Source organism: Bolinopsis microptera, chromosome 5 (genome assembly GCF_026151205.1).
Source record: "Bolinopsis microptera isolate Bmic1 chromosome 5, MBARI_Bmic_1.0, whole genome shotgun sequence".
NCBI lineage: Eukaryota > Metazoa > Ctenophora > Tentaculata > Lobata > Bolinopsidae > Bolinopsis > Bolinopsis microptera.
In genome coordinates, this window is record NC_087076.1 from 13,659,915 (window position 1) to 13,948,272 (window position 288,358).

Consider the following 288,358-nt stretch of genomic DNA (forward strand, 5'->3'; position numbering starts at 1 on the left):
TCGAATGCGTTCGTAAATAATGATAATGATAATTCAACAAATAGTGCAATAGCTCGCTACGTTTCTTATGTGTATTTTAATAAGCTGGCCTTACTGAGATTCTGAAACTGTTACTATTTTATTATTATTACATTCGTTTCACAGCCTGAAGGCAAAATCATAGTCTCAATTGGACAAACTCGCACAGTTAAAGGTACTGAGTGCTACTCGCAGGGAAACAGTACTGTGCAGTGTGCACTTTACTCCGATGTGTCTCATACACCCACCATTCAGTTCAATGCATGCAGTTACTCCTTCCCCTTGTGTGTATGTTGTTTGTAAGTTTGTGTGTAATGTGCATGTGTTTGTATGTGTACAACGTAGTACATGTACGCATGTATACATACATACACACGTGTTGTATGTGCTGAATGATGTGTGTGCAATGTGTTGTATGTATAAGGTACAGGTAATGTGAGGTGGATGTATAATGTATATATACAACACCAAATGAGCTCCACGCTAATGGCTGGAGCTCTTAGCTCTCCTTCCCTGAGGTTACAAAACACACACCTCCCTCCTACTTATTGCTACCGTGATGGTGTGATCTCTGTTACGGTTTAATACTATAGAAGCTGTTTTGAATCTCATAACCATAGTTCCTACCCCCTCCCCAGGTATCCTGTCATGATCTTACTCCTATAGAACTCTTTCTTTAACTCTCTGTCCCCAGTCCCCTCATAATAGCTTAATTCTAGTGTTCGGCTATACCCCTAATTTACAATGTCATTCGTACCTTTCTCCGCTTGTTTTGTAATCTATTTGATAACTCATACCGGCGAGAGTTCTGGAGAGACGTATGTAATTTAACAGGTGTAGGGCGGATTGTTTTTGCTGTTGTAGCTCGTCCACTCGATTATGCGATATTGTGTAGTGACCCTAAATAGTACTCTCTCTTTGTAGCTTGATACTGTGAGTGGAAATTAAACCCCACAACTCCCCTTTATACTACAGGTTTAGATATGACGACGGTACGACCATGGGTACTGTCCTTGTGTTATATCCTACTACAGATAACTTCCTCCTCAGCTAGAATAGAACAAGTCGAAGCCCAGAAAGATGGTCAGTGAATAGCACTTTTGTAAGCACAATCGTAATTGAACCATGCAAAGTGGTCATGTCAATCTGCAACATGCAAGCAGGGTCACTAATTAGAGTGCGTACTGCGTGTGAACCAGAAAATTACAAAAATTGTTTTAAGGATTTTATATTATGGAAATTATCACCTACATCATTACAGGTGTCAATCGAATTGACAAACATCATAAGAATCCTTACGGGACATGGGAGAACAGGAGGCTTCACACTCTCGATATCTGGCTTGACAATGGGATCTTTAGCCCAGAACTTAAAGAAACAGATGAATTCGGCCCAAATGTATGTAGACGACTTAATCTTTAATCTAAGGAAGATGTTATTCTTATAGTATTGGGAAATCATCACGATTCGCCATCTGTGATCTATCTGAAATTTGTGTCATTGTTCCTATAAGAAAAAAAATGAGTAGCATAAATGTAAACGATTTTTCTTTCAGAAATGGTACAGCATACAATTCTTCATGACCCTCGAGGACGCAATGAGCAACGATCCCGACAGAAATTCCGTGGTATTCAGCTTTAATTTGCACAGTACTGTTCGATCAACCTTTACATATCTAAACTTTAAGAACGAGCCACTGGGACCAGAGACCGTTCGCTACGAGATTACCACCTCAATGTTTGACATCAGCAACGCTACCACACCAGTGTAAGTTCTTAACTTTGTTAAGTACAGTAAAACACCGATTTACCGCAAACCCCAATTTACCGCGGCCATTTCCTTCCCCAAATAGGGCTTAACATGCATAATGTAAACAAACAAAACCCCGATTTACCGCAAACCCCGATATACCGCGGATGTTTCCTTTCCCCAAACTCCGCGATAAATTGGGGTTTTACTGTAGTAATGAAGTTGGTCGTTTCATCGAATGTGATCCATTTGTTATGGGATACAATTGTTAACACTCAGCTTAACATTTACCTTGAAGTCAAAACATATCCAAAGCACCCTAGTCAAGCTGAAAACAGATAAGCTGGTGACATATTTGTCGAATGTAATCCTCTTCGGAGAAAGCAAGGCCTAGCTCATTCCAAAACTACTAATAAAAACACATTTATTGAGGAGGATACAGATGGAATATGTTCAATATGAAGTTTCAGAAGTCCTTTAATCCTCCTCCAAAGTTCAATTACGCTAATATTGTTCAATATCGTTCAATTAATAGTTTAATATTTAACCCACATTTTTGTGCTATGTTTTTAAATTAGTACTTCCACAGCAACACAAGCGTGGACTACACAAAGACTATCTTCAAGTTTAACGCCACCCATATCATGATGTGGACTAATGACATCCTCACTGTCAAAGTATTCCTGAGAGACATTCCTCTGGATCTCGGAGACACAAAATTCTTTAAATTCCTCAACTTTGACGAAGGCCACCAGGATCTCTACAAAATCTACTATTGGGGTTGGTTTAAATTTACGTTGTTCTTTTGCTTTGTTCTTTGCTGGAAATCAGTGATTGGAACAGTAAAAAAACATCTCCCGGTACATGTAGTCTGCACAATGGTACATGTCTAGATCGAAGTAAACTTATGATCCCACACTCTAAGAAATCTATGAAATTAATCAATTAATTACATAATTAACTAATAATTGTCCCCAGACCCGACAGTGTTCTGTTGGACCGATTGTTACGATGACGATCTCCCGGACAGGTTTCACTTTGATAGAGAAGCAGTAGCCCAGTACAGCGAAAAAGATTTAGGAGAAACTTGCAAGATTGTTAACTGCACATATGTATATAGACTCTCTTTTTGATTGCGTCAATATTCAATACTGAGACTTTAGCTTCTAATGATAGCTAATGTCAGTTCAATAGTTTTAGGCAGTTTCGCGCACAATATCTATGTGTCGAAGCAATGATGATCCAAAAATGGTCAAATTATGAGACCACGTAATATATGAGAGTACTCCCTTTGTGTTCATTAAAATGTTCTTTTCGCTGTAAAAGCTGCACTGTCCGTTCTGAAAGTCCCAAAACCATTATTAGCAAATTTATCAAACTTTTTATCAAATATTTCCAGGATATGGGGGAGAAACTGGTGGGTAGCTCGATGACCCCCTCAGATTTTCCACGCTGTGTAAGACTACATCATACCCCTCAAGGATCGAACAAGCAGAAAACTTTACTCAAGTGCACCAACGAGAACTACACATGTATGTACCACAAAGAGAAGTGGACCTTTACTGATAGTTGAAATTCGACATATGACGTCATCTAGCGTCATCTAGCGTCATCTAGCGTGAAATATCGCCAGATGATGATAGATGACGCTAGATGACGCTAGATGACGCCAATTAGCGACATTGTCGCTAAGTGCACGGCACCTTTCGAATGTCGCTATTTAGCGCTATCTAGCGCTATCTAGCGCTATCTAGCGCTATATGACGCTATATGACGCTATATGACGCTAGATGACGCTAGATGACGCTAGATGACGCTAAGCACGCAGCACTGACGCCAGGCGACAGAGAGCGCTATTTTCATAAAAATTCTAGGGACGACATCTAGCGTCATCTAGCGTCATATGTTGCCGCGACATCTGACGCTATCTGACGCCATCTAGCGATATCTGACGTCATCTGACGACATCTGTCGCGACGACATCTGACGCAGGCGACATCAAGCGCTGGATAGCGGGATAAGTCAGTTTACGACAGTTCACGCTATCTAGCGCTATATAGCGCCAGATAGCGCTATATAGCGTCAGATGTCGTTGCGACATATAGCGCTAGATAGCGTTAGATAGCGCTAAATAGCGTTAGATAGCGCTAAATAGCGAAGAATTTTGGGTCGTGACAGTCCAGGCTATTTAGCGCTAGATGTCGCTATCTAGCGCTATATGTCGCTAGCGTCATCTAGCGTCATCTATCATCATCTGGCGATATTTCACGCTAGATGACGCTAGATGACGCTAGATGACGTCATATGTCGAATTTCAACTATCAGTAAAGGTCCAGAGAAGTGGGGCTGTGATGGAGGAGGGCTGTGATGGGGTGGGGTTGTGATATGAATGAAATCAGAGCGATGTTGTTTGTTTGTTCATTGAAGTTTGAACCCGTCCCCACTCTCGTATCGGAAAATGACTAGACTCAGTTCTAGTTCTACTTCTGAGTGTGAATACGGGTGGTACCTGCAAGTGTGTTCACTAAGCGTTTAGAGTTCTGTAAAACTGCAGTTACAATTGCGCTAGAATATTTTTAGTATATACGATCGATATCAGGTCTATTATATCCCTACATGCTTCCAAAATATTTAATTTCCAACTTTCTGCACAATGTACTGGAATGTTTTGGGAAAAAAGAAAGTGATATATAAATAAAATCAACGATTTAGGAAAGTAAAATTAATTCCCTGGTTTCTCAAGTCAGCTTTAAAGTCGGATATCATAATTACACGTATACACTTTGGACCAGCTCAGTATACATATTAACTGAATGATTGTCATGACAATTATGACTTACAATAACCCGCAGATACGGCATGTGAAGCGTTCCCGGATAAGCCTTGTTGGTACGAAGTTTGTGATAACTACGATCTCTGTAACTCCTCATTTTCTCACCTCCCTTCCCTTCCTCTCCTCCTATTCCTCATTTTCTTCCTCGCCACACAGATCAGCTCTGTACTCCGGTAGGGTCATTTTATTGACGTTCTCAGACCTTCTACAAGGACTGTTCAGATGCGTTCCCGGAAAAAACAACAGATAGTTGGGACGGTTGAAAGTTGAGACTGCAGATTGCCTGGTCCCGGGTCCTTAGTTGCTAAAAAGTGTCCGTTAGTCTTGGCATTGATAATTGAACGTTCGATGATCCCCTAGTAGTAGTAAATTGAAAGAAATGGTGGACTTTAAATGTTAGTACTAATATTGCTATATAAAATAAGAGGCGGCTAGCGGCTACATTAAGGGAGGCGGCTACATTAGGGAGGCGGCTACATTAAGGGAGGCGGCTACATTAAGGGACCCCGGCTACATTAAGCATTAAGCCTAAGGGACCGGGGCGCTGACGGGAGCTAGCTAAATGTTGTTTCCAAGCGTGACACCAATACAGGTTTTTGATTATACTTGCGATCAAAAACTCGTCAATGCTTAACTTCGTGCACTGTACGTATTCATTGTAAACAATGTTCACTGAACATGTAGTCTGAGTTTTTAAGCTTAGAGTGGTCTAGCTCGTAATGAAAATAGCTGTGATGACTTGATTTATTATTTCAGTGTTTTGGTTTGAATTGCTGCGAGCTATCTTTTGAGTTTCTAGAAATTTGAGGATTTCTATTTAATTTTGCATTTTGATTATAATAATACTGATAAGCTTTATTGTATGAATTTAATCTTCGCTATTTCTTTGATAACTGAATGATTTAATGGTTAAACAAGAAGTTTGCTTTTTCCTGCTTTGAAATTAATTTTATTTTGAATTTGATTTCGTGGTTGTGACTATTGCTTTTTGACTTTGTCCAATTTTAGATATTTTATTATTTTATAATATTTATTTTATTCGTTCTTTATAGTCATTCCTCATTGCTAATTTTTCAAACCTCTATTTACAAAAATTTATTTACTTAACTATTTAACCTTGTAGATATTAATTAACAATAGATATTTTATCGATATTTCGACTCTAACAATCAACTAAAATTAGGAATCCAATCTTAGCATTCTAAGATAAGAAAGCATGTTCTAGATCAATGGTAGCATGGAGAAAATCATTTTCTACTTGATCGGGGCATGTCTTCTAGTATGGATGGGTCAAGGTAAGCACTTATGAAGAATGTGTCAGAGAACTGTTTATTCAGAGATTTACTGCACCTCGCAAATGATCATTCATAGATAACTCAAACTTCGACAGTAATTATAATATCAATTCTTCTGAAAATTATCACTGTGACGTGATCCAGAATTCCACTTATTCCACTAATTCCATTTCACACTAGGGGAGTATTTGCCCCTGATGCCAAGTGATCATATATATGAGGTTATGCCTACCCGAAAGATCTACAAGATAAACGTACAGTGGAACTGCGAGGGTTGGGGTTGGAGTAATGCCAGGGAGTGTGAGGAAGGCCCGGTGAGTATATAATGATTAGCAAATAATAAATATATCTGAAATTTTCAGTTGAGACTCTTAGCTGAGAATTTATAATATTGATATTATAATAATACTAGAAAACCCGTGGTCATAGGGAGTAGAGGAACCTAATAGTAAGATATTATGATATTTAGTAATATTAACAATCAACAACGTTTGCTAACTGTGACCAAGATGTAACCAAAATCGGCCAATGTTAACTTCGACAAAAGTTTCAGTTTCTGTATTGTTGACAGTAAGTTAACAGGGTGAGGGTGTCTTTTACTGTCACCAACAAGTAAACCAATTTTGCCCGAAGTCAACATTGGCAAAGTTAGCTACATCTTGTATTGGTTACAGTTAAAACATTTTGTATTACTGTGAAAGTCAGGATGACTATTCCATAATATTCAGAAAGATGTTTGAGAAAGGGAAATTCCAAAATAAGAAAACTTTCTACATAAGTAAAACGTTTTTAAATGATCCTTGCAATTCCAGGGAACGAACCCTAAATTGATACGGTTGTACAGAAAGGACATGAGAGCTACAACAGATAATGATAACCCAGTCCTCCGGGAAACAACTACCATCCAATGGGACGCTAGAAAAGAAAAGCGGAAAATGTGGATCAACTCGACTTTCCGGGATAACAATGACTTTGTCAAGCAATGGATCACTGTACCGCTCGATCTTTGGGATTACACTTATGCAGATTCAAATTCAAAGTAAGTACTCAACTTATGTTCGGGTGCTTATTCAGCTCAGCTTCCTGTTGTTTCACCAATAAATTTCATGTGGTGAAGCTACATTTTGATCAGATCTTTGAATACACTAAAATTGTACAAAATATTGAAATGGCGATTCTCTAACACCTAACTGTTTTAGAAAGACAAACATGTCGATACAGTTCACAGGATCTCATCTGCAACTCTGGTACAATGACTACAAGGTCGTCTATATCTGGCTAAGAGGTTTTTTCTTTTAACTTATTTACTATTTTTTGATTTTATGAGACCCGTGTTTTGTTTTTAATTTTCTGCTCCGATGAGGAGAGAAAGTGTGTTGAGGAGAGCCGCTCAGACATGGGCACCGTATTGTGTAAATTATTTAGTTATATTTTATACAGTATCTTTTCTGCATAGTATAGCGGGGTAGTAAATAAAGTGTTTCGCTTCGTTTCGGTTCGTTTCGTAATTTTGTTCGCCATTGTATTTGTATCATGTTTTTCAAGCTGAACTTAGCCCTTAACTTCCAGATCAGGCGGAGGATATCACCTACACGACTCACGTAAAACTGGAAAAGAACTTCTTCTTTGAACAGCCGGAAAAAGCCGGACAGATTTACTGGTATTACGGAGGTGCGGTTGTATTGAATATTTAATTGGAGTGTTATAAAGTTGTTGTACTCTATAAGTGTATATTCACCTACAAGCATAACTGCTTGGCGTGATGAGGTACATCTTTGATTGGTCGAAGGTCTTTCAACAACACAGCATCATCACTGTCATAGTAGTCCCCGGCTTATGACGGGTTCATAGCGGTATTAAACATGTTTTTCTGGGCCCAAACATTCTACGCTCCTACTATGCTATTACTGGTCTCTTGACTAACTCCCAATCATCTGTCCATATGGTAGTGTTTCTGGACAAATAGATGGTATACGATGCCCTCAGGCTGATCTCAGCGATCTTCATGCAGGCCTTCTTCTTCTCTTTAGTCTTTACGTTCAGGTGGTTCATAAATGTTGGGAGGCTATAGTTGTGAATGCCTCGAGCTCCCACTTCTACTGTCTGGAGCTTGCAAGCCCATCCGTTGGCTTCTATCTCTTCTGTCAGCTGCTGATATCTCTTCATCTTTCGCTTTTCTTGATCAGCAAAGTTCTGCTCATTTCCACAAGTCAGCTCCATTAGATAAACCTTCCTTGCTTTATCTGAATAGATCACTACATCAGGTCTTAGTGGTGTAGCTGCAATGTGCTGCGGGAAGTTCCTCTGTCTCTCATCCTCATCAAATATTATCTTCCAGTCGTTGGCATCTGAAAAGAAATATCTTTGGGTCTTATGATGAGTTGGGTCAGCTAAGGTAACCTTCTCGCGCTTATTGCCTGCCTTGTGAAAGACCGACGGTGCCCTCTTCGATTCCTTGGCGATGTCGGAATTAAACTCATCAATCTGTGATGAAACAGTCTTCATGATTTCACGTAGGACCTGATCATGGCGCCAGTTGAAACGTCCCTGTCTTAGTGCAACCTTGCAGAACGTGAGGATATGATTGAGTGTCCCTTGTTTGCTGCAGAGTTTACAGTTTCCTGAAACAGCTTTATTCCAAAGCTTTAGGTTGCTAGGCGTTGACGCAGTGTCATGGATAGCATTGACATGAAACTTTAACAGTTCCGGACTAAGTTGATAGATCAGGTTATTCCACGTGGTGTCGAATGTCATTGTATTTTCCCATGTGAGAAAGAGGTTTTGCCGCTTTTTGTCAAAAAGTGAACAAATAAGTGTCTCTTCATCAAAGGTCCTCACCATGTTGGTTAGCAGTTTCCTCTCTGACGTGTCCTCATATCTTGTCCCATACCCGAGGCCAGTTGTACCAACTGCAGGTTTTCCAACTAACTCTTGGAAGTAAAGTTGGCGCTGACGGTCTTTCAGCTCTTTGGGATAAGACCACATCTTCTGTGTGTCTGCAATAGCCTCATGGTTAGAGTACACTTTTTTGATGTAGGGGTCACTAGAGTTACAAAGTTGGTGTCCCTTAATAAGTTGGATGACTTTGTACTCAGTGCAGATGTTTTTCAGCTGCAATCCTTTCTGGTCCCTACTCCTGTAGAGGACGGTGGTGGTGCAAGGATGCGCAATCCCTAGCCACTTCTTAAGGTATCTGTTACACAGTGCCTCAAGCTCTCTCACAAATGTGATGGGTAGGTTATAAACAGTAAACCCCCATGACATCTTACTAATGATGAGGTGGTTATACACCCACGCCTTCATTGGACCGGTGATTTCATCATTAGACGTTGTTTCCAAAAGGTCCTCTAACTTCTTCTTAATCATGGACCGAATTTCCTTCACCTCAAGATCTACATACATGTACATTCCTAGGAACTTCATTGGTGCTTGGATAATGGACGGCACCTGTTGTTCGCTTAGTACAAACTCTGCATCATAGGTGTTGTACTTTCCTCCAGTACACTTCATAGACATAGACAGGCACTTCGATGGTTTAGCCTTCATTTTCTTCGACCAGTCCAGGAACTCTTCTACTACCTTCAACATCTTCTTCATCTCCTTCTCGCTCTTCGACAACAGGGTTAGGTCGTCAGCAAATGCTTTCTTTGAGGTCTTGCTATCACTGAAGCTTGGCTCATACCCAACTTGACTGCACAGTACAGCTAGAAGTTCCAGTAGGATGTTGAATACTATAAGGAACAGGATCACGGACAGTGGGTCTCCCTGGAACAGGCCTAGCTCATACCAAAATGTTCTGGATGTCCATTTCCTGCACTTAACTAGGACACTGAGGCTTCCATAATACTCAATTATAAGCTTAATGAAGCTTTCAGGTAGGTGGTACCGGCGTAGGGCATAAATAATAAGGCTGTGCGGGACTCTCCCATACGCATTCATAAGGTCAATCCAGATCACGTGGACTTGTCTTCTGTGGCTTTTAGCATCTTTAATCTCTTCAAGGAGAGCTTGAGTGTGTTCTAGGCACCCAGGGGTTTTCTTCATGAAACCTTTCTGTACTGAGGTGTCAATGAACAGATTTCGTGTCATGTGCTCAAGTACACGGTCTCCCCAGATGGCAAAGAACAGCTTCCCACTACAGTTTTGGAGTGTGATGTTACGGAACTTGCCAGGATCTTTCAGATCATCCGTTTTAGGAATTAATGTACTCACTCCCACCTTCCACTGTGGGGGGACAACTCCTGTTTTCCAAATCCTGCATATCAGATGGTGTAGATGGTGACTGAAAGCTCGACACTTCTTGTAGATCAGGTAGTTGACACCATTTGACCCAGGTGCTGACTTATTTCTCCTTGACTTAAGCTTTAGGTGGAATTCATCCCATGTGGGTGGCGCTGTACTGCAGATCCAATTAGGCTTGTCAAGGTCTTTCAGTCCTGTGGGGTTTACATAGTCACGCTCTCGGTCATCATCTTTGTACTCCTTTTCAAAGAACTTAGATGCTTCTTCACTGTCGAACTCAGGCTCTTTATCTTTAGTCTCTTCCTTCGTGAGCAGTTTCTTACCATACTCATAAGGGTTTCTTCTAAAGAGTTTGGAGCTATTCTCTTTCATCTTTTTCCTTTCTTTCTTCTGGGCGGTCTTTCTTGCTTTGTTATGAAGTCGTACTAGTTTCAGGTAAGAAATCTTCTGTCTTTTAACCTGTTCATCATCATTCGAGTCACATACTCTCTTCCATTCCTTCCTACTCTCTTTCTTCATTTCCCTCAACTGTCTGCACTCGGCATCAAGTCTCGGTTTTTTCTTCGATGGTATAATGTTTGTTGAACCAACTTCGCATATCAACTCGAGGTAATCATAGGTGGTGTTCTCAAGTAACTCCAAACCCTTACTAGGGTCGCTGTGTGTAGTGAACTGGAGACCAATTAGACCGAGGTCTTGATCAATCTTGTCCCACCTAATATCATTGGCCTTAGGTAGTTTTAATCGAGTTTTAATAACTACCGGTTCTGGTGGATCTGCGTGAGATCTAAAGTTTGCAGACGTAGACGTCCTCCATTTTGCACTGTGGTTTGTATCCTGGCTGGGTTCCGTCTCCGTGTTACCTCCTTCCTGACCGATAATGCCTACGGCATCCTCTTCCAGGCTCTTGTCCGGTGTCTGCTTACAAAATCTCGCGTGTTTCTTCACGTGCTTAAACCACCTTTTACACTTATCACACTGTTGGTCGTGTGTAACACTCCGCCCTGTGTTGTTTCCACTATCATCTTGCTGGCTATTAGTTGCTGTGGGTGAAATAGTAGCAGGGGAGCTGGGGTTCACACCCAAGGGACTTCCCGGTCATTTGTTTTCGTGAGGGTGCCCGACGTAGAAACGTCACCCTCAGTTAGAAGTCAGGTAGGCGCAGAGTGAGAGGGGAAGTCGTGTCACTCTACTGGCATAACCATCAAACCATACAACTTCCCTTTGACGAGTAAACGCCATATCTCCAAGGAGATTCCAATCCGTTAATCAATGTGAGGATAACCCTCCTCACTCGGGTCAATTTCCAATCATAAGGAGTGTTATAAAGTTGTTGTACTCTATAAGTGTATATTCACCTACAAGCATAACTGCTTGGCGTGATGAGGTACATCTTTGATTGGTCGAAGGTCTTTCAACAACACAGCATCATCACTGTCATAGTAGTCCCCGGCTTATGACGGGTTCATAGCGGTATTAAACATGTTTTTCTGGGCCCAAACATTCTACGCTCCTACTATGCTATTACTGGTCTCTTGACTAACTCCCAATCATCTGTCCATATGGTAGTGTTTCTGGACAAATAGATGGTATACGATGCCCTCAGGCTGATCTCAGCGATCTTCATGCAGGCCTTCTTCTTCTCTTTAGTCTTTACGTTCAGGTGGTTCATAAATGTTGGGAGGCTATAGTTGTGAATGCCTCGAGCTCCCACTTCTACTGTCTGGAGCTTGCAAGCCCATCCGTTGGCTTCTATCTCTTCTGTATCAACGTATGTCTAATTTGATAAAAATTTGATTTAAACGATTAATTAACATGTTAATTGTTAATTGGAATAAGCAACCTTTTGTTTGATCGTTAGAGGGAGAAAACCCAGTCAAGTTTCAAGTAACTCGACATTTTTACGGTCCTTAATTAAGGCTTTCTCAATGATATCAATCGCAAATATGTAACTGTAAGGACTAAGGCTAGGAAACGCCTGATCCGTCACATCGATTTTCTCATCAATCTCTCCTTTCAGATGAGTCACTGTGGTGCTGGGTGAACTGCACTCAGAAGCACGTGTACAACTTCTCCGGTTACTACGACGAGGTCCTCTCTCCCAGGACGGACAGTTACCAGATCTACCTAAACAGAAAGGATAACCCTATCACTAAACCCGCTTTTTGTACCTACCATAATTGCACCCGGGTAGGTACCAGCTTAAAGCTTTTAGTAGGGTTCAGAATAATCAGATTATATACGTTTTTATTTTCGATAATCGTTATTATTGGATAATCACTGTTTGTCATAGAAAGCAATTCATCTCCTCACCAATATCCAAGTTTGTATGGTGTGTCAGCCCGTTAGATTTGTACATCACATTTCAATACAAGTTACACCGCTTAGCTTCAAATTTCTAATTAAGTCCGGATTTCATCCATTAAATTTGTTCCGTCCGGAAGACTCTGACAAAAATATAAATTCATAAATCTGTTCCTAAAACTTTTTCGAATCCTCAGGACTACGAGAACTATCCGAGATGTCTGATGGTGAACTATACAGCATACAACGGAACTTCCGACCAAGACGAAGAACTACTAGATCTTAGATGTGTCAACGACACTTACGATCGTGAGTTAACTTCATTTGGTAGGGTCAATTATCAATATAATTCGGTAGATGTGTTTAAGAAGAAGCCAGGGAGTTTCGCGATGCTTTAATACCTGGTGTCCATCACACGAATTTCATATTGGTTGTGCAAGTTTGATTAATTTACAATAACGTGGAAAATGTATGCATTGTTCACTTTATAGGCTGATGACTCAAAAATGTCAAACATAATAAGCTAATTCTCGTTTCAGTGAGTAAAGAAATAGAAGCAGCAAAAATATACTGGGAAACACAAAACATCACGAACTTGCGGAGGAACCGTTGGAACCAGTCGGTCCCAGACGATCCCACAGGAGTGGGTATAGTCAACGGACTCTACAAGTGTTTGCAACGAGACTACTGTCATGACTTCCGACCCTTCCAACTGTTCAACTTCGAAGGATCAGCTCACATATTGGCGAGTAACGTGTTTTTGGTTGCTGGAGGACTGATACTGGGGCTACTAATTAATTTAGAAGTGTAGCCCCGTTCTCTCACCGTGCAGACTCCTCATTCTCATCCTGGGGTGAGTTGATGTAGCCCCTGTTATCTAATGTAGTAGCGCTCACACAGCTCATTAATCACTGTCAAGTGATTATGCTCACTAATCTTTATCATGGTACCAGATTTATCACAGATCTCAGACTTTTATCTCGAGTGCGACCTAATAAAACTGCGTACTCTAGCACTCAAGTCTCTTACTATTCTAGATAAAGATATAATCCTTGTTTGTGGATTTTAAAGTATTACGGATCTATCGTGGCCTCAGATGTGTCGTGCAATTCTACTACGTCATTATGCATATAGATTTGATACATATCAGCTGAGGAGTATTTTAAGGTAGTTGTAATGATGTTTATTATTTGTTAACGTTTACAGAGTGCTGCTAAAATCATTAGATTTAGCTTTATTTACCGTGGTTTCAGCTATTTTTAGACTTTGCTTTTTGGTTTTTATTTTGTTTTTCTTCTACTAACGGTAGAAAGTTGCCGAAAAAATAACGGAGCTGTAGTGTTAAGTTCTTTAAATGTTTGTGGAGTTCTAGTTTTGGTTTTAATTTTACTGTAAATTCAATTTCTCAATTTCGTGAATCAGATTTATCATTGTGGTAATGTTATTCTAAGTTCCATTGATTTTTATACATCAAAACTAAAATGTTTTAATTCTTCTTATCTTTAACATGTTATCCTCTTAAGTTAATGGTCTGCCATTAAATTGAACGTTATACAGAAAATTATAGTCCCCAAACATTTTGATATTTTGATAATGAAGCCGGATTAATATGTAAAATATTTATTTAATGATAAATTACCTTAAGATGAGTAAGTGGGGCGTTGTTTAAGATTACCTTAAATTCAAGAGATTTATCCAGGGCGAAATAACACATGACTTTCAGTAATATGGTGTCCTAAATTTTCTATAATCTTATCGATGGCAAAAAATGATCTCGCTCCACAGAAACTCCAAACCTTAAACCGCTATAAAATCTCTCCGTTGGTTTTGGTAGCAGATAAAAGAACTTTTATGGGAACTTTAAGGGATATTATCTTACAATTTGTATCGTATCGGAGAAATGAAAAGTCATAATTGGAAGCAATCGCAATTCCACGATTCAAACAAGGCAGCAAATTATTTCAAAATTCAAATTACCATATTATCACCCTGTCAAAGAAATAAATGACAATCATGCACTATCTTACAATTAAAGAATTTACAAATTTCTTCAAAAATGTTGCTGATAAATCTTTAAGTGGTAAGAGTCTCGATTTACTTATGGTAAAAAACCAACTATTCGATCATAAAATAACAAAACAGCCAGCGGAATCTGATTGGACATATCTTAATTGTTAATTATTCGCCATATCTAATAAATATAGAATTATGTTACCAGCACATTATTCACCCAAGCATAAGAGGAATTAAGTTGAGTCGAACTTAAATGTGCACAAACTTGTGTATTTTAATGGATGGTAACTAACTAATCAACTTAGAGTTATTTTAGAACCTTAAAAATGTACCTTCAAAAATACAGTGTTTATAGAAAGATGATATAATCGAACAATACTAATTACTAGGACAAAATAATCATTATTGAATCACGATAACATCCTTTATCCTTAGCTAAACAACATATTAAATCAAATAAATCGCTGATGAAGTATTCAGTCACTGAAAAACCGTAATATCCTCGCTCTCGGCAACACTTCCGCCATCAACCAAAATCATACTCAGTTGGGGACTGCACCCCAGTATTCTGAAACAAAAATCAGAGTACGTGTCCACAAACTGCTAAACGTTTGAACCTAAATCTCTCCATCATGTAACGCGACTAAAAAGTCCACAGATCCACGTGCATCATCTCCCCACAAACCATCACGTCAAAATATCAGTCTAATGCCAACTTTAACTGCTGGCGCCGCCCAACTTAGTCAGTTGCTCCAGAAAGTTGCTGCTGTCCATCATCTCCGAGCTGCCGTACACGATACGTTTGTCGGGATGTTGTTCTGCGTACGTCATGAGGTTTTGGTATTCAACGTAACTACCACCGCCCACCACGAATACGTAAACCTGAAATATTAGGGTAGTTTAACTGTGTTTACGTGGAAACTGGTCTTCCGTCTTACCCGAGTCGGTTTAAACTAAAAGGAAAGGATTTGGAAAAGAGTTTAGGCAACCATGTTTGGGTTGAAACAAGGTATGGGGAGCAATGCTGTTTCACAGGGAATCAGAAGAGTCTAGTCCAGTAGTAGTACAGTACACGTGTATTATGCGCGCAATAGTTGAATAATCAGCGCGAAAATACATTTGCTCGCAACATTGAATTGCTATTCGGAGATGGCGCTCAATGATTCCCGAATCACCCTTTGCCAATTTCAAAACTTTGCGGAGCATAAGATGCCCATTCTATTCTTGGCATGATCAACTTCAACGACAGCAGTCAATCCTGGATATAAGCATTCAAAAATAAAATGGAACAAACAGTTTGGTGTTTTAATACGTTTACACATGAATCTGAAGACGTAATTTAACAGAACAATAAACGCCCAATTTCAGTCGGACACAGCTGTGGTAACGTTGGAGTCTAGTGTTGTGTGACCCAATGACGTAACTTTGCCTGTTGGAGCCCCCCCCCCTGCTGAAAAAGCGCCAACTGACCCCTGTTGGCGCCCCTCCCCTTTTGGTGCCCCTCCCCAAAATTGGACAAATTAGATGATTTTAGAGGATACGCCTGTAAAATCTCTAAAAAAGTGTGTTTCTAGAGCAAAACGCGCAGTTTTGCTAGTACCGTAGTTAAGTTTTTCAAAATTGTCCCACATTCAAATTAAGATGGCATCCCCATACAGCGGGGTCGGCGGGGCCCTTTGTTACGCCACTGGTGTCACCGACAAATATTCAATTCTGGGCAACCTGGTTCAATAATTAAAATATAAGTTTAAGAGTAATGGTACAGCAAATAAGAACGTAACGCATTATAACGTTATCATAATATGTTTTAATAATGCATAATATGTTTTAATGTATATTAAAACGCATGCTTGTGTCGAATCATCTTTAACCATACGAATACCAAAAGACTGCCACATCCTTCAAATAACTTAGATAAAACAAATCAATTACACTGTAGTTTCTTCAAAATGCTTGTTCACCTTATAAAAGAAGGCTTATATGAATACTTTTCATTTAACCTTTCTTTATTTTTTACTGTAAAACTTAACGTCCCAACATCTCCAGCTATCTCTTCAGCTACTTTATTATAATATTCATATTTACCATTAATGTAATGAAATATAAAAATACTATCAGTAAAACCAAAACGGGAAAACAGTATAATGCAAATAGCGTGCGATCAATTCTATTCATACAATTCCAATTTAAAGGAGTTTGCATGAGTCTCCCATACTTTACTTGGAAACAATTTTCTGATATATAACCCGTAACATTATGATATATTACACCAAAAGCTCTTGTTATAACTATACATGAAAACAATACCTTAAGAAAAGTAAAAACTACAAAACTTACAATTAGCTTATTTCCTATTTTTACTTCTTTATCTTCTACTTTAAAAATATTCCTTTTACTGAAAATAAATTTTAAAACCAAAGGAGCACTGATCTTTAAAGTGCTACCTTTACTCTCCTTAACCATCTTGTAATCACTATTGTAAGAAAACAACGCTTTAAGTCCGGATATACCATGTATCAACACTGACAAAACAATTTTTGAAAGAATGGTGTAGCTGATACCATCACCAAAAGAATAGATATCGACAAAGAAATATTCCATAAATAATTCACCGAAATCTTCTGATATTATCTTTATTCCTGAGACTAACGGTTTCAGTAGTTTGCTTGCAGCTTTATCCTTGTTACGGTAACCCAAGATCATGTTTGTCCCGAAAGCAAAAAATGGAAACTTAATTGCACCAAAACATCCAAAAACTAAAATCTTATCGTTCGCCATACTGTTTCTCGTTACATTTCTACTAACGAAAGATCCGTTATCAAGTAACATAGCGTAGCTTAGATCTAGATCTAGTACAACATCATGCATATCTACAGCTATCTTCAGAATTGAAAAATCGCAACATACGAAGATTGAACATAACATAGCAATAACACATCTTAACACTATATTTTCGTATCTAAAACTGCACGGTAGAAGATACAAATATTTCCACTTTCTGATCAGGTCTTTAGCTGATATCTCAACACCGTTAACAAGGGGAAATGGTGAATAGCTACCCCCTTGGAAATCTCCAACCTTAATGCCTCTCTTTTGTCCGTGTTGTATCACGGTCCTCTGTCCAATGTTTTTGAGCTCTTGAAACTCTGATTCTTCAACAAGAACATACACCCCTTCAGGGTACTCTGTTCCCCACTTCTTGTTATAACGCTTGTTTACAGGCACGATATGATAAACGTGATCTTTGGGTTTATCGAACAGACTCCCTGGATCAGCCGGATTCTTTATCATGTTACAGACGTTATTTCCGAAACTCAGATTTGGGAAAAGTTTAGCGAACCCAACTTCTAGCACTTCCATCATGAACAGAAAACCAGATGTAATACCCAAGAAAGCAAGTAGAAGTATTATGCCAATAATAAGCAAAGTTGCATTATATCTGCTATCACTGGCGGTCCAAGTGTCCGTCACACCGTGAAACGCATGACCAGCTACTTCTACACAATCGGTTCTTGATATGTTACACTTAGAGTCACCGCAGTGTAACACGAAAATCATAAGCAAAGTTGTGTGGGCTTTTATCATCCTGATAGTGAACGAAACTTAGATCGAAATATTGGTTAGAATAATGTCGTTTTGTGATGGGGAGGTATGCTTTTACGTAAAATTCGATTGAAAAACATTTAAAGAAAAAATCTTCAAAAATCCTGAGAAACATGTTATTTTACCAGTTATTTAAAAAAATATAAAATTGAACATTCAACTTGCAAACTCACAAAACAACGGCCGATCGAAATATATGAAATATACTGAGTCTGATGAGCCTTATTTATATATATGTAATTTATACGTTATTTACCTACTTAATACAAACTACCACAAAATACCCCTTGGCTTCCCCCCTACACTAGCAGCTTTTCCAAGCCCTCTAGACTAGTTTATGGAACATGTGAACGATAACTAACAACATTAAGTTGGAACTTCAACATCGTCTCTAAAGTGAATTAACGACTGATTTGAACAATTTATTATTAACAGAACGATTTGAGAAGCAACTAGTCAAAGGAATCATGTGTCTAGCGTAAAACAATTGAGAACACAAGGAAATAAAGAAGAGAAACTACAAACAAGTAAGTCATGATATAAGAGATTGATAAGGGAAATGACCTCATATAATGCGCGGGTAGTAATACGATATTCAGTGAGGATTAAGCCACGATAACCGTCCTGGGAACCATATATTCAAAAGTTTTATCTAGCATATTATTTAAATCGGTCATCTGAGTGGCATGGCTGGAGCTCCCATATTTAAAGGACAAGTGTAATTTAAAAGGCCAAACGTTATGCACTTTTCTCAGCTGCAGCGATGATGGCAAGTTACATAACAAGAAATGCGGCCGCTTTTCTTTTGTGGATGGCCGCTCAATTTCCCGATCCGTGATGGCGTATTTATCATATTCCATACAACCTGGGGACGGCCCAGTCTTTACTGTTTATATAAACATGCACAAATATGGCGAAGTGACATGCCGACTGCCGAGCGCCGCCCAGTTAATATAATTCTACATTGAATTTGAAAATCGTGTATATTTTTATGTAACCATATGTTTATTGTTTATGCAACCTGACACGGATCTGTGCCCAGAAACCTGGGCGGGCACGCACGCTCGCTCGCAAGCTACCATATACAACAAAAAACCTCGTTCGCTAAAAAACACGAAATTACTCACATCGTTAAAAGTGTTCTTGAGGGCCGGCAGAAGGTTCTCACTCTTCCTATATATCTTAGGATCCAGCGCCAGGAAACTATCAGTCTCCGGAGTCTGCTTCAGCTCGGAGAGACAGTCCACAGTCCGGGTTACGGGCAGTTTCCTGTGTCCCACCACCAGACTCTTTACTCCTTCCATCATGAACTTGGAGGAATTCTTGACGTACTTGAACATGTTGGACATGCTGCTGTAACCTCCAGCTGGAAAATAAAGTCGTGTGACGTCATCTTGATACGTGGTAAACATGAGGTTGGAAACGTGATTTATATTTGATTGGTTAAATTGTTGTAGTTGAGCAGAATTTCATTTTATTATATTATCTTACTGGTGTAACCCGTGCCAACGGCCGGGACTTCACTATCGCAGTTGAAATGCAAAAGTATAAACCCGCCTATTACATTCGAAAACATGCATTATATTTTCGTAGTTAAACCGGTGCGAAAGTATGAACTATGAAGTTACTCATTCCAAACAGACTGCAATTTAATTCTGAGTGCTCCTCACGTATTTAATACATAGTAATAATTGATAGGGAATCTTGAGGTCTACTGCCAAATTATCTAATTACATAGCAAATCTTTTATGGGGGAGAGAGAGAGCGAGAGTGAGAAAGAGGGAGAGTACTTGAGACACTTGAGTAATGAGTATCACATTTGGGTCACAAAATGATCAATTAAACCATTTACCACCGGCCGCAGCCGATTTAAAAAACCTTAATAATTTGGCTTGGTCAGATTTTGTCGGCCTATACCGAAAAAACCAGACCGTTTTCTAACCATTTACTTGATTAAGCCGCTCGGAAATTACACGCGAACGAACGAACGAACACACAAACACACATCTTGAGATTATTAGTATTAACATTTAAGAAATTTGTCGTAAAAACTATGAAGATAGTAGTAATAACCTTTACTAGCAATGGCAGTCAAAATCTTATTAAGCCATAGCCCATATACCAAAAAATCCATATTTTGAACGCAAACACTAAATATGTCGACAGTTGATTTCATTCACGTGAGGAATTCCTGTTAAATTGATCCTGTTGTCTAATCATGCATGTTTACTCTTTTGTTGCTTTAAAGTTGTTTTAAAATGAATATGATCGCACAATCTAGCATTCTTATATTCATGATTTTAATCATCATTGGATTAGGTAGGTTATACTTTAACAGTTTAATAAGGAAACATTAGGTGGGTAGATGTTATACTTTAACAGTTTAATAAGGAAACATTAGGTGGGTAGAGGTTATACTTTAACAGTTAATAAGGAAACATTAGGTGGGTAGAGGTTATACTTTAACAGTTAATAAGGAAACATTAGGTGGGTAGAGGTTATACTTTAACAGTTTAATAAGGAAACATTAGGTGGGTAGAGGTTATACTTTAACAGTTTAATAAGGAAACATTAGGTGGGTAGAGGTTATACTTTAACAGTTAATAAGGAAACATTAGGTGGGTAGAGGTTATACTTTAACAGTTAATAAGGAAACATTAGGTGGGTAGAGGTTATACTTTAACAGTCACTAAGGAAACATCTTAAGAGTTTAATTTAATGATTTGGTTAGAGCTGGAATTATTTGGGTTTCTTATAATTGTATTGTTCTTAAATGATCAACTAAAACCTTTTCCATGCTTCAGGTGCGATAAGCCAAGTACCCTCAGAAAGGAGTGGCTTAATTGGTGAAATGATGCCGTTGAATAAGTTTATAACCTGAAATGTAGCAGTCCTACCGAGTGTACTTACGATACTTCTTCTAGCTGTCGTACTCGTATCTATTACAATCACCGAGACTACTACACGAAGATCTCCTGTACCGGCTGTAAAGCTAACACCTACATCTCTGATAGGAAGTGTCTCCCCTGTCCAGCAGGCGCCGCCTCCCCTCCAGACTCAACACAGTGCAACTGTGCTGCTAACTGGTACATAACATCAAACTACCAGCACTGTTTCAAGTGTCCTACAAACAGCACTTCACCTGTAGGTTCTACTCACTGTAACTGTCCAGCAGGTTACTATTTCCTATCGCTGACAACACTGGAAGCGCGCTGTAGTATCTGTCCGCCTAACTCCTACAGCACAGAGGGAGCGCTAAAATGTGCAACCTGTGCGCCAGGATCCAGTTCTACAGCTGGATCAGAACAGTGTGAGTGCGATGGTGGACTTTACTGGGAGGATGGAGTCTGCAAGGGCTGCAGTGCTGGGTTTTACAGCTACTCTGGTGCTACAGAGTGCTTCAAATGTCCAGGAAATCTCACATCTAACGAGATTCAATCGTTCTGTACCTGTCTGCCTGGTTCCTACTGGAGAGTGGAGGAGAGGAACTGTGTCCAGTGTTCAGAGGACCATTACTCAGACAGTGGTAACAACACACAGTGCACACCATGTCCTCAACATTCCACATCAACCCCGGGATCTACCACATGTAGTTGTAAAGCAGGCTACATACTGGTTAACAATACCAGATGTGAGCCGTGTTCTGAGAACTTTTACTCTACTGCTGGGTCTCTGAATTGTACAAGATGTCCTCACTTTACTGCTGCAAAACCAGCTTCAGGCAACTGTTACAGGTAATTCAATAATTGCAAGTTGTAAATCTAGGAGAAGTATTAGATCTATTCCCAAGAGTTTGAGATACCTAGTTAAAAAACAAGGCTATAATCGTTATTAGAGTGAGTGCAATAAGTTGTAACCCAATTCTTATTCTCCAGGTGCACTCTGGGAGAGTACTGGGAGAATCACACATGTTACAAGTGTCCAGAAGATCTATACGGAGATGGGGTCCAATGTCACAAGTGTCCACCAGGGTTTAAAGTTGACAAAGGATTCTGTCACAAAGATCTAACACAGAAAATAGTGGTCGCTGCGTTCATAGCACTGCTGACACTGGCTTGTATTTTGGTTGCAGTGGCGATCTTTTACCGTTACAGGGTAAGACGATTTGATAATGAAAGAATCTCCTCTTATCATATTAGAATGAGCGAACTTTACATGAATCATGTGTAAAATATGCAAGTACAACAATTGCTATTGAATTTGAATCCTGAAGTAACAGAATCTCGAGCTACTGATCAAGCCAGATCAAGGTTCCATTGGTATACATAAACTTGGTGACGGGTGTACTTAAGTGGAGTAGCGGGGGGGGGGGGGGGGGGGGGGGAGTGTCTCTCTCAATTATAACCAACCAAGTTACATTGGGCACCATTAGAGTATTATAACTATTAAGTATTATATTATATGTATTAAGTTTTGTTTTAAATCCTTATTAGTTTTCTAACGAAATCTTTGTAAAATATAACACAATTGAATTGTTCATAAACTTTTAAACAATTAGCTGATTATTCTCTTAGTTTGCGTTAAGTTTGAGCAAAAATTGTACGTAATGTTTTCTTTGGTCTAACCTAATTGAATCCTACCATAATAATGTTATCAAATATCCAAGTTTTTAAAAAAGGTCCTACCCTGCAGTTCCACGGCTCAGTTTTGCAACCAGATTTGCTCACATTTTTTCTCCCATTTTGCGACCGGAAATGAAATTCAAAAATATTTCTCCGCACGGAGAAATATTTTTGATATGACCCAAAACTCCGCGAAAGCAGTTTTAACCTGGGCGCTTGCGTGGGACATTTCATTATAATGCGCCCACGTGCGCGCGCAAATCTGCGTGCAAATACCAACCGTGAAAACGTACATTGTAAACAAAACTGCTTTTGCGGAGTTTTGATTTTCAAAACTCATTGCGCGGAGTTTTGTGTCAAATCTGGTCGCAAAACTGAGCCGTGGAACTGGGCTGTAATTTCCACAAGAAAGAGCAGAAAACTTCCTTATCAAATACGATTTATATAAATCTGCATCTGCAAATTTACTGTCGACTAACATAAAGAATGACTTACTTGATGACGTTAGTTTTGGCTGAGGAGGGGCACTTAGCGAGGATACACTCTTCAGCTTGGCCAGGTACTCGATACACGACGTGTCACACCCTGCTTCCTGTAACGTTGGTGGCATGTTACTTGGCATGTTACTTGGCATGTTACTTGGCATGTTACTTGGCATGTTACTTGGTATGTTACTTGGCATGTTACTTGGCATGTTACTTGGCATGTTACTTGGCATGTTACTTGGCATGTTACTTGGCATGTTACTTGGCATGTTACTTGGCATGTTACTTGGTATGTTACTTGGCATGTTCAGCTTTAGAATTGAGAAAGTATGACTAGTATAGTAATGCCGTCATTATGTGCAGTTATTTTATCTTATTTTATCAGTTGTAATATTATATGGACAACAATACTTTCTGATAAGAATAGCGGATATAAATAATATTTTTAAACGTTTTGGAGCCCATCCAGTTCAGACAACTGTTCATAACACGACTAGTAAAGATAAAAGAATTTAAAACATTTTGACTCTTTTTATATATTTATTCGATTTGCTGTATATTAATTATATTATATATACAGTACTATTTTGTAAAAGTTTCATATCAATCAAATCAAAGAACAAATACTACAGTCACGGTCAAGACTCCCAACCCAGGTCCCACGATCTATACCGAGTCACACAATTAAACAAACAAAACAAACAAATCTAAAGATACCTGAAGAGGTACCTGAAATCTAAAGGTACCTGAAAAGGTACCTGAAATCTAAAGGTACCTGAAGAGGTACCTGAAATCTAAAGGTACCTGAAGAGGTACCTGAAATCTAAAGGTACCTGAAGAGGTACCTGAAATTTAAAGGTACCTGAAGAGGTACCTGAAATCTAAAGGTACCTGAAGAGGTACCTGAAATCTAAAGGTACCTGAAGAGGTACCTGAAATTTAAAGGTACCTGAAGAGTATCGATATACTGCTGTAACTCGTTGTCAGGAAGATCAGAGGTACTTAGGTAGTAAATTACAAATAGTCTCAGTTTGTCCTCTGCTGTTCCTACGTTTGGGTTCTTCAGCGTCTGAAATTGTATTTAATAAATTAATAAAGCGTACTCCCTATTAACCTTATACTGCTGCATAAGGTAAATTATGGGGATATTAATAATGTGTCATGCTGAATTATTTCTTTACGGTACCGGACCGGACTAACTAAACTTTGGACAAAATGGAGATACAATTTTCGCTTTTACCAAATGTTTTGAAGCACACAAATAACATGGACTCACATCAAGGACACTTTCCTCGAGAGTTGTTTTTGTCATGATCTTCTCCTCTACTTCAAAGAACTTGTCGAGGTTCCTGGATCGTATACAGTCCGACAGAGCGGTTGCTATGTTGATGTGCATATCTACTCTTTTCTTCCGCTCCATCAACTCTGGGAATGAGAAAATAATATATCTAAATACAGTAGCATTCAAACCTGATATGATAAAGCCTGATAGAGTACCGACACAGCACAACAATCATACGATAAATTGAGCTAAATTTTTGAATTATTTCGTTGGCAGTGAAGATTTGACAGTGAATTTGACAATTAAAGCTGTGCAAAACAATAAAGAAGAAACATTTTTCTCTCCTCTTCAGTGCAGTGCATCTAAAATTAAATTGATTCTGACCTAGTTAATAGTTTACATTGGAGATATGGTTTTTAAAAGCCGATCCTACCTGGCAAAGAAGACACAGTGTTAGCTATCTGATCGTTAGCATTCTCATCACCGCCTCCCATAACATCTTTCAGCCTCTTAATCTCCTGCTCTGCAGCTCTGCAAGCTTCTAGCTCCACATGCACTGCATCAGCTACTTCCGGAAACGGCTTCCCTAGATTAGGAGAAAGGAGGATTCAAAAAGTGAATATTTTATGAATATTTCACATATTTACGTCTTCAGTTTACAAATCAGTGAAACACAAACATACTATGCGGGGGACTACAGACCCCCTCAAAGTCCTTTTCAACGTTACTACCAGGTTACATAGCACTCAATAAATGTATTTAATTGTAGTTGTGAAAATAGTCTAATATAATAATATTCTAATAAATCTTCTATACAAAGTTGTCTTTAAAAACGTTATAGTTGTTTAATGTTTACTCAGTTTTTTGCAAACCTTTATTTTTCGCCCAGAACGAGTCATCTGGTCCCAGATCATAGTTTTTAACTTTCTCCTCCACCTCAACCTTACAACGGTTCAAGTACAAATTAAACAAGTCATGTATCAGGGCTTGGTATGTCCATGTGTGATGTAAGGTAGAACAGATGTCCATGTTTCGATCTAAGAGTATCAGCAAGGGCCGCTGGAAACTTGTTATTGCTTGGTCTTTAAACAGTTCTGAAATATTATTAGATTAAAAGATTAAAGTTTTGATGCAGGGTGTTATCAACTAAACATTTTGGATAGACTAGAAGCTAATGCATGTAATGTGGTAAGAAGTTTCAGAATAATAACTTGACAATGATGAAGACTAGATTTGAATAATGATTAATATTTAGATGAGAGCTTTCACCTGATTTAGGATCTCTTCTAGCATCCCTCATTTTCTTCTCTAACCGTTCAGCAACTATTTCTGCTGCATTACCCTTAGGACACCTTATCACAGGCAGCTCTCGAAGAGTGACAAACAGTGAAAAAACTGAATCAGTAATTGCATTGATACAATTTTCTATATCTGAATCTTTAGCATCAGGTCTGTTCAAAGCATAATAGCTGCAAGCTTCTGCATCGTAGGCTGAAACAGTAAACAAATTCTGCTCCAGCATACAAAAACTAAGATATTGATCAAAAATCTTCTCAACTCTTGCCACTGTGTCACTCTCAATAGTGGCCTGAGCTAAGTCCTCCAACAACTGCCGAGAAACAGCTGTGATGAAATTGATGTAAAATTTCTCATACATCTGATTTTTGCAGTCCTGACTGATCAGATCAATGTTCTGTTTTGTGGGCATCACAAAGTACACAACTGGGACATCGGGGATTGGGTCTCGTTTGTCTGCTACAAGCAGGTTTAGAGTAACCCCACATTCCCTTAGCTCCTTTACTGTTAGAAGCGGGGCAATTATATCTCGACCATACTCATCAAACACAAGGATTTTCCATGTGCTGTTTGATTTGGGAGAGTTCAGGTTGAGCATGTGTTTCACTGCATCAATCTGTCTTGCACGGACATCAGCGGCCATTTTTCCTGAAATTGTTCAGTTTTTTAAGGAGTTCTGTTTAATTGAGAATCTGAGTGAGTTTTTTATCCAAAAACGTCGTAATATTATCACTAAATTCATTTGTGTGTTCAGAGGATCAGAGGATAACATTTTTCCACCCTGTGTATGGTGAAATTGAGCTTAATTATGTTTCACTTTTCTATCTTGCAATTGGTCAGAGCTTCTCGTGAACCTATGGCAAACATATTAGAAGTTTACAATTGTTTTAGGTAGCTTAAGGGCTTTGTTGGTGCAGTGGTTGCTTAAAGGGACTCTTAATTGGTAGGTTGTAACTGGTCCAAGACCAGTTTATGTCATCATTCCCAGAGGATGCGGTAAGGACTTGTATGCAAACTTCTCAAATCTAATCAGCTGAATGATCAGGAAATCTGTGATTGATGGTTACATGGGAGGGGTCCTGTCAAAAGATTTTGTTTTACTGTAAATATGAAATACTTATTCAATGAATATTCTTCAGTATGACTTCTGCACTGTCTATTATATAAGTGATAATATGATATATATTTTTATGGCCCAAATGGCTCATATAATGTTTGGAGGACTTTGCCGCTTTGACGTGCCGAGCGAACAATCATTCTTGCTTCGCATTGAAGACAAGATCATTGCTCTGCGACATCGTCAATCAAATATAATGTATAAGACGCTTGACATGTTACTTGGAAGGCTGCAGATAGTGAGGATTGGGATAAAGTGAACCTCTCTATTATATATACCGTTTCATGTAGTATAATAGATAGTAGTCGGCCGGGTGGTGTAGTGGTAACACGATCGCCTCCCAACTCCCAAGCAGAAGACCCGAGTTCAAATCCGGTCGGATGCAAGTCGGCCAGTTACCAAGCTGTGATTTGGTACAGCTTCGGCTGGTGATACACACTCTCTGTCTCATAGGACTAACCCCCCTACAGCTAGTATAGTGCCTAGGCATAGAGTGGCTTAGGGTTACTGAAAAGGAGATAAGCACCTCAGGCCATCCCAACGTTCGGGAGAGACCTGCCCTTGTATCTTGTTTGTTGTATTCAAACAATATATAGATAATATCACAATTACCCTATTTAAAAGTAACAAGAATTGCGCCCGTTGTTTCGTTTTGGCGGACGCTAGATTTCCATTCACTATAACTATAAAAATAGGCTCTAATCAGCTCACTTCACAGTAATAATATTGATACACATCATATCAGTACACTATTATCTTATTATACTACGCATGCCACGTACAAATTGGGCTTATTAAGTTATTACCTAATAAGTATACATTAAAATACACTCGCGCCGCGCATTCATTAGCTATGTATACATTACATCTCCGCAAGCAATACTTGCGCGCTGCACTGAGCGCTAGTTGACATGGTAACTAACGGAAGGAAGGAAGGAAGGACTGACGACATATTTAAACCCACCTACCTCGTTCTCCAAAATCCACGTTTTTCTGCAAAAACGTCCATTCGTAACCTTTCACTATTACCTTTTTACAAAAGGGTGAACGGAAAAAATCTGAGTAACTGAGGAACATTTTAAATAAACCTTTACAGTAAAAGTAGCCAAATGACAATCAATGCACTGGCTCTAAATTTATATCTAAAACTGCTATTTTGACTGCACTGCCACTTTTCTTCCCTCTTTCTCCTCTAAGGGCAATAATTTTTGTTCTCAATAAGTCAAATCTTATTCTTTTGTAGTATAATAGTGCCTTGTCACAGAGTCGCTCAATGTTGCAGAAAAGGAAGTAAGCACCTCAGACCGTTTCAAACTTTAGGAGTGACCTGCCTTTGTATTTAAATAATTTGCACACTTTTCGTTTCCCCAAGTGGCTCCGTATATGAAGTTTTATTGTAGGCGCAGGTTATATCTCTACCGAAAGCACATCCAATTTGATACCTACAAATTACGATTTAATATAATAATAATATGTTTATAACTTGCTTCATTCTGCACTAAGTTGGCGTTCTACGACCAACATTGAACAGGGAATCGTTTAAGATCATTTTCGAGGCACCTCATCAAAAGCTACTCACAGGGGTGCTGAAACCAGGTCTTCGATCAAACGCTGCCATTTGTAGCCATTTGTCGCCAAAAGCAAATAACCTCATGACACAGTTGCTCTTGTCCAATGAAATTGCTGCATTATATAAGCCAAGCTCCGGATACGAACATGGGTAATTTAATTATGCATAATGACTTGCAAAATGCAGCAAAGGTTTCAGCAAAGGTTTAATTCGTTTGTATTCCTAAAACTTGTTCAAATATCGAAAGAATTATTCAAACAATATACACATAATATAACAATTACCCTATATAATGGACACGTTCATTTGAGTTTGAGGATATTGGTAAACAAAAATAATAGCGTTTTTGACGATAGTGGCTTAATTTTGACATCTATTAAGGACACGTTTTTTTTAAGTGTGGTGAGTTGCTGATTTCACCTTTTTCAAAGTAGAGTGCACAAAATGAGGAAAAAGTCGCAATGCTTTTTAAAGTGCAACCATACATTTGTACATAGGATGAAGTGAAAATATTCAGCAGTTGTGATTTGAAAAAACGAAGTGCCAGGCTCAAGCAGAATATGACTTATGAGCAATTAAACTGAGTGCCAAAAATCAGCAAACCATTTTAACCTCCAATTACCTAATTCCATTGATTTCGCCATATTTTGTTCAAATATTGTTCACATAACACTAGTAGATTGGAGCGAGTAACTGTTTTCAGCATTTTAGTCATTATTAGCAATTCCAGTAAGTGACAGAATCCAGCAAAAAGTCATTTTTATATCTGAATACGACTGCTCTATTGATGGTTCTTGTCAAAATATTAAAAAGATCAAGGCGTGACTGTGCTATTTTCTGGATAAGATAATGTTTGGTTGTGTCTTTAAACTTATTCTTACATGTCTATGTGCGAGCCATCAGCAAAAAGTCACACATGTATCAGCTTGAAATTTATCTTTTTTTAATTGATGAAATAAGTATCGAAATTTCAGTTCTCTTTTTCAGTCACCTTATTGACTTTTAGATTGAAGGTGCCATTAATCAGTTAAAAGACGGCTTGAACTCTGTACTGCTTACACTCAATTATGTCCCGAGTGCCCAAATTCAGCATATCAGTCATATAGATAAATGATGTAAAAAGACAAAAGTTGTCTATTTCTTGATCCATGGGTGTACAAGTGTTAGTTTAAGCATCTATTTCGAAAAGTAATGTGTTCATAAAGGGGTCAAAAACAGATAATAATATTAGAGTGCCACTAATCAGCTGTAGTGACTGCTGCAGCCAGCGTGGGAATTACCAACTATTGTAAGTCAATATCAGCATTATTAATCATCTCAAACCACCAAATTGTTTATGTTGCAGATACGAATCTTAGTTTAGGTATATCCTGAAAATTTAGACAACAAATGTGTCCTGAAAATCAGTAAAAAGTGACTTATTTGACAGAAATAGTCATTCTTACTGCTAAATGGCACTCCTTTTAGTTCAGAATATTGTTTGAGGGAGCGGTGTGCCTTTTTTGTTTAATGTGGCACAATTTTGTTGCACTGTGTGCCATTATTCAGCTTAAAATGACTTCTTTTTCTAGGCATATACCAATGGTAAATCACATAAAATTTGTGCTTTGTAAGCAGTGTTGTGATAACCTGCTATAACTAACTTAAAACTGGCACAATGAACTTCAAACATCAATAGTATGTCCCAAATTTCCATGATGAACATGATATTGTTGTCAGAAATCTACTTTATCGTGCCAATAATCAGCAAAAAGTCATTTCTATGAAGATTTTAAGCTAAAAATATTATTTATAAAATGAGTTTTTGCTGAATTAGAACACACAATATCGTTAGATTTTGTAAAGAATCATCTTGATGAACCTGCTTATGCTGTCAGACATCAATTGTATAGTGCCAATATTCAGCAAAGAGTCATTTCTTTCGAATTTTTAATCGTGATGAATTTGACCTAAAGATGACTTTTTACTGAAAACTGACACACTCTTAAGTTGATTTTCGAACAGAATGCTGTTGAGCAGAGTTAATCTCGACAGTATGATTGAAAAACGTTCTAATTTGTTGCTGTCTAGCTACTGCAATGTAAAAAAACTCAATTACTCTAGTAGCAGGGAATAGTTGAGTGTGCACTTCGATGTGTACTATTTCTGACAACACAGGGTTGTTTGTTAGGTCATTCTTAACCAAAATCGTGTGGGTGCACAATTTCTTTCGCTAGAGACAACCCTACAGGGCAAATTTTCTAAATTACCCTCAGTCGCGTATACGAGATTTTCGTATTTCGGCTCCTGAAGGTCATAGAGACTTCAATTTTAGCTTAAAATTACCGCAATAGCCATATTTATATACAACTTATAAAGCAACATAAGGTCTCCAGTGCTTTGTTTTATAGATATTGACAAAAAACTGTTTTTTGGTTCAGCGAACCAAAAATGGGACTGAATTTTGGTAACTTGAACTAGGAAGATCGTAGAGACTTGAATTTTAGCTTAAAATGAGCGCAAACATCACATTTATATACAACTTATAGAGCAATATAAGCCCTTTAATGCTTATTTGTTAAGATATTGACAAAAATCGGTCATTTTGACTACACGCGTGAGGAAAAATACCAAATTGGGCAACAACTTTGGTCTTTTTTTGACCAGTTTTGTGCTCAAGTTATTAAAATGTGCTTTGATGTTGTAGATCGGGTGTTTTCTTCCAATATGGGTTTCGGTATAAATCCGGAAGCACCCGGTTCATGGGTGATAGGGGTTAAAAACCCTAAAATGTCAGGCGATGGGCGAGACAATTGTCTGAATTTGGTTATAAAAAAACTTGCACTCTTTGCTAGGGTTTGCTTTTTTCTGCTACATCGATCCGATTTCTAACTACTAATCATCCCCCTCTACATCATTCTCTTTTAGATACATGATTGCTATAAGTTCTTGAAGGTACATCCGGCATGATGTAAAGTCTATATCAAAGCATTTTAATGTGGTCTTAACAAGTTGCAAGATATTCAAGTTCACTAATAAAACAGAGATTGTAGGATATTTTTCTTTTACATATTGATTATTGAGTAATTTTGGTTACACATGTGAGGAAAGATACCAAATTGGTTTACCAAACGAAGATTGTAGGTTATCTATTATTCTTTACATGATTATTGACGCAACTTTATAGTCAAACCTGTATTATTTTAAATATTTAATATTTATCCACACACTCCATAAGAATATTATTGGGAGTCATTTTGTGGTTAAAATTCGATTAAATCAGTATTTCCAAGCAAAAAACTGCCCCAAATTTCTCCTCCGAATATGGTCCGCTAGTTCGAAATTTTAGCACTTATAAACGTTATTGTTAGACATTACATTAGTGTAATACCACTGAGACCAGATGTAGTCTTATCTTATCTTATGAGGATTCGTTGCGACGCAACAAGGCCATCGAATGAGTCGACCACCTTTGTTATTTTACTTCGGCATTACCTGCATTACAATGTAAACCAGCACTTTCAAGGAAGAGCTTTACAAGAAGCCGAAGGATCGTTCCTAAGGCCAGCAACGGTTAAGGCACTATGCCACACTTTCTTCGCCCGAGGCTTCGCTGTGTTGATCAAGCACAGCTCCTCATTTAACCCTCACACCCGATTTCTCGAGCATTCGGCTGAGTGAACCGTGGGGCTACATAGACCACTCGGGATCCTTAGCAGAGCGTCAACGACGCTCACCCCACGACTAGGCAGGCAGTGGGATTCGAACTCGCAATCTTACGATTACAAATCCGATGATCAACCAACTACGCTACCTGGCCGTAGTAATCTATCTTACTATATATAAAGCGAGACGATATATATTATATATATACTAGCAGGAACCCGTCTAACCCTAAAGTGGTGTCAAGACTCGAGAGACTAAAATAATTATTACCTATTTAATTCGCGTTTTTGACACCACTTGGGAGTCCAAATTTTGGGCACTAAAATTATTATTCCTTGGCCAATTTTTTATTTTTTCATGCTGATTTGAAGGCCTTTATTATTATTATTTATTTAAAGCATTTGACCCAGTCAAAAAAGTTTCAGTTGTATATCTTTTACGGTTTTTGCGGAAAGTTGCGTTAAAGTTGATGCCGTGGTGTCAGTAAAATGGCACAGATATATATATATATCGTCTCGCTTTATATATAGTAAGATATATATATTTATCTGTGCCATTTTAGTGACACCACGGCATCAACTTTAACGCGAATTTCTGCTAAAACCGTCAAAGATATACAACTGAAACTTTTTTGACTGGGTCAAATGCTTTAATGGCCTCCAAATCAGCATGAAAAAATAAAAAATTGGCCAAAAAAATTGGAGTTTTAGAGCCCAAAATTTGGTACCCCTAACCCCAAGTGGTGTCAAAAACGCGAATTAAATAGGTAATAAAATAATTGTTTTAGTCTCTTGAGTCTTGACACCATTTTAGGGTTAGACGGGTTCCTGCTAGTTCAGATTTAAAAGCGAAGAAGGTGCATCTGAAATAAAGAGAACTTTGCTGATCAAGAGAAAAGAATATTAAGAGATATCAGCAGCTGACAGAAGAGATTGCAAGCTCCAGACAGTTCGAGTTCGAGTTCGAGTTCGAGGCATTTACACCCAGTGGAATAAATTTTAAATATGACTAGGAATCCAGTTTGGGAAGAAAAAAAGGCTATATATTTTTCGGCCGCTTCGCGGCCGACTTGTCACTGGTCAGCTCTTCTCCCAGGTCAAGATTAGTTTGAAATGCTTAGCGTATCCATTAGAATAATTACCGGATGAATATGCAATTGCAAATTTTGAAATTAAATAAAAAATTTCTGAGAATTCTTTAATTTATTTGAAACGCAAGGAAATATTTTTTAAAAGAACTATACAGCCTAGCCCACAGATGTCCGCACACTATTCATCATACTGACTCGGTAGATCGAGTTCTATGAATTGACTCTCATCAGCATAATGAACGTTTCGTTACTCTGAAAGTGGCTTCGACCTTGTGTCGATATTTGTGGCCTGACTTTGGATCTGAAGCTTGCTTCTGCCAGGTTAGATACAATATTGGACAATAAACAATGATAAACTTCGGACTTAAAGCGGGATAGGGATGTATAATGGAGGGGGTTGTCTGCACTGTACTCTAGATGATCTAGGATGTGAAGCTTGCTTAAGCCTAGAACACACGAGTTCCCCTGATATAGTAGCAATGGCTAGATTCACTTCCTTCCCACTTGCACTGTTGTTGACTTGTAGCTACAATATTAAATTGATTCGTGGAAATCGGTCTCGGATGTGAAGCTTCCTTAAGCGCCAAACCCTGAGAATACTGTATTACTCGAACTTCGAGAATTTTCTAAATGAATCTAGACTAAAGGAGCCAACTTGAATCCATAAAATTTTGAATGCTACATTTTAAAATACCGCTCTATATTTACACCGTTCACCAGTTAATATGGCTGGGAGGATTGGGAGGATTCATATTAGATTGTCGATTTAAGATTTACTTGATATTTTAGCGTATCAGAGCTGAAATTTTGCATGACTATTTCAAATGACTATTTTACATGACTATTTTTTCATATTCCGGGATGTTGAGGAAGGAGGAATGGATAGCGCGCGTTTTCTGCGCGTTTTTTGGTGTCTGAATGCGCAAAAAATAGTCAAGCAATCTTATAGGTAAGAAATAGTCATGGAATCTAGGAATGCGCTCGATTCGAACTTCGAGTCGATAAAATGATGTAACATCATAATGCTAACATGTTGTTAACATAACCAATTTATCAGGCCCAGATGAAGATATATTCGAAGAAGTTATTTATAGTCACGGGTTCACGCCCACAATATCCATTCCCACACACCAAATGCCCCACTGCTCAAAAACGTGCATTGATAACATACACACTAATGACATTCACTCATCAACTATATCTGGAGTAATTCAGGATAGTGCTTCACATCACCAGCCCATTTTCTGCCTTCAAGTAATGAATTCTGATACTAGTTCGGAACAGAATAAATCACCTGAAAAAACAACCATTTATTATAACTATAGTAATGCAAACCTTGATAAGCTCTGTGAAGAAATTGAAAACGACATAGATACATTTTACCACAGATGTGACTCTTTTGAATCCTTCATGGATCTGTTTCAAGAAAAGATAGATATATCTTGCAAATTGGCTTCACCAAAAACCACCAAACGAAATAATATAACAAATCCATGGATCACAAACGGCCTTATCAACTCTGTGGAGAAAAAAGCCAGACTTTATTTTGAATGGAAAAAAACAAAAACATTGTTAATTCCAGATGGGGATCTGGAAAGACATAATGTTTACAAGGACTACTCAAAATATCTTAAAATTGCCATAAAAACTGCCAAAACCAGGTATTATGCTGAAAAGTTTGAGAAAAATAGCCATAACTCCAAAAAAACCTGGCAAATAATTAACGAGCTTCGTGGCAAAAAGAAGAATCAGCTAAAAGATGACTTCATTATAGATGGAACTAGAGTAATTTGTAGGCGGACAATTGCAAACAAATTCAATAGTTACTTTACATCTTTAGCTAGTAATTTAAATGAGAAGGTTTTGTCCGAGAACCAACTGTCTATCCAACCAATGCAATCATTTGTTGAGTTTATGTCGAAATCAGTCAACAGTTCAATACATCTAGAAGAAACTCATCCTGAGGAGATTCTTGAAATAATTCAAGAATTCGTCAACGGAAAAGCCAGTGATATACCAATAGCAGTTATCAAGAAACCGGCTCATCTCTTATCCAACATATTAGCAATTTTGTATAATACATGTATTCAAAAAGGCACGTTCCCATCCATATTCAAAATAGGCAAAGTAACTCCTATCCATAAAAAAGATAATAAAGAAAATATTGAAAATTATAGACCTGTGTCAATATTGCCAATCTTTGGTAAAATATTTGAAAAAATAATATACAAACGGCTTTATACCTTTTTCACTGCTAATGACATTCTCAGTAATGAACAATTTGGTTTTCGAAAAGGCCACTCAACCTCACATGCACTCCACAAATCAGTTCATTCAATCACAACATCAACATCCAGTGGTAATCATGTTCTAGGAATCTTTATTGACCTAAGCAAAGCTTTTGATACTCTTGACCATGGCATTCTCCTGAGGAAACTGGAAAATTATGGGGTTAGAGGTCTAGCTCTAGGACTTCTAAAAAGCTATTTATCCGATAGATCACAGTATGTTTCATTTCTCAACACTACATCAGAGACTATGAATGTAAAATATGGAGTTCCCCAAGGTTCCATACTAGGCCCTCTACTTTTCTTATTATATATGAACGACATAATAAACTGTTACAAAGGCGATGAATGCAAATTTGTGCTCTATGCTGATGACACAAATATATTTATCACTGGACCGTCCAAAGAAGCAACATACTTGAAGGCCAATAAAGTTCTTGATTTCGTATGCAAATTCATGAGAAGTAATCTCTTACATATAAATATGTCTAAATGCTGCTACATACATTTTCTACCTGCATACGAATCTGATGAAACCTGCGCCAGGGTTAGGCCGTATGCCAATGAACATGACAAATCACAAGGAATATTTATAAATGGACACAAAATTGTCAAGGTTAGCAACACCAAATTTCTTGGTGTAGTAATTGATGAAAAACTTAGCTGGGGCCCACATATAGAATATCTAAGAAAAAAAATTAGATCCACTACAGGAGCACTTAACAGGATTAAACATTCAGTTCCAGGGGAACACTACCAAAAAATATACTCTGCATTATTGGAATCACATCTTGCTTACGGAATAAGTGTTTGGGGCTCAGCTCTCAAAGACCAACCAAACGATAAGCTGTTCATAACTCAGAAACGTTGTATAAGAATCCTTTTTGGAGACCTAAATGCATACCTCGACAAACATGCCACTTGTGCACGAGCCAGACCTTATACAAAACAGAGGTTAGGAGCTGCTTTTTTCGAAAAAGAGCACACCAAGCCCATTTTTAATCGACTAAAATTGCTTACTGTTCAAAACTTGTACAAATACCACTGTATATCTGAGATATTTCGAATTATGAAATTTCGCACTCCATACTCGTTGTATTGTACTATAGACTCATCAAAACGTGATACAAGCAATGTCATAATCCTCCCAAGAAAAACCAACACTTTTCTTTATATAGCCTCCAAATTGTGGAATAGCATACATAAACGGATTCTAAATGAGAATGGGGAAATCCTCACTACTTCTGTAGCTTTGGTTAAATTACGCTGTAAAAGTATCATCCTGGGATCTCAATCCATCAACAATAATAACACCTGGACTTACCACAACTTTCACATCGCCCCTCACTCAATCACAGACCAAACCATTTCATCACTCACTCACCAAATTGCCGACCCAATATCTATTGAAGTGGCGAAAATTTTCTAGACAAATGATATTTCGATATTATTGCTGCAGCAGATACAAATACCAACATTATTATATTCCCAAACGTTTGAACCTTTAAATTAACTAGGAAAGTCAATCCTCAACTTGACTTTTACTGTTTTAAACAGATATGATGATATTAACTTAATTTATTATTATTATTATTATTATTTTTTTTACATACTCCTTCTTAGTGTGGTGACTTGGGGTCCATAAATATAACAATACAAGCTGATAAACCAAAAAGAACAACTGGGGTAGGTAGGTAGACGTAGCCCTGGTGGGTGCGTAAACTTTACGGTCTGCTCTCTCCAAGATCAGCCTGCTTCTCCATTTTACCGTGAAGCCTAATTTCTAGTTTTTATAAAATATACAATGCAAGTGCAGGTTTACTAATCTTAATCTACTTAACAACTCGATAGCCCAAGTCACCATACCCGTAGTATATTCCATGGTAATAGAAGAGCTTTAAAGTTTTTCAAATTGTTGCTATAATTGATTTAAATAAAAATTTGTTGTTTTCTTGAAAATTTGTTGTTTTCTTGAACATCGCGTTAGCCCTGAGAGCGACCAATTTTGATTTAATTTTAAATTAATGTGAATATTTTTTCCACAAGAATCTTTTTTTACCGGTTATCAACAAATTTTGACTAGGTGTTAAATTCCTGGACGCCTGACTATTTGCCACTGGGCATTTACAACTGCAGCCTCCAAACCTTTATGAACCACCTGAACGTAAACACTAAAGAGAAAAAGGCCTGCATGAAGATCGCGGAATTTAGCATGAGGGCATCATACACCATCTTTCTGTCCAGAAACACCATTATATGGACAGATGATTGGGAGTTAGTCCAGAGGCTAGTAATTGCATAGTAGGAGCGTATAATGTTTGTAGAATGTAATTATTTTTACAAACTACCGTTCAAAACTTATAGATCAAGTGATAGCCTACCCACAATTATATTACAACGTCGTGGGGTCAGTTGATATTGTTGCTAAAAATCAGGAGCAAGCGTCTTGAGACAGGATACCATGAATCTGTATAAGTTTTAAGTAGTTTCATTCTACGTTTAATATTATTATTGGGTCGTTTACGTTAAAGTTATATTTGGCCATTTTATAGCCTCCCCTCAAAAAGCCCACAATTACTCAATATGTAAAAGACCCAAAAGAAGAATATCCTACAATCTCTGTTTTATTAGTGAACTTGAATATCTTGCAACTTGTTAAGACCACATTAAAATGCTTTGATATAGACTTTACATCATGCCGGATGTACCTTCAAGAACTTATAACAATCATGTATCTAAAAGAGAATGATGTAGAGGGGGATGATTAGTAGTTAGAAATCGGATCGATGTAGCAGAAAAAAGCAAACCCTAGCAAAGAGTGCAAGTTTTTTTATAACCAAATTCAGACAATTGTCTCGCCCATCGCCTGACATTTTAGGGTTTTTAACCCCTATCACCCATGAACCGGGTGCTTCCGGATTTATACCGAAACCCATATTGGAAGAAAACACCCGATCTACAACATCAAAGCACATTTTAATAACTTGAGCACAAAACTGGTCAAAAAAAGACCAAAGTTGTTGCCCAATTTGGTATTTTTCCTCACGCGTGTAGTCAAAATGACCGATTTTTGTCAATATCTTAACAAATAAGCATTAAAGGGCTTATATTGCTCTATAAGTTGTATATAAATGTGATGTTTGCGCTCATTTTAAGCTAAAATTCAAGTCTCTACGATCTTCCTAGTTCAAGTTACCAAAATTCAGTCCCATTTTTGGTTCGCTGAGCCAAAAAACAGTTTTTTGTCAATATCTATAAAACAAAGCACTGGAGACCTTATGTTGCTTCATAAGTTGTATATAAATATGGCTATTGCGGTAATTTTAAGCTAAAATTGAAGTCTCTATGACCTTCAGGAGCCGAAATACGAAAATCTCGTATACGCGACTGAGGGTAATTTAGAAAATTTGCCCTGTAGGGTTGTCTCTAGCGAAAGAAATTGTGCACCCACACGATTTTGGTTAAGAATGACCTAACAAACAACCCTGTGTTGTCAGAAATAGTACACATCGAAGTGCACACTCAACTATTCCCTGCTACTAGAGTAAATTGTAATTTTGTGAGTGAATTTTTACTGAATACAGGCACACAATAGGTTTTTCCTAGGTTACATTTTTTTTTTTTTTTTTTTTTTTTAAAGAGAGGCTGGGCCTGGTTGGCCCACGAGAGGATAGCATATGGATGCTTTGCCTACCTCTGGGGTATGGCAGTCCTGTGGGAGGATGCCAGTGGAATCAAGATGTGTAATCACGGATGATGGTGAGTGTTGTGGGGTGTGTTATAGATAAACGGTTAAGTGGTGGTTGAGTGTGGAAGAGAGGGGCGAAACAAGACGGCGTTAAAGTAGTCGCTATGTTACACCTGTCTGGTCCAACTCCTCCGGCACCACCAAGCGTTTAGTGTGGTTTGTAAAGTTGACAATGGTGGAGATGTGTTGGTTGTCGAATATGTCATTGACAGAGAGGTAGTAGTCCCGGAAATATTGACCTCTTATTTGGGCAATAGCCGGGCACTGTCCGAGAAAGTGTGAGACAGTCTCCTCTCCGTCGCCGCATTTAGGACAAGCACTTGTGTCTGATTTGTGAATGGTGTGTAGGTGTTTGTTGAGGCCACAATGTCCCGTGATGAGGTGCACTGCAGTTCTGTAATTTTGTCTGTTGTTACAGAGAGTAGTGTTGAGATTTTTGATGATGTTGATGTTTTTATGTCCAAGTGTCAGTTTAGTGTGTCTGGGACCATTAGTAATCCATGATTCTTGATTAAGTTTTGTGACTTTGTCGTTGATCAGGCGTTTGATGTAAGATTGTGGAATTGGGCAATTCAAAGTGGATTCACTGGTTGTGCCATTTTTGGCCAGCTCGTCTGCTTTTTCATTACCCCATAGGTTACATTATTACAGACCAACGTTTCTTGAAAGTTGTTACAGTTCATTCACAAGCTGATCGAAAGTATGGGCCTTGTACAACCCCTTCAACCAAACTAGAAATTTTACCAAACAAATGACTTTTTGCTTATTTTGAGCACAGTTCAAGTATTCCTACCCCAATCCAAATATTCTTTGAATAATTCTGAGACATAATCTGAATTTTGAACAGAAAAGTCGCAAAATTCAGTTTTTTACGGGCGTTTTAAACATTATAGTCCAAAATGCTGAAAACTGGCACTACCTTGGTACTATATTGGGGGGGGTGACATGTCTCCAATGTCTCCAATGTCTTTTGTCTTTTTTGAAAAGATAGGGTGCAGAGACATGTCCTGGAGACATTGGAGACATTGGAGACACAGCTTTTGGAGACATTGGAGACATTGGAGACATTGGGGACATTGGAGACATTGGAGACAAAGCTTTTGGAGACATTGGAGACACTGGAGACGTAGATGTATGATTGGAGAAGGAGGAGGATCTAGGAGGAGGATGACCCAGGAGGAGGACTCAGGAGGAGAAGGAGGAGGATGAGGACTCAGGAGGAGGACTCAGGAAGAGGACTGAGGAGGACTGAGAAGGAGGAAAACTGAGGAGTACTGAGGAGGATGGCTGAGGAGGATGACTGAGGAGGATGACTGATAGGGAGGAGGAGGAGAAGAAGGACTGAGGAGAAGGAGAAGGAGGAAGACCTAGGAGGATGAGGGCCCAGGAGGAGGACTCAGGAGGAAGAGGAGGAGGAGGACTCAGGACTGAAAAGGAAGAGGACTGAGGAGAACTGAGGAGGAGGAGGATTGAATAGGAGGAGGAGGAGGGGGACTGGGGGAGGACTGAGGATGAAGAAGACTGACGAGAAGGGTGAGGAGGAGGACTGAGGAGGAGGACTGAGGAGGATGAAGAGGAGGAAGACCTAGGAGGAGGACTCAGGAAGAGGACTGAGAAGGACAGAGAAGGAGGAGGACTGAGGAGTACTGAGGAGGATGGCTGAATAGGATAACTGAGGAGGATGACTGAGAGGGAGGAGGAGGAGAAGAAGGACTGAGGAGAAGGAGAAGGAGGAGGACCTAGGAGGATGAGGACCCAGGAGGAGGACTCAGGAGGAAGAGGAGGAGGAGGACTCAGGAGGACTGAAAAGGAAGAGGACTGAGGAGAACTGAGGAGGAGGAGGACTGAATAGGAGGAGGAGGAGGAGGGGGACTGGGGAGGACTGAGGATGAAGAAGACTGACGAGAAGGATGAGGAGGAGGACTGAGGACTGAAGAGGATGAAGAGGAGGAAGACCCAGGAGGAGGAGGACTGAGGAGGAGGATGAGGACTGAGGAGGACTGAGGAGGATGGCTGAGGAGAATGGCTGAGGAGGATGACTGAGAGGGAGGAGGAGGAGGAAGAGGACTGAGGAGGAGGAGTAGGACTGAGGAGGAGAAGGAGGAGGACCTAGGAGGAGGAGGACCCAGAAGGAGGACTCAGGAGGAGGAGGAGAACTCAGGATCAGGAAGAGGACTCAAGAAGACTGAGAAGGAGGAGGACTGAGGAGTACTGAAGAGGATGACTGAGGAGGAGGAGCAGGATGAGAAGGACTGAGGAGGAGAAGGAGAAGGTGGAGGAACTAGGAGGAGGATGAACCAGGAGGAGGACTCAGGAGGAAGAGGAGGAGGACTCAGGAGGAGGACTTAGGAGGAATGAGAAGGAGGAGGACTGAATAGGAGGAGGAGGAAGACTGAATAGGAGGAGGGGGACTGGGGAGGACTGAGGAGGAGGAGGACTGACGAGAAGGATGAGAAGGAGGACTGAGGACTGAGGAGGAGGAGGAGGATGAAGAGGACCCAGGAGGAGGAGGACTGAAGAGGAGGACTGAGGATGAGGACTGAGGAGGAGGATGAGGACTGAGGAGGACTGAGGAGGGTGGCTGAGGAAGATGACTGACAGGGAGGAGGAGGAGGACTGAGGAGGAGGAGAAGGACTGAGGAGGAGAAGGAGGAGGACCTAGGAGGAGGAGGACCCAGGAGGAGGACTCAGGAGGAGGAGGACTCAGGAGGAGAACTCAGGAAAACTGAGGAGGAGGAGGAGGAGTGAATAGGAGGAGGAGGGGGACTGGGGAGGACTGAGGAGGACTAAGGAGAAGGATGAGGAGGAGGACTGAGGAGGAGGATGAGGACTGAAGAGGAGGACTGAGGAGTACTGAGGATGATGGCTGAGGATGATGGCTGAGGAGGATGGCTGAGGAGGATGGCTGAGGAGGATGGCTGAGGAGGATGGCTGAGGAGGATGACTGAGGAGGATGACTGAGAGGGAGGAGGAGGAGGAGAAGGACTGAGGAGGAGGAGGAGGAGGAGGAGGACCTAGGAGGAGGAGGACTCAGGAAGAGGAGGAGGATTCAGGAGGAGGACTCAGGAAGAGGACTCAAGGAGGAGGACTGAGGAGAACTGAGGAGGAGGAGGAGGAGGACTGAATAGGAGGAGGGGGACTGGGGGAGGACTGAGGAGGAGGGGGACTTGGGGAGGACTGAGGAGGAGGAGGACTGACGAGAAGGATGAGGAGGAGGATTGAGGAGGACTGATGATTGAGGAGGAAGAGGAGGAGTATGAAGAGGAGGAGGAGGACCCAGGAGGAGGAGGACCCAGGAGGTCCGGAGGAGGACCCAGGAGGAGGACCCAGGAGGAGGACCCAGGTCCCAGGAGGAGGACTCAGGAGGAGGAGGATAACGACTGAGGAGGACTGAGGAGGAGGAGGAGGAGGAGGAGGAGGAGGAGGAGGAGGAGGAGTCTCCAAAAGCTGTGTCTCCAATGTCTCCAATGCCCCTAATATCCATTTTATGTCCCTAATGTCCCCAATGTCTCCAATGTCCCCAATGTCTCCAATGTCTCCAAAAGCTGTGTCTCTAATGTCCCTAATGTCCCCAATGTCCCCAATGTCTCAAAAAGCTGTGTCTCCAATGTCTCCAATGTCTCCAATGTCTCCAATGTCTTTGTCTTTTTCGAAAAGATAAGGTGCGGGAGACATTGGAGACATGTCACCCCCCCCCCCCCCCTATATTATGACATATTAACTAACTAATGGATTTTCCTTACAGGGGCAGTTAAGATTGAAGGCATTTCTGTGCAACACTTTCTAGTTACTAGTCATTTTACTTTCATTGTCAAAAGTGTCATGGCACTCAAAGTCATTTTCACCACACTTAAAAAAAAACGTGTCCTTAACCTAGCACGTTCAGAAGTTCTGAACATTAGCCGCGTAACCCATACTCCCATATGCACTGCTCAGAAAGAAAATCTATTGTTGTTAGGCACTATAATGGTTCAAATGTCACATTTTGTGTGACTTATTTAACTGCAGTTGTCTAATTATCATTCCTTGGTCTGAAACATAGTAGATTAGGTCAATCTAACAATTATGATACAACATTGGTTAAAGGGCACGGATCGAACGGTTACAAGGCAATATTTAGGTAACTTTGTCACACTCAGAATACCATACCTCTATTCTACTGTGAGGTGTCCTCAAAACCCTTTTTACTCATTATTTGATGGTTGATCTACCAAGTACGGAGTACCAGTCATAGCCCTATAAAATATGTTGCTTTGAATAGTAAGCTAATACAGGCACAATGAGGTTAATTCTGTCACAATATATGGAATTTAAAATTTTGGGCGAATTATTTATATCTGATTTTGGTTTGAAAGGCGGGAAAACTTTACATGATGACAATGTAGTTGATGCAAGTTAAGATCAGTTGATGTTTACATTGTCACAAAAAATTATACGAAATCGTAACAATGATTATATAATGAAATAGTCTCTTATAATAAGTAATAACTCTTATAATAACTGATGTGACAAAGTAAACATGTCTTGCCCCTATTTTGAAGATCTATATATTCTATAACTCTATTAGAATTTAACATTCTTTCAGAAAAAATTGGTAGAATATTGTCCAGAACATCAGAGCTCAAGTTTAACAATTTTAGGTTAAATTTGTCAAAGTCACTAAAAATGTGACAAAATTAACTTTCCTGCCCCAACAATTTCAAGATAGTGTGTAAAAATTAGCATAGGCTGCCTTATCACCTGCTTATTACCTAAATAAATCAATCCAAACTACAAAAAAATATATGTTAATGTGATGACGATTACCTAACTGTAATAATAACTGATGTGACAAAGTAAACATGTCTTGCCCCTATTTTGAAGATCTATACCTCTATTAGAATACTATGTAATTTTATCATCAAAAAAATGTCGATAAACTAACTAGTTATTTTGCCAGCAAGGAGCTATTTACCCTATTTTTGACCATGTTGTGGTAGTTTAATTGTGACACTGTTAACATATTACCACACGTTAATGATTTATGTGACTGGTGCATGGTACTAGCAGTGTTGTTTGATCCATAGTACGTAATACAGAGGGTTTAAGCTGGTATATCATTATTTGTTCAATTTCACACATGTTCAGATATCATCAAGATTATGTGACAAAGTAAACTTGTCTGTGCCTTCTGTGTTTTAATTCCTTGCGACTATATGATATAATAACAATTCCTAGCACTTCCAGGCCATTAACTAAACCTACACTACTCAGCATTGCTTATCAGGGTTCCCTAAACATTGTTCACATATTTTCTTAAATGTGTGACAGAGTAAACCTGAGTGCACCATCTAACGAAAAAAGTCGTCAAATATGTAGGTAATGGTCATATGTACACATCCAATCAATTGGACACTCAAAATTTTGGTCGAAAACGGCAGCAAGGGGTCCATATTTACTCTGTCACATGTTTATAGTGTGACAATGTAACCATTTCCGTGCCGGCCGTATTTAAGCGATATCTTATCACCTGATTAAGATATCGTTATGTGACAAAGTTAGCCTAGAGGATGAGACGATTATCCTAACCATCAAGGGTTTGTGTAATTTCATAGTGTGACAAAGTCAACTACACTGTGCCTTTTAATAGGGTCACTTATATTTACCGATATCCTCAAACTCAAATGAACGTGTCCATATACAAATTTAATATAAATTCAATAGAAAACTAAATAAAATGTATAAACACCCTTTAACTTGTTAAAATATTATTCAAATTTTTGTGTACTACTAGTAGAGGCTCTTACGGGCAAAAATACGTGTTTTCTGCTAAGATTTTGGAGACCTAACCATTAATTGGACACAATAGTATGATGTGCAAGGATCAAGAATATGTTTAGAAGTACAGTATAAATAGGACCTTATTAGTCACGTGCTATATACCAATGCACGTTTTAAACTTTGACAGTCTATAACTCTTAGGCCAATATAAAAGTATTTATATTCATATTTTGTCAGCAATAAGATCACCGATCACATTGTTTTTTCTATTTGGTGTGAAAATATGAGCTAAAACAAACGTAATCTCGTTAAGCTATGGCTGTTTGAAATTTTTGTTGATTGACGATGTCAACCCATCGAGATCGTTGCTTTACTTTATGGTAAGTATTTAAAGTTAAAGTGCACAAACCTGTACTTTAAATCGTTATAATATCTTCACAATTACTTTAAAACCAAAACTGACTCGAATCCGGCCTAAAGCATTAACAGCTTTAATATCGTTTTACAAGCCTGTCGCGTGCGCGCGTCTGACAGAAATTGTTATTTGCTCATAACTCGTAAAAAATGAGTTTCATGCTAAGTAATAGGATTAATTTTAAAAAAGTGTATTTGGAGTTAATAAACTCCCCCAGCGTATCGAGTAGAAAATTACCGTAAGAGTTTTTTATAATTAGGAAAGAATGGCACGCCTGGAGAGGATTGATTTTTTCATGAAATTAACGTAAAAAAATTGGGCGTGAGGCCAGATTTTGACCGTCGCGTTTTGTGTACATGCGTGCTTATACATTTTTGTTTTATAAATAAGCTATGTGATTGTGAAATTAAACTATATCAATATTTTACGCTGATTTCGAATAAATCTTATTACATAGCATGAAAATGATTTCTTGACGAGTTATGAACAACTAACCATTTTTTAACGCGCGCACGTGACAGGCTTGTAAAACCACCATAGCATCTATCACGATACAAATATTTCATTAACATTTTAATAAATTTAATGATATGTTTAAAATGTTAAAAATTTTGTTCATTTATTGCTGTAGTCTGTTAAGTTTGAATATTATTTAGTAAAAAGTGGGTAAAATTGCTAATTATATATGTTAGGTGTAGAATTTTTGAAATCTTGAGTTCAATTCCATTTACGGAGAATCGAGCGCTATAATTTGACTTACTTTCGTATACAAGTAGAGGATGCATCACGACCAAACAACATCCTAGCAAAATTATGATGACATGATGAAACACTATTGCTCACGAGGTACTGTGATGTAGTAAAACATGTAAGAACAAGGATAAGATTTGCAATGTTGAGAACAACTCTGATTGCTATACGAGGGTACCGAGGAAAGAAGGTGGACACCAAACGTGAGATTCAGCTATCAGAAGTCTCATACAACCCCATCCCTGCCCCTATAATGGAGTAGATCATGTGTTTTGTTAAAATGTTTTTTCAAAAAAAGATTGGTAGCAATGAATTGTGCTCTGCCAATTGCAACACTTAAAATTTGATTGTGCTCTGCCTATTGCATCACTTGATTTACCTGAGTCTATATATATAATATACTGTTTGATACACTTTTCTATTGCTCACGATCCGTCCATATAAGCAAAGCCATGTTAAGCATTTACTAATATAACTGCAGTAAGAGAATCTATGTAATATAATAATGTATAAGACCTTGCAAGGTGTTGAAATAACTTGGTTTATCGTGTTTTTGCAGCTAGGTATATGGTTTGTTGACCCTAATTGATCGACTACCGTCAATTTATTGGTTTGTTTTTGAGCCATTTAAGACTAAATCGATAATTAGGAGATGTAGATCCATAACGAAATTACTTAATGACTTAAAAGCAACATAATGAAAATACTATTTTGAGTTTCATTGTTATCAATTGTGTGCCTAAATATAAGCATCGAATTCCCCACATCGTGTTTTATCACAATCTTATTACTGTTCTGTCAAATTACTATCACCCAATCTACTAGGCTGATCCTGCTTATGGAGACCTTACCCATTATTTTCGCTGCAACTATTATCACGCTGTTGACTGTGTTGTATCTTTGTTTTAAACCTGCTCCCTATGGAAAATTCACACCATCCGGTGGGGTTTTTTCTGCTTTCAAAATCAACAGCAAGCTAGCATGGCTACTTCAAGAGTGCCCTGCATTTTTGATTCCCTTTTACATCATTGCCTTTAAATATTCCACTCTTACACCTATGTCTTTACTGGGACTTGGACTGTTTTCTCTGCATTATTTCAATCGATCTTTCATCTTTCCGATGTTGATAAAAAGCAGTAGAGATACTCCAATTGAAACATGCTTAAGTGCATTTGCCTTCTGCTGTTTCAACGGTTGGCTGCAATCCACAAGCATCATCGAAAGCAACCATCAAACAAGAGATACGTACGCTTCTGGTCTAGGATTTATCCTCTTCTTTATTGGAATGTACATAAACATATCTGCTGATGAACATCTGCGGGAGCTAGCTGCTCAGAGGGTGGGGAACAGGTATCTCACGCCCCTCAAAGGGATGTTTCAATATGTTTCTGCAGCTAACTACTTTGGTGAGATAGTGGAGTGGTTTGGGTTTGCGCTACTGTTACAAACTCCAGGTTCAGCCTGGTTCTCTCTTTTCACTACACTGTTTCTTGGACAACGTGGATACCAGACTCACAAATATTATCTTACTAAAATTGACGATTACCCAAAGAGTCGCAGCTCTGTTTTCCCATTCTCTGGATTTTAGTTGGACTAGCTTGTTTTGTGGTTAATCACTCACAAATTAGAAAAAGTGAAACCTCTTTCAGATACAGAACAGAATTTTTCAAATTCAAATGAATCAAAAGCAAATCTATACATTTTCACCACTGTTATTTGGACTCTTAATATATCTTAAATACATTCAGGGTAATCAAATTCTATGCTTTTCATTGCATGTGGGCTTTTAGGGAAACATATAGGCAATTTAATGCTTAAGGGGATAGTCACTGTACATGCACTTTAAAACATTTTGCCATGGTATAATAGAGTATGCTGTCAGCGAAAACACTGCCATGGATGTTTATTCCACCTTATATTCTTGATTTAATGATGGACTTTAAGTTCCTATGATGAGATATAATACACCTCATATACGTATGATATTACAAAATCTCTTTCTAGTTTCTTGCATCCTGAGTGAATGAAAATTGATATATCTGTTGCAAAATTTCGTTGTTGTGTATGTATTTAAAACTGATTTACTTCTAGTATAAACATGACTGGAGTGGCAGCGGGAATGATAAGGTAACAATTGTCTTGCCCTGTATGTGCTGATTTTCCTTGAGATTCTGACTGCACAACTTTATGTCTTGATGTCTTTTTGTGTAATGTAACAATTGATTACCTGGGATGAAATTAAAATATTTTAAAATTCTCACCAGGACTAGCCAGCTATGCGTACTTTGTATTTTTTCAACTTATTTCATGGTCATTTTTATAGCATCTACTAATTTAAATCTTTAGAAGTGTATAGCATTGTTTCATTTATGTAAGATTTTGCATGCTAATTACGATTAACTTAATATAATAATATAGAGACTAAAAAATACTGATTGGTTTCTAGGTATGTTACTGAGGATGAATTTTTCGCTTGTCTTGACTGGCTAAACTTTTTTCCTCTTCAACTTTGTCCCTGAAAATGGGTGCTTACTGACTGACTGACTGACTGACTGACTGACTGACTGACATAACTTGACATAGCAGAGTACTAACAAACTAAAAGCACTTACAGTGGACTCTTAACTGACTACACAGTCCACACTTTATACATTACAAAGATACTTTAATATTGTGAAAGGGAAGAATCCGAACTTCTTTAGATGGATTGAACTATTTTGAAGTATTCTACTCACAGCTTTATTTACAATGAACACTTCTTCGAAGCATGCTTCTTATGCTAAAGCCTTAAGTTCAGGCTGTAGGACATATTTTCACACATAGAATTTAGAACTTAAAATTCAACCATCACCATTCAACTCACAGATTTCATGACCCAAACGCACTCTCATTTGGTGCTCACATTACCAGAACTCACTTTTTAAAAGCCTGAGAGCAGCACACCGCCATAGAATGTCGCAGTAGCCGACATGGTTAACTTACCGTGTCTTTCCCACTGTAGTGAGGCGGACATGTCAAAGCTCCTCCGGTCCGAGGAGATGACCCTCGTGCAGATATTCTTATCTCAGGAGGCGTCATACAACTGTATCAGAGAACTTGGAGAGTTGGTCAGTTAATTTATTAATAAATTAATTAGGATATGCATGAATTTGTATTTTCGAACTATGATTTTTCTTTCATAGATTAGAAGGGATTAGTTTTAAAACTATTTTATCATTTCAGGGTGCGGTTCAATTTGCTGACGTGAGTTTTTTACATACTTTCAACAATTAGTATCGATAATATAATGCTGCGGAAGCTAAGTATTCGAACAAAACGGATATATCTGTGATTTCAACATTGTTCAACAGTTGATGCTATGATATCACATAATCCTCGTTAACGTCACTGTAATTTCAGCTAAATGAAGGAGTGAACGCTTTCTCTCGTAACTATGTGTCAGAGATCAGACGTTCTGAGGAAATGGAACGACGACTTCGTAAGTAGTGTACTGTAGTGTATATGTAGTACTGAATTGTAACGTAATTTGATAGGAATTTGCGAGTTTTCTCACATTTACCATGTTTAGAAAGAACTTATAATAATTTTACAATAATAAATATCAAGTTAAGTATTAGTAGATGTCTGAGTGACTGAATTCTGTTCAGGATTCTTTGCTGGGGAGATTGAGCGAGAGAAGCTTCCTGTCCCTGCTGACTACAAAGTCCCTCAAGCCCCTAATCCTAAAGACCTGATCGATCTCGAGGTAAAAAAGCAGCAACAATTTACTGTTTTTAAGATAGTCCTGTATTTTTCAAATTTCAAGAGCCTAAAGCCGATAAGAATGAACAAATTGCCACCAAACTTATTACGGCCGACGCGACAGCAGATCTGGCTCACCCTGTAATCTGTATCATGTTTATATATCGAGTGAGTTACTTAAACACATTACAGGCAACACTAGAGCAACTGGAGGGGGAGACTAGACAGATTAATGCCAACCAGGAAGCTCTTTTGAGGAACTTCTATGAGCTAAAAGAGCTGAAACACGTTCTTAACTCAGCTAGTACTTTCTTTCAAGAGGTTTGAAATTCTTCTTACCTGGACCTCACTTCATCTTAATCTACTGAATTGTACAAAAAGATTTGTTTTTGTCCCAGAACTTGGAAAGCCCAATGCAACATATGCAAGGTGTGACTGACATTTTAAAACCAACCTGTTAGGGTGCAGCGATCCAGCAGGAAGGGCTGAAGGAGCGACTTACGCCGAAATACGACGAGGAAGCCGGAGGTAACATCTCCCGGCACCTCAGTTTCTTGTGTGGTGTTATCAACCGGTCTAAAATCCCTGTTTTTGAAAGGGTCCTCTGGAGAGCCAGTAGAGGTCTGTTATTTTAAACTTCTTGTTATTTATTATTCTACTGCTAACTGGTTATTTTATTTGTTATATATTATTATTAAGCAAACGTTTCTATTGTATAAATCCAATTGATTTTCCATCGTTATTCCCCAATTTTTGGTAAAATAGCATTGGCATGGGCTTTGAAAGCTAAAGCTTTAAAAGCTTGAAAATAAACAATCACCATATATATTTTATTTCTCGATTATTCTATTTTGACTTGGGATTTATTTATTAGGATTTGTCGTTTTAACCACTTTCTTAAATCTCTTTGTTTGTCTAGGTAAAGCTCTGTTGAGACACATGGAGATAGAGGAGCCTCTGAAGGATCCAGCCACCGAAGAAGAGATCTCCAAATCTACTTTCATAGTCTACTTCCAGGGAGAGCAGCTCAAGATGCGAGTCAAGAAGATCTGTGAGGGGTAAGTTCTGAGAACGTGACTTTTAGCTCTAACAAATTAATTTTGTAGTTCTTACAGTGTCTCATAAATTGTGATAGCTACCTGGCCATAGTTCCCATGGCCATAGTTAGGTCAGATCTCAAGATGCAATTTGTGGACCAAATGGTCGAGTGAAAATGATGATATTATTATGGTAAGAAGTGTTTTGTCCAAAAATACAATTTAAAACTCTGCTGAGAATATCAAACTAACCTACCGCTCGTTCAGTTTGGGAGCAACTACATACCCTTGCAAAGAAGACTGGGAGGAGAGAAGACAGACAGAAGCTGAAGTTGACAAGAGATTGGAGGAGTTGACCAGTATTCTTAACGAGACCAAGAACCACCGCTTCAGGATGCTGAACACCGTTGTCAGCAGTATCAACTCTTGGATCATCCAGGTAAATTGTCAATACATCCAGGTATTTTGTGTACACAGTACATAATTGTGTACTGTATAGTTGTACGTTGGGCCGGTAAGCGTGCACAGTATACATACGTAAGAACATAGCATACACGCGCTACTATTGGATGTTTTCATTTCCGTAACATGCAGTTACCCCACATGTGATTATCTCATGTTGTGGCTTAATCACTACATACCATACAGTTACTGCGCACATGATGTACACTGTTCATTATGGAATGTATTGATCTAGCTATACATATAAATTATGAAACTTGAGAGAAATACACGGTGAAAAGTACATACTACATAGTAAGTTATGAACTATTATCGTATCATTATAATTAATTCTATCACGTGTTCAGGTTAGAAAAGTGAAGGCTATCTGGTACACGATGAACAAGTTTAAGAAGACAGAAACAGGGCTCCTGCACGCGGAGGGATGGTGTCCTAAACTACAACTCAACGAAGTTGACAGGGCCCTCAAACGTGGAGCGGTATGTTGACACTCGCAATATTTTCATTAATTTGATTTTACAGAGTAAGGTCAGCTACTTTATATGTACTGAACTATTTTATTGACGATAACAGCCAGAAATCATTGATTTTAATAAATAATTAAGTTTACCGAAGCATTGAAACCATTTTGAATCTGTTGTTGACATTAAAAATAAATATCCTAAAATATAGCCCTCCTCAGCAATCAGCGGGTAGCGAAGTAGCGCCTATCCTAAACACGGTAACAACGCGACGTACCCCACCCACCTACCACCGTACTAACAAACTGACTAAGGGTTACCAGGCTATCATTGACGCGTACGGTGTGGCTTCCTATCAGGAGATAAATCCAGGTTTTTAGGGCCTGATATTTATATTGTTTATTTTGTTTTAAAGGTGTGTTTAAACTAGGGGTGTCTGATATTTTAACTGTTCATTTTACTTTTGAGAAGTCTTACTAGGGTATTTGAATTTAGTTTTTTGTTCATGTTTCATGATTATGAGTTACAATCTCGCGCCACAGGGAAATGTCTAATCTAGACCTTTTTAATCTCTAAATAAATTTCATCAACGTGTAAAAACCAAACTACAAAGAGCTCGTATTCTAACAGTGACATATTTTCAGCGATATTTACAATCATAACGTTCCCCTTCCTGTTTGGTATCATGTTCGGAGATATCGGTCACGGGTTCATTATGTTCCTCGCTGGACTGTACCTTGTATTGAAGGAGGGTTACTTCACCAAACGGCTCAAGTCATACGAAGAGGTGAATTTTATCTTTGCGGAGATTTAACCTGATAAGATAAACCATTTTGGAGTGGTTATATTTGGATATAATATTTGGACCGAAAGCTATAAAAACTGCATGTTAAATGATAGGAAATCACTTTTTGAACTGACACGATGGCCCCTTCACAAGATAAACCAACATTGAAAATGACTGATCGTTCTCACAGATATTCCTGATGATGTTCCACGGTCGGTACATTATAATGATGAACGGACTGTTTGCTGTGTACGCAGGATTCCTTTACAACGACATATTCTCACTCTCCATCAATATATTCGGTTCTTCCTGGCAACCTACAAACTACACGCGCTACGAGAAAAACTCATCTCAGTAAGTTAAAGAAATGCACCCTTTTTGTAATGTGAGGAAGGAATGGTATTTTCAAGTCAAGTCCTAATAAATAAGCGTCGATATTCGTTCCAAATACTGCAACATTTTTGATGCCAATATTACTGATTCCTTATATTTTCAGCTACATTAATCCCGATGCTATCTACGGTTTGGATCCAATAGGAGACGAATACAATGGAGATCCCTACTTGTTCGGAATTGACCCCTTCTGGAATCTGGCGGAAAACAAGCTAACTTTTGTTAATTCCTATAAGATGAAGCTCGCTGTTATTCTTGGGCTCACACAGATGACATTTGGATTGATTCTCAGTTTCTTTAACTATAAGTAAGATATAATATTTGTTCGGTCGAAGTTTAATTTGATTGACTTGATCGTGTAAACATTATCTATTTCCGTATTGGGGGCGGTCACACTTTGACGTCCTAGACTGTCTTAGTGCGCGCACGCGAAAATACTTTTCATGTACAAACTAATCCTAAACTTCCGGCAAGTGCGCGCGCGCGAGCACGTACGTTATACGTACGTACACATGTTATATATCCCAATAATACTCTCTGCAATAGTACATACATTGTATATCTTTACTTCGCGAGTAATGAAATATGAATAGACTGGTCTGATGATTGATATGAACAGTTCATTAAAGTTGGCCATCTCATCCTTGGATGGCCGAATCCATCTAATTGTTTCGGTACTTAAAGTGTCAGTAGTTTAACTTCAATCTAACCAATGTTTTTCAGGTTCAAGGGCAAAACTCTAAACATATATTGCACATTCCTCCCACAAATGATTTTCTTGCAATGTCTCATCGGTTACCTGGTCTTCATGATATTTTTCAAGTGGTTCGCATGTGATGCCACCACAGACCAACCATCACTTCTTATCTGTCTCATCAACATGTTCCTGAAGTTTGCGGGAGAAATTGACGAGGGAATGCAGCTTTATCCAATGCAGGTAATTGGTAATTAGTTGTTATCCAGGTAATTACTAATTAGTTATTATTCTTGCTCGTTGTATCGTTTATTAGGAAATATTTTTCACTGTTAACACTCCCAACGGTCATTCCGCGACTCACATTGGCCACACAGAGCTAGAATATTCTGACTCATAATTTTCGTTTTATTGGACTTGTGACCCATGTTCCATTAAGATAAAAAAGAAACCATAATGTAACCTTTTAATTTTACTTCCTCAGCGCTACATACAAGCTGCACTGGTGGTAGTGGCGGTGATATGTGTGCCGTGGATGTTTGTCGCCAAGCCAATCATCGAGCACATGTACCCACGAGTCCGGCAAGCGGTAAGTTATGTACTCCGTGGTGCGTTTCGTAGTTTGACACTTTATACCTCACGAATTCTGAAGGAATAAAAGCATTATTATTGGAAGGTATTCTCTTAAATAAAACAAACCTCTTTGCTGCTAATTCTACATGTGTGTGTGTACGTGTCACGTGTGCGTGCTGTATGTGCCAACCTGTTTATAATATACTTGGCTTTAAAGGGGTTCGAATAATTTCATAGCTAAATTAAGTTTATAAATCGCTTAATCGATTTCACAGTCCGTCTCCAAGTCTAGATTCAATACTATTTAAATGAATCTAATTTCTAATGATTTCAAAAGCACTTTTGATCCGTGTGTTCGAATGATCAAAAAAAAAGGCCGCCGAAATAATCCTCGTTTTGATTCGGTGCATGTATCGCTGACGCATGTTTACAATCCCCATTAGAGCTATGCCCCAATACCACAGAACTATCAACAATTCGATAATGAGGGAGATGATGAGGAAGAAGAGGGGGAGGAAGATCACGGAATGATGGATGTCATGGTGCACCAAGGTATCGAGACTATCGAGTTCACGCTGGGTTGTATCTCCAACACTGCCAGTTACCTCCGACTCTGGGCTCTCTCACTCGCTCACGCAGGTTAACTGTCATTATTAGTGTATCTTCACGTTAGATGAACGGTCCAGTCATTCGTATAGACATAGAATATAGATATATATGTTATTTTGCAGAAATATCTACGAAATTGAACCGGTGAGACTAGTCTCTTTTACCTTTACAAATAAAGAGACAACCAAAAAGACTGGCTGAACTGGCGAAGTTTCATTTCATTAAACTGTGATATTGATAACTTTGAGCAGTAATTCTCGTATTATGCTCAGATTAAACCTGTCCTCATTTCATAGAGTTATCTGAAGTGCTGTGGAGTATGGTTATGCAAGCTGGACTGGGTATGGACATCAACAAATACGTCAACCCCATCCTCATCATTGTGACGTTCTCGTTCTGGGCGGTCCTCACTGTGGCTATCCTCATTGTGATGGAGGGACTGTCTGCCTTCCTTCACGCCCTCCGTCTTCACTGGTTAGTTTTTAGTGTGCACTGTTACGCTTATAGATATATATTATATACATCTAGGTTAAGTTATTTTGTCGTTGGGCCGGGTCGTATCTAGGTTAAATTGTCGCATACTAATGATTATAATGATGACAATCTCTCTCACCAGGGTGGAGTTCCAAAACAAGTTCTACGAGGGAGAAGGTCACCTTTTCGCTCCCTTCTCCTTCGAGCGAATGCTGAATGGGGCTGACGACGAGTAGAGATTATGTCATGATTCCTGCAGCTGTGCTTTTAAACTCTCAAGCCTGATACATCATAAATTACTGTTTATTTTAACTGTTCTTTGTGTGAATTAGGACTTAATGAATGGATTTTTCGGATTTATCGGTTATTGTAGGAGTTTTGTATGTGCCTTTCACTTTCACCGGTGCATCAACTTACTTCATATTCAAGACTTCGATGATTTTTATTTCGGGTTCGGTTCAGCTGGCTGAATCGACACGACAATCAGTATCAAGTACACCATTAAATGTTTTAGTTTTCTTTGAATGTTAGTTTTCTTCAAATGTAAGTGTTATATACGAATGTTATACGACAAGTGTTATATACGATTGTAGATTGTTTGAATGAAATAGTTTATTTCCTGGATTCTTTTTTGTGAACATTTGATCTTGTTCAGTTGTTCAATTCCTTATTTAATTTAGCTGAGTGTCCAAAGGAACGCCAATTCACGAAAAACATATTCAGCATCAAATGAAGGCTCTGTTTAAATCAATATTTTCAATTTTAGCAATTTTTGAGAAAACATCAATGAGAATGTTACTGGGCCGCGCTTTGTAGCGCGATGCACTACTGGGTCGCGCGCGCGCATCCAATAATGCTTCTCGCAACCACAGATCGGCGAGATGCGAAGGATTGACGTCGTGAATCAAGGCCGCGCTCAGCCTGTCATTCCGCCTAATCTAATGTTTAACTTTATGAATATGAGGTCCCAAGGTAATGAGAATTATGCACCCTAGCAATTGGCGCGCGCGGCGGCTTTGATGTTAGGGGCTACAAGTTCAAAGTTAGGCAGCTGACGAAAAAACGCCACACGCGTTCAGCGTACGGCTTTTCGTTTTTGATTTTACAAAGCAACTTTTAATTATTATTAATGAAATTATCGAATATTTATAATTCAATATGTATTGATTCTTCTGTGGAAAATAAAAATTGTATTTTACTAACATTGTATTTTACTAATGCGAACGAAATGAGTTATGGCCAAACGATTCTTCAATTTCAAAATAATAAAGTCAAAGGACTCTGTTTTAAAACACAAGCTCATTCTTATGGAAGTTTAATTCTGTCTATTCTAATTTTTCGTACCTGGACTGTATCTTGAGTAGCTCACTTTTCAGTGTTACTTTAACTAAGTTCGTTGATTTAGTAAAGCTTATCAAATTGTAGCGCGATGCGTTACTGTGCCGCGCCGCGCACTCAATGAGGCTTCTCACAGTGAGATCGGCGAGATGCGCTACTGTGCCGCGCCGAGCTGCGATGAATTGACATCGTCAATTAACTTATCAAACTGCCACATTTTTGTTGATTGATAAATGAAAGAGGAGGATGGGTTCGGGCCGGTGATGAACTCAGAACTGGTATGAACGTCTTTGTGATGGTGATCTGTGGAGTAAAGATAGGAGTGAGATTGGAGATTCTAATCTGACAATTTTGAACAGTTTTAATAAACATGTGTATTTTTACAAGTTGTGGACGGTAAGAAGGCCGCTCTTGTTAAACAACGGCTTTGTAAGCTCTTTTTCAAAGAATTCCCTTCCTAGGATTTGTTCATCTATACAACATGTTCTGGCACATGTTCTAAACTTATCTAGATATGCTTCAAGGTCACCAAATAGTATTCTGATACATTTTTTCTGAGTGATGAAGATAGGTTGAAGCATATTGTTACTTGACCCACCCCATACCGATATTCCAAATCTTAGGTGTGACTCAAATAACGTGTGGTACAATTCTTTATGGTGTTTTTTCGGGATAACGTGTCGTATTCTACTGAGTCTTCCGATCTCACATCTAAGTTTCGAGTTGAGGGCTCTTATTTGAGCATCCCATTTTAGCTTTTCGTCAATAATAACACCTAAAAACCTGGTCCCTTGAACTTGCTTTATTACCGTATTATTCAGAGTTAGTATACATTCTGATTCGTTATCTGCCTTATTATCAGTAGCTGTACGTGACGGCTTGAAGTGAATGTAGCAGCATTTCTTTATATTTATATGTAACAAGATACTCCTCAAGAAGATTCAGGCCTTTGGTATCCGTGGTAAGCTCTAGGACTGTAGGGTGAGAATCCCTGCCACGTTTTTGGTCAGTTTCGCCGGGGCTCATGTCTCTCCTCGAGGGAGCATTAGTTTCTACAGAAGAACGGACAAATCCTAGCGAAGTCCAATCCGAACCACATCTTCCACCAGAGGTGGTGCTGGGTCAGCTGGTTACTGAACGGATTGGCCTGGAGAAAGGCATAGTCCTGTTATTCTCAAGTTAACCATAGAGGGGGTCAGGCGCTGTTCGCTCATGGCTGGTTCTTGGAGCCAACACCCTCAGCCCCACAGAAGTGGGAGCACTGTCGGTGGTGGCACACCCAGATAACGGACAGTGTCTCTCCTTCTTTCTTCTTGGACTTGCATTGTTGCTGGTGAGTCAGCTGGCAACAGTGTACCATACTGACTGGATCAGATCACACCAGTCTCATTTCCAGGCGAACCCACCCCCACTCACTCACTCACTCACACGCCGCCCCCCGGGCCGCTCCAGCTAGTGGATATCTAGCAATTAGTTATTTTCCAGCTAGTGGATATCTAGCACTTACTCCTTTTCCAGCTAGTGGATAATTAGCACCCAGAAAAACTCCGGTAAACGGAAGCAACACAAACACACAAACAAAGAAAAGTCACACGCGGCCCAAAATTTCAAATTAAACAAAAAAGGGTCTTCACAAAACACAAATTTGCTTGGTAGCTTCTTATTGTCAACATTTACCGCGCGCGCGTCGCAAAGACGCGCGCAAATAAAATAAAATAGATCGTAGATTTGGGCAAGAGATACTAGATGCTCAGGTATGCCCTGTAGGTTCCTGTCAGCTCACTAGAAAAGACAGGGGGCAGCCTGTTCTAAAAGAGCGCCCGGGAGATCACCTAGGCATGGGTGGTGCTCTCCCGAGAACGAGCATTATGACAGTTTTCCTTCGGGAAAACGTCGCTCACCAGGCTTTATCCTCCGGAGGGTAAGGAGCACTAGCCCATGCCAAGTGCCCGTACCCTGTGACACCTACAACCGGAGGGACCCCAATAGACGTTAGTCACCAGACGGACGTAGCCTTCCGACAGGAAGGTGAAGTGGGTGCCCCAACCCAAAAAAAAAAAAAAAAAAAAAAAAGCTCTAGGACTGGATAGCCAGCTTTCTTACAGTGGTGTGCCCACCTACGAGTGGTATTGAAACGTCGCGCGCCTGAAACGTCGCGCGCCTGAAACGTCGCGCGCCTGAAAGCATGATAATGTCAGCCGCGCCGTAAGCTTTGATCAGGTTTCAGGTATCGCGTCCGCGGCAAACAGAAGATAAATCGGAAATTGTGGAACCAGATGATACGGTTTTTGAGGCATTTTGATACGGTCATTTTAGTCTGTTAAAGTAGTCTCAGAGTGCTGGAAATGGTTTCACGGTGTAGGGGGATGTGTTTACTAACTATTTTGACGTCAAAATTGTCGCCAGAGGCTCCCTGAGTCATGGAATGAACGGAATGAACAAAAGTGAAATTTTTTCTAAAACTCGTCGGATTGCCCCAAAACAGGTCGGAATCGTTTGGTATTGACCCTTATAGTGTTCCTACAAAGTTTGGTGGCCCTAGCACTCCCAGAACGCCCACTAGAGACTTGATTCCATTTCCGTATCAGAAAGCTGGTTCGTGAGTATCCGATATTGATACGGTCATTTCAGTCTGTTAAAGGGGCTGCAGAGTGCTGGAGATGATTGTACGGTGTAGGGGGATGTGTTTACTAACTATTTTGACGTCAAAATAGTCGCCCAAGACTCCCTGAGTCATGGAATGAACGAAATGAACAAAAATGAACATTTTTCTAAAACTCGTCGGATGGCCCCAAAACAGGTCGGAATCGTTTGGTATTGACCCTAATAGTGTTCCTACGAAGTTTGGTGGCCCTAGCACTCCCAGAACACCCATTATACCCTTGGCTGGATTCAAGAATTTAGAACCAGTTGAGCAGATACAACGGATTTTGAGAAATTTTGTCTGCTTGTGTTGTTGCAGAGAGTTGAATTTGGTTCAACAGTATTCAAACAAGATGTGTTCCAACTTAGTTTTGTAGCCCTACCATTTTCAGCCTTACCATTTTCAGAACGTCCAATAGAATCCGGTTCCATTTTCTTCCAAGAAGCTGTAAACAAGGTTGTTTGAAATTTAAATTTAACCTCTCTGGTAATACAACTTTTTACTTGGATGGATTTCAATAATTAAAGAGAGCAGAGTTTTAAAAATTTGCCAGTATTTGGCACAATTTCTTTAGCTATTTCTTCGGACAGTTTTGATGCATTTACAGTGACTAACCACGCCTTTTGTTATATTTAACGGAACGTAAGATTGTGTATTCGTCTGAACCACCAGATATAATGATAACAAGATAAACAGTGACTGAAATATGGCGAAAACTTGTTTAGCCCGCAGCTATTGAAAATGTCGAGTTTACGAAGCTTGATGTCTAAATGATAACACAATTCTTTTAAGCAGATAAGATATTAAATCGAATACATGAAAACATAGCACGGCATGATAATCAAATGAACATTATGTTAACCATCAGTCTTAGTTTGTTCCTTTGTATGTGATGTACAGCCTGCCAGCATCTTAAGATCATCATAGCAGTTCACGCAACATTGGTCGTCTGAACTGCTTAACACTTGCGGAGGACATTTAAAAGACATCCGTCGTAGATGATATGTAGGGGGCCTGGTAGTGTGAACATAAGTCTTCGAAGGGACCATATGTGTGACAGAATCGCGTTGTGCACAATAGCAGAGGCCGCTTCGTTGGGTTGTTGATATCACGCTCAGCTCTGAAACAAAACACGAGGGTTGTTAGACGTGTAAAAACTGAAACCTTTCAAGTTCTGGGGTTATGTAATAGACAAGAACAATGCATTGAATATAGAATCAGGACCTCTATCAGAAGTCAAATATCAAATATCACACGAATTGGTAAACATTTCGATCATGAAATGAAACGAGATATTGTCACCGATTATAAGAATTAGGAGGTCACAAAAAGCAGCTTACTTGGGAACCATGACTGGAGTACACACAACCTCGACTGATTTCAAGAAACTGAACCCCCCAAAGTTGGGACCTTCACTCAACCACATTTGGGTACAGCCTGCAAAAATGATTATACATTCACCCACCGAGAAAAAAATAAGTTTTAAATTAAAATTTAAAAGGACTGCTGAAAATTTATTTTCCCCTGTAAAGTCTTAAAAAATGGGGGGGGGGGGGGGGGGGGGGGGGGGGGGGGCGGGTGGGTCCCCCCGCCCTAGAAGAGTGGGCTGGCAAACAGAAGGGGGGTCTATTCACCTGGAAATTGGGGGTGGGAAACCCAAAATTTGGGGGGGGTTCTTCCCCGTAAAAAGGTGGATCTGGAAACCCAAAAGGGTTTGGGGGCCCCTCTATTTAGAATAGTGGGCCCCTTCCAAATAGAAGAAGGGGGTTTTTTTGGCCCCAGGAAGGGGGGGGGTCTTTTAAACCCTAAAAAAAAAGGAGTTTGGTCCCCGGGAATTGTGGGTCTGGACCCCCTATCAAGTTTCCAAAAAAAAAATTTGCAAATGGATTGGGATTTTGCCCAAAAAAAGGGGAAATTTTCACGTGTCACGTGCAGTGGCGAAATGTCACTCCCCCCACCCCCCCCCCCCCAGCCTGCAAGATTTCTTGCCCCACAAATTATTTTCTATTTAAAAAGATTTCGCGAGTCCCTTTGTAAGCGAAATTGTACGTATGACGCTTTATGTCGCTCGATGTTTATTTCTCAGAATTGTAAGTATGTCACTGTTATTGGATCTATAAATAACGAACAATTTACGTGCGTATTTTTATGAATTGTATTATGTTACATATTGTTATTTTGGTAAGCCCCTCGTAGCACGATGGTTTAGGGCGCGCTCGTCAAACAGTTGACTCGGGTTCGAGTCTCGTCAGCGGTCATTCTTTTGGCAATTAATAATTATTTTACTAAACTTAACATCAGAGCACCTTTTTAATATACTTTTCTGTAATTAAATGTTTCGATTCATCTAGAGGGGGACTGGATTTAAGGTTTTTTTCCGGGGGGAAGGGCCCTTTCTTTTCACCCTGGCCCCTGTAAAATTTAAATTGAAACGGAGTTATCGGGTTAATGTTTGTTTTGTTTTGGCTAAAATTTTTAGAAGGGAATAAATGTGTGAGGATCCAAAAGAAAATTTTCCCTGCTAGGATTAATGTCAGTTTCCATTTGAAGGCCCTTTAAAAAAATTTTAATGAAGAAAAAATTCACTATCCCAGGGCCCGTACCCAAGTATTTTGGGAAAAAGTGCCGAGTAGCCTGTGGCCAGGTATTTCCGGGAGTTTGGGGCCCTTTTACCGGACCCCCCTTTTGGAAACCATGGAAATATGTAAAAACCATGTAAAATTTTGTTTCTTATAAAAACCCTATTTCCCCTTTTAAGACTTGACTTTACCAGTGAATAAACACCTGAAAAGCGATGAAAAGGGCAAGCGCGCGCCCCGAAAAATGTAGGGCTAAAAGAGGGTGCCGAAATCCCGGGGGGGAATCTCGCAAATATCGTGAGCCTGGGCAATGAGTTTAAACGAAACTCGAAAAAATCTCGGGGCGCGTTCCGTCGAAGTTTTCCCGTTTAAAAAACAAGGGGATAAAATACACTTTAAAGGGAGTAAAAAAATTCCCATTTTTAATTTCCCCTAATTCCCTCAACTTTTAAGTTAAACTTTTTTCTGTTTCCTCATTTATTTAAAAAATTTTTGGCGATGGTCTGGCTCCCCAATCTGCAAAAATCTTGAGCGGGGTCTGGACTCTAAAAAAGTGGGTTTCTGGTAACCCGATTGGGGGGGTTTTTCCCACTCTGAGGGGGGGCGGAAAACCAAAAAATTGTAGCTCTACCCTCTGAAGAGGGGTTTCTGGAAACCCCGGAATTGGGGGGTTTCTAGGATGGAAAAAAGGAAAACCCCGGATCCCAAGGATACAAGGATAAAGGAAAAAGGTAAAAAAGGCCCCCAAGGATACAAGGATAAAAAGGATCCCAAGGTTTTTAAAAGGGTTTTTTAAAAAAAAAAAAAAAAAAAAATTATTTTTTTTTAAAATTCACAATGCCAATGTTTTAATTTTGAAAAAAATTTTAAGGTTACATAATTTTGTTTTTTTCCAAAATGTGGGGGATAAAAAAAAAAATGTTTTTAAAAACCTTTTTTTTAAAAAAATAGATGGATTTGTGTTTCGTTTATTTTGGGGTCCTATGCCCTTATGAAATTGGCCAGTTTTGAGGGGAAAATCGGGTTTATAGTAGGTTGAAAATTTGGGAGTTCCCCGGAGAATTGCGGGATTGCTTTGCTGGGGGCAGTCCCTTTTGTGGGTCTAAATTTTTAAAACGGATAGCCCCCCTGGCTATTTTTCAGTAATTTTTTTGGGGAAAGGAAGTTAAATTTTTCTTAACTGGGAGTAGGGAAAAAGTCAAAAACCCCTTAAAACTTTTAATTTTGGGTTTCCCTGGGGGGGGGTTTCGAAAGGGCCCCCCTCCCCGTAAAGGGATTGGGGCGGGCTATAAAAAACCCCCTAGTTAAGCTTTCCGGGGCCTCGGGATTTCCCCCACCCCCAAAGGATGTTTCGGGTTTCAAAACCCTGTTTTTTTGATTGAAAAATTCAAAAATTAAGGGGAGGTCCCCTTGGCAGTTTCCCCAGGTTCCAAAAACTTCCCCCTCATGTTGGGGGACTGTTTGGGGGGTGAGGTTGGGTTTTTTGAAGAGGAGGGTTTGGGGAAATTTAATTTTGGTGAAAAGATTGGGGAGTTGGTTTTCCCCGGGAAAGGGCCCCCGGGCATAATCGGGTCTTGAAACCCAGCGGAGGAAGTTCTTTTTTCCCAGTGCTTTCCAAGGCGATTCAAAATTTATTGCAAGTTTTCCCGGGCTTCAAAAAGGGGGGGGGGGGCCCCCTTTCCCCCCTTTCCGCCTTTTTTGATGCTTTTAAATTGGACGGGACGGGGACCACTTGTAAATTAAGGGGGAAAAATTTTCATAGTGGTCTTGTGGATGTTTTGAGGTTGTTTGGGGTTGGCTTTGTTTCCCCCGTTTTGGAGGGGGTTATTCATGGTTTTTTTTTGGGGAAATAAGTTTGGCAGCCATAAAACCCGGATCATTTTTATTAGGGGCCCAAATTAAATTTTGGGGCCCCTGTGGGAGGGCATCTTTAACGATATTCCCGGGGGAAAGGCCATTTAAAACCCACGGGGGCCCTTGGCCCCCCGGCTAGTTTTTGTTTGCTGAAAAACCCCCTTTTGGGGAAAATATTATCCCAAGATCCCCGTTTTTTTCCCGTGTGTTGGGGGCCCTGGCCCCCCAAAAATTTGAATGTTTCATGGTTGTTTTTTTGGGAGGGCAGAAATGAGCTTTTGGAAATTTTTAAGTAAACTTAAAGGCCCCATGGGTTTAAACCGGGAGTCAAATGGGTGTTGATTTCCCTTCCCTTTTTGCCTTGGGATTTAAAGGGGCAAGAAAGGCCCGATGTCAGCCCCGAGCAGATGTGATTTGGGGACCAGTTTAAAATTTAGGAAAACTCCCCCCGATTTCGGGAAAGGGGAAGAAAAGTCTTTGATATAGTTTTTAAAAGGGGCCGGTGATAGGGGTCCCCCTGCTCTTTTCCTTTTTCCCAAAAGTCCAATATTCGGGGACAAAAAATTTTGGAAATTTGTTATGAGCTTTTGAGTCTTTTATAAATTTGAAAATAGGGATTAAAAACCCCAAAATTGTGGGTAAACGGGAAATTTTAGAATGTAGGCTGGAACCGGGGAAAGGGGGTCTCCATTTTGGAATAGTGGGTCTGGTTTCCCCAAAGGGGGTCTTCCCCCAGAAGAGGGGTCTGGCCCCCCCCAAATGGTTTGGTCTTCCCCTTTTGGCAGAGGGGTCTGGAAAACCCAAAATGGGGGCTCCCCATCGGAAAATGTGGGTCGGGCCCCCCCAGAAGGTGGGTCTTCGCCCTAGAAGAGTGGGTCGGGCCCAACCGGGAATGGTGGGCCTGCACTCTAGGAGGGGGTTTTGGCCAAACCAAAATGGTGGGTTTTGAAATTTCTCGAAGGTTGGTCTGAAAACCCGGGAAAGGTAGGTCGGGGACTCTGGGAATAGGGGTCTGGCCCCAGTAGTGGGTCTCCACTCGGAAATAGGGGTCGGGGAAAACCCAAAATGGCGTTTCCCCGCCGTGAAGTTGGGTTTCGGGCAACCCGGAAATGGTGGGTCTGCAATCTGGAGGGGGGGCAGGGGGTTTCCGGGGCCTAGAAAAACATTTGTTTGTGGGCCTTTGGGGGGAGAATTTTTCCATAGTTAAAACCCTTGAATGGGAGGAAGGTTTTGGGAAAATCCTTTCCCAAAGGGTTTGAAAAACCCAAAAATTATAAAAAAATTTATTATAAAAATTAATAAATTTAAAAGGAATTAAAAATTTAAATGGCAAACCTCGTTTATTTAAACTTTTAACAGAATTAAAACTTGCCTTTAAATTTTCTTCAGGATTTTCCCCCTTTTTTTTCTGCTCTAAACCATTTTTCCCTTTCCATGATTTTTAAAAAAGAATGTGTTTCTATTAGCCCAGGCTCCTGACCCCAAAAACCTTTTGATTGAGCAAGACAGTTAAATAAAATTTTGGAATCAAAAAATTAAAGTTGCCCCCTTTAAAACCCCCAAAAAACATTAATCAAAAAGTGGGAAATTTGGGGCCCGACCCCAAATGAAACCAATAATAAAAATAAATTGACGCTTAAAAAAACCCCACTTTTTTAATGTAAACGTTATCAGAGTTTTTAAATTCCCAAAAAACCCATCATGATAAATTTGGGAAATGGCCATGGTATCGAAATTTACTTGAAAAATATTATATTAAAAAAGGGCCGGGTGAAGTTTAAAAATTTAAAAAACCTCCCACTAAAAAATTTAAGAACTAACAAAAAAATGTGGGCCCCCCTAAAGCCCAATGATAAATTTTTTCCCAAATTTCCCTGCTGGGGAAAATTTTGAATAGAAATTTTATTTTTTAATGATCCCGTTTTTTTTTTTAAAATTTACCTTGTCGAAAAAAAAAATACTGCCAATCCATTTTTCCCATGTTTTATTTCATCCCCCTTCTAACTTTCTCAGCAACAAACTCCCCCAAAATCTAAACCCAAAATTGTAAAGGAAAAGCTTTTTTGCCCAGAAAGTTGGTTTACCCTCTTTTAAAACTATTTCAAGGTTTTTTTTTTTTCACAATTAAAGGGGTTTTACTTTTTTAAAGGGTTATATTTAAAAAGAAATTTTGAAAAAAAATCTAAGCATGATTTAAGTTACTTGGGGCAGTGGTCAAACGTACACAGGGGAGAATGTCAAGTAGTAGATTTCCGATCTCCACAAAATACGAAATCCTCAATATCATTTTTTTTTGAGTTTTTTTTAAGTTTTGGGAAATTCAGCCCATTCCCTAGAATAAAAAAGGTTTTGATAAAAAAGTTACATTGTTTGATCCCCAATTATTTAAAATAAATTACGATTGCAAACCCATTGGGCATTAAAAAAACTGTCGGTCAATTCAAATTTTTTAAAATCAATTTTAGTAAGAAAGCCCAAAAAGGGTTTCCCCTTTATTTCAAACAGCTTAATGAAATGAAAATCAACCCCTTTCTTGCTCCATGAAGACTGAAAGGGGTTTCCCCCGATCCTAGTCGTTGGGGGGCCCTGCATCACCCACATCGATTGGGGGCCCGAAAACCATATGTCTCCCTGTACTCGGTTGGTAGCCAAGGGTTTTTGTGTTGTTGCCCTTTTTTCCCAAACACCAGAAAACCCTTGGGCCGCATTTTCGAGTCCCGCAGGTTTTTTAAAATTCTTCCGGGGTGGGCCCCCTTTCCCCCTTTTTCCATAATTTTGGCTTCCAAAACAACAGAAACCTCGGTAGCAGAGCCCGGCTCATGGGGGCTGGGTGGCATTTTTGTTGGGGGTCCAAATCGATGGGACTGGGGGGGGGGGGGGATGGGGGGGTGCTTGGGAGCCGGCTAAAGCTGTTCCCCCCAAACAAAACCGAAAAACATTACCCCCCGGGCCTTGTTATATGTTGTGCCCATTTTCCCAGGCGCCACCCAAAAAAACAAAAAATCAAAACCAGGGGAAAAACAGGCCCCCCCGGCCCCGATCCAGCCGCCAGTTAAATAGCGTAAAATAGTTCAAACCTGAAAGGGGGCCCCTTGGACCCTAAAAACGAGGCAAATCATAATAGTTTAAACCTGTCCTAGTGGGAGGGCGCATAAAGGTGTTTTGGGAACTTTTTAAAATTCCCATGTGTAAGTCCCTGGTGGGTTGGATTCCCTCCAACACCAATTTAATTTTGTCATGGGTGCGTTCCATTAAAACGTATGTTTAGTGAAAAAAGGCTTTATTTTCCCGTTTGAAAATTTCCAAACCCCTTTACTAATTCCTTTTCTATTTTAACCCCAAAAGCCCCCCCGTAAAAATTTTTTTGGGCGTCCACGGACGCTGGACGCCCTCAAAAAGCCACCTCTGCGGTGTCTAGAGTCGGGGCATTTCATAATGTCCCCCCCAAAAATTTCCCGGGCAGACTAAAGAAAGGGCACATGAAAAAACCCCCTTAAATTTCCTAAGGATATTTTCCCCCGGGGGGTCTGTTGAAAACTCGAAGCTTTTCCCTTCTGCTTTTTGGGGGTTCCGGGATTTCCCGCTCCATAAAAAAAAGATGGTGAATTTTTTAGGGTAATTGTTATTTATGTGAAATTTTTGTTTAAAATTTTCTTCCTATTTTCCAAAAAAATAAGATGGTGGGGGGGGGGAACCCCCGGGCCCCCCCAATAGATCTGTTTTGGTTGGATCTTTTTGTTCTGCTTTTCCCAAAGTTCCAGGCTGATAAAGGGGGCGCCATGAGCCTTCGGATAGGGGGCCCTCGGGGGTCTCTTTTAAATTGCCCCCATCCCCCTGATAGTTGCCCCAGGTGGACAAAGTTCCCCAAACCCTGCCCCCCGGGGGTTCACCCCCCCCCCGACAGCTCTTAAAAACCCCAGCAAAATTTTTAAAGCGGCTTTGTCAGTGTTATAAAAACCCTTTCCTCTACTGTAAACCAATCTAATCAAATACTAAATGAAATTAAAAATAAATCTCTTTCATGGACCAAATGTGTGTTTTAGTGGAAATTTTAATGTGAATAAAATTATGAAATATCTAAATGCTTGCAAGGAACCCTTTTTCCGGTCCAGTATCCCAAAGGGATTGTAAACGATGCCCTTAAAAATTCGTTTTCATTACGGGCTTTAAAACCCCATGGGGAAAAACGGGCCCAATTTAGGTTTTTAAAAAATTTTACTAGCTCAGCGGGGAGGATTTTTTTAGCAGTAAAGGCCCCCGGGAAAAAAGGGAAATTTCCCTTGGCAAGATTGGGGATACTTACATGAAGTTTTAAACCTTTTGGGGTATTGCTATCAACTTGCAAGCAAAAATAACAAAATAAACATCGCAGGTAGATCAAACAGTTCACAGGAATTTTGCAGTCACCCAACCCCAATTTAAAAATTCCCAAAAATTTTCATTAGCGCCGATTTTTGAATTTATTTGCGATTTTAGGAGCCCCGCATCCAAAAAATTCAACGGGAAAATAAAAACCCTAAATATGAAAAATTTTTTTGTACTTTAAAAATTTTAAAAAGTATTCAAAAATCTTTTTTATCGCAAAAAAACTAAAGAAATTAACAAATTTGTGTGTACTTGAGAAAAGCAACATTGAAAAATATTTTAAACTTTAAAAAATTTTTTTTTTTTGTGCGGGCTTGCTTTACTTTTTGTTGCTCGTTTTATTTTTTTGAGGGGGTAATTTTTCAGTTTAAGGGTAAAAAGCAAAACATTTTTCATTTCAAGAAGGGCAACTAAAATCTTACCCGAGGGCCCCGGCCTTTTTGTTCATTTTTAAAGAGATTAGGCGGAATGCAGTCTTAGCGCGGTCCCGTAACCCCAAAAAAATAAACAACCTTTCGCAAAAAAAAAAAAAATTTTTTGTAAAACCCTGAAATAAGCAGAAAATAAAAAAAATTTGGTTTAAATTTTAATTTAAAATTTAAATTTTCTTCCTTTAAAAGCAGAAAATTTTTTTTTGTTAATTTCGTTACAAATTTTTTTCGTTGGGGAAAAAGATTTGAATGACTTATAAATTTTTCAAGTACCCCAAAAAATTTTATATTTTGGATTTTAAACTTTCCGTTGAAATTTTTTCATGCGCGGCTCCCCAATCCCCAATGAATTTAAAATCAAGCGCTAACGTAATATTGTGAATAAATTTTGTTTGGGCATCTGCAGAATCCGTGAACTTCTTGGGTTACCCGGAGGGTTTTTTTCGTGTTTATTTCTTGCAAATTGAGCAAATCCTAAAAAGGGTTTTAAAAAATTCAGTCTAGTTCGCAATCTTAAAACCCCCAAAAATTACCTTTATCGGGGGGTTTGACTGCTAAACCCCAAAACCCCTCTTGCTGAGCTCAGTACCCTTTTTTTTAAGGGGACTAAAAATTGGGGGGAGTTTCCGGGTTGTTGTAAGCGTAATGGAACCCAAACCCAATTTTTGGAAGAAGGCCCATCGTTTACAAATCCTTGGGCCCTTATTTTTGTGTGGGTTGAAGAGTGTCCCTTGGGGGGTGAAACCCCTTGAGGGGGGTTACAACCCTTTTTCTACCTGTGTTTCAATATTTAGGGGGGATGGGGCCCCTCGACAGAGACCCGGGGTGTCCCCTTTCCCGAAATGCCTAAAGGGGGCCTTTCATCAAACTCGGAAACCAATTTGGAAAAGCAGAAATTAAAGACTCCCAATCAAGTCAGGAATTTTATTGGGGTGCCCCTCCTCACCATTTTTGTTGAATGGGGTGGGAAGGGCTGGAACCCCCACCCCCAAACCCGATGAAACGTTCGGGTTTTCCATTTAGACCCCCTTTTAGAAGTATCCTTGGATTGAATGGTTCCTTTTATTTGCCGCTTTCTCAGTACTGCCAGGCTACGTTGGTTTTGGAATGTAGTTTGAATGCCAGACTCTTTGACTACCCCGGGGAGGTGGCAATTTGGGGGGTCCAGGCGGGCCGTGGACGCCCTAAAATTATTATTGGGGCTTGTGCTTAAAAAAGAATGTTTGTAAAAGTGTTAGGAAAAAACCCCAAAAAGGGAAAAATAAAGCTTTTTATTTTACTATTTATACGTTTAAAGAAGGCACGCATGATCCGTGAAATTTTGTGTTTTTAGGGGGTCCACCCCACCATTGGACTTCTCCGCCACGCAGTTTTAAAACATAGTTAAAATTTTAAAAGGTTTTCCAAAACACTCGTGGGCAAACCCACTAAGGTAAAACTTTTTGATTTTTTTCCTCGATTTGAGGGGCCAGGACCCTTTTCAGTTTGAACTATGGCAGCCCCTTTTATACTGCGCGGCTGAAAAATCGTTCCCCGGGTGGTGTCCTTTCAACCCTTTATGAGTTTTTGTTTTTTTTTTGCTGTCGTTTTAAAGTGTTCCACCTTTCATATAAAAAAGGGCCCTGCGTGGTAATGTTTAAACGGTGTTTTGGGGAAAAGGGAAACAGCTTGAGGGCCCGGGTCCCAACCCCCCCTCCCCCTCCCCCCCCCCCCCAGTCCCTCGATTGGCCCCCCAAAAAAAACTGCCAGCCAGCTCCCCTGGGGGCCGACTCGGGTCCCCAGGGGTTTTTTTTTGAACTGGGAGCCAAATTATGGACCGAGTTTAAGGGGCCCCCCCCGGAAGAAATTTAAAGACCTGCGTACCGAAGAAAGTGCTACGTTTACTGGTGTTGGAAAAAATCGACAACAACACAACAGCGCTTTTTGGGTACCAACCCAGTTTCAGTGGAGAAAATATGGTTTCGCCGGGCCCCCCCCGATGTGTGTGAGCAGGGGCCCCCTCCAAAGACTAGGATCGGAGGGCCCCTTCCCGTCTTCCCCCTTTCATGTCTGTTGAATTTCCAAATTTCATTAAGGGGGTACTGAAATAAAAGGGAACCCTTTTTTTTGGGCTTTCTTAGCTAAACCCGTTTAAATTAAAGTTGAAATTTACTGACTAGGGTTTTTTAAAGCCTAAAGTTGCCAAAGTAATTTATTTTTTTGTAATTGGTCAAACAATGTAACTTTTCAATTTAAAACCTTTTTTAAATTTTAGGGAATGTTTTTGAATTCCCCCGTACTTATTTTCAACCCCCAAAAAATTTTGATAGTTGTGATTTGTTTTTTGTGGAATCGGGGGAATCTATCACTTGACATGTTTTTCTTTTGTACGTAAGAAACCCCCTGCACCAGTAACTAAAAATTTGCTTAGATTTTTTAAACATTACTTTAAATATAACCCCTTTAAATGAACCCCCTTTTAAATTTGTGAAAAAAAAACAACCCTTGGGGCTATGTTGAAAACCCGGGGTAAACCAAATTTCTGGGCCCCAAAAAGGGGCCCTTTTTAATTCCTCATTTCGTTTTGAAATTTGGAAAAGTTTGTATGCTGGAAAAGTTAGAAGGGGATTGAAGAGTTAAAAAAAAGGCCCCCCCAAAATGTATTGGGAAAAAGTTTTATGCTCGGGAAAAAGGGATTTAAAATAACAACTGTATCATTAAATATAAATTTCTTATTCAAATTGTCTCAGCATGAACTTGAAAAACTTTATCATTGACTGATGTTGGCCTACATTTAGTGTTCGTTTCTTTGGTTATTTAGTGTGAGTTCTTCAATTTTAAGCTTCACCCTTTCATTTTAATATTAATAATTTTCAAGTATATATGATACCATGACCAGTCCTAACTTTTATCATGATTGTTTCTGTAGATTAAACACTGCTGAGTATACGGTTATCATTAATAGTGGTGTTCTTAAGCGTCAATTATTATTATTATGTTGCAATGGATTTCGGTCCCATACTTCCTACTTATGATTATGTTTTTGGATGTTTAACTGTGGACATACTTTAATTTTAGATTCCAGAAATTTTTATTTAACTGTCTTGCTCAATCAAATGGTTTTAGGGATCAGGAGCTCTGGAGCTATAATATGAAACACATGCTTTTAAAACTCATGGAGAAGGCAAGAAGTTCCGAGCAGAAAAAAAGGGGAATATCCTGAAGACATAAAGTCAAGCTTCAATTCTGGTTAAAAGATGAAATAAACTGAGGTTTGCCATTCAATTTATATATTCTTAAGTTTATTAATTTCATAAGTAATTATTTGATAATTTGGCTTTGTCTACTTTGCAAAGGATTCTCAAGCACTTCCTCCTCTATTCAATGTTCTAAGCTATGTTACAATATTCTCCTCCCAACGTCGACAATTACACTGTTTCTATCTACCTGAATCTCCTCTGCCCACCTCTTCTAGATTGCAGACCCACCATTCTGATTGCCAGACCCATCTTCTACGGCGGAGACCCGCCATTCTGGTTGCCAGACCCACTATTCCAGAGTGTAGACCCACTATTCTGGTTGCCCAGACCCACTATTCTAGAATCCAGACCCACAATTCTGGTTGTCAGACCCACTCTTCTAGATTGCAGACCCACCCTTCGAAAGCCGACCCTTTCAAATTTGAGTGCAGTCCCACCATTTTGGGTTTCCCGACCCACTCTTTAGGGCGAAGACCCACCATTGGGGTTGCCAGGGCCCCCTATTTCCCGGGGGTGTAGGGCCCCCCATTATGGGGCCGACCCACTCTTCAAAGGTGGGAAGGGGGCCCCCCATTTTGGTTGCCAGACCCCCTTTCTAGGTGAAGACCTACCATTCTGGTTGCCAGAAACCCCTTTTAGGGTGAGGGCCCAAACCCTTGGGTTGCCCGGGTCACTATTTTAGGTCCAGACCCCCCCTTCTGGTTGCCTTCTCCCTTTTTAGTTTATAGACCCCAATTTGGTTGGGCCCGACCCCCCTCTTTTAAAAGGGGAAGGGCCCCCCTTCTGGTAGCCGACCCCCTATTCCCGAGTTTTAGACCCACCATTTGGTTGCCAGACCCACTATTTTAAATTTCCCGTTACCCACAATTTGGGGTTTCCATAAACTCCCCTTTATCTAGTTTATAATAGACTCAATAGCTCATATACAAATTTCCAAATTCTTGTCCCCTAATATTGACATGGAAAAGGAACAGAGCAGGGCCCTTCCTTGGTAACACCAACATCTCCAATCTTATCACCAATATAACTTCCCCACTCATCCTCTTCAAAATCCAAGCTCTCTACCCAAATCAGTCACAACATGAGGGAAGAATTTGTGGATACAGGAAATCTGCCAAGGCATCCTCACCTAAATTAGAATCTTTACAATCAAATTAAACATGATTTTGAACCAGAAACATACTTAGGAGTGGTTAAGATCCCTGATGCTCGGAAAAGCTTAACAAGGTTTTGTATTAGCTGCCACAATCTTTACATTGAGAGGGGCCGTTACGAAACCCCCCCTAGTACCAAATTAATGTTCTAAGTTCTGACTGTTTACTCTACTCCTCAGTTAGAGAAAAATTTAACTTCCATCCCAAAAATATTACTGACCTAGCTAGGTTTGTACTGCCACAGCAAGAGCAATCCATTCAATTCTCTCTGTGAACGAACAATTTACAACCTACTATAAGAGCCCAGATTTCCACTCAAATACTGGCCAATGCATAATGACATAGGACCTCAAAATAAGATCGAAATCTACAAAACTGATCTATTTAAAGAAAATAGTATTATAAAACATTTCTATTTATCTCTACCACATTTGTAAATAACTAGAAATGTGTAACCTTAAATTATTTCAGAATTATAACTATTGTGAATTCAATAAAATAATTATCACTTTTGTATCCTTGAAATCTTTGTATCATTTATCCTATCCTAGACCCCCCATTCTGGTTGCCAGACCCACTCTTCTAGAGTGCAGACCTACCATTTTGGTTGCCCGCCCTTCAAGAATCTAGAGTGAAGACCCCCAATTCTGGTTGCCAGAACCCCTCTTCTAGAGTGAAGACCCCAATTCTGGTTGCCAGCCCCACTATTCTAGAGTGTAGACCAACCAATATGGTTGCCAGACCCGCCTCTTCTAGAGTGACAGCGCCCCCACCATTCTGGTCGCCCAGACCCACTCTTCTAAGTGATGACCCACCACTTTAGGTTACCAGACCCACTCTTCTATAGTGAAGACCCACTATTCTAGACTGCCGCCCCACCAATCTGGTAGCCAGCTCCACTCTTCTACCGGCGACGCCCCCCCAATTCTGGTTGCCAGCCCCACTATTCCCGCGTGTAGACCCCACCATTCTGTTTGCCAGACCCCCTCTTCTAGGCGGAGACCCACCATTCTGGTTTGCCAGACCCCACTATTCCAGAGTGTAGACCCACCATTCTGTTTTGCCAGACCCACTCATCTAGGGCGGAGACCCCCCCCGCCCCCCCCCCCCCCCCCCCCCCCCCCCCCCCCCCCCCCCCCCCCCCCCCCCCCCCCCCCCCCCCCCCCCCCCCCCCCCCCCCCCCCCCCCCCCCCCCCCCCCCCCCCCCATTTAAGACGATCACATGTGATATATTTAGCAGCAGTCCTTTAAGTTTAATTACATCTTATTATATCTCGGTGCTGATATGTATAATCATTTTCGCAGCGCTGTACCTACTGTGGTTGAGTGAAGGTCCCAACTTTGTGTGTACTCAGTCATGGTTCCCAAGTAAGCTGCTTTTTGTGACCTCCTAATTCTTATAATCGGTGACAATATCTTTTTTCATTTCATGATCGAAATGTTTACCAATTCGTGTGATATTTGATATTTGACTTCTGATAGAGGTCCTGATTCTATATTCAATGCATTGTTCTTGTCTATTACATAACCCCAGAACTTGAAAGGTTTCAGTTTTTACACGTCTAACAACCCTCGTGTTTTGTTTCAGAGCTGAGCGTGATATCAACAACCCAACGAAGCGCGAGCGGCCTCTGCTATTGTGCCAACGCGATTCTGTCACACATATGGTCCCTTCGAAGACTTATGTTCACACTACCAGGCCCCCTACATATCATCTACGACGGATGTCTTTTAAATGTCCTCCGCAAGTGACAAGCAGTTCAGACGACCAATGTTGCGTGAACTGCTATGATGATCTTAAGATGCTGGCAGGCTGTACATCACATACAAAGGAACAAACTAAGACTGATGGTTAACATAATGTTCATTTGATTATCACGCCGTGCTATGTTTTCATGTATTCGATTTAATATCTTATCTGCTTAAAAGAATTGTGTTATCATTTAGACATCAAGCTTCGTAAACTCGACATTTTCAATAGCTGCGGGCTAAACAAGTTTTCGCCATATTTCAGTCACTGTTTATCTTGTTATCATTATATCTGGTGGTTCAGACGAATACACAATCTTACGTTCCGTTAAATATAACAAAAGGCGTGGTTAGTCACTGTAAATGCATCAAAACTGTCCGAAGAAATAGCTAAAGAAATTGTGCCAAATACTGGCAAATTTTTAAAACTCTGCTCTCTTTAATTATTGAAATCCATCCAAGTAAAAAGTTGTATTACCAGAGAGGTTAAATTTAAATTTCAAACAACCTTGTTTACAGCTTCTTGGAAGAAAATGGAACCGGATTCTATTGGACGTTCTGAAAATGGTAAGGCTGAAAATGGTAGGGCTACAAAACTAAGTTGGAACACATCTTGTTTGAATACTGTTGAACCAAATTCAACTCTCTGCAACAACACAAGCAGACAAAATTTCTCAAAATCCGTTTTATCTGCTCAACTGGTTCTAAATTCTTGAATCCAGCCAAGGGTATAATGGGTGTTCTGGGAGTGCTAGGGCCACCAAACTTCGTAGGAACACTATTAGGGTCAATACCAAACGATTCCGACCTGTTTTGGGGCCATCCGACGAGTTTTAGAAAAATGTTCATTTTTGTTCATTTCGTTCATTCCATGACTCAGGGAGTCTTGGGCGACTATTTTGACGTCAAAATAGTTAGTAAACACATCCCCCTACACCGTACAATCATCTCCAGCACTCTGCAGCCCCTTTAACAGACTGAAATGACCGTATCAATATCGGATACTCACGAACCAGCTTTCTGATACGGAAATGGAATCAAGTCTCTAGTGGGCGTTCTGGGAGTGCTAGGGCCACCAAACTTTGTAGGAACACTATAAGGGTCAATACCAAACGATTCCGACCTGTTTTGGGGCAATCCGACGAGTTTTAGAAAAAATTTCACTTTTGTTCATTCCGTTCATTCCATGACTCAGGGAGCCTCTGGCGACAATTTTGACGTCAAAATAGTTAGTAAACACATCCCCCTACACCGTGAAACCATTTCCAGCACTCTGAGACTACTTTAACAGACTAAAATGACCGTATCAAAATGCCTCAAAAACCGTATCATCTGGTTCCACAATTTCCGATTAATCTTCTGTTTGCCGCGGACGCGATACCTGAAACCTAATCAAAGCTTACGGCGCGGCTGACATTATCATGCTTTCAGGCGCGCGACGTTTCAGGCGCGCGACGTTTCAGGCGCGCGACGTTTCAATACCACTCGTAGGTGGGCACACCAGTGTGACTGGCAGAAAGCAGCATGTTATCGTGGATGAGGTCATGTCCACGATCATCGACGTCATCAGTGGGGCTCCTCAGGGTACTGTCCTAGGTCCCCTTCTCTTCCTCATCTACATTGACGACATCTTCTCCGTAGTCAAGCACAGCAAGATCAAAGTGTTTGCAGATGACTCGAAGCTCCACAAAGATATATCTTCTCATATCGATCGCATCCTTCTCCAAGAAGATCTTCTCTCGGTTGTGAATTGGGCTGATGCTAACAACATGGAGCTTAACGAGGAAAAGTTCCAGCTTCTACAACACGGCAAACTACCGGACTTGAAGCAGCCCTACATCTTACCATCTGGAGAGACTCTTAAGGGCTCTGACCACGTGAAGGACCTGGGTGTCTATATCGACCCAGACCTCAACTGGCGCACTCACATAGCGATGAAGTCTGCCAAAGCCAGAAACATGGCTAGTTGGGTGCTACGCACCTTCATCTCCAGGGATGTAGCGACCATGATGCTCCTGTACAAGTCCTACGTACGATCTCATCTTGAATACTGCTGTCCTCTGTGGTCTCCTCACATGCAGTGCGAAATTATTAAACACGAAGCAGTTCAACGATCCTTCACTGCTAAAATCCAGGGTCTTGGAAATCTCAACTACTGGGAACGCCTCCGTCGCCTGTCTATGTACTCCCTTCAAAGGCGGCGTGAGAGATACACTATCATCCTAGTTTGGAAGATCTATAACAATCTCGCTCCAAACAGCATGAACATCAACTTCCGCGAGACCTCACGATACGGAACTACGTGTATACGACCACTAGGGTCCTCCAAGTACACAAGTGTCAATAACCTGAGGTTCAACTCCTTTGCCTCTAGAGCCTCTGCACTGTACAATGTGGTCCCTCCCGCCATCAAGTCCCTCCTGACCTTGACCACTTTCAAACCCGCTCTTGATACTTTCCTCAATGAATTCCCTGACACTCCACCAACACCTGGGTACACTGGACAGAACAGGAACTCAATGCTGGAGTGGGCCGGTGGCACGTGTCTCTGACACGCTACTACATGGCGGTGGAGATGCAAGACATTCTTGGCCTGGTAGCACTCTAGCTCGGAACCCAACCCAAGTAACCCAAGTAAGTAATAGGTACATTTCATGTACTGGTGTAACAAACGGAGAATTTCGTTTGCTCTTTCATACAGTTTTTTTCTACATTCATCTACTACGAATATTTTTTTATTTTATTTTTTGGTGCAGCACCTACTGACTTGACTCGAAAGAGCAAGCGACTCAATAATACCAAAGAGTCCTACTGAGGCCCAGATGTTTGCGCCACTATCCCGGTAATGCAGAGATACATCTGGTACCATTGCAAGAGCAATGGCAGTTGAGTGGGGGCGCACAGTGGGCAAATCGCAGGCGCCATTATGACATTAAGCTATTTTGTACTTTTCAATGACTAAAATATGTCTACTAAGGGGTTTTTGGCCCAAAAAATCGATTAAAACACTTTTCAGAGTGATTGGGGGGAAGGGGGATGAGATATTCTCATTTTTTGAATTTTTGAAAATTTTGATTTTTTCATAATTTGATGCGCTCATTCATATAGGAGTTTTGGGGTGGTGTTTTAAAGTTCTGATGTGTTTCTTCATGGTTTTATTACAATGAACAAACTTGTTTCTTACATTGTGCTCGATTATATGGACACGTTCAAAAAAAGGTGGCACTAGAGATTGATTTTTTTAAATGCGTTTTAAAAATAGTCATTGTTCTTTGTTGGTTGATATATCTATCTATACCTTTAGAAATTCGATTAAATTTCATGATCCTGAAATCACGGAGTCTCTAGTGCTTATATTACAGGAGTTATCGTTATTTGTGTGCCAATGATTCAAATATCACACAATTAGAAATGCAAGATGAATCAACACTAGATAATCTGAAAAGTACTATTCACAAAGACGTCAAAATTGATATGGTGATTATAATGCATGTAAGGAATGGAATGTCTTATCTGAAATTGTTATTGGTGCCAAAATGATTCAAAAATCACAACTTAAACGTTGGAAATGAGCCTATTTTGAGCAGTGATTATTGAATCATCTTACGTTTTTATTGGCTTTCTATCATTTTTTAGGGTACAAAATAGTATTAAATAGTATTAAAACCAGTTAATATGATTCAAAAATCACATTTTCGTTAAAGGTGCGCTATTAAGTCACACTATAGTAAGCCTTAAATTAAGTGCACGATATGACAATTTATATCCATTCTATGATTCTTATTATGTGATTTTTGAATCCATGTCTAAGCTTATACCATATTGAAGGCCTTTGAGCGATAATTTTTGATCTCGGTGCTTAAATGATTCAAAAATCACACAAATCTGGCTACCAAATATGTAATTTCCTTTAAAGTGTGATAATTGAATCATACGTAATGTTCAAGTTGTAATGACATTTTGAAAGTAAAGGTAATGAATCGATGGTCACATTTCAAAAATCCGATTAAGTATTATATGTTACTGATATGATTCATTTGTCACATTATGGCGACAAAATTATCATGGCTTGAGCTGTAAAAGTACTTGCCTAGTTTACTCAGTTTAAAATCAATTTTTTGTGATTATTGATTCCACTATTACTCTAATAACGAACTTCTCCATGACCATAAACAAGTGTCACAACAAATTACTGCAGATTCATATGAATACCAACCTGATATAGCGCCAAAAAGTGATACATTCCCCTGATACAGCATAATTTCAATACATGCTCATTTATGTGATTTTTGACTCATTATGGCACTTTTAACCATCTAAATTCTCTAAATATTAGTTAGCATGATATAATTGTGATTGATAGAGTTCATTGTTACAATCGTTCCGTTGATATTCACATCACATTCATCATTCTAAAACACTTAGTCAGAATTAACCCTGTGTGTGATAATTGCATCGTAACTCCACATTTAACCGGTGATACTTTGCACTTTTAACACTCAACTATCTCAAAAAGGTTCAATAATCACATTGAGAAGCAGGACACACTCACAGAATGTAAATTCATCATTAGAGGTGCAAGAAATGAATATTTTGTGATTTCTGGCTCATATCTGCACAATTAACAGATATAAAGAGATGAATGACTTAATTAAGTGATATTTGAATCTTTTTGGACCACATATTAAAATTTGGTTAACTTTCATAGCATACTCATTGAGATACAAGTATTTTAAAATGCTTCACACAATTTTGGCAGTGAAAAATCAATCTCTAGTGCCACCTTTTTATGAACGTGTCCCTATGGGTTCACAACAATTTGGTATGAATATTTTTCAATTCCAAACACAAGAAAATATATTGTTCTATTCCCTATATAAACATGTGAGGTCACATTCAGGCTTATCAAATGTATTAGGGTTGGCCACCTTTAACTCAGCGTGGCCAATCCTTCAGTAGAGCGGTAGATGAGGATATTAATCCAGTGATTCAGTAACCAGCGATCGTTTTCACCGACGGGCTCATTGCAATACTGTAAAATTAAACAATTGATTCATAAAGATATGCCTCATCACATACTGTCGGTAAACTGTTTAATAAGTGCAATGTAAAATAGTGTTCTGATCTGTTTCAAATCTATAGCTATCATACAAAAATATTGTCACAGACATATACAATGATCTTTATGAGTGTACACTATACATCATATAATACACTGCACTGCACTATGATATACATTCACTCACTGATATACTCACCCATAGCATGTCACTCACAATTCGAGAATCATATGACATTCTCTTGAATTCAAGAGAACTCCTAACATGGGCGCCCCTCCGAAGATTGACTACCATAGATCCCGTGTGACTATGAAATGAGACCGATCTCGCCCCATTGACAAGCTCTTTAGTTTATTGCCAAAGGTGGTGCTGGGCAGATCGCTGGTGTGTTGAGGAGGTTCGGAAAAAGTGAAAAAGATGGTGTGAGGTCAAGGAGATTGTGTACTGTTATGATGCCCAGTAAGTTGCTTTGGGGGTCCGGTGACGGAGTACAGAAATGGTCGAGAAAGAGGGCCTGATTGGATCGTGGGAGAGTTGTGTGTGGATGCGTGAGTTGCTTGTCACGTGATCGTGAAAAGGAAAGATAAAGTTTTGCGCGTGCGCGCGTTCCCGGTTTTAGTGAGAAGAGTGAAGCTTTGAATACAAAACTTTCTCGGCGCCCTACGCCGAGTAATGCCTTATCGTGGTCAGGTTGAGATGTCCCATTGGTCTTGTTAAGTCGCAGTCCGGTTGTCCAGTTTAGGGCTATCTATTAAGCCGATTAGCTGGCCTCTATCATAAGATAGGCATATTGGAAGTCGTGAAAAGCCCACGGCGCGGTGGCATGTTGCAGGTATAGGTTCTCTAGAGAAGCTGTCCATATACCGCATAAATAGGATAGAAGTAAGATTCTTTTATTGACACTAATGCTGCCTCGCCACAAAGTGCAATGCGGACAGACATAAGCCCTGGAAGAACCAGCAAAACCTGACAAGGAATACAAGGAATACAAGGAATACAATACAAGGAATACAAATTTAAAATCTTAAGCTACAATAGTAACTGTTAAGATAATAACAATATCATAAGATTTGAATTTATTATATTAATATAACTTAAACTAAAGTGAAACATAAAGATTTTGACAAAAAATATTTTGTTTACAATCGTCTTGGTAATGCTGTAATGCTTGAGCCAGGCCACTTTGCACTCGTTGTTGCGCGAAAAGAAACAAAAGCGCTGGTACAGTGATTTTCAGTGTTCATGTACTGGCCAGAGAGTCGACGAATTTCTTGCGGTTGTTAAAACACATAGTGGCAAATCTAGCAACGACTCTCGTGAGGTGGACTTGACTTTCATTCGTGATTAATTCAATGATTTCACTGTTGTTGCTGATGAATTTGAGCACGTTTGCTCCAGGGATGACAGTGTAAACAGAACAAGATGACGCAGATGGTTTGATTGAATTTGATATGATGATTGGATCTTGTCTAGGACTTTTCACCTCGATGCAGCGTTAAGATCACAATGGTTAAGGAAGTGATCTTCATTCTCAATAATACCAGAACCTAAGACTATATTGCACCAGGAGCATATTCGCTCATCGCGAGGAGTTTGATTATATCGGCCAAGTTCAATTTCGAGTCGATGTGCACTGATCCGCAGTCTTGTGATATTAGCACGTTCTGCATATTTAATGACACTGTCTAGGTAATACTCTTTGTTAAATTTGGATTTTAGGTCACGATAGAATTCTAATTTCCGAGAAATGTTGATACAGGACCCCCAATATTCTCTAAAGCTACTTTTCAAAGTTTTAGTAATGACGTGTGGTGTGAATATTTTACTCCCGATGGGTTGTGTTGATTGCGGAGGAATTCGTTTCTTGAAACCGTTGTGAATAAGAAAGTCCTCTTTTGGTGGTTTTGCGATACTTGGGTTACTTTCGAAAGTTGACTTGGAGTGATTGTTTTTGAGTGTGCGGTAGGCTGTGACATGATCGGTAGAGAAACATGGGTCTAGCGCGAGGACAGGCTCCAAACCTCTGTACCAGTCCAATTTCATGTTCATCTGTTCTTTCAATCAATGAAACAAGAAATTTTTACACCCAGTGACCATTTAAGAAAGTGAAGGTGAACTTTTTCGCTGTTCAGAAGACTAATTTTCTTGAGGATACTAGTTTGAAATTTTGTTTTTGTGTCGGGATCCATATTGAGATCGACTTGTTTTGTTATGTGTTTTATGATAGCCATATTAGGTGTGTAAATAGGCGCTACGTAAAGAACGATAGGTTTAATAAGAGCGTCAAAGAGTGTTGTTAGAGAACAGAATGATAATTTGGATTTGTTTACTGAGCTTTTCATGCCATAAAGTGCACGCATGGCTTTCTTTTTGAGCTCAGTTCGGGCATTTGTGAATGTGCCGGATTTGTGTATTTCGATTCCTAGATAACAGTATGACTCGACTTCTTCTAACAAGTGATTACCTATTTTGAAGGGAACCGGCTGATAATTATCGAAGCGGGAATTAAATTTCATGAGTTTAGTTTTATCTACCGATATTACACTTTTACATTCGTTGCTAAATTGTAGCTCTCTTATCAGCAGTTTTGTGTGCGCGTTGAATTATCTCTCTGGCTTTGTAGATTTGTATACATTGTTTGTACATTTTCTGTACAACGTGTACGATGCCTTTGCCGCTACAGAATGAACACTTGGATATGATAGATGATGCTATGGTTATGAATGGCCAGTTCCTTACGGAGTATGTGAATCAGATACACATGGCAACTAACAGTATTTTTAAGGAGATTAGAAGTAAAATCGGTGCCGAACACAACGATGATGTGCAATTTGACAAACTGAACCAGAGAAGTGTGCCTAGAGAGAAGTTATCAGAATGGCTAGAGACAGTGTGCTGTTTGCTGAACGATTATTGTGGTCCATTGTTACAATCTGCCACAGAAACAGCTGACGACAACAGAGTGTTCAGGAAAGAAAAAATTGAAGATGCGACTAAGATCATAGAACTACAAGAGAAGTTACTCTCGAAGCAAGAAGAAGATATGGCAAAAATCAGTGATCTGCAGGAGAAGTTAGCTTTGAAGAAGGATGACGAGATTGGAACTGTGAAAAGTGCAGCTCAGAAAGAGATTAAGACCTTTTCGTCTCTGTTGAAAAACACGTGCAAAAACGCCTTTGCACCGAAGAAAATCCAAGCTGCAGTGAAAAGGGTTGCCCTAGAAGAAGATCGAAGTAAAAGTCTGATCATCTTTGGGATTCCAGAGACTGAGGAGAACCTGGATGCTAAGGTATCTGGTATTTTGTTGGACCATCTCAACGAAAAACCAAAAATTTTGAGATGTAATAGAGTTGGAAAGGACACAAGTGAACGAGTCAGACCAGTTAAATTCACTTTGTCAAGCTCAGATCAAGCTCGTACCATCTTGAGCAAGACTAAGTTATTAAGACATGTAGAGGGGTTTAGTTCTGTTTACATTACTCCTGATAGATCAGCTGCAGACAGAATAGCCTACAAGAATGTTGTCGTCCAGCTACTCAATAAAAGGACAGCAGAGCCGGACAAAGTTGACGTAATCAGGAACTTTAGAGTCATTAGCTCGGAGAAGGAGCCTTGAGAGTTTTATATTTTCTATAAGTACAATATTATATGTTTTGATTCATTGATTAATTAATTGTTGCTAGGGCCCAATGTTATTGCGGGTGTGGTATTACTGCACACTACCGTGTTTTGGTTACCCCTCTTTCAATACATAATTTGGGTTTCAATATTCTGGGATAGTGAAAATTAGGGCTATATCGGTTTTTTCCTTTTATAACTGGGTTTATTTAGAAGCATTCAATTCTGTATAATTATGTATTGTTTGAAAAGTTTTAGATAAATCTGCATTAATTTCGACGCCCCATTCCAAGCAGAAATTGTTCAAAGCATTGAGTTGCTTTTGGAGGGTTTTGGGGTCCAGTGCCAAGAGTATCAGATCATCTGCCCATAGTAAGTGACTGATAAGTTGGTTCATTAGTTTTGGACAGTTATCAAATTCTAGTCGAGGGGAAAGATCTCTAATGTATATTTTAAAAAGATCAGGGGAAAGTGGATGACCCTGTTCAGTTCCTTTATTGATATCAAATTTTTCGCTGACAAATCCAGATAGCTTTATCTGGCCAGTGGAATTTTTATACATATGTTTAAGAACATTAAATGTTTTGCCAGTGATACCTAGTTTAGCTAACTTTAAGAAAAGAGCTTCACGACAAACAGAGTCGAAAGCTTTCCGGAAGTCCACGAAAACAGCATAGACGGGAACCTTGAGCTTTTTGTATTTAGACGTAATGGTGTTGAGTGTGAGTATGTGGTCATATGTTTGAGCTCCTTTAGCGAAGCCAAGTTGATTTATGGGGTCCGGGTTGTATTCATTTTTGAACTTGATTATCCTGTTTAGCATAATGGTCGAGAATAGTTTCCCGATTGTACTACTCACAGCAATTGCTCTGTAATTGTCGGGATTATCTTTGTCGCCTTTTTTGTGTAGGGGTGTTATAATGCTGTTGTTCCACGGGTAAGTTCCAGTGTCCAAACAGCGGTTAAATACTTTGCAAAGGAGTTGTGTATTTGTTGTGGACAAGGTCTTCAGTATTTCATTGCATATCATATCCTCCGAGGAACTTTTGCCGTTTTTGATTGAAGAGAGCGCAGTAGATATTTCGTCCACAGAGATCTGGCCATTGAGTATTGATTGTGCAGGGGATGGTTGGCAATTATTGTTAATAGCCTCTGCATTTTGAAGCATTTCTTCCTTATTCTCTACAGTTATGGTGCTATGTGCATTGGCATAAAGTTTACCAAAGAATTTTTGAAAGTTGTCCATGTCATGGCAATCAAATTTGTCAACTCTTCCTTTAAATTTTTTCAGTTTTTTGAATTGTTTCCAGTTTAGAATTTTACCAGATTCGATATCTGTATTCAGTTTGTCAAGATATTTATTTTTGGTACGGTCAATTAAACTTTTGTACGTATTTTTTACTTGGTAAAATTTTTTTCGAAGATAATCGCTATTGGGGAAATCAGAAACAATTTGAGCTGCACGAGTACAGAATATTTTAGCAGCTACTCTAGTGGCTTGGTGTACAGAGTTTCCCAACAGTAGCAGTGAGTTCTGCACAGAGGTTAGCATTGCTCTCAGTACTGATGTAGTCGCTTATGTAACCAAGCTTGCAGGACTTCCCTTTGTCAAGAAATATCTCACCGTCATCTCTGATCCACACTGTGCTCCGCCTGTTTGTATCACTCTTTGTCTGTGAACCTGAAAGACTTGACTCAGATCCAGCATCATCACTTGTTTCAGTGTTACCCCAGCTTTTTTTTTTTATTATTTGAAAATTCAATTAATTATTATATATACAAATCAAGCGTTACATTTCAGCCATGCAAAATTACAATGACATATTTTTAAAATTCTAATTGAAAAATGGTGCTGCAATATAAGTTGCTTAATGTTTGGCCGGATGACAACTAACTAAAAGAGAAAAATAAACTTGATTACATAATAATTAATTCAGCTGAACCAACACATAGCAAAAGCCACATTAACGTTGGGGCCGTCTACCAAATTTGAATGACATACAATAACAAGAAATCAAACATATCATAAATAATTATAAATGGATTTTGTTCATTACAATTCCGTCACAACTGATAGAAGAAAAAGAAGGACAAGCAGATAGGAAATTGGACGGACAGAATTGTAACCAACAAAAACACATTTCTGAAACTAGTCTGGCCAGACTGTATCGGCAGCCCAGAGGTACTTGATCAGATTGGCCTTAAAAGTAGAAATCCGCTCTGACTGCCGGATACATACTGGTAGACTATTCCATTTCAGCATAGATCTATAAAAGAAGCTATTTCGGAAGGCATCCGAGCAGGGCACAGTGGTACTCATGTAAGTTGAAGTATCAGACCTATCAATTATTTGAGCATTGTGCCTAGTGTATCGGGTGCCCTCTGGACGGCATAGGACTATATAAGTAGGAAGCGAAACTGGGATTATGCTATTCACTATTTTATAGAAGGTCATATGATCGTTATAAATAAACTTCTGCATGACAGGGAGAATATTTAGCTTCTTTTGCTCTGTAGCAAGTTTATCGTCATTATAACTGGAGTAGGTTTCACCATTGATCCATTTAATAGCCCTCTTTTGGATAGCAACAAACTGTTGAAGATGAGTTGCAGATTGAGGGGACCATATGACAGAACAATGTTCAAATATAGACCTAATTAACGCCAAATAGAACGATCTTTTCTGCCTTTTATCAGTAGTGAAATGACATGTTCTCTTAAGTAGTCCAAGTCTGGAGGTAGCTTTGGAAACAAGCGCTTTACATTGTGCACCCCAATTAAACCTGGAGTTTATTGCGACTCCTAAATCTGACTGAGAGGGCACAAAGTCAATATCACTTCCAGAAAGTTTATAGAAGAAGGTATTGAATGGCAAGTTATCCAGCACGTTTCTTTGCAGGGACACAGAGAGGGCTTTGCACTTTTGTGGGTGGAACTTCATTCGATTTCTCACTGACCAATCATACAATCTATTGATGTCATTTTGGATTATGTGATGGTCAGGGTAACCAAGAATCTCCCTCCAAATTTTAGTGTCATCTGCATAAAGGGCGATATTGGTGCCTTCAGAGACACAGGAGAACATGTCATTTATAAATATTACAAACAATAGAGGACCAAGTATAGAACCTTGAGGGACACCAGACCGAACTGGTAGAGAGGAAGACGTTTGGCCTCCTATCACTACTTGTTGTTGTCGCCCCTCAAGATAGGACTTGATAAATTTAAGCATTAGTCCATCGACATTAAAAATATTCTTTAATTTACTTAAAATGAGGTCATGCGAAACGCTATCAAAAGCTTTCGCAAAATCAAAATATATTATATCAGTCCTGGACCTGTTGTTCAGTGCAAGTGCAAGATTGTCCGTGAAAGGTATCATTTGGGTTGTGCATGAACGTTCATTAACAAAACCGTGTTGTCGGTCATCCAACAGATCAGAACATGCAGCGTATAATGCAGTCTTTATGCACCTTTCAAAGACTTTCATTACAAGAGATGTTAACGAGATAGGCCTGTAGTTCTCAACCGAAGACTTATCGCCCTTTTTGTGCACTGGTACTACAAGTGCCAGCTTCCAATCAGGGGGTATAATAATAATAATAATAATAGGATTATGGCCACATGGCCATCTCGACAAAACTTGAAACCCAACTGCACTCTACGCTATTGCAGTTCGCACAATATTATCAAAAAGAAAAATGTTCCTATCCGGAACATTTAATGATTAATTATTTTTAGGACGTTAACATGTAGTTCTGAATTTAACAATCAAGAAACATTGATTCCTCGGTATTTAGCAATCAATGGGTTATTAGACATGAAATGTGCATATGAATCATGCTCACATGTATTTATTTTTGACATCAAGGTTTCGCTGAGATCCCAGAAGTGACCCTTTGACGATGCTCCACTCGCTATCAGTTCATTTTTATAACATTGAAGTCGAGCTTTGAATGCGTCTACTGAACTGGCTTCTTTAACCGAACTTGGTACTTTGTTCCAGTAATTGGCAACACGGTTACTGAGGACCTGATTTCCTCTTTTATCTTTTAGGATCTTGGTACCGCTACGTGATATCCTGAAAAGATCTTGTCCATAGTCCACTTTACCCGTCGTTATTTTAAAGGTTTCAATAAGATCACCCCTCATACGGCGCTCCAGTAGTGTTGTTAACTGGAGGATTCTCAGTCTCTCATCGTATGGTAGGATACCAATCCCGTCGATTATTCGTGTAAATTCTCTCTGAACGTCTTCTATCTTCTTAATAGTCCTCCAGTTTCCGTGCTCTGCTGGTAGATTCCACACTTGCACAGCGTATTCGATGTGAGGTCGAACTAGAGTTCTGTAGACATTTAGCATAACAAATTTGTTACGGCAGATCAAACTTCGTTTGATCCAGCCTATAACAGACTTTGCTTTTTTCACGGACTTATCTATATGATCACTCCAGTCCAGGTTTCTGGTAGTTAGAACTCCAAGATCCTTTTCTGTCTTCACTTGTGGGAGGCGTTCCCCATTCATGAAGTACTCGTGCATTGGATTGTTACGCCCAATATGTAGTACCTTACACTTGCCATCCTTCACATTGAATCTTAGGAGCCATTCCTTCTCCCACGCATTGAGTTTCAGTATATCATCTTGTGCAACACTGTGCTTAGCTGTGCTCGTTACTAGCTTAAGATCGTCCGCAAAGAGTGATACGAAGCTCTCAATTCCATCAGGGAGATCATTTATGAAGAGCAGGAAGAGCAGGGGGCCCAGCACGGTTCCTTGAGGGACCCCAGATGTTACAGCAAACACTCTAGAAAATGATGATCCAACCCTGACGCGAAATGTTCTTCCTGTTAGAAAGTCTTCCACGACTGCAAGGGTGTTGCCAGATATTCCAAAGGATTGTAATTTTCTCAGCAATCGTTTGTGTGGTACAGAATCGAAAGCCTTCTGAAAATCGAGATACAGTATATCAGCTGACCCGTCCTTCTCTAGTATCTCACTGACAATGTCCATACATTCCAGTAGGTTCGAGACGCAGGATCTTTTTGGTAGGAAACCGTGTTGTTCATTCACAATCATGGGGGATACGTGAGCTAGAATATGGTTCCTTAAAAACCTCTCAAAGATCTTGGAAAGAACGCACGTTAGGCTAATAGGGCGATAATTGCTGGCTTGGGATTTATCCCCCTTTTTATGCAATGCAGTGACATTTGCCTGCTTCCAGATTTCGGGAATCTTTCCCTCGGTATGCATCCGCTTGAGAAAGACAGGTTAAATAAAACACTAAGTGGGTATGCAAGGCTTTGGGCACAGTTTTTGAGGACTTTCCCATGAATCCCATCAGGGCCAGGGGCCTTGTTAGGATTTAACTTTTTAAGAATCAACAGAACATCTTCTTTACTAAACACAAGACTGGAAAAACAATCATCACGAAAATCTATGTCAATGCCATAATCGCTCTCTTGAGAAAACTGCTCATAAAAATATTCGTTAAAAAGGGCAGCTTGATCAGATGGATTGTTTCGAAAGCGATTATGATATTTAACAGTTTCAGGGATCCTGGTTGACTTTGATTTAGATTTAACGTAGGTCCAGAATTTCTTGGAGATAAGAGCATCATCGGAGTCATCCTCAACACTGAGTCTCATTCTTTCGTCCATCATATTTTTAAATTTTGACGTTACTTAGACGTCTGTTGAGCTTCTTGGCGGGAGTTTCCTGGCAAGATGATTGCACATTGTTGGTCGGCTTCAGGAGACCTTCAGTGGCACTTACTTCGGTAATATCAGTGTCGTTATCCTCTGTCTCACTTGATTCTTTAACCTCGTCTGTTTTCCCAGAGCCGTTTGCCATCATCACTGTTGCATTAGTCAGCCAAGGTGGTGGAAACAAACTACCAAGTTTCAAAACAGAAAAATCAAAAATTGAATTGGAAAAACAACCGGGTTGAGAGATCTGTTTACACGAGGTTTTACTAGAACTAAGACATTGGTTTTCTACTTCTTCACTGACGTAAACAGGAACGGTAGGGGCCAGTGGTCTGCTTCTGAGTTCCCTAAGTAAAAGTAGCAAAATAGCGGCTATGAGCGTTGCAACAAGGAAGCAGAGGCTCAAAAGGACAACTACAGCTATCTGAAACCAGTCCCCAACTCGCAGAGACCTGTCACTACCCAATCTGTTACACTGTGCACTGTGAGTGGGATTGTGAGGAGTGTATGTGGGGGAGTTGCTATGCTGAAGGACGAGTACACTCAGTTGAGACGCGGTTCGCGACGCATGCAGAGACAAGGCGCGAGGAGGCGGAGCTCTACTAGTGGGCTCTGGCTGGGAAAGACCAGCGGGCGCGGAACGAAACCTAGAAGAGGCGTGCAGCAGTGACATGGCTGGGCAAGAGGACCGTAACATACTCGTCATAAAACCGTCATTAAGTTCATTCATAACGTTAGAGATATATCTACTGCATATGTTATAAATTAAATTGCTGTTTAAACGCTCGAAACTGTAACTCACATTCCAAAACCACACTATAAATTCATGTCCTTGTCTGCCCCATACCTTAAAGTAATACATGCAAGTTCCTACAATGTTCATCAATGTTTTAACGCAGGACTGCAATAACTCCAGGAATATTAGCTCGAAAAGTCTTGTGCAATGTACAATTACTATTTTAATATGTTCTATTGCGTGTAATGTACTTTTACAAATAGTTCTTCTTATCTCTATGTAGTTGTACGACTGATAGTGGCCATTACAGCAATTATCATTTAAAGTTTCCAAACCATTTCTAGAGTGGTAATTCGGTGTCTGTTCGATGTTTGTTGAGTTTATGTTCTGTTTTGTGTTGCAGTTCCAATCTATTCCTCCATCTGAGATGTTGCTGCCAGGATCGTACGTTAGACTAAGTGCAGGAGCGGTAGCAGTCGGGACTGTGCCAGGACCATAAGTTAGACCATAAGTTAGACCAAGGGGTAGATCAGGAGCAATCGGGACTGTGCCCTGGCTGGCCAGCATGGCCGCCAGGGCGATTGTTGATAATATTGTGGCTGACGTGGCTTTTTCGAATCAACGCGCATTAAAATCAAACCAAATCAACGTGTACAAATGTATATCAAGGATTCTCACCCTGTTACTACGAATATGTTTGTGTCATCTGCAAATAGTATACTCTTGCCCAGATCAGTTGTTATAAATAAGTCGTTAACATATATTATAAATAGCAGGGGTCCGAGACAAGAGCCTTGGATTTAATAATAATAATGCTATTATTCCCGGTCCACCCAGCCGAATGCTCGAGAAATCGTGTGTGAGGGTTAAATGGGGAGCTGTGCAATATAGTACAGCGAAAAAGCAAAAACTCAATGGATGGTTACCGTAATGGGTGCCACATGCCTAGCATGAAATATTTACCTACTTACTTGCACTTGTGTAGGTCTGTAGAAGCATTAGAATCAGGCGTTGCCTGCCACAGGCTATCCCGAATTTAGAAGCTTGCTTTCATCATGCTATTATTTGATTAGTGGTAACATGAAATAGCAGAGCTCATAGCATACCCAAAAGGCCAGGTATCTGCAATAGAAGTTCTAAAACCTGTGGTTATTACTCAGATTTTTGCAATTTTAATTTATTATTATAATTATATTTTTGAGGGTGTCTAACCTTATAGTTAGACAATTGCCATTTCCGAATTTAACTGTGTATATTGTTTAAATGAATTATAAAACCTGTGGCATAAAATTGAATCTTTGACGGCTGAACTCATGAATGAGTAGGACATGCACTGTTAAATACAGTCAAGTATTGCACACTAACTATTGGGCCCATGCCCCATAATTTATAAATTAATATATTCCAAAGAAATGGCTGAATTCAAGAAATCTGGAAAACGTCGGAATGTCAGGAAAAGGGAAAAAACCAGTAGTGACTCTGACGAAAACAATTCAGCCTCTAGCTCTGTTGTGAGAGGAGACAAAAGAGTAACCCCTGCCAATCCTCTGAAATCAGCCACATGCTCAGTTAAAAAGCTGAAAGAGGTAAGCAACTATTAAATTTGAAAAACGATTAAATGATATATTGCTATGGGGTGGCAACTGGCAAGTCCCCATACATCGCAGTCAGGTAGTTTCTGATTTTCCACTCCTTAATTTACCACAAACCCTGATTTGCACAGCCAGTTGCTTCCCTCAATGAGGGCCAGGGCTTAACCATGATATACCGCAAACCCCAATTATCTGCGGCTGTTTCCTTTCACCAAACTCTGTGGTAGATTAGGGTTTTACTGTACCATAATATGAAATTAAATTAGCAGTGCTTTATCTGGACAACTGTCAGTTAATAAATTGGAAACCAAATTGTTCTCTTTTTAGGAAAGAGAAGCTTTCTTGCCTGCTATTCAGTCCACTAAAACTGATGCACCAGAAATTGATGGGGGAGCTACAAGAACATTTGAATTAGACACAGCTAAAGAAGTTGATTCAACTACTATCTACAAACGAAATCTTGAAATGAGCAAGAAGGATGATGTAAATGAGGAGTACAAAGAGGTATGCAGTTTTAGCACTAACAATGTTGTGATCATTTAAATGTTTTTAATTAAAGACTATTATAGAACTTCAAAATAAAATAGCTGATTTTGCATGTAAACCTTAATTTGATATAATGCATACATTTTCAGTGGTGTCTGTTTCTTTCTTGGCATGATATGATGTGTTGTCACATTTTTTTCAGGTATATAAAGGCAGTGGTGCCTATCAAAAGTTCATAGAGGTCAAAGATTCAGTGGTTGCAAATGCTGGAGGAGGTCAATTGAAACAAGGGCCTATCCGACGCCCTGATCACTTGAGAGCCACTGTTAGATGGGACTATGCTCCTGATATTTGTAAGGTAGGTTATCCCTACAACCTTAAACTATTAAATTCATAGTTCATGCAAAGCCAATACTTTGAACTAGCAGTATCACGATAGTAATGTATTATGTAGAAACCTTTGCTTCTATAATCTATTATATGCATCTCAATTATATTTCAGGATTATAAAGAGACTGGTTTTTGTGGTTTCGGTGACAGCTGCAAATTTATGCATGACAGAAGTGATTATAAAAGTGGCTGGCAGCTGGAAAGAGAATGGCAGGCACAGGTGAGGTTATCTAGAGTGTTTAAAGATCAAGCCATGACATATTTACTTGAATTGTGGACTATAAACTATCATTAAGTCTGCAAAGTGTAAAAAACTTTTAACTTATTTCAATAATTTGAAATCAAACTTTGTTGATGATAGCTAATTATACTTGGCATAATTTCAGGAGTACGGTGCACGAGAGAACGATAACTATGAAGTATCAGATTCAGATGATGAAGATCTTCCTTTTGCTTGTTACATTTGCCGGGAAAAGTTCACAACTCCTGTTGTTACAAAATGCAAGCATTACTTTTGCGAGACATGTGCTCTGAAACATTACAAGAAAACCAAACGTTGTTTTGTGTGTGAAGCTAATACTGGGGGAGTTTTCAATCCTGCCAAAGAAATAATAGCCAAAATGAAGGCTGCTGAAGAAGCATAGAGACGATGTTGTATTAATAGTCAAAACAGAAAAGATGAGACACAAAATTTAAGTCTTAAATCAGAGTGCAATCTAAGTTGTGTTAAAGCTGCATTATGGAATTATCATCAGCCTATAGGAAAGGCAAAATAATGTCATTATATGACATAATACTCTTTGATTACCAGAGCTTTTTAATCTTGGTAGGTATCATCTATTTGACATCCTATTTCTAGATGACGCTTCCAATGTACAAAAACAGAACTTTTTGCTTTCTTGAAAAGCAACTCATTAGAGGCACCATTTTGTTGATCTTAATTATTAATTATCCATTCATTATGTACAATTTAATAATTGAATCGAAATTAGAATTAGAATTAGAATTAGAATCAAATTTACACAGCAATACAATAAGAATAAAAAATAATTTAAGAAGCTTCAATCTGCTGTGCAGGACATTCAAGTCAGTCGAAAACTGTTAGCAGAACACCCTTCTAGGGACATAAGGATATAGTTTGTAAAACATAATGAGTAATAAATTAATGAGTGATAAAATAAGATATGAAGAAATTTTATTTACATTATCTTACATAATATTATAGTAAAAAGCTGATTACCATTTCATACTATTTCATTAGATATCTGAAACGCTTACGTGATACTGTTAAAACTATGATTTAGAGCGCATCATCAATCAATGTCCCGACATAGAAGAGAACTACAAAATGTGGCAACACAAGTATCAAGTAGTCTTGTGGCCCGTCAGAGAAATGGTATTTCGGAGGACAGTGCAATGATGAGAAGTGAACTTATTGACTGTACAATACGATGTTGCAGAAATTTTATTCTGCGAAAAAATGGACTAAACGTCAAGCAAAACCAAATTTGTATTACCGATGATCATAGAAAGCGTGTAAAAATGGTTTATTTAAACTACCTTCTATCAATGCTTGACTTTGGCAGAAAGCGATCCATTAATACAAAGTTGACAAACATAAGATTGATGACAGATCCCCCTTCTGCTAAACTGTACTCAGATGTTTATTCTGCAATATCCCTTCAAAGAGGGAAGCCCAAGTTCGAATTGGTAATTGAGGTTATTGAAAGATGTCTTGCATATGTAACAGGCAAGCAAACTGCAAATATGGATAAAGATAGAGATGATATTCACCCTAATAAGATCATCCCTGATCAACCAATTAACGATTTCAAACGACTGTATGTAACAAACAAACAAACTACAGATATGGATAAAGATGATATTCGATCTGATAATATAATGCCTTATCTACTAAAACATTGTCAAAAAAATTATCTGATGGATCTTAGTAACAGTATTTCCCGGGCTTTAATGAAGAAGAGGTCTAAAACAGAAAAGGTGACTCCTTTCTATGGAATTTTATGGAACGATGAAATTTCTTTGTGTTTTCAGCGACTCCTTCAACCTCTCTACTGTGGAATACCTGGTATTTACTCCACCATACACCAATTAAATGTTAGTGATCAATTATTTATCTGACCACTATTTATTCAAAACTTAACTTTGTATATATATATATATATTATATATATATTATAATTTGAGATAGCTATGGGGTGATAAAGTATTGAGATTTGAAATTGATGTCACATTTAGGTCACGTAGGTCACAGGGTACTTATCTCAGAAACTATAAAGGACAGAGCTCACATTTTTCACCTTAAATGGTTTTGTGTGATCTGAACAATAAGCATGTTTTACGATTCTGATAGGAAAATTTCCAACACAGAGCTGTTAATACACCAAAAGCAAGGCCAAATTTCCACGTAGGTCACTCAAGAAATGTACATTACACTTTAACAATCAATACAATAGAAGAGAACAATCTGGAAAATTTTGCTTTGGTGAAAAATGGTGAAATGCTTTGGTGAAAAATGGGGAAATTTTACAATTTGGGAACCCGAATCACCATAAACATCATTCACCATTTTGCACTATTTTAAGATGGATTATGATTTATATTTCTCACAAGGATTGAAGATCTATATATATAATCATGATTTCACGATAGAATAACATCCTGAAAATGCTTAGAAGTTGTTATCTTAGTTGACACTAACCATTTTGAAACTTTTTCATATTCTATTAATTAAATATAGATTTCGATTGAACTACATATTATATATTAAGAGTCTTATTTAGTTCTTCCTCAATAGATGGACCATTTAAAACTGTATCTACGTGAATTGATGTACCTATGTTGAAGATTTGATCCATGAGTATCAAGACGCTTTTAAAAGAAAAGCAGAGATACCAAAGAAGAAAATTAGGCCAAAACGTGACGAATCTAATCAAGTTAAGTGGGGGGGGGGGGGGGATGCAACGACCATTAATGTCAGTAGATCGAATTTTGTCAAAACTGACATTGTCATTAATGGTCATTAATGGTCATTAATGGTCATTAATGGTCATTAATGGTCATTAATGGTCATTAATGGTCATTAATGGTCATTAATGGTCATTAAATAATTGAAATTCTGAACTATCTTGGAAGCAACATGTCCAAGAAATTTACAATTATGATCACTTTGTATCACTTCTATAAAGTTTCTCACAGCCCCCTACATCGATTGCCAGAGTCTCGTTTGAGAAAACGAATTAATATTCGCCTAATAGAGGCTCGGACCTCGGTTTCGGAATGAGTGCCAATCACCATTCTGTTATACGTTGGTAACTTGTCTTGTCTGTTTGCTTGTTTGCATTTGACTTAGTATAAATGCTTGTTTGCAGTTGACTTAGTATACATGCTTGTTTGCAGTTTGCGTGGATTTGAATTGTATTGATTTCCTTTATTTGTGTTGATTGCTTTTGATAATTTGGATTTTCAATACCTCCTCACAGTACCTTCTATGCCATCGTAAGACGATATTTGGAAATAAAAGTCGGAGATCGAAATTTTTTGGTACCGGCTGTTTCGAGGGGTCTGTGCCATACCAACCGGGCTGCAAAAATTCTTCTAAGCCCTGTCAACGTCGAACAATTCGAAAGGGCGACTCATTTAGTGCTACCTTTGTTCCAAAAAATGCTAAACGTCCCCTTCGTTGCCTCGGTACCATCTTATCAATGAGTGTCTCTGCTTCAAAAAAGGGCAACTGCAGATCTAGACGAATTCCTGCCGCATCAATTTGTCCCTATCATGATGACAGTGCTCGATTTTGGGTCAAAACTTTAAACTGCCAAAGGCAGAGTATTGAACTGTAAACGAATTGTTCTATCTAATCCTAGGAAAAGATCAGCTGTTTTGTTGTCCGATTCAGACTGATGACGATGTATTTAATGAAGTGCTAAAGTTGAATAAATTCATCTACTGTGTAATTACTATATAATCGACTAGCATAATGATTTGGCTAAAATATAAATCTTGATATGATATAAGAACGGGAACGAAGTATTTAATTTTAATACCCGTGTTATTATTATTTTATTATTGATTGTTATTTTACTATTGATACGATCTGATACTCCTAAATTTCCCTTTGAATTATTATTATTGATAACTATAAGTCACCAACTGTTATCTGGTTTAAATCCCGTGGCCGCAAAATTTGTTCTTCATTACATTCGAACTTAATAAATGTAATTCCTAACTCACTCTGGAATCCACTCAAGTGATAATATTCTGGAAGGTCTGCCTAACCACGGAAAAATCTATTCTAAGTTTTCTCTTTCGAATCTCTAATTGTAAATGTAAAATAATAACATATACTTGTAGTTAGTTAACTTAAGGTAGGGTCTAAGTGATGCAGGCGTCCGTCCTTTTCGCTCTAAGAAGTGCCGGAAAAAACATGACCATTAATGTCAGTAGATGAAATTTTGACAAAACTGACATTGTCATTAATGGTCATTAATGGTCATTAATGGTCATTAATGGTCGTTGCATACCCCCCGTTAAGTGTGATATGAATGAGTGATGCAGATGAAGTCATAAAAGGAAGAATTACCTCAATCAGCAACTAAGTGTGCACACTGAATTGTGGCCCACCCTGTAGAAATGGCAGTTGAGATCAGTGATAAATAAGGGCCTTACGGTATTTCTACTCGAAACTCTAGGAACTCTGAACATATTTCACTAAATGTATTTCTGACTGTAGAATCGATTAAATGATGTTAATGTGTATTTTGATTGGCTGAACTTACTGAGAATTTCTTAAAAAAACCGTCAATTATAAATCGTTGCACTACATTGGCTACTCTAGAACTCAGGATCAAACTGCACTGCTTTAATTTCGTCATGCTACATAAAATTGAGATATAATGCCTACGGGTAAACCGCCCCTAAAATGTCACCCACCCCTAAAACGCCACTCTTGATTGATTGGATCCCATCTTCTTAGAAAGTATCTTACCTAATCATTTGTAACTCCTAAACATAAAAAAATATCATTCAGACCCTGCCACATCCTGAAATTGAATCTAAATGATGCCATAAGGGCATTTTTTTCACTTTGTACGAATTTTTTACTTTTGAAAAAAAAACGCACAATTTTATAACTCTGGAATTCATTAATATTAACTCGGTTTTGGTCTAGGATAGTGATATTTACATATTTTAGCAACTTTGTACATATGACTGGAGATATGGAAAGTTATACATTACTCAATATTACTACCCTCCCCTAAAATGTCACCTGGCCGCCCCCTAAAATGTCATTTTATCAGATTCTGGCTTTGAGACTACAAGCACCATAAAATGGAGGTACCAGCCTATTAAACATCATATTTAGCATCTAATGGTAATATTGGAAAGCTTTGGCAGCTCAAGGAATTAGTTTTATTTTATTAATTGCATGGATGATGGACCGTATGGGTAACGCCAGCGGCGGAGAGACGACAACATCGCCCTCCGTAATGTTTACCTCAGCTGCAGGACGATCCCTGTTTGCTACACTCCTCATCAGCTTCGCCACCTTTAACATACGTGGCCTCGGTTCTTGTGATGATCCAGACGACATCCACAGCAAACGGGAGCAACTGGGTACCGATTGTCTACGGTACGGCATAGATATCTGCGCTATTCAGGAGACTAAGGTTGTAAAACCGGATTCTTGCAGTCTTAGCAACGGATACAAACTATTATTGTTTGAGCAGAAAAATGGCCGGCACTATGGACTCGGTTTTGTTATCAGTCCCCGATTTATTGACTATGTGGTATGCTGGAACAGTATCAGTGATCGAGTAAGCTTTTTGGACCTAGAACTCCCTACAAAATCTGGAAAATTTATCAAATGTAGGGTGGTCAATGTATATGGGCCACACAAGAAACTTGCAAAAAATGATCAACAACTGTTGATTAATTTTTACGGCCAAGTTAGGGACGCTCTAAACGTCCCTGCTAATGTTGAGATATTTGTTAGACTTGTTATCAGAATTTGACCTCTTTGCCTCCAACACTGGTTTTTATCATCCTGCTCGACATACGACCACCTACACTGGCTGGAGGAAGGACTGGAGTGCCGGGCGAAATAGTAAAAAGACGATCCCGGTCTATTCTCAGATCGATTTCATCCTGTGTCGAAGTAGGTCGAAGCCAATGCTACAAGATTCTAGATCTTATGCAGGCACCTTGACATACTCTGATCACAGATTTGTTGTCACTAGAGTAGACTTTAAGGACATCTGTCTTTGCTATAAACGCCACTCCAAGTCATCCTTAAAGTTCAACACCTCTGAACTCACCTCGAACCCCACCATTCAGGTGAAATATCGTCAATCCTTAGATGATAACTTAAGTAACACTGTTTCTGCTCTGGATCCAAATTCAGACTTGAATGGCTTACTTGAGTCCATAAAGGATGCTGCAAAATCGTCAATTGGTGTCATCAGACCCAGGAAACGTAATCGCAGCGACGATGATGACGTGAAAAACTTATCTAGCCAGCGTTACTTGTTGAGACAGTAGCTTAATGATAACCAGTCTTTAGACAGAACCTCACTTAGATCATCTATTAACTGCCTCACCAATCAGATCAAGCAGAGACTTTCTAACATACGATCAGCTGCTGCTGATGCTATCTGTAATACCATCAGTTCAACAACAGATAGTAAGAAAATGTTTGAAGCTGTTCGAACCCTGAACTTACCTAAAAGTAAAGCCCCTTCTAGTATTGGTGTTCATGATGAGCAAGGGTGCAATATTGCAACAGACACTGGTAAAGCTGCCGTAGTTGCTAAGTACCTTGAGCAACAACTTACTCGTGATGAAGCACCTTTAGAACCTTTTGTAGGACCTCCTCGCCCACTAGTTAAGCCATTCACTAGTGAAGAAATCGGATCAGCTGCTAGAAGTCTCAAAAATGGTCGAGCTAACGGCCCAGATGGGATTCCTAATGAGCTTCTCAAGTATTCTACTGGATCAGTACACAGACGTTTTGCAGACATTATCAATAGAAGCTTCGAGACCAATTCCTACCTTGACCCCATTGGACAGGCAAACATTACCCCCTTACAGAAGCCAAATAAGCCCATTGGTCCAGTGAAGAATCTACGACCCCTCACTCTCTCAAATGCTGTTAGAAAGATTCTTTAAATGGCAACCTTGAAGAGAATTGAGAATAAAGTCAATGCCTTCACTGGTCCATGGCAATGTGCTTACAAGCAGGGTAGATCATGTGCTGACATTGTATGGTGCCAGCGTGTGATGTTATCAGTTGTCCAGAGGAAGAGGTGGGAATACCATCGTATGGGGATCGACATGTCTAGTGCCTTTGACACTATACGACGATCTACCATCCTCGATCTTCTTGTTGAGTGTGGCTGTAATGATGACGAAGTCCGTTTGGTAAGACTTTTGCTTTCCAACACCAAGCTCAAAGTCAACATCAACGGTACACTGTCTGCTGAATTCCAGAGTTTTGTCGGTGCATTCCAAGGTGACTGTCTGTCTGGATGCTTGTTCACACTTGTCTTAGCGGGTGCCTTACGTGACCTCCGTAACAGGCTTGAAACTGCAACGAATAGGCCTAACCCACCTATCACCGATATTGGTCTTCCACTTGACAGTGAGTATGCTGATGATATCGACTTCAATGATGAAGATGAAGACAATTTGAGGGAGCTGTTGCCTATTGCAACAGAAGTCCTTAAAGATTGGAATCTCTTCGTTAACGAAGACAAAACTGATTTCACTCATGTGTACTTAGCTGAAAAGGGAGCTAAAGACGATCAGGGTAAGCCAATTGCAGGGAACGAGCTCTGGAGAAAGAGTATCACGCTTGGCTCCATGCTTTGTAGTAAGGAGGACATCTCTAGAAGGATATGTCTGGGATATGCCGCGTTTAACAAATACAAGAAAGCTTGGAACCATAAGATCCCTCTGAGCAAGAGGCTTCTGTTGTATGAGGCTCTGGTAGTATCCGTTTTAATGTACAATTCATCTTGCTGGGCTGCCCCTAAATCAGTATTGGAAAAACTAGATATTGCTCACAGACGTCATCTGCGATCAATTTTGAATTACAAATACCCTCACATCATCTCCAACAAGAACTTGTATAAACGCTGCAATAGCGAACCATTGTCAGCTAAAGTGGCTCGTAGTCGGTGGAGGATGCTCGGACATGTACTGCGTGGGCCTACAGATGGCCCAGCCTATTCGTCGCTTGTTTTTGCTGTCAACACCTTACAGCTTCAAGGGCGGCGTGGAAGACCGCAGTCAAACCTTTTCTCACTGATTCTACACGACCTTAGTGTCCGAAAGTTATCATTAAATAATTTATGTGATTTGGACTATTTAACGTTAGTTGCTCAGAATAGAGTTAAATGGAGAAGTATGCAAATTGCATGACCTACACTCCGTTCCATCCCCATCTATTATTTATATTATGACAGGAACTAATAATGTGAACACAGTCTATTTTGGCTCAAAGTCACTGAAGGATGCAGCGGGTGACATTAGTAATCTCTTAAATTATCTCAAGTCAGTGTATCCGAATGCAACAATTAATGTTCTCAATATTCTTCCCAGGAGTACAAAAGGCCGCAATGATGTTGTGGCAGAGCTGAATAAGGTTATTAAGGATATGTGTAGCAAAGATTCTTGTTTTAATTACATTAGCACCCATAATTTATTTAACTATAATAGAAGTGGATTCAGGAAAGAATTTTATTTTGCCAGACCATCTGCAAAAATATCTGATAACTGTCACCTCAATACAAGCGGTGTTATTCGACTTGCTAAATTTCTGAAGTATTGGGCCCATAAGCAAGTTTGAATTTTCAGAAAGATTGTTAACATTTATTTCATCTAGATTCTAGATAAGGGATAATTACACATTGTTCCTCATGTTTATTGAAGTTTTAGAAAGTTTTGTTATTATCTCATACAAATTTGCCAGTTCTGCAATTTATCTTATTCTGACAAGTTTATAGCAGCATAAATTGGAAAAATTTTCATGCTCTCACAGCAGTTCTTGCATTAACCCGTGCATTAGTAAAATCACAGTTTCATACCATGCCAAAAAGCTTGCAGTGGGACATTGCAACATGCAGGGAGGACTAACAGGTATGCCAAAATGTCTTGAAATCCAAGATCTAATCTGGAAAGAGAAATTAGATGTTTTATGCCTGAATGAAACAAATCTTAAGTCGGATATTGACTCAGCCAGTCTAAACCTACCCAAGAATTTTACTTTTATCCGCAAAGACCGTCCTAACGACAATGGTCATGGGGGATGTGGCATTCTCATCAGTGAGCACATAAAGTTTAAAATGATTCAACTAAACTTAGTTTTGCAATATGACCAAATCGAGGCTATTTGGATCCATCTTACAGATTGCAATATTTTCATCTGCTGTTTCTACAGATCTGAGTTGTTTAGTCCTCTTGACAAATTTTTAGATTATATGACAGACTGCATGATGAGTATAGGAAGTAAGAATGTTATTTGGCTGGGTGATGTAAATGTAGACCAAAACAACATCAGCAGTATGAACTATAAGAAATTAGACATTACAATGAAAATGTTTGGAATGGTACAGGTAGTTCAGGATATTACCCGCATTGCTAAACTAGGAAACAGAATCACAAAGACCACAATCGATGTTGTCATAACAAACACTTACTCCAAGTTTCTTGACTGCAAAGTCCTTGATGATTGTATAGGAGATCATCAGGTCGTAAAGTTCATTGTCGATTTCAATGTGCATAAGGCCTCAAAATTCAAGAAGTTACTAATAAGAGATCACAGCAAAATGAATGTTACTGCTCTTAAAGAATTTTTGGAAACCTGTGATTATAGACCAATAATAGATTCAACTAGTCTGAATGATGCAGTTGATGGTTTAAACGAACATATTGATCACTACTATGATCACTTCTGTCCAATTAAACAAATTAAGTGCCATAGTGATTACATCCATAAGCCATCTCCAGAATTTTTAGAAAGTAAGAAATTGAAAGGGAAACTTTACCGTAAATTTTTAACACACAACAAGAACAGACGTATACATCCAAATGGTCTTATACACTGTAATAAATGTGACTCATTATGGATGGCATATAAACGGCAGAGAAACTATTCAACCTATTTGTCTAGAATTAATAGGAAGACTAACTTAGCAACAGAACTGAAAGCCAAGTGTGCCATGAATGATCTAAAGGGTGTATGGAAAACGATAAAGACAGCATCAAATCTGCCTGTTAAAGCTAACAATATCAATAACAATCTTGATGCTGAAACCACCAATAAATATTTTGCTGAAATAGGTCCAAAGATCCAAGCAGAAGTGCAGCTGGAAAATGAAAATGAATTTCTATCTTATCTACAAAATGAGCAGATTGACAACGAGACCAGCTTGAATAGCTTTACTGAAATAACTGAGTCCAATATCTTAGACTATGTGGCAAGTATCCCTTGTAGCAAATCCACTAATGATCATATACCATTGAGAGTGTTTAGACAAATTTTACCTGCATTTATTGCTCCATTAACACATCTTGTAAATTTGAGTTTATCCAGTGGCATCATGCCAAACAGCTGCAAGGTTGCAAAAGTCACCCCAATCCATAAGGATGGTGATACTGAGAATCCTAGTAATTATCGACCAATCTCAATTTTACCGATTCTTGGAAAGTGCATCGAATTTTGTGTGAACTCCCAACTGACTCAATATCTTGATGAAAAGGGAATACTTTCAGAGCATCAATATGGTTTCCGTAAAGATCACTCTACAACTTATCTCATGTTAGATCTGTTTGATCGTATATTTACTGCTAAGAACAGTGCCAAGCATCCTGCAATTATCTTCCTGGACATCAGAAAGGCATTTGATACTGTTAACCATGATATTCTCATTCAAAAGCTGAAGCATTATGGAATAAAAGATACTGCATTGAGCTGGTTTAGGAGCTTCCTCACAGATAGATTACAGCAAACTAGAGTTGGGAGTAGGATAAGCAGTTTACATTCATTGAACTCTGGAGTGCCTCAAGGAAGTATATTAGGACCAATTCTATTCAGTATTTTTATCAATGACCTGCCTAATGCATGCCTATTTTCTAAACCTTATCTATTTGCTGATGACGGTGCATTATATTTTGACAATATATCTAGAGGAAACTATGGTAACATCAAACAAGAGTTGAAATTAGTTATCAGATGGCTTCAGGCTAATAAACTATCCCTGAATAATGAAAAAACAAAACTAATGATCCTTGACTCTAAGCCTAACCTTGATGCCATCCTTGTTGAAATTTGTGATGACCTTACTTTGGTAATCTGTGAAACTAAATCCCATAAGTACCTTGGACTTATAGTTGACAGCAGATTGACATTTAATGAACATATTGATAACATTAAGAAAAAGATATCCAAAAGAATTGGTGCTATGTATAGATCAAAAAAACTTCTCCCTCTTAAGTTCAGGAAGATGTTTGCTAATGCACTTATGTTGCCACATTTTGACTACTTAGACACCATCTGGTCAAGAACATATAAAAAACGACTAGGAGAGTTAGATATCATGTACAAAAAGGTTGCTAAAATAGCCCTAGATGTAAACATCAGAGAGAGGTCGGTTAATGTATACAAAAATATGGGATGGCTTCCTCTCCATTTGAGACGACAGGTTCATCTTAGCTCATATATGTACCGTATAATCAATGAAACATGTCCAAAGCATTTTATCGGGAAATTCTCGTATATTTCTGGTGGATCACGTGAGGCAGAAAACTGCAATCTTTATACTCCTAAATCAAGATCTCACAAGGAGTTTAACTATCTAGGAACTAAGGCCTGGAACATATTACCAAAGTCCCTTAGAGAGTGTGACGACGTTAAGAAATTTTCTAAGTTATACAAAGAAACTCTTATGAATATGTTGCTAACTGATGAGAATTACCAAGGGGATAACTCTTACGATAAATTCATGATCCCACCCAACACTAGCCAATGTATCTAGGCAGTTATGTTATTTCGGTTAAGTTATCTCAGTACATAAGTGAATCCAATCTATCCCCTGCAATCAAAGTATTTCCATGCCTATTAAGCTATTACAGGAAATTAGGAACATCAGTGGAAAGGTGCACTGTCAATCATTATTGCTCCATACCTCCAGTCCTCCTGTTATGTGCAATTCTCACTGTATGCTCCTCATTTGTATCAATTATATTGATGCTACATTGTTATTGAATATGAAATAATTTTCAACCGTATTAATTTATTAACTTATTGTAAATAGCAAGTTTGACAAAGGGATTACGTTTATTTTACCCGGAGTTCGTTTAAGTTTAGTATTGTAAATAGTTAATTTGACGAAGGGAATACGTCTATTTTACCCTGAGTTATGTTTTAGTTCAATCTTGACACAATTTTAAAATTATAATTTAATTATTTTATATATATGTATTGTCCATAACTAGGGTGGCCTGCTAACAGAACCATGATCTGCCTTGATTCATCCTTCAGCACAGAGAAAAGCTCCTTTTTTTATACATTATGATTACAGAGGATCTGATATTTAGATATATATTGCTGTGCTGTAAAAATTGACTTTATTTATTTATTTATTTATTTATTTGAGAAAGATTAGGGGACAGAAATGTTTACTTTGTTTACTATCTGTTTCTTAGAGCTTTTGTTTATATATATTAATTGCAATAAACATCCCCTAAAATGTCTAATTATCCCCCCTAAAATGTCATTTTAACCTGATCAAATTACTCAGGCTTTTCCTAAGATGCAATGCATACTCACATTTCGTTAATAGTTGATGTTAATAATTAACAAGTGCCAAAACAAGAGCTATTATTGCACACCATGCGAACAAAATACAAATTTGACATTTTAGGGGAGAAAAAAATGACATTTTAGGGGGCATATCATAGGTTTACCATAAACTAGTAAGTACCAAAAACCGTAGTTTTTGACATTCAATTTTGCTAAAAGCAGTCAAATCTAGTCTATAGAGAAGGTCAGATCGATTACTGGGTTGGCTTAGTTAACTACAGGTCAGGTAAAATTGCCAAAATGCAGGATGATGTTAAAAATCCCAAAAAATGCAATTAAAACATGCAATTTGCACAAGGTTAAAATCACATTGAATCCATTTCTTTTGTGCCAATTGTTAGTTTATTATAACTAGATAATCTAACTACAGGTGTACATTTTGTTGACTGAGTTACTGTTTTGCCGTAAGTTCTGGGTATTCAAAAAAAGTCCCCAAAATGTCGCAAAAAGTAAATTGACTAAATTCCACCATTTTTTTTCAACAATGAAACAAGAAATTTTCAATGAAACAAGAAATTTAATTTTAGCACATTCTACAGAATAAAAAGATGTAAAACAATTCATAAAATATAATGCCCATTTGGTGTATGACTTTTTGTCCTTGACTGCTTGTTTGGTTTTGGAAGGACAGGTAACTAACGGGGCAAGGAATGCGCGTGCCTGGGAGCTTTTGCACACACCAAAACGCTAGTTCAGTTAAGTTTTTAGAGACAAGGCTCACATTAGGACTATACGAAAAATTGTTAGCAGACATTAGGGGTTCTGTTTAAAGTTTTTACTATCTAGGTTGCAGTCTTGTTGTGACAAAAAGTCTACACTAAAACATGCTTGATTTTATATTGTGTAGTTCAAGGATTAAAAATGCACCTTCAAGGTGGATATTGGAGAGCAGGCGAAAGATTATGGCTTAAATTTATCAATGGTTATAATAAGCTATAAATATTTTAAACTATACAATGCTAATTAAAAATTTCTTTATACTTCATTCTCAAATTAAAATTTAAAAATTCAAAAATATACATTCATTTTATTAAAACTTTCTCACACGTACTTTACTCACAGGACAAGACTTAGAAAACAGTAGCCTAGGGTAATTTAATTTAGATGTGTGTGACCAGCCAGTTATAATGTTTGGAAAATAATATTTGTGCAGTCAAAGTCTTTTACGGTCCAATCAAGCAGGGCGTGGTTATGTTGATTAGCTAGTAGCGCACGTTTTAGCTTTCCTCGCAGGCACATTACACTAGTAGTAAAATCAGTCATTCTGAACTTTGGGGTTAAGATGTAAAAAATTTTGGTTGATCTAGTGTTGTGATTGTCAGGTGGGTCTGCCTGACAGATTAGAAGGCAGGGTTTCCTTGATGAACATATTGTGTAACCCTCATGTAAGGATATTGGAGCACGGAATTTCATTATCTTGTAGAGCTCGAGGTAACTGTGGTATGTATATAGATTTTGTATAGCTAGAATATTATTATGCTTGAATATCGGTTTGGTGTGCTCTTTTATGAAGAATTTTTGGTCTAGTTTCTGGTGTCCTATAGGCCTAGTACGTGCACAAGTCTTAAACTTATCAAGGTACGCCAGTCTATCACCAAATAGTACTCTGAGACAGTACTTCTGAGCAGTAAATAATGAGCTTATACGTTGCTTCGCTGCCCCACCCCATACAGATATACAGTAGGAAAGATGTGATTCGAACAGGGTATAATATAATTGTTGGTGTAGAAATTCTGGAAGGGAGCAGCGGAGTCTACATAAAGTGGATGTGGAATGATTTAGAGTTCGCTTAAGAAGTTAAGAGCTTTGATGTGATCTTCCCATGATAGGTTCTCGTCAATTATAACACCCAGAAATTTTGCGGATGAAACCTTTTTGATTGGAAAGTTGTCTATAGTTAGTACAACTTCAGGGTGTGATAAAATCTCTGATTTAGAACCTGCCATGGTGGGTTTGAAGTGTATGTAGCAGCACTTGGACATGTTTATATGTAACTTATTCGCTCTCATATAAGACTGTAATGATGACAGAAGCTCATTTCCTCGTTCATATGCCTCACGTTTTGTTTTGCCGACAACAAATATATTGGTATCATCAGCAAAGGTAACAAATGATCCTAGTTTAGAACTGTTTGTGATGTCATTCATATAAAGAAGAAAAAGGAGAGGTCCAAGAATTAAACCCTGCGGGACACCAAATTGAATAGATAGGGTATCTGATTTTTCTCCTACAACTTCGGTGTATTGTTGCCTGTTTGTCAAGTAGCTTTTTATGAGGTTATTTGCAACTCCTCTCACTCCACATCCCTCTAATTTTATAAGAAGTGTTGAATGATCGATGGTGTCAAAAGCTTTGCTTAGGTCAATGAATATTCCTAAAACATGATTCTTAAGTTTAAGAGATTTCGTAATTAAATCTACAGAGTAATTAACTGCATGAGATGTAGAGTGAGATTTCCTAAATCCAAACTGTGTCTTCGATATAACTCCCTGGGAGCTAACAAATCCGTATATTCTAGAATATATGAGCTTTTCAAAGATCTTACCGAAGACGGACAGTGTGGAGATAGGACGGCCACGGTAGTTCTCGATTTCTTCTGGGTTACCTTTCTTATATACAGGTGTTATTTTACCAGTTTTCAGGACATCAGGAAATATACCTTGGGTCATAAGGATATTGAAGTAATTCGACAATACAGGTGCAATTACATGAGATGACTTTATTACTACACTTATGGGAATGTCACTGGCTTTACCATTTTCGAACTCGCTTATGATTTTCAATATTTCGTTCGAGGAGCAATCTTCTAGCCTAATATTTTTTTCATTTCTTGGGTTCAGGAAGTCATAGAAAGTTTTCATGGGTAATATATGCAGGCCATTAGATAGATTATTCAGTGTCTCATTAAGCTTTGGTGCAATAGAGACAAACCAAGCATTGAATCCATTAGCAATTGCTCTTCTATCAACTATTCTTTGGTTATCAATGATAAATGGGGGCTTGGTTTGCCTCTTCTTTTTGCCCCTGAGTTCGTTAATAATTTGCCAGGTTTTCTTGCTGTTTTCACAGTTGTTTAGAATTTCGTTACAGTAATGCCAACGTTTGGCAGCTTTAATGATAGCTTTGAGCATCCTACGATAATCACTAAATACTTGGTAGAGCAATATATTACCACCAGGGTTCTTATTAGTAACAGTGTCAGACCAATCCTTACGCAGTTCATGCTTCCTTTCTACAGACTGGATGATACTGTCTGTAATCCATGGGTTAAGTTTGGGAGTTCTTTTTGTCACTTTTGGTACCTCCAGTTTGCAGTGTTTGTCAAGTGTCTGGTCAAAACATGCCGTAAACTCATCAAATTCTATTGAAGGAGTGAGCTGGTTTATCTTCACTTCAAGTTCAGTTACAAAGCTTTTTAATTTGGAACTCGAGTAATCATAATAGCGGACATGTTTCTGAGGTTCTGTATTGCGAGGGGTCTCTACTGAAGTGAAGGTAAATATAGGGGCATGCTCACCAAGCCGTTCCTCAATAACACCTGATAAGACTATATTCTCAATTTTATTTGTTAAAATGTTATCGATGCAGGAACTTTTACAGTTTTGACGAAAATGTGTTGCAATGGAGATAGTCGGGTAAAAGCCATTTCTGTAGAATGTATCCTCAAAGAGCTGGGAACTGGTAGAAATATTAAGTATGTTTGAGTTAAAGTCTCCCAACAAATTGACAGTTTTCCCATTTAGCTGCTTTGCAAGTAATTCAAGGGTTTCACAAAAGCTATCAAAGCAGCCATTGGGGGGTCGGTAAATGACTCCATGAACAATTTTGCAGCCTGCACTATCTGTGGTTTCAACAAAGAGGCTCTCAATATTTGTAGTACAGTGTGACACGTTTTCTAAAACCACAGTGTTTAAATGGTCAGATACATAGAGTGCAACGCCTGTGCCTTTTTTCTTACCTGCCAATGTTTCTTGATAGAATCCTGTGTATGCTGGAATTTGGTACAGGCCCTGCTGTGCAGGATCAGTATTGGTTTCAGCAAGACCAATCATATCAAACGAGTGCCCTATACTTTTGAGTTCAATTAGGAAGCTATCAAAGTTAGATGCATTTCCATCTATATTGTAGAATAAAGTTGATAACATAGATTTTTTTGAGGAATTGAGCTGCTTGATTGCATTTAAGAATTCGGATTTAGAGTAGCAACGGCAACGTTCAAGTACAAGGGCATATGATGCAATTAAGGCATCCTCCTGGTTTCTGTTATCATAGAATCTATCAGAATCAATAGATTCCTCATCAGATGGAAATGGACAGTACCGTTCCTCTGCAGAACTGGCACACTCGCAGCACATCCATAGTCCATTTTTGCATGAATATTTAGCTGCTTTGAAACACTTAGTATGGATGGCATTATTACAGTTTTCACACTCTAGTAAGGGTTGTCCGATGTTAATAGATCTACTACATGGCTCACACACATCTTTAATCATTTTCATAATCATTTTTACTAAGTGGGGTTGTTAGACCCCACTGGAGAGAAATTCTGGTCGACACCTCTCAGAAATAGGTTATATTTGTCCCAGAAGTGGTTAAAATTAATAATTGAGCAACATGAGTGCTACACAACCTGTTTTAGCTGACGTTTTGGCAGTATCGAGATAGCCCGACCACTGTCCGCGGACAACTGTCCGCGGACAACTGTCCACGAACACCTGTCTACCAGATCATATTACTGCATAATAACAGTATCCCCTGAATCAAGCAAGGTTCACATCATCGCACGCGAATTTCAATCAGCAGTGGTGTCTTTTCTGCAACAAGAGGCATGCTGGTATATCATGCGCTGCTCATGACCCTGTAGCATCTTCTGATGCCGGAGGTCTTGCTAACTCCTCTGCTCATGCTCCTCGTGTCCGCTCCAAATGTAACAACTGCGTTGTTATGAATGTCCACCGAGAATCTTCAATCCTCGATGGGATCCTACATACTACTACAAAAAAGATAACAAAGCTTTGTCCTGAGCATTAACTCCCGGACTCCATTCCACCAACTCCTCAAGACACGCTAGATAGAGACAACGCTGAACCTAACCCTTCACTAGCCCAACTACAAAGCAAGGATCACAAACATCCTTGCTCCCATCACCTCCAGCCGATGTATTGCAGCCTAGTCCTCCAGTTGGATCACAAACATCCTTGCTCCCATCACCTCCAGCCGATGTATTGCAGCCTAGTCCTCCAGTTGCAGTTGATCACCCTCCTTCTACAGTAATATGATCTGGTAGACAGGTGTCCGCGGACAGTTGTCCGCGGACAGTGGTCGGGCTATCTCGATACTGCCGACGTTTTAGGGGTGGTGCACGTGACATTTTAGGGGGTGATTACGGTTTTGAGGTACTTCCTTTAGTGAGTGAATGTTTTAAAGTAGCTTAATGTTTTAATAAGACAAAACAAATAGTACTAGTGACAAAAGATGAATCAGGCCTCCTGTACATTTTGTAATTATCACACATATAGAGTTGACATTTTAGGGGTGGTGTTTTAAAAGTGGCTCCATTTCAAAGTGACTCCATTTCAACGTCAAAAAAATTGTACCTGATTTTATTTTCAAATTTCCAAATCTTCCTGGCAGGCTAGAAAAAGGTTTAGATATTATTCCTAGACACTTCAGAACCCTGTAAATTTAGCCCTAACTCGGCAATCTGGGCCCAAAAAACAGGTGACGTTTTAGGGGCGGTTTACCCGTAATTAGTATTGCCCGACCTTGATATTGCAAAAACATCGTGAATTTTTTCCATCAATTTGCAACATATCTTGAGTCAAAGGAAAAATTAGGGACATCTCAAAATCGCCCTGCTGAGCTGATTATATATTTGTCTTCTGGGATTACATTTTATATCGCTAGTTAAATCCATCAAGTATTCTAGATGCTATGATCTAGGTTATAATCACACTTTCCTGGTGATAAAAACTTCTCCTTATAGCTTAAATGTCAAAGCAGCCTAAGGAGGGAATGGTTCATGCAGACCAAAAACAAGAACCGATCAACACCCAACGCGAAGGGAAGTGTTTCAATAACGTGGACTCTAGCAAAGAAGCCAGAAAAGTTCCTCCTAAAGATAATAAGGATTATTATTCTTATTTGAATACTTGTCAGATTGATTACCTGGCGCGTCTATCAAAGGCAGTTGGATTTATCATTAGAATGCCTGTTGAAAATGGATATTTGTCTGAGGGAAAAATACAGAATGCCGTGAAGCAAATTTTGCATGCGCTGTCCGTCATTCGGTCCGGCTTGGAAAGGGGCATATCAAGCATTAAAAAGATCGGCAAGGAAGAAATTGAGATTATCAAAGAAGTTATCTTTGACTTGGCTGATGAGTGCTTACTTCTGAAATCATCTGTCATTCATAAAATATCAAGTTAGTGGTAACGTCCCAGTTACCAGATTTAATCTCGCCCAATAACAAATATTCTGGTTTCGACATTGCTCTTAAACTTATGAATGATGTTCTATCAGCCATGCGCACGTTCATTGCTGCTGCATCCAGCACTACTCTTAATTATGACGATGTTGATAGTACACCGTGTTTACCTCCAGAAGATGGCTCACCAGAAGACAGCAAAGCTGCATTTGCAAAATATAAAATTCCATATAGAGGAAACCAGATATCATTATTGGAGGCAGTTGAAAAACTTAGAGCTTCTTTGAAGAACGGAAAGTTATATTGTCCTAAAACATTTGCTATGGACAACGAGGATGTTATCAATGGATTACTTGATGTTGGTTTATTTTCAAGTTCAACCAAATACTCGTTGAACGAAATCTGTTCTTATGTAATCTCGGGCATACCAGACAGTGGTCACAAAAAAAGTGTAACATTCGGCAAATTAAAGAAACTTTTTAGATGTTCTTTTAGAAGGCATCAGATTTTTCCGTGTGACCAACTCTGTTTTAAAGACCTGGCCACTAAAATTTCTAACTCTGCTATTGAGTTAGAGCCGGGTGAAGAAGTGGAACGTCTGTGGAACCAAGAAATTTCCCTGTCGTTCAAGGCACTGGTTACTTCTCAGTTCCAATATATTAGTAAGGCAACTGAAAATGAGGAGTCCCGATTGACATGGCTCAAGGTGAGCATTTAAGCTGTTTAATTAACTTGCAGCATTATGTAAAAACTAGCATGAAGTATCAAATTTTCAGCAATTTTATTGATGACGATGAATGTAAAGTTCAATAAGAACAGTCAGAAAGGTGTCTAAGTTCGGGTTTTTATTGTTTTGACGGTCCCAACGTTTAATGTGGCTCCTGCTATGTGTTAGTTCAGCCGAATTATTGTTAAATAAGTTCATCTTTCTAATTTAATAAGTTGCCAAAGTGCAAAGAAACTGCTGTCTGCTGCTAACTGCTGCTAACTGCTGCAAATAGCGCGTGCGACAGCAGCATTAGCAGCAGTTTTATGCATGTTTTTACTGCGCAGTGCACGCTGCGCGCAACTGCTGAAAAACTGCTGCTAACTGCTGCAAACATAGCATATAATATTATAATATTATAATGTACTTTAAGTTTAAACATATTTCAGAAATTCATCGACTTGTTAATGACTAAGAAACAGTTGTGGCCAGTAGGAACAATGACTGCTGCATTCCTTAAAATTAAAGCTTCTGAGTGGCTAGAAGTCATCAAGTCTAACCCAACGGTTTGTTTGTTTATTAGTTATTCTATTTCAGAATTTGACTTCTCTTGCAGCGTCAGTTTGATTAATTTATCAACAATGCTCTATGTATGGACCTTAACCGATTGTTGAAATTCGATATCTAGCGTCATTTAGCATCATCTAGCGTCATCTAGCGTCATCTAGCGTCATGTAGCGTCATCTAGTGTCATCTATCGTCATCTAGCGTCATCTAGCGTCATCTAGCGTGAAATGACACTAGATTTAATGTTAGATGACGCGACGTTAGATACCGCCAGTTAGCGACAATTAGCGACAATGCCGGCGATTGCGTGGCACCTTTTCAATGTCACAATCTAGCGCTAGATAGCGTTAAAATTGTTGTTTTCTTGAGATGACGCTAGATGACGCTATCTAGCATTATTTAAAGCTAATTAGTAGTTACGTGACACTGTCGCCAGGTGACAGCTAGCGCTATTTGCACAGAATTTCTGGCCTTTTTGTGGGCGACATCTAGCACTGTCTAGATAGATTTAGAGCTAAGTTTTAAAAAAAATTGAAATGACGCTAGATTACGCTAGATTACGCTACATACCGTCAGTTAGCGACATTGCCACCTTTTCAATGTCGCGATCTAGCGCTAGATGTCGCGGCGACATCTAGCCTGAACTATCGCAAACCGACATCCTCCGCCATCTAGCGCTTAATAGAGCTTGATAGCGCTAGATATCGTGGCGACATCTAGCGTGAACTGTCGCAAACCAACATTCTCTGCTATTTAGTTTAGGAGGAGTACCTTTTAAAAGTTCAAGAAACTTCCTAGGATACCCCTCCAGTGCAAACTGTAAACATAGTGCTATTAACTATTAACTATATCTCTATATATTTGTATATTATAATATTTCGTATTTTAATATTACAGCAGTGCTATTTTCAGGCAGCTAATGTTTTACATGATTTTCAAACACCTGAGTTCACAAAGCAAGAGCTCTCACGTGTAAAGTATTACACAGATTTAGACACTCCTCAAAACACTAAGAGTCCAGAAGACGATGTTCGTTTTGACACATTTCCAAAGAAATTGTCCCCTAACATAGCTGTCGGCAGTGATGACACAAATTCTTGCAAGACTACAGTGGACCAACCCAGAACTTCATTTCCACATATACATACCAGTCGTTTGGAATTGCATGGCCCCAGATCCTCGACCACCAGAATATCTCGCCACAGAAGTGACGACAGTGTTGTTGGATCTGAAAGTAAAGATCATGAGTATGAACCACATTGTTCATCTAGTAGAAAAGGATTGTTTCGTCATCGTAGTGAAGAAAGCTATGTGAAAGGCCATGATCATCACAAAAATCAGTATTCTGAGTCACCCAACTCAAGATCAGTCTGTAGCAGGAAAACGTCCTCTCGGCATAGGAGTGACGAGAGTCTTGCTGATCAGAAAAGTGCATCAGTGAAATCTCCCCAACGGAAGAGGTACAGTAATGAGTATCTTTCTGAGCAGCACAGATCAACAAAACGTCCCAAATTGGATGACAGGTTTTTTGTCAAAAAGATGACCGACTACGATCAAAAACTTCAAAGTTTTCAGATATGGGATCCTCTAAGAAATGTAACAGAGGCTAAATTTCAAGATATCTTCAAAACGAAGGAAGAAACTGTCATTAACAATGAGCAAGCATCTGTTGGTACATCTTCGGTTACTCTAGACAGCAATAAGACATTGGATGAATGCGAAGAAAAAGGCTTGATTAATATTGAGGATATTCCGCTTCCAAAGGAGGATGTTTCAACGAGTGGCATTGATCAAAAACCAAAAATCTCAGATAACAATGAACAGCAGTTTAAATGCAAACTCGGCGAAATCGTTAATTTGTGTGGGTTGACCGAGAAGAAAGGAGGGCATCTACGACTACAAGAAAGGTATGGGGAAATGAAAGTTAAAACGGAAGAACTTGGTGCAGAAAGAGTGTCTGTTATTGTAACTATTCAAGGATACACTTTCGAAGGAATTGCTACTTCCCGGGTGAGTAACAACTGTATTTTTTCCTTTTCACCCTTTTAAAAAAGGCAATAGTGAAAGGTTACGAATGGAGGTTTTTGCAGAAAAACGTGGATTTTGGAGAATGAGATAGGTGGGTTTAAATATGTCGTGTGTCCTTCCTTCCGTTCGTTACCATGCAACGAAAAAGTTGGGCGCGCGCAAGGATTGCTTGCGGAGATGTGATGTATAGATAGCCTGTGATCTATGAATGCGCGGCGCGACTGTGTTTTAATGTATATGATGCATGTAATGTATAATATTACTATTAGGTAATACGCCCAATTTCAATTTGTACGTGGCACACGTAGTGTATTGATGTGTACACGAGTATACCTTTGTAGTTTACCTTTGCTGATAATTTCTTGAATTACAGATACAAGTTAAGTTCTACGGCAATTGAACTTAATTTCAAGTGTTTCCCGTATTTGATGCATAATTTATCAATATTATTATCATGAAGATTGAAGTGAGCTGATTGGAGCTTATACTTGAATTTATAGTAAATGTGAAATGGAAATCTAGCGTCCGCCAAAACGAAACAACGGGCGCAATTCTTGTTAACTGCTTCGCATATTATGCAAATGTATTCATTTTATGCAACTAAAGTTCGCATTTTGTATATTAAAATATTAATTATTACCTTTTTATCTAATCATGCATTAATATAGTCCTATAAATCTACAGATAACATACTTTTTTATTTTCAAGGAGAATGCTGTCGAGGAGGCGTCAAATAAAGCTCTCCTCCTTGCCCCGTTCATCCTGCAGCAAACTTCAAATTTGCTATCGGAGGAGACTTAATTCATAGGCCATGAATATGATAGTATTTTGTGTGGTTGCAGAGCTAGCTAAGCTTTGGAGATTTCAGCATCAGCTTTCGAAGTTCGACTTAGTTTCCTTAGAAGTCCAATTTGGTATTTACATGCCAGTATTTGTATGCACATTGGCTGAGTGCACAGATTTGTTTTAGTATGTACTGTGTTGAGGTGTTTAACAATATATAATATATGATACTTAATAAGTAATAATAATGACTTAATTAATAAGTAATGATAATTACGCCATGATTTTTATATTTTATTAATTGTTTAAATAAAACATACCAACGTTTTATGAATATAATTTGCCTGGGCCTTACTCTTTCGGTAAGATTTAAGTTATGATGACCTTTTTAAGTATGTTTAATAATTTGTAAAATATCATGTACTATTGAATTCCTAGCAAAAAAGTAGATTATTATACCTTCTACCAAATCCAATGCATCTTACATTTCTTCAGATAATTAAAGTTTTCATGAATTAAATTAAGCATAATTACAGAAAATTGGCTGACACAACGATTTTGAATAGGCGATATTATTATTGTGACTGCCTATTATAAAGGACACCTTAAATATTCAAAAATCTTGTAAGCAATTAATTTAATTGATCCTAAGTTTCAACTCATCTACTCTAATTACCCATAATTATTCTAATTACCCACAATTTGACACCCGTCTACTTAGCACTTACTGTATAGTAAATGGTTGTGTCACAGCTTGGTCGCCTGACAGAGCTTCAACAAAAGCTGGTTGTGTCCTCTACTAGTCTCTACTTGCAGAACAGAATATGTTACGCAGTGTTCTTATCCGTTATTAAAGGTATTTATCATTATTATAAAGGTATTGATTAAAGGTATTTAAGTTATTTGAAAGGTATTCGATTTTTTAAATGTTTCATTAATCTCTATTATAATTCAAAGAATTATTTCTGATGTAGAATGTCTGTATGTACGACTGCCCACGTGCAAATAAATAAGAAATAGGTAGTTGCATAATAACCATGGTAACGAGGATTGTTACACGCACGTGCACGTGCAATGATTGTTTTAACGTCATTTTAATCGGTTTTGTTGATATTACGCTGTGTTTAGTACGAGCAACATTTTATTTGGCTGTATCTTCGGTGGGGATGAATACTCTGTGACACAATTAAAACTGACTTCCAAAGAATACTATTAGGTTCCCTGGTCCTCCCTGTGACCACGGGTTTTCTAGTCTCTACTATAATTCAGAGAATTATTTTTGTTACATCTGTCTGTATGTACGACCGCCCACGTGCAAATTAGATGAAAAATAAGAAGTTGCAAAGTAACCATAGTGACGAGGGTTGTAACACGCACGTGCACGTGCAAAGATTGTTAAAACGGCATTTTTGTTGATATTACGTTGTGTTTAGTGCGAGCAACATTTTAATTGGCTGTATCTTCGGTTGTGTAGGATATTTTTTGACACGATTTTAACTTACTAACGATTTTGTTATTTTGGAGGAGCATCACGGCTCTGGACAGTCAAAGTACAAATACGAAATGAAACTAGGCAAATGTGATAACAAAAATGGAAAAATAATACGGACATGTGCACTTACTAACAAAAAATACTATTACCTTTCTCCCTGTGACCACGGGTTTTCTAGTTTTACAATAATTTAAACAAACTAAGTCTATTCTGTTCTAGCCCTTCTTAGCCCTTTTCTAAAGTTAGGGCTCACTGTGTATCATGCAATGATAATAACATGGTAACCATGGTAACCAACCTCAGAGGTATCCCTGGAGAGTGGAATGGTGCTGAATGAGGGGGAGTTGACTGCATTCTTTATCAAACACAGTACAAATCCTGATGTGCTGGACAAACACCTCTCCTTATCACTTACTTGCCCTGCTAAGGTGGGTCTGAACTGTAATGTTTGTCTTTAATGTGTGGCATGCTACTGAAGCCGTAGTACATACATATTAAATTACACTGGATCGAGCTTACACAGTGTAATTTCCTCCAGTCTGCGCCGCGCGCCTATATAAACGTACGCTGCGCAGACTGGAGGAAATTACATTGTTTAAGCTATGTATGTACTACGGCTTTATAAAATGATCGATCATTCGTTTACACCGAAGTTCAAATTTATTATCATTGTGAATGCTAGAATAGTTCAACTGTTGATATTTTAGTAAGATTGTTGCGGCTTATTCCTTCAAGTGTTTTAACTGTAACTATTTACTGTAATTTCAGCTGAAAGAGCTGATTTTCAACGAACTATCTAATTTAAAGATAAGCTTACCCCCTCGCGGTTTTTTGCTGGACTCGGAATTCATCGTGGGGGTAGCCAGCAAGGGGAGCCCTTTCATTAAAATGGACGTTACTCTCAGTGACGGAAAAGGAGGGATTGAAAATAAAAACTTCAATATGAGTTTGCACACTTTTAATAGATTAGAACAGTCATCAAATGAAATTAAAAATCTGTGCAGTCACTAAAATCTGGTCGATAATAATCAACGATCATATTATTATGATCGTTGCGTTGTTGATTTTAATTTTGTTAACTCGATTGATTGTTGTTTTAAGAGTATTTTGATTTTAGTGGTTTTATGTCTGATTTTATTTCTGATTTGATAATGTTTCTAAAAGTTAAAATGTTAACACCGTACTTTTTCATATAAAAATTGTACTGTATTACTATGTATAGTGTAGGGTTATGCAAAATGAAATGTATATAATACACATTAACTTTATATTATGCACAATTTATTATTTTATTTGTAGTAAATACGCTGTCAATAATTCACCAGCAACCTCGGCATGGGCCAGTCGTACTAACTAAATTTAAATAGGCAGCTACATACCTCACATACCTGGTTCCTATCTAACAACTCAGAAAGTGCATTATTAGAAGATGATTAAAACTTTACAAATCCTTAAGGCCACTTTAACTGTGCTCAACTATGCTTGTATTATGAGCTTTATTTTGAATAGTTTTTTACAATATTTAGTGTCAAGTGTGAGTTTTGACTTTTGATAGATAATAATAATATCATATATATTTTGAGTCAACATTGGCTTGAACTTCGGGCCAGTCCCATCTATAATTACATACCTGTTATATTACTTAAACGGTTTAGTTTTAAATTATTGTACTATCTGCAGTAACCGACTTAACAATAATTTAACTTTACTCCGTAGTATGGGGGCTGATTACGAATGGCCCTGGCAGTACGAATTTCCGCCATTCTTCACAATCCAGCCTATCCCTAAGACTAAAGAACAGCAGCTAATGTCTTGGAGGAACCTTATCTGTGATTATCATAAGACCAGCAGGTTCGTGTTCTTTGTGAATATTTCAGATTCCTAGAACAAGTTTTGTTAGGATGCGTGCATGTAGTATGTCCACTCCTTGATAAATACAAATCTTCTGATAAATATTCTAAACTTGTGTGGGAATAATCAGTAGTTTTATTATGATGAGTACAAAGATAGTTATTTCACTTCTACGATAAATTCCCACCTACTGAATTATATTTACACTATGATCAAGTGATCCTCGGCCTCGCACGTGCCCCCCACATCACGTGCCCCCCACATCACGTGCCCCACCCACAGGATATGGGAAGTAGACACAACGAGTGCAGTATTTAACAACAAGAAGATCAGCAGGCAGCTCTCACCTGCAGCTATCAGAGTAGTTTTCCAGAATCTATGTGATGAGGTTAGAGGAATTCTGCTCATTTAGAGTAAAACACACTGGATATTACAGATCAATCTCTTCATTTTGTTTTTTAACTTGGACTCTGTAGAAATCTAGAGTAAAATGTTATAACGTACCTCTTACTTCACAATTACTATGAGTCTGATCTCCAGCAAATTAACCATCTCCTCTCAGGGCCAGGGCGTGATGAACGGGGACCGGTGTTTCGTGTTATGGAACTCAGTGTCCCAATGGGCCAGCCTAATTCATAACTGGGCCACCGACAGGGGGCTGACTAACACTGTCCTTACATTGTTTGAAATACATGGAGGAGATGATACAGAAAGCGAACCATTCCATTCTATGGGTAAGATACAGATACTGGGGTAGATTTGAAAACAAGGACCCCGGGACCCGTGATATTTTCCGTTAATTTACAGTCTTCAATAATCTGAGAATTACTGTCAAATACAGCTACAGGGTGTTTAATAAATAGTGTCCTGTTTTTGATTTACTGTTGCATTGCAATCATTTAATTCATTATGTAATTACCCACTCTTTCAGATATTTGGTTGTTGCACCATGTGATAAGCTACTTAGAAAAAGAAGGCAAGGCGGAGGTTATGCTGGGAGACAGTGAAGATTACTCGGACGCGGGGGTTAAATTCTTCTAGGAATGTAAGAAAATATTACATGTCACAAGATATTGTTGTGGTTAAATAATTACTGATACCAACTCCTTGATTAGGTTACATCGAGTTCTGATGATTATTCTAGAGGTGTTTACATTATTATAATATTTCAGTTTACACAATCTTCCGGACATAGTATTATAATGTATGTAATTTGTGATGTCATGTTGGGACGTGATCAATGACTTACTTAGTGATAATGGTTGACAAGATCGTACCCAGAACTGTACTTAAAGATGATCTTGCAATACTACAACACAGAGTGAACCATCATCTATCAAGTTCCTGATTTTATATGTTAGAAGCGTGTTATATCTCCGGAGGTTTTCTTTGATGAGGTTTAATCTGCACGCACAGGTATTAAAGCAATGAAACAAGCGTTATTTAGCGAAAACTGTAAATTTAAGTATATAAATAAATAATTTCATCCAATCTAACATAAAATTAGGGTCATGGTGGTGGAACTAAGATTTCGCGGTTAACTTCTTAACAGGAGACTAAAAGCCCTGTGAAAAAAATCTTGAGGGTCAGTGACGAAGAAGAGAAATTCCAGCTAAAATCACGCACATAATGGCAGAAATTAAAAATGCAGTAAGAACATTTTTGACCTCTTGATTAAAACCTAGTATGTTTGATTTAAGCTTTCCTGCTAACTCTACGCCATCTGTAATCCCCGCATCTGTTCCATCTTCAATATCCTGACCCCTCTCACTTTCACTGTCTATAATATGCAGGTTCTCATCTTCAACATGGTAAGCAGGATTACTGATTGTCGCACCCTCACCTGCTTCTTTTAACGAATCAGTTGCTACTCTGAGTGCCGTCCTCTCTATTTCTTTACTTATGTCGATCTTCGAAATCTTGAATAATGCAGCGGTTATTATGATCAAATCAGAGATCATCCAGCTAGCGATGACTCCTAACACCTTCAAGTCCGTGAAGAATATCAAGAGGATGACGACAGGTAATCCAACCCCATAGCAAGCAATACTCATGGTCCACGCTATGAACTTCTGTTCACCAAATGCAACGAGCACACCTTGATTTAAACCGTTTTGGAAATGGTAGATAACCATGTTGATACACGCCAACCAAAACGTATCCACAAACAACTCGACAACTTCTTCAGCAGGGTTGAATACTTGCACCAAGTAAGTTCTTAGAAAAAAGCTTGTGATAGCTAAAGGAACACATTCAAGCAGTGTGTTCACTACTGTCAACAAAATGAATTGCCTAACATTATGTGCACTTCCGTCCCCCAAAGCGGACCCAATCAATGTAGCCCCAGTCCTGGCAATACCTTCATTTAATGCCCAACAAAAGTTTAGAAGCTGTGTAGTTATGATTACCACTGAAAACGAGGCAGCTCCATCAAACTGGCTGCAAAATGTTGATATCTCATACAGTGTTAGTTCAGCAAAGCAATTCAACGCTCCCGACACACCAAGTTTTAACATCGGTTTCCACCCTAGCAGAGCTTTAAAACCAAATCCAGTCCAAACAAATTCTTTAGTTCGTATCTTAACGATGCAAATGGTTACAGACACTAAAAGGGGAATAATTCGACCAATTATCGCTGCTAATCCTAGTCCGTTCACACCCAGCTCTAGAACTGTAACCAACACATAGTTTGCCAGGAGGTAAGAGCCAATCATGATCACAGAAATCACGTACACAAATCGAGAGTGTCCTTGTATTGCAAAGTATTTTGTAAGCATCATCACAGTGTAATCCAGAAATTCCACCATCAAGATTAGTCTCAAATATTGTACCGCAATGTCTTGGAATCCTTCCGCGTCATTGTCCGTCACAGAATCTGGTAACAAGTCAATGACATAGACGAGGTTCAAGTAAGGTCCGAGAATGACGAGATTAACCAGGGCACCTTGGAGCAAACATTTCAACAGCACCATTCCCAGCTCACTACGCTTGGATGATCCATAAACTTGCGGACCGTAAGTATCGAATACGGAGGAGTAACCTGTAGACATGGAAGTCACCACGACGTTAAACATTGTGGTTGCAAGGCCTACGCCGTCAAGATGAGCTTGGTTAATGCTCCCAGCAAAAATAACAGTCGTAAAAGGCATGAGAATAGAAATCACAGCGATGGAGAGAAACGATGCGGATAGTTTCATGAATTCCCACTGCTTTGATAGGAGTTGAGCAAAGTCTATAAAGTTAAACTGTAGACGAGTCTCCATGGCAAGCAAATAAAAATTAATGCATCACAATTTAACAGTGTTCTCTTAAATAATTAAGTCGCATTCAAATGAAACTAACACCGCTTATCTTAAAACTTGCCAAGTTGCCATGGGCCCCTTAATTTTCGATTATGTCAATATTGAAAAATAAATTACAAAGAAGTACGATAACTGTTGTGCCTCGTGCCATCATAGCTTCTTAACGGAAAGAATTGGTCCAATTTTTATTAAATCAGTCCTGTGATTATCTGAATGAGATAAGAAATGTGCATTATGGTAAAGTTGCGTACAGTAAATTATTTGTCTGAATTTCTGACTTACAAGTCACGTCCGAATCCTGAAAATGAAAATGTTTGGTAGTTACAACCCATTCTCCTCTATGAACCAGTCCGGTAATCAATAAAACTAGCATGTTAGCAAATTATCTATCAGCAATGATAAAATATATATCTATTAAAAAGTTAAAAGGGTCACGCTTAAACTACAAAACAAACATTGCCAAATTATTGGACATTTAATAATCAGAGTACCTTATTTAGCCACGAAGTAATGAAACGCCAGCTAAAGTTACACAAATTACGCCTGACACCAAGAACACGGTAAGTACAGCTTTAACTTCTCGTCTAGCTTCTCCTTTATCAGCTCCTGACATTATATTCTGTCTAAACGAACGTTCCTCATTTAACAGATCCTGGATGTTGTTTGAACCGTTTTCAGTAGGTACTGAACCGGTTCTTGAAGTTCCCTACTCCAACTTCCTCCCCTTCCGCTTTATAAGCTAGGTTTTCGAACCCTGTCCTTGGTAAGTTGATACGTCTTTTTCAGTACTACTATGAGTAGTTTTAGCAACTCTTAAACGAGTCACCTCTATTTCTTTAGCGATTGTCGTCCTTGAAAGCTTGAAGTATTAACCAGTGCAGCTATAAGAATGATTGTATCAGATATTGCCCAACCTAGAAACAGCCCAAGGACACCTAAGTCAGTAAGGAAGATTGTCATTAGAATAAATGGAAGTCCGACTCCATAGCATGCAAGACCAGGCTATGAAAATTTGCTCCCCGAATGCGATCAAAACACCTTGGTTCATACAGGTTTGAAAGTGATTCATCAGCTTCACCACCTTTTCCTAGAGTCGGAGAAAGACCTTCATTGAGCAACATATCAATAACATAGACTAGATTGAGATACGGTCCTAAGATTATCAGATGGACTAGTCCGCCTTGTAATAAACATTTTACCAGCACTGTTCCCAGCTCGTTACTCTCAACTGATCCGTAAACTTGTGGTCCGTACGTGTCAAACACAGAAGAATAGCCGGAGGAAACGGACGAGGCTACAACATTATAGATAGTGTTGGCAAGGCCTACCCCATCTAGGTGGGCCTGGTTAATGTTTCCAGCAAAGAGCATCGTTATGTGATAAACTTGTCACTATATGGTGCTGTCACTATATAGTGCGTTTTGCACACTATATGGTGACAAAGATCAGCTGTCATTATAAAGTGCTTGTCACTTTATTATAGTGTTGTCACTATATTGTGCGATTACCGTGACTACTATTGTAAAAAATGACTCTGAGAGTTTAACAAATTCCCATTCTTTTGAGAGGTATTCCAAGACCTTTGTTGGCAAGCGGTGCTGCATTCTAAGAACGGAAACAGCAAACTGCGATAAAAATGTTGAAAACAACTCTGTGACTCTGTGTAGCCCCTTATCTTTACATTATTTATAGAAGCTGCTTGGTTATATTATCTTCTTCTTACTCGGTCCTCCTCACAACATCACCTATTAACCGTAGTACTGTGATCAATTTTGCAACAGCTTGAACTTATCACCTGTTCCATGATACAAAAAAGTCACATTTTTTGGAATCGAATTACTTGATCAGGTGCAAAAGTCATTATAATGACTTTTGCACCTGATCAAGTAATTCGATTCCAAAAAATAAATACAAACTCTGGTTAAATTTGATAACGGTAACACAGACAGTTAACAGTTATTATCTCGCTTTTCTGCGATACTCACGAAATTACTAGCATCATTTAAAAACAAGGGCCACAATAATACTATTGGTTGATTGGGGACTGGTCCGTAGTACCAGCCAATGTTTACTCAAAAAGTATATATTATACAGCATATAATTGTAATAAGTTAATATTCATCCCCGAAGGGCATGCAAATTATGATTGTGATTTTATCTATTAAAACAATTCAATTCAAATTTTATTGGTCGAACTACAAAAGAATCACTTCTACAAAAGAATCACCTCCAATCAATTTAGAAATTTGCTGATCATATTGCAGTAAGCATCAAATTTTCCCCCGAAGTAGTGAAACACAAGCCAAAGTAACACAAATTACGCCTGACACCAAGAACACGATAAGTACAGCTTTAACTTCTCCTCTATCTTCTCCTTCGTCAGCTGATCTCGCGTCTCCTGACATCTCTTTAAACGAACATTCCTCATCAAACAAATCCTGGTTGTTGTTTAAACCGTTTTCAGTGCTACATGTTGCAGATACGGTCCCTACTCCGACTTCCTCCCCTTCAGCCTTGTAAACTGGGTTGTCAAACCCTCTCCTTGATGCGACATTTTCAGAACTATCGGGAGTCGTTTTGGAAACACGCTGACGAGATTTCTCGATTTCTTCTCCAATATCCGTACTTAAAAACTTAACCAGAGCAGCGATGAGAATGATCGTATCAGCTATTATAAATCCAAGAAATATTCCAGTAACACCTAAATCAGTAAGAAAGATTGTCATTAGAATGAATGGAAGTCCGACTCCATAGCATGCAATACTCATAGACCAGGCTATGAAACTTTGCTCCCCGAATGCGATCAAAACACCTTGGTTCATACAGATTTGAAAGTGATTCACTGTAAGACCAAGACATGCCAACCAAAATGTTGTTGTGAATATGTTTACAACCTCTGGATCGTCCTGAAACATCCTCACCAAGTAACCTCGCAAAAGATAGGACCCCAAGGCTAAGGGCACTGCCTCGAGAAGGGTGTTTATCAGCGATAGCTTCAAGTATTTTTTAACGTCCAAGGAACTTCCTTTTGCAAGTGCTTTTCCTATCAGCGTTGCAGCTGCTCTGGAAATTGAAAAAGCTACTGACCACCAAATTGCCATTATTTGAAAAAGGATAATCACGACAGAGAGGGTTGCCGTTCCAATGAATTGGCTGGTAAACGTTGATATTTCATACATTCCCACCTCAGCAAAGCATAAAAGAGCTCCCGAAAAACCCATTTTAACCATAGGCTTCCAACCCAGCAAAACCTTGATGTTAAATCCATTCCAAGCAAGTACACCCCTCCTGATATATACTATTGTAATGCCCACTGCCAAAGCAGTTAAACGTCCTGTAATCGCAGCCAATCCAAGACCCTCCACCCCAAGTCCCAAAACTGATACCAGTAGATAGTTTGCCAACAGGTGTGTAACTGCCATTACTACTGACACGATGTAAACGAATTTAGTCTGTCCTTGTATAGCAAAGTACTTTGAAATCATCATCACAGAATAATCTAGATACTCTAATAGAACGGTCAGTCTCAAGTACTGCACTGCTATATCACGGAAATCATCAACACCGGTGACACCACCTTTGTCAAATGTCGGATAAAGACCTTCATTGGGCAGAATATCAATGACGTAGACTACATTGAGGTAAGGTCCTAAGAAGATAAGATTCACCAGTCCTCCTTGCAATAAACATTTTACCAGCACTGTTCCCAGCTCGTTACTGTCATCTGATCCGTAAACTTGTGGTCCGTACGTGTCGAATACAGAAGAGTAACCGAAGGAAGCAGACATGACAACAACATTGTAAATAGTGTTGGCAAGACCTACTCCATCTAGGTGGGCCTGGTTGATCTTTCCGGCAAAGAGAATCGTGATGAAGGGCAACATTACGACAGTTACTACTATTGATAGAAATGACGCTGTGAGTTTGACGAATTCCCATTCCTTGGATAGGTACTCCTGGACTATTGTTAAAAAGTGGTTCTGCATCATATGAATGGAAGCGTCAAAAATCGACAAAAAGGTCTGGAACTAAATCTCTTGCCTTGTGTGCCCCCTTATCTGTAGAATATGTAATTTGCAGATAACACTAATTGTGAATTGTTCTGTCACAGTACTGCAACAAAGATACTTTTTTAGGAATCAAATTACCAATCAGTAAGGTCCCAGGGCAATATTATTACATTATATTATTTCGCATATAAATAAATAAATATACGACATATTTCGAGGGAAAACCACGATATTATATTATGGAATATTACCAAATTATTGTTAAATGTTGTTACAAACTAATTCAATTAAAAAAAATAATTGATTACAAAACTCCTTTTAAAAAATTTTTTCGAAAATATTTGTTGAAAAAATTTTGCGCGCAAAATTTTTTCAAGAAATATTTTCGAAAATATTATATATATATTTTGATATTTTCACGATATCCGAAATCATGACATCCGAAATCATGATATCTTGTCATGAGTTACAAATATCTGAGAAAGTTAACGAATATTTTCACCTGCCTTTTCTAGGCAAAACATGACACGAGAAACGTTTCCCCATATTTGATGAGATGAACGAATATCTGACATATCTGAAGGGGGATATCATTATATAAAAATATCCTTGTGTTTGAAGAATTATATCAAAATAGTTAAGAATTTTTCAATAAATTTTCCCAGGACTCGCCTGTAGCGGGCTTTGCCCCCCTGGATCGGGCTCTGCCACTTTGGATCATTGTGGGGCCGAAAAATACCCCATCGGGTGATAAAAACCACGACATTTTTCACCCAGATATAATAATATACGACACATTTTTAATGATATTGACCCGGGAGTAGGGTAGGGTAGATAGAAGAGTTAAGTTTAGACTGACTTATATCGTGAATCGTGATGTAATGTATAGCCCTTTAATCATTCGCACAGCGCACTTTACATGAAACATTCAAGGTATGCTTCAAGGTAGGGTAGATTCAACGCAAATCATGCTAAGTTTCGAGAGTACACACTGCACTTTAGATATACTGTCAAGAGACAACGATAATTATTTAATTTGTCGGGTTCTATTCATCCTTATTGCTAGTGATATTAACGAGTAAGGTATTTAAAAATTAAACCTTTAAACTAGTAACATTTTTGATCAAAGCACCTTTAGCTCTTTAGCTTTAGCTTATCGTCTAGCTTCTTCTTCGTCTACATCCAACAGATCCTGGTTGTTTAAACCGTTTCCAGTACCGGTCGCGGTTCATGGAGATACGGTCCCTACTCCTACTTCCTTCAGAGAGGCCTAGTTGTGTACAGTATTGTTTTGTATACATTTTTGATTTACAAGTCACGTCCGAATCACGAAAATGAAAATATTTGGTCGTTACAACCCATTCTCCTCTATGAACCAGTCCGGTAATCAATAAAACTAGCAAAAAATTATCCATCAGCAATAATAAAATATATCTTAAAAGGGTCACTTAAAACTGCAGAACAAACATTGCCAAATTATTGGACTTTTAATAATATGAACCTAATTTAGCCCCGTAGTAGTGACACACAAGCTAAAATAACACAAATTACGCCTGACACCAAGAACACGATAAGTACAGCTTTAACTTCTCGTCTAGCTTCTCCTTTATCAGATCCTGACATATTCTGTCTAAACGAACGTTCCTCATCCAACAGATCCTGGTTGTTGTTTAAACCGTTTTCAGTGCTAGATATTGCAGATACGGTCCCTACTCCGACTTCCTCCCCTTCAGCCTTGTAAACTGGGTTGTCAAACCCTCTCCTTGATGCGACATTTTCAGTCGTTTTGGAAACACGCTGACGAGATTTCTCGATTTCTCCATCGATGTCCGTCCTGGAAATTTTGACTAGTGCAGGTATGAGAATGATCACATCAGATATTATCCAACCAAGAAATATTCCAGTAACACCTAAATCAGAGAGGAAGATTGTAAATAAATTCCAGATGGAAGCGCTCCCCCGTAGCACGCATCTGTCCACTATGAAGCTTGTCCCAAAAATACCATCGGGATAACCACGTCATTTTTCAAAGTGATACATAAAACACACATTAATGTCAACCCGAAATGGTAGGTGCAAAAATTAAGTTAGACGACATCGGATCGTGATGAATAATAGCCCATTTTCATCGCAAAGCATAGAGAAACTCAAGGAATGCTTCAAGGTAGGGTAGATTAACGAAATATGTAAGTTTTAGTACAAGATTTAGAAACGTCCAAGGAAACGTAATTCAATGTATTTTCTCTATCATCTTGCTAGTTTCTCGGAAGATTAAAATTGCCTTAACTGACACATTTAACAAGACTTTAAACTTATTAACTATACTTACGACAGAGTTTTCCGTTCCAAGAATTGGTTTGGGTTAAACCGTTATATTTCATAATGGCCTATTTCCCAGAAGCCGAAAGTGGACATAATGTTTTTCATACTTTAACCAACAGCCAAAAAAAAAAAATTTGGTGTAAACCATTTCCAAGGAACACACCCCTCTTTAAAACCTAGCAAAAATTTCCACTCCAAAATGATACAAGGATACAAAACCAGAACAAAAGTGATAAATTACTTTAATATATAACAATAAGTTGTAAATCAAGCAAATAATTAACACAATTCCTAAAGATTACGATGTAAGCATAATCTTTAGATTTATTATAATGCTATTTTAAAACAACGTAAACAGATCTTGTATGGTTCAAACTTTTAAGTGCTAATATGCAATATGCACTATCGACTATTTCAGCCTGAAACTGGGCACCTCTTTAGAGCGACATTATTTGTCTTTTCAAACACGACTTGAAGATTGTCTCTGTCGCAGTGATGTGTTCTGATTTGTGTGGTAGAGCAATACACATCAGTATATGTATGGATGAAAGAAATTTCCTCCCTAAATCGAAGGAGAGAGTAAAAGAATCAATGACGGACGTAGTCGCAATGCTCAAGTCAGGCTTAAAGCTTTGCAACAAAGCATAGGGCACAACGTTCTTATCTGTGGTTAAAGTGGTTTCACTGTAAGCCCCTGCCCCGATAAGTTGTGCGCATAATAAATGTACGACTTGATTCGAAAATCCGCCAAGTATTTTGAAAATGGGCCGAGGCAATGCTCCAAAGGTTGAAACAGTTTATTAAGTTATAAATTATAGTTTTAGCGAGGAAAGCCTTGCAGCTTTCCTATCACGATTGCGTTCCCTCTGGTAATTGACAAATGCTTGGGGACACGAGCTTGATAATTTAGAAGAGAGGGGTGAATTGAATTTGGTGAGAACTTTGATGATTTGTACACCATGAAAAGCCGAAAGAGTTGACTCCAGATTTAATGCACCAGAATGATTCTTTTCAGGAATATCACCCCGCCCTTCATAGCAAATCTATGCAACTGTTAAAGCTATTACGCGTCCTGTAATTGCAGCCAATCCAAGACCCTCAACTCCTAGTCCCAAAACTGATACCAGTAGATAGTTTGCCAACAGGTGTGTAACTGCCATTACTACTGACACAATGTAAACGAATTTAGTCTGTCCTTGTATAGCAAAGTACTTTGAAATCATCATCACAGAATAATCTAGATACTCTAATAGAACGGTCAGTCTCAAGTACTGCACTGCTATATCACGGAAATCATCAACGTCGACGTTACCACCTCCACCTAAAGTCGGATAGAGACCTTTATTGGGCAACATATCAATAACATAGACGAGATTGAGATACGGTCCTAAGATTATCAGATGCACTAGTCCGCCTTGCAATAAACATTTTACCAGCACTGTTCCTAGCTCACTACTCTCAACTGATCCATAAACTTGTGGTCCGTACGTGTCAAACACAGAGGAGTAGCCGGAGGAAACGGACAAGACTACAACATTATAGATAGTGTTGGCAAGGCCTACCCCATCTAGGTGGGCCTGGTTGATGTTTCCAGCAAAGATCACAGTGATGAAAGGCATCATAACCGAAGTGACTACAATGGTAAGAAATGACGCTGAGAGTTTGACAAATTCCCATTCTTTGGAGAGATATTCCTGAACCTTTGCTGAAAAACGGTACTGCATTTTAAGAAGAAAAGCAGCAAAATTCGAACGAAAAATGTTTTGAAATCGTTCTCGTGGCTTGAGTAACTCCTTATCTTATTTTGCTGATTAGCGGAAGTGCAGCATCTTATCTTTAATTAAAGAGTTGCTTTGTGGCCTCACTTTATGCAGCTCTTTTTACGACGTCTCTCATAATTCAACTTTGACCTGTTTCGTCACCCAGAACTCAGGTACCACAATACCACATATTTTGGGATCAAATTACATAGCAGGTACAAGATTCAAGTGAGGTCTCGTACAGGTTTAGATTTGATAACAATAAAATTATTAATTTAAAATGGAAACTATCACTGAAAATTATTGTATTGTAATTATTCACTCATCCATCAAGTTTAAACATTTGCATGGAACGATAATTGAAATACACAGTACCGGAATCACTTGAAATTTAGATAAAATGCATAAACTTAGCAGATCATAAAATTGTCTCGTAAAAAATAGATTTTATAATTCATAAAACAATGCATACTATCTTATAAATGACACACTCCCTAAAGTTACACAAACTATCGCTGCTGCAATATACGCGATCATTACATTTCGAGGTTCACGACTGTCCGCAATATCCGTCTCATTCTGTCCAATATCAGTGCTGTCGTCAGCTACAGCATTTCCAACATTGTTCTCTTCCATCCCCATATTTACATGTCCTTGACATGATATGTCGTCAGACTTCCGGGCGCAGATTATCAGATCCTGATCAGAGACGTTGTAACCTGGTGCAGCAATATTCCCTGGTCTATCTCCATCAGTTCTGAAAGGAGAATCTCTTGAAACTCTGAGCTTCGTCTTTTCCATCTCCTTGTCAATGTCGATCCTCCAAATTTTTAAGGCCCCTGCTAGGAGTGTCGTTGTGTCAGATAATATCCATCCCAAGATAACCCCAGTAACTCCAAGATCAGTGAAGAAGATGGTCAGGATAATGAAAGGAAGTCCAATACCATAGCAAGCGATACTCATTGTCCAGGCTATGAACTTTTGCCGACCGAATGCTACGAGTATTCCTTGGTTGAGGCTATTCATAAAGTGATTGATTGGAAGGCCGAGGCACGCCAGCCAAAAAGTCCCATCGTATAAATCCATAATTTGCTCATCGTTGGAAAATATTTGCACCAAGTACCTTCTTAGGAAATAAGAAATAATAGCAAGGGGTACAGATTCTAGAGCAGTGTTAACAAGTGTCAGTTTTATGTAGAGTTTCACATTCTTTACATTCCCGTTCCCCAAAGCAGTGCCGATCAATGTTGCTGCTGTCCTGGCAATCCCGAAGGTAATTGCCCACCAAATTGACAATATTTGTACTAGAATGATTATAACTGACAGGGCGTTGCGACCATCGAACTGACTGCAAAATGTTGAAATTTCATACAGTGCCATCTCAGCAAAACAATTAATCGCTCCTGAAACTCCAAGCTTTACCATTGGTTTCCAGCCAATCAATGTTTTGAAACCAATCCCGCTCCAAACGAATTCTTCTCTTTTGACCTTGACAATAAAGATGAGCAGTGAAACTGCAAGAGGAACAGCTCGACCAATAATCGCTGCAATTCCAAGACCATTGACACCCATATTTAGAACTGAGACAAGACCATAATTAGCTGCCACATGAGTTGCTATCATTGCTCCTGAGACTATGTAGACAAACTTGGTCTGTCCTTGTACAGCAAAGTACTTGGAAATCATCATCACAGCATAATCTAAATACTCTACAAACGCTGTTAGTCTCAAATACTGTACCGCTATATCGCGGAAATCGTCCGCCACAATTGTCTCTTCCCCTGAATGGAGGCCTTCGGTGGGCAGCATATCAATAACATAGACGAGATTGAGATACGGTCCTAAGATTATCAGATGCACTAGTCCGCCTTGCAATAAACATTTTGTCAGCACTGTTCCCAGCTCACTGCTCTTCGCTGATCCGTGAACTTGTGGTCCGTACGTGTCAAACACGGAAGAGTAGCCGGAGGAAACGGCTAACACAAAAACGCCATACAAAGTATTAGCAAGTCCTACCCCGTCAAGATGAGCTTTGTCAATATGTCCAGCAAAGAGTAGTGTAATGAAGGCCATCATCACCCCTGTAACAATGATGGAGAGGAAGGAAATTGATAGCTTGGTAAACTCCCATTCTTTGGCAAGAACCTGTCTCATGCTGCTACTTGAGAAAAATTGGAGCATTGTGAAAGAGCAACAAAACGGTATAATTCGGTATTCAATGTGAATATTGGACGTAATAAAATTGATTTGCTCTTATCTTGATTCTGAAAATTTGTAATAATGAATAAATGATGAACTCTAAATTAGTGGCTGTGTTGAATGACATCATCCGCACGTGCGGAACAGCGTTTACCACTTTTTATGGCACACTTTTATTGGTAGTTTACGTGGCCCGAAATTGTCTGTAATTTGATAAAAATTTAAAGATTGTTGATAAAAATATCTCTGAACACATATTATATATTGCACCTACACTGTATATATGCAGGATTCACCCATTGCTGTCCGTGAACTACCAGGCACCACCGTAATTATATTATTAGATATAACAATGTCACGACCTACCTACCACTACCAGAAGCTATGAACTAGCTTCCAGTCTTGTTTAAACTTATCTTCAAGTCTCAGAATGAATCATGAATGTCTAATTAATGGCAAGGTGTTTTTTATTTTCCTCGAGTCTGTTAAAATTTCATACTGGTCAGACCGCATAATTATAATTGAGAGAATGATGCAATTAGTGAATTAGTACAACACAGCTTATCAATAACTGATGACGAGCAGTGAGCACTATTATTTTGGTGAGTTGTAAGCATTCGAATTTCGGTGCTTTAAATACCAAACTTTACTAATTTAAAATAGACAATGTTGAGGTTACCTTGCATATAATGTTTGTTGCTAATGTATAAATGTGGTTTACTGGCACACGTGACAGTAATTCTGTGGTTTGATTGGTCAATTGCTGTCACGTGTCAAAAAAACATGCCTCACCAGAATCCACATCTATAATATTAAATTAAGAATATCTGAAAATTATCTCAAGCTATAAATATAACAGCAAACAAAGCACTACTAAGCGGGAAATGTCAAAAGAATCTGACACTCAAAGTGGCACCAATATTGTATATTATTTTCGAACGGTTCTCTGATTATACATTTTTCTTCCGATTTAACTGAAATGCCGCGAATTAATTCGCGCGAATTTCATGCACCGGGTTACAGAAAATATGTGGTTTAGAAAATGAAATGGTTTAAAGAAGTTGTGAGGCTGCAACAACTGCGTAATGTGAATATGCTGTGGTGTGTCCATCCTGATGGCATATCGATAGCACTGTTGGTCAAGTGACCATAAAATGTTCTGAGTGAAATGATTTTGTTTAACTATTATCACTCCTTCATCAAAACTAATATCGATGAAATCGACCGAAAATCATTATTTATACTGTGCCCATATCAACCATCCAAAACATCAAAGGCACAGATTGCAAGATGAGTCTTGGTTTAAGTTAAACTGACAGCATCGAAAATTTGAAACTGACAGCATTGCAAATAATCAAACAAAACGACAGAAAATGGTTGACTTTATTGAAATCAAATCTAATTTGAAAACAATCACCTTTCGACTGCAATCAATGACCTGACATTACTTCAATACTTCCTTTGTCTTTATGATAATATGATAATGGACAATAGTGAACCTTTTCAATTAACCACGTGGCTTCTCAGTGACTATCATTTTCACTGTCTCTTTAGACCCACCCATTTCAGTACAAACGTGGCTGGCGGCAAACTCAATTTAGAAACCTGGAGCCTGATTATAATTTCGGGTCCTGTGAGAGACGATTTTTTGTTGCCACTCAAACTCTTTCATGATTTTATGTTCTATCACGTTTTTCTTTTCTTCAGGCCACCAAAGTTACCGCTAACTGATAATCTGGTTAGCGATTTTGTTCAGAATGGTATTCGATAATCATCTAATATTTACGTCTTCAGTTTACAAATCAGTGAAACACAAATTATGAGTGTATAGATGTGGATTCTCGTGCGGAAGTGAGGCACATTTGTTTACTTTTAATATGAAGTACCTGTTCAGCACAAGAAAGAGGTGATACACATTTTGTATTATGGAACGCTTGTAACGCTTGTAACTCCTGCTACCCTGGCCTTCCTGTAACCCCCCTCCCCCCCCCCCCCCCCCCCCCCCCCCTTTGAAGGTCCCGATTTATTTTCTGAACGAAAGCATCAAAATGCTGGCAGTTTATAACATACCTGTAAAGGTCACGACCGTCGGCTATATGTACCAAGGTCTTGAAGGACGATACAATTTAGACAGAATACTTGAGACTTGAGAACTTACCTACATTTTTACTTCAGGTTTAGAGAAAAGTCTGGAGGTGGAGCTCGTTGAGACAGTGCAGTAGAATACAACATTCCAAACATAACAAACTTGTAATGTTATTGTAACGACTAAAGTTGCCGAAGAATCAACATTTAAATCAAAACCCACACACTGAACGTTTATTAATGTTGACTGTTAAGATGTTACTAGTTAATCTACTATCTAGATCTTCTGTTGAGAAACTTCAAACTGCTATGTAAATAAGCTGTTAGTTTCGTTTATTTTCTTTTTGATACGCTGGATACTCTTACCACTTTGAACTTTTAAGGGTCAGGGTTGTTTATTGTAATTCAAAGACGGAGCTCTTGTAAAGTTATAGTAAGGTGGTGATTTTCATTAGATGAAGACTGGCCAGATTTGAACGTCATCCAATTTATTTTTTCAGTATTTTCTGGTTTTAATGAACTTCATTTAGATTATTGATTAAGATTTAAGACATATTGTTGTGTTAAATCTCAATTTCGATTGTATTTTAGCATCTTAAATTAATTTGTTTGGTACATTGCTCTGATTGATCACTGTGTTGAATGTATTTAAATTACATTAATAATGCCATTCAAAGATTATTCTAACTATGGTATGTACAATAACTGCCGTGAAGCATCATACAACTTACTCTATACGCTACAAATCGCTATAAATCCAAGAAAATTGAAAGTAAGCCTACCTTAACTAATATTATATGTAGTAATAATGAAAAACGTCAGTCATTTTATCAAAAATTAACATGTGACAACAACCTGCTATGCTCAGTTTAGCAGGATGTAAAAAAGAAGTACCCTAGACCTGGTCCCTCATGGCAAACCCCCATTATGCCTCCCTGAGTGGCATGCCTCTTCCCCCCACCTCTTCCACTTCCTCTTCTGACAAACTGGAAACTATTTCTAACTACGACACCGAGCCTACTCCCTCCTACTTCGATAAATCGGTTTGTTATTTATTTAGTGATAGTTTTATATTGTTGTTATATTATAGATAGAACTCCAAGCGATAGTAGAAATCGTTTTGATTTGAATTAAAAATGATATTGTTGAATTAAATTATAAAATTATACTTCAATCTAACAGGAACACGCTTCCGAGAAACACATATGATAATACAAGTAATAACTAATAACTAATTACATCTGATAATAATAACTTAATAATAACTTATCACTAGTTACATCTGATACTTATTACAATAATTCCAGTACTCGTACGACAAGTACATGGCGGAGTTCCCACGTGCACCTGGCTCACCCTCCAACTCCTCCCAAGTGGAGCTGCTCAGCCAGTTTGCGGACAGTAACTCCCACCAGAACCTCGAGCAGTTGCAGAGTGCCACAGGGTTTGGTGCTGGGTTGGTGTGTTTGTGCGCGGAGACTCTTGTGGGGTACCCCTTTATTGTGCTGCGTAGACAGTGTCAGGTTAGTCATCTCAACTTTGTTGCTGATTACCAATCAGTGGAGATTGTAGCTATTAAATTGTGGATACCTATTCTTATTAAAAATGTCTCATTGTTGAACAGAATTATATAAAAATAAGTTTAATTGGTTCTTATAAACTCAACAAACGTCACGGAAGTGGCATTTATCGCGCAGTATGATGATTACGTTTTTAAAATTATTATTTACAATTATTCCCAATTATTTGATAAAAGTTATGCACCCAGGTAAACATGTGGTGCAAGGCAGCTGATCTGTCCCCCTACCTCATGCTCAAAGCCATCTACCAAATACAGAAACGACAGGGAGTGCCCGCTCTGTGGAAAGGTTTCATATTATCATGTTACTGAGAAATCACATTTTCTTAATTAAGTCCCGTTATAACTTTGATTCGAGGAAGATGAACGCTTAGTTGGACTGATCTCTATGATCACTCTCATCCTAGTACTAGAATCCTCTGCAGTTCAATGTTGTTATTATTGGTACCATGATAATATTGTTTACATTATCCCTGTTTACATTCAGGGTTCACGTGCCACATGATGATGGAGGGATTACAACTCACTACTGATTCCTGTATATCCCACGTGACTCAGCTTCCTAAAGAGCTCCCTAGTTTCTCTGAAGGTTTGTTCTAGAGTTGGTTTTGTTTATGATTAACTTCATCAGATATCGATAAACAAAGTTGGCCTACAGTTCATATTTTAAAGTATCAATAATTAATGTCGATATAATCGTATTCAGAATATGCTCCCCTCCCGCCCCTCCTCACTCCCCGCCCCTCCTCACTCCCACACCCCTCCTCACTCCCCGCCCCTCTTCACTCCCCGCCCCTCCTCACTCCCCGCCCCTCCTCACTCCCCGCCCCTCCTCACTCCCCGCCCCTCCTCACTCCCCGCCCCTCCTCACTCCCCGCCCCTCCTCACTCCCCGCCCCTCCTCACTCCCCGCCCCTCCTCACTCCCCGCCCCTCCTCACTCCCCGCCCCTCCTCACTCCCTGCCCCTCCTCACTCCCCGCCCCTCCTCACTCCCTGCCCCTCCTCACTCCCCGCCCCTCCTCACTCCCTGCCCCTCCTCACTCCCTGCCCCTCCTCACTCCCTGCCCCTCCTCACTCCCTGCCCCTCCTCACTCCCGCCCCTCCTCACTCCCCGCCCCTCCTCACTCCCCGCCCCTCCTCACTCCCCGCCCCTCCTCACTCCCCGCCCCTCCTCACTCCCCGCCCCTCCTCACTCCCCGCCCCTCCTCACTCCCCGCCCCTCCTCACTCCCCGCCCCTCCTCACTCCCCGCACCTCCTCACTCCCCGCCCCTCCTCACTCCCCGCCCCTCCTCACTCCCCGCCCCTCCTCACTCCCCGCCCCTCCTCACTCCCCGCCCCTCCTCACTCCCCGCACCTCCTCACTCCCCGCCCCTCCTCACTCCCCGCCCCTCCTCACTCCTCGCCCCTCCTCACTCACGCACCTCCTCACTCCCCGCCCCTCCTCACTCCCCGCCCCTCCTCACTCCCTGCCCCTCCTCACTCCCCGCCCCTCCTCACTCCCCGCCCCTCCTCACTCCCCGCCCCTCCTCACTCCCGCCCCTCCTCACTCCCCGCCCCTCCTCACTCCCCGCCCCTCCTCACTCCCCGCCCCTCCTCACTCCCCGCCCCTCCTCACTCCCCGCCCCTCCTCACTCCCCGCCCCTCCTCACTCCCCGCCCCTCCTCACTCCCACAACCCTCCAGGTCTCACTCGGACCATGGGGTACGTGACCCTGAAGACTGTGTCCACCATCGCCACCCTACCCATCCTCTCCGCTGTACTCCTAGACACGGTGCAATCTGAAAGTGCACGTGCAGAGAGCGCGACCCCCATGTCATGTCTCAAGGATGCTATTTATAGATTTACTGGTAGCGGCTCTTCTTATCAGTACCGTCTTCTCCTGCCTGTCCATCAACTAATCATACCTACAGGTTAGGGAATCCTTTAAATATGCTATTGCTATAATATACGTATTATATATTTATACGTAGTATAACTGCTAGTGTACCTATTCGGATAATTCTATTTACGAGATAATCCCTCATTTATCAGTTCATTGTGCATGGTTTCGGAGTATTTCATGTTGAAATACTTTGAAAACAAATAATTGACTATTGAGATGTTACCAGATATACCGTTACAGTTGTTTATACACTAACCTGGGATCTGGTGGGTCACCTAGTCCACTCGTCCGTTTTAAAGCTATGTAAGATGCGACAAAACTCCAAACAGTCTGACAAAGACTCCAGAAGACAGCCCAATAATAATAAGCTGGTTTGTGCCTTGTGCCTTGTGGTTTGTGCCTTGTGGTTTGTGGTGCCTTGTTATTTAAAGTTCTCGCTTTTGTTTTCTTGCTCAATGCAGCAGCTACTCAGTTATGTCTCTTAAGTTTGGTAATTTTAAATTATAAACGTTACAAATCACTTTTGAATTGATCAATTACGCTATCAATTATTAATTATATTGATTGCTAGTAATGTTAGTAACGATTACAATACCATTACAGACGGAGAGTATATGGCCTGAGTTACTAGCCGGAACAGTGCACTGTTTTGTGGCTGACCTCAGTCTTCTTCCCCTGGAACTCATCATGAACCGACTCCATCTACAGGTATCTACACTTAGGTTATCAGCCTCCATCTTCAGGTATCTACACTTAGGTTATCAGCCTCCATCTACAGGTATCTACACTTCCTGAACTTTAAGATATCAGACGAAGATTAGGATAGGCACGTATGTTAAATTCTGTGCTTCTACCACAATTATCTATTGTGGCCAATCACGTTTGCAATTCAAATTTACATAAAATCTGATTACATAGTACCTACATACGATATGCAATTATGTATTTTAAGCTTTCCTGTAATTTACATTGATCTAAATGTAAATAGCCGTAACAAGGAACACTAGATTAGTTATATTATTGGCAAAAATAAAGCTAAGCAACACATATATTGTTTGTTACAACACTATTACCCCACAATTAAAGAAATCTCCCCAGGGAACACGTGCAATAGTAGACAACGTGCTGGACGCCCAAAGTGTGATCCCCTACCAAGCAAGCTACAACAACGTTCAGCAGTGTGTGGAAGCGCTGGTAGACAGCGAGGGTGTGCCCTCATTTTGGAAGGGCTGTTCCGCTCTACTGCTCCAATATTCCACCAGGTTCGCTGTAGTGCACACTGTTAGAATCCTGCTCAAGTACATTAATAATTTTAGTGATAAGCCCAGTTTGGTACCCAATGATTCGGCCACGAGTTTGGAAAAGTGAAGACTGTTTTCATTTTCTTTATTGTATTCTTTTTGTTTGCTTTTTTGTGAACGAAAATAACGAAAGTTTTGCACGATCAAGTTCTGTTGACTTTGAGAGGATTTTACATTCATGAAATTCTTGGTTTGATAAAAAAATGTTTAACGTAATGAACTATATTTATAAATTCTTTTCATCATGCGCTATCATCATGCACTTAAATGGATTATACATAATACGAATCTGTCTTTAGATGTATATTATCATTGTATGTAGATGAAAACTTATATTTTATTTTGATAAATATTAAATTGTCCCTTTCGTTTGTTTCAGAATATTCTGAATCCCATGTGAGATAATGGTAAATACGAAACCGGGATACTGAATACGAAACGCGCGAAGTCAAAATAGTATTAAGAAGATCTTTCAGCGCACGCGCGCGACATGATTGACATATATTATATATAATATATAACTTTCTAAACTAGATATTGATTTTTATATTAAAATATGTAATATATGTATATTTCGACCTATTATGCACTATATAAATCAAGAGGCTTGCATATAATGAACATATTGACACGGGTGCAGAGTTGAGTCTGTACGGAACCTAGTAGTTTCAGATCCTTGTTTAACTTGCCGTACAGCAAGGTCATCCACTACTTTAGCCCGGCGAGGCACATAACTCCCTCTACAACTCCATGACAAATGTTTCATATATACTAGCCGAGTTCACAAGTTATATCCTTGTGTTTGAGAAGAGCTCGTTAGAACTGCTTCCTCTAATATGGCAATTATAAAGCAATTTGACGGATGTTACTCGTCTAATAAATTTCTTCGAAGTAGCGCGCGCCGCTTTCTCGAAATATTAGTAGGGGGTGCACCATAAAAATAAACTTGCTCGGATTTTAAAAATTTTTGTACCATAGTTTTCTAGAGACTGTGAGAATTTTCACAATACCAAATTTGTCATACCTTTTTGGAAAGATCAGCGAGTTTCGCCTAGGTGCCATATTTGATGGTGCGCGGCTTTTGGAGCAAAATTAGCTGTAAAAGTCGCGTAATTTGACCAAATTTGACCAAATTCGTTGATTTTTGTCGTATTATTTGGATATATCTTCAGTTCCTTGAATGAGATCATTCTGAAAATTGGCGACGACCTTCCAATAGGGCTTTCACAACTGTCCGAAAAATTTGGTGGATATCAGAGTTGATATAGTGATCAAAATGGGACGAAATACGCTGCTTTTACATTTTAGCTGTAACATAATGTCTGATGGTTGGATATGCTTTAAACTTTTCGGACACTTTCCTTGTAAGTCTATGAGTAATCTTACCAATTTTTGTTGCAATCAGAGGTCGAGAAGGATACTTAATATCTATTTGTTTGAAGAAAATTGTGCTGGCCGAAATTAGCGCTAAAAAACCATCCTACAGTCGGCACGCGCGGCTCACTGTCGATGGCGCACTACCTAATATTAGCCAGAGGCAACTACATACTGATTCAGATTGCTGATACGAAGTAGCGTGCGATGCGCGGGTTAGGTGACGGCAGACGGGGTGAGTTCATTAACAATTAACAATCAACAATGGACAAATTGAAGTTTACTTAAGAGTTTTCGTTACCTAGCTTGCTAGTCTAATGCTCGCTACTTTCACGTATATGTGATATGCGAGAAGCTCGAAAAGCAAAAAGAACGCAGTTTCGTCGCGTGACAGGTGGTATGGGGACCTCAGGCTATTATGTTCATAATGATAAACATAGAGATTCGGCGGAATGACAGGCTGAGCGCGACCCAGTAAGTGAGAGGTAAGATTTTCGTACATTTTTACTGGGCGGCGCTCAGCCTGTCATTCCGCCGAATCTCTATTCTATGTTAATAAATATTTTCACCATTGCAGAAACCATTCTTGCGAGAGCATAAAAATAGCCATAGGGTTTAACCTAATAATTTAATAACCTGAAGTCTAAAGACTTTAAAACCATGCTCGATGCTACTTAATTTAATAATTTGTACTATTTTAATACCCACGATGAACGCTTATCTCCACAGCTCCACTCAGAAGCTGAGATATCTTGAAATAAGTGCATCAATCGCTACTCGCGAGAGCGTAAAAATGGGATCTGACCTAATAACTCAACAACCTGAAGTCTGAAGACTTTGAAACTATGCTCTACCCCACTCTATATGATGATTCGGACCATTTCAATGCCCAAGATGAGCGTTAAACTCCAATCAGAAGCTGAGATATCTTGAAATAAGTGCATCAATCGCTACTCGCGAGAGCGTAAAAATGGCCGATCTGACCTAATAACTCAATAACCTGAAGTCTCAAGACTTCAAAACCATGCTCTACACTCTACCTCACTCAATGTGATGATTCTGACCATTTCAATGCCCAAGATGAACGCTTAGCTCCAATCAGAAGCTGAGATATCCTGAAATATGTGCATCAATCGCTACTCGCGAGAGCGTAAAAATGGGATCTGACCTAATAACTCAATATTATTGAGTTATTGACAATAACCTAAAGTCTGAAGACTTCAAAACCATGCTCTACCCCACTCAATATGATGATTCTGACCAGTTCAATGCCCAAGATGAATGCTTAGCTCCAATCAGGAGCTAAGATATCTTGAAATAAGTGCATCAATCGCTACTCGCGAGAGCATAAAAATGGGATCTGACCTAATAACTCAACAACCTGAAGTCTGAAAACTTTAAAATCATGCTCTACCCCACTCAATATGATGATTCTGACCATTTTAATGCCCAAGATGAGCGCTTAGCTCCAATCAGAAGCGGAGATATCTTGAAATAAGTGTGATAATTGTTACTCTCGAGACTGCTAGTATAGTAAAATCGGATTTTTGGCGATTTCTCAAAAACTAAGTCTCTTAGGCCTTAAGTATCTTCATAGCATTAATATAAACATGCATCTTAGGCACATTTTGGTTCATGGCTGAGGTCTGTATCTCAATCAGAAGCCGAGATAATTTATAGTGGGGGTCGCGATATGGGTGCGGTCAAAAAGGGCGTGATTCCGAGAAATGCCCCACTGGTGAAAAAGTGTACCCGAGTCAATTGTGTTATTTAGGGTCATATAAGTCGAATTACATCGAGAAACTTAGCGAACGTCCCAATGTGAGCAGGACTTTTGCCTGGTCCAGGATTACCAGGTACGTAGTCGTAAGAACAATGAAACTGACTTTTATGTTATATTCCCTTTTGGCAAAGGGCATTCGATAATTATCTTTAGCCACAAAATGATACATCGATTTTGTTAGTGAGTAAGATATTCATTCAAATCATTACAGAAAATTTATCGAAAACAAAACTCTAGTTATTCAATACCAACAATTCATTGCCAAAACTAGTTGTATTCTTAAAACATCACACAAAGTATTCAAATCGAAATAATATTATATAGGGTAATATAACAACTTCATTGGAGTATGTAAAAGTTCTTAGTAATTTTCTAGTCAGGTGTGGAGAGCCAAAACCTTTCTGAGTAAAATTATATTAATCATACTATAAATAAACACCCGTAAATCCTTCATATCACCCTTGGTTGAAACCGTCTTTAGGTATATGCTACGGATTATTTTGCAGCAAATAAAAACATGGTCACAAGTTCACATATCAAATAGTAAAAAGAAATCAAATTAAAAATTTACGAAGCTCATTAGTAAAAAGTTGCACGACATATAACGTAAAATGAAACGTAATCAAATTGAAATGAAGAATGCATTTCCTCGAAAACGTTCATTTTATTTTCAGATGTCCACTTTTATTGAACATTTTCCCATAGTGAATGGAAATATACAACATAACATCAGCATAAGGCTTATTTAAATATTTACATCTCAAATGCCATTGCCACGACAAAGCACATACATTGGACAAACTTAACTCCGGCTGGCGAGAAAGAAAAAAAGGTGACAACTCAACAACTGCCAAGAGATTCATCAACTTGGTGCTGGTCTCTGACTCTCTTATCTACTTCAAGCTCATTTGAAAATCATTTTCGCGCGCAAAATAACTTCACCCTCGCCACCCCAGTCTCGTCCTTCAAATCTTAACAGAACAAATTCATCGGGTTGTCACACCAGGTTACCGTTTTGTAATTTCTGTTGCACCAACTCTAGGATCTTTTCAGCGCATATTTCAGCACATTTAGCGGCGTGATGCTCAGCGGGAGTGTTGTTCAGGTCCTCGCTTGCTCCTCCTGCTGACGCCTAAACAAATACGTGTGTTTGTTAAAAGACACAGATTAAACAAATAAAAGCGATGAGGTCGGGGTAAAAAATTAACAGGGTGATTGTTTGACATTTGTCCTGCGATTTAATAAAAGTTTTTAGATAACAAATCTTTTACAATTACATATCTAGTTAGCTAATCTCACCATGTTATCAGAGGATTTGAGTCGTCTCTGAAGGTCTGCTAACATATCCTTGTAAACAAGGTTTAACTTAGACAGCTGATCATCTCTACTTGCTGACGGCTTCTCTGCTAAAATCTGAAAAAAATTCGCGTTATATTAAAAATACGCGTTATATTAGGCCTCGACGAGCATTAAAGTCAAGGAAGTTTCAAAAATAATGTACTCGTAGTTGTAGAAACTGACGTTCATAAGTCTTAATGTTACGTATTGTGGGGACTAAAATAAGAAACCTGCCTTTCTGGAAAGAACTGACCTCATCGTATTTCGAGAGCGAATCTTTGAAAGCCGTGTGAAGGGACGTTATCTGATCAGGAGTATCTTTTTTCGGACCTGCTACTTCTTTCTTAGGTGCTGCTGCTTCTTTCTTTGTTTTCTGGGACATCGTATGGTTTTTCTATGGGAAAAAACTTTAGAGTTCAGTCGACAACAAACCAATTCCGAAAACTTTGAACATATTTTGGAAAAAGGTTTTCCCAAATAATTTAGTGGAGAATAAAGGATCTCCACAAGTCCGATAATCGCCGATCTCCAGTCGCCTGAACGTCCACAATTATCTTGGTTCAAGAGAGAAACACGAGAGAACTGTACTGGGAATAACATAGGAAGTAATTGTACAGTTTAACGGAACAACGTGTAAAATAAACACTGTACCACTCAGTTACCAGGGTGTAACCGGAAACAGTGGACCATCAAAAGAAGCTCGAACAACCTAATTATATAATTATCATGCTTGGAGTTCACCAAGTTTTGAGATCACGGACAGTCGTGTAAAGTTTTTTGCAAAAAAACACAGAAATGCATTTTTTGGATTTGGGCAATAATTTCAAGCCCCTCCACAAATCGACAAAAGTGCGTTTTTGGCTTACCCCCTTCCCTCCTAAGTACGAGCATTTCTGTACCCTCTATAGATGCCATGATCCCCTACAGACAACTTTCCTCGTAAAATTGGTATGTTAGTAATTTGATCAACTTAATTTTATTTAACCTTCAGGGCATGGGCATTAAGCTTACCTTCGCAGCAGCTTTCTCAAGTTTCTCCTCCTTTTTTATCTCTTTCTTTTCTTCCTTAGTCTTGCCTCCAAATGCTAACTTTAACTTGTTCTTCCCCTTTACTTTACCAGCGGCTTTCTTATCTGAGGTGATCATTTTATGCAAAATGACGAACTACCGTCGAGATACTTAGTTAGGTGTTAAACGTTAAAAATAAGATCTTGTTGTTGTTCAACTAAAATCGGCAGATGCTTGTGTTTCTGGGTGGTGCACGTTTATTTCTAATCAAGCTCCCTAAAATAACCAACATATTCTCCTGTATGGGATATTCTTTAATCTCATCCGCGTTACACCTGTCTCTAGATTCCAGTCTGCAAGATCTTGTTCATTGAAGTCACTCAATTCAAAATGATCAGACCATATTCGCGTATAGTTGGTCCTCATATCTCGCAGCCAAAGCCTTACGGCGTGCAGGGTGATCTCTTGGCACAAAATAATATTTCAAGAACTTTCTGTCCGACCGACTACCGGACTACTCTCTCTGTCTCCCTGAATCCTGTTAGAGCAATGTACAGGAAGATCCTCCAGATGGTTGGCTGGTCCGTTTCTTCTTCACAGTCGGCACCAGGTTACCATCAAACATGTGAGGTTGAAACAACGAACAGGAAGTGAACTGCAGCATAACCCCCCCAGAAACAAGTAACAATCTCGAGTTGTGAGTACGTTACTCATCACTACACCCGCTTTCTTATATAAACATTAAATATTGTGCTTGTTGCTGCAGAAGTTGGAGTTTTCGAACCTAATTGTGGGCGTGGGCGCCCAGGGAACTCTAATTTGATCAGATTTTCTAGCAAGTAACTAAAAGTAGTGATTTTAGTAACCACGAGGCTAACTTTTGTCTACATAATCTTTTTGGCTGGAGGCTATGGGGTCTTTAATTAATTCTATTTATTTGTGTCGCGTACAGTAAAAACACTCGCGTACAGTAAAAACACTCACCATCTTTCGCAGACTTGCTGAAACTCCTGCAGAAAATCATTTTAATGTAAATTTCTAGAGGGTAAAATCGAGAATTACACTGGATGTAAGGATTAGAAATGGGAATGAATAAAAAAGCAATGGTACACGATGAAAGTAAGATAAATTAAAACAGCAACACAGGTGGACAAAGCTGCCTAGAAAGTTAACTTAGTAAGTTAATATGATCACCTGTCAGATGATGCTCCAGTTGATTCAGAAGCAGTTTTGGCCAGGGCCGCCATGTTCTTACCAGAGGAGATTTCCGTATCCGACTGGGGAGGATTGGGGTAAGATAAATTTAAGTAAACAAATCAAATCAGTATAGTTGATATCATGCGTTGCTGTTGGAAAGCTGTACCTATTGTCCCTGTATCAATTCAGTAGCAGGATTCAGCAGGAGGAGAAAATAATTTTTATAGAAAACAGAAGAATTTAATTTTGAAGGTTTCAGCAGATACTGCAATAAGCATAATATGAGCAATAATAACAAGGAAACATGTAAGATCACTGTGCTTTACACCAAATTTACACCAAATAACTTCCGCCACTCACTTTGAGGTACTCTACCGAACTAGACGAAGTATTGTCGTCAATCTTGGCCAATTCTACCTTCAGAGATTTCACAGACACCGAGGATCTGCGACGAATAACGAAATCATCGTTGTCACATGACCCCGCGGAGGCTGATTTAAAAGCAGCTGAATCGGTGCTGGACAGGGAACCTCTCCGATCAGAGGGGAGTTCCTGGATTGTAACAGGAAGGTGAGGAACTCCCGGCTTTGAGCATGTTGGATCAACTCGGAGTTGGCGCTGAACTTCTCCTTCTTTTTGGCTAGAATCTTGTTCTCGACAGCTTGCTGCACACAAAACATCAGACACACGAATAACAGTGATTTACAGTGAGTGAAAGATCAGTATCAGCGAGCGGTTTTTAACTCTATCACGAAGCCACCTCATATAATTCAGATCGTGATAAAATTATTACAAATTCAGTAAACATATTTTATCTTTTACTGCCCGCTGTTACTGTTGCTTCACAGAATCAAAGGATAAAATCGCAAAAAGAAATAGCATTTAGAACAGAGTGCAGTGAAGCAAGATTAGCAATCACGTGCTTTACAAAAGCTTGCCAAACACAGAGTGCTGCAGAGACAAGAACCACGTGATTCACCACGTGACAAATCAGTTAACACGTGACGTTACAGTGACTTACCCTGACTCGGTCGGGAGATCCTGGGTTACTGAGCGGAGATGAGCCCTGATAAGGAGAGAATTACAGTGGTTACATAAACATATAAACATTTTGATAAAGTGTACTGTTTATATAGTGTTTATAAATTGTTTTACTGGTTACACACAGTTCATTATTGTCAAATTCTAGTGCTTCCCTTTTATCAGTACCCTGGTTTTGTGCAACACACAACAAAGATAAACAGGTGCCTCTACCCTCTAGATGTGTGACCAAGTGTGTCACTAATACAATTGGTGTGTTTAGTTTGCATAATTCAACACTTGTCATGGGGAGATGATAAAGCTATGTTTTACCACGTGACAGAGATAGAGAAGCCACAGAATAGCCACGTCTTTTAACACGCTATAATTAACTTGCATCACCTCCCTGATTGTTAAAAAGAATCATAGAATACAGCTCTTCTTTGTTTTAAGTGAATAGTTAGTAAAACAACCCGAGAACCTTGTTAACTGGAGAGAGGTCTGGAAATAGTTTGGGATAGCAAGCAGCTTTGTAAAAGTTTCTCAGTGATAAAAATAACGAAAACGTGGTGTGTATTAAGCTCCGTTGTGGCAAATTCACAAATATAACCAAAACGAAACCATGACATAGCATAGCTAGAATCTAGATACATATCACTGCTACTTATTAGCTAACAACTTCAGTAAATATTTCAATTTAAATCTGGTATGTAGCAACATCAAACATTACTTCGTCTGCAGAATCCATGGAATCCAGGATACCCTAGGTTTGCCAACTCAAAAGAGCAGAACAGTTGAAAAAATGGTTGGAGCACTGCATGTAATAACAATGGAATGTAATTACAATCTACATGGTATGTAGTATATATACGGTAAGATTACTCCTACCTGGTTGCTTCACAAATGCTAAACAAACTCAAATTGCTTGTGTAATTTGAGGTTGATCACATGTTCTGCATTGTTCTGCGCAACGATTAAAGCATAAAGAGTCAATGAACCCGTCCGCTGAGACGTTGGAATCTGACTTAATTTTGGGCAACAAACCAAAATACGATGAAGAAGAGATGAATAAAGCACGAATGAAAATATTTGAATGATTCATGTAATAAGTTGGATGAATATAATAGAACTTATAAGTTGTTCAAGTGCTTGGCGTTTATAAGGTAAAAGCATAATATTTAGCTTCATGTTAATTGCTACTTTTAAGCTTCACAGCTTTCCATTTTTAGCTTTACTTTTTAAGCATGATTTGTTAGCTTCACATTTGTTAGCTTTACAGTATAGCGTTACAGTTTATAGCTACATTTTATAGCGCTTACCTTTGTTTGTCTTGGGCCCAAGAAAAATCTCAAAATCTGATAATTGACAATTTAAAAACTTGGTAAAAGCAAATGATATGTAGACTTGACTGCGAGCTGGGAGGAAACACAAGTGACAACAACCTCCCAATCAACTTGCAGCATTCGACTAAGCTTATCACTGTCACGTGGAAAACAAACTAAGTTCCAACTCGTAGTCAAGCCTTAAATCAGTTAAATCTTGCTGTAAGCTGTGTTTACTTATTATCTATTTTTTATAAAAGCATACTTTTGAATTTGTTCACTTCTTTTAGTAAACAACTTTAAACTTTAACACCCATCCTGTTATATTTGGAAAAAATTCCTATTTTGAGCGGTACAACTACATGTCGCCTAGCAACCACATATTTAGAATTCTCGTTAGACCTCCCAAAGCGCTGTTAATTACAGACTAGCTGATATAATTCATTTCCGTAATTAACAACTTCAGACAAAGTGGGCTGGAGTTTTGTCTGCAGTTAAGGTTATGAGGTGTCCTCATCAGTTATCACGCTTATAGCTATGGATTTGTTGTGACACGTGACATTGATTCTAGTTTTTTATTGGCCAATTCTGGCAGCTGATTGGTTAATCGTTGTCACGTGTGGGAACCAGTATCCAAGTCTTTAGTTATGCGCTGTTTATTAGATGTCTCCTGGAAAATGCTAACTAGTACTGGGTCTCAGGACGGTTTACTAAAATCAGCGAGATTATTGAAATGTTTGTGAGAAGTCGGTTTCGTCGTGCAGTGAATTGTGTGAATTGAGTGTTTATTCTCACGGCGTATACTAGCCAGCATCTTTACTGACATATTTATATTATGTCCGTATTAAAGCTATTATCAGTATTTCACAGCCAGAAGTTTGGTTTGAGTCGTTCACATATTATTACGTAATTACTTTTTGGTCAATGTTACCCACCCCCCCCCCTCCGTAATCAGTATTACACATAGCTATTGAGTCAAAATAACACTAGCGTAATCATTTGGAAACCCCCCTACCCACTCGGCTGATTACGTAATATGCGAACGACCCCTTTTCAATCTAGTCCGCTGTCGTATTTTAAACTTTTTGCCTAACAGTTTGGTCTCTAATCAGCATCTACTTTGCTTCACAAATCATCCTATAACTCTGAACCCCTGCTCATCCCAACTGACCCCACTCTCCACACAGCACCATGTCCACATTCTCCCTTCTCTTCATGACGTCATCACTCCTCATGACGTCATCAGGAGACACCTGCCAGCACCTCAGAGTGTACCTAGAGAACGCTACTGTGACCACCCGGGAAAGACTTGCACGTGATGCAATCCAGGCCCACAGATCTAACCCCGTCTCTCAGAGAAATTTGGAGTATTGTGAGGCTGCCGGGACTGGCTGCTGTACTAGACTCAGTGAACAGGTAACTACTGTCAGGCTGCCGGTACTGGCTGCTGTACTAGACTCAGTGAACAGGTAACTACTGTCAGGCTGCCGGTACTGGCTGCTGTACTAGACTCAGTGAACAGGTAACTACTGTCAGGCTGCCGGTACTGGCTGCTGTACTAGACTCAGTGAACAGGTAACTACTGTCAGGCTGCTGAGACTGGCTGCTGTACTAGACTCAGTGAACAGGTAACTATTGTCAGGCTGCCGGTACTGGCTGCTGTACTAGACTCAGTGAACAGGTAACTACTGTCAGGCTGCCGGTACTGGCTGCTGTACTAGATTCAGTGAACAGGTAACTAATGTCAGGCTGCCGGTACTGGCTGCTGTACTAGACTCAGTGAACAGGTAACTAATGTCAGGCTGCCGGTACTGGCTGCTGTACTAGACTCAGTGAACAGGTAACTACTGTCAGGCTGCCGGTACTGGCTGCTGTACTAGACTCAGTGAACAGGTAACTACTGTCAGGCTGCCGGTACTGGCTGCTGTACTAGACTCAGTGAACAGGTAACTAATGTCAGGCTGCTGAGACTGGCTGCTGTACTAGACTCAGTGAACAGGTAACTACTGTCAGGCTGCCGGTACTGGCTGCTGTACTAGACTCAGTGAACAGGTAACTACTGTCAGGCTGCCGGTACTGGCTGCTGTACTAGACTCAGTGAACAGGTAACTAATGTCAGGCTGCCGGTACTGGCTGCTGTACTAGACTCAGTGAACAGGTAACTAATGTCAGGCTGCCGGTACTGGCTGCTGTACTAGACTCAGTGAACAGGTAACTAATGTCAGGCTGCCAGTACTGGCTGCTGTACTAGACTCAGTGAACAGGTAACTAATGTCAGGCTGCCGGTACTGGCTGCTGTACTAGACTCAGTGAACAGGTAACTATTGTCAAGCTGCCGGTACTGGCTGCTGTATTAGACTCAGTGAACATGTAACTACTGTCAGGCTGCCGGGACTGGCTGCTGTACTAGACTCAGTGAACAGGTAACTACTGTCAGGCTGCTGAGACTGGCTGCTGTACTAGACTCAGTGAACAGGTAACTACTGTCAGGCTGCCGGGACTGGCTGCTGTACTAGACTCAGTGAACAGGTAACTACTGTCAGGCTGCCGGGACTGGCTGCTGTACTAGACTCAGTGAACAGGTAACTACTGTCAGGCTGCCGGTACTGGCTGCTGTACTAGACTCAGTGAACAGGTAACTATTGTCAAGCTGCCGGGACTGGCTGCTGTATTAGACTCAGTGAACAGGTAACTACTGTCAGGCTGCCGGGACTGGCTGCTGTACTAGACTCGAAGTGAACAGGTTTACGTGATTCCCAATGCCTCATGCACAATAATGGCCGATAAATCTACATTTTAGGACTTTAACTTTAACACCACACAATCCTCAGGTGTTAAGACGCACAGCATCAGACTCCTTCCTAACCATTACCTACTTCATGATACTGGAGAAGACCCAGGAGGCCCTCCTCCGACTCCTTCATCAGATCAAACAGGAAATACCTCAAGTAGTGGCTGTGGCTGATGGGCCGGATACAGCTGACCTCATGAGACGGTATCTGATTGAGGGGGATGTTAGTGTCACTCTGGAACACGTGACCGATGCTAAACTTGTTAACTTTGTCTCCAGGCAAGAAGAAATCAGCACATTTTAATTGATCATCAAACTTTTAATGATAGAAATTGTTTTAGTATTCTGTCTCTTTTTGAGACACTCGTTTTAGATAATAGGACTGGTCAAACCTAGAATACCGAAACAATGAGTCAGCAATTAAATCTTTTTAATTAATTAACGAATTAACTTATTAACAATTGAATCTCCCTTTCCAGGATGTGGAGTCACACCTGGGCGGGTCACTGTTTCAACAGTCTGAACAGAACCAAAACAGAGACAGCCATCAGAGTGTACACCACAATGTCACAGTATAAACACATGATAAGAGGCATTGAGACAGCCGTGGAGTTCATCCCCAAACTGCGAACATATGCGGAGGAGCATTTTAGTGAGCACTGTAAGGACGCGCTGGTAAAGGCAGGGTTATTCGAGGGAGCTGGATGTCAGATGTGCGCTCCCGGGATAGGTTTGTTTTAGTTCCATTGCTTTTCTAGGATAGGTTTGTTTTCAGTTTCCTTCTTTTTTATAATAGGTTTGTTCTTAGTTTCCACTTATTTGTTTAATTTCAGCTGGAGCCCCAGTTTGCTCGGAGTACTGTCTGAACGTAGCTAAAGGTTGCATGAGGCCCATACTCTGTTACGTAACCCAATGGGAAGAGTGGATCAGACACCAGCAGTCAATAACCAGAGAACTCCTCGCCGTCTCAGGGGAACGGAGGAAGTTTCTAGGAACACTGATGACCACCTTTGAGACGGAGATGTTAGAGCACGCTCCACAGTACAGGATATACGGGGAGTGCACCCCACCAGAGACCCCCACTAAGGGGGAACAAGCAGTGAAATACAAAGTTGCCAGTCTGGTCCCTCCCGTCCTCCTCCACTCACGTGACCTCTTCATCAGACGGTTCAGTGATCTCCTCACCTCCCTCCCTCAACAGTTCTGTGAGGAGATGATGGGCAAGCAGCCCGTCACGGAGAACTGTTGGAACGGGCTGGACACTTCCGGGTATCACAAACCTCCCTCCCTCTTCAACATGGAGGATCAGAAGTGTAACCCGGAGGTGCTGCCAGAGCGGTTACCCTGTGATCTGGCTACTGCCGGTAAGAACCTGGAGTGCGACAGAGGGAGTTATCTGATGACTGGGTACGCGGCTACTCCGAGCGTGGAACCACCGGGCAGGGCTGGGAGTGGCAACCTTGTGGGACACCCAACTCAGCTTTATTTTTGTTTGTTTGTGTCAGTTTTTGTGTTGTCGAGGTGAAATGTTGATGACCACGACGGAGGAATTTTCGTGAAATATTGTAATGGTGTACGTGTAGAGGAAATGCTTAATTTCACCCTAAATTTTGTTCCAGTAATTTATACATTATAATTGTTAATTCGATGCGATATTTAAAGATTTAATTGGTTTTCATTTTCGCGAGATTGGATTTCTGTTTTATTCAAATAATTTGCTAAAAGTACAACTTTTCATAAGAATGGAACCTTTACCTTTGATCGAGGAGTCTCAGGATGTCCGTTAATATTAGCTTTTAATTTCTCAGGGGTGCTAGATTTGTAGAACTTCCTAGAAATGCTCTGTCTGTGTCTGGAGTTAGGACTCAAACTGTCGCTTGGCAGGTCCTGTACAGTGGGCACATCTTATTTATATCTCAAGTTGGTAGCCGAATTGATAACTTACCAGCTCCAATCAACCCAGAAAAGAAACATAAAAGTGAATCACGTAATTAAAAAGTAAAATCTTTTTTTTATTAATGTGTAATGGTTTATATCAAGTTTCCTAACTACACTGCTAGATTTAAATGCCAGTTTTTAGCACGTGACATATTAAACGTACCAGGTCGAGGTCGTCAAATTCCTCGTCAATCTCAGAGAACTTGTGTTTGAGGAAAGAGTCAGACTTAATTTCTTCCTCCTCAACATCGTCAAGTTCACCTTGAAACCTGTGACCGTGTCTTAGTTCATTGTTTATTAATAGGTTCAATTGTAATTAGTTAGATGGTTGAGACCTCTCCCAGATCCCTCTAGAAATTATAAGAATGTATCTCACGTGGTATCCTGATCATCCTCGTCCTCATCAGTCAGTTCAGTGTTCTCACTGGTGGTTCTTGCTTTTTGGGGTGTCACGTTCACGTCGAAAATCGCGCTGGGGTAATCAGTTTTTTGGTTAAAAGGAAACATTTAGATTTCCAACTGTAACTAAACGGTAATTGTATGAGCCTGTTCCAAAATGTCAGAAAATCAGTCTAAACAATGCAGACAGAAGTTTAAACACAATAACATACCTTAGCCTCTTCTTAGCGTTGGGAGAGAAGACTTTAGCAGGAGCGTAGATAATGACAGGCTCTGAATCATCCTCAGCACTAGCTTCATCCTCCTCCTCCTCTTCTTCCTCTTCAAACCCTACCTCGCCACCCTGGACCTCCACTGTGACCTCCTCCTCTGTTACAAGTGGTTCCTGTGGTTCTGCTTCTGCTGGGATCTTGGGGCTCTCGAATGACATCTTATAGGAATGAGTTTCACTGTCACAATTCAAGGTTACCAATATTAATGGGGAAAGGCATTTCATTTAATTCATTAGATTCGTATGGAAATAAGTTTGCAACGTGATCGATGGCAACATCATCAATAACATCATCAATAACATCATCGATGTTATGATTTTATAGTGTCACACAACACAAGGAGAAGTGATTAGAGTACAAGGAGAAGTGATTAGAGTACAAGCAGATATTATTAGAGTACAAGCAGATATTATTAGAGTGCAAGGAGATATTATTAAAGTACAAACCAGGTCAGGATGAACGTGTTCACCTCCGTCCGGAGCTGTTCTCTTAGCTGCTGGGTTTGCTGGAGTACTGAAATAGCAATATTTATTACTGGTGATTTGGGCTAACCTTTACCTTTCATTACAGATATACAGAGAGACCAACTGAATAAATTCATCACTTGTAAGCCAATGGCCACTTAACATTGTTGGTTTTTTGCTTGTATCAACTTTGGTAATCAAATTAGTAACCGAGGAGAACCATCAAGTAAGTCACTCTTAAACCAAGCAACTCAGAAAGTGATGGCAGAAACTTTCTCACCAAGGGGTCATAGCCTCATTGGGGGTTATCTCGTCCAGGAAGTTGAGGTTGGAAGGTTTGGCCCACTGCTTCCGCTTCTTTTCCGGGGTAGATTGTTCGGTAGTTGAAGTGTCTGCTAGTTGACTCTCAGACGCTTCAGATCTGGTAACATTATGTGATTATGTGGTGGTTGAGGTGATACGGAAAATGTTTTCATTGAAGGGACAATAGCGATTTTGCATCCACCTTTCGAGATAGCGAATGAGGATTGGGAACAGTGGCGAAACGACCACCCCCACTACTCCGTGGCGGTATTTTTGTTTTCAGTAAGGTCCCATGACTCAACAAAGAATTGAGATGATTTAGACTACTACTTTTAGACTCACGTTTTGGTGTCACTAATAAGGTCCATGATGGGAATAGCATATTCACAGTGAGGGGAGGTAGGGGCCTCTCCTTTTTTATTAGGAATGGGAGTTTCAGCGCTTATCTCCGGTTCGAAGCCCTGACCTCTCATTTTGGTCCTGATGTTCTTTACCACCTCGTTACTGAGTCTCCAAACAAATATACAGCTGAGTGGTGTTACTTTGTTACTTGGGAGTTTGGCGTGAATTTTAGTCAGAAAATTATGTCACCTTAAATATAAGGAAGATGAAAATTAAATCACAAAAACTTACCCATCACCAGAAATTGAGATCAGCCGTTTACAGTCGTTTGTAAACTTTAAACCGGTGATCATCTCTGAAATAAATCTAAGATAACCTTCTGAAATGTCAAAGAAAACCGAATTGTTCAAAATTGAGAATATTCTGTTTTATGCGTACCCCAAACCTTACTAAATGAACTCAGCCCCAAGGTGTTAGATAGGTTATCATAAAAAAGGTCATTTCTCAAATGAACTAACCTGAATGACCGTGCAAGCTAGCCAGCCTATCTCCACTCTGAAGATCATGCACGAATATGCTCTTATCATTCCCCGCTGCAGCTAGGTAAGTACTGGAAGGATCCAGGGCTACGTTAGTTATCATTCCACCGTCTTCAGAACTACCGCTCTTAAAACTGTTCAGTAGCTTGCCAGACGACAAATCGTATGTTCTGAGGATGAAGGTTTTAACATAATGCTGGAGTAGGTTATTTAAGATGCAAGTTGAATTTATAAAAAGTCTGTTGACGCATTAAATCATGTGGTTCAGCGATCAGCGGCTAGATAACCAGCTGAAGTCAGTGCAGTCCAGTCAACACTATAACCGTGGAATCATTTAATAAGTCATCACCATTAGTGATATTTTACAGTTAATCAATAAATGTTCATATCGAATAATAGCGACATTTAAATAAACGAACCTTATTTGTCGATCCTGACAGCCCGTTATGACTCGGTCCCTGAAATTGAAACATATTACAACTTGTGACGGTTTTAAATATCCATCTCGCATACCGTGAAGTCAAATCTGAAACAATTTCAGGAGTCTAGAAGAACAGAGGAAGGTGAGCTTGACGTCACCATCTAATGATCACCTGGCAGCTTGAACGCAAAATTCTGACAATTTCTATTGCGGAATGCGTTCCGTTTATAACTGAACAAGTATTCACTAGGATTGTAATGTAATGTCCTCCAAAAGTTACTGAGAACACAAACAGTGTTCGGTATGGAAATCCTAGTCATTATTATATTTAATTCCCGAATGCATTTGCATAACCGCCAACTTCAAACGCTTTTATTCGTTAAATTCTACAAAGTCAATAACAAGTTCGGTCGTGCGCGCGGTAAACTTATATAGTGATGTCTACGCGCGTGCCTGTCGGTAGAATAAAATGTTTTTTGAAATTTCGACTACGGAAGCCGCACCACTTAAGTGACTTAACAATTCAGAATTTAAAACCTTATGGTCAACATTCAAAACATTCTAACATAAAGGTCGAATGACGGATCATGCAGTTTAAAGAATATCACTCGTCAGTAAAGCAATCTGACGCAAATTGGTCTTAATCCAATCGCAGATTAATTAAAAATATGTTAGCACTTTTAGCGGTGAGAACTAAGAAGACATCATTTAAGTCATCATATAGGGAAAAATTCACAGAAAATTCTCATGGCATGATAATGAAAGAAAATAAACAGTAAATACCTGGATTGTGGGATTTCCATGTCATTAAAGGTAGACTTCTCTTGGACATGCTGGTATGTTTGGAACTGAAGTTGATGACTGCCCTGAATAGAATTCCAATCGTTACATACCAACACGGTGATAAAACTCAGAATGACATCATAGTTTTAGATTTACACTCGAAACCCGAAAGTACGGTGTCGGCTGGGTGATACTCACAGTTTTAAAACCGGTCCGAAACCGGACACTTTTATCCGCTGAGCAGGACAGCAGTGTCAGCTGGGAATCGTTGGGTTTTTCTGAAAAATGTCGAGCTGGGATATTGCATCAGTATTTTAATTGCGTCCTTTAAACATGGAGACATATGTATATATTGCATATTTAGTAGTAACATCATACACATTATCAGGTTCGCAGTTCTATAATTCAGTACACTGTGGACTTCACTTATGGTGGGAAGGTATATTCGCTCTCAGATCTATTATCTTGGAATACAGTTTACGTCATCTCGCCACCAAAAGTAAAGTTTAACGATCTGGAATCCAGATCGTTTGGTTGGCCTCTGACAGCGATCAACCAATCGGCTTCCATCAAAACCCAGGATCACTGTCACGTGTCAAAACCAATAACCTACAAGTATCAATATCTATTATTATCCGTGAAACCATGCTCCTCCACAAACTCACCCACAAACTTAACACTGGTAACAATAGCTGAGTGATCACAGATCGTCTGGACCAACTCATACCCCTTCCTCACATCAAACACGTGTATAAGCCGGTCTCTACTGGCAGACACCAGATAGTGCCAGTAATTGTCAGGTCTCGTAAAGGAGAGAGATAAGATCTCGGCTTCGTGTCCGATTATCATGGCTAGCTCCCTGCAGGACAGGTCTTCTAGGTCGTATACTCTGAGGGAGAGTCAGGGCGTAAGAAAAATATAGGCAGGACGCGAGGAGTGTGACGTTATAAGTTTACTTATGATTCCGTTTTAGATTTATAATCATGTTTAAGATTAAAAGTTACACTCGAATCATTATCCATAATTTTATGTTCTCAAGAACAGAATTGCCGAAGATTAGAATTTGGATTATCTTAGCTTCTCTCTCTTTTTCCCCTCATCTGTTAATAATTAGGAGTATTTCGGATTATTCAACCCTTAAAGGATCTGCTTTAACAATATTCAGGGTTAAATCATCCACTGCATTATGAATTAGTTAAATCTAAACCAACTCAGTTTTTGTAATTTCGCGACCAGGCCCCAACAAAACCCACACCCGATATCAACGTACCAGAATTACTGGTTTACACTCAATTTCTCGTGGCAGCCCGGTCTTAACTCAGCCTAGATCATTGACTGATATCAGTTTTACATTGCTAATTAGTCGATATAATTAGAGTTATCTCACTCTTATTGTGTTATCACTTATCTCTAATAATATATAATATTGTTTCAGTGCTATCAGCACAGATCTTTTTCTTCTTCTTGCATATTTTATTTTAACCACATTCAAACAACCAAACCTTCTATTATTAACTATTATTAACTATTCTCACAAACACACACGCACACATGTTCCCAAGTGACCACAATATAATAAAATTCTTTTATTTTCACCTTAAGGCACTTAGAGGCACTTAGCCAAGATAAAGGTAAAAATATTTTGCGGAATGAAGATTAACAATACTGTTAATCACATTAATTAACAACATTTCGGGATCCTTCAATTAAGTGGTGAGAGTACTGTTACAAAAGTTGAAAGTCTTCAGCACCATCATCGGCTCTATCATAGATCAACTTTGTAACAGATTGTAGAAAACATTATATCATCAGCATGTTACTGTCTAGTTAAAACACGCAACATTTTAATATCATGCACGATCTAAACAAAAAATTAATAATTTCATTATGTAGATAACTTTTTTAATTAGTAAACCGTTAAATTTCCACACATGATCATCAGTAGTGCAAGTGTTGATAATAATGTGTAGACAGACAGACAGACAGGTATACAACTATTGACACTATGTTTACATGTTTTAATTGGCTGAGCGTAAATACGCTAATTAGTAATAAGTTGACTCTGCCAGGATTAGTTTAATTGATCCTGTATTTTACAATGTATCTAGGGATATGTATCATGATGTGAGTTGATTCTGGATATATGCATTATGCACTGAGCTGTATCTAATTGGTGTATACCACGTGACCTGATGGTATGTCAAGGATGATTTGCATCAAGTAACTGATTCAATCAGAATTAATAAAATCACCAGACAGAACACTACAGTAAACCCCGATTAACCGTACTATTTCCCTTCCCCAAACTGTGCGGAAAATTCGGGGTTTAACTGTTCTAAATCTCCAGCGAGATATATTTTTTAAAATTTCTTTAAAACGCCCCCGTAGCTAGCTATATACTCTATATAGCAGAGTAATGCTATACTCTACAGTATAATTTTCATTCTGTCTGCTATGTTAAACCCACTGTTTAATACAGCTATACTTATTATTAACTTATATTAATACTTTAATAGTGATATTTACCCTCCTACTTTCTAAATATAACTAAAAACAGTACCCCTCCAAGTTTAACAGAGCAACAACCCAACAACTACACCCCACTTTCAGCACCCAACAACCCAACAACTACACCCCACTGGCCACTTTCAGCATCACACAACACACCACACCTCTCTGTTCCCAACCTCTCATTTAACGAAACCATAGAAACCACGCCCAGGTGACAGCGTGTCCAAATACAAGGTAATAAGTTTACTAAGATTCTAACATTTGGGGTGCACTTGTCTGTGTGTTACCAGCCGACACACACTCTCTAAAAAGTCAGGTAAATCTAGCTTGTTAGTTGTAACTATCCTAACTTGAAACGCCACTTTATGGTCAACACGGCGCCACTGTTACCAATGTTAGTGCGGTTATATATATATTATATATATCATATTAACTGAACCGTTAGTGCCTGTCCACCAAACTACTGTGTAGTATGTGTAGTATGTACCAAGTACTAACCTTTCAATCTCAGTTAGCTCACTTTACTGATTTACAAGACAAGCTTTGCTTTATACACTACTGGTTTATTATTACATTATAATGTAGCTTGAAAACTGAGTAACAATAACTATTCTGTTATTAATTAACAACCTAGTAACAACCTAATGTTCATTAGGTTTAACAGCTCCTACTCTACACTCCACAAGAGACACTAACGATATAGACACTGTGTTTACACCAAGCAATACCAACAAGACACTCTCTCGGAGAGCTCCAGACACTGTCACGTGACACTTACACTTTACTTTACAATCTAGACCCACTCGACACCTTATACGAGACTGACATTTTAATCTACACTTCAAACTGAAAGGAATGTGTGGTGATGTGGTGATGAGCTGTACCTCTAATTTGCGGGTAATTGAGAGTAACTTTTGTAGCTTTTAGTCGGGAGTAGACCACTAAAATAGTTGGTGCGGTGAAACGCGAAGAGAAATGTACTTATTCTTCAACTGCGGGCTGTGATGTCTTATTTTTTAATATATATTATCTTCCGTTTTTATACGTTAAAATATGAATCCGACAATTTGTTCAGATGTCATTCCGAGAAATAGCGTTTTTATAATAACTTGATTTATTGGCTGTTTCCTGGACCCGACAGCATATTGTGGACATGTCGAGACTCGAGTAGCTAGATTTAAATAATTTACGCTACATTTCAGCGCACTGTGTGATAATTATTTGCGAACAAGAAATTTGGCACTCCTAAATCCAGTGTTTACTAGTGTCTAGTACAGACAATTCCTTATCAATAACACCTGGACACACACACACACACACACACACACACACACACACACACACACACACACACACACACACACACACACACACACACACACACACACACACACACACACACACACATTACTTTACAGCGAGATTAGGTTCAGTACGGCTCTGACGAAGCTTTTTACGTAATCATGGGTCTTACTGTTTGTAATCTGACCCTGCAATTGGAAGGGAATATAATTGGACAATCTAATAGAACACTAAGTACAAGTAGCAGGAGTTGTGAATAAGATGCTTCGCTGCACTTTAAAGCATGAACTCTTAGATTAAATTTACCGCTACTTTATCTTCAACGCACAATAAGAAGTTCAGACATATGGTCATATTATGTTAAAAACATAATACATTTCAGCCGTTTAAATGCAATTAGAATTTAGATGTAGGTTTAATGTTACACACAATTTACTTTCTATGCGTTATACAACACTAAAGATAAAACACACCCCACGGCCCACACCTGTTGCAATAAATAATAAGAGGAGTAGTAACCTACCTATGTGACCTATGTAGAGGACAAAGGTTATAATAAAACGTGCACTATAGCTGCCTGCGTGTACAATGTTCCACATAAATGCGGGTTAAATCATCAGGTGGTGTCCCTGTGTTTCTACGTTGACTGTGAGAGATTGTTGTACGGTAGAACTGTAGAAGGTTTAGGATATAAAATGCTGGATTAATCGCCTGTGTTTTCATAATTTGGTAACAAATTCTTGTCAGAGAATTCCGTTTTATTATTGATTCTAAGAAATTCTACAACTTGTGTGGTTAAAAAGTAAAAGAAATACGTGAGTTTTGTGATGATTTTCACACCTTTCCCAGTCAGGCGCTTTGTTGGTTTGTATAACTATAATACGAGCCGGATACAAACATATTACTTCAATTCATAACTCAAAAATATTATCCCTATCAATAAGTCCAAGTACTGAAACATACTCCTTCAAAATATTGATATCTCTGATTTTATTAAAATTACCTGAGATTACCACTTTTATCCCCACTTACCTGAGATTACCACTTTTATCCCCACTTGCCTGAGATTACCACTTTTATCCCCACTTACCTGAGATTACCACTTTTATCCCCACTTACCTGAGATTACCACTTTTATCCCCACTTACCTGAGATTACCACTTTTATCCCCACTTACCTGAGATTACCACTTTTATCCCCACTTACCTGAGATTACCACTTTTATCCCCACTTACCTGAAATTACCACTTTTATCCCCACTTACCTGATATTACCACTTTTATCCCCACTTGCGACCACGTCTCCACGAGGACTGATCGCGAGCGCCGTGATCCCGCTCGCGTTGTCACTAACAGCGTTCCCTCTCCGCGCTCTCAACCACGAGAAGTCATCAGTTGTGTAGATCTGGGACAACAACTCCTGGAATTTATATAAAGTTTTAACATACCATCTCAACTGTTTTGTGTACCACACAATACCACAAAAGGGGGAAAGTCCTCGTTACCCGCATTGAAGTTTGTAAGATGGACGTGTCAGAAAGATATAATTAATTGATTGGAATTTGGAATGCGACTGTAGTCTTTAAGTTCCTAATGTAATGAGTACGCTAAGCCAACGTTTGTTGAGATGAAATTGGAGCTGTAAGTATTGTTCAGCAGATAAGATCATCATATCTGATCATTCATCAGAACACAATCTACACTCAGGACTCAGGACTCAACACTCACCTTCGAATAGATATTTCTCTTTGTTTTCACTTGCTCCTCAGGATCTGAAAAATAACGTCTTCAGGTATGGGATTACGTACTTATGTACTGTTAACAATCATTTGACGAAAACAATGTGTAGTGTACAGTGAACTATTAAACACTAAACTTTAACTCCGGACCAACTAAAACCGGACTAAGTTCTGGAATTTGCACAAGGCAAATGATAATATCATACATATAGAATTTACTAACGGAACCTATAAAGCTTCGTAATCAGAGCATTTTTGATGTTTACAGTAAATTACAATTAAATTTAAGCTAGGGTTATTACGGTTTCATTTAGTTTACTAATGAAAGAATTTGTATTACGTAAGATAATTTCCACAGTTATCTGTAAAAGTGTTCACGGCGCGGTCTAAATAACTCCGTCTCCAAGAACGCTATACTGATGAGAGAAGTTTGTGTAACTCTCCAACATTCTCCACTGTAAGCAAGTTGGCGAGCTCTATGTAACACAAAACTTGAAAGGTCTCAATTCTTTGGAAAAGCCTAAAAAGTTGCCTAAGAGCCCGGGAGATTCGCAGGTATTTTGTCATGTACTTTAAGCAGCAGTACACATGCTAGGATCTTGTAGAAGTCTGCCTGATCGACGGTATACTAAATATGTACATATTAGTGAGAATCACGAGAATTCGGTCCTTGTGAGATGCCATTAATGTAGGAGTCGGTGAGATGGTAGATAATTTAACCTTAAGTGCATGCCACATATGCCAAATATGCCAGACTGCCCAGAGATATGCCAGATATGTTCAAATATATGCCAGATATCATGTTCATCTTGTGTGGTGGGAGTCAAACTGACGGGACGGTATTACTGGATAACATGTTTACAGCACGTGCATCTGAAGCAGGAGATAATGATAAGTGGGCCGTGTTTCGTTCATCATTACGGTTATTATCCGGACTGATACCGGAACTGTGTGTTTAGTAATTGGTCCGGCCGTTTGAACGCTTCCTCTAATTTCTTAAAAGAATAGATGTGATGCGACTATTTTCTCCGTTTGAGCGATTTAATATCTTTTGAATAAAGAGGAGAGGTGATATTGTCAGATCTAGTTGTCGTTGCTGAGTAAGAATAATCACTGTGGTTAACTGTTAGAATATCTTGGCTCTCTCTTTAAAGTAGCTTATGATGATCATTGATCTGGTACACACTAACAGAAGTAGATCATGATGTAGATTGTAGAGAAGTAGATCATGATGTAGATTGTAGCGCTAAGATACGAAAATAAAACAGGACAGTTTACTGTCATGATCTGTAATCGGAGTTCGAACTGAAGATGTGATCATGTGATCGATTAAATCGAGTCACGTAGGAGAAAGTTGAGCTCTCAGTCTGTCTTTGATGAGGAAGCAGATCATCATCAAGTGTCTCCAGCTGCTATCTTAACACAATTTCAAACATGGCTAATATATGCATTCTTTGGTTAAAAATGGTCAACATTATGGCTATTTTAACCAAAACAAAAACCCAGCATTTGTGGAAGATAAGAGAGTGGATCTATTTGTTAGCTCCATGTTTTAGGTGAAGTCCTGGTGAAGTGTGTGAAACTAACCAAGAGTGTTCAAGTTCCATATCTTTATGGTGTTATCTGAGGAACCCGTTATGAACGTTCCTTTAGGTAGACTCATCGTGGAGTTTTCTGACTCTTGAGGGTAAACCTGAGAAATAGTTGTTAGAATTGTGTTATCTTTGTGGCAATTATTTCACCGTTGTACGTGGGTTTTCACAATACACAGACCGTACGTGTTAACAGTAAATAATTGCTGAAATTTGACGACCTTTTTCCGTTTTATTATCAACGGAAATTAAGTATTGTTTATTAATTAAAATGCGTCATTTCTAAATATGTGTTCTTCATAAAATGTTCCACCAGTGAAATATATGGCCTCTGATTATCTCATTCAAGACAATATGACTATGGTCTCTGATGACATGCGACATTCTAATTTACTGAGGTTTGGCCCAACTGAAAATAATTTCCGGTTTGACTCAGAGGCCATAGTCATATTGTCTTGAATGAGAAAATTTGAAATAAGTTGACTACTACTACTACTACTACTATGTCGGAACTAAGTCCGATCTACGCCAGATAACCCCCTCCATTTATATCCCTGTCCCGCATCAGGGTTCGCAGTTCCTCTTTAGAGTTTGTCCCAACTTCCTTCAGTAACATAGACAGTAACATAGACAAATAAGTTGAGGTCTGTTATTTGTATCGTATATGATGGAATAATCGAACCGTTTGACTATTCTATCATATAAATTACAATACAAATAACAGACCTCAACTTATTTCAGGTTTGACAGGCGCGGCCCAATGGCATTACATCTTATTAGGAATTAGGATTACAGTATAAAAATTATAAATCTTTCAATGAAATTGTAATTTTTGCGTCTGTAACGCGTAAGTAAGACCGCCACTAATCCAAAAGTGGATAAACGGATTAGTCTTCTTTGGCAGAAACATTAACTGGGAAGCAGCCAATTAAAATGACTTGCTGTTAGTTAACAAGATGTACTATTACTGTACTACTATTACTATCACTATAAAATATGTACTATTACTGGCGATATTTGCTCTGACCTGCTGAGCTACTTGACAATGATTGCCGCCCAATTTAACATCGAAAAAAAACCGGGCCAATCGGAAATTTAAGAGACAGGCCCAATTTAAGAGATAAAAGATAAACATTCCATTAAACATGTTTGATAGAAAAACATTCCGTTTTCTAACCTCAATAGCGCAGATACAGGCGCTGTGGAAGAGATATGATCTGTACTTCCCCACCCTGTGTATATTAGCGATATCCCAGATGTACAAGCTCTTATCTCTGTATAACACTATCACCTGAACAATGTGTTTAGCAGAGGCGAAAAATATTTACATTTCTATTTTTAAAATATTTTATTTCCATTTCAGTGTTGAATCATGAATGTTTTATGTTGTTACAGATAACACTGTCAAAATTTGCTTTAAAGTATAAGCCAATATCACAAAATCTAATTGCTTATATTAAAGCACACTGTAGATCTAAATATAGCATCAACTTGCTTTATTTCTCTACATATTTCAAATATTTTACATTTATCTAATCTTCAAATATTTCACAAATCAAAATATTTGATATACGGTACTTCTCTTTACATTTCCTACCTTGGAGGTGAGTGAATCAGCGACCACCCCAATACAGTCAGGGAACTCAGATGAGGGTAACACTGATACCATACAACTGAAATATACACGTGTTGGTGGACCGAACCCCTAACGGACCGAACCCCTACTGCTTCTCCTAACCATAACCGTAACCGTAACCGTAACTCTAAGGCTTAATCAGAACCCTATCTCAGATCACGACAGGCAGTTATAAAGCGTTAGGGATTCGGTCTGCTTACCACAAGCCGCTTCTATCAGTGTAAGCGGCTTATCAGTACCAATATATATCATACGTACACATATCAGTAACTCAGTTATAATCATACAACTGCATCTTATCTGTTACCAGGGTATAATTGGCATGATACACCATGCCATGCATGAGAATCATATCATACATAGTAAGGTTTCATATCATATTTCATAATATTATCATTCGTATAAATATCAGAAAGCTCGTGGACTTTTACTTTTTAGATATACCGTATTTTAGAGTTAATCTGTGATTTTTGTGCGGAATTTTTATTGAGTGACCCAAATGATCAAATTTGTCTTTGATCAAGAACAACGGTAAGGAAACTTCAAAAAAGGTGAAAACAGAATAATTGTTTACCAATTTTGTAAATTGAAAATTGCAATAGTAGAGTAGATTGGCAGAGTGGATTGGAAAATAATATGTTATAAGTATAAAACTCTAAAATAATAAACATAACTTTATAAAATATAATGAATACATAATAATGAATAATATCATTATTTATAAAAATGATTATCCCGATTATGATAATTATATCATAAGAATATATAGAAAGACTGCTGCTAATCGATCGCATTTACTGCTAGCTGCTGTTAATCGATGGTGTTCCTACCAATACAGCAACTATATTGCCAGTTTAAATCCGCACCTCGATTTACTGTTGATCAGCGTATTTTCATTTTCCCAGGATCTTTAAAATAATGACAGTGTGGGAATTACACGTTAAACAAAACCCCGCATTGCGGTCCTTCCCAGTTATAACAGAAAGTCAGAATATATATCATTACTATCCCGGCAATAACAAAAAGTTACGGAATTTTATTTCCCCTACGGTACATGGATAAAAAATGTGACATAGTACATTAGTACATACATAGTAACACAGTAGTTAGTAAATTCCCTAAATTACACACTCTTACCTGGGTGAGGTACAAGAAGCGAGGTCCACGCCGAGAGGGTGAGGTTTAGGGAGGTTAACAATGTGGGTAAGTGAGGCAGGTTCAAATACCCTCACCACGCCGTCACTACACCCACATAGCAGGTGGTCGTTTGTCACGTACAGTGCAAACGCGTCGTTCACCTGGGGCAGCAGTGTAGGGTTATGAGTTGCTCGGATCACGTGATGGTGCCTTTAAATAAGGCTAAAACAGTAAAACTGGGTTGTTTTCAGCTTTTTACAGGGTATGAACTATGATTGTCATGTGATCTGTAAACCTAGTGCCTGTTAACTGAGTGTAACCTATACAGTATACAGTCTGTCAGCTTGTCGGTTTTACAATAAAGTAGAGCTACAGAGCAACATATCTTAGAGCTGCAGAGCAGAGAGCTTATCTTTAAACAACACATCACTAATCATACAGTACCGTAGCTGTTATTTGGTGTTACCACGGTACTTTAATTGAACACCATGGTAACAAGAAGTCAGATTTCATGCGAGAGCATAGAACTGTGAGTTGAGTAGTACTTGTCTTACGAATCAGTATATTACAGATAATTGATTGACGTGATGTAATTTATGTAATTGATCGACTATGTAATGATTACATAATGTAATCATAATTTGATTGACACATAACACCGCTGTATTGATCACTCTAGGATAAAGATAGGGCCGCTGATAAGATATAAGTTTAACTAGCAAGTTTAAAGGATTGTACTATTGTACATTTGAGAGAGTACTCAGGACTGCCAGATTTAACAGCTTATAATTTTAACATCGTATCCAATTTAAGCGTGTGTGTAATCTTAAATGTAAGAGAGGGCTGACTCGACACTGTCGTGCTGCCTACACTAAATGAATTCAAAGAAGTCTGACTAGAAATACTGAGTTAATCATAACCAGGTAAACACCGTTAAATTCCACAATATCTCACCTTCAAGTCCAGCCAACGTTCCACTCGTCTACTCTCTCCAAAACTGTACAAGCTTCCCTCGTTCGACAAACAAAACGTTAGATGAGAGAATTGTCCTGATACAGGAGATTTAATACAGCAACAATAATCTCAGAGTTTAGCTGCTCTCTTCGACCATAAAATGGATGAGCAAATGAGTCAGAGCGAATCGGACGAAAACCAAGTTAGGAAATCTCAGATCCCAACAAAAAAGGAATATACAATTTTATATTTACGTAACCTAAAATAGTTCCGTACCTTTACCACAGATAACAGATTTAAAGGTGGTGTTGCGGTGGTTGTCAAGTATAGCAGCTCTATTCTCACACGGACTCAGCTGATTGAGGGCCTTGTCGTCGTTTGAGTTGAAGTACCAGAACTTAACGAACCGTATCCCCACTGTTACGAAGTAGGTACCCTTCTCGTTAAAGCTCATCCCAAATACTCGACTTGATACTTTGTTTCCTGCCACTTGTTTTCCAGTCTGGGTGTTTTATCAGTTTCACTATTGGGTTAAGGAACAGCGACTTGTTTGAGATCAATAATATGGACTATATTTTTGGGAATCTGGAATTGGTATCCATCGCTTCAATGAAAAAGAAAGGCGAGCAATATTAAAGATATTCGAAATTAGAACCTTCCAATTCCAAACAGAGACATTAGAGTCGTGAGTAAAGCCGACAGATACGACCACTTTTCCGTTAGGAGAGAAGTTAACGGATGATATTCCGAACCGATGACCTCTGAGCTCCTTGATTTGTACTTGTGAGTTTGCGTCCCACACTCTTACACACGGCTGGTGACCACTCTGGAGAGGGAGGGGGTCGGTTATTTGACAATACAATTTATTTGACATTTATTTGTCACTACGTTTAAGAAACTTAAGATCGTTGGAAACATACTTCTTTGATATGCAGACTTAAAGTGAAATTGAAGAATTTGCGACTAAGGAAAGTTTCTGAAATCAGATCACCTCTCCGGTAACAACATAGGCTCCATCTCTAGAGAAAGCTGCACAAGTCAGCGGTTTCTTGGATACGTTCTTTATGTGGGTCTGCTTGCTCTTCTTTATATTGTACAGTACACATACACACCTGTTCAGATTACATATCGTGAGCAAGAAATATTTATCACCATTCTTCTTGGGAAAATACATTTTGAGCTTGCAGTTCAAATTCTTTGCCAATATTGGTAGATCAGCATTGAATTACCAACAAATATTTACAAATCACTGAAGATGTGAAGATGACACTTACCCTGCAGTGTACAAGATATTCTCCGTATTGGGATCATATGACAAGGAGTTATTACTTGTAGCGCTCACACCCAACACCTGTTCTAGCTTTACCTGACGATCACATTGCGTCAGATGTGAAAATAATACATCAAATAACAAATCAGCTGTACTGTATAATATGAGATATTTTTGATAGAAGCATTCAACTTTTTAAATGGACATTGATTGGAAATGGTTTAGAGTTCTCTAAGGAAACTTGGTTTAGATTAGGCAAACCATCCGGCCATGCTGTTTTTATGACAGCAGATAAAAGAGTCTACTCACTAAGTTTGTTAGTAATTAATAAATTGTAGGAAAAATAACATGCACACAGAAATTTCACACTTTTATAAACATCAACGTCTCTATAATATAAGTCCAACTGTGTATCTTTGAACATTTTCATTACAATGTCATATCAAGATCAAATTCTCAAGGCGAATGATTTGATAACAGCCTGATATATGATATCCAAATTGTCTAGCACTTCTTGAAATACAAAACAATTGCAAAGGAACAGAATTAAATGAAATTAACTTAGCAATGTAAAAATGGATATAATAACGGATATAATATACAAGATCAGGCTATAACAATTCAATGCATTTATGGTATAAGGAGCAAAGCTAACCTCAATGAAACTAATCTTTTAAGTTCACTCATGATAATATCTTAAAAGTAATATCATGGTAAACTTTTAAAGAAAGTAAAATTCATGCACAAACAACGTATAGCAGCCAGCATTTTCAACCAAAATACCCTGTCAAGAAAAGCGTACGCATGCCTAGCAAATCTGTCACTTCTTTGGTCTTTCTGTCCCCTTCTTACATAATTATTGGCTCTTTTTCTCAGCACTGACTTTTCTTTTTTCAGCTGTGTTCCATCTTCTTGTTTTCCCTTACTTTGTTGACGTGCTAAAGTTCTCTTTTCATTCAGGTTTGATCCAGCATTGCTGGGTCTCCGTACTGTTTTTACTACTGGCTTGGGTACATTTTCCTTCTCTGCATCCTTTGATAAAGTAGATATGTCTTTAGTGTAAGTGCCTGATCGTTTGACCATATTTCATGCTATGAGGTAATAAGCTATACACTTCGGTTAGAGGGAATATACTGCTTAGAAAGAAAGTTATTGGTTAAATGATTTACCTGTAATAAGAAAACATCATGCACTACAATTCTCAATTGTTGAGGCAATTGAGATTAAAACTCTCTGTTTGGAAGTATCTTAACAGCTAGCGGAAGAAATCTGTGAACAGGGATAAAGCGAAAAAGATTATTTGAAGAGGGCACTTGCTTTATGGGCTTCATGTTCATCATATTTCACATTGAGGGGCTTCACACAGAAATCAACTATGTAAAACACTGCCTTTAAAACATACCTTCGGTTCTTGCGTGCTCCCTGCATTGTTGCCACCTCTCGATTGCCCCTTACTACGGATTACTCTTTTCACATGTCCTGATCCATTTTCTCTGACCATAACTCACATGAGCAAAGTACCAGATAACTCCCTCCAGAAGAAGTCATTCATGAATTACTAAACTTATAATGCTACATGGAAAAGTGTGTTAATGTTGTTTCCACAACAAACAAGACATAATTAGTAAAACAAATTTATTCACGATCAATTTTGATCTATCTGCAATACTTTATTGCTGACTTTAATAGAACTAAAGTATATATTCTTTTAATCCATGCTCCAAGAAAATCATATTACTGGCAGAATAATGATTAAAATATGCCAAATATCATATAATAAGGTATCCTAAAAATTTACGTAGCTAACAACAAGAAAACATATTTTTCAGTTCCTTTAAGAGAATTTCCCATGAATTGATAAAAAATAGACATGAATAGTTCTTCTCTTAAAGCAATTATATCAGACATGCTATTAAACTACTGTCCCTTGATAGTGATACTATTCTTCATAATACCCCTTCATCGTAGTCCGATAGTTTCACTGCTTCTTAATATGATCCAAACCTGACCTGGAACTGGTATTGGCAAACAATTCATTTATAAGGAAATGTATTTATGATGTATCCAGTATCCTACTTGTTATTCTACCTGCCCTTAATAAATGTTTTCATACTTCATCAGTCGCGCGCCGATGCAGCTTGTACTGATTTTTTTAAAGAAGCATCAACTCTGGTGATACAAGTGAAAAAAAATATATTTCAAATTAGATTTTTGAAAAAATGTTCTGTCGTCAATTTTTTATAAAGATCCAACAAATAAATTTAGCACATGATTTTTTAAAAACTCGCCTCCCTTATTTTATATTTATAATAAACAAACAAAACAAAAAGGGGGGGGGGACCCCAAACCCATGTAGCTGAGACACCTCACAGCAATGCAAGTTGACCAAAGTGCCTCTTGCTTGTGAAAATAATAATAATAATAATAATAAAAACTTGTGAAAAGTGCTTCAACTACCCCCCGAAGAGTTGGGTTGTGAGTCCCCCTGGGATCATTTCGTCCCTAAAATTGTACACAAGCTACAATAAATGATCTACAAAATGTACATAACAAATTTAGGACACATCATAGCTCGTTTTCTAAGCACTTAAGGGGGAACTGAAACCAGGTTTTTGATCAGAAAGTAAAAATAAGTTTTACCTTCGATCGTAACAATTCTGAGAAAAAGCGCGGCGGTACAAGTAAAATCCGTTAATGTTTAAGTGTTGCGGTGAACATTTCAACTGATTTGTCTGAGCACAGCGTCGATTATTGATGTACATATTATATTATATATAATACGGCCAGGTAGCGCAGTTGGTTAGAACGCCTGTCTTACAATCGTTAGGTTGCGAGTTCGAAACCCACTGACTGCCTGGTCGTGGGGTGAGCGTCGTCGACGTTCAGCTAAGGATCATGAGTGGTCTATGCAGCCCCCCGGTCTACTCAGCCGAATACTCGAGAAATCGGGTGTGAGGGTTAAATGAGGAGCTGCACATTGCAGCAAAGTCTCGGACGAAGAAAGTATGGTACACACTACCTTAACCGTCACTGGCCAAAAAGATCCTTCGGCTTCCTGTAATTGGCTGGTTGCACTTGTGTAACATTGTGGCTGTTGGAATACACCGAAGTAAAATAAGTGTCTAGATAAAAAATATATATAAAACTAGCACGAACTTTAGACCAAATATCTTACGGGACTTGGAATAGCAAGAAAGTGACTAAAAGGTATAGCAGGACGCAATGAAACTACCAAACCACGATGTATGTTGCCACCCCATGGGAACATTAAAATATATCGACTCTGTAGTCTGTTACATCGTTTTATACATTATTTGTTATATGTAGTGTTGAAAGTATTAAAAATACACCTTTTATAAAAATACGTCGAAAAGAATCCAGGGTGATACAGGATTGGAAAGTGCAGACTGTATAATTTTTTTTCCAGCAGTGAGCAGCAGTCTGCAGTTAGCAGCAGTTTTTTTTGCACTATAGTCCTTCTGTGACCCCTGCCTCCTGAATTTTGTTTTACTTAATCAATATCAATATAAAATTGTTATGTTATGTTTGATCGACGATGTCAATCCATCTAATTTCTAATCGATATCGTTGCTTTGCGATGAACGACGCGAAGCAAGAATGCTAGTTTGCGCGGCGCGTCGAAGCGGCGAAGTCCTCCATATGTTATGTAAATTTAAGTTTATCATAAATCAGTCTGGTGGTGGTCTTTTCATATTTTTGGTTTCATCCTTATGTTATTGACGATGTCAATTCTTCCAAACTCGGCGAGGCCCAGTAGCGCGAAAAGCATCATTGAGTGCGCGGCCCGGCCCAGTAACGCATTGCGCTACAAATCCTTTTGTGGCGAAGAAGCAGTTTACAAATTTTAATTCCAATTAGAAAAGTTTGAATAGCTTTTTAAATTTTTAAATTTTCGAATTCTAAAAATATAATTATGTTTTTTATCATATTTCTTAAAATTGAATATATATAGTAAAACAAATTTTAGTAAAACAAATTTAAATTTTGGTATTTATTAATAACAATCAAAACATATCATATCATAAAAATAAAGCCGCGCGTTGGTTGACTGCCTCAGTATGGTGAATAATTTAAGCTTGAAGGTGCCCTGCGCATTTACAGAACATTATGCGGCGATCACATGATCACGAGGACCTGTGAGCGCCAAATTTAATTTAAACTTTCTAGAAATCGTACATCACTACGAGTTACTCATGCTTTTGAATTATAGGAGTGCGGATTGTCATGTATTTCATTCATTCATACTTAATCGGTTTAAAGCTGTATATTTAGAGCTCACTATTGTTTGAACTATGAAAGCAGAACGTAAATAATGGACAATATACCGACGACAATACCAAGGACCCGAGTGCCGCATTGACTTTTCCGGATCCGTTTTTACCGAAGGCTTATCCACCAGTTACTCATGCTGCATGTATAGTCTGATAATATTTTGTTTTATCTCTAGCAAGCATTCTGTAAGTTGGAGTGTCGTATTTATTATAGAAGAGCCAGCCAACCTCCGCATTACAATCTTTTGTATGCCAGGTTCGTTTATAAAATCTAATCATATAATAAGATTGATCCAATAGTCTAAGATGAACGGTATATCTTAGCTCATCGTTATTAAAATCCTAATGGATGAATTAATCAAGTAATGTTCCCTTCCAACACAACTAAACAACAAACAAATGCTTGCTCACCAGTGGTGACGCAATCGTAGGGGCATGCAGTTGGTTCAGATAACTCTCACCCCGACGACAGCGTCGAGAAATTATCAAATGATGCATTTGCGCCATACTGGACACATTTTATATTTAATATTTTGTGGTTTGTAGAAATTAGTGTCATCTAAAGTATAGCTTAACTGGCGAGCAAGCATCGTCCCACTCGGCGGGGACGAAAATACCGAGTCCAATCACAGAAAGTTAACCAAAAGATAAAAACAAGAGCTCGGATATCAACAAAAATCACACGCTCCAGACGACGGGGGAAGAGAGGATAGGAAGTAAGCTGCTGGGCTCAACAAATTTTGATAATTGTAAACAAATTTGTTCTTGTGCCCTATAATAATTTGGTATTGAGGTATGACCCTGTACTGTGCGTGATAGTGAAAATGAAAGTGAATGTGAATCTGCAATGCGAACGAAATGAGTTATGGCCAGACGATTCTTCAATTTCAAAATAATAAAGTCAAAGGACTCTGTTTTAAAATACAAGCTCATTCTTATCGAAGTTTAATTCTGTCCATTCTAATTCTTCGTACCTGGACTGTATCTTGAGTAGCTCACTTTTCAGTGTTACTTTAACTAAGTTCGTTGACTTAGTAAAGCTTATCATACTGTCAATTTTTCGACAGTCGTTCCACATTTTTGTTGATTGATAAATGAAAGAGGAGGATGGGTTCGGGGTGATGAACTGGTCTGAACGTCTTTGTGATGGTGATCTGTGGAGTAAAGATAGGAGTGAGATTGGAGATTCTAATCTGACAATTTTGAACAGTTCTAATAGACATGTGTATTTGTACAGGTTGTGGACGGTAAGAAGGCCGTTCTTGTTAAACAACGGCTTTGTATGCTCTTTTTCAAAGAATTCTCTTCCTAGGATTTGTTCATCTATACAACGTGTTCTGGCACATGTTCTAAATTTATCTAGATATGCTTCAAGGTCACCAAATAGTATTCTGATACATTTTTTCTGAGTGATGAAGATAGGTTGAAGCATATTATTACTCGACCCACCCCATACCGATATTCCAAATCTTAGGTGTGACTCAAATAACGTGTGGTACAATTCTTTATGGTGTTTTTTCGGGATAACGTGTCGTATTCTACTGAGTCTTCCGATCTCACACCTAAGTTTCGAGTTGAGGGCTCTTATTTGAACATCCCATTTTAGCTTTTCGTCAATAATAACACCTAAAAACTTGGTCTCTTTAACTTGCTTTATTACCGTATTATTTAGAGTTAGTATATATTCTGATTCGTTATCTGCCTCATTACCAGTAGCTGTACGTGACGGATTGAAGTGGATGTAGCAGCATTTCTTTATATTTATATGTAATAGATTGCATTTCATGTACTGGTGTAACAAACGGAGAATTTCGTTTGCTCTTGCATACAGTTTTTTTCTACATCCATCTACTACGAATATGTTTGTGTCATCTGCAAATAGTATGAACTTGCCCAGATCAGTTGTTCTAAATAAGTCGTTAACATATATTATAAATAGCAAGGGTCCGAGACAAGAGCCTTGGGGAACTCCAAAGAGAACAGGCAGCTTGTCAGACTCTTCGCCCAGTACAGAGACATATTGATATCTATTAGAGAGATAACTAGCGATGAGTCTATTGGCGTTTCCACGTATTCCATAGTTGTCTAGTTTATTAAGTAGTTTTTCATGTGAGATCGTGTCAAACGCTTTAGATAGATCAATAAATATTCCTAGTACATGCAGTTTTTTGCTAAGACAGGATTCTATGTAATTCACTGAGGAGTTGAGGGCATGGCTTGTGGAGTGATTTTTTCTAAATCCGTACTGGTTCTCGTAAATCATTTTCTGGGACTGAAAGAAGCTATACAGTCTGTTGTAAATAATTTTTTCAAATATCTTACCAAAAACAGCTAAAGTTGATACTGGCCTATAGTTTTCCAGCAATTCCTCATTATCCTTCTTATAGATCGGACTGATTCTCCCAGTCTTTAAATCATCTGGGAATACTCCATTCCTCATGCATTCACTGTATAATAAAGATAGTATAGGACAGATCACTTTAGACGATTCTTTAACTACATGTATTGGGATGTCGGATGACTTCCCATTCTTCAGTTCAGATATAATCATTCTAACCTCGTCAGCTGTACAGTCATTAATGAAAATACTGGACGTGTTTGCTCTAGGCAGGTAGTCATAAAAACTAGGAAGATTGTTAATAGTTAGTTCTCCAATTTCATTATATGCCCCGTTTAAATTAGACGCTAGAGAAACAAAATACTTATTAAATTCATTGGCTATTACTCTACGATTGGTTATCTTCTCATTGTTTATAGTAAACAGTGGTTTTATTTGCCGTTTCTGTTTGCCCCGTATTTGATTAATCAGTTCCCATGTCTTCTTACTATTACCGTTTGTGTCTGCAAATTTTCCCATGAAATACTTAGTTTGAACATCTTTGCGATCTTTTTTAACCATCCTTCTATAATCCTTATAAGTTTTGTATCTATAACGTTTTTCACAACATTTCAAGCATTGACATGTTCCACCTTTATAATCAGTTTCACCGAGTTTACATTTTTTCTTTCTAACTTTAGCCCAATTGTCATAGAGCTGGTGCTGATGCTTGATTTTGGCTATAAGCCCAGGTGTGATCCATGGGTTATTTTGTGTAGTTCTTTTGGAAGACTTAGGGGTTGCCAACTTACACGTTTTATCGATACTACTTTTGAAAACATCATGAAATACCGTGAAGTTGTCAATTACTTTATTCTCTAATTCATGTTCCAAGTCCTTTACAAAAGAGGTAACATTAGACTTACAGTAGTCGTAATATTGTTTATATTTTAGGTTACTCTTAGTGGATCCCATACTCTTTTCAAATATTTGAAAGACTGGTGAGTGGTGGGATATACGATCAGTAAGTGTGCCTGAGGCTATTATACTCTCTACATCGTTAGTTATAATATTGTCAATACACGATACTTTACAACCTGGCTTCTCATGAGTTGGCAGAGATATTAGGGGAAAAAATCCTCTACTGAACAGGACTTCCTCATAACGTTTTACAATCGCATTATCCTTATTATGTAGATCAATGTTGAAATCACCTGCCAGGTAACTGCATTTCGGCAAATTATCGAGAATTGCTGAGAGTTCTAATAATGCAACATTTACATCACCACTTGGAGGGCGATACACTACACCAACAGTGACCGGAGTATTCTTGCTGCTTATCGTAACAAATAGAGTTTCTAGGTTTTCAGATATATGGGACAAATTGCCATTTACTGTAGCACTGAGGGTATCACATACATAAAGAGCGACTCCAGTGCCTTTTCTTTTATCTTGCAAAGTGTTTTGGTAGAAACTATTGTATCCAGTCAGTTGGTAAAGGTCACTTAATTCGGGGCCTTCATTTGTTTCTGCTAAAGCAATGATCGAAAATTTCATATATCTCTGTAGTTCTATTGCCAGAGTATCAAAGTTAGATTTATTACCATCGATATTTTGAAATAATAATGATGAGTACTCGTTCATTTGGTTGCAAAATGTTTTATTAAATTCTTTAACACTATATGGGTTACAGTTATTGAGTAATCGGTTGATGTTTACAAGTGTTTCATCAATGTCAGTACTATTATTTTCAGAGTCAGTATCTTCATATATAAACGGATTGTAACGAGTACTTGCCAAGTGTACACAGTTAGGGCAGTAAAAATCTTCATATATTTTGTTTGTACTGGATTTAGTATAGCATTTATGGTGCATAGCACAGTCACACCTACAACATTCAGCAATGAATTGGCCAATGGAAATGAATTTTGTACAGACAGGGCATACCTCTTTGGTCAATTTATTCATGGGTACGGTACGTAACCTTCCCCATGTTGAGTCGCAGCAGCAGCAGGAGAGGAACCACCCATCGTCTGGGAGTATAAGCGATTGTCAACTTTATCCGATCTCTTCTTCCTTCTATCAGTCCCTCCATTCATCCTTAAAAGTATTGTATTACGTATAAGAACCCCCAGTTTTGCTGTACCACTCCAATTGAGGTGTAAATAGTCCGGTCTCTGGTTTCGTCCAATGTTCCTAGAGAATTGCTGGCTTAGGAGCCCAGCCTCATCACAGAACATGTCAAAACCAGGTACCAAAGTCACACCAAAGTTGGAATGGAGCAGCTCCTTAAAAATTAATTCATTATAATGTGCAACTTTACGATTTAGCTCAACGAGTTTGGTTGGCAGCAGCGGACACACAAATATATTTGCTTTGGGGTTAAGCGCTTGGATCATTTCTACTTTCTGAACAAATGGTTTAAAAACATTGTTCTTTATATCAGCGGTATTTTTGATCTCAGGTTTCCTGATATCATTTATACCACACATCAAGAGAACATTCCTGTATCCACATGAAACTGTAGGATTTATATCCCCCACTACCGGAGCAAAATACTGTTTTCCGGGGAGCCACTGCCCAAATGATTTTTTGGGGTCCAGCCCGAATTTGAGACCACCAGTATGCGAGTCTCCGATGATACATGTAGAGTTCCTGTTTCTAAAGCTAACTGAACGAAAAGTTAGGCTGTATCTCACCCCACCAGTTATTGCCCCATCCTCGATACAGTGGCTGTAGAACTCTTGGCTGCGTCGAGTCATGCGATACATGGATCTTGGCACACATGTATGGTCATGAGCCATATGATCCGTCTTCTTATCAAAGAATTTGATGTTGCACTGGCCTCCAATAGAAACAGTGAAAATTTCGGATTCAGGGTGGATGGTAGTTTCATCATCCGAGTGTTTCGGTAGGGAGCCATCCTCTTTGAAGCGATTGATCAGCAGGCTATTGATCTTCGGTTTTTCACCACTACAGAATGCACCATTGATTTTGTCCACTAGATTGGAGAAGCTAGTTGAAGCTAGTTGGCCATTGGATGACTTGGAGCCATTATACTTGTATGGTTCTCCCAAAGAATACACAGCACGAGCTCCCTCCACAACAAAATCCTCGTCAAGTGATTGGCAGGCAAGGAGGAGAGTTTCCTGCTCTTCTGTGGTAATAAACTCTTCTATAGCGCCTACAACTGGTTCTTCTTTTGATTGAAGATGCTCATTAGCTATTAGGTCTGGGCCAGGGGCAAGTGAAGAACTGGTAATTTGGACGTTTAAATGGTCAGAAGAAGCCAAGGAATTTCGCTCAAGAGTGTTCAAAGACTGTCTAATGGCTGTTAGCTCCTGATTCGTCTCCAGAGACTGCTTGGAATTTAGCTCCTGGAGATTCTTCTCTATTTTTTCCATGAGATCGTTGGTCTTGGAGGAAGATTGAGCACTTACTTGAGGAGTAGAAAAGTCCTGCAGTTGCTTGTTCAACACTTTAATCTGTTCTGTTAGGCCACTATCAGACTCAGAAACCTTTCCGAGTGAAGAGTCAACTGAAGTTTTCAGCTGCTTTAGATCTCCTTCCATCACTTCAACCCATGCTGGAGCAGTGCCCTTGTCACTTACCAGTAGGTGCTTGATATGGAGGTCAAGGTTCTGGATGGCAGCAATGCTGTCGTTTAGACTGTCAAAGTCAACCTTTGCAAGCTTTTCACCAAAAGCTGTGATGGTATTAAGCTTCTCTGTGGCAATAGCTGTCTCACACTGACTGTTAGATTTTTGAAGTGTCAGAGTGTTCCTACACACATAACACACATCTTCAGCAGTTTCGAATGTGGGGATTGGTGAAACCAAACAAAAAGGGCAGTGCCAATTGGTCATGCTGTTGACATTTTTCTGGTTGAGTCCATTCATAGTTAGACAGTCTATGTGCCAATATTGCTTGCACTTTACACAGTCAATCTTCCATGACGATATTGACTTACTACATGGACATTTCGTCTTGTCCCTGTGTGAACTGTCAAACTTTGGGGGTGTTACATCACTGTCTACAACAATAGTTTCACAAGATACATCCTTTCCCTTCGCCTCTGGTCCTGGAGTGTTGTTCTTGATTCGGGACTTTGCCTTTTTGTCCGCAGGGGAAGGAATCCGAGAGTTATTGGTGATAGATGAGGCTCTCTTGTTACTCTTGTTGTTGTCACCCATACTCAGCAAAAGTTAAAACAAACAGCAAGCAAAAGTCAAAACAATCAGCTGTTAAAGCAACGTGTAAACTTACGACACCCTTTTGAGGGAATTACGACATACTTTCCCTGAACTCAAATTATTTGTTATATAGCAGCGCTGAAAGTATTAAAACATAGTAAAACAAATTTTTTTAGTAAAACAAATTTATTATATTTTTAAATAATATTGCAATGATGCTTTGTAAATATAAAATATTATGTCATCATTGCATTTTTACTTTACTTAACTTCAGAATTGTTAGATTTTGAATATGCAATTTTCTGGCTATTTTATTCATACTTTTAAAACTATGTGCGGTTGTACCAATTACGAGCAGAAAATTGTCAGGTGTAATATATTGTAATATATGGAGAATTATAATATTGGTTGTCCAACTCAAAGCTACGGGTGAAAGTCATGAATGGTGTAATCAAAACAAATATGTTATTCACAAATCTAATTGAACACTTCAAACTCGATGTGTTTTTATATTATCATATAACACCTTTAAATTAATCCTACTTGTAAATAAAATAACTGGAATGGTTTTACTGAGAAAAGAAAATTTTATTATTAATCACCAATTCAATACATAATCAATAAATATATATCCGAATAAATTTGATTTAGAATTAAATGATACAAGTATGCTAGCAGCTATCGCGCTTGTATTTAATAAATATTCACGCTGTTAAAAATAGTTCTTACCACACCGCCACTCACATTAGCACAGTTGGTGAACGGACCCAGGCGCTGTTAAGCTTTTATGAGCCCTGGTTGACTGCTGAGAGTGGCGACGGGTCTGACATTAATTTTATTTTAGTTTTCCCTATATTCCAATAAAATTTTAGTTTTGAGTTAAATGATTTTTACACGATATTTAAGTTACAGCTGCTTGCTTAAAAATTGTTAAATATGCTCGCTATACGCTTAATTTTTAGATACCGTATCATGTATATGTACATATCAGCTCATAATACCAAATAACAATAATAAATAAATTAAAAGCATGAAGAGGTCCGAAACCAATTCAAGCATGACACCAGGTTGAATACATTGTCATCGGAAGCTGCAAGCTTATTAACGTTTGATTCCATGTTGATCCGTTATTATGCAGTCACCTTCAGGCGGTGTCGACGGATCATGCGAAAAGGGTTTTTGACAGGCTGTGCCCTTACCATAATTAGACTGAACCATTGCCTGATCCGATGTAAACATGAGTGGTGGATAAGTGAGCTGCGCAAGCGCTCGCGCATTTGTGTCGCTCTGACAAATAGCGCTTGAATAATTTAGCTACCAAGACGTAAATCGCGCGTTACGTAAAGTATTATTTTTCCCTTTGGATTTAAAGAGAACGGTACACCCGCGTGTAACCTTAGCTTCTTCAATGGTTTGTGAGCGTGTGTGGTGGAGTGAGTGTATAATGTAATGTATACACCATCTCACATGTATTGTATCTTTTACCTTATCATCTGTTATCACTTACATCTTAAATCATCTGTTATCACTGTACATGTCATTCCATCACACGATCACAATCACGTACTTGCTGTTTAGTGGATGTTTTAAGTTTATTGAATAGCAGATCGAGTAGTGTTGTATATATATAGATTTTGATTCTAATTTTAGTCGAGTATTTGAACAATTTGTTGTCGTTTAGCCATTTTTGATTAATAAATTTTATGAGACAGTTTTCTCACATATTTACCAATTTTGTCAGCATGAATAAGAAGTTGTTACTTTGAAACGTCGTTTATCCTAACAGTGCAATATCATTTGTCGCAAATCAGAATAATCAGAAACTATTTGGAAAAACCCAAAACTGTCTATATAATGTAATGATTGAATGAATCTTTTTTTTGTGGTGTATATATGATGTGAGTGACAGGTGTAAAATGTAAAAGATATAAATATAAATGGGGGTCTTTTCATAGGAAAGTGTTCAAGTTTAAGTCCTGCCAGTTAATATTGTCAGGTTGGTGTTGAGCCTTCATGATAGAATGCTTCAATTGGGATTTAATTGAGCCTAGTGAACCTATTTTACCACGTGCATTTGACTGTTCAAGAAACGTATTCCATAGAAAGATTTTTGTTATACTAAAATTGAATTTTGCTTTTTTGTATCCTTGTATCCTTAGTACATCATTGTAAGTTCAAATATATACATGATTATCATTTCAAGCAGATATGGACTGCTTTAAAACTTATATTTTGGAAAAAGTTTGTTTCAGTAACCATTGAGAACCAGTGGCCTTTTGTAACTGCATCTTCAACCTCAGTTTCATTTCGAAACGTCAAGTGACTGGTAAAGTCAAATATTTTGTACTATGAACATTTATTCTAGTATTTTGAAGTGTATTAATTGTTAAGATCTTTAATTTTGTTAGCGGGGTGTAATTTTGTTAGGTAGGTATTAAAAATTATTAGTCTTTTGGAAATTAAAGTTCTTGATCTTTACTATTTATAAATTTTAATAACAATAAATTGTTATTAAAATGCTCATTGTAGCCAGTTATTTTAAGATTTTCATCATCATCATATCATTTCAAATATGCGGTTTTATAAATAATGCTGCTTCGGCAGGCCTCGTGGCTCGGCCCCTCAAAGTTTCAGTCACTGAAACGTTCAGGTTAAGTAGCAGGGTAATGCTTAGTGCTTCTTTGCTTTGAGCCTGCGTTCTTCAGTGGAGTTTCTTTGATTGAATCCCCTATATAATACTAAATATATGAACCAAGATTTTTGGATCTAACCAGCACTAATCTTGTGTACACGGACTATCACTTTCAGTTTAGGTAGATTCCTCCAATAACCATTATACTGGCCTTTCACTGTCTACTGAATATGCTGCGATGGAAATTGTTTGTCAAGGAATCACAGAACTAATGTCAGGAAAGGTTAATTGTAGTCCGCTGCGAATGTTACACCATGTTTTGGAGGGTCATGTCGAACATTGTTGGACCAGTGCAGCATAGTGTTTTCACCATTTTTGCTATATTAATTTGCAACTTGCCAGGGAGATTAATATACCAGAAACTCCTAATTTTGTGCATGATTCAATAAAATTTATTATTTGTAAATGCAAATCCTTTCTTGCTGGAGAAGTCTCCTGAGTTTTCAATCAAATTTAGTTTATTACTTCCTAAAACGGATTTAATGGCTGTGATTGTCATTAGTTTATACTGCACTGATTTCTAATATCGTAGATACTAGCTAATAGGCTGAACAATGTAGAATCAATACATTTATCAATATCATTTACAGATATGCCATGAATAGACCTACAGCCTAGAATCTGTAGTTTTTAAGGAATAAAGATAAAAAACGTTATGACTTGCTTAGTGGGCTATTTTTATGTTTTGCAACAATGCCTTTTAGAGATCTGTGATGCGTCTTCCTAATCGTTATGACAGCATAACCGAAATTATAACTGTACACAATGGGAAAGTTTATAAATATTCAGACCATCGAAGAAAGATATAATGTGACTTAGCCACACTGTGTACGTTTGACACAACACAGCTCACTGCAGCTAAAGACCCATTAGTACGTCATGTTATTTGTCAGCATCTGAAACAACAATTAATCTGTCACAACCCCCATTAATTACAATCATTGACATGACAGTAGCAGGTAGTTTTAATGTTCAGGATTAGATGGTGACATTCAATGTATTAATTATTCCACAATTTTCATGTCAGCTGAGAGGGAACCCAAAATATTAAATTCAGAATGCAGCCAAGTAGTGTCATACAAACTTGCTGGTTAATGTTAGTAATCAAAGAGTTTTAGGAATAAATGGGTAGTGTACTTGTGTACTTGTTTTTTTCCAAACCTTTTTTTGTATTTATATTACTTTGGCACTAAAAGTAAAGTACTGATCATCTGTAACTTTTACTGAACTAATGTTACTTTACGAGTTTTTATTCAATATTATATAAAAACGAATATCAATTTAATATAATTACCCTGTATAAAACATGATTATCTTTATCTATTGATAATTAATTTGTATAACTACCATGATAGAAATGGTGTGAGATGGTTGTATGGAAGTGCCGGCCTCCTTGATGTATGATGAGGTGGAACAGCTGTACAACGACGAAGTTTTGAACACCCGCAGAGAACTCCAGGAAAGCTCAGCAAATCTCGAGCAACTCGCACAGTATTGTGAACAAAGCTTCCTGACATGTCAGGATCAACAGGTATAGTAATACATTGAATTTAGTTTCGTAGTTTAGGTTGAGATTTGGTGATAGAGATCAAAACCTCAGCTACAATTATTTTCATTTATTTTGGACTGTACAACGTGACGTTTCAAAATCCAAATCGAAAACTTTCAACATTTTCCATCAACTTTCTCACACCACATGCATATTCAGTATTCTTTAGTCTGTACAAACGACGTTGTAAATTAGTGCAACTGTTTTCTGACGGATGATTTAACGGCGTTTACCTGTGACAGTATTGTCGTGGCAACGTGTAACAAATTTGCACCACATCCTGATGACACATCACATAATATAACATAGAACAGTAACAAATGTTCTGTGTCTGACCTGATAGCAGGTTGTAACTGTGTTTCATTTCCTCAGAAACAGTACTATCTTATAAGTTTAAATTCAAGTCTCTTAATAGACTTGTAAACCTGGTTGCAACAAACTTCATGCTTATAACTCATGTCATTCACTTTCAATTCAGTTTCATGCGTGGTAAAATCAGTAAATATTTCTACTTGTCTGTGTGAGTTCACCTTGTAGGGTGGAACTCGTTGCTAAAACATTTCAACCACACCCCTTTTCATCATGCTGATGAGGTTTAACTTTTCAGTCTGTTCTATAACTCCTCCCCCTCATCATACTAATATTGCCCATGTTTATCAGACTGTGTTTGATCAAAGTAAGGGGTACGTGGTACACTCCCTTGTCAACGTATCTCACCGACTCACCAAGCTTTCGACCAGCTTATCGCAGCTGCTTAACACTCACAATGGCAGATTGGAGAATATAAATCACCAGCTACACTGTATTCAACAGGTAGGAATAATTATAGCAACCGGAAATTTGGTTATTATTAACGGTCTTATTTCCTTTTATAAACTATCGTTCAAGTTGGGTTGTAATTACTGATGACGGTATTTGTTGTAATATAAACTGTAAGGTTTTGTGGTCTAATTTTAGTTTTGTAGCATTCCGTGATAGATTGCGTATCAACACTTGAGGCAATAACTATTCTCTCAGGATTTTGAAAACATTGAAAGTTATCATTCCAAAGAAAAGGTCAAATCTCTGGGGGTTACTATTGCAATACAACGACAACATAAAGTTGTACAAAATAAGGTATCGAAAGGGAACTGAAATTGTATCCTCTTAATTGTGTTGATTTTAATTTACATTTGCCGTAACAAACCACCTTAACCGTATTGGTGTAGAAATTTCTGCCGCTTTAAAGCCTAAAATTTACAGTTCAATAAATTGCCACAAAGTAACGATTCTTAGCGACACGCCATTTGATATTTAAGCACAGTTTATTTTATCTAAAATGAAGCTCTAATCTCACACATAACCTACCCACACAGTCAATAAACAAAGATGGAATGAAGCATGTACGGAAACCCATAGATCTCTCAGTGCTAGATAACATAGGTCACGGAGTGATAGTGCCAGATGAGCCGCGCCCAGTCCCCCTACACCAGGGTCAGAACATAAACAACATTGTGGGGTCACGTGACAAGCCGACCATGCAGCGGGACAAGTCACGTGATAACTTCAGTAATAGCAGGTCTCATCACAACTCGCTCAAACAGAACGGAGCTGGGCCGCCCAGGGGAGGTGTGTATTATTTTTTGTAATTTTGACGTGATAATATTTGACGTACTACTTATTGCAAAAGAAGTCTCAAGCACTATAATATAACTGCTAACTGGTTCGCCTAACTTTGTGCTTCGAAAATTGTTTTATAATTTATGATTGGAAGTAAAACTAAGCATCAGATCTGCTCACGTGGTTTTTTGAGTGTTACATAATATTATGTACTCACATTATACATAGTACGTGATTTGTCTAACATGAGCACATGAAAGTTTTCCTAACTATTTATAGAACATTGACTCAAATCGAGTGTTCCAAATATAATGATCTGTATAAAAGTTGCAAACTGTTCAATATTTTGAACACAATAACTACACAACTGAACAGCGGACTTGATGGACATAAATGGATTTATATTTCAAGTACTGATGTCATTTTGTGAATACTGAAAATGCAAATTCAAAATATCTCATCAGAATTTAGGCTGAAGAACTTTTCACAATAACCCAGCAATAAAGTATCATATTTTGAACATTCCCCTTAAAATCTGGCACCCTGCCAACAACATCATGCAACAAGGCTCTCTCTACCTCAGTAAGGGAGATCTCTGCTTAAATATTCACTTTACCTACGTCTTAAATAAGTAAATCACACATCAAATTATCTGACATTACAGAGCGAGTGTACGGTATGTGGACGAATAATCCTGTGTGTAAATAACTGCACTGCTTGGCTGCGTATCTTAATTATGGATGGAATTCTTGAACTTCGGTTATCTGAGAAATGTATTGAATATAATACTCTTGTTTTCCAGAGACTTGAGCTTTTTTACACTTGGTTGCTTAGAGAAAGTGTTTGTTTCTGTTGAGGAAGAATAATCCTGCGTGTAATTGTGTAGCTGCAAAATATTTAGCAGTATTTAAAGCTACTTGGCTGCGTATCAGGAGATATTGAGTGTGTAGGAGAGCTGGTAGTGTATGACACGCTAGCATGTGAATAAACGTTAGTGTGACATAGTGTACAACCAGTGTAACATTCTGTGTAATGGTCGTAACACCTAAGTGTGACACAGTGTACACACACAGTGTAACCATTCACAGTGTCAATGTTCCCACTTTCAAGCTCAGACACCCCCAAGTGAGACACACTCGCAGAATGGCTTTACTCCTGCAGCTACTTTATTACCCCCCCCCCCCCCCCTGCAGCTACTTTATTACCCCCACCCCCTGCAGCTACTTTATTACCCCCCCCCCCCCCCTGCAGCTACTTTATTACCCCCCCCCCTGCAGCTACTTTATTACCCCCACCTCCCAAACATGGTGTCATTATACAGTTACAGGATGGGTAGTTGTCAGGTGGTTAAGTGTAACTTGCCAGGTAGTGGTGGAGAAGGGGGTCACTATGTGAACTAGCTGCAGTTAATGTGGGTATGAGGGTTGAGAGCTAGATAGTTGAGTGATTAATTAAATAATGGACTTTGGAGTATGTGGGTCTGCGGACAGCAGAACTGTGTGGCTATTCAGTGTTTTAAGTCTGCTCATTTCAAAGTTTAGTCCTGGTATTTGTATCTTGTAGCGGTGCATACAGGGCCGTTACCAAGTATCAAAGGCTCTAGATATAGGGGTTTTATTCGTGAGTTCAGAATGTAAGTTCTGAAGAGTCTAACAGTGGTCGTCATCAGAATCTTACAATTTTAAAGGAAATCTGCGGAAAAAAGGAACATTTACTGCAGAAGATGTTTTCAGGATCCTGACTTTTGAGGTCTTTCAAATGTGGAACAGGACAGCGTTGTTCAAGCTCGCTAAAAAGATGTTGGTTAGATGTGTTCATCTTTACTTCGTAGTGCTGGGATGATCACACTTTTATTATCTGCGCCATTGGAGATTAACCTGAAGGCCCGGTTTTACGATAACTGTTATATTATTGTGAAGGTAGAGCTGATAACGAAGGTATGTTCTACGGTAGGGTAATTATAAAGGTAAATGTTGGAGAGTATTGGTGCTGCCTGTGTATCGTTAGCGGGACACGTCATTATACCTGAACTGGTAATAACGAGTAAGAAGTGTTTTAGGTGGTGCTAATAGTCCCGGAGTCATTAGTAGAGTACACATTCCACGGACACACAATCCTGTATTATCATACATATTTTACATATTTGATATTTCTAATAGCTACTCATGGTATTATTATACCAATTACAAGGTTAAATAATAGTACACAATATGATGATATCACACAGCACACACTACTATTACATTACACATGTAACAAACACATGTATTATTGTACAACACACCTCACATCACACATTGCCCACGTGCAGTTGTAGAAGCTTTGTGTCGCTGACAGGTGGGGATGGTTATCATTACACCTGAAAAGTTACACATAGTAAACAGCGTGTTGGGGAGCTATCAGTTGCTTAGTACCTGCTGCTTCAAGCATTAGTAGTGACCAGTACAAGCATTAGTAGTGACCAATACAAGCATTTGTGTGCAGCTGTTACCAATACAATTGGGGCTATTTTGTATTATGAAGGAGTCAGCGCTTCAAGTATTTAGCGGTACTGACACTGGCTTGGGTATTTCATGGAATTTGCAAAGAACTCACGAGAAACAGGCCGTATATAACATATCATGATAGGCTATGCACAGCACACATGCCAAGATGTGTGTTGCACTTATTTTTGAATACCTCTTGACTTGTATATAAGTCGAGAAATAAGACCCGCTCATTTATTGAAGATGCAAATTGTGGAGAGTAATAAGTTAACAATGTATATGCTTTATCACAAACCCAAATCACTAGATTGTTTTATTTCGACTTTATAATCATTTCCGGGAATTATATCCCCAAAAAGTCGTGAACACAGATCATAAGTTTCCTCGAGGTTGCGAAAGTATTATCAACACAAACTGCCAGTCGCCTTTATGGGCAGTGTGGGAAGTTAATCATAAAAATATCAGTTGTGCACTATATATTACACACTATATTGTATGAAGCGCACTCATCACATTACACATTCTTTCAACCAGAGACCGGCAAAAATGATAAAGTACAGACGTGATTATCATTTTTCTTCGAAATAGCTTCAATTTTATTCGTATGGAATTATTTGGATCACCGAGTTTGTGTGATATTCACTTTGAGTTTGCATATTGACATATCGTGAACACTATTCAAGGCGTTAGTACACATATAAATTATAATAGTATTTAACTCATATAATAGTATTTAAGGACAGTACTAGCTACAACTGTACATAATATGTAAATTGTAATATCGCTGCGGGTGTACGATACATTAGTACATGACGGATATGAAAGTTGCAATAAAAATAAAGCATCCTGTGTACTGTCATTGTTTACTGTCCACCTCTCTCTCACTCTAACAAGATAGTACATTCCTTTACTAAAACAATCAGACCAATGGTTAGCAGATCTCATCTCCAGCACGATTTAAATTTCTTGGTTAAAATTAAATACCCAACTTTCCCTGTCAAGTGTCAGGGTTAAATTATTGGACCACTGTAATATTAATAACTGTAATAACTGTATCTGAGAAATTTTAGATTTTTGCCTATGTGGAGAAAATATGACATTTTTGATGTTTTTGTTTACGCCTAAATTAGGTCTTGGAGAAACAGTTGATTTAGCATAGGAGGCAAAGTATTTTCATATTGACGTTATATCGGAGGTCATAAAGAGTTTTACAAGTTGGGTAACCTAAAAAGGATTAATGACAAATGATGCGGCTCTGATCTGACAGACCTTGCTCCGTCTGCACACTATAATGTCATATAAACTATATGCTATAAAGTACACTAGGTATTTTAGCGCTATCTATTTCATCGTGTAATTTAGATTATGTAATTCAGAGAATGCAGCCAACTTGCAATTTGTCAAGGTTGTGAGAGTGGGTAGCTAAACCCCTGTGTAAAGTTAAAATCAGCACTTTTATATTTACAAAACCGATTAAGTGAACCCCTTTCTGGCGTGTTCGCTTAATAAACATGTTTAAAATCAATCTCCAGATATGTAACAAATATCCAGAAATTTAATAATCACCTACTGCGCTTATAATCAAAGCTAAAACCGTATCTATCAGAGAGTGCTACCCATTTTTATAGAACCCAACTAAACGCTACCTCAACTGGATCAGCACCTAACTGTAAAGCTAGTTCTACGTCACGAGACTTCTAAATTCTAAAACCTGTCATGATTTGAAGTGTATGCTGAGTTATTATTATACTCGTTACTGGAATTAGCTCAGAGAACTAGAGAGAGAGCGAGAGAGAGAGAGAGATCGAGAGAGAGAAAGGGAGAGGGAGAGAGAGAGAGAGAGAGAGAGAGAGAGAGAGAGAGAGAGAGAGAGAGAGAGCTCTCTGATACCTTGCCAATATATACCAGTAACAGATTCTTGTACCGCTTCATAGCTGTCTAAAGCAGAACACTGATATTTACACGTACGACCCTGCCAGGTTGAGGGTGTGTTGGTGAGACCAGTCACTTTGCAGCTCAGAGACGCTTTTAGGTGTGGTAAGATATCGCACATTATGCGGCTCCACCACATCTAAATGATGCGTCTGAGGCACTGCAACTGACTAGACTTTGACTCATTTTTCATAAAGAACTCAAATTAACCCTGTGTTTGTATTCCAGAGATTAACAGTGTATTTATTTCAGATTACGGGACTATGGGCGGATACGGTACCAATGGTTACCTACCCCAGCAGCATCCTAACCAGATACAGCCTCAACCTATAGCACCTTCACACCGGGAACATCCACTCCAGCCGCATCACATGCAGCCTGGACAGATGCAGCCTGGACATATGCAGCCAGGGCAAATGCAGCCTGGACAGATGCAGCCTGGACAGATGCAGCCAGGGCAAATGCAGTCTGGTCAAATGCAGCCTGGACAGATGCAGCCTGGACAGATGCAGCCTGGACAATTACAGCCTGGACAGATGCAGCCAGGGCAAATGCAGCCTGGACAGATGCAACCTGGTCAAATGCAGCCTGGTCAGTTGCATTCTGGACAGTTGCAGCCTGGTCAAATGCAGCCTGGTCAAATGCAGCCTGGACAATTACAGCCTGGACAATTACAGCCTGGGCAGATGCAAAATCCAATTCAACACCCACAACTCCAGCAGATGCAACAACACAGTATGCCCAACATGATGCCACCGTATAACCCTGCCATGGAAACAAGAACTCTGGACAGGAACGTGGCGTCACTGGAACGTAACTTTGACAGAGCCCTTACTATCGACCGCTCCATCATGTTCGATCCAAGGACGCAGAATATGGTTACAGATAGACATCCCATTATTGGAGGTATGAATAAATTGTATTATCTAGTTAAGAATAAGGTCTTAGAAATAAGACTGCTCAAAATTGTAACTGTACTTAACCTAAAGACAGCCTTAATTATGAATTAATTCTCTTTCAAAGCACTTAACTATACATTATACAAGCTGACCTAGCCCTGAGGGGAACTTCCTTTATATTGGAACCTCCAATTCAGGTTCAGGTCACCTGATCACTTTCTAGCCTAGAATCAGACTTTGTCTAGCAACTTCTTTTGTCTAACACGGGTCCCATAATCATGTGAAGAAGTGTCCGTCTCGTTGTTTCCTGAGTACCAAATATTTTTAGATTTTCAACATCTGTTAAGACAATTCAATTCCCAAGAGGCGAAAATTAACATGATCAGAGGTCAAAAAATGTTATATTCACTCTTAAAAGAACGTCATAGTCTAATATTCCCGTCTAGTTTGTATGTGCAGTATGTGCAATATGTGCAGTATTTGCAGTATGTGCAGTGTGATGAAAGTACAGGGCCTGTGCGACCTGTGTGTACCCAATTAGCACACTATACATCACACCTTGCACTAATCTACCAGGCAGACTGAAGAGTATAATAGAATAATAGTGCAACCAAGCGTCTCCTCTCTAACACTTCTCTAACACTTCTATAACACCTTTATAACACCTCTGACCTCTCGTTACACTTACCTTCTCTAATTGACTCCAGGAAACTGAGTTTTTACACGACTCTCTTTAAAATGTGGTAAAATATTCATTAGCATAACATAATTAGCATAATATGCGTATTATGGAGCGGAGTTATGTTGGTTATGAGTTATGTTGGTTAGGATAATCATTCTGCGCGGTGTTTGGTGCACAACACTTAGCACTCTGGCACATTACGTAAGGAATAATGAACAGATGCAATGTCGACATTTCAGAACAGGAAGCCAGGACTGTTAGAGTAGCGACGTAATGCTAGTAGTAGAGTCAATAACTGGTCATTTTCTTATTATACTAAAATATGCTACCCGGTAAGGAATCCGGAGATTGTTCACAGTACTGTTCAGTAGATCATGAAGTTTATTGGATAAACAAATGGAGAGATTCATGGTACCAGTATGTACAGTTTGTGATTATAGTAGAATCAGACACGCGCACACACGTGTCACACACACAGCACTATTAGAAAGTCGTTTATATGTGACAAATTCACTGAGTGTAGAGTCAACACTTCAAAAGTGTACTAAAGCATTCTTCTCGGGCAGAACAGTACAAGCGAGAATTGTATGCCACCACCTTTTATGTTATACTCAATAAACGTATATTAAATTAACCTTTTAGCAAGAGATGTACGTGTGGACACAATCACCTTTAATGAGGTTACTTTTAGTGAGTTAATTAGTTGAATATAATTAATTAGTGTGCGTGATCTGAACCTGAGTAATGTGTCAGAATGTTTCGTTACATTGCATTGTACAGTAAATTAATATCAAAGATTGACAGCATAACTTATGCTTTGTAACAGTTGTAAGGATTTCAATCTACAATCGAATGCCTGTTACCATCACCTCAGCTCAATCCCTGGAATCTTTTAAAGCTCTTCTAAAAACGTACCTTTTCAAACTGTCCCCAGATGAACTTGGAAAACTTTATCGATAACTATTTTGGTCATATTTGGTTGGTATTCGATCTTTGCATAATATATTTAAGTACCATTTTCTGGCTTTAGTATTGACGATATATTTTCAAGCATAATTTATCTTTTTAGCTCAGTATTCATGATATTTTTTGAGATGACTAGTTCAAACACTGCTGAGTATAAGTTTTATCTCAAAAGCGGTGTTATTAAATTTCAATTTATTCTTATTATTATTAATATATGGAGGAATTTGCCTTCGGGTCTCATTAAAATAATGTACAAATGAAAAGCAGTTTATTTATGGGGCTACAAACCACATCCTTCCAGATCCGATCAACATAATATTCTGTATATTCGTTACCGTCGTTTAAAACATTTCCTTGTGTTTGACATTTCACACACCCAGGTCCGGGAATAGAGAGGATATCAGACCGGAGCTCTGACCGGAGTTCTGACCACACGTCACCCAGTGTTCATAACCAGACCACCTTCAACAACTGGACTCCACAGTCACAAGGTCAGTACCGTGTTGTGTGTCACGTGATACCATGACGTGTCACGTGATACCACGACGTGTCACGTGGTTTATTCAAGTTAACTGAAGGGGCTGTCCTTCAAATAGTGCCACAATATCCAATCTGGAATTATGATCAGGCCGTAACTGCCCCACATCGGCTTTAGTATTCCATTTATGGTGGTGGTATATAATATTATACCATGATTCACGTCATATCAGAAGCGTTGCGATACATGAAGTTTCGTGCAAGTCAGCACTTCTTCACATCGTTTTAAATTTAAAGATGTAGTCCACAATGCGATTAAATTATACCATAGATATCATATCACACACAAACTTTTAACTTTAAAAATGAACTCTAAAGTCTAGATATGCAATGTGCAACCCTGCTGTCAGTTTTCACGCGCTCGGAAATATTCTAAAACTACAGGCAACCTTGTTTTGTTTGTGGGGCACCCACTCTACATCAATAACCTATAAATCCTCGGACCTCGATACCTAAGTAGTAAGTAAGGAGGCTAACTCCACCTTCAGGGCTAACGTCTAATGGGATTCCCAGCTCTAGAGCAGGGATTGAGCTTATAACTGAACTATGTTCTGGGCTAAGTTTATATATAATCTACCAGAGGACTAGGCCTTGATTGATTGTGGACGGCCACATTCCCCCTCAGACAGGCAACCTTATCGGTCCTTATTTGGTCTAATACAGGTTTTTAGGCTCGTCAAAAGAATACTACGCACTCATTTCATCAAAATAGGGGATGTAATAAATCTTATTAAACCCAGGAACACGTAATAATAATAAACTGTAATGATTATACCAGAATTAATATCATCCAGCACTGTACTACCTGGATCAGAGCATTAGTTCTGTAGTTTAATTAGTTAATTAGTGAAGGTATGCAGGCAGTAAATTAGTTAATTAGTGCAGGTATGCACGCAGTGGAGCTCGGTAATACCTGCACTGGGGATAATAATAAATGTAGCTTCCTCCTAATTGCTCCTCCTAATGTAGTAAATACAGTGTATATTTTATTATACAGTGCTGCCCTGGTGCTGTATACAGTCTGAGATGTGTTCTGTGAGAAGTTGGAAATGAAATTGGAAATGGTTTGGTTGACTAACTTAGCAAGTTGTAGGAACAAATTTTTGTACGGTTATTTTGAGATTCTTCTGTGCAGAAGAATAAAATTTCGTTAATGAAGAATATTTTTTATTTACATAAAATCCGAGTTAAGTTAAGTACTGTACTGCTAGTTTATATGTCTCAATGACTGGCAAAAAGATATCACCATTCACAATCATCATCATAGGCAGTCAAATATTGTTCTTGTATTAAACAAAATAAAATATCCATGAATAAAATAAGTATGGTATGACATAAATGTTGCGCTAAAAATCACAAAACAGTCCATAGCCATAATAATCATAGAGTAGGCTGTGTGCAGTCTCCAAAGTATTACCAAGCGTCCATTACTCCTTCAGCTCGCTTAAAAAATCTCATACACATTATTCTCTTCCTCATTCTTCTCCTCTAACTCTGCTTCTCCGCACTTTGTATCACTCGGATTCGCTTAATCCCCCACTTCTTCTGTTTCCCTGTTTAAGTGCTCTGCTTGTTCACTCATTCTGATGAGATGAGATGAGGGTCCAGGTTCCTTCTTCTGTCTGATTTTGTAGAAAAGAGCCACTGCTATTAAAATACAACCAAATGTCTGAAATGCTATGAACGCAGCGACCACTATTTTCTGTGTTAGATCTTTGTGGCAGGTATTGTTAACCAGTATGTAGCCTGCTTTACAGCATTGTGTTGAGTCTGGAGGGGAGGTGCCGCCTGCTGGACAGGGGAGACACTTCTTATCAGAGATGTAGTTGTTAGCTTTACAGCCAGTACAGGAAATCTTTGTGTAGTAGTATCGGTAATAGTTATCGTAATCGTAATCTTTTGAGCTGTAAATACGACAGTTAGGAGAAGTATCATAAGTACACTCGGTAGGACTGCTACATTTCAGGTTATAAACTTTACTGTTGGACCAGCTGTAATCCTCAGCAAAACTGTAACCTACATCTAAGTTAGAAACTTGAACCACTTTCGTGTAGTTCATTCTCTGACAAATGTAGTTTCCCGAGTCTGTTGTGGGATATAGACTTGAACCACTGGACTTTTGTCTGCAAACTGGAGCCCAATATCCACCCTCTTCTTTTGCCATGAGTACTCCCTCATCTGACTGAACATTCCTTTCGCTCCATATTTGGAATTCCAGAATGTCTTGAGCGGATCTTTTCTCCCTATTCAAGTTCATTGGATCATTCTCACGGTCGATTTCAGTGAAATTCTTGTATTGTCTAGTTTTACTGCTGCTGCCAACTACTGAAATATAATGACTCTATAACACGTGTTTATAACAAATAATTAATTTATTCCGCGTCAATGTTTTAAAAAATTAGTGCGAAACCAAAACTTGGAATTATTTTACTGTGTTATAGTTACCTTGTCCGATGATGAACAGACTTATGAACAGAAAAATGCGGTTGGTAGACAAAATCATGTTGAAATCCAAATCAGACTTTCACCACTGAAACCAGAGTTATGGAAAGTGGATATAGCTGATTGAAAAGAGAAATTGATCACATCATATTCGCGTGATTGAACTCAACTGTCAACTTAATGGCACGTATTCTGAATAGTTTAGTCCTAGTACTCCCTAGTTCTATAATTACACTGGCATTACTTGGTAGTTAGTCTTGTTTCTTGTTTAAAACTATTTAGTTTTATTTACTTTAAGCAAATAATTCAATGACTGGCAAAAAGATATCACCATTCACAATCATTATCATAGGCAGTTAAATATTTTTCTTAAAAGTAAAATAAAATATCTTTAAATATGTATGCAGTATGACATAAATGTTGTGCTAAAAATCACAAAAACAGTCTCGATCCATAGCTATAATAATTATAAAGTAGGTTGTGTGCTGTTTCCAAAATATTACCAAGCGTCCATTACTCCTTTAGCTCGCCTAAACTCTCGTACACATTATTCTCTTCCTCATTCTCCTCCTCTAACTCTGCTTCTCCACACTTTGTATCACTCGGATTCGCCTCAACCCCCACTTCTTCTGTTTCCCTGTTTAAGTGCTCTGCTTGTTCACTCATTCTGATGGGATGAGATGAGGGTCCAGGTTCCTTCTTCTTCATACATCGTCTGAATCTGTAGAAAATAGCCGCTGCGATTAAAATACAACCAAGTGTCAGCAATGCTATGAACGCAGCAACCACTATTTTCTGTGTTAGATCTTTGTGACAGAATCCTTTGTCAACTTTAAACCCTGGTGGACACTTGTGACATTGGACCCCATCCCCGTATAGATCTTCTGGACACTTGTAACATGTGTGATTCTCCCAGTACTCTCCCAGAGTGCACCTGGAGAAAAAGAATTGGGTTACAACTTATTGCACTGACTCTAACGATTATAGACTTGTTTTTTAACTAGACCGTATCTCAAACTCTTGCTCTCTTGGGAATAGATTTATTACTGCTCCTAGATTTACATCTTGCAATTATTTAGTTACCTGTAACAGTTGCCTGAAGCTGGTTTTGCAGCAGTAGTACTGCAGTAGTACTACGGTTACAGAGTACAATGTGGCTCTTCAAAACCGATTTGCAAGTCTGGATAGTGAGGTCGACCTCGAGGATATGTGGCGTAATCTCAGTCAGACCGTCACTGATGTCTCACTGGAGGTACTAGGCAAAAGACCCCGGAAGGCAAAGGAGCAACACCTGTCACGGAAGACCAAGGATTTATTGATTCAGCGGGCACAGTTTAAGCGCAAAGACCCAAAATCAGACGCTAACAGGTCAGAGTATTCTAAACTTAATAAGTTAGTCAAGAAAAGCAGCAAGCTAGACGACAATAACTGGGCAGTTAGAGTAGCTACTGATCTTGAGGAAGCAGCGAGCAAAGGTCAGCAGCGTGAGGTATGGGCAAAGATCAAGAAGATCTCTGGTAAGAACAAGAAGCCTCAAGCATCTTGTGTCCGGGACAAGGACGGTAGGAAGATCACGGATCCCCAACAGCAGAGGGATAGGTGGAAGGAGCACTTTACTGAACTTCTGAACCCTCCATTATCAAGTGTTGACCTTGCCGACCTTGATACAGTACCACCCCAACCCCACTTTAACTCTCTCTCTCTTGTTCGGATGGACCACCCACCAGAGACGAGATTAGTTATTCCCTGACAAAGCTTAAGAATAACAAAAGCCCAGGAGTGGACGGGATAACTAACGAGTAACTGAAGTATGGTGCGAGTGCTCTAGTTGATCAACTAGAGTGTCTATTCAAGAAAGTGTGGGAAGAAGAGACTGTTCCTGAAGATTGGTTAAAGGGTGTGATCATTGTCATTGGGAAGAAAGGAGACACTTCAGTCTGCGGGAACAACAGAGGGATCACCTTAAGGTCTACAGCATCCAAGCTTTTTCAGATGATTCTTCTTAAGCGGTTACATGCTGGTATGGAGTGTCTCCTCAGGGAGAATCAGTGCGGATTTAGACAGAACCGCTCATGTATTGATCAGATTTATTCTCTCCGAACTATTATTCATAACTGTCTTGAGTTTAACATTCCTCTTTACATTAATTTTGTGGATTTCAAGGCAGCGTTCGATTCTATCAGAAGGGACTTTATTTGGTGCAGTATGAGACACTATGGGCTGCCTGAAAAATATGTGACCAGAATATTTCAGTCATTTTTTGGGGGTACCATGAGTGCCGTGAGGGTTAATGGGGAGCTGACAGAATGGTTTGATGTTAACTCAGGCACAGGTCAGGGTGACATTCAAGCACCTCCTGCTTTTAATTTCTGCCTAAATTTTTCTGCATTTCTGGCTGTGACCAACAAGATCATCAGTCAAGGCGCAGTGCTGCAAAAAGAGATGAAGACGGTCGAGGAAAAGGTCATTCTGGACACCGATTATGCTGATGATATGGCTATTATGGACAACTCAGGGGAAGGCCTACAGGAATCAACTGATCTATTAGTTCATTACAGCTCCTACGCTGGGCTCAGAATAAATGCAAAGAAGACCCAATGCATGGCTGTAAGCAAGTGCGCCTCCCAGCGACCTTTCATCAAGGATGATTGTATTGAGCTGTCGGTTGAGGGTGAACCCGTCGAGCAGGTTAGCAACTTTGTCTACCTGGGTGCAACTATCAGTGGGGATGGGACAATCAACAGAGACCTGGATGTCCGTATCCAGAAGGCTAATGGCGCCTTTCATCAGCTCTGGAACATTTGGAATAGCAGAACTATAAAGACTCCAACCAAGATCAGGATCTATAGGGCTGCTGTCCTCACCATCTTGTTGTATGGAGCTGAAGTCTGGAACACCACCAAAAAAGAGATGAAACGCTTCGAGGTTTTCCATCAAACCTCCTTGAGAAGGATCCTTAGGATTAAATGGTTCTTTCATGTGACCAACGACGAAGTTCTTAGGAGGGCTGGCATCAAGTCAGTTGAGACTTTCATGTATAGTTAGAATGCCAGACTCTAGACTACCGAGGTTTCTGTTGAACTGGAAGCCAAATTATGGAAAGAGGTCAAGGGGCAGACCCCGTAAGAACTGGAAGTCCTGCGTACTCGAAGATGCTGCTAAGTTTACAGGTGTTGAAAACATCGACAACGACACAACAGAAGCTTTGGCTATCAACCGAGTACAGTGGAGACATATGTTACGCCGCCAACGCGATGTGTGTGATGCAGGCCACTCCAACGACTAGGAGGAGACCTTACCATGTAACATGTATGTAAAGTGAGAACATCTCGTACAATTCAGAGACCCAGCAGTAGAGTAAAAGTTCTCAGAACACGGCTCACATCTGGTATTGTTAAGCAGTATGTAGCCTGCTTTACAACTACATGTGGTAGATCCCGGGGTTGATGTGGAATGTTGAGGACATGGTGTGCACTGTGTGTTGTTACCACTGTCTGTGTAATGGTCCTCTGGACACTGGATACAGTTCCTCTCCTCCACTCTCCAGTAGGAACCAGGCAGACAGGTACAGAACGATTGGAACTCGTTAGATGTGAGATTTCCTGGACATTTGAAGCACTCTGTAGCACCAGAGTAGCTGTAAAACCCAGCACTGCAGCCCTTGCAGACCCCATCCTCCCAGTAAAGTCCACCCTCGCACTTACACTGTTCTGACCCAGCTGTAGAACTGGATCCTGGCGCACAGGTTGCACATTTTGGCGCTCCCTCTGTGCTGTAGGAGTTAGGTGGACAGATACTGCAGCGCGCTTCCAGTGTTGTCAGCGATAGGAAATAGTAACCTGCTGAACAGTTACAGTGAGTAGAACCTACAGGTGAAGTGCTGTTTGTAGGACACTTGAAACAGTGCTGGTAGTTTGATGTTAGGTACCAGTTAGCAGCACAGTTGCACTGTGTTGAGTCTGGAGGGGAGGCGGCGCCTGCTGGACAGGGGAGACACTTCTTATCAGAGATGTAGGTGTTAGCTTTACAGCCGGTACAGGAAATCTTTGTGTAGTAGTATCGATAGTAGTATCGATTACCATCATATTCATAATGATAATTGGAGTATGCGTAGCTACGACAGCTAGAAGACGCATCGTAAGTGCACTCGGTAGGACTGCTACAGTTCAGGTTATAAACTTTATTGTCGTACCTGTAATCCTCCGCAAAGCTGTAACCTGAATTTAAGTTGGAAACTTGAACCATTTTCGTGTAGTTCATTCTCTGACAAATGTAGTTTCCCGAGTCTGTAGTAGGATATAGACTTGAACCACTGGACTTTTGTCTGCAAACTGGAACCCAAGATCCACCCTCTTCTTTTACCATGAATACTCCCTCATCTGACTGAACATTCCTTTCACTCCATATTTGGAATTCCAGCCTGTCTTGAGCGGATCTCTTCTCCCTATTCAAATTCATTGGAACATTCTCACGGTCGATCTTAGTTAAATTCTTGTATTGTCTGGTTTTACTGCTGCTGCCAACTACTGAAATATAATGACTTTATAACACTATTAATTTATTCCGCGTCAATGTTTTTAAAAATGAGTGCGAAACCAAAACTTGGAATTATTTTACAGTATTACAGTTACCTTGTCCGATGATGAACAGACTTATGAACAGAAAAATACGGTTACGGGTAAACCGCCCCTAAAATGTCACCCACCCCTAAAACGCCACTCTTGATTGATTGGATCCCATCTTCTTAGAAAGTATCTTACCTAATCATTTGTAACTCCTAAACATAAAAAAATATCATTCAGACCCTGCCACATCCTGAAATTGAATCTAAATGATGCCATAAGGGCATTTTTTTCACTTTCTACAAATTTTTTACTTTTGAAAAATAGCGCACAATTTTATAACTCTGGAATTCATTAATATTAACTCGGTTTTGGTCTAGGATAGTGATATTTACATATTTTAGCAACTTTGTACATATAATGACTGGAGATATGGAAAGTTATACATTACTCAATATTACTACCCTCCCCTAAAATGTCACCTGGCCGCCCCCTAAAATGTCATTTTATCAGATTCTGGCTTTGAGACTACAAGCACCATAAAATGGAGGTACCAGCCTATTAAACATCATATTTAGCATCTAATGGTAATATTGGAAAGCTTTGGCAGCTCAAGGAAATAGTTTTATTTTATTAATTGCAATAAACATCCCCTAAAATGTCTAATTATCCCCCCTAAAATGTCATTTTAACCTGATCAAATTACTCAGTCTTTTCATAAGATGCAATGCATACTCACATTTCGTTAATAGTTGATGTTAGTAATTAACAAGTGCCAAAAAAAGAGCTATTATCGCACACCATGCGAACAAAATACAAATTTGACAGTTTAGGGGAGAAAAAAATGACATTTTAGGGGGCATATCATAGGTTTACCATAAACTAGTAAGTACCAAAAACCGTAGTTTTTGACATTCAATTTTGCTAAAAGCAGTCAAATCTAGTCTATAGAGAAGGTCAGATCGATTACTGGGTTGGCTTAGTTAACTATAGGTCACTAAAATTGCCAAAATGCAGGATGATGTTAAAAATCCCAAAAAATGCAATTAAAACATGCAATTTGCACAAGGTTAAAATCACATTGAATCCATTTCTTTTGTGCCAATTGTTAGTTTATAACTAGATAATCTAACTACAGGTGTAAATTTTGTTGACTGAGTTACTGTCTTGCCGTAAGTTCTAGGTATTCAAAAAAAAGTCCCCAAAATGTCGCAAAAAGTAAATTGACTAAATTCCACCATTTTTTTTCAACAGAGAGAGAAATTCTGGTCGACACCTCTCAGAAATAGGTTATATTTGTCCCAGAAGTGGTTAAAATTAATAATTGAGCAACATTCTGAGTGCTACACAACCTGTTTTAGCTGACGTTTTAGGGGTGGTGCACGTGACATTTTAGGGGGTGATTACGGTTTTGAGGTACTTCCTTTAGTGAGTGAATGTTTTCAAGTAGCTTAATGTTTTAATAAGACAAAACAAATAGTACTAGTGACAAAAGATAAATCAGGCCTCCTGTACATTTTGTAATTATCACACATATAGAGTTGACATTTTAGGGGTGGTGTTTTAAAAGTGACTCCATTTCAATGTCAAAAAAATTGTACCTGATTTTATTTTCAAATTTCCAAATCTTCCTGGCAGGCTAGAAAAAGGTTTAAATATTATTCCTAGACACTTCAGAACCCTGTAAATTTAGCCCTAACTCGGCAATCTGGGCCCAAAAAACAGGTGACGTTTTAGGGGCGGTTTACCCGTACTAGACAAAATCCTGTTGAAAGCCAAATCAGACTTTTACCACTGAAACCAGAGTTATGCTTTATGGATAGTGGATATAGCTGATTGAAAAGAGAAATTGATCACTTCATATCCGAGTGATTGAAATCAACTGTCAACTAAATAGCACGTACTCTGAATAGTTTAGTCCTACTACTCTCTAGTTCTATAATTAGACTGGCATTACTTGGTAATTAGTCTTGTTTTTTGTTCTAAACTATTTAGTTTTATTTGATTTAAGCAAATAATTCTGACAGTGGTATTGAAAACTGTTTGTGAAATGAACAGAGAAAAAAGACGTTACCATGGTTACAAAACTATTTAAAGGCTGTAACCATAGAAACACTTGTATATCGTCTACTTATAATAGTATCTTTACTGGGAAATAAAATCCGAGTTAGGTTTTAAATTGTTGTAAAACGTACTGTACTGCTAGTTTTTATGTCTCAATGACTGGCAAAAAGATATCGCCATTCACAATTATCATCATAAACAGTTAAATATTTTTCTTAAAAGTAAAATAGAATATCCTTAAATATGTATGGTATGACATAAATGTTGTGCTAAAAATCACAAAAACATTCTCGATCCATAGCTATAATGATTATAGAGTAGGCTGTGTGCTGTCTCCAAAATATTACCAAGCGTCCATTACTCCTTCAGCTCGCCTAAACTCTCGTACACATTATTCTCATTCTCCTCCTCTAACTCTGCTTCTCCGCACTTTGTATCACTCGGATTCGCTTAATCCCCCACTTCTTCTGTTTCCCTGTTTAAGTGCTCTGCTTGTTCACTCATTCTGATGAGATGAGATGAGGGTCCAGGTTCCTTCTTCTGTCTGATTTTGTAGAAAAGAGCCACTGCTATTAAAATACAACCAAATGTCTGAAATGCTATGAACGCAGCGACCACTATTTTCTGTGTTAGATCTTTGTGACAAGTATTGTTAACCAGTATGTACCCTGCTTTACAGCATTGTGTTGAGTCTGGAGGGGAGGCGGCGCCTGCTGGACAGGGGAGACACCTCTTATCAGAGATGTAGTTATTAGCTTTACAGCCGGTACAGGAGATCTTTGTGTAGTAGTATCGATAATAGTGGTAGTAGCGAAGACAGCTAGAAGAGGTATCGTAAGTACACTCGGTAGGACTGCTACATTTCAGGTTATAAACTTTACTGTTGGATCAGCTGTAATCCTCAGCAAAACTGTAACCTATATCTATGTTAGAAACTTGAACCACTTTCGTGTAGTTCGTTCTCTGACAAATGTAGTTTCCCGAGCCTGTTGTTGGATATAGACTTGGACCACTGTAGTCTGTGGTAAGAGTTATAGATTCTGTTGTGGGATATAGACTTGTACCATTGGACTTTTGTCTGCAAACTGGAGCCCAATATCCACCCTCTTCTTTTGCCATGAGTACTCCCTCATCTGACTGAACATTCCTTTCGCTCCATATTTGGAATTCCAGAATGTCTTGAGCGGATCTTTTCTCCCTATTCCAGTTCATTGGATCATTCTCACGGTCGATTTCAATGAAATTCTTGTATTGTCTAGTTTTACTGCTGCTGCCAACTACTGAAATATAATGACTCTATAACACGTGTTTAAATAACAAATTATTAATTTATTCCGCGTCAATGTTTTTAAAAATTAGTGCGAAACCAAAACTTGGAATTATTTTACTGTGTTATAGTTACCTTGTCCGATGATGAACAGACTTATGAACAGAAAAATGCGGTTGCTAGACAAAATCATGTTGAAAGCCAAATCAGACTTTCACCACTGAAACCAGAGTTATGGAAAGTGGATTTAGCTGATTGAAAAGAGAAATTGATCACATCATATTCGCGTGATTGAAATCAACTGTCAACTAAATGACACGTACTCTGAATGGTTTAGTCCTAGTACTCCTTAGTTCTATAATTACACTGGCATTACTTGGTAGTTAGTCTTGTTTCTTGTTTAAAACTATTTAGTTTTATTTACTTTAAGCAAATAATCCAATGACTGGCAAAAAGATATCACCATTCACAATCATCATCATAGGCAGTTACATATTTTTCTTAAAAGTAAAATAAAATATCCTTAAATATGTATGGTATGACATAAATGTTGTGCTAAAAATCACAAAAACAGTCTCGATCCATAGCTATAATAATTATAAAGTAGGCTGTGTGCTGTTTCCAAAATATTACCAAGCGTCCATTACTCCTTCAGCTCGCCTAAACTCTCGTACACATTATTCTCTTCCTCATTCTTCTCTTCTATCTCTGCTTCTCCACACTTTGTATCACTCGGATTCGCCTCAACCCCTACGTCTTCCGTTTCACTATTTGATTGCTCTGCTTGTTCACTCATTCTGATGGGATGAGATGAGGGTCCAGGTTCCTTCTTCTTCATACATCGTCTGAATCTGTAGAAAATAGCCGCTGCGATTAAAATACAACCAAGTGACAGCAGTGCTATGAACGCAGCAACCACTATTTTCTGTGTTAGATCTTTGTGACAGAATCCTTTGTCAACTTTAAACCCCGGTGGACAATTTAGACATTGGACCCCATCTCCGTATAGGTCTTCTGGACACTTGTAACATGTGTGATTCTCCCAGTACTCTCCCAGAGTGCACCTGGAGAATAAGAATTGGGTTACAACTTATTGCACTCACTCTAACGATTATAGACTTACTAGGTATCTCAAACTCTTGGGAATAAATCTAATACTTCTCCTAGATTTACAACTTGCAATTATTTAGTTACCTGTAACAGTTGCCTGAAGCTGGTTTTGCAGCAGTAAAGTGAGGACATCTCGTACAATTCAGAGACCCAGCAGTAGAGTAAAAGTTCTCAGAACACGGCTCACATCTGGTATTGTTAAGCAGTATGTAGCCTGCTTTACACCTACATGTGGTAGATCCCGGGGTTGATGTGGAATGTTTCGGACATGGTGTGCACTGTGTGTTGTTACCATTGTCTGTGTAATGGTCCTCTGGACACTGGACACAGTTCCTCTCCTCCACTCTCCAGTAGGAACCAGGCAGACAGGTACAGAACGATTGAATCTCGTTAGATGTGAGATTTTCTGGACATTTGAAGCACTCTGTAGCACCAGAGTAGCTGTAAAACCCAGCACTGCAGCCCTTGCAGACCCCATCCTCCCAGTAAAGTCCACCCTCGCACTCACACTGTTCTGATCCAGCTGTAGAACTGGATCCTGGCGCACAGGTTGCACATTTTAGCGCTCCCTCTGTGCTGTAGGAGTTAGGCGGACAGATACTGCAGCGCGCTTCCAGTGATGTCAGCGATAGGAAATAGTAACCTGCTGGACAGTTACAGTGAGTAGAACCTACAGGTGAAGTGCTGTTTGTAGGACACTTGAAACAGTGCTGGTAGTTTGATGTTAGGTACCAGTTAGCAGCACAGTTGCACTGTGTTGAGTCTGGACGGGAGGCGGCGCCTGCTGGACAGGGGAGACACTTCTTATCAGAGATGTAAGTGTTAGCTTTACAGCCGATACAGGAGATCTTTGTGTAGTAGTATCGATAGTAGTGGTAGTAGTGAAGACAGCTAGAAGAGGTATCGTAAGTACACTCAGTAGGACTACTGCATTTCAGGTTATAAACTTTACTGTGGGACCTGTAATCCTCAGCAAAACTGTAACCTGAATTTAAGTTGGAAACTTGAACCACTCTAGAGTAGTTCATTCTCTGACAAATGTAGTTTCCCGAGTCTGTTGTGGGGGGATATATGATGGGATATTCTGAGACACCATGGTTCATTTGTCTGCAAACTGGAGCCCAAGATCCACCCTCTTCTTTTGCCATGAGTACTCCTTCATCTGACTGAACATTCCTTTCACTCCATATTTGGAATTCCAGCCTGTCTTGAGCGGATCTTTTCTCCCTATTCAAGTTCATTGGAACATTTTCACGGTCGATCTTAGTGAAATTCTTGTATTGTCTGGTTTTACTGCTGCTGCCAACTACTGAAATATAATGACTTTATAACACTATTAATTTATTCCGCGTCAATGTTTTAAAAAATGAGTGCGAAACCAAAACTTGAATTTTTTACATTGTTACAGTTACCTTGTCCGATGATGAACAGACTTATGACCAGAAAAATGCGGTTACTAGACAAAATCATGTTAAAAGTCAAAACAGACCTTTACCACTGAAACCAGAGTTATGGATAGTGGATATTATATAGCTGATTGAAAAGAGAAATTGGTCACGTCATATTCGCGTGATTAAAATCAACTGTCAACTAAATGGCACGTACTCTGAATAGTTTAGTCCTGCTACTCCCAGTTTTAAAGTTACACTGGCATTACTTGGTAATTAGTCTTGTTTCTTGTTTAAAACTATTTAGTTTTATTTACTTTAAGCAAATATTTCTGACAGTGGCTTTGAAAACTGTTTTGTGAAATGAACAGAGAAAAAAAGACGTTACCATGATTACAAAACTATTTAAAGGCTGTAACCATAGCTATATAGAAACCCTTTTATATCTTCTACTTATACTACTATCTATAATAATACTGGGGAATAAAATCCGAGGTAGGTTAATTGTTGTAAAACGTACTGTACTGCTAGTTTATATGTCTCAATGACTGGCAAAAAGATATTACCATTCACAATCATCATCATAGGCAGTCAAATATATATCATAAAAGTAAAATTAAATATCCTTAAATAACTTATGTAATATCCTTAAATACCTTATCCTTAAATACCTTATGACATATTTATGTTGTGCTAAAAATCACAAAAACAGTCTCGATCCATAGTTATAATAATTATAGAGTAGGCTGTGTGCTGTTTCCAGAATATTACCAAGCGTCCATTACTCCTTCAGCTCGCCTAAACTCTCGTACACAATATTCTCATTCTCCTCCTCTAACTCTGCTTCTCCACACTTTGTATCACACGGATTCGCCTCAACCCCCACTTCTTCTGTTTCCCTGTTCAAGTGCTCTTCCACCACTTAAGCGTTCATCTATGACACACCCCACAACACTTACCATCGTTTGTTTGGGGACTGGTTTGTAAGCCAGCCAATGTTTACGAATATAATATTAATAATTTTATTACATAATCATAAATATATATCATAAATAGATCAAATCTGAAACACAAATTTGCACGCAGTTAATAAATTTATTAAAAAAAAAAAAAAAAAAAGGTTTATTGATAAAACAAAATATGGAGCACTCTGTGCTTCCAACAGCCTTTCAGACTAGCGCTAAGTTTGTTAGGGACTGATTTAGGATATCGTAGATATTGCTATGCCATGCCATTAGTTTGGATATGTAGTGTTTGTGATTGTTGAAATCGATTAATTACGGTTTGTGCTGATAGGAAAATAGTGATAGTGGGGAATGTGGCAGTGTAAATATGGACCTGGAATTTAGGATGTGTGGCTTATCCATTAATATTAGTTGCCGCTAGTCTGTGATCAGTTTGTTCTGGTTTTTTTGTGTGCAAATATATATATTCATAGTTTATTTTTGTAATATCATATAATATATAGTATTTAATAATAACCATATGACTAATAACTGATTTACTAATTAACTAATTAACTAATTCACTAAACTGATATAATGACCGTTGTGTCCAGTAACTTTCAGACACGTTGTGACCTTCTTAGACCTGGAATATTATGTAATAAGAAACTGGGCCACGTGTCATCGTCATTTTCACTCTGCAGGTTCAAGAGCATGCGTTTTGTAGCCGATTTAAAAAGGTTTATGGAAAAAAGTTCGGGTAGGGTGCTTACATTTGCATTTACAGCATAAATTGAGAGTAAAGGTCCTTTGAAGAACATCGAAGATCTGAAATGTGTGGTGTTGTACTCGGCTAACCAGGATGCTGCAGTCACGTGATCTGAGTTTGCAGTGGGTGCATTTTCTGGGATAGTCATACAGATTTGTTGAGGGACTGAGCTGCGGAAATGTTTGATTCGGTGCATGAGAATTAGTGTGTTTTTTACAATAACACTGTGCACCGTGAGCATACCATTGTTATTGAAAAATTGTTTTGTGTGTTCTGGCAGTCGACCGTCTTTGTAAAAGTAATTTATGTGACCTGGCATTACTGCCCTGATACCCTGTTTTTGTCGTGAGAAGAGTGATTCAATGTGATTTTTTGCTGCAAACCCCCATACAATTGAACAGAAGTTTAAATGCGATTGAACAAAACTTTGATATATCTGTAGCCTTATTTGAATCGATAGGTGACGTTTTATTTTATACATAATTCCTACATACCGCATCATTTTTGATCTAACAGCTGCTATATGCTTAGACCATGTTAGTTTATCATCCATTATAACGCCAAGGAACCGTGCTTCCCTTTTACGTTCTAATTGTGTGTCTGCAATATGAATATTTGGAGTATTATCAGTATTTCTAACACCGAAAAGCATATAGCAGGTCTTTTTTAGATTAAGTGCAAGTCCATTACAGTCAACCCAGCGTACAAACTCGTGGGAGAATTGGTTGAATTTTTGTATAACATCGTTTGCATTTTTTCCTTTTATTATGATGTTCGCATCATCAGCGTAGAGTATATACTTTATCATACTGTTGATATTTGGCATATCATTGATGTAGATTAGGAATAACAAAGGTCCCATAATACTGCCCTGTGGAACTCCGTATGTAATAGGTTTAAGAGCTGATTTAATACCATTCAAACATACATATTGCTGACGTGTGCTCAGGTAGAATTTAAACCATTGCAAAGCTTGCCCACGGATTCCATAGTGCTTAAATACCTTATGACATATTTATGTTGTGCTAAAAATCACAAAAACAGTCTCGATCCATAGTTATAATAATTATAGAGTAGGCTGTGTGCTGTTTCCAGAATATTACCAAGCGTCCATTACTCCTTCAGCTCGCCTAAACTCTCGTACACAATATTCTCATTCTCCTCCTCTAACTCTGCTTCTCCACACTTTGTATCACACGGATTCGCCTCAACCCCCACTTCTTCTGTTTCCCTGTTCAAGTGCTCTTCCACCACTTAAGCGTTCATCTATGACACACCCCACAACACTTACCATCGTTTGTTTGGGGACTGGTTTGTAAGCCAGCCAATGTTTACGAATATAATATTAATAATTTTATTACATAATCATAAATATATATCATAAATAGATCAAATCTGAAACACAAATTTGCACGCAGTTAATAAATTTATTAAAAAAAAAAAAAAAAAAAGGTTTATTGATAAAACAAAATATGGAGCACTCTGTGCTTCCAACAGCCTTTCAGACTAGCGCTAAGTTTGTTAGGGACTGATTTAGGATATCGTAGATATTGCTATGCCATGCCATTAGTTTGGATATGTAGTGTTTGTGATTGTTGAAATCGATTAATTACGGTTTGTGCTGATAGGAAAATAGTGATAGTGGGGAATGTGGCAGTGTAAATATGGACCTGGAATTTAGGATGTGTGGCTTATCCATTAATATTAGTTGCCGCTAGTCTGTGATCAGTTTGTTCTGGTTTTTTTGTGTGCAAATATATATTCATAGTTTATTTTTGTAATATCATATAATATATAGTACTTAATAATAACCATATGACTAATAACTGATTTACTAATTAACTAATTAACTAATTCACTAAACTGATATAATGACCGTTGTGTCCAGTAACTTTCAGACACGTTGTGACCTTCTTAGACCTGGAATATTATGTAATAAGAAACTGGGCCACGTGTCATCGTCATTTTCACTCTGCAGGTTCAAGAGCATGCGTTTTGTAGCCGATTTAAAAAGGTTTATGGAAAAAAGTGTGGGTAGGGTGCTTACATTTGCATTTACAGCATAAATTGAGAGTAAAGGTCCTTTGAAGAACATCGAAGATCTGAAATGTGTGGTGTTGTACTCGGCTAACCAGGATGCTGCAGTCACGTGATCTGAGTTTGCAGTGGGTGCATTTTCTGGGATAGTCATACAGATTTGTTGAGGGACTGAGCTGCGGAAATGTTTGATTCGGTGCATGAGAATTAGTGTGTTTTTTACAATAACACTGTGCACCGTGAGTATACCATTGTTATTGAAAAATTGTTTTGTGTGTTCTGGCAGTCGACCGTCTTTGTAAAAGTAATTAATGTGACCTGGCATTACTGCCCTGATACCCTGTTTTTGTCGTGAGAAGAGTGATTCAATGTGATTTTTTGCTGCAAACCCCCATACAATTGAACAGAAGTTTAAATGCGATTGAACAAAACTTTGATATATCTGTAGCCTTATTTGAATCGATAGGTGACGTTTTATTTTATACATAATTCCTACATACCGCATCATTTTTGATCTAACAGCTGCTATATGCTTAGACCATGTTAGTTTATCATCCATTATAACGCCAAGGAACCGTGCTTCCCTTTTACGTTCTAATTGTGTGTCTGCAATATGAATATTTGGAGTATTATCAGTATTTCTAACACCGAAAAGCATATAGCAGGTCTTTTTTAGATTAAGTGCAAGTCCATTACAGTCAACCCAGCGTACAAACTCGTGGGAGAATTGGTTGAATTTTTGTATAACATCGTTTGCATTTTTGCCTTTTATAATGATGTTCGCATCATCAGCGTAGAGTATAAACTTTATCATACTGTTGATATTTGGCATATCATTGATGTAGATTAGGAATAACAAAGGTCCCATAATACTGCCCTGTGGAACTCCGTATGTAATAGGTTTAAGAGCTGATTTAATACCATTCAAACATACATATTGCTGACGTGTGCTCAGGTAGGATTTAAACCATTGCAAAGCTTGCCCACGGATTCCATAGTGCTGGAGTTTGTCAATCAATACATCATGAGACAAAACGTCAAAAGCTTTACTAAAGTCGACTAGGAGTAGTAGAGCAACTTCCTTTTTGGCAAGGGAATTCAGAATCGTGTGTTGAGCATCCAAAAGAGCATGCTCACAGGATCGGCCTGGCCGGAAGCCATATTGCCCTTCAAAGAGCGAGCCTTTCTTGTCAAGGAAGTCCATTACTCTATTATGCATAAGTTTTTCATACAATTTGGAAAAGGTGCACAGCAAAGATATGGGTCGATAGTTAGTGGCGTCGGATTTGCTGCCTCCTTTGTGAATTGGTATAACTTTAGCTATTTTGAGAGATGATGGGAAGATACCTTGACTAAATGATGTGTTAATGATTATGGACAAGACTTTACAGAAGGAGGGGCAGTCTTTTACAATTTTTAGGGGTTCAATTTTAGTGTCTTGAGTGGATTTATTCTTAAGCTTGCTAATAATTTGTTCAACTTCACTTTCGGTAGTTGGTCTTACGAACATAGACTGCGAAGCTGGGCTGCTAAGGTAATGTTTAAAACCCCCTGGATCGAATACAGTACGCGCGCTGATCGCATCTTTGATTTTTGTGGCAATGTTGGAGAAGTAAGAGTTAAAGTGCTCAGCTACATCACTGTCACTATTTATGATATTTCCGTCGGCGTTTTGGAGTTTAATTTTGTTATGAGATTTAGATTTTCTGCCAAGTAGAGTGTTGATCAGCTGCCATTGTTTCTTTGAACAATCTTTATACTTATCAAATTGTGTTTTGTAGTATTTGTCTTTTGCCTTATTGACGTGCTTGTCGCAGAATGCCTTATGCTTTTTGTAAGCCTTGTAGTTTTCCTCCGTTGGGTCCACTATTTTGGCATGGAATAATTTGTTTTTACGAGCACATGCAATTTCAAGCCAGGGTAGCATAAAAGGTTTGGGGTCCTGCCTTTCAAATTTGCGGCGCACATGATTGGTTTTCACTGGGTATGCCTCATCATAATGCTGACCGTATATTTCAATAAATTTGTTATATTGTTCATCAGCACAATTTTCACGTGTGACTTCCTCCCACATTTCGGATCCAATTAATTCTATAAATTTAAGGTTGTTCGACTCGTTAAACATACGTTTTTCAATATTCATTCCATGGTCGACTCTGTGTCGTTTGTTTCTACTCCCTGCAATGTGGCTGTATTGCCCAAGTGAGATAGTAACAAGAGTGGCTAGATGATCAGACAGGTCAACAGTAAGAACATTGCAGCTGTGTGTGTGTTGTACGTTATTGCTGTAAACATGATCTATAAGAGTGGCACTGTGATCAGTGATACGTGTGGGACGTGAGACTAGCTGAAAGAAACCGTATTTAGTCATAGTTTCAATCAAATTTTGACAATGTTTGTCAGTATCATAATGTGTAAGATCTACATTGAAATCACCGACTAATATAGTATGTTTTCTCGAGTGCCTTTCCATGCCGTGTAATAGGGAGTCAATGAGTTTGTTAAAATTATCAGGGTTTTTTGATGCTGGTGACCGATATATATTGACGATTATCTTTGTTTTGTTAAAGCTTTTGCAGTTATGGAGTTTTACCAACATGAATTCACCACTCTTGTCTGTCACATCAAAGTTTTGGGGAAAGAATTTTTCAATATTTTCAGACTCGCATACGCGCGTATTGATATAAATTGCTAAACCCCCACCACGACCAGAACTACGTATTGGATCTCGTAACAGTGGTTCATAAAATCCCTCAAGCACTAGGTCATTAATACCATTAGGAAGCTTATCCTGCAAGAGATTAGTCTCGTTAAAACAAAGGACATCATACTTCGAGTACGTGAATATATCTTCTCTTAATTTGTCTACGTTTTTAAGAAGTCCCCGTATGTTTAAGGTAAATATCTTAAGATCACATGGTCCTGACGAACTTACATTTGTCGGCTCCATGTAATTGCAGCTAACTAAAATATCAGAAATCTCATTCCAATATTCGAGTTCCTGATCTTGGTCAATTGTATTTCCTATTTCGTTAATCAACTGATAGCGATCGTAGGGATTGTGGATTACGCCGGTGTGAGTATGTGTATGTAATGAGTATAGCTGATAGCAATGTACATAGTATCCCGGGATCATATTTTCACAGCAATTTCTGCATCCTAATAAGTCGGAGTGACATTTGGTATGTACTTTAGATTCGCACCAGTGGCAGGTTTTCAGGTTGGCGGGGGAGTAAATCCAGCCATTACAGCATGTGCATTGAACTTTAAATTTAGGACCTATGACGGGCCCTTGTCTCGGTGGCTTTGCCGAGGGGCATGCATTTACTGGTAAGGCGCTGGAAATACAGTCATAACATATCCAGGCAGAGCCAGAATCTACAATTATTTTTGCCTCAGACTTAGATAACTTCATGCATTTCATATGTTTTATTTTGTCGCAGTGACTGCAAATTAGGAACGAACGTGCTTTAGGAATACGTGTATTACATTTGTTGCAACGCTGAGATTCGTTCATAGAACTATGAGATAATGTATTATATTCGTTAGTATTATAGTTATATTATGATATATTTAAGAGAGTATAGACTTACTATTAATACAAAATATGATAATAATAACGTGACCTAGTCAGATACTTCTAACGAAGACTTTCAGTCCTGTGTGTAGAAAGTACCGTGACTTATAAATATCTCCGGGATTTCGACGCGGGATCATATTATCACTCAGCCCGGCCCGCTGTTAGATAAACATCTCAAGGTGATATCATCCCGCCCCGGAAATTTGTATAAACCCGGCCCGCTTTTTAGTCGTAACTGATGTTTATCATTCAATTCTCCGACTTACAATAATCAATGATACTGCTGATTAGAACTCGATAATAGTAGAACAGTTAGACGCGCGATCACGTGGGCGCGTCACGTGCGTACCACGTGCCACCAATAGCATACGCCGAGTCTATACCACGTGACACGAAAGCGCACCACGTGATATGAAACATCGTAACCGTCCACTTCTTTTACACGCAAATTCCTGAAAACGTTGCCAAAGCAGCTAATTCTTGGAATTTCTCCAACGCGTGGCGTGAGAAGTTGGCGACTAGCCAGCTACCCTTGTCCGTGCCCTAAAAATAGTATTGTTTTGCTTGCTCTCCTTCCAGCTCTTGTTTCTGCTAACGTTCAAGCTATTGCTCCACTATGACAGATCGGTTTGACATTCAGATTGATGAACTGCTTTCCAATCGTGTTCCGGACAGTACAGTTAGAGTCAACAACTGGGCTCTAAACAAATTTAATTCTTGGCTTCAGTCATCCAGATTTGCTCGTGACTTCAATGACTTTGACTTTTATCACTCTCTTCTAAAGTATAAATCCCTTGTCGAAATCGCCGGAGATAATTATAATCCATAAACACTTCACGCTCAGGGCTAAATAAATGTAATCCCTCAGCTGGCGCTTCGGGATTACATATTAACACAAAACTCGTGCGCTGCGCGCACTCGTATGTGTTTATCAGATCATCCCGCTAGCGCGGGATGATCTGTTATATAAACCCTTTGCGTGGCGGGTTTATGTTATTATCTACAGTAATTAAGTAAACTTCACCTTTACCTTTATGATTGACCTTTAACTTCTCTTCTATTACTTGATGGCAGCAGCTCACCGTGCATGAGCCTAATTTCCATATGTACAGTAATGTATGTGTCGAATGTTCAGAGTCAAATGTACAGAGTCAAATGTACAGATCAGTCAAATGTACAGAGTCAAATGTACAGTAATGTGTGATGTATGTATAATGAGTACTGTGTAAATATCTGTGTAGATATCGTGTAAATATTGCGTCGTCGTTGTCTGAGTACGGCATGAGGTTAGGAATTAGATAATATGAAATGATTGTTATGATGTAGGGACGTGGACTATTATCAAGCAGGGTTTATTTCGCGTTTTGCTGATAAGGTGTGATAGATAAGGTGAGAAGGTAGGGAATCTGGATAAGGGAAAAGTTCGTTTAAGTAGTTGGTTGTATTATGTGCTTTGTGCTTGAGTTTGAATTTGATTTAAGTTTCTAATTTTGATTTGAAATGACGGAAAATTAAAAAAATATAGTAAGAGTTTGTTCAAATAAGTTACGTTTGTTTGATTAGTGAAATTGTTTGCGACTCAGCGCGAGTCTGGAAAGTTGTTCAGGATTCGATATTTTTGTCATGATAATTTGACATTAAGATATAAAATACGTCGTGCTCAGGTGCCAAAGTGGCCAGGGATTGGATAGGATATCATACGTTTAAAGTGCTCACGTAGAGGTAGGGGTCCACGCCTGAACCCCAGTCCAATGAGCACACAGTTTACCCAGCAATCTGATAATACACTCTGTCCAATATAGTTAAGATGTAGACCGTCACGAGCGAGGTGAGCGAGACTAAAACTTGAGTTGTCGAAGAGTCTGAAGTTGTCATGGTGAAGGGAGCACTTAAACATGAGTTCATTAAGGTACTGGATAATGTCGTTGTGGGTGTTGAATCGGTCAGCATGTATCGATAGTGGACTGACTGCATCGAATAAGAACATAGTGCGCGGGAACTGTTCTATGAAACTTCTGATGTGATTATGCAGCAGGACGGCACTCGCTCTGTTTTTCTGGATATCGTTTATGCCAGCACTTATGAGTACAATGTCGGCTTGTTGAATCGATTCCCGGTGTTCCTTTAAGTCGCGGAGGAAAAATAAGTTTTCCCGGAACGCTATGACAGGTGAACGAAATTGAGAACAGTCAAAATTACAGTTTTTGCTGTCAGACAGTATCAGCACTCGTTTGGTCTGGTTCACTTTATGATGGGGTGGAGGTCGCAGCTGATGGCTGCTAGATTTTCTGGAATGTGCCGAGGCCAACTGTCTAAAGGTTAAGCTGATTCGAGGACCTTCAAAATCCGCCTGAGTTTGCGGAGGAACAGCATGGTCAAAAAGGTCCTGCGATTTTCGCGTCATAGTGTAACAGTCGCCGTGTTGAACTGTCACGGTTTCATCGCGATACTCGCCTGGAGGACGTCTACGAAAAACTAAATCCCTTTTACCCCCCAGGGAAATGGTAAGTATAGTGCTGTCGGGTACTATACACGATTCATCATCGGAATGAGGAGGTATACACGAGACGTGTGATTCATATTTGGTGATCATGCAGCTATTGAAATCCTTATAGTTGATGTTGTTGGTCTTGCACACATCATCAACTGCTACAAGTATTTCAGCAAGGTACGTCTCAGGGTCTAATTGCTTTGCCCTGTGGTACCCTCCTAAATACTTGTAAGGAGCATCGCCAAAATATGCAACCTTTCTATTCGAGAAAACTTTATCATAGGTTAATTCAGAGTCCAATCTCTTAAAGTCAAACCTCTGCAGCTGGTCACCAGTTTCGAGCTTGGAGAAGGGCTGTTCCACAGTCTGGACCGGTGTTGGTGGTGCAGGTATTTCGGGGAGGGTGGTTGTAGGTTGAGTAGGAGGGTGAGCAGAATGGTCACGTAGAGACTGGACAAGGGACTGTGCTTCACTAACGGTGTTCTGGAGGCCGGTCATCGCATCAGTGGACGATCTCGAAAAAATTTGAGTTAGAGAGATAAGTTTGTCAGTAGTTTCGGTTAATGTAGAGTTACACTTATGACTGTCAAGAATGTATGCACGTAGCATTTTCTGCTTGGATTGCTTGCATAACTGAAGGTCATCTTCAGTCGCTCCAAAGAGCAGCAATTCACGGTCGAGTTGAGATACAATGAGTTTATCGACCAATTCCAAACAGGTTGCAGTTGAGAAACAAAACGGGCGTTCCGTCGATTCAGTCATGTAGAAAGGTAAACTTACGCTTCAAGGAGGGCTACGGTGGACTTATGTGGAAGGAGGGGCCCAATTAAATTGGGGCCACCGAGCCTAAGGGTCTCTGTTATCTGTAGTGTTGTAGTCAGTGTGCGTAGTATTAGCGTTTAAGCCACGTCACGATGAGCTGCTGCACTGTCGGCTTATCTATTTAGCAGCAAGACTAGATAACAACATAATGTAATAAAATGTTTGAGAATACCACAGAATTAGGCAAAGTTTCCATATGTTATTCTCTCGTGGGCCAACCAGGCCCAGCCTCTCTTTTAAAATTTTTATTAATAAAATCGCTCACTTCTTCTGTTTCCCTGTTTAAGTGCTCTGCTTGTTCACTCATTCTGATGGGATGAGATGAGTCATGAGGGTCCCGGTTCCTTCTTCTTCATACATCGTCTGACTTCTAATCCTGTAGAAAAGAGCCGCTGCAATTAAAAAACAACCAAGTGTAAGCAATGCTATGAACGCAGCGACCACTTTTTTCTGTGTTAGATCTTTGTGACAGGTATTGTTAATCAGTATGTAGCCTGCTCTAGGACACTCGAAACAGTGCTGGTAGTTTGATGTTAGGTACCAGTTAGCAGCACAGTTGCACTTTGTTGAGTTTGGACGGGAGGCGGCGCCTGCTGGACAGGGGATACACTTCTTATCAGAGATGTAGGTGTTAGATTTACAGCCGGTACAGGAAATCTTAGTGTAGTAGTATCGATAATAGTATCGGTTATCGCTTTGATTCATCATGCTGTATCTGTACTGGTAGCTACGACAGTTATTATAAAAAGACCACGTATCGTAAGTACACTCGGTAGTGCTGCTACATTTCATGTTATAAACTTTACTGTTGGACCTGTAATCCTCTGCAAAGTTGTAATCATGATATAACTTAGAAACCTGGACCACTCTAGAGTAGTTCATTCTCTGACAAATGTAATCTCCTGAGTCTGCGGTGGGATATAGACTTGAAAACTTGGCCTCCTGTCTGCAAACTGGAGCCCAAGATCCACCCTCTTCTTTTGCCATGAGTACTCCCTCATCTGACTGAACATTCCTTTCACTCCATATTTGGAATTCCAGCCTGTCTTGACCAGATTTCTTATAACAGTGAGTAGAACCTACAGGTGAAGTGCTGTTTGTAGGACACTTGAAACAGTGCTGGTAGTTTGATGTTCGGTACCAGTTAGCAGCACAGTTGCACTTTTTTGAGTCTGGAGGGGAGGTGGTGCCCTCTGGACAGGGGAGACACTTCCTATCATAGATGTATTTGTTGTTAGTCTTATAAGAAATGTAGGTGTTAGCTTTACAGCCGGCACAGGAGATCCCTGTGTAGTAGTATCGGTATTTGAAAGGATATACATGATCGGTGTATTGGTAGTTACGACAGCTAGAAGAGGTATCGTAAATACACTCGGTAGGACTGCTACATTCCAGGTTATTAACTTTATTGTTGGACCAGTAATCCTCCGCAAAGCTGTAACCTATAGTTAAGTTAGAAAGTTCAACCACTCTACTGTAGTTCATTTTCTGACAAATGTAGTTTCCCGAGTCTGTGGTGGGATATAGTCTGGCACCCTCGTATAGTTGTCTGCAAACTGGAGCCCAAGATCCACCCTTCTCTTTTGCCATGAGTACTCCATTCTCGTGCTGATGACTCCTTCCACTCAATATTTGATCCCATATTTGGAATTCTAGACTGTCTTGAGCGGATCTCTTTTCCCTATTCAAGTTCATTGGGATCGTTTCAAGGTCAGTTCCAGATAAATTCTTGTTTGATGTGGCCTGGCTGCTGCCTCCAACTACTGAAATATAATAGTTATATAATATTACAATATATCAATATTAATATCTGCGCGTCACTATTGCAGCATTACCCAGGAACAGCAGTACGAAACCAAAATTCGAAATTTACAACAAATTCTAACCCACCTAGACCGATGATGAACAGACTCATGAACAGAAAAATGCGGTTACTAGACAAAATCATGTTGAAGGTCAAATCAGACTTTTGCCACTGAAACCGAAGTTATGGTTTATGGATAAAACTGATTGGAAAATGAATTTATCACTTCATATTCGCGTGATTGAAATCAACTGTCAACTAACTGAATAGTGAAAATAGTTCTAAAGTAATTAGTCCTACTATACCAGTTCTATAATTACACTGGCATTACTTGGTAGTTAGTCTTGTTTCTTGTTTAAAACTGATTAGTTTTATTTACTTTAAGCAAATAATTCTGACAGTGGTTCTTTTAACTGTTTTGTGAAAGGTACAGAGAAAAAATACGTTACCATGGTAACACATTTATTTATAGGCTGTAACCATAGAAACACTGTTATATCGTCTAAACCTATAGTTCTATTATACTGGAAAATTATTTTATAGCAAGTTTTACTGAGAAGAACGGTTTCAGCGTCATGTGTTAATGTACGTGTGTTAGTATACTATGTACTGTCACACTATGTTTAATGTACTGTCACTCTATCCATGGTAAGATTATCCTGAGAAGAAATCAAGCTCACTTTTCAGTTTTGTATTATACCACACATAAAATATCCAGTTTTGTCTCTCTTCAAGGCCGCAATAAGCTGTTATTTCCTCGCTAATTACTCGCTAATTACTGATAATCCACCATAATTTTTAACTTGTCTTTAACAGCTCGTGATGTGTCTGGGTGTTGAAATAAGGTTACAGGGAAAACAGTGTGTGTGTGTCTGTGTGTCTGTGTCTGTCTGTGTGTGTGTCTGTGTGTGTCTGTGTGTTTGTGTGTTTCTGTCTGTGTGTGTGTGTGTGTGTGTGTGTCTGTGTTTCTGTCTGTGTGTTTCTGTCTGTGTGTTTCTGTCTGTGTGTTTCTGTCTGTGTGTGTGTGTGTGTCTGTGTGTGTGTCTGTCTGTGTGTGTCTGTCTGTGTGTGTTTCTGTCTGTGTGTGTGTCTGTGTGTGTGTCTGTGTGTTGGCATATCACATGTGAGAAGTATGCTGTATAATATACGTGAGAAGTGTATTACTGTTGAATAAAGTATCATGTGGACATGTCATAGTGTTTGGTTACTTGTGAGAATTTCAGGTTTAAAAACTTGAAATGAAATTCCAGAGGTCAACCTGAATTCCGAAAGTATTGATAAAAGTTAAATCACTGAGCAGTCGCAATGTTTTTAAATATTCGCTAAACATTTTGTGGATACTCGATTTTGTGTCTTCCCACGGCCACCCTTACTATACATTAAAAGGAACTACATGCAAGGATATATATAACATCGAACTAAATCATTAGCACTAATTTCTCATACTAAATACCCAAGATCTGGGAAGCTTCATGATAACACAATATATAGTACACGCTACAATATCTACTGTCAATTAAAGTTTATACCCGTGCGATAAGGATCTGATGACATATAAAGTGTACAACTGTGTACAATACAGTGTAGATCTCTATACCGAGGCAGCAGAGTTCTATAATCTAGGTCTTCTCTTCTACCTCTGGACGATGGGTTATATCTTGCTAGAAATTTAACGAGATACACTTGGAGGGTTACTGAGTGCTTCTGTCTTGTATATCTAATGGAGGTACCTGGTCTGGGTAGCTAGACTAGGTAGGGTTCAGGGAGGGTAGGTATCAAGTAGGGGGGTTCCGATATGAACCCCGATTTTATTATGTTTTCGAGAGAGAGAAAGATGGCCAGAAGAGTGATCATAATTAACAAAGTATCAATGGTAGATGAGATTTGGACCCATTCATATTACCTCATACCTGAACTAGGTAGGTGACAAAAACTAAATCTATTAAATGTCATTTCTACGTGATGTCAGTTTTGTGTTATTAAGTGTCAACATATACCACATACTCACATATGATATCATCTTAGCCTATAGTTCATTTGACGCGTGGTCACCTCTTAAAATCATAAAAGAGCAGGTGTATACCATATTCTGCATAAATCCCCCACTATGAAGCATTACTTGCCGAATCCAGCACGCGCTGCGTCGTTATGGACACTGATTTCACATATTATAAGATCACATAATATTACAGTTATGGTTATGTAGCACGGTTACGCCATTACCTTGTGCTGGAACTAAACCTGGCGGACAGAAACAGCCTATCCAGCACTGACTGAGATGTACATGAAGTTGGGTTGTGGTTCTGAGGTCCGTCCGATAGTTGTTTAAAAACTAAACTTCTTCTTCTGTTCTGAGATGACTTAATTAACTGAAAATGCTTCCACTAAAAGTTTAAAAACTGTCCTTTACTCAGAAGGGAACTATAAATATTCAAGGAATTTAGTTTAAATACTTACGGAACTAAATACTTGTAACGGAACATGGTCTTATCCCTCTGACGTCATTATGAAAGGTTTGCAGGATTTAGTTGGGTATCGTCTTTACTTTTTATCTACCTTGTTTTTTCATTAGAAGAGTAAATCAGAAAGATACAAATTGTTTACTTACGAACAGAAATATAAACGTTACGACTGACAGGTAAAAACTTGCAAGCGTAGTTAGCCGTCTCAGTGTCCATGTTAGGTGTTCTGTATTCGGCAAGGGTTTAGTCCGTATTAAAGTCATCTGGTAGTGTCCAGACAGCAAACTATTCACGATCAGTCGGAAAGTGCGATTATCTGCACAAATTCAGTTCAATCGTCAACAAACTTTATTTTATCTATTTAAAACTTGATTGTATTTATTTTTTAATGTAAAACTTGGTTCAGTCAGCAATAAATACGGCATTATAGTCAAGGTATGCTACTGTTTTAATAACAAGAACAAAGAGCTGATGAAGTGAGGTTATTGTGACTCTAGTTGAATTTCACAAAGTAAATTATCATTTACATCAGTTCACTTATATCAGATGACAAAATTTAAGTGGAAAATTTATGTAAAGTAGGAAATATTCACAATGTATTTGGGTACATCAGTTGCTAAACCCCACACTTTCGGCACAGTATCGTGTCTGTGGTTATTCGTTTCACCAAGAAAACCAAGTTTAATATCAAATAACGGCAAATAAATGATATTGTTGTATAATATCATTAATACTAATTTAATTTAATAATACCATTATAATATAATGGTATCGACCTTGTCATGGTCCTGTATCCTATTCTTAAGAATTTTATTATATAGCCAGCACTCTGACTTATTATATTATATATTATGTTATCATTATAATTCGTTGAATAATAATAACGTTGGTGGAGGTTATTAAGTTGCCAGCGTCTGTGAGCTGTTATAATCTATCTGTCTGACCATGGAATCTATGTATATTTTACGCAAGGTACACAGTACACAGGGGTATTTTAACGCGTCGTCAATTCTAAATCTTATATTTTATAATTAAGATGGTACTGAAAACAGGTTATGTTGTGGTTCTAGGTAAGGTCCTGGTTCTAGTTAAGGTCCTGGTTCTAGGTAAGGTCCTGGTTCTAGGTAAGGTCCTGGTTCTAGGTAAGGTCCTGGTTCTTGGTAAGGTCCTGGTGGCTGGTTCTAGGTAAGGTCCTGGTTCTAGTTAAGGTCCTGGTTCTAGGTAAGGTCCTGGTTCTAGGTAAGGTCCTGGTTCTAGGTAAGGTCCTGGTTCTAGGTAAGGTCCTGGTTCTAGGTAAGGTTATGGTTCTAGGTAAGGTTATGGTTCTAGGTAAGGTCCTGGTTCTAGGTAAGGTTATGGTTCTAGGTAAGGTTATGCTTCTAGATAAAGTCCTGGTTCTAGGTAAGGTCCTGGTTCTAGGTAAGGTCCTGGTTCTAGTTAAGGTCCTGGTTCTAGGTAAGGTTCTGGTTTCTATAATTTGTAGATATTGAGTTAGGGTGACTTGGTTTTATCATGACGTATTTTTAACGTTGATGAAAGTGGTAACTTTTCATAAAATTAGAACGTTAAAAATAAGACAAATTTTAACTTTGCTTTTATCAGAATATTATGGATTTATGGTAACGTGAAAGAGGATAGATAATGTTATTTAAGAAAATAAAGATAGATAGGCCACAGTTTCTGATGAGTCAACTTGTACAAAAGCTCTTAATAACTCTTTAATAACTACCTGAAATTATAAAAGCTCAAGTATGTTAGGTAAGGGGACGTCTTAGTCTCTTTCTCTATCTTTCTCTCTCGCTCTGTCACCATGTTGCTCTTTTCCCATGAGATATCATTATTCTCAATTACAATGAGAATAGCTTTGTAGTAGACTATTATTGGTATGAAGATATGACACTTCTGTCTAGATGTAAATTTCTTGCAGCATTACATAATAACACTCGCTTTATCAACTTAATAACACCAGAATGTGTGTGTGTATGTGTGTCTGTCTGTCTGTCTGTCTGTCTGTCTGTGTGTAATTTCCGAACGGTTATACAAAAAAAACGGTAATAGTTACGGGACTGGTTTTTTCGGTATAGTGCCGACAAAACTCTGATGAAGCCCATAGGAAATTTTTTTTTAAATCGGCCGGTGGTAAGTGGTTTAATTGATGGTTTTGTACCACAAATGTTACATAAAATTGCTTGAGCAGAACGGCAAGAGTTACGGGGCTTGCTCTCTCTCTCATTACTGTGTAATGTGTTATAGCTGCATTTAAGTAGCGTCATAATTGGATTAGCCTGGAAGATTCGCTGTAATGTTATACCTTAAGCTTATTAGGGGAGGGGGGACTGTTAGTGTTTGGGGTCTGTTTGGACTGCTGAGAGAGAGAGAGAGAGAGTTCATACGACAATGTTATGCGTGTTTTCAAATATAACATGCGGGTGTGGTGCGGAGTTAACAAGGGTTAATTTCTATAACGATTTAAATAAAAATAGAAAGCGGTTCAAGACGGGAGTGATGAGGTGTAATACTCGGTGTTCAGACCTTATGATCATGGAGTGTGGTGCCTCATGGCTAATAATGACTTAATTATCCACAAGAAATAACTGATTATGAGATTATTGTTTAAGAAACTATTGGGTCACCTAATGCGGGTTTTGACTCAGCGGGTAATTACTCCTACCCTTTTTAACTGCGGCAGTGAAATCCCGGCCGTAGGCCGGGTTACACTAGTTAAGTATATAAAGTACATATAACATTATGTTATATATAGTAAGATTAGCCACGGTGAGAAGGCTTTCCTGTTTCCGCTAACCGCAGGAGCTCAGCGACCGTCGACCTTAGCAGATCTGAGATCACATACAGGAATTTAAATGTTCTCTTCGATATTCCTGCCGAATAAATCACATTGCCACTGCGATGAAGACGCACGGAAAACTGATCATGATGCAACAATTATAGGTGCATTATTTTAATCAAGAATTCGTTATATTATATGTTTAATCAAGATTGATGTGTTAACGAGATTTACCTAGCTTGTTAGTCCATTGCTCGCTACTCTCACGTATATATACTTTTCCCAATGAGAGAAGCTCGAAAAGAGCGCCGCGCATTGGGATAGGTGTACCAGGTAAAAACGTACCAGGTAAAAACGGTGATGAAATTACTAACGCATTTACAACTGCTCTGCAAAAGAAGCAGGGTAATCACACTTTATATCACACTGTATATCTGCAGTCTGCACACTTAGAGGGCCATTTGATAATTCTTTCAAAGAAAATCCTAATAAAACAAAAACTCAGTACCAACAATTTGAAGTGAAATTAAATAAATCACGTTACGACTTTTGATTGTTCTTAGTTCTCACTCATTTAAAAAATTGTTTGTCCCGAGGAATCGATTGGGTAATTTAAGTCAAAAGAAAATAAGATTTTCAGAAGCTGTTAGCGTTAATAAAAAACTGTTAAATAGGGCATTCTTCTCCAAAGAAAAAGTTCAGTGTACGTGTCCGCTTGCGCTGACAAGGGATTCACTATAAGAAATTGACTTTAAGAGATAAAATAACATAAAAGTAGATCAATTTAATTGAATTAGCCACGGCGAGAAGGCTTTCCGCTTATCGTAGGAGATCTGAGATCACATACAGGAATTTAGATGTTCTCTTCGAGATTCCTGCCCAATAAATCACATACGGGATATTAAAAGTAGTAAAATTTTGCATGGTTTACAAATTATAAACCTCGGCGGCATTTATTGCATTATCTTGTCAACTTTCGGCTAATCTTAAAGTCTTAAATCGTGCATTATAAAAAAGTATTGATCTCATAAAATTATAACGTGGTAGGCACCGGAGTTATTTTGATAAAAGACAAGACGTAATTCGCATCAGCAAAACTGAATACCTCTGATCATCTCTTGCGATTCGAAAAATGAGTTTTAAAAATTGGCTAAAATCTTTTTAACAAAGCCAGCAAGATAAGCATAATAATTAATATAATATAATTGAAAAAAATTTGCCGCACATTTTCCAAATATTCGCCGCACTTTTCACCAAATTTGCTGCATATTAACTTTAAGCAATTATTGGACAAATTTTGCCGCACTTATAATATACAAGAAACCCGTTAGTCGTATGCTTTGTTCGAGGAAATATTATAAAATCAGTCTTGTTTTAATTTCTCTTTCATTATCTAGCTCTGTACTGTAGAAAGCAACAATGCAGTGTCCTATTCCTATCCTTTTTCTACGACCCTGCTAAAAATCGCGAGGTTTCAACTCCAACTGCGAACTAAAATTGGTCACGTCAAGGGGATCATTTTTGGTCAATTTTCAGTGTTTTTTTTCGTTGCCGGGGAGATTTCGTCATATTTAAAATATAATATAGATAAAATTTAATGTTCCCCTCCCTACAAAATATACTTCCCATATAGACTACTCTGAAATGGGCCACTCTGTTTTGACATGTCAAAGCGGTTACCATTTGGCAAAAAACAAGCCAGATTCAGTAATGCACTGTCACGTGTCACCCCAACTCCGGTAATCCTCCATCAACTTAAAATCGTACCACTACAGTTTTGAATTTGAAGTGTTAAAATGCTTCTTTAAATACATGCACGTGCTTGATGGGCCAGAATAAGACATTAAGCTCGCAAATTATTTTGGGAAGATGATTCTGAAATCGGATGGTACATCAGACTGTTAAGGAATAAACTTCTAAGTGTACCGGGAAAGGATTTTATAATTACCCGAGACATTACACTGCTCAGGGATGCGGATAACATGTACTTTTTTAATTGATTCGAGAAGTGATATCCGTCGTTTACATCATGCTTCTAAGAAATAGCTAGAGTATTCCAATATTCAGTATTCCATGTCGCCCCATCAGATTTCTGAAGTAAATGTAACCACTAACCAAATGCTAATAACCTTAAGAAGTGGTCCTAGGATTGGTCGTTAGTATTCCTCGTGTTTGCTTGTAGTAATCAGATGTCCACTATACTGGCAATGTGTACTATACCGCATGAAATTTGAGCGCTTCGACAGAGACCCGCAAAAAATTTTAAAACTCAAACGGGACGAATCTGCTGGATCATCTTTCGTACTAGCAATTTTGTGGACTGAAGGTATGGATCTGCGCGCGCACGTACGTTCTTATCCACAAAAGTTGGATCATGACAGTAATCTCGATTAAGGTGTGGCCAAGCCCGCTTGATATCAGAGTTGGTTGAGTGCGCCAGAAAATAGCGGCAAGTTAAATGTATTTAACGAAAATTGCACAGTTTATCACTGACTTGACAGCTTAAACACATGACCAACAGACTACGTTAGTGCCAGTAAACCCCTCTAAATCCACCTCTCTCGTCCAATGAGAGATAGGCACAGTAAACGAGCTATTTTATCTTTTAACCCAGCATTATTCGTCAGAGGATGTAAGCACATAGTATAACATATCCGCTGTAGCCTATGCTATTTCCAATAACCCTCACCTGTTTCAGAAGATCCTAGAACGAGAGGATTAGATCGGCCCGGTTACGAACGAAGCTTCTCTCACGGCTCCCATGGGAGTGTTCCGAATGAACGGAGTATTTCCTCTGATGACTACGCTACACAACAGTACCCTTACAACAGACGAGATGTTAGTACTTACTACATGCTTGCGATTTTTTGCTTGTTCTTATGGTTCTGACACTGTTCGTGCAAGATCGAGGGTAGCTATGTAACATAAAATGCTGAAAAAAACAACCCTAACAGTTGAAATGCTCTTATTGAAGAAACTCTCAATCTCAATTGTTTTTCAGTCGCCCCAGCTAGCAGGAATCCAGCACCAAGGTTACCCTCCCCAGCAACAATACGCGCCCCAACAAGTTGCCCCTCACATGACCTCACAACGCAGCATCACGTCCCAAAATAGCATCGCCTCATCTCAAGGTCCCCCCTTACAACCTCCTCTACCGTTCGTGGGGCAACAGTTCCACAGCGCCAAGAGATACGGTAGCAGGGGTAGTTTGGACGATAGTTCGTGTACTTCCTCCTCTCCCAGCTTGCAGTCCTACAAAACATCTAATTCGCGCAATCCCGAGTATGATGACGGATCTTCTCAACGCTCCACCAATGGTTAGTTGACTTGACACATCTTACCAACCGTAAATAGACTTAACACATCATATTAGCACAAAAACTCTCAGTTTCTTCTCTTATTCACATTATGTCATCATGTTTACCCGCCCTCACATGCTTAGTCTCTCTCTCTCTCTCTCTCTGTTGCTTACTCACGTGGTATTATGAAATTAGTGTCATCCTCATTATAGCATTTATCTTTCTCAACTACTTTGTGTTCTTTGCTTCTTCTCTAAAAACACATTAAAGTGTAAAATGTATCGGTACCGATTGATCGTCCACTCATTGAAGCATTATCTTGTACTTTTTAAGTTGGGAAATGCTACTCTTTCTCTTACAATACTTACATGCATATTAGCCTCTAACATGTATGTTAGCCTCTCACATGTATGTTAGCCTCTCACATGTATGTTAGCCTCTCAGAGCCAGCATGCTGCATGTGACACGGTTTTAACTGCAGGTCCCTTCTCAGACTCCGGCCTAGGAACCTGGGCACAGTCCGACGCTCCTCCCAACATATCTGACAAGATCTCGCAACCTATGTCTGAGCTGGACAACATTGACTCAGGTTAGGAATTTTTCAGAGACCTCTCCAGTCTCTGAGATTGAGCTTTATTTATTTTCAGTGCGTGGGTTCAAATCTTCAAATTATACTGCTTACAGTTAATTGAATGGCTGCAAGGGGTTCAACTTATGATGTGTTTCCGCTCTGCAACTGGTCCAAAACATTTCTTGTTCTGATTTGAAGTTTCTTAATTCGACATTTTTCAGGAACAGATTCTGGCTATATACCTCCCAACTTCATCAAGAAAGTTCAGAGCATTTACCGGTAAGTAATTTAATTAAAGCTCTATTATTCGCAGCAGTTGGGTTTAAATTTAATACGAAAGCTTTTAATAAACTGATAACTAAAGGTTATCAGTTTATTATTGATACTTTTCCTATTGTTGATGTTTTATTGTTATTGATATTTTCTCGTTGTTGTATTTTCCCACTGTTGATATTATGTTCTCGCTGTTGTATTTTCTCGTTGTTGATATTTCCGCATCATAATATTTCACTCTAACCGCCTCCCCACAGGTACAACAAAACAAGTGACGACGAGCTAACTCTACCTGTAGGAGCCACTGTCTACGTGCTACAAGAGCACAGCGACGGTTGGAGTGAGGGTTTCTACAACGGCCAATACGGTTACTTCCCGGCCAATTTCACCACCATGCTGGTTGATAAGTAACGTATTTAGGATAACCAACCTTTTGAGAGCTATCTGATTTTCTTGTGATGTGGAGAATGTTATGAATTGGCGGGTGTGGACCGCCCGAAGTGGAAGAGAGAAAGAGCTGGAAATATATATCAAATTACGACCTCAAAATGGTTTAGCTGAGCGATGAAAAGGTTTGAGGTACCTGGGTCGCTAGATTCGAGGCAAAGACTGAATAAAAAGGTTGATATATTGTGTATGAATATTGGGAATTAAATGAATTTGATAAATTTACTTTTCGAGCATTGGTTTCCAAACTTTTACTTGTTTTTATTTTATTTCTATGTAAAATATTTGCCATCGCATGATGTTAACTAACTGACTAGTATAATTTATCATACGTTTTGTATCGAGATTGGACACAATTTTAACGATAAGATGAATTCCATTCAAGGAATCGTCCATCCATCATAAAACAGACCACTTTTGTTGGCCTGAACTTATCACTGAACAATCTGCCTGAAATGTTATTGAATTTTGTCAAATGAGAACAATGGATTTGTTCGAACGAACACTGAGTGGTTTCAGCCCGATTTCACCAATTTTGTCTCACGATCGGGCTGGAATCCCTCTACTTTTTTTCCCTATTTGTTTGAGGATTTTTGTTTTATACATGGAGTGTTTGGAAAACAGCCAACTCTTGATAGTTGTAATTTGGCAGCCATTTTATGTTTAAATTTTAAGCACCGTATGGCTTTATTTAAAAATTATTTGTCACTGTGGCACGACTTCAGAGCTTTCAGGCGAAGTGATTCATTGTTTCAATTTATATTCTTTGTGATGAAAATTGATTGAATTGAGTTCAAACTTGAATCATTTATTTATCTGGTCAGAATTTCCATACATTTTTTCAACATCACGTGTTTTGTTTACAGTCTCATATATTTGATCCTTCCTGTTGTGCTTTAATTTTATGAAATTCACATTTTCAAATTTCACATAGTGCCGTTCAAGTGCTCCCTGCTGGACATTATTTGAGATGGAAGTTGAAATTTTAAAACAAAAATGATATAAATACTAAACAAATTATTAAACCTAAAGGTGGTATGAGTTTGGGCATTGCTGCACTGTGTTGATGACTAACGGCCGAAAGAGTGGGCTCCCATTGAAACTGAGCCTTAGTTTTTCCAGTCCTCCTTAATTCTTTAAAAAGACCTGTCTGAGATATGCATTCTTGAAAGTACTGTCATGACCTTTGTTCTAAAGATTGAACATTTTGTTAACTTATGTTGATTTATGAAACAACACTACTAGCATCCAAACTTATCATTTCTATGGAGCCGTTATATTCTGCCGATAAAGTCATCACCATGACATGTACGCAAGTTGCTCGGTTAAAATGCGGTCATTGACTGATAAAAGTGGTTAACCAAGAACAATGTGTGAGCTGCCGAATATATTTTCAATGTTTTATCAATGAGTTTTTACATAAACCTATACTGCTCTTTTTATTGTGTTCTCAATTTTAAATATATGGCCAATAGGCAATAATGTTATATTATAAAAGTGAAATCATATTCCTCGTTATCAGTATAGTTGAAAACTTTGCTGATAAAACGGCGTACAAATCATGAAGTGGCAAAAGTTTTGTCGATAATTTTATAACTACATTTATTCACATATTTTGACAATACAGCTACACTATACAGCAATAAATTCTAATTTATAGAGTGCTATCCACTGATTAGTGTCTATTTATGATTTAGCTACTCCGATAACTATGTTTGACAATTGTAACCTCGTGAAGCGAAGCTGAAAAGTCCATATTGCCCTGCGGCTGCCCAACCAGTCAACAGAGTATTTTTTATAGTAATATCAAACCGAGGTGTTTACCTAGCGTCCATTGGTCCCTTGATTTACCGGTTCAACTAAAATCTGTCCACCAATTAGTGAAGTCAATCCCGGAATTCCCGACCGGGAAATTTTCTCAATTCCCGGTTTTCGGGAATTTTAAATATTTGTGTTATACTTCATACTTATAGTTGCAAATTTTAGAATATTCGATAAATTGACTGCAAAATAATTTTAAAAATTAAATTAAAAGTTGGGTCATGGCATAGAATTATAGACGTGACTTTATTAAATTTACACGAAATTGGACCTAAAGATGAGCACTATTTGCTTTTGGGAATTCTGATTATTTTCCCGATTTTCGGGAATCCCAGGATTTTTTGTCGGGATTCCGGCCGAATCCCGCGATTAAATATTTTGATCGGGATTGACTTCACCACCGCCAATCTTTTACTGGACACATGAAAGTCAGACTGTTGGTTACTTATCACAGTGCTGGCAAGCACGACCGGTGCATTTATTGTGGGTATACTATGTACCCCCTTTACTATTATACCCCCTTTACTATTACACCCCCTTTACTATTATACCCCCTTTGGTACACGTTACAAGCCTCTTTCGTGCACTCCGGCAGGAGTTTTTCAGGCATTAAGACTCATCGGAAGTCGTTCAGCAGATTTATTTTTAGTTCAAAACATTCTAATTTGATGTCAAAGATGACAGGAATAAAAAATAGTTATGTTGAGATTTTTAAGAAATTTGCATAAAATACTCGCCAGCACTGTTATACGAAATTCGGTAAAAAACCCAAAATCGCCATATTCAGGTGCCTTAAAAACCATGTTAAAATTGAGTTAGAGATCTGACATTTTTCAGGGCGTCTAGACGTTGACCGAATCGACTGCAAAAAAAGTTTCAGGTTTCAGGAGCATCGGGAAATGGGTTTTCTAGAACCCCTGTTTTACGATAGATTGTCGTGATATATATTTTACCAAAACCCATAATCATGGGTAGAGTGTACCGCTGCCAGTGTCTCTCTTTTCCAAACAAAAGGAAATGATATTAATTTGAGGAACAGTCCGCTAATGCAAATTGATACCGAGAATGAAATCGGTCGCTCGCTTTTTCAAATCAATAAGCTTTATTACAATTCGTGAGCCGTGATCGAATGGAAAAAGCGAGCGACCGATTTCATTCTCGGTATCAATTTGCATTAGCGGACTGTTCCTCAAATTAATATCATTTCCTTTTGTTTGGAAAAGAGAGACACTGGCAGCGGTACACTCTACCCATGATTATGGGTTTTGGTAAAATATCATCTCTTTTTGATTATAATGTCAGGATAATTTACACAGCTAGTCGAAACTTCATTAACAAGGAGGTAATTTCGACGATTTCGAAATTCTGCCTTTGAAAACGTTTCCTTGTGTTTAGTTAGGTATATCTGTCGATAACCGACTGAATATGGCACTTTTTACTCATTCAAGTTGGCATTAAATTCATATATAATGCCATTTAAATATCGTGGAAAGCAGAATATATTCGAAATCACGAATGAGCAAAATTCTCACCTTTCGCACGTGCAAACTTTGAGCGGACGTTACGTGCGCATACAATATTGAATCACCGTAAATTTTTGCGTAGTGGTATTTAATATATAGTTTGATAAGCATGCAAAGTTTCAGAAGATTTCAAAAAGAACTTGGATCACAACGGGACTCCAAAGTTGATAAAAATCGTGAAAATCAAAATTTTTAGTGATTTTAGCTATTTTAAATCAATTTGGGCGTGTCCCCACGTGTGCAACTTTTCGATTTTTAACTTTAAAACTAGCCTATAACACAATTTACACCTTTAAGAAGCAAAATTGAGCTCCACAACCCAAGGGATAGCCCAACACCAGAGAATACTAATTCACAACTTTTGTGTTTTTATAAAATTATTCTTCAAAAAAGCACTAACTTCAATAGCAAATATCTTTATGAAGGAGTAAGGTAGGAAACTTTTCCGGTAGATTTTTAGAATGCTTGAACAATTATCTAAGGTGAAAATGTCCTCAGATTTTGAATAAAATTACTCTTTAATGGTGTAAAATCGATTTGAAAAGTTGTTGTTTTGTCAAAAATCAAGTTTAAAAAACACTTAAATTGATGACGTCATCAAGTGATGATGATGATGATAAATTATTTTTCAATATAAAGTAAACTAAAGTATAAACGATTATCTTTAAAACCTGTGGTTCGAAATGACTGTATCTTTTATACTTTTGAATCTACGGACACTTAAATGTAGGCTACAATTGACTGCAAAAAGCGTCTATATATATCTTCACGACAATCTGTTGTAAAACAGGGGTTCCAGAAAACACACTTCCCGATACTCCTGAAACATGAAATTTTTTTTACTGTCGACTTGGACAAGGTCTAGACGCCCTGCAAAGTTTCAGATCTCTAACTCAATTTTAACATGGTTTTTAAGGCACCTGAATATGGCGATTTTGGGTTTTTTACCTAATTTCGTATAACATGCTGGCGCGTATTTTGCGCAAATTTCTTAAAAACCTCCATATAACTATTTCTTATTCCTGTCATCTTTAACATTGAATCAGAATGTTTTGAACTTAAATGTACCTGCTGAATTACTTTCGAAAAAGTCTTAATGCCTGGAAAACAATAAAGGGGATATAATAGTATAGGGGGTAAATAGTATTGTGAATATAAGGGCGACGGTAATGCTTGCCAGCATTGTGATATACATATATATTCAGGGATAGACGCTTTGCCAGTCAATTGTAGCCTGTATTCAAGTGTCCATAGATTCAAAAGTATAAAAGATACAGCCATTTCCGACCACATGTCTTGCGAATAATTGTTTACACTTTAGTTTACATTGAATAACAAAATTATTTGACGTCATAAACACCCCTTAATGACGTCATCAAGTTAACCGTTTTTAAAACTTGATTTTTGACAAAGTAATAACTTTTAAAATTAATTTTAAACCATTAAGGAGTAATTTTATTCAAAATCTTAGGAGATTTTTACCTTAGATAATTGTTCAAGCATTCTGAAAATCTACCGGAAAGTTGTTCTAGCTTGCTCCTTCATAAAAATATTCGTCATTGAAGTTTGTGCTTTTTTGAAGAATTATTTTATAAAAACGTCAATTTTGCGATTTAGTATTCTCTGGTGTTGGGCCATGCCTTGGGTTGTGGAGCTCAGTTCTGCTTCCTATAGGTATAAATTGTGCATTAGGCTAGTTTTAAAGTTGAAAATCGAAAAGTTGCACACGTGGAGACACGCCCAAATTGATAGAAAATTGCTAAAATCACTGAAAATTGCTGTTTTCGTCATTTTCTGTCAACTTTAGAGTGCCGTTGTGATTACAGTTCTTCTTGAAATACTTTGAAACTTTGCATGCTTATCAAGCTATATATAAAACAATTACATGCAAAAATTTACGGCGATTCAATATTGGATGCGCACGCAACGTCCGCTCAAAGTTTGCACGTGCGAAAGGTGAGAATTTTGCTCATTCGTGATTTCCAACAAATTCTGCTTTGCCACGACAGTTTAATGTCATTATATATGAATTTAATGCCAACTTAAATGAGTATTAAGTGGCATATTCAGTCAGTGATCGACCGATATGCTTCCCTAAACACAAGGAAATGTTTTTAAAGGAAAAATTTCGAAATCGTTGAAACTTCCTCCTTATTAATGAAGATATCAGTTTATATTTCGACTTTATAAAGTTTAAGTACCCTGACATCATAATCAAAAAGAGATGATATTTTAGCAAAACCCATATTTATGGGTAGAGTGGACCGTTGCCAGTGTCTCTCTTTCCCAAACAAAAGGAAATGATATTAATTTGATTGACCGTTCTCAAATGCAAAATGATACCGAGAATGAAATCGGTCGCTCGCTTTTCCCATTCATTTACAATTGTAATAGATTAAGAAGAACTACCCAAAGGCAGCTGTACTCGGCAATGAAGATTCAATAAACTTCAGCTTGTTCAATAAGTAATAACTACCACCCTTGTCCCTTATCCCGAAATACTAGGTATCGACCCGAACGCAACCCAAAGAGATTTTTACAGCATCTGATTGATGTAATCAATCGAAACTTATTTATACAATTCGTAAGCCGTGAATGAATGGGAAAAGCGAGCGACCGATTTCATTCTCGGTATCATTTTGCATTTGAGAACGGTCAATCAAATTAATATCATTTCCTTTTGTTTGGGAAAGAGAGACACTGGCAACGGTCCACTCTACCCATAAATATGGGTTTTGGTAAAATACTATAACTCTGATAACCGTTTCGTGTATTGCTTGAGGATCTAGGCCAAGAAAGATAAGGGACTACTGATAAGGGTCTTCTACAGTTAAAGTGTATACGGTAAGAAATATTTGCTTAACAAGGGGATCATTAACATCCATTCATATGAAAGTGAACCATTCATTTCCATTCTCTGCCACACACATGTATTGGCGGAGGTTTGTATTACTTTTGGTTCCACCTCCGTCCTCCAGTATTCAATAGTTCGTACGACAGCCAACAACATATAAATTTAAAATAATATGACTATGACTTCACCCGCACGCCACCCAGTATAGCCATGTAGAGCACTTGTTTAAAATGTTAAAGTGCTACCGACACACGCTGTTCCCTGTATGGACGAAGAATTCTCAAGTTCACCTCCCCTTCAACTTTTGTACGAACTCTCACTCTCCTCTCCGGGCTCCCTTCTTCTCTCCTAAACGTTTCCCAGTAACTAAAAAGGAACGTGACGACGGAATACGCATACTTTGGGTGAGGTTGGTAACACGTTATGTCTACTAGGTTTAATGTTAAAATATTTGCTGTGTTTATAATTGCAACTTTTAGTTTTTATATCAATAGGCTCGTGTAAGTGTAACCGTCGTCTGTTGTGTTGAGAGCTGTTGAATTGTCTTTTATTTATCTGATAGACATTTGATGGTGCGTGTACGTGATGCACTTTAAGTGTTTTATTTTCAAATTCGATTGTCATTTCTGTGCAGGGAATGTGCTATAGATTGTGGACCAGTGTGCAGTGTAGAGCAGTGTTTTGATTTCTGCTCTGTTTGGTATGGCATTGGCACAGTTTATCGGGTCGTGAACTAGTGCTAAGTGCAGTTTTATTGGAAATATATATGCAATTGATTTATATAGGGCTATGTTAATTGGACCGTGTTCAATATTTATATACTCCATAGTCCATATACACAGTACAGTGTACCACTACCATGTACAGCGTAAACGGTACACGGTACACTGTGTACACTGTACACGGTACACTGTTTTGATTGTCCTACGTCAGAACCCTCTTACTCTAACTCATATGAATTCTAAGTCTTTGTATTTTGATGAATGCACATTGAACAATGTTTTAATTCATGTGCATTATGCAGCGTGGGGTATTGCATTGTGGACCAGTGAATGAGTGTTTTGATTTCTAAGCTAGGTTCGGATTTTTTGGATTTTGGGCTAGATAGTAGGTATTTTGTTTGATTTTCCTGTCAAGTTCATTGTTTGATTTCTGTGCAATATTGGGCAACGAATGGGATTGTGGAAAAATGCACTGTTTTGATTTCCGTGCAATATTGGGCAACGAATGAGATTGTGGATCAATGCAGTGTTTTGATTGCTGTGCAATATTGGGCAACGAATGGGATCGTGGAACCAATGCAGTGTTTTGATTCCTGTACTGGGCGTGGTATATACTGACGTGTATACTGTATAAGAGACAGTGAATATTTTGTACGGTTGCGTTTTGTTAAAGACCCACAAGAACATAACATAACAGGTGTTTTATGACAACTAATAAGTCCTGATAACAAAAACATCACTCAGTATTCAGTGCTTCGTGATTGTTAGATTGTAGCAATAGAAAGCACCAGTCGATTAATTCTTAATTGCACATTTCTTTGTTCCACGGCGGCTTACTTGTTAAATACTTGTTATGGCCGCGTCAGAATGCTTATCATTCCCCCGGCCCGGCCTCTGATCGCCGACTTGCACGTTTTCATTGCCAGTTCAACGGCCTTCCCAGCTCTGCCAATTCATCACTTCGGAGCATTTACCGCGGTAGTTTTTTTTGCCAACAAAGTGATCTGAAAAGCTTTTTAAAACCTCACAATCACATCGCAGCGTTCCCAGAGTTCGCAGCATGGTACTGGAATGTCAAAATGTGTTGCTACAATCGGTTTGATAGTTTTTGGAGCTTCTGAATGTAGAACTCAGAATCCCTGTCCCCTATAACCCTCGTGTCTTTGTGCTTAGCTCATCATCCAATATGTACATTATTTAAGTATTGTGGGACCGGGTATAAGATTAGTGGGCCGAAATGGTTATCCTGATTTTCTAGCTCACTCTCGGCCATTTTCCTTTGCTCCTTCTCTCCCATTTCTTCAGTACGTTTCATTAGCTTCTATAATTTAAAGAGCAATAGAATAGATGAAAGTCATTGTAATCAAACAACAGTAACTTGCTTGATTGAATTTAAGATTGGAAACCTCATCCACCGCCATGGTACCACGCAAGAACCCCATGTAACATGGACATATAAAGTTAAACCCCCAATCTGATCTGTAAATTCTCGTACCCACATGCCCTGCTACACAGAATGATTTACTACGGTCCGCATTGTGTTTGATACTCTCTCTCTCTCTCCCTCCAGGTCTTATAGTCGGGGTTTGTAAGAAGGTATAATGACTGGGCTGTGTGAGATGCAGTGTGATCCAGTGACCGGTACAATTACCCGACCAGTCATTGTTTTGATAATTCAAGTCAGGGTAACCGCTCTATTCGGTTATCTCACTTCCATTCTGTCCTCTTAGTGTTTGTGTTCACTGTCACGTAGGTAGGTATGTGTATTTTATATCTTCACAGAGTATTGAGGTTTAAGAATGTTCCGTCGAAAGTACCCACCGTAGAAGTGGCTTGCTTATTAGGTGTTTCCGGTGTTATGGGCGTGGCCCTCTCTTGCACCATTCAGCCCTCGCTTGCTCTCCAATAGTTAAAATGTGTTCATATAATTTCTGATAATACACCTCACAACCGAACTAATTGCTATGAGTGTCCACTTTGAAACGTTTCTATGTGCCCCACTGTAACATTTGTACCAATTTAGAAATTTCTACTTTGTTCTATAGGAATTTGTTCTTGTTTCCATCGCTATGACAGCACATGATAATCTAATAATACTGTGACCAGGTTCATCAGGACTCATTTTCACACTAGCAGCAACCTGTTAATGTTTAGTCACATGTCTAAAACAGTTCAACTGAAAAGTTAATTAACATCCTGTTAGTCTGATCATGGTCGAATTAATTGAAAAGCTTGTTAGCCTGATCAGAAGCTCGTGCACGCCACGCTTGCTCAAGCCAACTATCGCATTATCTTCTAATGATTGTTAATAAACTGTCTGTAACTTAAGAAAATCTCACATTCCCTTTGTAGCTATTCTTCTTATCACATGACACCTAGCCCCGCCTTTAATTGGTGGAAACAAGCTGCACACCTCACCGTGATTGGTCACTTCACGGTAGCAGGTGGTGCACCGTATAAGACGCACAACACAGGGCTGCTTCGTTAACGTTTACTCTCTCCAGGGCAGTTGTGTGTCATTAGTAGCTGGAGCGTGTTTCAAATTCTGGTGTTCAACTCTCTCTCTCTACGTTTTAAAACGTTTAACTTTTACCACGCGTTTTACTCCAGCTATCTTGTAAACGTTTCACCACTCTTTATATTAGCGGGAGGCGGTGTGGTTGATTGAAGATTTAAGTTTAACGTCGGGGGTTGCAATAATTGCATGTCGTGTTCCCCTCCCCCCATTACTATTATTATGGAGAGTGTGCGATCATGTTGCCTTATCGAATTAAAATATCACGGTATGATCGGTATGTACCGTTATTGTTCACGTGTCACAGGATTCCTCTTCCTCTTGCATCGCTCTGTCTGTTGTACCACTTCGTTACATATGTGTATGAAGTTTCGTGGAGCAGTCAACAGTTTTAGGGTATTATTTTTTGTGGAGCAGCTAATAAATATAATAATACGTTTTCGGTATTCAGTCTCGAATGTTCTTTTTTATTCGTTTTCATTTTTCAACCTTGGTTGCCATGCGTGTTAATAGTATTTTGTATATCACAGCGCGCTTTCCTGAATTTTTTGGTCACGTCATATATATTATATAGTGGGAAATATTTGTGTTCACATTCTTGATCACGTCAGACGTGATTTTTTTGCACGAATAACTCGGCAGCTTTCACGGTTTTAACGAGGGTTTCCCGCTTTTGTGTCTTGCATGCACGGAAATGAAGGATTAGTATTACAGGAAATCTATAAATAGCATCACCGGAATTTGTGTCAATCCCGGTGTTCTGACTCTATCTGTAACGACTCGTGATAATTTGCCGTTTGCTCGAATATGTGACTATCTATTTACTATGATTCTCTTGATCTAACGACGCAGTTATGTCCTACACTCCCTTGATTCGCCACATTATGACGTTTTTCTGTTTCCCCTCTGCTACTTTTGTGCAAGTTTGGGTACATGTTGTAGGTTTTCTGTGAAAGTTATCATGTATAACACAAACGTGTTATTGGGATAGTGTACTCTAACCTATTCCTGTCTTCAAAGCCTGTCAAGCGCTACCGACTCTGTAATTTTCGGATATATTATCTTCTTCTCTTTTTACGAAATTTGATTTAACCGTGAACTGCTATTATATTGAGCCTCATCGAATGATATTTTGATTGAAATATATCTTTGAAACATCTCCTTAACAATTGCCCTTACTTGAGTCTGAAAACATTATAACGTCTTGAACACTCAATCGTTTTTCAAAATTTGTCACATAGAAAATCGCACACAAGAAAAGCTTAATTACACAGGCTTAATAAACTTAATTACACCAGCTTTATACAACGGTATATAGCATACGTTAAACAGTGGAATTGAGCTAGCCATTCTGTTGATTAGATTATCGTGAGCCCGGGCATTACACCAAATTTGTAGCTGCTCTGTCTGTGAAGTATTATAGTGTATCTATCTGGAGTTTTATAGTATATCTTTCTATCTACATTATGATATATTTATCTTTATTGTAGTATATCTATTTATCATTATAATATAGATATATTTATCTTTATTGTAGTATATTAAATACTTATTTGTTTCTGCTCCAGCCCCCGCCCACCAGACTTGAGACTTATCATAAATGATGAGTCGAGCCAGCGCCTTCATAACAACCTACTGATATTATTTCCAACCCACGCCCCCCTTTACTGGGCACCTTGCCAAATACCCGGCTGAATCAGAGAAGTTAATAAAGGTGGGGATATTATTAGAAGTGGAAGCCAGGTAGGTGCTACTGCTACATCTTTCTCTCTCTCTGAGAACTGCGTGTTCCTAATTGTCTCTCTGGTGACAAACTGTACCACCCATCCCGACGATATAGCGCTCAGCTAGCTAACGTTTACACATACCAGCTCTGTACTATAGCTGATATAGCTGAATATAGCTGTTATAGCTGTGAGATCATGTTGGAGACTAGGTCGGGAGACTGGATGTCGGCTGATCCCCATTCCCAGGATTATTACGTGTGTGCGGGGAGGAAGGATCTTAGGTTTTTAGGTTCTGATAATGTAAAAGTTAGAAACTTGATACTGGGTAGAAGCTGGAGAACAGGTCCAATATAACCCGTAGCTACATTTAATAAACCTAATTGCAGTGTCATTAGGCGTACTGTCAGCTTTGCGCATTGTTATCGTTATATTGCAGTATTTGTTCTTTTATAATTGCAGACCCTTCGAGATATTACATGCCTTTTTGTTATTACCCCTGCAAATGTAATGTGTCACCTTGGGACCACCTGTTTCATTTGTTTAACTTTATTTTGATAAGCAGAACTTGTTGTTTGTCATCCATTGCTTTAATATATTTAAACAGCTGGAATTTTAAGTATGCTTCGTGTGTTTTTGTGTGTGTGTGACTGACGCTTGCTCAATCCCTTGTAATACCACGCATTTTCATCGGGTGTTATATTCGGCTTTCTTAGTTAGCAGTTTCGAATTACATCCCTCTAATTCCTTCTTGTTTTATAAAAATTTTGTAGAAAATTATAATAACATTACACTGGGTGCCATGGCTTCCACTAATTTATCTCCCATTGCTAGTAGTTTTGTGAGACGCTGTTCTGTCGTGATTATATTATATATCGATATAGTGATAATAAACATTCTGACAGTCTGTCTCTCTAAGGTATGACGTGAAGGATAAAGAATGTAGGAAGCTTAGAGTGCAATGTGTGTTGCATGCCAGTAATGGAGTACAGCAACAAGCGGGATCTACCGGAGATCAAGGGGTACAACACCCCCCAGATCCGGATAAAACGGTCCGGACAGTTTGGTTCACCAGGTCCGGGTCACATTGACACCTCCAATGTGCCCTCCTATGCGACTCTGCCCCGGAACTCTCGGGGTGGTTCTCGTCGATCTAGGAGCCTGACCCCTCGCTCACCACACCTAAACCAGGCAAGGGTGTTCGGGGATGGAACCGGGACAGCCCCCCGGGGAGCCGGGATAACTCCCCGGTCTCCCCACCACAATGCAGCCCGGATGTTCGGAGATAGTAATCCAGGTACTGGGCCGACTACGGTTCACTCCCGAACCTTACCCAGGCAGCCCCGTCCAGCTGCCTCTCCGGGTCTCAACAGAGCTGCTCCTCCGCTGACAGCTGACGACCCTGATAAGCCCGTGACTGTGTCTATAAAAACAATTCCCCGTATGAAGATTAATAGGATCAGCCAGGAAGAACAGATAGCTAAAAAGGAGGCCAGGAGCCGAAGAAAGTGGAGTATTTTCAGTCTACCCCGGCGGATAAGATCAAAGTTACACAGCGAGATTTAGAGGCGTATGTTCAGTTTTACGAGACAAAACTTAGTAGTATCGTCACCGATATGGACTCGAATATCGCGGTGGAGAAAAGAAAGAAGGACAATCTGGAAGGAAAATTGAAAAAATTATTGGACGCAAACGATTTGTTGTCGAAAGAGTTGGCTGTGATAAGGAGGGATTTAAAGAAATGTCAAATCTTAACGGAAACCCCCGTTTGAGGATGTTTTGTCAATATTTGTAGACATCAACAGATGATTTGTTAGGTTATTAAATTAATTGTACTTGCCTTTTTGAGAATGGTTCCCAGACCATGCGTATCAGTGTGAGCGAACAAAATGAGTGTTACTGTTCTAAGTATTTTGGCCCTGAAATTATTACAAACTTAGAAATTTATGAAATGAAACCCACCTGTTTGTTTATTGCCATTACGATTGTGGTTCAGTTTGTTTCCCTTCATTTGGATTGAATTCTGGAGTCAGCAAATTTGTTTCTATTTTGAATTTTGGTTAGCATTTCTGATTGTGATATTCGATATCATCTCTTTATGAAACGTTAAAATTATGCTAATCATTTTATTGTATTTTACACGGAACCGTTGTTTCATTTTAAAGGCTTTTAGAATCTTGAAATTGAAACAATATTTTAAACGATTGTGAATTAAAATGAGTGTCTTCCTCACTATCAGTCACAGAATAAATAGCATCGTGAAAATTGTAAAATAATTTGACTGATTAACTTCACAATCAGTGAAGGTGTTCGGCATGATAATGTGTAAAAATCAAAAACTTAAAATGTGTATTAGCAGAAATAGTTAAAAGCGTGAATTTAAATACTATAAGTATAAGTTTGAACATTAAATATTTTGCTACTCTAAAATTTTGACTAGTGATTCAACTAAAAATAGATTTTTACTGTCAGAACAGTTCATATTTATGAAAATTTAAGTTGCTTAAATTCAGCCGACTGTAAAATGTATAACTGTTGACAGATTTTACATTTAATCTAAATTGAAGAGCATTAATTTAACCATTCTCTACTCTACTCATATCTTAATCTTCAGTAGACAATCATTTGGTACATCTTTTACTCTTTCATCCTTAAAATTTGTAAAGCAATTATATGGTCAATCTTCTACTCTTTCATCTTCATCATAACAAGATCCATCATTTGGTTCATCTTCTACTCTTTAATTTTCTTCATAAAAAGAGCCATTATTTGTTACACCTTTTACTTTTTGATCTCCATCTTTTGAAGAGCAATCGTTTGGTACATCTTCTACTCTTTGATCTTCATCATAAGAAGAGCCATCATTCTGTGCATCTTCTACTCTTTGATCTTCATCATAAGAAGATCCATCATTAGGTACATATTCTACTTTTTGATCTTCATCATAAGAAGATCCATCATTAGGTACATCTTCTACTCTTTGATCTTTATCATGAGAAGAGCCATCATTCTGTGCATCTTCTACTCTTTGATCTTCATCATAAGAAGATCCACCATTAGGTACATCTTTTACTTTTTGATCTTCATCATAAGAAGATCCATCATTAGGTACATCTTCTACTCTTTGATCTTTATCATGAGAAGAGCCATCATTCCTTGCATCTTCTACTTTTTGATCTTCATCATAAGAAGAGCCATCATTAGGTACATCTTCTACTCTTTGATCTTCATCTTTCGGAGAGCAATCATTTGGTACATCTTCTACTCTTCCATCTCCATTTGTTGAAGATCCATCATTTGGTACACCTTCTACTCTTTGATCTTCATCTTTCGGAGAGCCATCATTTGGTACATCTTCTACTCTTTGAGTTTGATCTACATCGTTCGGACAGTTAACGATCGTTCGTTCCCTCACTGGTTCAACCTCAAAATTATTTAAATTTTCTTGCGCTGTGAGAACACCCCTAAAAGCCATCGATCGCCTCACGACAGTAGCCATATTCCCGTACATTTTGCTGTAGAAGATCGGGTTGAGGAGACTGTTGATAGGAATTACTATCAACGCAAAAACTTCAAAAAACATCGGGCCAGGGTTCCCATCAACTAATTGAAAGTATAATGCAGCTCCGATAAAAGATAGCCAACTTAAAATCTGTGTGCCAATCATTAGGAAAACTTTTACCTCCAATGATTTAATATGTTGATTTGTTTTGTTACCATTGGCAAGGACAATTCTACGATTGGAGGCTATCTTCCTGAGCACTATCTTTATGTAGGTGACGACGAAGACAGCGAGCAAGATTATCAAAGTGACGAAGTAACATATCTTGTAGTAGAGAAAGGAGCGGTGTGATTTGAAGATGTTATGTATGCACATCTCTGTGTCACCGTAGTATCCAATTTCCACGAAATCGAACATATTTCGATTGGAGGTCATGTTTCTAAGGTTTTTAATGGTAGTGGATCTGTCATCTTTTGTTGAAAAGTATTTGAAGTTGAGTTCAGCAAGTTGGCTCCAATTTAGTGGATTCTCGTTGACAAACGGGTTATCTTCAAGATTGATAAAGAAGATGTGCGTCCGGAAGATTTGCTGTATTTCCTCAATTGGTATGACTGGGACAATTGCGTTGATAAAATTAAGACTCATGAGAATTCCTGACGCTACCATCACTGACGATATTTTGATTATCCTCAATGTTCCGGAGCAATTAAAACATCTGACTATGCTGATAATGGCGATAGCCATCAAAGAGCCGTGGGAGGCGATTGAGAATAATACTCCTAGGGTCGAACAGAAAATGCTTGACCTCCAGTCATGATCAAACAAGCAGTAATCTCCCTTCATTGCTAGAACCAAGGAGACCCCTGCTATGGAGCAGTTGTAAACTCCCATCAGGCAGTCAAAGAAGAAGACATGGAGACACATCATTCTGTCGACCTTACCCGCCTCATTTCCTGGAGAGCTTGTGTAGCATCTGTAGCCCACCACAACGTTGAGGACTATCATGGCAATCCCAGACAGCACAGTCAGGAAAAATGCTGGCTTGTTTTTAATAAGGAATTTCGAGGAGGAGAGAGAACTTTTGGTGCACTGCTGACACTCATCCCAACCGTTTGAACAGTCTTTTAAGTTATCACAAACCTTTTCCGGAGAAATCCATTCTAGACCTTCAACAGCTGACGAGTTTGGGGAGCAGTAAACTCTGCCCGGACACCCAATTTCATCCGCTCCATTAGTGCAGTCCACTTTAGCATCACACAGAGCGGATATGTGATGTGCTTCCGAGACAAACGGTTTCCCCTCACAGTTAAACACAAAGTCCTGCATCGCGAAGTTCACTGAAGTAGCGCCAACGAACAATTTTTCACAAAATTTTCCCCATCCACTTTCAATGAATCCAGTTATATGGCTACAATTTTCTTTGCAATACACAGAGACTTTTTGGAAGTCCTCAGTACGTAAGTTCAGTTGGCCTGATTCCATTGCCTCCGACAAGCAGCGGTATGGAGTACTTCTCTGCTGCCAATCCATTTCAATAAAGAAGGTGCAGTTCGTGTCCTTCGGTGTTCCGACACAGTGTGATAAGTAGAAGGACTGACTATAGCAAAATTGTTGTTCAGAAAGATAAATGGGATAAGAAACAACTCCAGGGCAGATTACCTTGTGGAATCCTTGACAGAGGAACTCGTCACTTCCATCCGGACACGCTCTGATCCCGTCACAGACTTTGTTGAAGGTGACACATCCGGAGAAGTCAGCGCAGAAGAACACGTCTACTGTATGGTTGCCACAAAAACACTCGTCTGTAAGGCAATCCGAGTTACCATCACATTGGAACTCGGCTGGGACCCTGCAAAACCAATCAGCTGTGCTAATGTTAATGTTATAAGGAACTTCTTCGTTCAGAAACAAGTAGGGCATAGCATAGGCTTCATCGAAGAAGAATTGACAAACGTCTTCTGTGGATCCATTTCCCAATGTTTTGGGTTTGTTATGCTGCAAGTCGCCCTTGCTTCCGAGAATACGCATTCCTATTGTAAAACAATCGTATCCTGTATCGGTTTCATCCAGAATAAACTTATAACGTCTGTTCACTAAAAATTCTTCTCTGCTAGGTGTTGTGGGATTTTCGGTTGGACTATCATCTCCAAAGCAAGATGTTATTAGAACCAGACGTAAAAAGGCTTTCTGGGTCATACGGTGTCTGAACTCTGAAGTTATGATGTAAAATGTTAATTTTTACAAAGGAATTTGCAGAAAGGCTATTTAAGTTTAACGAGCTCTGAGAGCGAGCGATTTCATTCTCGGTATAATTTTGCATGAATTTGAGAACGGTTATTTAAATTGATGTAATTTCTTTTTTTTGTAAAAGGAGAAACTGGCATGGCACGGGCCAATCTTGAATCTACACAATTTTTTGTTTTGGTATAAATTCCTAGATCCCTCTGTTCGCCAGCTCTTAAAGCAACATTTAACAAACAAAACCGACAGCAACACTTGATCACCCTACATTCCTAACTCTTGAAGCCTATTATGGAAACAAGAATATCGCCTGCCATTTTGGGCTAGCAGTAGCACGAAAGCTTTTGACTAATGACTTAATCATCATAATTGATGGGTAAAGATACAGTTAAACTGCGGAGGCACAACACCAAACCAACCCTACTCTACCTCCCAAAAACAACCTTCTCCTGGTCGGCCATGTCCCTCATCCTGCACTTGACCCCCGCAGAGGTCACAAGCCCATCGGAGCACAAATGAGCGAGAAACGGGGAAGCCTTAGCTACCGGGCCAAGGACTGCATCACTAGCAGCGAAATACGGATATAGTATATACCCTCCCTTTTACATGCGTTCAACTGGCACCCGAACCACACGCTGTTTCTTAGACATAACTTCCCACTTACATCAGTGTCTTCTCGCATCAACTGGCATCGGCAAGTGGCGACACTGTGTAGACTCAACCCCGAGCTTGATCAGAATCTTCAGTCACAAACCCGACACCGCCTCGGGCTTTCATTGCGATATGGTTTTCTGTCAGGTGCCCCAGCAGCCCCTCCCGGACCCCCATCCGATCCGACAATCACCCGAGGACACCCGCTAGAGCTCGCGATTTACGACGAGTTAGCTTATGGCACCTCCGGCTGTTAGGTGAAGTCATAAAGCTCAAACAGCTCCCATCCCCCAGTCCCGCTATCCTTTCCTAGACAGCAGATAAATCCATCTTGAACAATGGGCTGCATCCTTCCCACAATCTCTGACCAACTTCTTGAGGGCTCTCCCAGTCAGACCAATCTTCCTTGACGCACACTCCAAACTTGCTGCAACCACACCTCTAGCACCAACCTCAACAGCAAAGCTGAAACATGACATGATTAGCTTGTATCTCCGCTTGTAGACTGTTATACCGATCAAGCTTAAGCTCATGGGATGGAGCTATTCTCTCTTCCGACGGTACTGTAAGCTCCCACCAGATTAATACTCTCTTGGAAGCTTTCGAGAAAAGAACCAAATTTGGTCTTAATCTGGTCGTTACTATATCCGACGGGAATTTCAGCTGCTTATCCAGGTCTGCTAATATTATCCAATCAGTGGCCCCACTCAGAATCCCAAACTCACTGACTTTCGACCTCTTCACCTCCTTAAACCTCCCTCCTGCCGGAACAAACTCAATGGCTTTCCGGGTGACACAAGAACTCTTCCTCTTGTTGACTCTCCGCTCACAATGGAATTTAACTTGGTCTGCTATTTGTTTAAGCACATTATCGTGGCGCCATCGGTATCTCCCTTGACTTAGTGCATCAGGACAACCAGCCAGGATATGCGGCACAGTTCCCAACTTGTCACCACACAGCTTGCACATCCCATCCTCATCCTCGCTCCACTTGGCTGCTAAAGCTGGTGTAACAAGCGTGTCATACACAGCACTAAGCAGAAAACCGACTAATGAGTCCCCATACTTGAAGAGCGTGTGCCAGCTCATGTCAGTCCTTGTCACCAGCTTTCTCCAATTTCCCCACCTGGACTACATCTCCAACGTACCCAACTGCACCTCTCTTTCCTTCCTGATGTTCTCCTTAACCCTATCCAACACCTCCCTCTGCTGCTCCTTTTCTGACATCTTCTCCCAGGGCTTCTTCCAATCACCGAAACCAATTTCCGCTCTACTAAGAGGTTGCACCATAGTCCATACCTCGCACTGCCTCACACACCAAGTCTCTTTCAGAGTTTCAGCTTCGTGAAGCTGAGCATCTGCCTTCCAAACTCTCCCAGACCGCACCTGGGGTTGCACCGCTCTGATCAAAGCATCCTGAGATGTTTGATATGACTGCAAGAGACGGCACTTTTTTACTTTCCAAGTGTCGGTTAGGCTGTCGATGGGGAGAGCAACACTGGATGAATGACTAAACAGGCAAAAGCTACTAAGCGTGTGTCCCACTCCTAGCCATTTTCTGAGATGACTGTTAGTTGTTTGCTCCCAGCGAGAAACAGTGCTGATCGGGATATCATAAATGGCAAGTGGCCACTTCATCTTTGGAAGGACTGCTAGCCCATTTTGGGCTAGCAGTAGCACGAAAGCTGTTGACTAATGACTTAATCGTCATAATTGATAAAATTATCGACTAACAGTAACAGTCAGAAGAATCAGCTGCTATAAAATTAAACCACTTTAATTTAAGTGTTGTAGACAATACAAGTAACTGTGTTACTGTTAGAGAAAATTATTCGGATATAATGTTCAAACCAAACATGGTTTTAATTATAATACTGAAACTGAAGTAAGCAAGAGAAATTGTATGTATTGTAGTTATGTCAAATAAATAGTTGGAGCATGAATGATGAAACGATTTTGCAGGTTTATACTATCTTACTAATATAATTCAAAGAATTATCTTTGTACAATGTTTGTACAATGTACGTTTGTACGACCGCCCACGTGCAAATTAGGTAAAAAGCAAAAGGTTGCAAAGTAACCATGGTAACGAGGGTTGTTACACGCACGTGCACGTGCAAAGATTGTTAAAGCAGCATTTTTATCGGTTTTGTTGATATTACGTTGTGTTTAGTGCGAGAAATATTTTAATCGGCTGTATCTTCGGTTGTGATGGATATTTTTTGACTCGATTTAAACTTACTAACAAAAAATACTATTAGGGCCCTCCCTGTGACCACGGGTTTTTTAGTCTATATTATAATTCAGAGAATTATCTTTTACACCGCCCACGTGTAAATTAGGTAAAAAGCAAAAGGTTGCAAAGTAACCATGGTAACGAGGGTTGTTACACGCACGTGCACGTGCAAAGATTGTTAAAATGGCATTTTATCGGGTTTGTTGATATTCCGTTGTGTTTAGTGCGAGCAACATTCTAATTGGCTGTATTGGTAGTGGTACAGCTACAGACAGTAAAGAAATCTCCGAACCACAACCACGATGAACAAAGAGCAGAGATCCTGGTCCATCGCTCTAAGAAGATGATGAAGGAACGTGCAGCGACATCGGACTGCTGTCTAGCTGGTCTCCCACGCTCTTCGAACCTTGCAGAAAGATGGCATAATGGTTTCCACAGCCTCGTCCAGTGTTCTAATCCTACCATCTGGAAATTCCTTGAAGCCCTCAAACTAGAGCAAGGACTAACAGACCAGAAGATCACGGAAAGACTGATGAGAAGACCTCCACCCCAGAGAGCTGCCAAGTGGATAAGGTACGACTCCCTTGTGGAATCCTTCATGCAAGCCTACGATAACCAGGAGTACGAAGTCATTGATTTTCTCTCTGCTGTTTCTGCTGCACTATGAATTCGACATTTGATTATTGATATTATCGGTTTTACGATATTGAGATTTTATGATATTGGTATTTACATTTTCGATTGTACTATATTTCTATGACAGTTATACATTTTATTTCAATAAAATTATTTGCTTCAGTAGTATTCTAAAAGTAGAATTAAAGAAAAGTAAGATAAACTTGTCACTATATAGTGTTGTCACTATATAGTGCGTTTTGCACACTATATAATGACAAAGATCAGCTGTCATTATAAAGTGCTTGTCACTATATAGTGTTGTCACTATATAATTATAGTGTGATTACCGATATGGTCGCCTAAACCTTTGAACATGCAGCAAGATAAGAAGATATCGTCTTAATTGTAGCTTAAAGGATAAAACCAAAAAAGATGCGTATCATACCCATTTTGTTAAATATTATAGTGTTACAATTACTTAAAAAGATAAATTCAAATTTCAAGGCCAAGAGTAAAATGGGCATAGTCATACTGGTTCCAATAATTATAATAGAATTAGATGAGATAACCTATAAACTGGGGGATAGTTCACATATTATAACGCAAAGGGGTTTGGCCCTTTACTCAAACTGAAGCAAGCAAGAGAAATTTTGTGTATTGCTGTTATGAATCAGAATAAATAGTTGGAGCATGAAAGGATTTTGCAATCGAATATAGCGCTTTATTAATATTTGATAAAGCGAATATATCGATATTTTTAAGTTCTTATTACTGGCTGCCCGAGGAGAAGGGCGCGCCAGTCAGCTCACTCATCCTGCGTTCTTTTGTCCTTGATCTAAGACTCGTGATACCCTCCCTTTGTTGTCAATGCTCCCCTGACGAGTTATCGCAAGGGGGTACGGGGTTTGAGAACGCTAACGCTAGCTTTACACACTACAAAGCAATAGTATTGTGTAAAGAGGGAGATAATAGTTGCCTGAAAGTGAAATGCCCAAAATTCTGCTTACATATAAATATATGAACGATCCCGAAGCAAAATAGTATAACACATACCTTTTTTGACAATCTAGCTCGAATATAATCTGTTTGTTTTTTTTAATTGTTAAAAATAAAATACCATGCACAAAGAGCTTCAAATCATCCACAGTCCTTTACTTGGCGAATTGCACTTAGTTTGGTCCGACTGGAGATCTGTAGATTGAGTGTCCAGAGTTAGTTCCAACTACTTCGTTTCTGTTCACATCGATTTGCATCAACTTTCCGGATACTTTTACCCATCCTGTGCCGGTAGGGTTATCTGCAGTCATTCCCTCGCGGTAAAAGATGTCATTAGCAGAATTTACGCCAACAACAATGTCCGTTCCTGAGCCAATCCATTGCAGTTTTCCAGAAACCTGTGTCCAGCCTGTTCCAGCAGTGTCAGCGTCACCGTACGTTCCCACTCGGTAGTAGATATCGTGTGCCGAATTCACTCCCCACACCCCAGATTCCCCGACACTGATTTGGATGAGTTTCCCGCCGATATGCTGCCATGAGGAGCCAGTCCTTCTGTAGATTTTCTGTCCTCTGTTCACTCCCCACACGTGATCCTTGTTGCTCACATATACGTTTGTCAGTGCTCCTCCGATCTGTTGCCATCTGTTCTCTCCGATCCCAAGAACTTGTAGATTCCATCGTCTTTGTTGACCCCCCCAAACAGATGCCCCAGATGAAACTTGCACCAATCCACTAGCGATTTGAGTCCAGCTGATTCCATCTGTATTAAGATTGTAGATGTTGTCATTGCTATTGACACCCCACACTCCTGAGTCTCCTTTCGAGATCTTGGTAAGTCCCCCTGGAATCTGCTGCCAAGCTGCTGTTATCACCTTTTGAACATATTCAACTGGACAATCTTGTGTGTTGCAATCTTGGTTTTCTGATTCCTCTCCCTGACAGTTTGCTCCTTTATGTTGAGGTGCAGGGTTAGTGCAGGTCCTGGATCTAGTTTTTGATCCTCCATCACATTCAGCAGAGCATTTAGACCAATCTCCGAATTCAGTCCATCCACCATCAACTGAACAATCTTGTGTGTTGCAATCCTGGCTTTCTGAGTCATTTCCCTGGCATTCAGCTCCGCCATTTTCATGTGCAGGGTTAGTGCAGGTCCTGGATCTAGTTTTTAAACCTCCATCACATTCAGCAGAGCATTCAGACCAATTTCCGAAGTCAGTCCATCCACCATGAACAGGTTCATCGCACGTGTAACCACATTTCTTTAAAATCTTCTCAAATTTGTCACACTTCTTTGCCTGCCTTTTCTTCAACTTCCCTTCAGTCGTCATTGTACAGCCATCTATTTCAGATTTATATCCTTCAGTACGGCACTTGTTATACTTCTTAACATTTTTGTTGAATCTCTTCCCCTTGCATTTTACCCCTGCATTTATCAAAATTAAAAGAGTAGAGAAAGTTACAATAACGATTATAAAAGTCCTTATCGCGGCAAACAAAATGAAACGTTCGATAAATTTAGATAATCGAATTATCGAGAACGTATCCTGTAGATACGATCGGTGTCGTCACTATAAAAAAACATATCTTCTTTTTATTTTTGTATTGTATCATTTTTTTATAATACGACGTTATTGGGGGAGGGGGCCGAGGGGGGGGGGGGGGTGTGGCTAAATTGGCACGAACGTTTCTAAAGTAAATAAAATTGCAACATCCATTATTTTAAATGCGCAAGTTAATCATCTTCGGATGCAACAAATTATGCTAACAACTAAGTTGTCTAAACAAATTATTTCAAAATATCTGTTTGATTTTTTACTTTTTCGCTATTGAATGCACTGCTGCTGCCCCCCCCCCCCCCCCCCCCCCCCTTCCCTCTTCATCCGGCCGCCCCTTCTTCTTTACTATTAAGCTTTTTCTATTCGAGTACAACAATTAAAACAATAGAGACGAAAAGCTTCATGAGGGAAACCTCTCCAATATCCTTAACCCGTTAAACTTAACCATTAGAAAAAACTGACAACATGAATCAATGTCAGTAGTAATAGTATCAGTAGTAGACCTATCGGAATTAGACATATCCATTCGGAAATTTCTGAACCGTTTAATCATGAAAACGGTAAGAGTTGTGGGACTGGTTATTCCGGTATACTTCCGACAAAACTCTGACGAACTTTTGCACTGTTTATACTTTTGCAATTCAGGTGCGATAGCGAAGTCCCGACCGTAGGCACGGGTTACACTAGCAAAGAAGTATAATAGGACATAAAACAATGAACTGTTAGACGTAAGTTCAAACTGAGAGTGTATTGTTACTTCACACACAATGACTTATTAATAAAAACGATGATAGTTTGCTGTACTGTACTTAATAGGATAAATTCTTCGAGTTTAAGGGGAATATAGTTATGATAACAATTATTAGCGGATCTTAAATTTGATCCTTCGAACAGCTGTTGAGCAATGAAACGCAAACATAATCTTAGCAAAATGAATATATTTCTTTTATCTTCAGCATTTAATCAGTCACATAATCTCAAATTATTTGTTATATAGTAGTGTTGAAAGTATTAAAACTCAATTATTAGCGGATAAAGAGAATTGAGTCCATACTGCAAATAATTATGGTATTAGATTTTATTGAACTTGGTTTACAGGGTCCCCTGCATAACACCTAAAAGAAAAAGTGGTAACACGACATCTGTCCGACAGCGACATCTGTCCGACAACACTATTTTCGTGTGTTTGAAGTGATATCTCAAATTTGGCACATAGAAATTTAATCAAACTTGCAAAAATTATTTGTCTTAAAGCTATCTTACTATCTAGAAAGTTTCAAGAAAATCGTATTGTTGGATCTCCAGATATATGCTTTGGAACCACTGAAAACCACCGAATTGGATATATTTTTAGTGTTTAAGGTAATATCTTAAATATGGCACATAGAAACTTGCTCAAACTTACACAGATTATTCGTCATATAACCACTATACTTTATGGAAAGTTTCAAGAAAATCGTACGGTAGGATCCGACATAAACTATTGTCCAAATAACCTATTTTCTGAGTCGGACAGATGTCGCTGTCGGACAGATGTCGGCCAATCAGAAAAAGTATAACAAGTTTTTATAACAAAGACAGGAAAAATGTCGGACAAATCCAGGGGAATATCCGGGGTATTTTCCGGACAGGTTGCACAATGATTAATGTATATTGTATAATCAGGGGTCGACCGAGTCCTCGGCCAAAATAGTTATTCCTCGGTTCAGGGGTAGACCGAGTCCTCGGCCTCGGCCAAAAAATCATTTATAATGTAAAACTAATTTATAATGTATAATCATCATCATGAAAAATGAATCATTATTTCATAAAAGTTTGAATTTTTGACTAAAAATGTTTAAAGTAGCTAGTTTACTAGTGCACAGATATTCTATCTTAGTGCCAAAATATCTTGAACTAGTGCCATACATTTTGATTTTCTTATCGAACTCATACATCAGTTCGGTCGGGAAAATTGATGGATTGATTAGATGATTAGATAATTTAATTATGTACCACATTCGATCCTATCTTAGTTCCAATCCCTTTCCCCTTTTTTTGCTCCGGGTCTACTTCTTTCATTTTCAGTCGAAGCAGATAATTACTTGTTCTTCAGCCAACCTAATTCATTTGCTAAAATATCCTTCTGGCCTCTCTGTCTAACTCTAAACTGATTTTTACAATTAAACCCCGATTTATCGCGGAGTTTGGAGCTGAAAGGTAACAGCCGCGGTAAATCGGGGTTTTACCATGAATATACCCTGTACAAACTACAAAAGCTCCATAATATAATTATACCTATTTTCTTCCCCCTTTTGAACGTCTCCCGGAACAATTGTTCATATAAATATCTAGTAATAAACTCACAAGAAGTGAAACTAAAAACAAACGCTATTTTACAATATTTGAAACATGTACATCTAAAGACATGATTCTGCCATAAATACCTAAATCTAGATAAAAATCCAGATAACGAATCAGCAACTTTCGATTATCTTACTTTTTTGTTTTACTTTATACTTTTTATCCTATACTATTACTAAAAGATTATATAATAATCTTCAATGTTACAGTGTGTTGTCCAGAATCCAGATGCATACGGCAAGAATTAGAAAATATTTCGAATAACACACTAGGAATACCCTTGCCGACAGCAAGAAACTTCTCCAATGCGCCCATCATTTCAGATCTCTGTCCAACAAAGTTGGCATAGGGCCAGCTCCTGACAATGCCTACAAAAGAGGCAACCGTCTATTATTCTGCAAGCCTCCTTTTTCGGATTCCTCCTCTTACTTTTAGAAGTTGTGGAGGTCACAGCTGGAAAGCGTAAATGAATTTTCACAGGTACTTCATCCCTGAAGAAATGTTTTATTAGAGATTAAACTACATGTACTTCTAATGAAATAGATCTCAGCTCTCAGATCATTATTTTTACCAAAAATGGCCGGTCAGATGAAGAAACAAAAACAAAAAAACAACAAATACACATGACCATTGACACATGATAAAACAAATTAATGTCACATTAGATTCAATATAATCGCTAGTATAATCTTTTATAGTACTAGTAGTACCTGTCCACAATACCGAAGAGAATGCCGGCTTGAATTGAATTCCTCCACTCAGTCTCACCAGTGTCCAGTAAGCTTATAGCTTACCTACGAATAAAACAAATCGACGCGCACATAGTGCAGGCAGATTATTGCACAGGAACCAACAGACCTCAGCAACTCGCTACACTCTCTCAGTTGCAGTACCCATCCGATACTGATACTCTGATACCTGATCCGCTGTATCATGCTAATGTTGTGCCAGGCTGATCCGTATCATAATCCACTATATTTCTAGAAGTGTACAACAACAAGATACAAAGGCGGGTCACTCGCGGTGTTGGGATAGCCTGAGGTGCCTACTGCCTATTTCCTTTTTCGGTAGCCCTAAACAACTCCTTGCCAAGCCACTATGGCACTATACTAGTATGCTAGCTTTTGGGGGTAATAGTCCTATGAACAATCCCTGAAATCCTCTGAACAATTTCCAAAACATAGAACGCACATGCTGATTGCTGGTGTAGAGGTTCCTCTAGGTCTGCCAGCAGCCAGGAGGTCATCTCGAAATAGGGTGATAGCCCTTGCTATATCCTTATAGCCTCAAAACGTTGCGGTTTTTAAAGATCGTCACCAAAACCACATCTTCAATTGCAATTGTGTCTGAGGAATACGGTTCAAGTCTCACTTGAATTACTCAAATCAAGGGGGTATCGGTGAGTAAAAAATATTATCATTTTTCGATATTAAAAATATGACCATTTTCCTCGGATCCTCCTATCTGGGTGACTTTACGATGAATTAACCGTGACAATAAACCTTGTTATAAGGTTTGCTTACCGTAGACCTCGATCTTGCTGATTTTTTGATCAGATTCAAACTGATCTGTCAGAACACAGTTAGTCATTAGTCAATATATCGTATCCATACCACGTGACAAAAAGAAACCAATAACTATAAGATTAAGAACAGCGTGTACTTTTTACAAACCACGTGCTGGTTCCACAGTTATTGACCCCTGATTAGCAAACTAAATATAAATTAAAACGTAGAGACCAATAATCTGTACTGACAGCAGTCAAACTGTGGCATATTTAAGCACTTAAACCTATATTTAGTATAACTCTTACCTACATCATATGGCCAAATAATTGGGTGCGGAAGTAAGCCACACCGGTAGCTGATAGTTGATATCCAGTAGCTGATAGCTGATAGCTGATAGTTGATATCCAGTAGTTGATATCCAGTAGCTGATAGCTGATAGCTGATAGCTGATAGCTGATAGCTGATAGCTGATAGCTGATAGCTGATAGCTGATAGCTGATAGCTGATAGCTGATTATAGCTGATTATAGCTGATAGCTCCCTTAGGTGGTCTTCATTTTCACTCTCTTTGCCACTGCATCTTCTCGAGTCAAGGGCGGTCAAAAATAGCAGTTAAGTCAGAAAATATAATGGTAGTAGAATTGAAATGGAGACTCAGATGTTTAGAACCATCGATCAAAGATATGGCGGAGTGACAGGCTAGTGCCGTCCTGGAAAGTGGGATAAAAGTTGGAAACCTTGCAAAGCTGATAAAACTTTTCTCGTTTGATCGGTCTCCCCTATTTAGAGGCCCTTATTGTGGAAGCGATACAACAATTTATTGACTTCAATTTATTTTGCAGACTCTGAGCAGACTTATGATACTAGGACGAAACAATAATACTGTTGTGGAAAACTGGGAAATTTTTGTGTTAGCTTGCGTTTCTAATTCATAATCACAGTCGTTTGAAATTAGGACCATCCGTTTACGGCTTGTCGAAATATAGGGACCGATAAAGTAATCGTTACTCAAATTATCAAATAAGCTACTTATTTCATTTTGTTTGAAGTATTCACTTTTGCAGGATCGCTTAGATAAAAGACCCAGAGACAGGTGAATCACTTGTTAGAATTTGATGAAATTTGGAGCCGATTAACGACAGATATGGGAGCTATTACCTGCTGAGACACATCAAAAAGCGGTAGGGTAAGTTCTGTTTCGGTGTTCTATCAGTTTATTGTAGCCACTGAATCGTGCTTTGATTTCCGCAGTCTATACTAAATACATGACCTTAACAGCTGCTAGTGCTAGAAGGACCAAGGCTCCGCCTATCATACTCGATTGTTCAATGAAAAATTATGATTGACCCATTCCCTTAAGTTTGACACAGACTATATCAGATAGAATTGTCTAAAGATTTACACAGCTTGTTGGATCGTGGTAATACTAATTCTTCCCGGTATCACCTTCAACGATTAGTTAAATAGATCTGTGACAAATTTTTCTGATTGTATGACTTGACTAAGCACTTTCTTGACGCCCCAATGCCCTTGTCGGGAATGAAATGATTCTGACCCTTGCCCGCTCCTAGCCCTGTTTTGTTTCCTCAATTGAAACTTCAAATTACAGCAAATTGCTTGTGCTCCGAGAAATTGTTCTTGCTCCATGGACCGGCACTGTAAAACGGCATCGTACTTTTGTCGTCTATCTAACACATAGAGGATCAGGACGATCGTTCCCATATACTCCATTAACTAATCGATCCTTGATGAGGCCTTTTACCCGTTCCGTTAGATTCGGATCATTCCGCATCCGGGACACCAACCAATTGATTACAGTCTAGTCTAGCCTATCTTAATTGCTTCCCATTATAGCAGCTATTTGTAAATCTGAAAGCTACAATATCCCATGGTAGATAAAACAATCATATGATATAGATCATCCAGAAATCTCGACATTTGATATCCCATAATTGGGAACGTCCCTTCTGATGACGGTTTCAGATTGTTTTGGAAATTGATTGGGGATCCGGTGAAAAAGTGGATGTGACAATTTACAGCAGACTTGCATGAAAATGTAGCTATTTCTTCTGTCCGGTAGAGAAAAAAACTATCCTTTTAAACGGAACTTGGCCATGAATCAGGCTTTATCTTGAACTTCGTATGTAAGGCTAATTGACGAAATTAGTCTGCTGAGGAATGCATGACCAGAGTTTTTGAGGCAGGCTGAGTATATTTGCAAGAAGGGCATTACTGCAGATGATCTATAGGTTAAGTTTTTAAAGGCTGGTGTGATCGAACCATCTTCTCCTATACTATGTGTTTTGTGAAGCTGACGATATTGCTTGCTCTGCACTTCCGATAATAGTTGCTTTTCATTTGTCGCGCGGCTCACCTGAAATTTATGGCAATAGTACCGCTGAGATTGATCGTCGTTCTGGTCTTAACGGGATTTTCTCAAGGCCAAAGACAAGGTCGAAGAAATGGACGAAGACTGGGAGGGTATGTTTACTGAATGTTTTTATCGTTGATCTCTTCTTCTAATTGTAGTTGTTTTATGTGACGGTTTCTTTTAAATATTCTTAACCAATCTTATTAATATATCTCCTATCACGATGTTTATAGATGATCATTTAAAACCACTTAGTCTTAACTTTTTGGCTTAGAATGTCGAACAATATCTGTAGCTGACAGTCATAGAATACATTAAAATTCAAGATGCTTATAAATATAATTGTTAGATCTCATGTATGTCTATGCACAACTCCTTTCCATTGACGATTTCTTCAACGAAATTTTATGACGAATCGCCGACTGTTGCTTGGGTTCGAAGGTTTCTATTTGATCTCAAATAGTATCCTGTCTTGGGTGCCGCCTCTGCTGAAGTTCCAACCTCTTTGCAAGTCCCGATCCGACTGGCTTCCCTGTCTAAAGAAAGGGTTCGAGTCAATGATCCCTTCCGGTGTCTCTCTGGGGCAAAGAACTAGAAGTGAAAACGAATTTTCGTCTTTTGTTGGCCTCTTTGCTCCATCCCTCACACAATTTCTAGCATTTTATGTACACTTGGCTTAGTCGACTGAAAGCTAATTCATGGATGTGAACCCGTTACCTCCTATCACCTTTGTAGAACGAGTAACATGGCTTGGTTATCTAGGTCGAACTTCAATGTCGCCTATCGACCTTGTAGTTGCTCACATGACGCTGATAAGCATGATATTATAGAAGATTTATCCGCAAATGGAATAACTGCTTGAGGCGCACGCATCGTAGGCTACTAGGCTATAAATTTAGAATGCTTCCTTTAGGCTCATCATACAAGATCGTACGCTCTTCAACGGGATGATAAAACAGCATCGGTAAACATGGATTAAATAGGGTAAGGCACGTAATTTTGTCAGGGTACCTAATTTTGTCATTTTGCTCTGAAAAACTACCTCGGCTCGGAATTTCAGCTTGAAAGAAAAGGTTTGTGTATAAAAAGAAAGCTTAGACTTTGCTGAAACTGCTCCTACAAAGTTTAAGTTTCTAGCTCTTTTGCATCTGTGTCAAAAATGAAGGCGAAACTGTTAACCCGAAAAATAAATAAGATCCTTAAGGTTTTCTTAAGGAATTTTCAAAATTTTGATTTATTGCTATTTCAAAAGTAATTGAGCTAGCTTCATGCCATTGCATATTTCAAATATCTTCTACAGCAGAAGTATACGTACAAATTTTCAAGTCTCTAGCGCAATTATTGTTCAAGTTACAGAGGGTGACAAAATTAGGTTCGATTTTGCCAAAAGTACCTAATTTTGTCAAAAAAATCGACCTTTCTCAAATTTCTTGTAAATCACAGATTGTGTTGAAAATGGCCTTTTACAACTATTCTGAAGTTTTTTTCCCCATAGGATATGTATAAGGCACTTATAATAGCATAACACTTATAATAGCATATTTCGCCGAGGTGGATAATCTGATTTTTTCAATCTAAAATGACTAAAAAAATATTTGATGAAATTACTAAGCAAGTGATCTATCTACAGACATGAAAATTTCAACCTAGACTTAGAACCAATCGTTTTTCAAGATACCAGTGGTTTCAGGGGCATTTGGGGGCTATTTTCTAAGATTAGATACCCAAAAAGTGTCATCTTTTCATCAAGCTACAAAACTATGAAAACATCATATCTTTGGGATTTTTGAGGTCAATGTTGGTAAAAAAGCGCTCGAATGATGCATCCAGGTAGTCTAAAATACCGAGAAACGGCTATTTTTTGCACAATCTTCAAGTGACAAAATTAGGTTCGGGATGACAAAATTAAGTAAAGTCACCTAATTTTGTCATTTTTTCAAAATAATTTTTTTGAACATCTTCAACCCCAGCAATTTCGATCATTTTTGTGTTAGAACTTGCCTAGACTGTCTACTATAACATGGTGGAGGTTTCATCTAAATCGGAATTTCAGACGAGGTTAAAACCCATGGTTTATATCAGGCAGTCGGAAAATTGCCAAAAAATGACAAAATTATGTGCTTTACCCTAGTCTAGGTGAAGCTAAAATAATCTGTAACACGATGCTCGATACTCGGTAAAAGTCGACAGCGCATTTCCAATGTTAGATTGGACATTTGAAAACACCATGCCTTGCAGTGATGATGAAGAGATCAGTGGGCCAGCTGGCTCAAATGTGACTCCCACCGAATATGATGATACCATGGATCTTTTTGGAAGACGGTAAGATAACTCTGGTTTTGGTCCTCCCACTACCCTCTGCTCAATGTTATCTTAGTTTTGTCCCAAAAATGAGTGTTATTATCTCGCAGATGATTGTTTTTTGCACGAGTTATAAAGAGCGTATGGTGTTCAATTCTTTTGACATCCGTTTTTATTTATGGGCTGTTTGTTTTCATTATTACAATTCGACATTGAGCCTTCTGGCCCTCGCAGTTTTTCTCTTCGAACATATCTAACAACAAAATCCAGCTTTTTTTCCCCGTTATATCTTTTGGCCACAATTTGGTATCCCTTTGTTCCATTGCCATATATTCTATATTGACCAGGAAGCAGGTGGAATAATATCAAATATGTGCTGCATATTGATAAGTTTGGGTCTAATGAGACACTAAGTGGGTTGCATTCCCCGCCCCGTAATTGCACTGCTTGACGACGATTACTTTGGGACACTGTAGAGTCACGCCCTTAGAGGGACCAGCGCCGTTCTCCGTCTTGAACCGCCGCGATCCACGCTCTCCTATTCTGTCTCTTTCGGGGGCCAAAATGGGTTTTAGTCTGGTTTTCCGGGATGATGTGTCTATTTTAATGTTCTCGATTATTACGATCTAATCGATTGGAGATAATCAAAGTAAAGTCGGGTGCTTTAGGTTAACAAAGCAAATGGTGCTCTTCTCAAGTCCGGTTTAATTGCGAACAGACAGGTCGATGATTTTCCATAGTGCCGCAATCTTTGCATAATGTCATTATCATTATTATATCTCGAGTGCAAAAATGATTGAATGGTTCAATGGAAAAATAGGAAAAATGGAAAGTTGGTCTATTAATTTGTAAGGGATTAATGGTTTTCGGAAAATAAAGTTCCAAACAAGCTCATTTGTATTTGGTACGAGAAATTATTTGAAACGGGTGCGGAGTTGAACAATCTCGACGGTGGTAACAGTTAACACTTCATCATTTTATTCTACATCAGGACTGTTTGATGACCAGGACCCCCGAGTGAGTTTGAAACAGAGGAAGACAACAGAAGATCTTCAAGTACAAGCATGCATAATGAGCCCATTTCCATCTTGTATGGCCGATGGTTCATGAAGCAGTGGCTGTATCATGCGAACAATTTGTCTCCAACATGAAAGTTTAATCAAGCTTAGCCTTTCAGAAAATTATTTGCATGAAATCTGTCATAATTCTGATCAATATTGAAATTGGGATAATTACATTGATCAGCATGCTTGATACTTAAAACGTAAGATTGAGCTGATATCATCCTATGCTGCTGAAAACATTACACAAAAGTGCAAATAATTCTTTAACTTAGCGAGCGTTTTAGTACGCTGTCGCAAGATTTTCGGATTTAGCGATTTTCGTATATCCAATTCTTATTCTTCCGTCTATTTTGATGTAAGGAACACTGTAACTAACACTGTAACAACCCTGCAACTACATGATATAAAATGGTTTTTAGTTGAAGATCACTCAATCACTCTAAGGTCACTCTGATAGGAATAGAAATTCGAAGCTGATAGCGTTTATTGGTTAAAACTTGTGGTTATGTAATTAATTTAAGATATACCTAAACCATGATCAGAATCGGATTAACCAGGAGACATAGTATCGGTTTCTGTTCCGGTCTCGCTTCAGAATTGCCCTTCAAAATTTGATATCTTGAACGTATATTCTAGAAACCGAGATGCAACACAGTAAATTCCCCCTGAAGACCAACAGCTAATTGTCTTGAAGCTTATTATCATTGCATATGAAGTGTCCTTGATGTGTTCCGTTGGTTATTTTGGGAAACAGTTTGATCGCACCGCCAAAAAAGTAAAAATCGATTCATTTAAAATGAAGAACTTGATTTACTATTTACGATTGAGGCTGAAATTTAATCTTAATAGCGATCTATGGGGGTTATTTGGCAAGCACTTTCGGCAATTTTCTTTATGAGACTAGACTCCAATATTCTGCTCAGATTATGAATGCAGATGGTCAAATTTGGATTGATTTTATGAAATTCGTAGAGGGGCATATTTCTTATCGTGCGATAAGTCCCATGAGAGATGAGCCTTCACACTTAACAATTACGGTTGCATACTTAAAATTAAAGTTTTGTCACGTGATGAAGGGGTGTTTTTTCGGGATGTTCGGGAGCCTTGATCATTCGCAAGTTACCGCGAGCTGTCAAAGGCTTCCAAAAGTCATTACGGTAGGAACATGGCGTATCAAGTTTTCACGATTCATAAGCAATTTTGGCGATTGTAAATTTAACACGCTGAAGGGAAAAAAGGCTCGCCCAAAATTAGAAAATAGTATTAGTGGCCACCGATATTTTGTTCGTATGATTTTTTCTCCCTAGGGCCGAAGGAAAAGGCTGAATATTTTTTGGGCCGTGAATATTTGGGATATTTAAATTCTGAGTTCGAAAGTTACCCTTATTGGACTGGATTTCTGCCAAAGAACAGAAGAATGTACGTGAGAAAAAAATTTCTGGATTAACTTAATCCGATTAAGACCTGGTCATTCGTCATCGGAATTTTAAATCGAATCCAAATTGATTTACCGGAAAATCTTAAGGCCAGGACCACTTTCAGCCGGAAAGTTGTTTACGAATATATGACTCATTCACTGATGTTCATGTTGGTAGGTAGATTATTGATATAATCATTAATAAAAGGTGAGACGACAAGGATGATTAAATTCAACATTAATTTAGATTTAAGACTGGACAAAAACATAAGACCGGGCCCACTTTCAGCCGGAAAACTTTAATTATGAATATATGACTCATTCACTGCAATGTTGGTAGGTAAATTAGTCATATTCTCCTTTTTATTAAGAGTGTGAGATGACAAGATGACGTCTTCAATTGAATTCGACATTAATTTATGTTTACGACTGGACTAAATTCCGGACCATTTCAGCCGGAAAACTTTTTTGTGAATATGTGACTCGTTCATTGATGTTGTTAGGTGAATTAGTCATATGTTCATTTTTTAAGAACCTGATTCGTAAAATTACAAGGATGACGTAGTTAGTCAATCGAAATCGCAATAAATTTGTGTTAAAGAATGGACAAATTTCTTCGTACAAAATTTTGCTGGAGCCCTAAAAAGAAACTGCTTGTAAAATATACAATATTTCGTGATTTTGACTTTTTGTGGCGGTACACACTTTTAAAGTTACAATATCTTGCAGAATTCAACGGGATGATGAAATTAAATCCACAGACCCTTGATATCATTCATTTATCGTATCCCGAATCCCACAAATGGTGGTTTTACTTTTTATAATGCCAATTTTTCTCGACATTTTATATTGTCCCTAAACCTGTCACCCTATCACTCCGCACTCGCTCAATTGCAGGGATTTAATGCATATATTGAGAGTAAGAGTTGATGAAACCATATTGGCAATATAGTTTTAACGATTACAATTTGTCAGCTAATGGCCATAAATTTCATAATTTTAATTGTTCAGTGTTCTTTTAACCAATCATTTTTCCTTAATCGGTGAGTCAAAAGTGGTTATGTTTTTATCCACTCAGCCTTCATTTCTCTAACCTAAGGTACGATAATGTATTATTCGAATGGTTAGTACGTGAACATTTGTCGCGGTAAATGTTTTTTAAATAGAGTGAGAGAGCCCTGAAATGCAATAGTTGTTGATAGTTGAATCTCAAAAGCTTACATGTGCAACAGTTCAGGGACTCCGTCGTTATTTCTGCTAAAACCTTTGACAAGGTTGCGAATGTGGGAAAATATTCGTTTGCAGTTTCAAGAGTCGTTGTCAAGTAAGGCCTCTGTCAGGAAATAGCCCTAGTAAGGTATCTCTTCGAATATATATTTCCCAGAATAATTTTTAGCCGCCCCATTTTAGATGGGTTAATTATTTTCCTTATTTCACATACAAGACATTAAACCATACATGAATTTCTATTCGCAATGATTTCAAACGGCAAGATGAGCCTACAGAGTGGCATTCCCATTCCACTCCGGCGAAATAAGTGGTGAAACTGCTTGTAGGTAACAATGGTATCCGGTGAGCGGCCATGCGTAGAGGGGATTAATGCACCTTTCATTCAGTATTTCAATTAGTGTACCAACCTGTGCTATGGTACTTTTAGCCCAGTACTTTGCAACAATCCCTGATGAATCCATTTCAATGTATCACTAAACTGCTATGGATTGTGCCCCTCGGTATGCACAAAGTTAAATTCTTTGTGGAAATCATTTAATTCACAAATCACATATTAAATTCCGGAAAGATGAATAAAATTTCTATCGATTCACCTTGTAGTCTTCCTTAATCCTAAATGAGGTCGGTTTTAACAGTTCCGTCTATCGAGCTGACGATAATGCGTCTAATTTCCTCCTACCGTCGAAATCATGCCGAAGCAGCTGAGTGTTTGTACAATTCCCCCAGGTCGCATTCTAGCCCGGTGTGTTTCGCCCGCGGCTATTTCTGTAACAAAAGTTTTATTAAGTATTCTTTGTTGAAGTGCGGCGCATATACTTGAAGATCATCTGAACATCTTTGAGGATGTGAAAGACTTTGAAGTCGAACGGATAAAACCCAGAAATTCCCTTCAGCATCACCATCGTGCATGCTTCGTCAATTTTAATTTTAGCTCCGTACGTCATGGTTGTGATCTTTTGGGAGGTACCGACCGCGTAAATGAACAGGTTCATGACTTTACTTCCAATTTGTTAATGTCTCGAGCTTCAGGAAGCTTTAGACGTTCATTGAAGTATGACTAAATCTTTGATGGGCTGAGCCGCTTTAATCTAATGCTAACAACGCACCCGTTATTTGTTTTTGCATAAATTAAGTCCGTGTTATGATTGCATGAAGATGGATTCTGACTAATGGGTTCATCACGTGATTGGGTTGGAAAATTACTGACGAAATCGGGGTGTGTTACCGGGCCGGCAACGCATTATCTCATCAATACTTGCTTTTTGTCATCAAGAGAAGCCCTGATGAATCGCTGATGTCACGTCACGTGCTACAAAGGCTATTTCCACATGAGTCACGCAGTCCCCCCATCTTCTCCCTGAACTAACCCGATTTTTCGAAACACCGTTGCCTAGGATTTCCGTAGTTTCGTAGTTTGGCGTACAACAATTACATGTTTGTACTTACCGTACTTAAAATTGTGCAGTAATTTGGGCTAGGAAGCGAGGATTTTGTTAATCATTTCTCACAGCTGCGTCTTGTCACCTGCAAACGGCATCCCTGCTGGGATAACGCAGTAAGCTCTCAAAGGCAGGAATGTACCCCACGTGACAGGTCACGCGGGTTTAGATAATCGATCTGAGATATTGTGCCATACAGGATATATTAGACTAGACCTATTAAGCCACTTAATGCAATAATAATATAGGGGCAAGATAATTGCACTGCATGCCACCACCACTCATATAGTTTTTTATCTATGAGGACCTGAACAATATCTTGCGCGTCCAAAAATCTTCCTTACCAACCACTTATCTTTAACTTGTTTCCCCGTACAAATTGTCATATGCCTTTGTCAAACGTCGTTATGCTTGCTTGCTCTCTGCTCTTCTCCACGAAAATCTCCCTCGTTAACTCGTTTCTGCCGTCGAGGACGATTGCCCCAGAAACGCTCTCCCCCATGATAACGCCGCTGTGGCCCACCTACACCACTCACCAACCCACCCCTAGAAGGTTAGCGTTTTTACCCTACAACTTATATTGGAGCTCCTAGACCGTCATTAGATCCCGAACTTTCGTAGCCCTTCTTTGATGAGGCGATGTGAGTGTGAAGTTTTAACAACTGTTGATTGGGTTAGAGGGAATAATCTTATGTAAAGATTGATACCTGAACGGTTCAAAGGGTCTGGCGCTGGATTGTTGGAAAATTACTGTAATTTTCTGTTGATTTCCTTTCTGACATTGTTAATCTCGAATCCAGAAGAAGGGAAATTCAGAAACTAAATGTTCGCGGATCGTTTGATCTTTATACTTTGATCAATGCCCATCTTCCTTTTTCACTGAGAAAATCACTGCACGTTTGTCCATACTTTATTCATTTACTCTTTGAACATCTTATATCAGTTTTGCCGTATATTTTGAACGCGAACCCCCGAGTAAAATATAGAATTGATTTCAGTCCAGTTGGAGAGATTACAAGGAGTCAGGGGCTGTCGACGGAAGCTTGTCAGAGGGTTAACGGACTGACTCAGAAGCAAAAAGCTGTTTGCGCCGAATCCCCCGCTCTTATCCCCGTGATTGTGCAGGTTAGTCTCCACTCGTATTCCCCTAATATCACTAGTCCGATATTTTACACAGCTTGCTCACTCTCCCCGAATCTTTGTCAGACCCGGGCATTAAATTAATTAAACTCTGATCAAGATCGAGACTAGTCTAGATCGTTCTTTCAAAGTGACCCTGAATCCTTACATACGCTGTTATCATGATTTGCTTTTAGGGTATCAAAAAAGCTATCTCGGAGTGTCAGCAGCAATTTCGTAGCCGACGGTGGAATTGCAGCTCGTTTGAAGTAAACGTCGTTTTTGGGAAGAAAAGGAAGCCCCAATTGCCAGGTTGGAGACCAATCGCTTGATCCCGTGAACTCTATGGATTTTTAGCTATCAAAATTGTGTTAAAGCTGACGACGATAATCACATGAATTTCGTGAGCTTCGGAACAAAATCTTTATTGTACCAGATCCATGGTTTCCAGAACCCCCATCTTTCCCCTCATGCTGTTTACTGCATTTCCTTTTTATGTTTGTGTTCAGTTCTCGGTGACTGTTTTACTTCTATTTGCTACCCCGATAGAAACATTATGCTTGAACTCAAAGCAGCAGCCACTCATCCAGATTATGAAATAGCCAGACAATGTTACCTAAAATACTTTGTTGCTAGAACTTTCTTCAAACTGTAACACCAAAATTTGATAAATATAGATATTCAATGGTTACACTCGATGGTTACACTGTCGAGTAAAACATTTGAGCGATTTAAAATTATTTAAACCTCGAACCCTTTTGAAGGTCCAGATTTCTTCTTCAGAATATGCGCATATTTATTGTAAAGCTATGGTTACATCAATTTGTCGAACTTGATCGAGATTTGAATTAAATCGCCTATGACCATCACCATTTCGAGGGTGTACGCCATTTTTCCTCCCGAACTTTAATCGTACGACGTTTGGCCCAACCTCAATTAAACCTACCCTCACCTATAACCTTAACTCTATTCCTATAACTGATCCTGACACAATTTCTAACAGCAACACGCACCGAGACCATAACCATGGCTCTTTGCCCCTTTGTCCCTTGACCCTAATTCAATACAGCAGAGGATAAAATTTCGAGGGTAACAATTTTTGTCGCTTCAGTTAGAGATGAACAAAAAATCCTCACCTGCTGATTTATCCAAACCACTAAAGTCACACGATATGTAACTTTTAGTTTAATATTATATTTTCAGGAACCAAGGAGAGAGCAGTTATCCATGCTATAGCGAGTGCTGGCGTTGTGGACGTTGTGGCTAAGTCGTGTTACAATGGTAACCTCACAGCCTGTGGTATGTGTCCGGTCGGTGTCCGGAACATAGGCCCTAACAACGCCTACCAGTGGGGCCTCTGTAGCGACAATATTGTGGTGAGTTCAAAAGTTGCAGTTTTTTTTTCTTTCAGTCGCTTTTCAGTTTCTGGTGGCTGCGATCCGAGTTTGCGAGGTTTTGTTATCCAGACTCCAGAGTGAACTAGTTTTAGTCTTTGGGTTTATTTTCCGGAGTGAGCAAGTGTTAGATTAAGTGTTGATCGCTGAAATTAGATTTTTAAAGATTTAATATTGATACCCGGAGTGTGTATCTTTAACTCTGGTGTTCAATCCTGACGATAAGTTAGAAAGCAGTGATTTGAAAAATGATTATTAAGAGTTGGAAGACGAGTGAACTCAAGATGTGTTCAGGTTTTGGCTGGTTTTGAACAATTCGATTTGGTTAGGTTTCAGCAAAAATGTTACCGAAGCAACCGAAACTTTGCCGAACTTGTTCAAGGTTTTATTCGTTCGACAAATCACTAATATTTTCAGTAAGACCACCACCTTTACCATCAGTGATCAGTATTTTTGGCCATTTTTAGCATTGTAGCATTTTTAGCCGAATCTACATGTGTCCAGAGTCAGATTTTGATCACTGCAAATTATCCAACTTTAATCATGATATTTGTCATCCCGCACTGTTTCCTATCAGTATCAATAAAGTTCAACAAACATAAAATGTAATGGCTTCGCAGACGTTCGGTTCGGGTTTGCTTAACATTCCCGGTTCTGTCGTTTCCCGCTCCCAAGTTTCACAGTTTTCTATGAACAACCTAACGTCCCTGTAATTGCAAGCCATTTCAAATTAATTTCCGATTTGGCAAAAATTGTCACAATTATCTCGTTTATACATTTTACCACGTGATGACTTGATGAGGTAGTAGGTGATGATTTCCGTTTAACCCCGCGTAACACACGATTCCCTGTTCAGCTAAGTGCCACGTTTGCAAAGAGGATGCTGGATGCCCGAGAAAACAGCTACACTCCGCTCTCCGCCCTCAACCTCCACAACAATGAAGTCGGCAGAGAGGTGACTTTGCATAACTTTTTCTTCGGCTCTATCCACATTCGAGTCGTACAATTAATCATCCCTAATTTCTTTCTTCCATCCATTTTAAATGGCACCACTTTGAATGGCACCACTTTAAATGGCACCACTTTAAAATTCACTTAATTTGTCCATTCTCATCATTCCCCTCCATTCAGACTACGTACGAGCTAGCTAGCAAAACATGCCGCTGTCACGGTCAATCTGCTTCCTGCTCCGTTCAGACGTGTTGGCACGCTTTCCCTACTTTTGACAAGGTAAAGTGGTCCCTCCGATTCCATCTCCTCACAGGCTTTACAAATACGCTCACCGTGCCGCTTATAGTTATACTCTATTTCTATCATTTTTAAGTTCGAAAATCCCAATATCACACCCATGCTGGTATTCGGACTATTCAGGCTGTTAAAAATGCCCTTTGAGATTCCGCTCAGTTTTTTGAATCATTGCCTTAATGTGAGCTAACAGCAGCTTTACTAGCTAGTTTAATAGTGGTCTGACCGACAGGTTGCGAGGAAGTTGGCGATGAAGTACGACATGGCGCTCCTAGCAGTTGAGTTTAGGAAAAGATCGGGTCTGTTCAAGCTGGTAGAAGCTGACCAGCCTTCCAAGAGACTGGTGAATCACCGACAGAAAGGAGGAATTAACAGGGACCAGGAAGTCACTCAACTTTATTATTTGAAGGTAATAATCTAGCCCAGGCTTGCATTCCATTCTTTATTCCTGTTTTATGAGAATTTGAATTTCCATCGCTGATCAGATTTTCCAAATTCTGGATCGATGCCAATCATGTAACTCGATTTTTGAGATTAAAATTATTACCTTCCAAAACTAACGGATGAGGGTCAGCGAATGTAAGTGTTGAACAAAAATCATAAAGTTTAGTCTTGCATGAAGTCAACCTGAAGCACTATTGAAAAGTTACTAAGGTAGTTCAAAGGAAAAGCACTTTGAGGGATCAAAGTGGCATAACAAATTCCTTTAGTTTTGGACACCTGAAACTACAAAAAGATTTTCAGATTCTGTATGACTTCATGAGGAACTACCTTCTATTAAAGGACAGAGGATGCCAAGTTTTAGATTTTAAACCTTGAATTTAGGGGAGGGGATCATTTTGTGCTATTATAAGAGCTTTTCCCGCTTCACGTGTATTTAAAAGCCTTGGTCTATCAATAACTGATTCACGTAGACCAGCTTAGAAATAATTAAGTTTAAAAACTGAGTCTTAAACGGCGTAAGACAGTGTTGGTTGGGAGCTGAACGCAGCCTGGCTGTGCTTAGCACTAAATTCTCTAGAAAATAGTGCTAAGGGATCAATCTGACGCCCTTAATTGAGATTTGTGATAAAAGTATTCTAGATAGATGCCATATTTAACCCTTGCGGGTTGATAAGTAGGTGACAACATCATGCGTACGTACAACTGGCGCTAAGTTGGCTAAACATGTGCTAAATAGGGGCGCGGCCGCTGATCATAGAACACGTGACACGATCAGAGAACACTTGACATTATACATGAGGATAAATAGTTCCATGGTTTAATGAGTTTACTACTACGCGGAGAGTTGAAACCCTCCTGCCTACCTACTTACAATAGCCATTCACGGCGTAATCCAAGGACTTCCCTTGCTGTAAAATCCCCTGCCTGAGTTGGGTTTCTTTCCATGAAAACTACGAGTGTGGAGACTTTGCAGATCAAAGTTGGTAAATTTAGTAAGTTGTATATGGCCATGTGAGCGGTCACGTGACATGACCGCAAGTACTGTAATACCAGTGATTAGAGTTAACATGGTGTTAAGGAGTGTTTTATTTCAGGAATCACCGAGTTACTGTGATCCAGACCCCACCAGAGGCTCCCTCGGCACACGGGGCAGACGTTGCACGCTCTCCGGGGACAAGTAAGTTAACAGTTTCCCATTTTTATTTTTTAAACAGACTGCCTTTATTCACGTCATGATTTATAAAACAATGTGTCGAAACCAGCGCAATAATTTGGGACCTCCCTTTCTAAATCTTCCCAATGTTTTAAGGTGAGGTTCACGACATTACCAAGTGGTGTGGAAACACACACGATTTTAATTATTTGTTGCCAGAATTATTCGTCGTAAATTTTCAATTTAGATGTCCAATAGTAGACTAAATTGAGAGGAAGCCGGCTATTTTTCTTTTCTGGGAGGTTCCAGCTGCCAGGTGGTTGGGTTGAGTCTATCTGTCTGGAATAGTTATCTGGTTAAGTCTACCCCGTACTCCACAACACGTGAGATCAGCCTTTGTTCACTGTCAGTTCCCTTTAACTTCACCCTTAGTAGGAAACATTAAATACCGCACTGTGTATTGGGTGGGACCCACTTTGAAGTGCCCACCCTGAACCCTCTCTCTTTTCCCCAGTGTATAAATCGAGTATGGAAGTGTGCCAGAATATCGGTTATTTTACTTGGTACTTCCTAATTTTTTGGGCTATTTCTTGGAACAGTTCAGCAATTGGTGTGCGTGCTGTGGGACTAGTTTACTGTCATTTTAACGTAAAAGGCTACCGACTCCCTGGCCATAAGACTGTTATATATCAGCCATGATATCAGCCATGATCAAGATGCAAAAATAGTATTAGTAAATTTAAAACCCACCATGTTTACCAGGGCGGATCCTAGTACCGTCCTCACTTTAAAGGGAAAATACTGGGAGCTTTTGGCGCTTTGTGCTGCTTCAAAGGCGCCAGACCTATTTCTACTTATCCAGAAGACATGATATACTATCATGTCTCGAAATTTCATCGATTTAGGGCCTTGGTGCACAAATTATTAAAATTCTTCCCACGAATAAAATCCTGGTGATAACCTGGATGTGTACTCATTACTCATTGGTGGCTAACGTTGTTTGATCGAAACATTAAAACTGAACTGGTTTCATATCCCCATAAATCAAGCAGTTTAGGCGTGTCTCATGTCGGAGAATGCTAATTAGAACAGCTGATTCAAAGTTGACAGGAGTGACAACCTAGGGAGATTTTAACCATCCCAGTTTTTGAGTTTTGACTAAACTTTCGACCAATCGTTTTCTGCTGATTAGCACACATCCGGTGAGAATGACATGTGTGGTAATGGGTCACTTGTAAGCATTTCATTTTTTCTTCTAATGATTCTTAGAGTGATGCCTCATTAAATCAGGTTACCCAAGATACTGAAATAGTCGCTCATAAGATTCAAGCGATCCAGTACCAATTTCTGGGATTTCGACATTTCCATTAATCGCCGCTCGGTTTCTTCTTTAAGATGTCTCTGGCCACCGTTTAAATTTAATTCTGGTTGAAAAGAAGCTTATTTTCCAGCTTAGAAGGTTCTTAACTCGAACTAGGCTAACATAATTGAATTTTTTTAAAATACTAAAGACAACTAATTTCAAATAATCGATAGATTAGTTATACTTGGATTTGGCATAATGAAAATACTTATAAATTTCCTATATTTAGACGAAATCCTAGGGGCCTTTTAATGGGAGTGTATCCATTGAAATTAAATTTCGGTCGGAGATCATGTCCAAAATCTACCAGATTATTATGATCCCCTTGAATGTCCCTGTCTGAGTCACGAGTCCATACGAGGGGTCAAATCTACATATAATGGCAATGGATAATGTGCTGTATATTTATAATGTGATTTGGAGATTACCCCTTCACGAAATCATTATTTTTATATCGATCTTCGGTTGATCCTTGATCTTAAATACAACAAGCCCAAACGTTTGTACAGTGACTTATGGCCCCCTGCAGTCATAACGAAAAGGCAGGACACTGTGTTATAAAATGTATATTAGATTTCGATGATTTTAAGAAAAGGAACCACACAAGCGGCACTAGGATTAGTTTTATTTAACTATCGAAATAGTTCAAAATGTTCATTATTTATTTTTCAGGTGGGAAAATTGCGAATTCCTGTGCTGTGGTCGCGGGTACAGAACAGAGACGTTTGAAACGATAGTAGACTGCAACTGCACATTCAAGTTCTGCTGTTACGTGCAGTGCGAGAAGTGTCCGGAAATACAGCATCATCACTACTGTCTCTGAACACATTCTCACCGGAATTCTTGTTCCGGAAACTTCAGGATTTTGATCATGCCCGGACTTAGTGCGAAATGGCAGATCGATCGAAAAAACTGTCCGTGCCAAAGGACAAGTAGGTCTAGTGAACACTTATACTCGTTGAGTTAGACCGTTTAGATTGAAATAAATAATCTGGTTACATTCGGTAATTTTATTTCAAATAAATTGTTTTTGTACAAAGCAGACGGATTCTTGAATCAGTGGATTGCAAACTGTAATCGAATTCAAAATCCGTGCGTAATGAAAATTCTTTATGATGAAGAGTTATGATGGTTTTATACGATGAGAAAATAGTATTTGTGTAAGTAACACTTCATAGATTTGTAAATACGACTTATTTGTAGCTTTGATAAGGCAAATTTTGAGCTTATTTATAAAAAAACTGGATCCACATTGTACAATATTTTAGGTTAATTAGGGCGAAATGAGGAGTTAGACCTCATCAATTGCTCTGTAGAATCCTGAGTATCCCCCTTATTTTCCACATTATTTCATGAGAGCTTCTCCCAGAACCCCTACTGACTACTCCATCCCTAAATGCTATTATTATTAAAGACCATCCTTTAGGAGGTGCTTACAGTCTTTTCCTACTTTAGAAACCTCAGACTAATCAGATTTTGCCTGGTTGTGATTTTCCTATTTTCATGTATCCTTTTTTTTTGAAGATTTTTGAAGATTTGGACAGTCGTGTTTTTTTGTAGATTTAGTTACCTAAAGAAGTAAAGAGTGTTGTGTGTATCCAGAACTTTAAGATTATTGACTTTACTGATGAGAATTACAGCCAACAGTCAAGTCAAAAAAAGTTTGCTACTCATTTAACGCATGTTCAAAATTCATTTGCTCAAAATATTTCCTGATCAGAAGTTTCCCAAACGTATTTTTTAGTAGATTTTCTGACTGTAATATCACCACATCTGCATGAATATTATCCTAGTCAATCATATTAAATGTTATCTTCTTCTTGAATTTTTAGTTAGTCAGACTTCCAGAACGTTGCAGTCTCACTAGTTACTGAAGGTTAGTTTTAGTATTAGTGAAGTGGCCGGATTAAAATGACAGATTGTGTAGAATTTTACTGAAGTTGATGACAAAATTTTAGTGGTTGAACATCCTCACTTAAAGCTTAAGCTTGTTTGTATGGTGTTTTATTTAAAAAGGATTTATTTAGTTTGATAAAGATTTATTTAACTTATCTTACTGATAATTATATTCGAGCAGATTAAGCTCGAAGTAAGAACTTTGTTTTATTTGTAGAACTAGCACTTTCTAAATTGTATCTTATCTGATCAGCTACAATTTTCCAGTTTCACTTTCACAGCACATAGGTTTCTGGAAACATGAATCAGGGTGAGCTAGGACACCTGCTACTTTACTGAATTGATAATGAATAATTTACTACTACTTATATCTTGTTTAGTTTTTAATTTCATAGGCATCCTTTTCTGATCAATTATCACCACGTTATAGTATCTAACTCTCATTGAATGTGTATAACTATAAATATGTCCAGAAAGCAAGTGACTAACCCTAATTCATTATTGGTTCTGTAAGTTGTTTTAAACAACGAATATTTCTGAGGTTGCATCTGATAATAATAACTGCAAACTGATAGTGATACCTGATTAATTAACGAGTTTCTTTTCTGTTTTCTGGTGTCGACTCCAGTGTCCAGACTCGTTAAGAAGCAGTATTAGGTATTACTATTAGAAATATGTGCTGTCAATAAAAATTACGTTTTCATTTAACCGTAATACTATTACTGCTTCTTGATTTTGCTATGCACTAAGTCGACACCAGAATTAGAAAATAAACTTGTCTAATCAATCGGCTTCGTAAGTATAGTTGATAGTAGTAGCTTAAAAGGCTTTTATTATATTATTTCGTTCGCCAATAAACACACAACGGCAATCGCATCACGTGAATTCGGTTTATACGGTTTGCGTTGGCAGTCGAATTATTTAAATAGCTGAACTTTATTTGGAGCTAACGTAAGTTTTTTAAATTGGGCGAGCGATTTTGTGGGATCATGTCAGTTGCATTCTTGTAACAATGAAAATATAACTATAAGTTTCATCCATTTACAATTAAAATTATCAGTCGCGATTAGATTTCGACCGTTCTCAGTTCTGTGTACATGCTTATACGTTTTTGTTATACATTATATGATTATGAGTAAGCTGTGGGATTGTGAAAGTAAGCTATAGTTATACCAATGTATTTTTACGCAGATTTCGAATAAAACCTATTACTATTAGTATTACGTAGCATGAAAATCATTTCTTAACGAGTTATGATATGAGGAAATAACCATTTTTATCAAACGCAGGCGCCACGTTACGTTACATTTTTTATAAAATAAAGATTTGAAGTATGAAGTATAAATTTGTGCACCTTAGTATAGGCTTAACTTTGAATTTGTAGCGCGATGCGCTACTTAAGTGATTAACTGTGCCTCACCGAGCTGCGATGAATTGACATCGTCAATTAACTTTAAATATAGTACTTACCATTAAAATCGAAAACAGCATTTACAAATGTACACAGAATTAACGGTCGAAATTTAATCGCTGCATTTGTAATCGAATAAAAATATAACATATTTTTGCTGCAATAACTTAGAGTTAGAATATATTGAAAACCAGGACGTTCAATGCGTCGCTGTTTTGTAGGTTTACAACCTACCAAGACGCGCGCCGAGTTGGATTGTCATACGTTGTGCGCGGCTCCCCCTGTATTGTTTAAACTCTACAGGTTTCACAATAGTGAAACGACCGTAAGGGTCACGATGTGATACAAAAGTTGGACTCGTCGACGGAACAAATATTTACAAGTATCACCCGTTAAGTCGCTGCTTAGACGTGCGCTGCGCATGAATTAACCGTCATTTTTTGTTTTTGCTTCGCAGATCGTCACTCTGCTTTGCAGAGCAACAATTTGTTGTCAGTTACGTACTACAGTTTTTATTATAGCTTTATAGTTTTTAGATTTTTAGTTTTTTAGTTTTATAGTTTTTAAAATTAAATAGTTCATAGTTTTTAGTTTTATTTTTTATTATCAGCTGCAATTTTATCAGCAATATAATTCTAAAGGGTGCACAATAAAAATAAACTTGCTCGGATGTTAAATTTTTTTTGTACCATTGTTTTTATTACCTGGGGACCCCAGGCTATTATGTTCATAAACCGAATAAAGATTTGGCGGAATGACAGGCTGAGCGCGGCCCAGTAATGTATTTAGAGACTGTGATTCACTATACCAAATTTGTTATACCTTTTTGGAAAGATGGTGGTGCCATATTTGATGGTGCGCGGCTTTTGAAGCAAAAGTAGCTGTAAAAGTCGCCTAATTTGACCAAATTCGTTGATTTTTGTGGTATTATTGGATATATCTTCGCATGTCGCAGTTCAATTCCTTGAATTATGAGATCATTCTGAAAATTGGCGACGACCTTCCAATAGGGCTTTCACAACTGTCCGAAAAATTTGGTGGATATCGGAGTTGATATAGTGATCAAAATGGGGCAAAATACGCTGTTTTTAGCTGTAACATGATTTCTGATGCGGTTGGATATGCTTTAAATTGTCGGACACTTTCCTTGTAAGTCTATGAGTAAGCTTACCAATTTTTGTTGCAATCGGAGGTCGGGAGGGATACTCAATATCTATTTATTTGAAGAAAAGTGTGCTGGCCGAAATAAGCACTAAAAAACCATCCTACAGTCGGCACGCGCGGCTCACTGTCGATGGCGCACTACCTAATAATGCCAAACGGTATATTTTGTGACATTGATTAATTTAGCTTACTGTTCATATCAGGTTCATTGTTCATTGTTTTTATTTATAGTTTTATGCAATGACCAAATTCTTTTTGGGAAAATGTGCAAAGTTATCAGGAAGCTGTCGTCACTGTAACGCGAACGCGCCGCGCAAACTATCATCCTTGGTTCGCTTCGAGAGCAACTACAAACTATTTCAATTTGAAAGGTTAGGCATCGTCAATCAATGTACAAAGTGAATCACAAATCATGAATGGCGCGCAATTTCAAAAACTAATTCCATGCACATTCTCTGTTCCACAAAAAGTTTAATACAGGTTTTATTTATTTTAAAAATACATTTTTTTCTGCGAACAGAAAGCGCGTATCGATATATCGCGTGACACAAAATATTCTAAATAAGGAATAATTCATCCTCCTCGTCTGACAAGATGAGCAAACATGAACATCGTTGAGTAACATTATCAACATTATTAACATTTATTAATGCGTTCTTTACCCTTGTAGGTTTACAACCTACCAGGACGCGCGCCGAGATGGAACAGATATTTTACGAGTATCACCCGTTAATCTTTACCCATACCAGAGAACTCTGTTTTACTTGTCCCTTGGTAACACAATACCGTGAGCCGTGACACTTAGTCACAGTGTAAATCAAATCTAATTGCAGCGACACACACTTACTATTACTATCATGATTGTACTATATTATATATATATATTGTATATACAGAAAATCTTTCAAATCGATTTTGGGCGCTTTTAACCATTTGTTGTAATGTTTTTAAATACTAAATATCTAAATTAATAAAATTTTATATCGGAACGAATTAATTAATATAATAATTTATTCGGTAGTTTTATCTGATATTGATATTGATATTGATTATATTGATATTTTTATTATTGAACGAAGCTAACTCTAGATCACAGTGGTCCAGGCGCCCATGCTAGGTAGACATAGGCATGATTTAGGGGTATGATATAACCTAAAGCAGGTCTACTAGGGGTAATTCGACCCAAAAAACGTTTAAAAGGGTTTTCAAAGTGATTAGGTGAAAGGTTGACCTCAAAAATCCAATTTTTGATTTTGGCGCGTTTTTGATTTTCGCGCGTTTTTGGCGGCACTCAACCAGAATGGTTCTAAACTATGTCATAGTCTTTAATTAGGAGACATTAATGTTCATAAGGGTTAAGCATGGTCTAAGACTAATTTTAAGACACTTTTAGAGGCCGCAGACCGAAAGGAAAGGTCAATAAAGTAAAAATGTCAAACACTAGTTTTTATTTTTTTTGATATTATAAATATTTCATGAACACATTGTATCACGCAATCAATTCAATGGGATGGCCTCCGCCCTCCCAACCGACACGGAGGCCATTCCAACAGTGGTAGGTGGTTAATAATGTTCCACAGTGCAAATACTCACTGAAACACCCTGAATTTTTGGAGTAGAGTTCTCTGGCAAACCAGCTGAGTTCTCTATGTAGATGCAGAATTAGGGGCCAGCAATTCATTTCACCGTGAGCATACAGCTACTGGACGTAGCAACATATAACACTGTAAATATAGCCTTTAAATGTTTACACTAAACTTCAATTCAGCATGATGATCAATCAATCAATTTATCAATCAATTATTCAATCAATTTATCACTCAATTATTCGATCAATTTATCACTCAAATTACTGTCTCACCCAATCATTGTATCACTTCAAGCTATGAATTCACAGAATACACTGTCATTTAAGGTTTTCTTAAGCGATAAAGCATCCTTTAGAGAAACCATCCACAGTAGGATAGGGTACACATTCCTGACATCAGTCCACCTCTCTGTAGAGAAGAAACTACAAAGACTCCATGAGGGTATCCGCAGACAAAAGCTCTACCACGAGAGTGCTGTGTTCTCATCTCCACCCTGGACAGATGTTGCCTATTTGGTAGACGAATCATCTGTATTGTTTGTTCAGATCAGTGAAGAAGAAGAAGAGGAAGAAGAGGAAAAAACCTCCGTCAGAAAGAAGATAAGGATCAATCTCCTTAATTTCTCCAAGAGGACACAGCACAGGAGGATTGGACCTTTGTATAAGCTCCATTCTGAGACTGCTAAGGCTGTGCAAGTTACACCAGAACAACTATCAGGTTTGTTTACACAACTATCAAGTTTACAGTGCTAACAATTCTACACTTGCACTGCCAAGTTTTCAATCCCAAATTTACACTGTCAAGCTGTCACTCAATAATTAATAATTTACACTGTCAAGCTGTCAACTTATAATTTACACTGACAATGCAATGCCCATTTTTAATCAACAAATTTCACTGCCACTGCATATCATTTACATTCACTCACCCATTCATCAGGATTAATGATGGAGAGATCCTCCTACGTTCACAACCGCTCTACTGCTTCTCTTGGGAAAAAGATAGCTGGAGGGGATACAGATAGAGCCGAGCTGTCTCTAGAGTCGGCAGCATTGATTCTTCTGGATGCAGATCTTGGGCGGAGACAATACACAGCGATCCGGAAAACGTTGAAGTCGGAAGGATTCGACGTGCTCCCTAGATTTGAACTTGTAAACAAGTTTCTCTCCTCGGTCACACCCCCAACAGTACAGCTGAAGGAACCCTGCCAGTGGGTTTACTTTCCGCTTCTTCCAGTAGAATAACAATATATTGATATTGTTATTATTGAACGAAGCTAACTCTAGATATAGATTATATAGTTAATATTACTTCTTCTAACAAAGGGACTTGGGAGTATAAACGACCAAGTTTGCATAAATTTCTATCCAACCAAGAATTCAGGAGGCAAAGGTGGGTGCGTAAACTTTTGGTCTGCACTCTCCGATCCTGTATCACCCTGGATTCTTCTCGAAAATCTTTGTAAAAGGTATAGTCAATCTCTTGCTACTCTAAGTCCCCTAAGATATCTGATCCAAAGTTCGTGCTAGTTATATAAATGAAATATATTTTTGTCTGCTTTAATTGATACTAAATAAAATTGTTGTTGTCTTGAAATTGTTGTTTTCTTGGATAATTAAGTCATAAGTCATATTTCTAGCATTAAAGTCAGAAAGAAGTCCATTACTCGTAAAAGAAAATCTAAAATCGACGTCATGAAACCCATGATTATTTCAAATCTAGATTGACTACAGTCTCCATTGTTCAAAGATTTCATCAAAATGTTTAAGGAAAATGTTTACAGATTTGCGAATTTTGGACTCAAATTTACGTTAAAAAAAGTGAATTTAAAAAACTCTTTTGGAAAAATCCCGGCTGAAATCCCAGCTTAAACCAAAATCCCGGCCGCTACCAGTACAAAATCGCCAAATACTGGCCGGTATCTCCGGCTGCGCTGGTACCCCGGTCGAGCGCTGTTACAGGCATTAAGCAACTAAATTTTCAAATTTTGAATCGAGACAATGTAGGTATAATAAAGTATATAAAAGTAAATTAAAGTATATTAAAGTATATTAAAGTATATCCCGGTTAAAAACAATTAAAAAACCTACATTTTAATATACTTTAATATGGTCGCCCCCCCCTCCCCCCAATAATTTGTATTGATATTGATTGATTGTACTGAAAACAACAGTAACCTGTTTTTTACTATAAGCTTTTATTCAATACTAATATTTAACCTGATTCTAATGATAAACAAGTTAATTAAATGTTATGCCATGTTTAGCCATGATGGAAAGAAGTCTAAGCTCAAGAAAAAAAAGGAGAACCATTAAATTAGATGATACCGTCAGACCAAAATAGGCTTTGATTAAATTCAAAGATCTGCCCCAAGAACTCGCAGAGATTCTCCCTCTAGACAGACTTGTAAGAATAATATCATATTGTAACACTTTAATTACGACTGCTATAATCGATGGGATTCAATTTCAATACTAGATGGACTTAAATTTCAATTTTTCAGTACACTGAAACCAATGAGAGAGCCGACTGATGCAGTGTAGCCAGAGGGGACACATATTTCGTAACTTACGAAAACAGTGGGGAAAAGAAGACAGAGACCTGTCCTGTTGAAATCATGCGGCTTATAACTGGTAAGAGTCTATACAGTCTATGCATTTAAGCACTTTAAGTGTAACCCGTGCCTAACGTGCTACGGCCAGGACTTCACTATCATAATTGAAATACAATTTAATTATATTTACTATTTAACTATTGTAAAACTATTATATTTGAAAATTTGCATCACATTATCGTATCAATTGTTGGGATTGTTGGTCTCTAATCAGATAAACACTTTTTAAAATATAAAGATACTAGACAATACTGTAGTTTTGGTGCGATGGGATCACTTGATCATGGAGATCTTCGAATTTTATGTGCAATTCATTTTGTAACATTTCAGACCAGAAAAAAAAGAAACAGGTTGGGAATGAACTGAACGATGACCAAAGCAGGTTGAAAATAAGGAAGTATGTGTTTTCTCTATTTATACTTGAAATTAATATGTATATAATTGGATACTTTAGGTTCAATGAACTTTTAAAATAACAGCAGCGACATTTATATATACCATTTTTAATAGAATATATTGAATTCCTCTGATTGCTTGCAGAACAATGCCATATCCATCATCACAAATTTATAAGCCTGGATTATTGTTTTTGATAAGTGATTATGTGACCATAAACTTCAAAATTTATTACAGCACAAACGTTAAAAAGAAACTTGCACCAAGAAAATCAAAGAAAAATAAGGAAGAGTGTGGGAAAAGAGCCTTATCCACGTATAGCTCTTTATCAAGGTACGAAAAGAGTATTTTCGATCGATCCTTATTTACTTTCAAATGCTTATATTTTGTTATCCACGAAAGGCAAAACTAAACGCTTTTAAGCGTTTAGTTTAAAAACTAAACGCTTAAACTGAAATTTTATTTCAGTATTCTCCCTGAGGAAATATTGCAATCGGTACAGGAGTCAATGTAAGTTATAAGATAGTGGGTATTAAACAAGAGGCGGGGTTGATTTAAAATTCGTTTATCTAAAATTCTGTTGTTTTAATTTGTACATATAAGCCGACAGCTCTACTATCAATATTCTCTTTTCTCTAATATCAATATTATCTTTTCTCTGAGGATATTATAATTAAAAGACGTTCCCCATAAATTTAGAAATTAACTTGAATTTTATTTTCAGTGAACTTCTTCCTGCTGTAGTGAGACAGGACCTCCCTAGAGCTCAGGAACCAAGGTCTATTTTCTTAAAGAAAGAGACTGTAGAATAAGTCTATATTTAGGTTTTGGTGTTTCGTAATTATATTCAATTATCTTTTTCATAAATCAGCTGACAGAAGCTTTACTATCACTATTATGTCAGAAAATGTTTTAGAAGAAAGTTTCGAAATAGAAAATTTTGCCCCTTACCTGGACTGACATTTTATTTTCAGCGAACTTATTCCTGCTACAGTGGAACATGAACCCAGGTATGTGTTCTTAGCATTATACTACGTCTACCCCTATATTTTATTCCATATAATCGACTCTTCTATTGTTATTGTATATTTGTAATCTTTCTTCACTCTTATGACGTAGATCATAAAGTTAAATAGTTGGTGACGAATTTTGCGAGTGAACTTGGAGACTCTTACTTCGTTATCAACTATCAATCTATATTACATATTGTGGAAAATAATCATGGCTGCAAATTTTGCTACTTTATATTATTCCCGAAAACAAATCTGAACAAATTTCATTATGATTCATAGGAGTAATTTACTCTTTAAACAACACGCTAGACATAACTAACTATGTCCATTAAACATGAAATAAGATGATGCTTTATCTTTATTTCCTTATATAGTTTCAGGTCCCCAACCATCGAGCCTTTAAGTCCCTCCCCTACGACTAGCATATCAAGGTACATATAAAGTTCGGTATGGTACATTAGTTGAGCACAATCAATATCTTAGAAGTTGATATGTTTTAAATAAAATTGATATCCATGCAATTTATAATTACGTCGACATTTTTATCATTATTTATCTGAATCTCTTCAGGACTCATTGGTATCCCATGACGAGCACCCCCACGACACCTTGCTCCCCAGTTATCGACCCACTCCACAACTATGAGTTTATGAGGAGAATAATGGAGGATGCCCTTGCACCGTACAAGCGGGATTTGAAGAAGGTGAAGGAGAAGACTGAGTGCTACAAGCGAGAATTGGAGGAGGTGAAGGAAGATATGAAGTCTCTGGGCATAGATATGTCTCGAGCATTTGACACAATCAAACGCCAGACTATACTTGACCTTCTTGTCAAAGCTGGATGCACAGACGACGACCTCAGGCTAGTAAGACTCCTCTTAGCCAACACCATGCTCAAGGTCAGAGTGGAAGGAGAACTATCTGCTGTATTCGAGAGTCTTCTTGGGTCCTTTCAAGGTGACAGTCTCTCCGGCAAGCTTTTCACTCTTGTCCTAGCAGGAACTCTTATTGAACTTCGCCATCGACTACCAGAGTCTCCCCCACACATACCCAATCCCCCTATTTCCAAAGAAGGTATGACACTGGAGTCAGCGTATTCAGACGATTGTAACTTCATGAAAGTGGAAAAAGAATCCTTAGAAGCTATCCTACCAATAGCTAAGGAAGTCTTCAAGGAGTTTAACCTGTTCATTAAGGGGGGGGGGGGGGGGGGGGGGGGGGGGGGTTCACCCTGATTTTTTTGTGAAACTTGGTTTCGAGATAGCAGTTGACCAACAAACTAGGACCAGTGACCGAACTTTTGAAGGGGTCCCGGACCCCAACCGCCAAACGGTGCCCACGGGGCAGCCACGCCCATATTTGGTCCAAATTAGGCCCAATTTAGCCAAATACCCTGAACATGCCCAAAATCCAGATTTTAAGTGCTCTACTTGTAGCTAGTGGTCCCATGAACTCGTATATGAATTTCATCAAGATTGGACAAAAAATGACTGAGTTATGAGCAAAAAACCATATGACCATATTTGGGCATTTGCACCAAATTTGATCGATTTTGGCCCATAAATTGGCCAAATATCAATATTTTTGAATGAAACCAACTTTATATGGAAGGTAAGCCTATACTAAACATTATCTATGATTATCAGCTCAGTATCTACCTAATTGTGGATTCTATGTTCAAATAATCGCAAAAAATGAACAAAGTTGCCCATATCTCAGTTCGCAATATTTGCAAAACTGACTTGGCTCAAAACAATAGAACTCAATAGGGTTTCAATATTTTTTCATGAAATTTTCAGAATCAACGTAGAATTGTCTCATGACCTTAAGTTTTGGAACAGAATTTTGAGTTAGGGCTTTAAAAAAATTTGGCGGCCAAATTCCAAAATTTGCACTGCTAAATTTAGTTGTTTGTTAATGCTCTTATGCTCCCCCAATTTGACTACCTGGATATAATAATAAATAAATAATAATAATAAAATTTGGTAGCTTAAACACAAACTCTAAGCCCAGTGGATAAACCACAAAACTTATGCTCTATTGTGTGAAACAAAGATACTAGATCAAGATAACTATCAAGGAGTGTATGCATAGGACATAAACAGTTTTGGAACGAAGGTGACATGCTTATGAAGCGAGCTAACAGTCTAAATGCTAATAAGTTCAAAAAGATCATGACATTAGGTTGCATCCTAAACAGTTTAAGCAAATAAAATAAAGTTATATTGTCAATTAATCGCTCAAGCCATAACTTTTCTTAAACAGGTGAGTTTTTAATAATGTTTTGAACAGATCAACATCAGAACAAGTCTTAATTTCAATTGGTAGTTGGTTCCAGATTTTCGGAGCAACAGTCTGAAACGCTCTTGGGTGCGATCTTGCAGATCCGACAGGTAGGTGTAAGGAGGAAGTTCTTCTGCTACTCGAACTAACAAATGTTACTAGATCACACAGATATGCAGGAGCAACACCATTGACTGCTTTGAAAATCAGTAAACATAACTTAAACTCAATCCTTTCCTTCACCTTGAGCCAATGAAGGGATTTGAGCTTCTCCTCGACTGAGTCTCTCTTCTTTAATCCAAAAACCAGACGGCATGCTCGGTTCTGAATGTTCTGCAGCTGCGCAATTGAGGCTTGACTACAACCATAGTAAAGCGCATTGCAGTAGTCAAGCGATGAGATTACAATTGCTTGAGTCAGTGTTCCCATCTGTTTGGTTGTGAGGAATGTTTTCATCTTAGCAAGGTCTCTTAGTTTCAGAAAACACGATGTTTTAAGTTGCTTGATTTGCTCACCAAAGTTTAGTTGAGAGTCGAGACGAAATCCGAGGTTCTTTGCAACAGGTGACAGCCTGACACACGTCTCAGAGTTAACAAACACGCCCCCTATAGACAGCTGCTGGAGAACAAGCGGTGTCCCAAAAACAAGAATCTCAGTTTTTCCTGCATTGAGCTGTAGATAATGTTTTTTCATCCAGTCATTAATTTCTTGGAAACATTTGGGAACATCGTTGATAAGGACGGTGGGCTCCTCGTTTGGCTTGAAACTTTTATACAGCTGATGATCGTCGGCGTAACCCTGGATGGAGAAGTTCAAATCATGTGCTGCTGAGTACAAAGAGCGAATGTAGATGTTGAACAGGACCGGACCCAGCACAGAGCCCTGTGGGACTCCAAACTTAATCACTATCTCATAAGATTCCTCATTTCCAACTTTAATCGTTTGACATCTACCTGTGAGGAAGCTGCTGAACCATTTCCAAGCTGTCCCTGTTATTCCCAACTCATTTCTGAGGATGTTCAGTAGTTTGCAGTGGTCAACTGTATCAAAAGCTGCACTGAGATCTAGGAGAAGAACAACAGTTGCCTTGCTTTCTGTAGATGCAATGAGCAGATCGTTAACAACTCTCACAAGCAGAGTCTCGGTGCTGTGTTTTGATTTGTATCCAGACTGCTGTGGGATGTTCAGGTTGTTGTTTTCTAGATGTTCATTTAGACGCCTGAGCACTACTCTTTCTATCAACTTGCCTACAAAACTGAGGTTAGATATTGGTCTGTAATTCTTGAGATTATCACTATCTAATCCCTGGCCCTTGATCAGGGCCAGGGGTGTGATATGAGCTAGTTTAGCGCCATCAATACTACCAGAAGATAATGAAGCATTTACTATGTCAACTAAGACAGGTAGTAGAACCTCAAGGTTTTCTTTAAAGATGTTTGCAGGTAGAGGGTCGATTGAAGAAGACTTGATCTCAGATGCCTTGATTATCTCTTCTAGTTCTTCTATAGTAGTTGGAGAGAACTCAGCTAGTTTTTCTCCGCAGTAAGAGGGCGTTTGATCGTCAGACTCCACATGATCAAAGTTATTACGTATTGCCTTTATTTTCTCCTGGAAATATACGTTAAAGTTTTCGACTGTGTCCTTGAGAGACTCCGACGAAGGCAACACAATGCTTTTATCCCGATCAAGAAAGGTGTCCACAAATCTAAAAAGACTCTTAGAAGAATAGGAATGCTTTATGAATTCGACTTTGAAAAACTCATGTTTCTTCCTGTCTGAGAGTTCTGTGCACTGCTCTCTGATTGATTCATAGTGTGTCTTGTCAGTTAAAGATCCGGAGATTTTCCACTTTGTCTCGGCTTTTCTTCTTTGGCTTCTAAGTGCTTTATATTCACCATCGAACCAAGGGGCAGACTTACGTTCTTTGATTTCCTTTGTGAGGAGAGGAGCATGGTTATTCAGCACAGTTAGGCACTTAGAGTTGTATAGGCTGATGCGGCTTTCAAATGACGGCATTTCAGCTTGTGATAGACCCTCAGGATCCATTACAGTAACCAATTCCTCAGCAAGATTATCCGCAAAACAATTTTTGTCAATTTCTTTGACATTTCTGAATGTGATAACTTTTTTCTTGTTGAGATTGCTTGCAACTGTTTTTGTGAGGCTAAAAGTAACCGGGAAATGGTCACAGTTTGGGAACATTTCCGAGGTGTGCGAGTCTACTGTGACACTCTTTGGATTGACTATCTGATGGGAGGAGATTACAACATCCAGAATATGTCCTTTGTTGTGAGTTGGATCTCTCACGTATTGATGCAGTCCATAGCTGGCCAATACTTCAGTCAGTTTGGCCGTGTTTCTTGATTTATGTTCATCCAAATGAATATTAAGATCACCACAGATTAAAAACTTCTTGTATTTCATGAATATGTTCCCAATAAACTCATCCAAATCTTCAAAAAATACATCAGTCAATGACCCTGGTCGGTAAACACAAGCACAGAGTACAGTATCACCCGATGAGTCCCGAAATTTGCCTAAAACTGCTTCAAACGTATCTCCACACTTATCAAACACAGGAGTAATGTTCAAATCACTTGAATTGTAAATAATATCAACTCCTCCGCCTCTGCATTTAACGGAGTCTTTCCTGATGTAGTGAATCAAGTTATAGCCGTAAGACTTGATGGTAGCAGTAACATCATTCTTCATGCTGGTGAGCCAAGTCTCAGTGACAAAAAGGACAGAGATTCTTTGGTCGATTATAGATTCCATGATTGGTTGAATCTTATTATTGAGAGATCTCACATTCCAGCAACAGCCAAGAATCTCTGTCGGAGAGGATTTCAGACCACTGCTTACAAGTTTTTTGAACTGTAGTAATTGATAGTTTTGCGGAGATGCTGCTGTTCAGCAACATAAGCTGGACATGTCCTATCAAATGCTGTGTGTGTGTTTCTTTCATCCCGATACTTGCCCTTAGAGCAGTTAATGCAGCATGGGATAGGACTATTAGTTTTCTTTTCTGGACAATCTTCTGACGTATGATTCTTGGAACAATAACCACAAATAGCTTTTTCTGATTCACACTCTGACCTGTAGTGTCCAAAACCTTGGCATTTGTTGCATCGTTTTACATGAAATTGATCATAAACTTTGCAACTAAACGAACTGATGTATAGCCGATCTCCCTGTTGTTCTATGATTTTCCTAATATTGTTACTAACTCGTATAGTAGCTTGATGCTTGCTGCTGTTTTTGATCTGAGGTTTAACTTTTAGTACGGAAAATGTTTCACCCTGGGATTTTAATGCCTTAATGTTGGGGTGAGCTTGAAGGAGCAGGTCTTCTAGATCTTCTTCAGAATAATTATCAGCAAGGTTAGCAACAGAGATTGTGGGCAAACGTTCTGGTGGCTGGTGCGTTTTTATTTCTGGAAGTTGCTGGGATACCTTCTTGACAAGATTTTCCCTGTCAGCCGTTGTCGGACACACAACCACAATTTCCCCTTTCTTGTTGACATACCGTTTGTCAGCATGAATGGCGTTGTCTTTGATGATTTTGTCAACATCTTTGCGATCTTGATCTTGATTTTCTGGTGTTTTGCTGGACATGATTAATACAGAGCGATATGAAGGGGCAACTGGTGCTGGAGATGAAGAAATTTCAGTTATGTCCGGAGATGTTTTCATATTCACAACTTTCATAAGTAAACCCTTCATGTCCTCCATAGATTGGGTCAGATTATCTACTCGCCTGTCAATCAGGTCGACTTTACTTTCGGCACTGACTGCGGAGTTCTGTTCAGAGTGTGTCTTGCAGACATTACACACAAACGTAAAAGTCCCAAATCTGGAACTGTTAACACCCTTGGTTGCGTTTCTGTCGGAATATGCTTTGAAGAAAGTGCGAGGACAGATTACATCAGTATTAATCCTATCTTTATCAGCATCTCGACAAACAGCATGAAATGACGATTTACACAAAAAGCAGGTAAGAGCAGTGTCATTGGCTTGAGCATCATTACAGGTGTTACAAGTGCCGTCTTTGATGTAGGCAAACTGGTATTGAAGAGTGTTACCTTGTCGCTGTTGAGTACTTTCAGAGGATGTGGATGAGTTCAGGAAAGGTGTGAAACGTTGCGGGGATAACATATCTTCGCTAACATTCCCGTCATTCTTTGGCGTAACATCCTGTAACGAGATTGAGGACCTGTTACCCTCATCATCAACACCACCTTCTCCGATCATTGCGCACTTCTTTTACAAAGTGAAACAGTGCAAATCAGCAGAGTCAGTAGAGAATCAAAATTGAGTTCGGGGTCCTATGGTGTAGGGCTGCCAAAACCAAACTTAATTCTCTTGATATATTATACAAGAAAGTAGCAAAAATTGCTCTGGATGTTCATTGGCAGGAACCATCAGTAAATGTATATCGAAATATGAAGTGGTTACCCTTACACTTAAGAAGACAACTCCATCTATCAACGTATATGTATAAAATTCTTAATGAGGCTGCACCATCATCATTTACAG

The 288,358-nt window shown here is 38.8% G+C and overlaps 12 protein-coding genes and 2 long non-coding RNA genes across 37 annotated transcripts; 12 read left to right on the forward strand and 2 right to left on the reverse strand.

Moving 5' to 3' along the window:
- The first annotated feature begins 997 nt into the window (after positions 1-997).
- Positions 998-5,606, forward strand: LOC134815287 (uncharacterized). The gene is made up of 7 exons (XM_063823800.1): positions 998-1,101; positions 1,280-1,416; positions 1,574-1,785; positions 2,357-2,547; positions 2,746-2,879; positions 3,167-3,299; positions 4,620-5,606. The coding sequence occupies exons 1-7, from the start codon at positions 1,002-1,004 to the stop codon at positions 4,775-4,777; spliced, it is 1,065 nt and encodes a 354-aa protein (XP_063679870.1). The 5' UTR covers positions 998-1,001; the 3' UTR covers positions 4,778-5,606.
- A 170-nt stretch (positions 5,607-5,776) lies between these two features.
- LOC134815737 (uncharacterized) lies at positions 5,777-14,144 on the forward strand. Its single transcript, XM_063824315.1, has 8 exons — positions 5,777-5,895; positions 6,076-6,209; positions 6,708-6,934; positions 7,095-7,180; positions 7,465-7,566; positions 12,158-12,327; positions 12,639-12,750; positions 12,981-14,144. The coding sequence occupies exons 1-8, from the start codon at positions 5,838-5,840 to the stop codon at positions 13,250-13,252; spliced, it is 1,161 nt and encodes a 386-aa protein (XP_063680385.1). The 5' UTR covers positions 5,777-5,837; the 3' UTR covers positions 13,253-14,144.
- On the reverse strand, positions 13,738-27,823 carry LOC134815736 (sec1 family domain-containing protein 1-like). The gene is made up of 8 exons (XM_063824314.1): positions 25,656-27,823; positions 25,259-25,480; positions 24,820-24,972; positions 24,381-24,529; positions 24,054-24,173; positions 23,115-23,211; positions 19,185-19,423; positions 13,738-15,336 (listed from the first exon to the last, which is right to left on the reverse strand). Exons 1-8 carry the CDS (start codon positions 26,323-26,325, stop codon positions 15,172-15,174), a joined length of 1,815 nt encoding a protein of 604 aa, XP_063680384.1. The 5' UTR covers positions 26,326-27,823; the 3' UTR covers positions 13,738-15,171.
- An 18,108-nt stretch (positions 27,824-45,931) lies between these two features.
- On the forward strand, positions 45,932-139,771 carry LOC134815956 (mitochondrial outer membrane protein SLC25A46-like). The gene is made up of 9 exons (XM_063824584.1): positions 45,932-45,942; positions 135,520-135,694; positions 135,959-136,174; positions 136,420-136,519; positions 136,718-136,819; positions 137,914-138,141; positions 138,354-138,484; positions 138,717-138,821; positions 139,212-139,771. Exons 2-9 carry the CDS (start codon positions 135,563-135,565, stop codon positions 139,479-139,481), a joined length of 1,284 nt encoding a protein of 427 aa, XP_063680654.1. The 5' UTR covers positions 45,932-45,942; positions 135,520-135,562; the 3' UTR covers positions 139,482-139,771.
- Positions 46,189-55,934, forward strand: LOC134815954 (V-type proton ATPase 116 kDa subunit a 1-like). 8 transcript variants are annotated; one of them, XM_063824580.1, is made up of 19 exons: positions 46,189-46,268; positions 49,067-49,172; positions 49,288-49,308; positions 49,465-49,543; positions 49,713-49,810; positions 49,999-50,127; positions 50,268-50,427; positions 50,726-50,864; positions 51,111-51,282; positions 51,653-51,784; positions 51,988-52,138; positions 52,411-52,553; positions 52,744-52,907; positions 53,050-53,253; positions 53,670-53,883; positions 54,125-54,229; positions 54,657-54,852; positions 55,119-55,296; positions 55,439-55,934. In XM_063824580.1, exons 2-19 carry the CDS (start codon positions 49,077-49,079, stop codon positions 55,530-55,532), a joined length of 2,475 nt encoding a protein of 824 aa, XP_063680650.1. In that variant the 5' UTR covers positions 46,189-46,268; positions 49,067-49,076; the 3' UTR covers positions 55,533-55,934. The 8 variants fall into 8 exon arrangements, with proteins under 8 accessions (XP_063680650.1, XP_063680642.1, XP_063680645.1 ...); XM_063824572.1 differs by lacking the exon at positions 46,189-46,268 and adding an exon at positions 48,071-48,192; XM_063824575.1 differs by lacking the exon at positions 46,189-46,268 and adding an exon at positions 48,072-48,192 and having other exon boundaries at positions 54,678-54,852.
- Positions 46,895-47,731, forward strand: LOC134815958 (3-oxo-5-alpha-steroid 4-dehydrogenase 2-like). The gene has a single exon (XM_063824586.1). The coding sequence runs from the start codon at positions 46,904-46,906 to the stop codon at positions 47,651-47,653; it is 750 nt and encodes a 249-aa protein (XP_063680656.1). The 5' UTR covers positions 46,895-46,903; the 3' UTR covers positions 47,654-47,731.
- Positions 71,678-74,863, forward strand: LOC134814590 (uncharacterized). Its single transcript, XR_010160182.1, has 3 exons — positions 71,678-71,758; positions 74,206-74,268; positions 74,489-74,863. It is a non-coding gene; the product is annotated as an uncharacterized LOC134814590 (long non-coding RNA).
- Positions 91,151-93,268, forward strand: LOC134815957 (E3 ubiquitin-protein ligase RNF113A-like). Its single transcript, XM_063824585.1, has 5 exons — positions 91,151-91,354; positions 91,688-91,864; positions 92,049-92,204; positions 92,349-92,456; positions 92,623-93,268. Exons 1-5 carry the CDS (start codon positions 91,181-91,183, stop codon positions 92,878-92,880), a joined length of 873 nt encoding a protein of 290 aa, XP_063680655.1. The 5' UTR covers positions 91,151-91,180; the 3' UTR covers positions 92,881-93,268.
- On the forward strand, positions 93,470-116,127 carry LOC134815955 (uncharacterized). 2 transcript variants are annotated; one of them, XM_063824581.1, is made up of 4 exons: positions 93,470-94,354; positions 112,702-112,818; positions 113,732-114,829; positions 115,556-116,125. In XM_063824581.1, the coding sequence occupies exons 1-4, from the start codon at positions 93,557-93,559 to the stop codon at positions 115,646-115,648; spliced, it is 2,106 nt and encodes a 701-aa protein (XP_063680651.1). In that variant the 5' UTR covers positions 93,470-93,556; the 3' UTR covers positions 115,649-116,125. The 2 variants fall into 2 exon arrangements, with proteins under 2 accessions (XP_063680651.1, XP_063680652.1); XM_063824582.1 differs by lacking the exon at positions 93,470-94,354 and adding an exon at positions 111,106-112,252 and having other exon boundaries at positions 115,556-116,127.
- On the forward strand, positions 116,364-118,652 carry LOC134815836 (uncharacterized). The gene is made up of 3 exons (XR_010160310.1): positions 116,364-116,486; positions 117,426-117,550; positions 117,891-118,652. It is a non-coding gene; the product is annotated as an uncharacterized LOC134815836 (long non-coding RNA).
- LOC134815099 (vacuolar protein-sorting-associated protein 25-like) lies at positions 118,831-134,787 on the forward strand. Its single transcript, XM_063823577.1, has 5 exons — positions 118,831-118,973; positions 119,256-119,361; positions 119,536-119,707; positions 119,905-120,018; positions 134,742-134,787. Exons 1-4 carry the CDS (start codon positions 118,840-118,842, stop codon positions 120,012-120,014), a joined length of 522 nt encoding a protein of 173 aa, XP_063679647.1. The 5' UTR covers positions 118,831-118,839; the 3' UTR covers positions 120,015-120,018; positions 134,742-134,787.
- A 2,972-nt stretch (positions 139,772-142,743) lies between the features above and the next one.
- On the reverse strand, positions 142,744-170,426 carry LOC134815668 (mitogen-activated protein kinase-binding protein 1-like). Of its 14 annotated transcripts, none has more exons than XR_010160269.1 (34): positions 170,251-170,426; positions 168,853-168,944; positions 168,570-168,690; positions 168,234-168,404; positions 167,855-168,080; positions 167,579-167,673; positions 166,625-166,785; positions 166,354-166,395; positions 165,449-165,524; positions 165,029-165,142; positions 163,847-163,952; positions 162,249-162,292; positions 161,786-161,940; positions 157,374-157,597; positions 156,907-156,986; positions 156,709-156,791; positions 155,924-155,962; positions 155,484-155,674; positions 155,257-155,320; positions 154,966-155,151; positions 154,601-154,741; positions 154,303-154,369; positions 153,797-154,014; positions 153,562-153,657; positions 153,349-153,454; positions 153,003-153,134; positions 147,136-147,180; positions 146,475-146,779; positions 146,112-146,194; positions 145,902-145,927; positions 144,921-145,042; positions 144,163-144,282; positions 143,871-143,984; positions 142,744-143,703 (listed from the first exon to the last, which is right to left on the reverse strand). XR_010160269.1 is itself a non-coding variant. In XM_063824221.1 (34 exons), the coding sequence occupies exons 1-34, from the start codon at positions 170,347-170,349 to the stop codon at positions 143,569-143,571; spliced, it is 3,975 nt and encodes a 1,324-aa protein (XP_063680291.1). In that variant the 5' UTR covers positions 170,350-170,426; the 3' UTR covers positions 142,744-143,568. The 14 variants fall into 14 exon arrangements, 7 of the variants coding, with proteins under 7 accessions (XP_063680291.1, XP_063680296.1, XP_063680295.1 ...); XR_010160267.1 differs by lacking the exon at positions 166,354-166,395 and adding an exon at positions 169,701-169,880; XR_010160268.1 differs by lacking the exon at positions 166,354-166,395 and adding an exon at positions 169,701-169,880 and having other exon boundaries at positions 144,163-144,303.
- A 13,269-nt stretch (positions 170,427-183,695) lies between these two features.
- On the forward strand, positions 183,696-229,537 carry LOC134815130 (abl interactor 2-like). Of its 2 annotated transcripts, none has more exons than XM_063823625.1 (11): positions 183,696-183,873; positions 184,552-184,704; positions 184,909-185,007; positions 185,247-185,499; positions 190,161-190,814; positions 192,836-192,946; positions 226,218-226,357; positions 226,521-226,836; positions 227,300-227,407; positions 227,611-227,668; positions 227,920-229,537. In XM_063823625.1, the coding sequence occupies exons 1-11, from the start codon at positions 183,718-183,720 to the stop codon at positions 228,071-228,073; spliced, it is 2,202 nt and encodes a 733-aa protein (XP_063679695.1). In that variant the 5' UTR covers positions 183,696-183,717; the 3' UTR covers positions 228,074-229,537. The 2 variants fall into 2 exon arrangements, with proteins under 2 accessions (XP_063679695.1, XP_063679696.1); XM_063823626.1 differs by having other exon boundaries at positions 227,312-227,407.
- A 27,528-nt stretch (positions 229,538-257,065) lies between these two features.
- On the forward strand, positions 257,066-274,058 carry LOC134815209 (protein Wnt-4-like). 2 transcript variants are annotated; one of them, XM_063823724.1, is made up of 9 exons: positions 257,066-257,399; positions 265,739-265,865; positions 266,057-266,171; positions 267,063-267,235; positions 268,110-268,208; positions 268,385-268,483; positions 268,731-268,907; positions 270,037-270,119; positions 272,131-274,058. In XM_063823724.1, the coding sequence occupies exons 1-9, from the start codon at positions 257,302-257,304 to the stop codon at positions 272,279-272,281; spliced, it is 1,122 nt and encodes a 373-aa protein (XP_063679794.1). In that variant the 5' UTR covers positions 257,066-257,301; the 3' UTR covers positions 272,282-274,058. The 2 variants fall into 2 exon arrangements, with proteins under 2 accessions (XP_063679794.1, XP_063679793.1); XM_063823723.1 differs by lacking the exon at positions 257,066-257,399 and adding an exon at positions 264,061-265,293 and having other exon boundaries at positions 272,131-273,598.
- Positions 274,059-288,358: the final 14,300 nt, after the last annotated feature.

Excerpts from the sequence above, each read along its gene's own strand:
- LOC134815209 (XM_063823723.1), top strand. The coding sequence starts at position 265,127 with ATGCCTTTGTCAAACGTCGTTATGCTTGCTTGCTCTCTGCTCTTCTCC. Across the intron at positions 268,209-268,384 it reads ACAATGAAGTCGGCAGAGAG|ACTACGTACGAGCTAGCTAG; the intron begins GTGACTTTGCAT and ends CCCTCCATTCAG. Across the intron at positions 270,120-272,130 it reads TGCACGCTCTCCGGGGACAA|GTGGGAAAATTGCGAATTCC; the intron begins GTAAGTTAACAG and ends TTTATTTTTCAG.
- LOC134815737 (XM_063824315.1), top strand. The coding sequence starts at position 5,838 with ATGGAGAAAATCATTTTCTACTTGATCGGGGCATGTCTTCTAGTATGG. Across the intron at positions 6,935-7,094 it reads TATGCAGATTCAAATTCAAA|AAAGACAAACATGTCGATAC; the intron begins GTAAGTACTCAA and ends TAACTGTTTTAG. Across the intron at positions 12,751-12,980 it reads TGTCAACGACACTTACGATC|TGAGTAAAGAAATAGAAGCA; the intron begins GTGAGTTAACTT and ends TTCTCGTTTCAG.
- LOC134815955 (XM_063824581.1), top strand. The coding sequence starts at position 93,557 with ATGTCCCGACATAGAAGAGAACTACAAAATGTGGCAACACAAGTATCA. Across the intron at positions 94,355-112,701 it reads CCACCATACACCAATTAAAT|AAATTCATCGACTTGTTAAT; the intron begins GTTAGTGATCAA and ends AACATATTTCAG. Across the intron at positions 112,819-113,731 it reads TCATCAAGTCTAACCCAACG|GCAGCTAATGTTTTACATGA; the intron begins GTTTGTTTGTTT and ends TGCTATTTTCAG.
- LOC134815954 (XM_063824577.1), top strand. The coding sequence starts at position 49,035 with ATGGTTAACTTACCGTGTCTTTCCCACTGTAGTGAGGCGGACATGTCA. Across the intron at positions 49,309-49,464 it reads GTGCGGTTCAATTTGCTGAC|CTAAATGAAGGAGTGAACGC; the intron begins GTGAGTTTTTTA and ends CTGTAATTTCAG. Across the intron at positions 54,853-55,118 it reads TCTCTCACTCGCTCACGCAG|AGTTATCTGAAGTGCTGTGG; the intron begins GTTAACTGTCAT and ends CTCATTTCATAG.
- LOC134815099 (XM_063823577.1), top strand. The coding sequence starts at position 118,840 with ATGGGGGCTGATTACGAATGGCCCTGGCAGTACGAATTTCCGCCATTC. Across the intron at positions 118,974-119,255 it reads GATTATCATAAGACCAGCAG|GATATGGGAAGTAGACACAA; the intron begins GTTCGTGTTCTT and ends CCCCACCCACAG. Across the intron at positions 119,362-119,535 it reads TCCAGAATCTATGTGATGAG|GGCCAGGGCGTGATGAACGG; the intron begins GTTAGAGGAATT and ends ATCTCCTCTCAG.
- LOC134815736 (XM_063824314.1), bottom strand. The coding sequence starts at position 26,325 with ATGGCCGCTGATGTCCGTGCAAGACAGATTGATGCAGTGAAACACATG. Across the intron at positions 24,973-25,258 it reads GTTCTGGGCGAAAAATAAAG|GGAAGCCGTTTCCGGAAGTA; the intron begins GTTTGCAAAAAA and ends CTCCTAATCTAG. Across the intron at positions 24,174-24,380 it reads TCGAGGAAAGTGTCCTTGAT|ACGCTGAAGAACCCAAACGT; the intron begins GTGAGTCCATGT and ends ATACAATTTCAG.
- LOC134815958 (XM_063824586.1), top strand. The coding sequence starts at position 46,904 with ATGGAGACCTTACCCATTATTTTCGCTGCAACTATTATCACGCTGTTG.
- LOC134815668 (XM_063824221.1), bottom strand. The coding sequence starts at position 170,349 with ATGGTCAGAGAAAATGGATCAGGACATGTGAAAAGAGTAATCCGTAGT. Across the intron at positions 166,396-166,624 it reads GCTTCTTGTACCTCACCCAG|ATCCTGGGAAAATGAAAATA; the intron begins GTAAGAGTGTGT and ends ATTATTTTAAAG. Across the intron at positions 157,598-161,785 it reads GATAAAAGTGGTAATATCAG|AGTATACGACCTAGAAGACC; the intron begins GTAAGTGGGGAT and ends ACTCTCCCTCAG.
- LOC134815287 (XM_063823800.1), top strand. The coding sequence starts at position 1,002 with ATGACGACGGTACGACCATGGGTACTGTCCTTGTGTTATATCCTACTA. Across the intron at positions 1,786-2,356 it reads AGCAACGCTACCACACCAGT|CAACACAAGCGTGGACTACA; the intron begins GTAAGTTCTTAA and ends GTACTTCCACAG. Across the intron at positions 2,880-3,166 it reads AGATTGTTAACTGCACATAT|GATATGGGGGAGAAACTGGT; the intron begins GTATATAGACTC and ends AAATATTTCCAG.
- LOC134815130 (XM_063823625.1), top strand. The coding sequence starts at position 183,718 with ATGGAAGTGCCGGCCTCCTTGATGTATGATGAGGTGGAACAGCTGTAC. Across the intron at positions 184,705-184,908 it reads AGCTACACTGTATTCAACAG|GATTTTGAAAACATTGAAAG; the intron begins GTAGGAATAATT and ends CTATTCTCTCAG. Across the intron at positions 226,358-226,520 it reads ACCCTTACAACAGACGAGAT|TCGCCCCAGCTAGCAGGAAT; the intron begins GTTAGTACTTAC and ends ATTGTTTTTCAG.
- LOC134815957 (XM_063824585.1), top strand. The coding sequence starts at position 91,181 with ATGGCTGAATTCAAGAAATCTGGAAAACGTCGGAATGTCAGGAAAAGG. Across the intron at positions 91,355-91,687 it reads CAGTTAAAAAGCTGAAAGAG|GAAAGAGAAGCTTTCTTGCC; the intron begins GTAAGCAACTAT and ends TTCTCTTTTTAG. Across the intron at positions 92,457-92,622 it reads AAAGAGAATGGCAGGCACAG|GAGTACGGTGCACGAGAGAA; the intron begins GTGAGGTTATCT and ends GCATAATTTCAG.
- LOC134815956 (XM_063824584.1), top strand. The coding sequence starts at position 135,563 with ATGGCAAACCCCCATTATGCCTCCCTGAGTGGCATGCCTCTTCCCCCC. Across the intron at positions 136,175-136,419 it reads TGCTGCGTAGACAGTGTCAG|GTAAACATGTGGTGCAAGGC; the intron begins GTTAGTCATCTC and ends TTATGCACCCAG. Across the intron at positions 138,822-139,211 it reads TGAACCGACTCCATCTACAG|GGAACACGTGCAATAGTAGA; the intron begins GTATCTACACTT and ends AAATCTCCCCAG.